General features: G+C 43.6%; 13 protein-coding genes across 27 annotated transcripts; 9 read left to right on the top strand and 4 right to left on the bottom strand.

Annotated features, from left to right (window-relative positions):
* The first annotated feature begins 8,979 nt into the window (after positions 1-8,979).
* Positions 8,980-26,811, top strand: SNW1 (SNW domain containing 1). Of its 2 annotated transcripts, XM_066188584.1 has the most exons (14): positions 8,980-9,062; positions 10,063-10,216; positions 12,618-12,779; positions 18,417-18,512; positions 18,603-18,709; positions 19,531-19,635; positions 19,729-19,798; positions 20,579-20,644; positions 21,913-22,029; positions 22,377-22,518; positions 24,219-24,315; positions 25,126-25,243; positions 26,265-26,428; positions 26,505-26,811. In XM_066188584.1, the coding sequence occupies exons 1-14, from the start codon at positions 9,049-9,051 to the stop codon at positions 26,707-26,709; spliced, it is 1,617 nt and encodes a 538-aa protein (XP_066044681.1). In that variant the 5' UTR covers positions 8,980-9,048; the 3' UTR covers positions 26,710-26,811. The 2 variants fall into 2 exon arrangements, with proteins under 2 accessions (XP_066044681.1, XP_066044680.1); XM_066188583.1 differs by having other exon boundaries at positions 18,417-18,709.
* Positions 26,812-27,204: 393 nt separating this feature from the next.
* On the bottom strand, positions 27,205-31,216 carry SLIRP (SRA stem-loop interacting RNA binding protein). Its single transcript, XM_066188586.1, has 4 exons — positions 31,110-31,216; positions 30,891-30,949; positions 29,121-29,228; positions 27,205-27,329 (listed from the first exon to the last, which is right to left on the bottom strand). Exons 1-4 carry the CDS (start codon positions 31,201-31,203, stop codon positions 27,270-27,272), a joined length of 321 nt encoding a protein of 106 aa, XP_066044683.1. The 5' UTR covers positions 31,204-31,216; the 3' UTR covers positions 27,205-27,269.
* A 52-nt stretch (positions 31,217-31,268) lies between these two features.
* On the top strand, positions 31,269-47,524 carry ALKBH1 (alkB homolog 1, histone H2A dioxygenase). Its single transcript, XM_066188585.1, has 6 exons — positions 31,269-31,394; positions 34,155-34,263; positions 38,613-38,775; positions 42,236-42,326; positions 43,423-43,616; positions 44,139-47,524. The coding sequence occupies exons 1-6, from the start codon at positions 31,269-31,271 to the stop codon at positions 44,557-44,559; spliced, it is 1,104 nt and encodes a 367-aa protein (XP_066044682.1). The 3' UTR covers positions 44,560-47,524.
* A 15,864-nt stretch (positions 47,525-63,388) lies between these two features.
* SPTLC2 (serine palmitoyltransferase long chain base subunit 2) lies at positions 63,389-140,486 on the top strand. 2 transcript variants are annotated; one of them, XM_066188581.1, is made up of 12 exons: positions 63,389-63,522; positions 74,079-74,273; positions 81,484-81,638; positions 82,669-82,817; positions 83,146-83,270; positions 87,816-87,909; positions 90,538-90,643; positions 91,470-91,689; positions 92,627-92,753; positions 127,002-127,137; positions 129,110-129,239; positions 134,311-140,486. In XM_066188581.1, the coding sequence occupies exons 1-12, from the start codon at positions 63,427-63,429 to the stop codon at positions 134,428-134,430; spliced, it is 1,653 nt and encodes a 550-aa protein (XP_066044678.1). In that variant the 5' UTR covers positions 63,389-63,426; the 3' UTR covers positions 134,431-140,486. The 2 variants fall into 2 exon arrangements, with proteins under 2 accessions (XP_066044678.1, XP_066044679.1); XM_066188582.1 differs by lacking the exon at positions 63,389-63,522 and adding an exon at positions 63,582-63,733.
* A 2,173-nt stretch (positions 140,487-142,659) lies between these two features.
* On the top strand, positions 142,660-160,362 carry ISM2 (isthmin 2). Its single transcript, XM_066186907.1, has 6 exons — positions 142,660-142,800; positions 156,711-156,971; positions 157,480-157,852; positions 158,656-158,796; positions 159,306-159,383; positions 159,844-160,362. The coding sequence occupies exons 1-6, from the start codon at positions 142,660-142,662 to the stop codon at positions 160,359-160,361; spliced, it is 1,512 nt and encodes a 503-aa protein (XP_066043004.1). The 3' UTR covers position 160,362.
* Positions 160,363-167,615: 7,253 nt separating this feature from the next.
* On the bottom strand, positions 167,616-173,901 carry AHSA1 (activator of HSP90 ATPase activity 1). Its single transcript, XM_066188576.1, has 9 exons — positions 173,683-173,901; positions 173,141-173,331; positions 172,889-172,971; positions 172,104-172,221; positions 170,385-170,473; positions 169,913-170,047; positions 169,038-169,139; positions 168,443-168,494; positions 167,616-168,024 (listed from the first exon to the last, which is right to left on the bottom strand). The coding sequence occupies exons 1-9, from the start codon at positions 173,760-173,762 to the stop codon at positions 167,852-167,854; spliced, it is 1,023 nt and encodes a 340-aa protein (XP_066044673.1). The 5' UTR covers positions 173,763-173,901; the 3' UTR covers positions 167,616-167,851.
* A 112-nt stretch (positions 173,902-174,013) lies between these two features.
* VIPAS39 (VPS33B interacting protein, apical-basolateral polarity regulator, spe-39 homolog) lies at positions 174,014-189,390 on the top strand. Of its 3 annotated transcripts, none has more exons than XM_066188574.1 (20): positions 174,014-174,089; positions 174,385-174,477; positions 174,933-175,032; positions 176,302-176,445; positions 177,432-177,470; positions 177,832-177,896; positions 179,921-179,977; positions 180,880-180,972; positions 181,637-181,670; positions 182,114-182,216; positions 182,305-182,332; positions 182,493-182,566; positions 183,117-183,192; positions 183,483-183,617; positions 184,109-184,150; positions 184,547-184,636; positions 185,021-185,107; positions 187,707-187,796; positions 188,107-188,211; positions 188,480-189,390. In XM_066188574.1, exons 2-20 carry the CDS (start codon positions 174,385-174,387, stop codon positions 188,498-188,500), a joined length of 1,476 nt encoding a protein of 491 aa, XP_066044671.1. In that variant the 5' UTR covers positions 174,014-174,089; the 3' UTR covers positions 188,501-189,390. The 3 variants fall into 3 exon arrangements, with proteins under 3 accessions (XP_066044671.1, XP_066044670.1, XP_066044672.1); XM_066188573.1 differs by lacking the exon at positions 174,014-174,089 and adding an exon at positions 174,213-174,274; XM_066188575.1 differs by lacking the exons at positions 174,014-174,089; positions 174,385-174,477; positions 174,933-175,032 and having other exon boundaries at positions 176,357-176,445; positions 177,383-177,470.
* A 4,393-nt stretch (positions 189,391-193,783) lies between these two features.
* On the bottom strand, positions 193,784-197,319 carry SAMD15 (sterile alpha motif domain containing 15). Of its 2 annotated transcripts, none has more exons than XM_066188579.1 (3): positions 197,161-197,319; positions 196,693-196,791; positions 193,784-194,343 (listed from the first exon to the last, which is right to left on the bottom strand). In XM_066188579.1, the coding sequence occupies exons 1-3, from the start codon at positions 197,170-197,172 to the stop codon at positions 194,071-194,073; spliced, it is 384 nt and encodes a 127-aa protein (XP_066044676.1). In that variant the 5' UTR covers positions 197,173-197,319; the 3' UTR covers positions 193,784-194,070. The 2 variants fall into 2 exon arrangements, 1 of the variants encoding a protein (XP_066044676.1); XR_010721924.1 differs by lacking the exon at positions 193,784-194,343 and adding an exon at positions 195,805-196,070.
* Positions 197,320-197,399: 80 nt separating this feature from the next.
* Positions 197,400-209,078, top strand: TMED8 (transmembrane p24 trafficking protein family member 8). Of its 2 annotated transcripts, XM_066188578.1 has the most exons (7): positions 197,400-197,524; positions 198,562-198,640; positions 201,229-201,358; positions 202,263-202,401; positions 202,668-202,780; positions 202,916-202,967; positions 204,146-209,078. In XM_066188578.1, the coding sequence occupies exons 1-7, from the start codon at positions 197,452-197,454 to the stop codon at positions 204,361-204,363; spliced, it is 804 nt and encodes a 267-aa protein (XP_066044675.1). In that variant the 5' UTR covers positions 197,400-197,451; the 3' UTR covers positions 204,364-209,078. The 2 variants fall into 2 exon arrangements, with proteins under 2 accessions (XP_066044675.1, XP_066044674.1); XM_066188577.1 differs by having other exon boundaries at positions 202,668-202,967.
* A 2,492-nt stretch (positions 209,079-211,570) lies between these two features.
* On the top strand, positions 211,571-219,435 carry LOC136291895 (uncharacterized). The gene is made up of 13 exons (XM_066186987.1): positions 211,571-211,683; positions 211,997-212,173; positions 212,443-212,548; positions 213,051-213,173; positions 213,683-213,920; positions 214,911-214,934; positions 215,727-215,849; positions 216,376-216,563; positions 217,285-217,484; positions 217,780-217,871; positions 218,191-218,245; positions 218,919-219,016; positions 219,138-219,435. Exons 1-13 carry the CDS (start codon positions 211,571-211,573, stop codon positions 219,350-219,352), a joined length of 1,752 nt encoding a protein of 583 aa, XP_066043084.1. The 3' UTR covers positions 219,353-219,435.
* Positions 219,436-220,276: 841 nt separating this feature from the next.
* Positions 220,277-229,476, bottom strand: GSTZ1 (glutathione S-transferase zeta 1). 7 transcript variants are annotated; one of them, XM_066188568.1, is made up of 11 exons: positions 229,367-229,453; positions 228,273-228,392; positions 226,911-227,013; positions 226,316-226,367; positions 225,668-225,735; positions 224,763-224,843; positions 224,173-224,298; positions 223,571-223,646; positions 222,709-222,761; positions 221,393-221,442; positions 220,277-220,652 (listed from the first exon to the last, which is right to left on the bottom strand). In XM_066188568.1, the coding sequence occupies exons 3-11, from the start codon at positions 226,923-226,925 to the stop codon at positions 220,526-220,528; spliced, it is 648 nt and encodes a 215-aa protein (XP_066044665.1). In that variant the 5' UTR covers positions 226,926-227,013; positions 228,273-228,392; positions 229,367-229,453; the 3' UTR covers positions 220,277-220,525. The 7 variants fall into 7 exon arrangements, with proteins under 7 accessions (XP_066044665.1, XP_066044668.1, XP_066044667.1 ...); XM_066188571.1 differs by lacking the exon at positions 226,911-227,013 and having other exon boundaries at positions 224,763-224,857; positions 229,367-229,444; XM_066188570.1 differs by lacking the exon at positions 226,911-227,013 and having other exon boundaries at positions 229,367-229,441.
* Positions 229,477-229,490: 14 nt separating this feature from the next.
* Positions 229,491-257,896, top strand: POMT2 (protein O-mannosyltransferase 2). 3 transcript variants are annotated; one of them, XM_066188562.1, is made up of 21 exons: positions 229,491-229,690; positions 230,291-230,375; positions 231,156-231,260; positions 232,837-232,945; positions 233,864-233,972; positions 235,364-235,523; positions 238,111-238,217; positions 239,136-239,218; positions 240,276-240,385; positions 242,407-242,473; positions 243,283-243,355; positions 244,846-244,924; positions 245,684-245,835; positions 247,523-247,614; positions 248,694-248,770; positions 249,918-249,989; positions 250,203-250,262; positions 250,444-250,549; positions 251,528-251,668; positions 252,313-252,427; positions 252,954-257,896. In XM_066188562.1, the coding sequence occupies exons 1-21, from the start codon at positions 229,491-229,493 to the stop codon at positions 253,057-253,059; spliced, it is 2,208 nt and encodes a 735-aa protein (XP_066044659.1). In that variant the 3' UTR covers positions 253,060-257,896. The 3 variants fall into 3 exon arrangements, with proteins under 3 accessions (XP_066044659.1, XP_066044660.1, XP_066044661.1); XM_066188563.1 differs by having other exon boundaries at positions 229,500-229,690; positions 243,286-243,355; XM_066188564.1 differs by lacking the exons at positions 229,491-229,690; positions 230,291-230,375 and adding an exon at positions 230,477-230,565.
* Positions 257,897-265,183: 7,287 nt separating this feature from the next.
* Positions 265,184-271,606, top strand: NGB (neuroglobin). The gene is made up of 4 exons (XM_066186906.1): positions 265,184-265,293; positions 266,643-266,754; positions 268,143-268,262; positions 269,416-271,606. Exons 1-4 carry the CDS (start codon positions 265,187-265,189, stop codon positions 269,560-269,562), a joined length of 486 nt encoding a protein of 161 aa, XP_066043003.1. The 5' UTR covers positions 265,184-265,186; the 3' UTR covers positions 269,563-271,606.
* Positions 271,607-273,128: the final 1,522 nt, after the last annotated feature.

Here is a 273,128-nt window from a genome sequence, read left to right as displayed (position 1 = left end):
TCCAAGACAGGCCTGCTGCTGGCCAAGGCCGAGCCTGTCAGTGACAGTGGTAGCACCTGTCTGATTGCATAGTTAAGAAGAGAAAAAAAAAATTATTGTGCAGAAGTAATTGCAGTCAGAGAAGAAAATAATGGAAATATGTGAAGGAAACAGCTCTTGCAGACACCAAGGTCCAAGGAGAAGGAGAGGCAGGAGGTGGCTATTTTCAGATCACACAATATCCTAAGGCACCCAGAAAGAACATCAAGTCCAACTCTTCAGTGAATGGCCCACACTGGGATCAATGCCACAACCTCGGTGTTATTAGCACATTCTCTAACTAGTTGAGCTAATCTTAGGGTCATAATACTCCAGGTGCCAGAGCTGAGATTCTCCTGGAGCCTGTGATGAAGACCATGATGAGGCAGCTGTGCCTCTGCAGCCCATGGAGGGCCATGGTGTATCAGATGTCCACCTGCAGCCTGTGGATGCCCAAAGGAGGCTGTGACCCTGTGACCCCCTAGAGCTGTACCTGGCAGGACCTCTGGACCTATGAAAAGAGGAGCCCACACTGGAGCAGATTTGCTGGCAGGACTTGTGACCCTGTGGAGGGGCCATGCTGGAGAAGTTCACAAGGAACTGGAAGTCATGGGAAGGACTCATATTGAAGAAGTTTTTGGAGAAATCTCCAGGGGAGGGACCCCACAACAGAGCAGGGGAAGAGTGTGAGGAGTTCTATCCCTGTGACAGAAGGAGCAGCAACATACAATTCATGTGTTTTGAACTGACTACAACCCCCATTCCCTGTCACTCCGCTCTTCTAGTGGAGAGGAAATAGAGAAAACTGGGAGTGAAGTTGAGCCCAGGAAGAAGGGAGAGTTGAGGAAGGTGTTTCTTAAAATTTGAGGTTATTTCTCACTACCCTACTCAGTCTGATTGGTAATAAATTAAAAATAAATTAATTTCATTTTCCCCCAGTCCTCATGTTTTGCCCTGACAGTAGTTAGTGACTGATCTCTCCCTGTCTTTATCTCAGCCCATGAAGCTTTTGTTATTGTTTCTCCCTCTCCAGCTGAGGAGGGGTGTGACAGAGCACATTGGTTGGCAAGTGCTATCCAGATAAGAGTCAAGCTGCCACAGCACCCCTTTTGTTTCCGTCCAGCTTCACTTCATTTTTGTTTTCCTCACTCGTATTCTGCGGCAGACCTTAATGTCAATGCCTGCACAGTGAGGGCTTCCTGCTAAATATTATCTCTAAGAAACAAAGCAGCTACAAATTATGAAGGGCAGAGATAAGGGTGATTACCCTGCTGGCACACTGAGGATACAGGGTCCACATGGCCAGTTGCTGTATCAGTCATATGATGGCTAAACTGGCTGCAAGCCCGTAAGTTTCTTTCCCTTCTAGGACAGATGGGAGCTTTTGAACTGATGGGGGGCAGTGAAGCATCACAGCTTAGTCTTGGACCATTACAAATTATGTAGGAAAGACTGTTGGAAGGAAGCTTCACGGTTTGGAGGGAAAAGAGGAAGAAAATAAAAAGTCAGGGAGATGTGCACTTGCTGTACTGCTGAGGAAATGAGAGAAATAAATACAGATTGAACGTGAAGTAACAACTCTGAACCATGTAATTTTAAAAATACAGGGAAAAGGTCTACTGTTCTTGTGTCTACTAAGATATATGTAAGTTTTGCGATAGATTTTTTTGTTTGTAAATTCACAACCTCCATGGCTCAGGCATAATAGTGGTGTGTCCATTTAAAGTTACTGTGCTATTGCATATAAAAATCAAAAACAGCGACTCTAACCTCAGCACAACCACTGATTCCTGACCACAGCCCACTGCTTCTACCCGGGATGCTTAAAAGACTGCTGCCCGGGCTATCAATCCCTGCTTTAAATGCTAGATCCCACATGCTGGCAATGCTCCCAGCACAGGGAGCAGGTCAGCATCTGATTTTTGCTGGCCTCTCCCGGAAAAGCTATGGGAGGTTTCTTCAGAAATATTTTGTTCCTTGCAGCTTTCTGTTAAACAGGCTGACACTGGGTCTGCTGCAGAGAGGGGAACAAAAAAGAGGCTTTTGTAGCATAACAATGCCGTGTGCTGATGTGCAGTGGGCAATTATGTAACCAACGCTAAATCTTTCTATAATTAGAACAAGCACCTAGTTAGAGTGATCAGAGCTCTTTTGTGTGCGCCTGCATGGGGCTATGCAAGAAAAACCCTGGCTTGAAAGAAAGATGCTGGCTTGATTTCCCTTCCCTTTTCAACTGGTGAATAAATTAAATCTCAGATTACCCCAAATTGCTGTGAAAGACAAACTGTGAAAAGCGTTTCCTTTTCATTTCTGTTGAAGACATTTGCATCCCAGGTGTGAATCTCATGAAATGCAGATGCAAACCCAAAGACTCAGCCTCTCCGTCCCAAGCACCCGAGCAGCAAGGGCAGCCAGACTGCCTGAAGAGAGGACAGAAGGTCAGTATCGGCCCTCCCTATTGAGAATCGATGTCTTTTTTAGATTCACTTTGATGAAGAACATGGCAAGATATCCGCAAAGGCTCACTTATATCAGATATTCCTCATGTATGGAGAGGAGGCATGGGAAAAGAGAATAAAACAGACCCAGAAAGCAGTTGATCCTATGATTTTGTGGACCCAGATATCATTTTAGAGGAGATGTGGAAAGGCATGGTGAGAAATTGCTACCAAAAGACCTTGACCATTGACTTTTCTGATCTCTGTCCTGTGAATGGTCAGCAACACAAATATTGAGGCAGATCTATCTTCTGCAGCTATAAACAAGTTCAACTCTAAAAATCACTGTAGCAATGCCAATTTGTACAAGTTAAAGATATGGCTAGTGGGATCTCTACTGCTAGAGATCCGTACTTCTCAAATGTTTTCTGGTTCTTTTCTGATTTGGTCAGGTCACCAGATGAAATATTACAAATATCTCTATATAACAGTTGACAGGTGTGCAAAGCAACACGGAAGAAATACAGCAACTTCCTACCTGGAGGTAATTCCAGAAGATAACATATTCACACAGGTCTTCTGATAGGTCAAACTCACTCCATTCTTGGTCCAACTTAAATGGATATTGTCAGGTTTGCCTTTATATCAGCAATAGAAAATTCAGCGCTGACTCTGGAAGCCATAAAATTTTAAAATAGCATCTTCTTACCAATCATACTGTACAGAGCCAATATTTGGATAAAACATCTCTCGACAAAAACATGCCCATTGCCCAAGGTCATTCAGTCCCTGGGACTCTGTAGTCACCGAAGTCTGAATGTGACAATAGAAGGTGATGTGTTCCTTGGAGAGGAGGGCTTTACATGAGCTGCAAAATCCCCTTCTACCAGTATTTTGTTCCTTCAAGGCCTTTGCTCAACCTTCTTGTGTGATATCAGTTTAGACAATTGCATGCCACCTCCATACCTTTCTCTCATAATTTCTGTTGGCAAAAAAATTCCCCTTACTTAATTTGTTAAAGCTGTTGGTGCCTAAAGGGCACTCCACTTCTTGCAGGTTGTTGGAAAGTGTCAATGGGCCAACATGTCCTGTATGAAATTATGACCTGGAAGTGGAATGCTTCCAAGACCTTTGCAAAACACCCCCAGAGTCTTGTGTTTATTACTTAAGTACATGAGAACATTTTTGCCTGAGGAAGTTAACTATTCTGCAATATGCAACAAAAAACAGAAATTAAACCAGCCTTCATTTCAGTCATTCCAGAGAACACAGGCATAGCTCGAATAAATTATTTTTTTTTTTTAACAAAAACACTAATAAACCTTGTGGTCTTTTCCCCCCATCTGTAATTATTCCGAGTGCTGCCTGTAACACCTAAGGGAATGTGAAGTACAGGAGCTGCTGATGTGGTTGAATCTTTCCATCTAGTTAAATCTCTTCTCTTTCACTGTTTAGCATCTTACCTGTCCATAATTTATCCCTTGAGTTAAGAAGGGTCGTTTATTTTGATAATTTTTATCCTACCGTGCGCTGTAACTGGTAGGCATACAGATATCTGATATTAACAATAGCTTATTCCATTATTTTGTATCATCATCTTCATTTGTTACAAGATATTTCATGAACCATTTAATCCTGGGTTTGCAAATGTGAAAAGTGTTAAAGTAGATTAAAAAGGTGCAGAGGATTTAACAGCCTAAATCTACCCCCAAAGACTCCTCAGAATGCATCAGAAATACGTTCTTAGAACCAGCTGTGATATTCTCGTCAAAGTAAAAATGCCCCTGCTCCCAGCTATGCCAAGACGTCCACAGAGCCTGAACTCCTTACTCACCATACTGAGGATCATTTTGGCACAACCATTTTGTGAATAGAGATGCATATGGAAAGCCGATGTCATTATCGTCCAGAAAGATATTGTAAAAAAAAATCCTGATAAAAACAGAAAGGAATTAATCCTTTTTGCCTTAGAAAGATTTATATTTGGGGAAAATACATTTCAGAATCTCAGAACCATTCCTTGCCTAATGTTTCTTTCGAGAGAAGCACAGAATAAACTAGGTTGGAAGGGACACACAAGGATCATTGAGTCAAACTTTTGTCCCTGTGTCTTGGTTTGAAAGACAGGTATCTGCTAAGGAGGGGCAGGGCCTCTCTTCGAATTATTATAATTTAGAAAACTAAAGGGGCTTTCAGGCAGAGGTATGGAGATAGGAATAACAGTTCTCTACTAGTATGTATAACAAAGGCAAATAAAAAAGCAACTATAGCATTAATAATAACATAACCAGGAACCTTGAGGGACTGTTTCACAAAGCCCGGGGCAGTCCAATCTCTTGGGACTCAGAGCAACCAAGCTGGAACGGTGGAAAATCCCGGGCTGGTGGATGATCAGAAGCTCCTAGGTGGTAGCTGGAACTGCAGGGATGTCCCGGCAGGGCAGCAGGTGCAGGGCCACAGAGTATCAAAAAGCCTCAAGGCAGTGCCGAAGAAACGGCGGTGGCGGGACAGGGCCAGCCCAGCAGGGTGTGGGGAGGCGAGCTCAGCGTTCCGAGGCCCACGAGCAGATGGTGGTGGATTTTCTCAACACTGGACCCGGCTGGGACAGCGAACTCCTCCCGCAGCAAGCAGCAGCCTGCCCGTGTCCTCTCCGATGCCATGCCAAGAGCAAGAGAGTGATGCTGCCCCCAGCCCTGTCCTTGTCTCTCCCTCCCAGCTTTTGGCCACCTCTTTGTTTTGGTCAAGCACCCTTAAGCACCCAGTACTTAAGTCTCCTAGCAACTTATGGGGAAAAATTCTTTAGAGTAAAAAAGGAACAGACCTAACCCCCAACACCCTGCACAGGACACCCCAAGAATCACACCATGTGCCTGAGAGCATTGTCCTGATGCTTCTTGAACTGTCTGGTTTGATGCTGTGACCACTTCCTGGGGAGCCTCTTCCAGTGCCCAACCACCCTCTGGGTGGAGAACCTTTTTCTAATATCGAACGTAAACCTCTGCTCTCCCAACTTCAGGCCATTCCCTCCGGTTCTGTCACTGGTCACCAGAGAGAAGAGTTCGGTGCCTGCCCCTCGGCTTCACGTCTAAAGGAAGTTGTGACTGCAGTGACGTCTCCCCTCAGTCTTCTCTTCTCCAGGTTGAACAGAGCAAGGAACCTCAGTCGCTCCTCAGAAGGCTTCCCCTCAAAGTCCTTCACCATCTTCTTAGCTCTCTTTTGGACATTCTTTAATAGTTTAATGTCCTTCTTACATTGTGGTGCCCAAAACCGCACACAGCACTCGAGGTGAGGCCACACCAATGGAGAGTAGAGCAGAGTACAGCTCTGCCTTTTGAACCATTACCAGGTCTGGTTCAGAAAACGTCCAGACCTAGGAGATACAAGAAGATACACAGAGATCATCAATTCAGAAGGGAATTTTAACTTTTCTGGTTCCTCTATGACTGTGGGACATTAAGTTTCATCTAACTGTTCCTGTATGGGCCCTGGTTGCTCAGGTTTGCCCAAAGCAGATCTGGTAATAATGAAACTGTCTCTTCTCAGAAGATTTTAGCTTTGATTAGAACATAATAAGGGATAGAAAAGTGAGCACCTTCCAGAGTTTTTCAAAGGTTAATCACTCTCATTGATAAATATTTCAACCTAATTTCTCATTTGAATTTCCCTAATTTCCACTTCCAGTCACTGGTTATTGTTTTGCCTTCCTCTATGAGATTAAGGAGTGGTTTAATATCTTGCATTTCTGATTTTTACAGGCACATATACAAGATGTTCAAATCTCCTCTCAATTATTTGTAATGAACAAAATATACTAAATGTTTTTATTTTAAATGATCAGCCAATTTCATAAAATAAAAGAATTTATTAACATTAATAATAAAAAACCCAAATAAATCCACAAGCAAAATACAGTTCCGATCCCGGGAATCGGCGCTGGGTGAACCACAGATGCGGCACCTATGGCAGTGAATCCCCCCTGATTCACAATTTCGGTCTGTGCAGGGTCTACTTTTATACAGTTTTTCTGGTTTACACAATTGATTACTTCATCTGTCTTTGTTCCTCTGGTTCTTGATGCATATTCATTTGGTTCCTTTTGTGGTCGCTGGTCTGGTGAATAGTTTTTTTTTTCCGGGGAGGAATAGGCTTTTGTCTGGACTTAAGGGAATCTAGTATTCAGATGTACATCCTTGACAAGGTGGATGAGATTGATGTCAGGTGTTGATCACCGGGTCAAAGATCGCTGATGGCGATGCTTAGCCCCATCTCCCATGGGTGCCTCCCTCCTTTCTTTCGAGAGTGGGCGATTCCCGGATTCCAGGCAAAGGCAGTCCTTCCAGGAATGAAACATTCCTTAAACTTAAAAATATGGTTTTATACAGCATATGATGATAAACACGAATTAATTTCAGGATATTTATCACAGTTTTCATTTGCTCACTCAGGTAATTTTTCCTTGTAATGTAATTGTCAAAAGACAGATAAATGGAGTTAACCTCATTCTGATCTGGCAATTGTAACATTTACCTCTTAAACTTAATCACAAAACAAATTTACTTATCGTATTTCCCCTACACTTCCAATTAACGATAGCCTTGTAATACCTTTGTAGTCTTTTAACCCTCTTGTACCTTCCAGGATTGTTTTAGAAACTTGAAGACCAGGACAAGAGTCCCTCTAGAGTTCACTGTATCCCCACTTCCACATCCATGACCTGCATGAGACTCTTTGTTACTTCATAGCACAAGAAATTTGTTCTAAGCTGCTTGTCCCTCACAACCCTGATGGGTCCCTTAAAGAGTTACCGGTTCCTAGCATAGCCTGTACTTAACCCCACATTTCTTACTTACAGATATATAAGCTTGCACAATGTGATGTTGAAACACAGCTCATTTAAATGGATTCTACTTATCAAATCATCTACCTCACACTGTATGACTTTCCTCCCAATATCCCTGAACAATTTGCCACTCATTTTGAACCTTGTGCATTGATCCACTGCTGATGATTCCTTTGTGTTTTGAAATGCCAGCCACTTCCCGACCCCAGTGGCACACCTCTTCGAGTGTTGCAGTGTTAATTCTTTAATCAACACATTATCAGAAGCAGAAGATAGAAGCAATGGTGTGGTGGTGCATTCTCCCCATAGAGCATTAAATAATACTCCAGAGCCAAGGAAGAACGAGGAATGTCAAAGTAGGAGGGATAAAACATAGGTTTTTTTCACTGAGACTAGAGTAACAGCTGGGCATAGAAGCATTGGCAACTTGTAAGAGGGAAGGAAGGCTCCTGAATCAGGTGGCAATATTGTCAGATATGACAACAGCAGTACTGTTACTAAATGAGTGACAGAAATGGGTAGAAGAGATGACAGATGAGTTTTGCCTAGGAAAATTATTGATAAATGGTGTGTGACAAAGTCTTGTATCTTTAGCTTTGTCTGAAGTGCTCGTAAGACACCAGCTATCTCAGAAGGAAGGGGAAGTATCTGTCATTCATAGAGGTGGTGACAGAGCTGCTGTCACTACAATGTTTAGCCAAAAGCTGTTTCCCACTGGAGATGATGAGTTTGATCATAGAGAGACTACACAGGATTGTTCTTACCTTCCTCCAAATCTCCCCTGTCCTAGAAGTTCAAGCAGCTTAATTTAGCCTGCAGGAGCAGTTCACCCTTCAGACTGGGAGATGATAAGGCAGACAAAATGACTAGAAGGACTGCGAGACAGTTACTCTGCTGTATTGTATTTCTGCCTCTTATGGTATGATTTTTTTAAAATCTCTGATAGACCATGTTTGTTTCTTTAGTCATTCTACCCTTTTCTTCCCTGTCCAGCTTCTGTTTCTCTTCTAGATGAACTGAGCCTGGCTCAGGGGGACTCTTCTGCCTTTGCTTCACTAGATGCAATGTAGTAATATCAACTACTGATTAATAACTGTCTTCGTTTTTATATGGTGCTATATATTGCCACTTTAACTCAATTATTGTCTTTCCTATGTAAAGCTCCAACTAGTTCCCATGTATTAGAACTCCCTGAGAAGTATTTTTCCATATTCCAAATTTTAATAATACTCTAAAGAGTGCGTCTCTTGATTTGATTTAAAGAACTCCTATGTAACATATGCATGCACATTTAACATAGCACAATTCCTTTTTAAAGCAGAAGTTTTTCTATTTTAAATCAGTATTTTTATGCCACTTTAAGTCTCTCTTCTTCCCTTCACTTCCTTGTCCCAGTTCGACGATTTCTAAGCAGCAGGTATCAGAACAAATTTTATTCCAATCCATTTGCTGCATATTTTCTGCTTTTTACTTGGACATTTTCAGCTGGATGAACTGTGAAGTTACTGAGCTTGTCGGAGACTGTGACAATAGCGCAGGGGAGCGGAATTGGACGGCGGAAGAAATAAGCGGGGATTCTGTAAAACTACACCTCCCAGAATGCCTTGCAGCCTATCCGCATGCGCCGCCGCGAGTGACGTTACGGGGACTACTACTCCCATGCCACACTGCGGGTATAGCGCATGTGCATGTGTCGCCAACTTCTCCATCCTGGGCGGCCCGACTGCGGAGCGGACGGCGTACGCGGGCAAGATGGCGCTCACCAGGTGGGTCGGGGGGCCCAGCCGGGCCGTGAGGGCGCTGCGGACCCCCCCGGTTGGCCCGGGGATTCCCCGCCGCGCTGCGGGGGTTCGCCGACGGGAGCGGCCGCCTTTAGGGAGCGCGTTGAGGGGCCGCGGCCGCTCCTGGGCACTGGCCCGCCGGTCGGGCCGCGGCCGCAGGGGGTGCGGCGAGGGCCGGTCGGGCCTGGGGGAGCGGCTGTTTGTGCCCTAGTCAGGGCTCTGCTTCTCTCGCGTGTTCACTGTGGGTGGAAGGAGCTCCTCCGCCTCCGTTGGGTCTGTGGGGTTTTGTCGAGGTTTCTTCACCGTCAGAGAGGGCGAGCGGTCTTTGTTTACGAGTTGTAATGTCTGTCCCAGGGCATGGAACTGCAGTTCGCGTGGCTGTTCCGGGGTCCCGAGTTTTTCTGGTTACTCTCTTAGTAAATGCACAAAAGGGCTTTGTAGACAAGAAGAGCTGAAAAGGGGGAAATGAAGAAATTTGGGTTCGACTTGCCCTTGGCAGGGAGATGTCAGGCTTTGAGAGGGGAGGTTGTTGTCAGATCTGTCTGTGGATGTTTGCCTTGAGAGAAAGGAAGAGCCAGTCATTGGGATTAGAGATATAGGAACATAGTATTTCTTACTCATTCGTAGTAGTGTAAAGAATACCAGCGATATGTGACATTCCTGTTGGAAAATGGGCATTGTCACTCTTCTGTTCAAACACCATGTGAATGTGGGTGAATTTGGCAGTAATTTTTTTAGGAGTTCTCCAGAATGCTGAGAAAGCACACATTACCTTTGCCGCTCTAATCTCAGAAGTTACTGAATCTCAGAAGTTGCTCTCACACTTATAAGTGCAATGCTCAAGTTTCATAATTTTTTTCTTAGTAGAGAAAGTATTAACGTAGAAAGAAGTTGACTCGAGCATAATTGAGTATCTGTGAGTGAAGTTACCAGAATTAACTTTTTTTATGTCATTCTCTTTTGTTTGTTGTCCGTGGATGTCCAGCTTTTTGCCAGCTCCAACCCAGCTGTCCCAGGATCAGCTAGAACTAGAAGAAAGAGCAAGAGCTCAGAGATCCAGGCAGACTGCTCTGGTCTCCTCACGAAGGGAACCACCTCCTTATGGTTACCGGAAAGGATGGATACCACGGGCACTAGAGGTAAATATTTAAATTGATGCAGTAGTAGTGTGTCTGCTAAAGGGGGAAAAAGATTTCTGAAGTAGAAAAAAATTCTGAGCACCTTGAATGTAGCTGAGAATTGTGCAGAGCCTTACAATGTGCATCGTCCAAACCACTTGATATATTCTTGTGTTGGGAGAGGTTCTAATCCACCAGATTTCTTAAAAAACATTTGATGGTAAATGGGATGGTCTGTGTCTACTTCTCTTCAGAGATTGTTGTGTTTTAATGTGGAAAAATGTCTGTGGTCCTTGGGATTTACAACCTGTGAACACAAGATTGTCCTGAGAAAGACATCCATATTGTTCCTCTGTAAGTGTTAAATACACATTCTGGATTATAGCTGAAATAAGTGAACATGTGTGGATCAGAGAAAAGAACATTCATGTGTTCTGTTCAAAAATGTAGTTGCTATTGGGGGACAAAATTATTTCAGTTGGAAGGAGAACTTAAAAATTAGTCAAGTATTTGTTGTTTAAGTATGTTGCTGGCTAAAGGGTTTTGGACAATGTTGTGTGTCATTAATTGTAATCCTTGACATTTTAATGTAATCTGAACTGGAACTGCTAAAGGTAGAAACAAAATACAGATGTGTAGCTCTGATAACAAAACTGTTTTAGTAGTCTCACTATGAACTTACCGTCTCTTCCTGTGAGGAAAAACCTTGCAGTTTGAGGTGATTCCTGACAGCTTCTGAGACCTGTTCTGATGAGTCAGAAGCCAGTTATCTTGGGACCAAGCATGCTGTTGAAGTTTTATTACAGCACTTCATGCATGATCCTACGTTATTTCCAAATACAGTGATTTCATCAGCTTCTTACAGCATTGCCCTCATTTATGTTTGAGTGCCATTTTTGTAAATCCAGCACTCTTCTGTAGTGATCCATGTGCTTCAAATAGTAGTTCCAGTAGTTCACTGAAAGAAAACATTCTTGTGTGGGTTCAGCATTAAGTCATATGCTGCATATGTATGATGTCAGAAATTATGCTTTTATTATACCCAGTGTAGGTTTCCCTTCTTACACTGTTGAGTACTAAAGTTAGTATTTTAGTGCTTATTCTTTCTTAATGTTAATAAAGAATTTTTTTAAGAAGCCAGGTGCTGAAGGTTTGCGAAGAGTTTCCAGCACCACTTGACCACAAATTAATGCACATCCCAGAAAGCCTGTTAAGGGCTCCTTTCTGCTTCATAAAAAAGTGCAAATTACAGTAAATGCTTTTAAAGCATAACCTTTTTCCAGTGACCCTGGACTGCCATTGCTGGAAAATGCAAAACCTGTTCTTTATACCTAAAGAGATACAAAAAAAAAAAAAAAAGACTGAATTTGGTTCTGGCTAATACTTTAACTACTGATTGTTGAATGTGGGGCATCCAGTGGAAAACTTCAGATAATGGAAACTGTGTTTCAAGGAGCATTTGCAGATGGCATCAGCAGGCTGTCCGTGTTTGGAAGTGTTCTGTTTGGTCATTTCCATTCTCAGTCCACTCCTTCCCGTGGTGGTAACTACATGGTCACATGGTGAGCGTGGAGGGAGATTGATCTGCTTAAGACACCCATTCTTGTTTTTTGATCTCTTTTTGTTACCAGACTCCACATAAACCATCCCATTGCAACAAAGAAAGGGCAAGATGCTCATGCTGCTTTAAGCAAATGCTTCCTCCAAAGTGTTGCACTTGAAACTGTAGCCTGAAGTTGTTTTATGAATGGTACTGCTGCATCCTCTATGGTACTGAGCGAGGATGATCTGCTTTAAGAAGTCTTTTGGTTATCTGCTTATTAAATGCTTTTATACCAACCTGTTGTAGGGGAGAGGAGTAAACTGGAAATATTGGGCTTTGGGTGCTGGCCCAAATTTCAGTGTACTTGCCCATCAAAGTAAGGAAATGTTTGACACATGTAGCATTGTAAAGCTATGCGCTACAGGCTTTGAAAAGAATGGAATGCTTTTTTATCTTATTCACTTCATTATGGTGTGAAAAGCAACAAATAACCAGTAGAAGTCTTCATAAAAATGCTGCTCCTGTGATTTTAGTACCCACCGTTGCTTTATTTCAGAAGGTTAATTTTTAAAGTTCTAACTAATAACTCGCGTGATAATTAAATACTTAATTTTGTATTGTCTGTAGCATAGTATTGTCTACACATTCAAATCAGTAATATCTGTTCCTACTTTGTGCCAGGAATAATTACTGCAAGATGTCTTTCCATTTCAGTGTCTTTTAAGAATTGTAAGTTCTCTCATTAATTGATCACTTACCAGTGAAATAATAAAGTTACTGAAGCATTTTTGCCAAGTTCATTTTTGTTAAAATCAATCTGCTCTTCCAGCTTGCATTTTTTTTGTCTTCTGGACATTCACTACTTTTTCTTTTCTATAGGATTTTGGAGATGGGGGTGCTTTCCCAGAAATTCATGTGGCCCAATATCCGTTGGATATGGGCCGAAAGAAGAAAATGTCCAATGCTTTGGCTGTTCAGGTGGATGCAGAAGGAAAAATAAAATACGACGCAATTGCTCGACAAGGACAGTCAAAGGACAAGGTAATATTTCTTCCAGTGTATCAGGTGGCATGTATACTTGGGAAAGTTGTATGTTCACATTGCATATACTTGAACTCATTGGTCTGGCATTAGCCACAGATTGTGTCCTCTCTTCTTGTTTAAGAACTAAAATAATGTCAGATATTGTGATCTTCTCTGTAATATAATTAAAAGATAACGCAAAAATGGTGAAAATCTCTATACAGAACTTACCTGACGGCTTAGCAGTTCTGTTTTTCCAATGAAGGCAAGAAACTGAAAACAGTTTTGCAGCCTCATTTCAGTGTGTAGAGGGAGGGGGCAAAAAACTGGACAGAAAACACAGGTCAGCCTTCAGAATACTGCACCTTGTGTCTTACTGATCCAGTATTTGACACTTCTGGTTGTTTTCAGTGGTTTTGGGTGCTCTGTTTTTGCTGCTGTTGTTTAATTGCAGCAGAAAGTATTACCAGCAGTTATATTACAAAAGTTTTGTGCTGAGTTCAAGAGATAGCAAGATTCTCATGGAGTTTTTTAAGGGGGACATCAACTTCCTATATCCAGTACCCTTTCTGAAACCAAGAGATGACACTTGAGGTCCTAACTAGTTTTGAGGAGATCAGGTACTTGGGTCTCTTAAATCTACTTTAAGGAGTATTTACACCTGCCATTTCAAGTGTAAGCAAGTGGGCTGCATGGACTTTAATTCTCTTAAGCGTGTGTAGGGGGCTGGAAAACTGCTGAGGCCTGACGAAGTGGATGACCAGCCGCTTCTTCCAGCAAGCATCTTCTGTAGAGAATAGGATAATGCAAAGAAAGTAAACAGAACATTAACTGCAAAGAGTGTTTTACCTAATAGATATGGATAGTTGTTGTCAAAATAATTTAACTTCTTGGACTTTAAATTAGGGTGCGTTGAAAAGCTTATGGGTATGTAATGTGCCCCATGTCTTGCTACATTTGAGGAAGGGAGGAACCCAAAATATAAACTCTCCCTCTCAAACAAAAAAATAGAACCGGCATTCTAAGAATATTAGGGAAAATACTTTTAACAGATGAATTTATTGTTTTAAACAAATTCTACAGCCAGTAGGATTCTATATTTAATTAATACTCTGAGTGTCAAAGCATCGCATCTTGCATATCCTCATCCTATGCCTCGTGTTACTGCAGTACTTTTGAAAAAGATGAATGCAGACTGGACTGCATGCTGTCATGCGGAAGAAAGTAGTTAGACTAAGCAATGAAAAAACAGCAGTGGCAATATTTTTATTGAGGGGACTTTATTTGGAGTTCCATCAGGCTTTGTCTAATGACTGGAATTGTTTTTCAGATGAAGGTGTTAAAATACTAATTCTATTTGAAGAATTTTTTTACTCAATATTTGGTACTTTATGCTAAATAGAAATTTTTCTTTGTTGAAAGCATACAAAGTAATTTCAAGCAGATAATTAGACAAGAAGTAATCATACCAATTTTCGGGAAACTGCAGGCCAAATAATAAGAAAAAAATTATTAGTAGTTAAACGCTCATTTTTACAACTTGTCAAATACATCTTTACTTATTTGTAGGATTATCTTTAATTTGTATGTAATAGAACTGTTAAGATTGGAATCTTAGGATGTTTGAAAAATGGCTAGATATGATTGTAGGCTTGAGGCAAAAGTTACCGTAATCCTTTGCTGGGTCTTACTTGGTTTAGAGTTAGGAAAATACTTCTTAACAGGTAGAGTTAAATTTAAGCTGTTAAATTTAAGCTGTTTGTCATACTTGATTCATGAGGATCTGTACTTTCATGAACTTTCCACATGGCATCTACATTGAAGGCAGTAATATTCTCTTTCTCATACACCAAGAGATGTGGGGCTTTTCCAAAACCAGGCTCTGTAGAACTGCAGAGTTAGGGTTCCCTAACCCTGAGCTCAGCCTTCTGTGTCAGGTTGATCTTGATTGCATCCAGCGGGATGTAAATGCTGAAAGTAAAGATTAGGTATTGTGATTCAAAGGGGAGTGAAACTGATGGAAAATTCGATCAGAGATTCATAGAATGGTTTGGGTTGGGACACCCTCTGCCAGACCAGGTTGGTCAAAGCCTCATTCATTCTGGCCTTGAACACTTCCAGGGATGGGCTGTCCACAGCTGCTCTGGGCAGCCTGTTCCTGTGCTTCACCACCCTCACAGTAAAGAATTTCTTCCTAATCCTGGTCTAAGCCTACCTTCCTTCAGCTTAAAGCCCTTCCCCCTTGTCCTGTCACTACATGGCCTTGTAAGAAGTGCTCCTCCAGCTTGTAGATTCCTTTAGAAAGGCTGCTGTAAGGTCTCTCTGGAGCCTTCTCCAGGCTGAACATCACCAACACTCTCAGCCTGTCTTCATAGAAGAGGTGCTACAACCCTGCTGTCAATTTAGTGGCCTCCTCTGGACTCATTCAAACAGGTCAATGTTGTCTTTGTGTTTGAGGCCTCAGAGCTGGATGCAGCACACCAGCTTGGGTCTCACCAGAGCAAAAGTAGAGGGGCAGAATGATCTCCCTCAATCTGCTGGCCACACTGTATTTGATGTAGCTCAGGATAAAATTGACTTTCTGTGCTGCAACAGGTATTCAAAACAATTTCACTGGAAACAGCAGAACCACTATTGCTTGATTTAGTTTGCTTTCTAGGAGGATGTATTGGCAGAGATGTCATAGGGAGCAGTTCTTCAGTGATCTGTGTTGAGTTGAATAATGTGGAATATTTTCTCTTAAGAGCTTCTGATAGTACAGTGTCAGTAGGATTAGACAGAGTAAGTTTCATTTTTCAGAGAGCTGCAGCCTTAATTCAATATTTCTTCAATCTTAATACTTAGAGCTAAAAGAAACAGATACTTAGCAGCCTGCCAGAAATGAGATGGAATTAATAAACCTATTCTAGGAGCTACTTGTTTGGTCTGAGTTAGGAAGCAAATTTTGCTTTTGCTACAGCTTATTGATATTTTAAAGTTGAATTTAGTGTTCTGCATTTTTGTACAGGCAGCAGTTCCATCACCCAGCTCCTATCTCTAGATGACTTGTCAGCAGTTTCTACCATTGCAGTGGTTCATCTCCCTTGCATTTGTTCCCTTACATATTTTTAAAAAAATGTTGCTTCAGAGAATTTTCATTGAAAAATACTGACATAGATGTGATAGTGTGACAAGCCTCCTGTTTCGGTTTGGCAGAAAGTCTGCTAGACATGAAATGCTGGATAACATTGACAGGCCTGGATGCATGACCTTCTGGATCTGTGAATGGAGTTCCGTCTGGTTGTCGAGATGAAGGATTTCTAGCTTAGCTGTGTGGTTAGTTCTTGTGCTGCTGTAAATTCTTTCAGTACTTTCCCTACTTATATTACTAAAAGCCAGGCTAAAATAATGCATCAATAGTGATATATTTTGGTGAGACTTAGGCTGTCCCCTTATTAGGAAAATAAGAACATGTAATTGCATCTTGTGTTTCTATAAAGAGAGAAGAAAGAGTGAAATGAAGGAATGGAATTGTTAAGTCCCTTCCTGTTTTCCAGCAAGAATTACTTTATATCCTGGTGCTCGATTTCTTCTTCATGGCCCAAGGCTGTGACTTAGTTGTTAAAGGAGAAAAAACCATCACGAGGCTTATTTACCAGCTTTTTTCCCCAAGATTGTCAATTCAATCAAAACATTTACAAGAGAGCAGTTCCATTGTTGAAGGAAGTCCTGTCACAGCTACGGAAAAGGTCAAGAGAACATGAATATAACTCAAATAATCCGAAGTGTTAGTTGCAATTTATTTGCCTTTGTGGCAGAGCTTGGTTTTAGAGTTTGTTACCAGTTTTTTATCTGGTGTGTGTACCAGGCTTACAACCATGTAATCTAAATGATTTCTAAAATGTTATGTTTCATATGGAGAAACCATTCTTTGACAAGGAAGGAATTCATGCTGCATTGCTTGATAGTAAATTCTTGATTTGCATATAGGATTGATGAGCACTGTACAGGGCTGGTTGTGATGTATAGAACAAAATATGTCAAGGTTTTCTGTCTAGCAAATTAAGAAATTTCTATCAAGAGACTTGCATCTATCAAGTGCCTTGTGAGACTCAGAATGTGATTGATGTCTAAATCCTGCCATGTGGTACAGCATCTTAGCCAGTTAGGTAATATTATTCTCTTTCTGATTGCAGTGGCATGTAGATTTCTAATTGCTGCCTGTTAAGGCTGCCCCAGCCAGGAAATCACATAACTGTAGCAGAACTTGAGGTTTTTCTTTCTGCCTAGAAGGAGATTCTGCTTTTCAGTAGCAATCAGAATGAAATACCTAAAGCACAGGCTGATGCTTCCTTTTTAATTTTGTAGATTGAAAAATGGTAGTGGATGGGCACAGTACGATATCAAACAATCTCAGTCTCTTCTTTATCTTACATGAATGAAATGTCTCAACATTACTCGTAAAACAAGATGTCTAGAAAAACAACAAAAAGAAATGTAAATTCTTTATCTGCCTCTTTGTATCACTTCAGAAAAATGATTGCAATTAAAACAAGTGTATAAAGTTCTTGATGGCAATAGAAATATTTGTATTTTCAGGATAGTTTAATCTATATTATATATTTCTTCTATAATAAAGCATGTTGTCATTTGTGTGCAATACTTTGGAGTTTAAATAGTTCACATGGATCATTTGTACCTCAGTGTAAAGTAGTTTTTAGATCGCTCTTGGACCACCACAAGGAGTATCTTCTTTTATTTTCTGGGGGTTTTTTTTGTCTTTTGGGATGCTCTAAAGCTCTTTCAACATACTTTGTTCTTCATACTCTTCAGCAAGACACTTGGACTTATGAGTTAAGTACCTTAGAGGAACACTTCTCTTCAGATGTCCTTCATTCAGCATCTGAGTGAAGGCTGAGAAGCAGAAAATGGCTCTTGTGTGGTTAATTAATGCTGAGGCTACAGGTTAATTTTGTAGTTGGACATGTACTGTACAATGAACTTGAAATAATTGTTCTTGACTTAAAATCCTTTGAAGTAAAACTTCCTATTTTGTTGAATACATGTGAAGTATTAATGTAATACAATACATTTTTCCCTGAAGCCACTTAATAGTGTTCTTTCCCTGTATTTAAAATTGGAACTTAAAGCTGCCAGCAGCTAGCTGCATGTTGTGTGAAAACTCAAGTACCTATATAAAGGAAAGTGTCAGACCAGATTTCTCAAGTATTTATTTTTTCATGAAAACAGTAAACATAATTAAATGAAAAAAATCCAGATGCAGGAAAATACATGTATCAAATTCTTGAGTAATCCTTGAAATACAAGCAAAAATGTATGGGGTTTTATCAGTTTGGGGTCCCTAAAAAAAGAAAATACTAGGAATGGGAAGCAGAAAACTGCTGTCTAATGCCAGTTCTGAGAGCAACTTACACAATTATATTTAATCAGATTGCTTTGTTTCTTCGATTACTCCATCTGTAAAATGGGGTCTGGACTAAATGTGTAACCAGGGCTTCTATGAGAGTAATTGAACTGCATGTAATTGTAATACATTTATAGTTGTATATTAATTTTAATTAGTACTCAAAGTATAGTCTAAGCCTGAAACGTTTCCTTTGATGTATGTATGTTTATTCCTGTTCACCAGCACTACTAAAATCTAATGTCTTCCAGGTTATTTACAGCAAGTACACAGATCTCGTGCCAAAAGAGGTCATGAATGTGGATGATCCTGAGCTACAAAGACCAGATGAGGAAGCAATTAGAGAGGTATTGTATGCACTGCTGTGCCTAGTTAGCAGTGGTATGCTTTATGTCTTGCAATGGGATGAGATGTACACTGTGGTATTTTTTCTTCAGATAACAGAGAAGACAAGAGCAGCCTTGGAAAAATCAGTCTCCCAAAAAGTTGCAGCAGCCATGCCAGTTCGAGCTGCCGACAAACTAGCTCCTGCACAGTACATTCGGTATGTAGTGCTGGTATTTATGTAAGATGTCGTGATATACAAAGTAGATTCAAATCGGCATACCTGTTGAATTTCTGAGAGCAGAAATTCCTCTTGAATTCTATTCTTCTGTAAGGGATATGAAACTGGCTTCTGTATTTTGAATTAACCCACTAATGATCACCTATATTGAAGTGTGTAGAAATATGTCTTTAACATTTCGTGAGTTACAGCACTTTGGAGGGGTTATTGTTTTAGCAACAAAACACCGATTTGCCAGGGATCACCATTAATGATGCTGCCCTGGAAGTGAAGTATTTACTGCAAGTTTCAAGCCACAACAAGACAAGTAACAAAGTTCTTCCTTCACAGAAAATGAGCAGTTGGAAACAATTGGAATTATGAGGAGGCTACTACTTATTTATGATAATTTTCTGTTTCAAACTCATAAAATTTCATAGCAGGGTTACACTTGGCTTGAGGTTAATTCTGAAAAAAGCATGTGAAGAGGTTCTTAATGAACAGTAAGAAGACAGCAGCCCTTCATAAACATAGGTAGGGAGTAGTGTGACAACCTGTGTGTACTGTACTCGTTTTTCTTCTATTTCAAAATCTAGGTTGAAATAGGAGAATATAGTCCTGAAGAGAAATTACATTCTCTCTGGTGTAACTGAGTCTGCACTCATCTGTGCAGTTACCTGCTTCTGACATTCATAGTGGAATAGTCTTAAACTGTTCTGCATAAAATGAAACCACAGCTAGAGCAGTGAACTGAGTGAAAATGGAGGTGGGAAGGGAATTTCTAGCTGTGTGCAGAGAACTGAGCACTCTGTTTTATTCAGGTACACACCATCGCAGCAAGGAGTTGCATTCAACTCTGGAGCAAAACAGAGAGTTATTAGAATGGTGGAAATGCAGAAGGACCCTATGGAGCCTCCAAGATTCAAGTAAGTATTCACAGCTTGTTCATGGCAAATAGAAGATTCTGAAGTGTATTTCTGTGCAACATGCTGATTGTAATTGTTTTCTTAATTGCTCAGAATTAACAAGAAGATTCCACGAGGACCACCATCTCCTCCAGCACCTGTAATGCACTCTCCAAGTAGAAAGGTATGAAATGCCGTAATGTTCTCAGTTTTGAATGCTTAGGTGGGCCCAGATATTCTTCTTTGATCTAGTTCATTTCTATGTACCTTCTCCTTACTGATCGTTTGATGTGATGTTAAGTGATAAACTGGGTGCCCAGTGCAATCTTTTGGTTTGCTTTTTTTCTTTGTTTTTCATTGGGGCAGTTCTGAAAGTACCTGTCTTTTTATTTATCTTGTCAAAGGTTGAGTAGATGTGTCATACATTTTATGCAGGGCTGCATTGCTGAATTTGTTCATGGCATGAATGAGTTGACCAAGGCTTTTAGCAACTGTTAACAGTGCTTTTAGCATTGTTAAGCTAATCCTTAATAACACTAACTTGTGTCATTAAGGGTTAGCTCCTTCTGAGAGATGAGTGTAGTGGTGTTTGGTACAACTTGAATAGCTGCTAAATGTGCAGATGGTAACAAGCTGGCTGTGAGTAAGGCCTGTGTGATGAAAGCTTAAGAGGATGCTGAAGAGCCATCGGGACTTTATTCAGTATTGGCAAAGATACAGTGCAAAAATAAATCCCATGGCAGAGGGTTTGGAACCAGCTGATAGCTCTAAGGTCCCTTCCAGTCAAACCATTCCTTGATTCTGTAATCTTACTGCTTGCTAAGAGGAGTTGGGATTTTGTTCTGGAGTCCTGAACTTTCTACTCTAACTTACTTCAATAGTTTCATAGCTGCTTTTGAGAAAGAAAACAGTATTTCCTTTTACTGTAAATCTGAAGATGACTTTGCTTCTTCTCTTAAATCAGATGACTGTGAAAGAGCAGCAAGAGTGGAAAATTCCTCCATGCATTTCAAACTGGAAAAATGCAAAGGTAATTAAGTTGTCGTCAATTTATTTTTCTAATGTTGCACTCTGATGGGAAACTTCCGTGAATGATTTAAGCTTGAATTATACTGATTTTAAACATACAGAGTTAGGTAAACTGGCTGCTTCCAGCATAGAGAACACATGATGATACAGTTCATTTTTCTTCAGTTTGGCAAATAAGGGTTGTCCAATTGAGAGTATAGAACTGAGGGTGAATATGTTACTTCATGGCAGAGATTATAAATTTGGAGAGGAAAAATTTATATTAGTTAAAATCCCCATAATAGTGCAGTCCAAAGTCCAAATCTCTCAAGGTTGCAAAGTAAAGCCATGTAAACTGAAAAAGAGCAGAGTATCAGAGACCCAAGCATGTTTCTTTTTAATATTGCAGTTCATATTTCTGGAAAGTTTTCCTTGTTGCATTCTTTCATTAATTAATTTTTATCACTGATCAGCTAGCTATTTTTGTTCCTTGTTTGAGTAGGTATGTCCTGTCCCTTTGATTTTTATCAGTCATTTAGTTTATGCACCTAGAGGGGGGAGAATTTTTTTGCTGCAGTAACTGGTCTAATCATTCTGAAACGTACTAAACTGTTGTCCTGAGACAGCCTCTTCAAATGGAGGAAGGAAAAGCTGCATGTTTGGATGTTACTTTTTTTCCCTACCCCAACACAGCTGTTTAACTGGGACTGACGCTAATTAGGAGATCAAATTTTAGGTTACAGATGCTAAAACCAAAGCAAAAATTTTGTAAAGCTCACAAAAAAAAATCTTAAAATATGATCTATAAATAATTTTTGAGTTTCGGCTTTGGAAAACAAATTTGGCATTTAGTATGTCTTACTTTTGCTGGCTGCCTTGTCCCTTACTTTCTCGTTTTGAATCAGCTAATCTCTTAACAAGTATGGATACAGTTTAGGTAAAAGAATTATTAAGCAAAAAATGGTAAAACAGCTTAGAGACTTGAGAAGCAATTATCTGTACTTCTTAACACAAAGCAAAAAGTGGACCTTATCACTTGGAAACTGTCCTTTGTCCTAAGATGAACCTTGAAGGGAAGCTGTGATTGGGATTTGGTGGGAGGGTGGAATTGGAGTGAAGCTTTGTATTACCTGGCAAGAATTTGAAGTACATATGAAAAGGAGATCCATTGAGGCATAATGGTGGGCTGTGAGTTTTCTGTGTGTTTTTGTTTTCTTACCCAACAAATATAATAATGCCTGTTATTACAAGTACTGTTTGTGATTAACTGCCCCTCTCTTTCTACTGTAGGGTTACACCATTCCATTAGATAAACGTCTGGCTGCAGATGGCAGAGGATTGCAGACTGTTCATATTAATGAAAACTTTGCCAAACTTGCTGAGGCGCTCTATATTGCTGACAGAAAGGTCAGGTAGTTCTTTAAACTGTTCTGTTGCATATAGTTTCACCATCTTTGTATGTTAATTTCCTTCAGAAAATCAGCTGTGAATAGGCTATAGCTTTTTGATTTGTCCTGCTTCTTTGCTAACATTAGGCCTTATCCACACTATCTCTGAATCATGGGCTCAGTGGGGGTTAAGTTTTTGGAAGTCATGGGTCTTGTGTCTCAGCTCTAACTGCTGTGGTTGATAGGCTTTGAGCTTCCTAATTTTGGCTTGATTTCTGTCCTGTTTACTGTCTACCTCCATGAAAGATCTGCTTGTATCCCAGGTGCTACACTTTCTCTATTTTTAACCATATCTTACTTGTGCAGGCTCGTGAGGCAGTAGAGATGCGTGCCCAGGTGGAGAGGAAGATGGCTCAGAAAGAAAAGGAGAAACATGAAGAAAAGCTCAGAGAAATGGCTCAGAAAGCCAGGGAGAGAAGAGCAGGGATCAAAACCCATGTTGAAAAAGGTACATTTCTTTGTTATTAAGATGCAATGGCTTTTTTTAACACTATGAAGTGTGGGTTTGGAGCAATAATCTGAGAATTTAAAATATCTAAATACTAGGTGAAATTTGTAAGTATAACATCAGTTCGTGTCTTTATTGGTTAATTCACTAGCTGGTTTGATGGGATGCAGGTTTGAACCTCACATCAGTATGTTGGTATACAGGTTTAGGACACTGAGAATTTTGGAATTAATAAGGCATCAGTGCAAGTGATGGCTTTCATGGACAGTTCCAAATAAACTTTTTTAAGCTTATGGCAGATGAAGGGCAGCTTTGTCTAGAAGAACTAAACCATCTTTAAGTTTTCAAAGGTGGTAAATGGAGTATTCTGGCTCTTGCACTGTTGTAACTGATCTTGCAGAGCTGCAATTTTGTTGGCCAGTAGGCCTTTAAAAACCCTGCTACCAACCTAACTATATTGTCTCCATTGTGATAAGTCTTATGTTCTGATTGAAATTACACTTCAAAAATCAAGATTATGAACTTAGAAAGCAGTTAAGATCTCTCCAGAAGCTGGAGGGATATGGTCATATAATGCCAAATCCTGCAGCTGGGATGTACTAACCTCTTACCAACAGGCTGCGGGCTGGCCAGCTGGAGAGCCACTCTGTTGGAAAGGACCCAGGAGTTGTAGTGGACAATATGCTGAATATAAGCCAGCAGCGTGCTCTGGCAACAGTAATGCTAAGGGCATGCAAAGCTGCCTCTGCAGGAATGTAACCAGTAAGTCAAAGAAAGTAATAATTTCCTTGTATTGGTGCCCTGTTAGACTGCATCTAAAATACTTTGTGCAGTTATGGGCCTCCAGGTACAAGAAAGACACTGATAAATGGGAGTCAGTTCAGTGGAAGGCCATCAGGATGGTCATGGGGCTCAAGTAACTGCCTGTTCAGGAGGTGCTGAGAGAATGAGGCTTGTTCTGCTAGGAGATGATGTGCCATTGGGGCCAGATAATGGGAAGGTTACCCACCAGGTCATCCCACAATGATCCCTAAATGATTATCAGAGCTCTTCACCAAGTTGCATAGTGGAAGAATGAGACAGTGATCAAGAGTTGAAGCAGGAGGTTTCAACTGTGTGTCAGGAGAAAAAATTTCACCATGAGGACAAACAGCAGTGGAACAGGTTGCCTAGGAAATCTGTCAGTCTCTGTCCTTGCAGGTTTTCCTCACCTGAGCGGGGAAAAGCCCTGACCAAGTGGTTTGAATTCAGCATTGATAGCAGGAGGTTGTGAATTAGACTCCCTTCCAACCTGAGTAGTTTCTTCATCACTGATACTGCATCACAGAATGTTCTTCAAAACACTTAAATCTCTGCATGTTTCAATGGTATTTTTATGCTTAGAATTATGACATAATGATCTGTAAATGTTTTAGGATATTAATCCCTAGACAATTATTCTAAGCTCTTGAAAGTTGGAAGAACACAGCTGTTAGGTTATGTCTGCTTTGACTTACCAAGGACAGTCACTTGCTTGGTGCATAAGAAAGCTGTGGTGTTCATGTGTTCAGTTTATTTAAAGTGTAACATTTTAAATAGTGCTAAGGGTCACTACTCTTCCGTAAAAGAGTACTGAATTGAATTACTGTGCCAATGTCTGTGGCATAATTAATTCAAACCTCAAATATTTGTCTATAATGAGCAATCTTGTACTTGTTCAGAGGATGGAGAAGCTAGAGAAAGAGATGAAATCAGACATGACCGGCGCAAAGAGAGACAGCATGACAGAAATCTTTCCCGAGCAGCCCCTGATAAAAGGTGAGTCACAAAAAAAGCTGGTCTATTCCTGTACTGGCACTGCCATCCCCACTAGGCAACCTATTACTCGGCTTTGCTTTTCTCCATGTAAGTGCCTGAATTGTGTCTTGTGGAGACAGTCATTGGTAAGAAGCCCTGTTTGTTCACTGTATGAAAAGGTGTTAAAATACTGGAGTACTCTCTTCAAAACGTAGAATTTTCCATGTGAATGGGAGAGAGGGGTGTGCTGTGTTGGTTTTGGGTGGGTTTTTCTTCAGCAGGACTTCAGTATGTTCAGGTTTAATTAACATGTTGACAGCAGAGATTGAAACCTGAATCTTCTAATTTTGGTGAGACCAGAGTTACCAATAGTGGCTATGTTTCTTGAAGCTATTCATTTTAAGTAAGCTTAGATTTATGAAGGTATGCTGAAGTCTCTTATTAGCTGAAGCCACTGAGATTTCTGAGTGCCAATGGTTTCTGGATGCTTAAAGTCTCTAATATGTTGAAATTGGATTGCTTGGCCTTTCCAGAATCTAACTGCACTGAGTCTTGCAAAAAATAAATATGATATTTTAAACCGAGTCAGCTTGATGTGAATTGCAGATAGTGGAAAGCAAATTTAAATGTCATGTCCAGCTGTACATAACTTTTCCAAATGCTTCCTTTGCCAGGAGACAAATTTTAAATGGTATCTAATGAGGAAGAACAGCAGTCAAAATCTGGCTCCTGAAGCAAATAGTTAGCAAGAAATACAGGATTGGGTTGCAATTGAGCATGTCAACAAGTATAGTTTACTGACCTCATAAAACTTTCAAATTTTTAATTCAGGTCAAAGCTGCAAAGAAATGAGAACAGAGACATCAGTGAAGTTATTGCCCTGGGGGTACCCAACCCCAGGCCATCCAATGAAATCCAATATGACCAGAGGCTCTTCAACCAGAGCAAGGTAAAATACCTTTTCACAGCTGTGTAGCTTTCTATGAGAGCATGCTCATCCTTCCTTTGTGGGTACAGCTAGAATACTAAAGGGAGCCTGTTCTCGTGGTTGGTGTGGATACATTCAGAAAAAAATTCTTTACATAAGTGATTAGCAAACTATTGATTTCCTTTATCCAGAGCCTATTTAAAAAAACAAAAAACAAAAAAACAACCACCTGAATATTCTAAGTGTATAGCTGGATTAAAGGGGTTTTGTTGTTTTTTTTCTCACTTGGGTGTGGGGAGAAAAGCTATTTTGCCTTCAAGCTGCAGTGACCTCATTTTCTTCTCTCGTACACATGTACTGACTGAATAGGAAATCTGCTTTCAAAGCGAAGTAAATACTTTCTATTCCCAATACTGCTTGTGTTAATATTTCTGAAGATATAAACAGTTAACAGCAACATTTATTTTCCCTGAATTTTATACTATTCAGAGATGACAAAATAGATTGGGCTTCAGCAAATCCCTCAATAGACCTGCAGTTTGTCAATCACTCTTTTTCATGTCTCCAGTGAAAGACTTGCAGGCAAGAAGGGAAAGCTGATGAACCAAAAATGAACAGACACTTCTACTTTCAGAGTTTATATAAGCCTGTGTGTGATTTGGATCAGTCAGCTTAAATGATGTTTTCCAGAAATTCTGAATAATACACATTTCTATATGGTTGTACTTAGCTATTACAGGCAGCTGTACTTGCAGGGCAGACTGAAATGACACATTATTCTGAAACATGGATGGCCCATAATCCTTCCTGCTGCTCTCTGGAAGAGCAGGACTGAAGCTTGTAATGTCACATTCTCTGGACTTAATCCCAGACCCAAGCCCACTCATGTCCTCATTAAGTGCTTGGAGTCACTTGAAATCAATTGTAAATCATACTGTATCATCTTTGTGTAACTGTGTAACATCATCAGTGTATTTTGTCATTAAAATAAGTTAGGTGACATTTTGTCAATTAACTTGTGCTATTCGGCTGTTCTTCACAGGGTATGGACAGTGGCTTTGCTGGAGGAGAGGATGAAATTTATAATGTTTATGACCAGCCTTGGAGAAGTGGCAAGGATATGGCCCAAAACATCTACAGGCCAAGTAAAAATGTGGATAAGGACATGTATGGTGATGATCTAGAGGCTCGAATAAAGACCAACAGGTAAGGAAATAAATTTAAGAAATATTCTTAATTAGAACTGTGAAAACAGTCAACTGATAATCATCTTCTCCTGCAGGTTTGTTCCTGACAAAGAGTTTTCTAACTCGGATCGTAACACCAGAGGCAGGGGCAGAGATGGACCAGTTCAGTTTGAGGAGGATCCATTTGGTTTGGACAAGTTTCTGGAAGAAGCCAAGCAACACGGTGGTTCCAAACGGCCATCGGACAGCAGCCGCCCTAAGGAACACGAGCATGAGAGCAAAAAGAGGAGGAAGGACTGAATGCCTCTGCTCCTCGAGAGGTAGGGAAATGGACTGCAAGCCTGGACTTCATGCACAAGGATTTTTCATACTGGGTGTACAGGATGACATTGTAACACAGTAGTTCACAACTCTGGCCGAGTGGATTATACACACACACACACTGATTCTTCTACATAGGACAGCTACCCGAGGAGAGAGAAGACATGGACACCACTTTGAAACATTTCATAAGGGAATTAATTATTCTTTAGCAAGTTCTCTCACTTTCCTGATTCCCCATTGCCCAGCATCTCAGGGTAAGAATGTATCCCCCTTCCTACAGCTTTATGTTTTGTAGGTAGCTAAAACTTTGACTTGATCTGTTAAAGGCTTTCCTGCTGTATATAATGATCATCTTATGCTGTAACAGATGCTGGGGTGTTAATGATTCTGTGTTTTAGTGTGGCTATTACAGTTCATTTGAACAAGGGAGGGGAAACAGCTGGATTCTGTTGTAAAACAAGTACTCACTCATAGTTTCTCAGTAATCTTTATTTTAGTTTCTTTACACTTAGTGAAATAAAGCCTCCTTCCACCACTCACTGACGTGGATTCTTTCTTTGACTGCGTCTTTTACGGCTCTGCTGTTGGAGAGCAAGCTGAAAACAATGGAAATTACTGAAATTAGCTAAGCAAGAGGGTTTGTTATTTTTCATTTCTGATCACCCAGAACATTGATATGGAAAGCTGAAATGTTTATAACCAATTCAGTTTCATAAGCCCCAAGCCAGGGCTTTCCTGACAGGAAAGTTGAATATATATGCACAGCAATTGCCAGTTGTACCAGCAAAATGCATCTTAAAAGCTTCTGCTTTCAACTGGAATTAATAAAATGCCTAGAAAAAAGTGGGAAAACTGATCACGAATTTTAGAGAAGCCTGCATTTTTTAAGAAATGAAAATAACTACTGCTTGCCTTCTGCTTTTTATTTCTTTATAAAGAAGGCTCTTAGCTTGCACCTCTTGTGAGAGTATGGTCTTTGAAGCCTAGGCAGTTAAGTGCATGTGGCTATCCTTACAGCGTCAAGAATAAAAAGCAGCAAACATTTCCAGGAAATTGACACTAAATACTATGCTATTTCTAGTAACTAATTTGATAATTGCATACAGATAACATCCTAGTTCAGCACAATTTATGAAGGACCAGCCTACTGCCAATCTAATCCCAGTTTAACGAGTCATTTCTGCTCCCATTTTGGTACCACAGTTGGAACTTGGTTCTTCTTGGGAATAGGTACTGAAGTAACCAAAACTAACAGTGACTTGTGCAGTAATATGAACGATGGCAAGTGAAATACGTTACCACACTCAAAATACTGCATCACTGAAGTCTCTCATCAATTCCTTTTACTATCTCCTAGCATTTGAAGTCTCAAAATAAGAAACTAGTTGACAAAAGGATATTAAAAATTCTTATTAATTAATCAAAAGCTTGAACTAACTGACTGATACACCAGCCTGCCTGTTGTTCATGACTTCACTCTGTGCTATGCTGTCTAAGTAGTTTTATCAGCTGAAGCACATGGAAGTCTGTAAGAAAATCCCCTATTTAGGGAACAGACCAGATGCAAGTTTTGAATTATTTTGACATGAGAGCTGTTAATAAATCAATAGCTTTGGGCAGCCATTGACTCACTGTTCTTTATTCCTTCTCTGTCACCACCATTGCACCCTAAATATTGGGAAAGCAGTGAGACGGCTTTGCTCTATTTCTGTGCTGGAGTGGAGCTGGAGGATACAGTCTGGCTCTAGCTGACCCATCAAGGACAGACACTTTTGTATGTGTACGAGACCATTACGCTGTCTCCATATTGTACACTAATGCACTGAGATTGCCAAAGTCTTGTATTTTTTCCTTTACTAACATAAAATTAAAAATGGAGATAACAAGACCCTACACTGAAGCAAATTCATAGTTGCCTTGAACACATGAAAGCAAGCAGCTGATTTCTCTTGTATGAAATCACAGCTGAAGAAAAATAAATTTCACTGAAGTTGGAAGCTTCACATCACTTTCTTTATCATGTTCTGCCTGTCACTCAAAACCCAGATCAGATGTTGGAACCCACCTGCAGAAACCTGCGTTGCAAACTCACTGCATAGCAAATCCCAAACAGTTTTACTGCATTCACATTACTTGGGCATAGCACAAGTTTTTGGTCTCTTGAGTGTGATCTCTGGTATCTCTTATGATCTTGACCCCTAACAACTCAAGTTGAGAGGAGTGAATAACCAGAAGTGGTAATGATTTAGAACACATCAAATTGAGTGACAAAATCCTTAACCACTCTTCGAAAGAATATGGTAATATTTTCATGTTACTATGTCCAGTTGAAGGCAGAATTGGAGTCAGCTCGTCCCACTACTTCATCAAAGGAATTAGCACTTTACCTTGGAACCTTCAAGAATGTGAGAGTCCTTCTGTAACACATTCTGAACTTCTTCTGGAGTTGAGAATTTAATCCAGCAATAACGTCTGTGAAAGCCTGTATCTCTGTCCTAGATACCAGTTAAAAAAACAAAATGCAATTACTACAGGAAATAATTACATAGGCTGTTAAAAACGTTCTACTGATTTTGAATTTAAGGATTCAGAAATTACCAGAGGAACTGGCACACTTGCTGTTTCAGGAACCTTTTTCACCCTAAGACATTTGCTGTCAGTGACAGCATGGGGGATCTAGATCTAGCAAGGCTGTTCTACATCCCTTTCAATTTGAATCTAGCAATAGTAACAAACAAAATCTTAAGATACAGTTAAAGCCTGGAATAGGACAGTAGTTTCAAACTGCAGTACTTATCTACTAATAAGCCAGTACTAACAGAACTGACATTTAAATGGCCACAGTACTTGAAAAACATTCAGGAAGATAACACAGCTTCTTAAGACACTACACAACCACAAGGCAATTCAGAATGAAAAGCACTAACTGTACTGAAAAGAAAAAAGTTATGTTTAGAAATAATTTGCCAGTCAGAAAAGACAGGTGTCAATAAACAGGTGATAATGAGGAAAACCCAGGTGTATCCAAGTGCCTTCTACCCCACTCTGATCCCACTCAAAGCCCACAACAGCTCAGCCACTCTCATCATCAGGCATAACTGGCAACACTTCCAAACCACCTACAAGGTACTGCCTGGTTTTAGTACCACAGTGGTGTCTAAATTAGGCTGTCCTACACTGATAGTTTTTGTACTTCTGGGTTTTAAGCATTAATGAAACTCTTCAAGTAATCACTGAATCTAAACGTACACACATGCATCACTTGAATTGGTGATGGAGACGGGTTTGTGGTAAGCTACCAGACACTTTGCAACAAAACAGTGCAGTGTGACCTGGGCTTGAGGAAAAAAATTGACATTGACAGGCAGGCACCTAAGTTGAAAGAGTTCAAAACAACCAGCCTATTTCAAACTTTATCCATTTCCAAACTAATCCTCAACAGAGAGTAAACCCATCAGATTACTAACTGAAGTTCACTACACACTGAGCTTGATTTAACAGGATTACTTCACGTGGAGAAACACAAGCAGACAGAACCTTTATACTTTCAACAATGGCCTGCAATTTACCTGCAAAGGAACATTTTTTTGACTGTTCATCTCTAGAAAAGTGCACTAGATACTATGATCCTCGACCTATACACTCAGAAGATAAACAGCCTAAATGACAGAGGTACTGGCAGCACCCTGCAGAGGTTTTGGGTTTTGTGTTAGCCCTGCAGTCTGGATGGGGTCTGAATCCACATCAGGAAAAGACGGTAGGTTCATACCCACACCTTCAGTTTTTGGCCAGTCAGACCAAGCACACAACAACTTTATTCTCTGTCAGAAGAATGGTAACACGATGACAGAGAAGCTCAAAGCACTTTTAGATTAATTATTCAGAAATTGCAACATCAACAGGATGTGAAGGATGTACGTTGTAAAACTCTTAGAAAGCCAATGGAAACCACTACGCTTCAATAAGGCCGAGCTCTCGCAGACAAGCAGCGGCGCTCCTGGAAGGAGCTAAGGGTAGAGAGCACTGAAAACCTCTCTAGAGTTCAAGACGAGGCGTCCAGACCGCAGCTCCGAGGAAGCTGCTTCGGGGCAAGGCCTCAGCCGCAGGAGCGGCCGAGAAGACACGAACTGCGGCCCGGAGGACGCGCGGGTACTCACGAAGGGCAGCTGGCACCTCTGCACCGACCCGAACTGGGAGAAGTATTCCTTCAGCTCCTCTGTGGGAAAAGGCACTTGGTTACCCAGGCCCGGCGCCTCGGCGCAGCCGCGCCGCCCTGACCCGACCCCCGCCCGGCCTGTGCCGGCACACGCGGCGGGGCCGCCCAACCCCGCCAGCGCCAGCAGCGGTGAGGGATGGGAGCCGGGGCGCAGACTCACTGCTCGACACCGTCCAGGGAATCTCAGCCACGAAGATGTCGAAGAGCCGCCGGGAGCGGCGCCCGGCCTCCCGCACCGCACTGGCCGCCGCCATGTCGGGACTCGGTGAGAGGGAGGAGCGGAGAGCGGGAGGGGCGGCCCCGCCCCGGCCGGCCCGAAATGGCGGCGGGGGCCTTGACCCGTGAGGGTGGGGAGGATGCCTTCCGCCGGCTCTTTCGCTTCTATCGACAGCGCGACGCGTCCGACCTGCGGGGCGTGGTGGACTTCTCCGCGCCGGGGGGCCAGGTAATGCTGGGGTGCGTCTGCCCGTGCCCCGCGGCGAGCGGCTCGGAGCGCGTCCCGCCCTCTGCGCGGTGCCTCAGCGCGGGGCTCTGGCGATGTCGCTACAGCCCGTGCTCTCCACCTGCTGTTTCCTTTCGTGCCCGACGCCGAATCCCGACTGCCGCCCCGTTTCTGGCTAGAGGACGCTGCACTCGAGCGCTGAGCCTCTTAGGGGTCCCTGTGGTGGTTTAAAAGTGAGGGCGTGACCCGAGGAGAGGGGCTGCTGGGAGGGGCCGGGGCCCGAGGCCGGGCTCGCAGGAGCAGTCCCGCATCCCCTGAGCAGTGGGGCTGCCCCGGGGCACGGGGTGCCTAGACACAGATTTACTACTTCTGCTTATATTTGTTTTCATAATGTTTAACTAGCTCCCTACACTGCAATAGGGGATCTTCAAAGCCTTTAATAGAACCACGTGATATTTAAGCAGCGGAATGTATGGACATACAACCCCAAGTTTCACTCTCGGAACTGACACTGTTTCCTGGGCCTGCTGGCCCTTGTCATAGCCCTGAAATACCTGGGTGAGCTGAAATCAGCTTCCCTTTGCTGTGCTGCCTCCCCCCAGCAAAGTTTCTTCTCCTTTCTCTCTCATGTATAATAAATGCTTGGCTTAGTCAGCAGGACCACTCATCAGCACAGCTGAAAGTGGTAGCCATCATAGTAGTTTACCGTGTCTTCAGTGATGAAGATCAGTGTCGTGATCATCTTCATCTTCAGTGATCCTTAAAACTTGTCTTCTGTTTTGTCACCTCACAAAAGGATGACATGTATCTGCTAAAGTGTTAAACAGGGATTTTCTACTTGTGAGCTAATGTCAAAAAAAGGAGTTAGGAATATAATTAAAATGCAACTTTGCCGAAGTTTTCATAGTTTCAATGCTTAGTTGATTTTTTTTTTTTTTGGTGTCCTATTAAGCAATTTATTTTTCTATCTTTTCGGACTATAATTTTGTTGTTGCTAATGGAACACAAAACCTGACTCATATGAAATTGTTACAGGCATTAGAATTAATCAAGGAAGTTGTTAACATTTCAGCCTTTCTTGAGCTTGCAGGAATCCTGTATTTGGTAAAGGATTACAGCATTATGGCTCTTCTGGGAAATTCAGAGTATTTGGAAACATCACAAGGATCTGTCTTCTCTCAATATGGTTCTTTTTGTGTCTGTTACCTTCTAAGAACAGGTGACAGCTTACTAGTGAAAACATCTTTTATTCCTCTTTCCCCCAGGGTAAAACATCTGGCTTTTCTCTTTAAGAGCTACAGGCCAGGCAGATTGGCCCAGATAATATTGCTTCTTTTTTTCTCAGGAAACTGCTTCAAGCATTTGAGCTCTTCAGTGAAGTGTGACATACCCCATCTGCCCTGTTACCAGGCTTATTTAACTGATTCAGCACATGTAATTCTTCAGCACAGAAACAACTTCTGTTCTCCAGAAGCCCAGGCAATAGCTGGTGTGGAAGCACTTTGAGCAGGCAGTGAGGTGGCAGAGTTTTGGTCACAGGATGAGCTTTCCAGGGGACACTCTGAGGACAGGACTGTAAAGTAAACTCAAGGCTGGCACTCACCAAGCTGCTTTTGACAAAGAGCTGAAAAATGGGTAAAACTGACTATATTGCCAGAAGGTGCTGTCCAGCAGTAGTTCAGAATTTCTTAGAAATTCTATGTATGTAATGTAGTCCTGTTGCTCAGAAAATGTTAACCAGAGCTGTCAGCTTCAAAGAGACTGATTGGCTCATGCACCACTACAGAGGCTGTGTGCAAAGGCCTTAATTTGATATACGTTTTAAGTTGTCATAGACAAAGTCTTGCAGTTTTATTCCTACTGCAGTTTTATTCTTGCCTGCAGTTTTATTCTTGCCTGTTTATTCCTGCTGTGCCTGACTATCTCTTTTCTTATGTGAGCCTGTACTTTGCTGCTGCTGCGTGGAGAGCTGGACTGGGGAGCTAGGCCAGATCAAAACCAACCTGCCTCTACCTTGCCCTCCTGAAGACCGTTCCCTGTCCTTAGGGAAGAAGGGAGTGGGAACACAGTAGAATGAGTTTGGTGGGGATTTTTTCAGCAAATATTAGCTTAAATACAGGTGTTATTGCAACTTAAGAGAATATGTCAAGTAAATACATCTTGCCAAGCCTTGGGCTGTTGATCCTGCTCTTGGGCACAGAATTGGTAGGGTGGCATTCAGAATTGACAGAGTTTCTTAGTCCTTCGTGTCTAACAACTTTGGCTACTTTGTTGCTGCACTGCTGATCCTTCTGTAAATTAGAGATGAGAATTGTCATTTACCCTATAGGATCATGAGTGACTTGTATTTGGAATGTTCTTGGAAAGTTTAACGTGTTATGAGTATATTACTCTGTAATGGAAGTTGATAATGACCAGAATGTTTTTATAGTGATGCGGCTGTACCGTGGAGGCTGTGGAAATGGACAAATTATGATGAATTTTTTCTCATTGGCATATATTGTTTGGGGTTTTTTTATGAGTGGGGGACATCTCGTCCCTAGGTAAAACCTGTAAGTACCTTTTGATTCCTATGTTGAATGTGTACTGGCTCTGTTCTCCCTGTCCTGGTCACAGCTATTTGAACAGTAGTTCTGTGGTACATTTGGCATTTCCACGAGAGTTACCTTCAAGCGTGGTAGCACTCTTCGTTTTAGATGCCATTTTTGGATGAGTTTTGTGTATCTCACTCTTTTTAAAACCAGATCTGTTTTCTTTTGCCAGGTGTTCAAATCACAGCTCAGTATTTCTTCAGTCAGTGATCAAGATGCCTACAGAGCAGGATTACAGCCAGTCAGCCAGTGGAAAGCCTATGGCCTCAGTGGCTATCCAGGTAGGTATCTTTGAATTCAAGAAAAATTAAACACAACCTTGTTGCTTGGAATTCATGAAGTTTCAATATTATCTTTCTTGTCCTGCCTGAAAAAGTTATTTTGGTTTGCTTAAGTGTAATTTAATGTTGTCATAAGTGCAGGAGGACGAACAAATCAGCTAAAGGGTGGGATACAGCAATCTTTATGAAGGTTAAAAGAGCCAGTTGTTTCACAGTGAGATCAACCAGACCATAGCTCATGAGAATGCATTCCTGTTGCCTTTGGCAGAGACTTCATTTCTGTAGAATCTGTTTTTCCTCAGTATGTATCATGCACATTGGGTACATGGCTGAAATACAGTAGTTTCACAGTTGAAGTGTGGCATCTACTTGTCAGTGTAGGACACAGAGTACATACAGTAAGTGAATGAGAACCTTTTGGCCTATTCAATATGCAGAGTAATTTCATTAGGCAGGTTATTTCAGAAATGGAAACATGGTTTACGTTTGCAGTTTACCTAGTATAGTCACATTGGCTTGGAGGGCACCTCCAGTGGTCTAGGCCAACACCCTGATTAAAGCAGGATGAAGTTGCAGGTTAGATCAGGATGCTGAGAGCTTTGTATGGGTAAATTCTGGAAATCTCCAAGGATAGGGATTACACACCTTCTCTGGACACCTGTACCAATGTTTGGCCATGTTTTTTTCCTAAACCTTGTATCTAATAAAAATTTTTCTTGCTTTTATTTGCGACTGTTGTCTCTCATAATCTTGCTGTGCACATCTGAGAAGAATCTGGCTCCCCTCCTCTCTCATGCCTGTAGGTGGTGCTCACCAGGATGTGTCACTGGCCCTCGCTGCTGCTCACAGTTTGTCTTCAAGGCAGCCTGGCCTTGGTGCGGAGCTGCGCTTGACACTTGGGCCATACTGTTGCATGGGGTTATTTTGCTCCAGATGCAGAATTACCACTGTTGGACTTCTGAGATTCTCTTTAGCCTATTCTTCATTTGTCAAAGTCCTTTTCAGGGGCAGCAGTAGCCGCCAGCATATTCACTGCTGCCCCAGTTTAGTGTAATCTGTAAGTGAAATGAGGATGAACATCCCATCATCCATGTCGTTGATGTAGATGTAGTTATCAATATTTGCCCAGGATCAAAGAATGCACTCGTAACAGCTGCTGGTTAGACTTTGAGTCATCAAATCATGATTCTTTAAGCCGGGTGACCCAGCCACCTTTTGCTTACCCTTCCAATTTGCCAAAAAAATTTATGGCTCCCAGTTTGGCTCCAATGGTGCTGTGGAAGACCAAGTGGAAAACTTTTCTTAAGCCAAGATAAACATCATCCTGTTTTCCCCTTGTCTGGATGTCTCACTGTAGCAGGCAGCAAGGCTGGTTAGACAAAATTTGCCTTCCATGCTGTCTGTTCCCAACCACCATGTGTCTGGAAGTGGCTGTCATGAAAATTTGCTTCATAATTTTATCAGGGGTTTTGGTAAGGCTAGTGAGTTTATAGTTCCCCAGATCCTCCTTATTTCAGGATTTTTAGTTTGATTAATTATGTTTTTTCTCATGTTTCTTTTGGTTCATTGGGACCTCAGTCAGTTTCTGAGGCTGAGTTTTGGTCGCTTTGAAGCCAGCCTAGTGTTTCTGAAACTGAGGCAGCCATACTACCCATCTGGAATGTTTAATACACAGGGAATTGAATAACTTCAGGAGAAAAGCTTCTGCCTCTTCTTGCCTCTAAAAATGTTTTGTTCCACTTACCTGTCATATTATAGCTGCCCTTGCTTGGTCTGCATGTCATTTACTGTCTGTCTAAACATCTTTCCTAGTAACTGCATGGGGGGGGGTGGGGAATCACAGGTGTTCCACTTGAATGCATTTCTCTTCTGCTTTGGCAAAGGAAACCTTTCACTAAAATGAAATGCAAATACATTGACAAATTGTCTGTCCTGTTTAGAATCAAGTCATGTATGGACTTGAAGAGAATAATAATTTATCATTTTTTCAACTACCTCTGTCTGGACATCCTGAAACAGTAGGAGATGTGTAACCAACTGACCCAATAGCCTTCTAAGTGAAGTAAAAATTTCTTTAGTTTTTCTTTGAGCAAATGGAAAGGAAGTAATTTGGTTTTGTCCCCACAGTAAGCAGCAAAATAGAAGACTAAGGAGTCTGGGTGAATTTCTGTTGTGGTCTGAGTTCTCTGAGAAGCATGTGATGCTGTCTTTGTGTCTTTCTAATTGACACTTTTTTTTTAATGAGAGATTTTTCTTGTATGTATCTGCATGTCTTATCCTTCCTTTGACTGAGGTTGGAGACCCCTTTCGTTAGGTGCACATTATTTGTAGTACATAGCAATATAGTGCTACAGTAAGAGATTTGCATCTGCTTCCTCAGGGCAGTTTCCTTTAGTATACAGATTCATAAAGAATAATTCTTACCCCTCACGTCTTTCAAGGCCATGAGGTTCAATTATGTTGTCTTCAAAGTTTGTCTGTGTTCTTCAGTCAGTTCAGAAAGATTGCTACAGAACTATAGTTCTTATTTTTTACTCTTCTCCCTCCTATGTGTGCAAGTCACTGATTTCTAACACTATTAGTCTTTGTTCTATGTTTGCATAGGATTTTATAGTAAAACTCTGCAACTGTTAGAAATTCAGTTTCTGCCTTTCTTGACACAATAAGCATAGCAGTAACCCACTTTTTAGTTGTTACTGCTTTTGTAAATCTAGACCAATCTAGTTCCTTAAGAGAAACCTAGGTCAAGGTTTGGAGAGACATGAGCATGTTCTAAGTTTGTGATATAAAAGCCATAAAATCTGGATTCTTGTTCTTGTCTCTGCTTGTAACTAACTCTCCAGGCTTCAATGCCTTCATTTATACCTCGGGATAATACCTAGATAATAAAGTGTAATTTCGTGAATGTAGTAAAGTGCTTCAAGAATTCCACATCAAAAGCTGTAGACAGGAAGGGCAGTATTATTATTCTGTTCTATGCAGATGCCAACAGAAAGTAAATGTAATGGGTCTGGCAAAGAAACTTCTTGTAGCCAAACCTATCAGAAGGTTGCCATAGTCTGAAAGTGCAGGGAACAGAGTGAAGACCAAATGTTATTAACACACTGAAGGCTTTTTTTCTAACCAGTTACTTTAATCTTGAGTCTGTGAGGTAGCTGGCAGGTACCTCTTTTTGTGTTTTTATTACCACTTTCATAAGGCCACAAGGCAAGTTTGTATCCTACTGAGACTCCTAGCTTTGCTGCTTCTTTTTTCATCTATTTTTGTCTCTGTTAACTTGATATGATTGAGAAGTTCAAGAAGACACAGTAGGCCAAAACCTTAAAACCTCTGTTTCCTTTGTTCCTCTTACACCCTTATCTCTTTTTACATGCGGATTTTGTGTTGGTTACTGAATTGACAGTCTTTGAAAGAGTGCCTTGATTCTCAGAGTACGTACAGTACAGATTAATAGCATCTCTCATATGGACTGCTGCTTCAACTCTGCCTGAGATGCCTGGCTGAATGAATGTGCAGAACAGCTGCATGTTTATTTTGTTTTGTTAATTACCAATGCCTGCAAAGTATTCGCAGTCAACAACAAGCGATTTGGGATATCATTTGACTTTCATGCCCCTTTCTGAGTGCTACCATATCAAAAGGCAAATATGGATACAACCAGACTTGCCTGGAGGACACTTTATATTACTAGACACTTGCTCAGCCCAGGGACTTCTTTTTGAGGTAGCAATAGGAAGACAGTATAAGTTCAGAAACAGGGATAAAGTTAGTTTGAAGCACAGAAAAACTAGGCCAGAATTACTTTAACTTTACTGGGCTTAAGAGAAAAGTCATGCTGAATAATTTAAAAAATAAAATGTACTCCAAAGCAATTGGATTTCCATGTTCTTACTCCTTTATCTCCTGTAATCAGTATGCCTTATATAGATATGTCCTTTATTGTAATTTTTGTTTGGACCAGTATTGGCTGCCCTCTCTGCCTTCAACCTTGTGCCACCATTTGTTTCTTCTGAAAAAAAAAAAAAACAAACACTAAGTTTTAACTTAACTATAGTAGATTTCATCAGCTTATATGCACAGTCAACGGTTGTATATCTATGGGTTCATTACCTCTGACTCCTATCCTTTGCTTTAGATTCAGGAAAAAAAAACAACAACAACAAAAAAAAAAACCAAAAAAAAAACCAAAAAAACCCAAAACAAAACAAAACAAACAAAAAAAACAAACAAAAAAACAAACAAACAAAAACAAACAAAAACAAACAAAAAAAAAAAAAAAAAAAAAAAAAAAACCAGGGAAAAGCCTAATCCTACTTTGTCTCTATCCTCTCCTTTTCCTTTATGGTCAGGGTTTATTTTCATACCAAACCCTTTCCTCCCGGGCTGCCAGCGTCACTGGGTGAAGCAGTGTCTCAAGCTATACCCTGAGAAACCCAATGTCTGCAACCTGGACCTGCACATGGCTCCTGAGAAGACCACTGACCTGTGGGGACAGAGCAAGGAGCAGCTGAGGTAAGTGCACTGTCACCTTTCGTGGTCAAAACTAATGGAGCCAGATCTCACCTTTGAGAAGGTCTAAGAAAATTGAGCAGGGAAGGGAAGCTGAAGAATGTGTACGTGCTGGCAGAATACAGATGGTGTCAGACATGCCAAGTCACAGATAGATAGTTCATGGCTTCATGTGCATCCTTTTTAATGCTCTGCTTTCATTTTCAGTGGGATTTTCTAGTAGCATATTGTTCTAAAGCCGTAGGTGAAATGTTAAATAGTGACCCTGGCTGATGTGGTGCTTGGAGCTTGCTCAGCTCAGCTATGAGTGGAACCGTAAAGTCCCTCTAGGCCTCAGTTTTCCTGAAGCAAAATGGATCCTTTCCCAAATTCCCCAGTAATGGTAGCGCTTCTTTCCAGTCAGCTCATATACCCAGTACACTGTAACTGAAATGCTGTTAGCTGTACTTTCTTGAACTTCTCAAATCTACCAGTTTCTGTGTTCTTATTTTGTAAAGTATTTCTTTTGGTTGGGTTTTGTTTGTGGTTCTTCTTAATTCAGCATGACACTGAATTAAATGTATTAAATGTACCATGTTAATGGCAATCCTGTTTCATCTGAAAGATTCTTCCAGGTTCAGAATTCTATGGCTGATGTAGAGGCCTTTCCTCTACCTGATTGGGAATTTCATGGAGAATTTGTCCACATTTTGAAGTCAAGTAGAAATCTTAAAAAGAGGAAAATTCTTCTAAACCTTGAACTTTAATAAAGGCACCTGTAAAATACATATAAGACTGAGTGTTTACAGTCCATAATCTTTTAGCTATTAGGATATTTATCGTTACCTTACTGATTTCACTGCTCATTTTTCATAATGACTGTTTTGTGTGATGGTGCAACCATAGTTCCCTACAACCTTCCACCTCAGTCTCTTAGTGAGGTTGACATGCTGAGATTTTTCTTCAAAAAGACTCTTGACATCTACAAAATATAGAATGGCAAAAGCAAGATTGGGACTTCTACCTGTTTGCACCTAGGAGAGAAGTTATACTCTCATTTTTGTCTTCTAGGCTCAGTCAGAATTAGTTACAGAAATGTAGACACCATTTTTGTGTTCCATCAAGAGTGAAAAATTGTTCTGTGAAAGGATTGTGCATTGTGCCCAATGGCTGAAAAAAAAAAAGTGGAGTACTGCTCCAGTTTGACAGGCCTGTCTCAGCAGGACCTCCTGCGTGCAGAGAATGGTCAGAACAGAGGTTAATTTGCAGCTGAATCCCGTTTGGTTGAAAACTGTTTGGAAGAGTGATGGCTAGCAGCAACCTTGGCAGTTCTATGAAGTACTTACTTGGGTCTTCAAATACTGCTGTATTTGTGCTTACACCTGGGAGTAGCAGATGAAACTAGCCAGTCTCTCCAGTATCTGGAGTGAGTCTTTCAGGGAGGTGAGAAACAGTGCGTAACTAAAATGAGGTCTACTTCCGAGATGGGTCACAACGTTATTGCTGTTTAAAGCCATCAGGATAATGCATGCATGTGCTTGACTCCTGGCTGATCTGCTCTTTTCAGGATGCAGGAGTCACAAGGTAGGGTGAATCTAAACAGTTCCTAGACATATATGCTATGCTTTCCTCACAAAGTGTAGCCTTTTCTCTGGGGCTGGGGACAGTTAAAAGCATAAAAGGGAATAGAGCATTCCCACAAGGGAGGTATAGATATACAGATATATAGAAATGTCCATCCTTGTGTATAAGGAAAAGGCTGGAGGGGTTTTATAGATGCAGTCATTACCAGCAAATAAAAGGGATCTTCAGACCAAAGCTCCCATGCTGTTCAGTCTTTTTCTAACATAGTTATACCAAACCTTTTCTGTGCTTTCTTGTGGGACCTCATTGTTTCCAGATACACAACACTCACTCATACTTTTCCCTTCTTAGCAATTACATATGAAATCAAATACCAAGTTCGGGGAATAAGAACTTCCCACACTCATTTGGGTTCTTGCTCTTGTCTAGCACTGTAGCAAAAGAAGGGCACTTTCAAAAGGTGCATGCTAAAATTGTTTAATTATGAACATTGTTTGTCAGTTGAAAGATGTACAAGAACAAACTGTGGGCTCTCCCTTTTCTAAATGCTGTGTTACCAGCTTGTGGGCTACACAAATTGTTCCAAGCAGCATGTATTTGACAGTTATTGTGTTGGTGTTTATGGTAATTGCAGTTGCTGTTACCCTATGACAGATGGAAATTGGAAAGACTATTTTCAGTAATCAGTGAGGTAAGAAAAATTACTTAAGGGATAGAAACTGGCCTTTTATTCCTGTTCCTGGTTTATCTTAGGAGCTATCAGTATGGCATAGTTGAAGGGCAGGAACAAGCTGTGTGTCCAGGTAGAAATGCACATTAAATGCAGATGTTTGGGTAAGACTTGACCATGGCAGCACAAATATCAATCTTTTTTTGTGAAAGAGAGCATGTCATGCTGAACTAATGAGACTATAAATGAGAGCCAGCTGTCTGACACTACTGTTTATTTTCTGAGTATATTTCCCTTTTCTGTCTTTTTTTTACCATAGCACATGACTTGGCTTGAGTAAAGTATGCTGAAATTGTTGGAATGAGTAGACTAGAAGATAGATGTGTATCTTCCTTTTTGTATTTGTCATTAACATATTTCTATCTGATTTAGTTACTTATATGCTGTAACTTTTCAAGGGCTTTTCCATAGTCTGTACTTGAAGCCTCTTCTTGCTTTCATCACCTTCAAGTAAGAATGGTAAATTGGTGTGTGGCTTCAGACCACTCAGTCCCTTTACTTCATGGTTGTACATGAGAAGAACAGTTCTTTGTCCTGCATGGCAGTCTGGATAAGGGGACACCTGCAGTCTAGATTTCTTGATGTGTGGTCATAGCTAGACAAGTCTTGCTTTTTACTCTGAGTCAGTCTGTCCTAAGGACATTTTATCAAAGCACCAAGTAGTAGAACTAGCCATCCTTTGAAATATTAGGCAGCATGCTATGCTTCACTGTCAGGCAACTAATTTTCCTTTCTTGTAATTTTCCATTAAGTGCCTAGAATATTTTTCCCTTGCATTTGCAGCTTTCAGATCTTCAGATTCTGGTCTTTCACTTTCAGGTGCTCAAATAGGACATGTTTAGTTCTGATTTCTTAATCTGCACTGCTCATTGTGTTTCCATCTGATAATCTCTTAGGTACCATGTTGAAAATATAAGCTTTCAAACTGGCAAAAGTTGGCAGTAGGCCTCATGGCTTGCACACATTCCAGGAACTAAATTTTCAAGGTCTTTGGAGGAAGAAAGTATTGGCACTGAAAATAAAAGTTTAGCATTGATCAGTTTTAATAGCATTGACTGGTTTTAATAGGCTGTGAAATGGATGGGTGAATCTCATTACTGTATGCTGCACTACCAGAAGACCCCTCAGAAATTAACACATATGCTATTTCTTTATATTTTGTCTTTGTAGAAGGAAAGGTTCCAGTAAAGGGGAGCCCAGAAGCCTATTGGAGAAGCTGCGCTGGGTGACCCTTGGTTACCATTATAACTGGGATACTAAGGTACTGAGATTAAATTCTTCTCCATTTTTCTTAGCCATGAGCACTCAGAATGGCGGACAGAGAGGGACATCATTAAATAAAATGTTTATGATCCTACAAGACAGTTTTGAGGAAAGGCACTAACAAACTGTGCTTTTAAGAACATTCTGATTTGTATTGGTTTGCTGTGAAGGATTTAACAGCAGAAGTTCATTGCTGCATTCTTTCCTTTGAAAGTTAATGTGATAAGCATTCACTTAGCTCTAAACCTGCGACTGTTTCAGGGTAAGTGGCATTTTTACCTACCAAAAGGGAAGATTACAAAAGCATTGCTAACTACTTAAGCTGAGTGTGACTTCTGGGAAACTGCTCTTCTTTGGTGGGGTGAGCAGGAGCAAGAAGAGACTGCTGCTCATGTGATTTTGAACTTAAATTAGTCTGGACCACTATAGTGCATTCTTACCAACTAACAGCTGTTTTGAGGATCCTGATCAAAATAAACTTTTTTTTTTTTCCTGAGACTGAGATAGATGGAGGCTGATAAACACTGGCAGAGTGAATATGCATCTTACCTGTATTTTGCAGATAACCAAATCTGCTTTGCAGCCTTTTATTCACCGGATCAACCTGTTATTGGATGGCCTTAATAAAAGTTTGGTTTTTATTTTCCAGTAACCTCAGAATGACTTATGGGAGAAAGAAAAAGTAGGTTTGCAATTGATCCCTGCTTGTTATTGATGGAAGGAATAAAGATGCTTGTTTTGGAGTTTGTTGATGTGCTATGGAACTGTCTTTTCATTGGCAGCTTCAGGTTGTGACTGAGAAGATCCTCAGAATGTTGGTACTAATCTTACTGATTTCAAGTTAAGCATCTAGATATAATGATGAACTTCACAAATAATTGAATCTCTGGCAGTCTCAGCCTAGGCCACAAATTTAATGATAGGAGGTAAATTTGCTGTGGTTCTGCCTGTGTTGTAGTCATTTTCTTGGTAAAGGTGATGTCCTTCTCCATGGCTATCAGCCAGGCTTTTGAGTTCAGTGTATTTGTTGCTCTGATGTGTTGGGTGTAGCTTTTTTTTTTTTTTTTTCTTCCCCCCCACTCTCCTCCTTCCAGAAGTACTCAGCAAATCACCACACTCCTTTCCCCTCAGACCTTGCATTCCTATCAGAGCAAGTGGCTGCAGCCTGTGGGTTTCGGGGTTTCCAAGCCCAAGCAGGAATCCTGAACTACTATCATTTTGACTCTTCACTGGGAATTCATGTGGATGAGTCTGAACTAGACCATTCTCGCCCCCTGTTATCATTCAGGTAAGTCAAGGAGAGCACACTTGAGTGTTATGGAAAGATAAGTGGCTTTTTTCTAGGGTTGCATATGATTGTAGGAAGGCACTATGATGTAGTTTACTAATTGGGTATATAATCTTCACTCTCAGAAGATTCGAATAGCAAAAGGCTGTAGGTCAGGGACATAGATTTTTCTTTAAGGACTGCTTGAATACCACGGATGTAGTGCCTGGAGTGAAGAGTTCTTTTGCAAAGGGCACTGTTCTGTTCTAAAGCAGCAGAATGTCAGTTGGGTACTAAAGAAGTATCTCAGCAGAGCTTCAAACCTGACAGGGCAATTGCTCTGACTGTCTCTATCTTGAACCAGACCTCTTAGTCTGTTTGCCATGTTCCCACCTAAAAGCTGTTCTTAGGAGTGCCTCTGATTTTTGTGATTGCTTGGGGTGTTTTTTATAAAGGAATGTAACTACTGATATTTTCCTACTGTACAGAAAATTATTCTCTACCTGAATTTGTTTTCTCTCTCCATCCTTATACCTTCTCTAGTTTTGGGCAATCCTCAATATTTTTGCTTGGGGGCCTGAAGCGGGAGGAGGCCCCAACAGCGATGTTCATGCACAGCGGAGATATCATGGTGATGTCGGGCTTTAGCCGCCTGCTGTACCACGCTGTCCCGCGGGTCCTCCCCAACCCTGAGGGGACAGCTCTGCCCTCGTGCCTCGACCAGCCTCTTTCTTCAGACCTTCCTGTTGGCTCAGTCATTGAGCACAGCTCTGAGGAGGATTGGCAGGTGTGTGCCAAGTACTTGCAGTCCTCCCGCATCAACATGACTATTCGACAGGTGTTGGCTGAGGGCCAGAAATTTCCAGAGGAATCTGGGACAAATGGAAAGGGCCAAGCACCCTCTGAAGACAGTTATCATGAGAACAGCAAAGCCAAAAGACATAAACCGAACACAGTCAGCTGAGACCAGGAGATAATACTGACATGGACCAGACAGGCAATCTTGATATGGAATTAGGAACTGGTGTAATACTGGAAGTTACTTGTCTGTATTGCTGTTAATAAACTTGTGCAGAATAAATCTAGTCCTTCTTGCTGTAATAAATAGGTGGGAGGAGAAAAAGAATTTAAAAGGAAAAGAAGGGTAAGTTCAGGACTGGAACTCAGGAGATTAACTCTACTGGCATTTTTTTGCAAATGTTTACTGTACTGTTTTCTTTAAAATACCTGTATGTCACAGAATTTTAAGCTTGGTTAAGCTTAAGTGGTTTAAGCTTTTGGTGAAGCTTGGTTTAAGCTTTAGGAGTGATGCTTATGAAGTATTTTGAAATCATTGGGCAGAGAGTGTTAGCAAAAGATACATAATTGCTATGCGATAGAGAATCCGGTTGGGCTTGTGAAGCTCAGCTGAGGCGAAGTAACAAGTATGAATGAGAACAGGCTGCTATGGGTGTAAGACCTACCTGCAACATTTTCAAGATAATTACTTCTACAGCAAAAATGGGTTCAGTGGTCAGAAACTGGCGGCTCCCTCATGCACCCTGCTGTAAGCTTGCTGTAGTCCTGTGCTCTCCTTTTGCCTGCTTGCATCCCCTCAGCTGCAGCAGAATCTGCTTTTATGAATGGTACTGAACATCTTGTCTCAGATTTTAGAGAGAAACAGTTGGGAGCAGTATCTACTTAGAATATCTGGTAGCTCCCAACTGGATCTTCTCCCAGCAGTAAGTATGTGACTGAGCCAAACATCGCCATTCTTTCAAAACTGTCCTCTCCTAAGTGCCTGTGTGTTATGGTTCTCCAGTCCCAAGGTACCGTCTGTAAGGAACAGGATGACTTGCAAATAAAAGCAATGAAGCTGTAAATTAAGTATCTAAAAAATTAATCAGTGACTATCTTTGTCACCCAAAGATAAATGAATTGAAACAAAGAAAAGCACTAGCTTTTGTGCTAGTTTTTTAAAGATTCAGACCTTCCTATCTACTTTTTAATGCAATTTTAATTGTTGGAGTGGAATGCGCTATCCCTGGGGTATTTTGTTGCACTTTCCCAATGAATAAACTTACTTGGTTTTTAAATTGAAGATCTCTATCAGTTTTGGGCTGGCTATTTTCTTCCTTTCTTTTTCTTCCTGTCAGTTGTTTCAGTGTATTGTTAATGCTGCTGTCTCTCTTGAGCAGTTCCCTCCAGGCTTCTTTTGGATCTACTGCCTCTGCAATCTGCCAGCTCCTGTGGAGGAGCCCTGCATATGTCTGCAGGGCTGCTTTGCTTTTAGGCAGTTTCAGAGGGGTGTTGCCTACAGTATCCAAGTCCAATTTCATGCATATGTGGCAGCTTTTCCTCATGGGTAAAGTGTCTGGTCTGCTTATTTCATGGAGATGCATGTGTGTTTGCATGCAATTAATTCCTTATACGATAGTGGAAAGAGTTCCAGTAACTTAAGGTCTATGATAATTAGATATGAGTTTTAATATCTTATTCTATACTAGATGTGTGTCCTTTCTGTAGCCTGGGCCTGATGTATTTACAGCTGAACCCTAGGAGAGTGAATGTGTTATGCAGAGAGGTTACAATGTAGCTGTAGGACTCAAAAGACTCCAAATATTTCAGAAGGCAAAAAGTATAGAAAAAGAAGGCTCTATTGTTTAAATTCTTACTACCTTTTTTAAGGTGTTCCAATACAGACTTAACATGATTGATGAATAGGAATGACACCTCTCTAATGCCATTGGTTAAACTAGAGAAACAGAAAACACCAGCTGGACAAAGATTGTTTTGAGAAAGAATAACTGTTTACCAAGATTGTTTTGAGAAAAAGCTTTCTTGAGAAACTTTTCCTCGGGAAAATGTTAGCTGCTGCTATGCAGGCTAAATCTCTCAGTCCCACAGTTACAACATGACTAGAAAGAAAAGTTGACTGAATCAAGCTCAGAAAGAAACAAAGCTCCCTTAGTGGCACCTGAAGATGGAGGAGGATGGAGAGGAATATGTTTTCCTAACTGAGAAGGCAGACTCTGAAGAGGGAAGCAAAGATTGTCCAACTCACTCATCTCTGATGATGAGACAAGACAGAGTCATGGAACTAGAAGGGGGTGAACATGAGCTGGTTTCTTCATGTCACAGGCTGAATTGTAAGTCCATGGTTTTCATGTCTTTTGTTCCCTATAAGTATAAATATATGACAAGCAATCATTTATTCCAGGATTCAGTTGTTCCTGTGATTCAAAGACAAGAAACCATATTGTTTACCCTCTGCAGTTAAAAAATCTAATAAATGCTGCAAACTACTGATAGCAGTTGGTCGTGAGAAGTATCCAGTCCATTGAAGCCGTATGTTTAGATGTGACTGAGTTGAGAATTTGCTGCATTACTTGCAGTCAAGCTTTTTACATAATGCCATTGTAACAAGACAGCCTTGATCTAATTCCGTACCAGACACCAAGAAAAGTCCATGACCCAGAAATGGACATATGGGAAATGACCCAGAAAAACAAAGCATCTGTGTACCAAGAGAAGCAACAATAAGAAGAGAATTTCATGAACTGCCAGCCTGGCAAGATCATTGGTCCTGTGACCAGGGCAGAGTGGAGTACAAGTGCGCAAAGTAGTGACCACAGGACTTCTGCAGGCTCTGCAAACTGTGCTTCCAGAATATAATTTCAAAGAGGCAGTAAATCCTGAGAAGAAGGCAGGGAAAAGGGCTGCATACACTCAGGAAACATTGACCTACTCCACACAGCTTTCAGAGTCTGACATTTGCACCGCATTTGTTTGGGTTTGTGATGACATAAAAGGATTTTTTCATAGCACTGATCAAATTTTTGTTTCTCTGGGTACCACAAATAATTCCTTGTGTTCATATAGGTGCCTGCTGAGATAATCTCAGTAGTTTGTAATTCCTCTGAGGGAAAGGAGGGAAAGAAGAGGACATCTGGACCAATTCTGTAATAAAATTTATGTAATGAGTTGATTACAGGAAGATTAGCATGTGTTTCTTTCAAAGCCACCTGGAACTGAAGCACATTGTTTACCACATGTGCGCTGTTCATTATGTGATCTATAGGTAAAGCTAGGTGTCCAACAATTACTACTTTTTTAAAATCCAGAGTAAAGGGAAAATAAATCTCCAGTTAAATGAGAAAGTGCAGTGGGATGAATACTGGAAGCAGAAGAGTGCTAGCTAGTGCCCGGGACAGATTTACTGCATGGCCTCTCCATGCTGCCAGGCAGTAACTTATGGGGCAAGTAGTCCCTAAAGCTGTGCCTGCTGCTGAAATGATTCTGATCCTAGGTATTTTTCATTTCTTTAAGAGCGTATTGACATTTTTTGCCTCATTGTTTCACAGCAGATGTTTCTACAGATTGTAGTAAGGTGCACCTAAGTTCCTCCATTTTCCTATGTGCTCTGCAGTGCTAGTAGGTAGAGAGAAGCAAGTGGCTGGGGAAGGAAGCTGGGTAGGGACTGCTGAGACAGCAGCAACATCACACTGCCATGGCTGGGGTGAAGCTGACCAGTATCTTACGTAGTGCAGACAGCAGCTCAGATCTGTCTTGTTCTATTCATGTAAGTTATTCTCTGCATCACACCTGAAACAGGATAGATTTAACACAGAAAAGAGCCTTGTCAGTGATAAGATTGTCTTCTACTTAATTAGGATGCAAAATTAATTGAGCAATAATTCAGTGTGCTCCAAGCATACTTTAGTTCTGATGAAATCGTAGAACTTGCCTGAGTCTGAACACATTACCTCAAAAAGTTAACAGAAGTACATGGCCTGCAGAAGTTAATGATCCAGAAAAATACGTTGATAGAGGCCTCAAAAGACCCATATATGAAAGGCTTTTTTTGTTGTTGTTGTTAATCTTTATGCGAGAAGAGACTTAGAGAAAACCAGTGACAATCATCCACAGTCTGCTGATGCCTCCATAAATCGTAACAACAAAAGCTGGTTGAAAACAGTCTGTAGCACAGTGCTATAGATACGGTACAAGGAGGCACAAGATGTGTCTGACACAAGTTTAGCACAGTGCAAAATAAGTTTCATTATTTTTGCTCACCAAATAATAATCACAAATACCTTAATAAAACCATTGCTCCACACAAGGAGTTGAACAATGACTTAGAATGTGTTCATATGTCCTCTGGTAAAGGTGAGGTGAGATAAAAGTTGCCACCGGTAGGTGACAGCTTCGCTCATAGAAGTTGTTTTCTTACATCCTCATCTGGACAGAAGGATTACAGAAATGGTGGTTGAAGGGACCTCTGGAGGTGTCTGGTCCAATCTCCCACTAGGAATTAGTGCTTTTGTCTACATGAGACTTAGAAACCTTCCATGATGGAGACTACCATTTCTTTCAGTAACTTGTGCCCAGTGCTATCATACTCACCTTATGAAGAAATTTCACTTGTCTGGGTTTCCCAGGGTACAACCTCTGTCCATTCTCTCTGCCTTTCTCTTACCATCTATTACTACCAGGGGTTTGCTTCCACTCTCTTTGTAACTCTCCTACAAATAATTGAAGTCTACAGTTAGACCATCTCCCCTTAGTCTATTCTGAGCCACATGGAAGGACCCCAGGAACCACATTTCCCCATAGATAATTTGCCCTGGACCCCCACCTTTCTTCACTTTAGCCCAGTTCAGAACCTTGCCCAATTTCAGGGGCCGCACCGCACTCTCTGCTAGGGCTGGTTTCTGTTACAATCAGGAAGCCAACAGCAAATTGACTTCTGAATCCTAGCTCCTAAACCTGCTAGGTGCACTAGATCCACTTTTTTACAGTGTTTCCTAAATTAAATAATTTTTTCTCCCATCTACATCATAACGAAATAGAAGTAGTAGTTTTGTGAGGTGCAGAATGTATGAGCCATGGTCCCCTATGAATTTCTATTCCTGAAAAATTGAGTTCTCACTGAAGCTTTTCCTCCAGATGAGTAATTACATGTAATTTTTTCATATATGATGTCTCCAGAGTTTAATACATGCACAGTGCACCATTTTCCTGAACCAGGATATTTATAGGGTCCCTCTTCTCTAACTGACTACCTACTACCTGCAGGAACTTAATTTGCTGTGAAATTTATCCAATCTAATTAAAATAGACCAACAGATTTCAATGTTACTGCTCAGGAATGTGAGGACCCACAAAGTTTAACACATGCACAACCCATAAGAACATATGCTTTCTCCCTTTAGGAAACCAGTCTCAAAAGGATATTTTCATGCTCTTAATACAAGCCAATCTGGACTTCTGTAGCAGGTCCTGCCCTGAAGGATTCTGCTCTTGACATCCCAGAGAGGAGAGAAGCAATCTGGAATATCAGAGCAATTTTAGTCCAGCAGGCACAATCCCCATCTGGTTCCTGCAATTATATCAGCCCCCCTTAGAAGAAGCTGACTATGCACAGAGACTGAACTTAATCAGATAAATGCTTATCTCTCCAAGGTGGTAAATAAGTCTCTGGAGTACAGCAGGGAGTTGGATCTGATTTTTATTCAAAGCTAGGGCTTGTATTCAGATAGGCATCATGGAAAGTACGACTTCCACTGGATCAGGGGTGAAGGAGACAGAGGATAAAGTCTGGAAAAGCCAATAGTAGCATTCCCTCTTTTCAGAATAGAGGTGTTTATTCCTCTGGATGAGGAAGTGAAAGCTTTAACCTTGTGGAGACACATCCTGTCTTGTTTTTTTCCCAGACTGGTAGAGATTATTCTCTCTGACCTTTTCCTGTGGGGCTGTTGAATATCCTCTTCCACAAAATCCCCATGTGTAGTGGACTCTCCCCTGAGCTTCTCTGTGTAGCCTGACCCTTTTTTTTCCATGTAATCATACATCTCAGCACTGGGGTTGTGCCCTCCACCATCACTCAATGCTTATTTCCTGAATTCAAGCGCTCAGTGCTGCTGCCTCATGAAACAGTTTTCTAATCTGTTTCATGATCTCAAAGCTTTTCCTAAGCATAGGTCAGGACCATTAGCCCCTGGAAGTTCAGAAGTTTATTACAAAATGTGGGGAAACTGAAATAGAGGTAATGTGAGGTAGCATTACCACTGCTTATGGGTAGAAGTGTTGCTTAGGGACATGGTTTAGTGGTGACTTGGCTATCCACTACAGCCAAGGTTTAGATTTAAGTTATAGTTTTATGTTTGGACTTGATCATCTTAGAGGTATTTTCCAACCTAAATGGTTTTATGAATCTATGAGGCACAGTGAAAAACTCTCCAAATATTCTTGTTGAACTATGTATAGAGAATTAAAAGTGATTCAGTCTAGAAGACATACAGTCTCTTTCTCCTCTGATGTTGAGAAGTCAGTATTTTATATTAACTTTTATCTTCCTTGTAGGTGAATTTAAAATACTCATTCTGTATTTACTGAGGAAGGCCAGAAGAATCAATAAAGGCCTTGGCTTTCTAGAGGTGATCATCTCACCAATCATTCCTCCTCTGTTCTTTGCTAAAGGCTTAGATAAGGAGGTTTTGTTTTTGTTTTCTTTCTCCTTAGTGGATAGGTGTCTTAATTAGGGTGGGGGAAAAATGACTGCAATTTTCCTGTGGCAAATTAAAACCAAAATGAGGTAGCAAAGAGCAGGATCTGGAGGGGAGGGGGGCAATCAGAGACAGCTATTGATTTCGAAATGATGGAGTAGCCAAAAGAGAGCACGAAGCCTGGAAAGGAGACTCATCTTTCAAAGCACTGTTCTTGCTGAAAGCAATCAGTCCAGGCAGAGATGTTGGTTGATGCTAAAGCTTTGGAGTTAGCTTTGTTTCCAGACAGAATTTAAATTTTGGAAAGACTCACTGGTTCATGATGGGATAGATTCTTAGATAGATTTTGAGATTATGAGAACTAGGAGTCATGGAATGGAGCTGAAAAAAAGGAAACATGAGTGGAAGATCAAGATATTTTTAGCAGCAATGGTAACAAAAAAAGCTTGAAAATAGTTTTTTCCAAAGACAAAGTGTCACTGCTCACCATGGCCTGGGCATGCAGAGAAATGGAAAAAAAACCATACTCTGAATATGAGACAAGCACCAAAATCTAACACACCCTCACTACCAGGTGCTGAGTAGCATGTCCCATCTTTTCTAGAACAGAGTGAACTGATTTGGCATCATCTTATCTGGTCCCAGTGGCTGAGACGAAGCTTAGGTACAGCTTTCTGCCACTCCAGTCAGCACATTTTCATTTTCACTGGCTTTTTCCCCCTTGGATTTTCAGACAACATTCCTCTAAGATTAGAGTCAGATGTTAGCCTGACCCTTTGTCAAATATAACCAGCACCTGGAAAGGCTGTCAGAGAACTGCGCCCATCTTGTGATGACTGGTTTGAGTTTGTCAGCTTGTTCTCATTGCTATGATGAAACCTGACTTGGGAGAATTGCTGATTGTCAGGAATCTATGACGGATCAGTAAGATTTTAGCCACACTACTGCAAATAATCTGCAGCCATTTTAAACCCTGCTGAATGCTGCACACAAATAAGCCTCTTTTCAGTCCACATAGCTGAAAACACACCTCAGGCCCTTTTAAAGCAAGGCTTTTGTTCCACCTTGTAGGAGAACCATCTGCTATTCTTCACAATGATATTGCTTTATCAAATCCTCATCACAAGTCTGGTGAAAAATTGGCATCCCTTTCGCTTTTGGCATAGCCTGTACCTTAGCATATCTTCTAGGAGGATCTGCTCCATGATCTTCCCAGGCATAAAGGTGAGGCTCACCAGTTCTCTAGTCTTCAGACCTGACCTGTCAAATATGAGTGTAGGGATATGATTGCCTCCAAGCCCTTCCTGGCCCAACACTGTAATTATACTCCAAGAGAGATCTGAGTTTGGCATGCTGTTTTGATGGTTCAGCAGTTACCTGAGCTGAGGGTGGAACAAGTCTGCAGACAGGTCCTGGCTTGCCTAGGAGTCTTAAGCACCAAAGCAAGTCTTGCATAGTCTTATTACTACCACTGTCAAATTCACTAGCACTTCTTCCCTTCTCCTAGACCAAAATGATAAGGAAGAAATTAAAGGAAAGAAGGATGCCAGGTGAGCAAGCATAAAGAAGCGAAGACATGATATGCTCTTTCTGTCCCTGTGGCCTACTCAACCCTGCCAGCAGCTGCAAGCATCACTGCACACCATTCTGTAACAGCAGAGCAGCTCAGTGCTGAAGGCTGCAATCTTTGGCTCCACAGATGTTTAATACTTCCTTTCCCTGAATTTCACATTAGGAATGCTTTTTTTCACATGGCATGAAACCTACTGAGAAACCGTGGGTCCCATCTGGAGAGTGACTGTGGAAATACTTTCCATTAATATTATTTTCTGCAGCAGAAAAGTGTAAGAGAAAGAAACATTAGTCACATACACGCTTAATTGAGATCTAATAGCCAAGGTCAGTGCTCAGCCCAGAATAGATTGCAGAAGCCTCCTGTGATATATTTTTGTGGTGAGAGGTTCATAGCACACAGACTGATCTATTATTGGGTTTCACTATGAAAAATTTAGCTATCTCCTGGAATATGCTCAAATCTATTTTGCATCATTTCCTTGCTTTTTCATTTAAAAATATCTTTCCAATGAGACCTCATGACCATGCAAATTAGCAAGTCTGTGCTGTGCAGAAAGATCGCTGAACATCCACTGAAGTGCAGTTATTTGTTCTTTTGCCAGCCCTCTGCAAGATGACAATACCTGTTTGTCAGTGTCTGGAATGCTTTTCTGTGATTTAAACAAAAACCCTTACAGGGAAAAGATGAGTACTCAAGGGAGGATGCTGCAGTGGGCACATCAGTGAGGAGAAGCTCTGGACCTTTGCCTTGAGCTGTGTTCTGCATGTCTGCAAAATACCAGTGCAGCAGAAATGGCATGGTGACCTACTTGCTGGCTTACAGCACCTCCCTGGTTTCCTGTGGTACTTCAGCCTACAGGACCAGTGTGACCATCTACTTGGTTTCTTCTTTCCAGCTTTTTCACATGGGTCTGTGCAGGATGCATCAATGTTGCTCCTCAAACCAAGCATCTCCAAACATTTTTAGTCCACAGAGCCTTTCCTCCTTCAAATTTTCCTCACAGACAATAAAATAACCATCTCCCCAAACCTCTGAAAACACAAGAGAAATGATTTCTAATAACCTCACAGGCCACTTAGAACTAGAGAAATGATGAAAGAAATAAGGCTTCTGAAGCTGAAAGGAGTATGGTCTCTGAAGATGAGATATAGAAGTCTTTGAGGAACACACCTTAGCACCTGTGGTACCTGAAAGGTGCAGCTGTACTGTCTTTTCCTGGAAAACAGCATAGGACATGATTTGATCCAAATAAGTAAGAAGAGAGAACATGTTCCATGTGGGCACTAAAAGCAAGTGTGAATACACTAGGTGCAAAAAGGCTTTATGTTCTGGTGCACATTTTTCTTTTATCTGTCTTTGGAATCTTGCAGTACCTATTACTGGTGAGCTCCAAGCTCCTGGTGGCATCAGCATTGGAGTTGTTCACTGTGATGCTCCCTGGAGTACCTCTTGCAGCACGGGTGCGATGTCCTCCAACACAGCTCTCTGCACACATGGGGTTTGTGCCTAAGGGCTGGCAGCTGGCTCAGACCTCGCTGCTCCTGAGGACACTAAGTGGGCACACAGTGCAGGAACCAGAACACTGTGCATGTCAGAGTAATGCGAACCACAGCCCTTTTTCCTATGCACTGCAGTAGTGACCAGTGTAGGAGGTACCCAGACAGTGGTCCCTTCTACTGAAAGATGGAGTGTGCAGAAACCACTCTACATCCTGGTGTTTACCATTCTCCCAGTCTGGAGATGGGGCAGCATGGTCCTCACCCTTTCTGAAAAGAGGGAGAGAGAGTTTGGGGGTTTTAAAGCAATGCACAAATATTGCCTGGAAGCCTGGCATCTGTCAGGGAGAGGAGTGCAGTCGCCATGGTAATTCTTCACCTCCTTTAACTGCCAAGTGACCTCGTGTGGTTATTTGTAGCCATTCCCAGCATAGCAATCCCCTGCCTGCAGCCCACAGCTTCACAACACATCCCCTGCTGGGCAACACCGCTGCCCGTAGATAATCACAACGTGAATGTGCTGAGCAATTCACACTCCTTCAGCTTTCTCCCTCTCATACCACCTGAGCCTCTAGATAACCATCCAGTCCCTGCTCCAACAACTATAGGTCCCTCTACTGCACAGGCATAAGATGGTCTGGGAGCACAAGATCAGCACACACTCAGCCAGGCACCAAAAGATGCACCCACCCTGTCTCCCCCAGCCTTGCCACCACACAGCTCTTGTACAGTTAAATCTTAGATGCATTTTGTTTTCATGCTGTGGCATGAGCAAGGAATAAATTCAGCTCTGTCCCATTCATTTTCCTCTGAAAAAAAAGCCCCAGAGAAGCAGATTTATGAGGAGAAGCCTGAGCCTGAATGCCTCACTGCAGATCCAACTTATCAGAAGCTGGTGATCCTATCATTTGGTGCTCCTTACTGGACCCTGCTGCTCACACTTCTTGGCAAGTAACTACAGGAAATCAATCCTAGTACTATTTCTCAAAGCATCCTGTAGGTCTTTGCAGGACCTCCAGGAGGCAAGCAGAAACTCAGCCATACATACGACAGCTCCAGCTAACAGGGTCCGTGGGAATCAGCAGGCTTGGTGAAGCCTCAAGTTCCCATATTACATGGTGTAAGCGTCCTTTTCTATTTTGTGCAGTGGTGAGTTTTAGCAAGCATGTAGCAAAGGCATGCAGTCAGGGATGGCTGTGACTGAGGGTAAGTCGCCTGAGTCTGACAGGGCTGCTGACAACCAAGACCCACTTGTTACTCCTACACAGCTTGTGTGCTCCATTCATGTGGCCTACAAAATGCTATTAGAAGTGCTTCAGCCAAAACGCCTCCCTTAGAGAGCTAGCAGGGTTGGTTGCCTGCTCATATCCTTTTGGACCTTTATTCCTCTTTGTAAATCTTTCAAGCTTGCTGATTTCAGTCTCTTTCTCCCCTACTCTTCCTAAAAGCACCTCAGTGTCACGATCCTCGAGCCTGAATGCCCCGAGTGTGATCCAGCTAACACAACCAGACATCTGTATATGTGTAAGGAGAAAACTGAAATGAGATTTCCCACCTGACTGCCCATCATCTCTGGACAAGACATCTCCAGTTCTCTCAGGCCTTCTCAGGGCGGCACATCTTATCCTGCCTTATCTCCAGGAAGTGACAATTCACTTTCCCACTTTCCCACCCCTGCTCCCCTCTCACCCCATCCCCATCATCACTACCTGTACACTTGGCTGAGGCTGAGCTCACGTGCCTGTGCCTCCGAAGGCACTGGCCCTGTTTTCAGCCGTGCAGAGGAGGTGGGACCCAAGCAGATCCATGGTGCTTGCAGAGCCCACAGCCAACACAGAGAAAGCACCAGAGAAAGCACCTAATGCCTGGGCACACACTTCCCTCTTATGGCCATGCCCGATACAGCAACCACGCAGGCCTGCAGCATCTTCACTGGAGATGTGATTTTTTCCATGAATATTTATGAATTTCCTATGAATTTATACCTATGAAACATTTTCCATACTTTCCTCTTACACTTGCTGGACACAGACACATCTCTCCTGTAGTCGAGGCTCAAGCAGAGAGTGAGCTTAGCAGCCCTGTCTGTCTGCTGCTGAGCAACACGCACTGTGAGCAGTGTGAGTCGGAATGATATGAGTGCTCAGTCCTGCTTGCAGCATCACTCTCTCTCTCTTATGGAAGGCCAAGTATCAATCCCTGGTCTTGGGGTAGATTTCCCCTCTTGGTAGTGCACAGCCTCTAACATTTTTCATGTCCTCAGGTTAAATATGGCTTTTACTACCTTTGACTTTGAAGGGAAAGTTTTAAACTACCTAGTTATGGATAGTTAAGGACCGTTATATTCCTCCCTTGCCCCATTTCACTGTATGGCAAAGTCTCTCTCTCTCTCCTATCTATAATAATATGCTTGCCAAAAGGAGAGACAGCAGCCTTCTGTTTTTCTGTATTGACCTTTTTCTCTGAACGGAACTTAAGGTGCTTTCTGTGCTCCCATCACCCCTAATACCAGATTTTGTAATTCAAAAGCAGTTTGCTGCACAGATGGGGTAGTTTCCCCTTATATCCCCTTATGTCTCCTGAGGCCACCTTCCTCCAGCTACCATGTCAGTTCAGTTCACAAGCCTGAAGAAAATTTTCCATGGGATAATTTTCTGTTGGATGAGGGTTCTGACTCTCTCTGCAAGTAGAAAGTTGAGCACTAAAAAAAAAAAAAAAAAAAAAAAAAAAAAAAAAAAAAAAAAGCTCCTTTAGCCATGTCTTCTGCCAACTTGTTCATCTTCCTTCACCCATTTTTCTCTCATTTTTTTTTTCTAAAGAGAGGTAGGAAAATAACAACCTGCAAAACTGTGCTTGGTACTGGAAAGATGGCAAATTGCTCCTTCCTTCCTACCAAAGTTTGCTCTCAGGTACTAGAGCACTGTCCTCACTGTCTCTCTTCTCCACAGTATGCTGTCTTCTCATATGCCACCTTTGTGATAGCATCAGTACAGGATGAAACGAAACCATCAACAAAGACATTTTCAAGGCAACACCACTTCTAGTTCTGTTTTTCTCTCAGGAAAAGGTGAATAAGGAAGAACCTGTCCAGTCTCCTGCAGTACTAACAGCACTGTCAGAAGGAGCAGCAGCAGGTATGTTGCCCTTGAGGTCAGCTATAGCAGCTTGATCATGCTCTGCTGGGCTCTGGGCCCTTTACCAGAGTTTTTCAGAGCACTCCACAGTCACTGATAAAGTGAGACCACATCTGCTCTGAAGTTGTTTGCCAGGGTTCTGATGGAAAGAGGGTAACTTCCATAGTCCCAATAGGTAGGTGCAGATCCTCAAAAGTATTTAAGCACCTAGAAAGTATCTAGAAATTAAAATACTATGGGACTTGAGGTCCTAATGAGGATGTAGTTATATTGGTATTCAGTGTTTTTGCTGTTACAGCTGATGGTGCTCGGTAAAGTTCTGCTCAAAAAAGAGCCTCATTCTGCTGACATAAGCTGCCTGCACACAAGGAGGGCTTCACTGCTGCAACTCTGCTGCCACAGCGATATCACACGTATTTACATGTAAATTAGAGCTTTGTTTATACCGCACAGATGCAGCCTTTCACTTCATCCTGGATGGGGAGGCAGAGCGGGAGGGGAGTGTAATGGTCTCACTACTCTCATCTCATGGACTAAGAAAGCAAGGCACAAACAAAATGAATTCACTAGTTCAGTATCACCCAACATGGGTGTCAAAAAAGGCAGAGATCCTGATCATAGTTTACAACCATGGGACTGTTTTACTGTAGGGAGGGGGAGACCAGTGAGTCATCACTTAGCTCATAGGAGCCTCATCCTTATGTGAGGTCAAATTCCTGATGTGTTTGAGTTTGAGATGGAGGAATTAGGAATGAATGCACCAGGGAGCCCTGAACACTGGGCATGGAGGCCTGTTTAGATGTACTGTCAGAAACTGAGATGAAGACCTAAAGTTTCTAGTAAGCTGCTCCTACACTCACCAACCTGAGTGACAACAGGCATGAGTGACAAAGAATGTCCATGGAGGATGGACATGAAAGCTGAAGCAGCATAGGTGATTAACTATACACCATAGGAACCAAACATGAGACAGAAGCTACAGAGATTACTTTGCTTCCAACTGTAAATACACACTGACTGCACCTCCATTCTGCCAGTACTCCTGTATCTTGACATCAGACCCTGTGAGGCCATATTTCTATTTACAAAAGGCAACAAAAGCCGAGAATGATGAAATAACTGATCACATTTCAACCATTCATTGCCAAACGTGCCTCTGCATTCCCAAACACTGCTGTATAAATTATGTATCTGACATGGATACAAGGTAAATTGCTTGGGAGGACCAAAGTAATAATTTTTTTCTGGCAAGGTTAACTTGTATCAGCTTCTTTCTGTGGCATGTACAAGGTTCCTGGAGCTACAGCCTTTGTTGGCCCAACAGCACCAGTAAGCAACCTAAAAAGACACAAACCCACACAGTTCTGGGGTGATGGCATAAACAAAGATCCAAAATTCAGGCTCCAGAAAAAGCAGGTGGTGTCATGAGTTAGTGTCATGTGAAAAGGGGGGATTTCCTCAACCCTTAGTGTGGGGAGATTTACTTGACTCTTAGTGATTGATTTGTCTGTCAACACCCCAGGGAAGCCAATATCCTTGTGCCTGACCAGTCTATCAGAGTCCTGTTATGGGCACCCTTCACTGAGCAGTCTTGCTGGATCATAGGGTGGTTCCACTGACTTAGTCATGGACACATACCAACCACAGCATAAGGGAGACCCCCTCAGTGGGTCTTCCTCTTTATTTGAGTACATTACCCACTGCTGGTGACTTCCAGTGCCCATGAAGGACTCACACAGTTTATGGAATAACACTTTATTAATATAAAACTGTGACAGGCTAAGGTTTGATGAGTGCTGGTAATAGTATATGACTGCAAAAACGTATTCAAAGCAATGCAAAGACAAGCCCTAATCCCCAATAAAATATTCAGCATGCATAGAGTTTGAGTCTTACCCAATAGGGTTCTCCTGAGGGGAGAAAAGTAAGTTTCCAAGGCTGTTTGTTGAAAAGCAGGAGCTGATTAGACAGCATGAGTTCCTAAGAGCAGACGATGTTTCTGATAAGCTCAAGAGGAGCTGAGCCCAGGTGCTGTTCATTATGGCTGAGGTCTGACAAGCATTTCTTATATTGCAGTGTATCCAGAGGTGGGGAGGAAGGGGGCATGCACCATTACACCTATTTTCAGACCATGCCAAAGAGCTGTTTTTCTCTAGGCTTTAGTCAGGGCTGCCTACCAAGATTGTCCCACCTTTGTTTGGGGCCTCCTATGCTTTATCTGCTTTTACTTATGTTCCCTGTCCCCAAGACTTCAGTACAAAACAGTACTTAGAAGGTCATACCTGTTCCCATCCCGCCCTCCTCAGTTCAAGTCTCTGGATATTTGGCACTCCTTTGGGCAGTGACTTGTGCAGTGTTTTGGAATGGAGATGGCTGTTTGTCACAAATAACAACCCAAACGTATCTTTTATTTGAAAGCTTGATAGCAAAACAACTGGAATTGCAACCAGGATAGAAAATTAGTATGGCTAGAGCCAACTCTCTTGTGACCCTACAAAGTGCAGTCCTAAGTGAGACCCTTTGAGCTCTCCAGGATGGCAGTGGGCTGTGACCAGAAAGCTCCCTCTGAGTGGGATGTCTCTCAGAGCTCATAAACTTTCAAGTCTACCCAATTGCTCCTTCTGGAACTTGTCCTTCTGCCATCTCCAAAGTTCACAACTCACCTCTCTGATCATGCCCAGTGTTCAGGGCTACCTTGTGCATTCATTCCTAACGCCTTAAACTCAAACACAAACACACCAGGAATCTGACCTCACATAACAATGAGGATCCTATGAGCCAAGTGATGACTCACTTGTCTTCCCCTCTCTACAGCAAAAAACAGTCCCATGGTTGTAAACTATAATGAGGATCTCTGCCTGTTTTGACACCCATATTAAGTGATATTGATATTGTTCTGTTGGCAAAGTAAGGCAGTTTGCTCTGCCAGTTCACTGGAATAGTATCCTTGAGACTTAAAATGTAATTTAAAACTGGAATTTGCTCTTCAGATTTTGTTTAGCTTCTCTATTTTGCAACTGCCTAGTCCAGAGGCACAAGCTGCAGCCACCTGTGTACACAGGTGTCTTGTGCAGTGCAGAGAGCTGTATCAGAATTGCCTGCAGGTGTGATTCCAGAAGCTCTATGGGATGTGTTCAATGCTGCCTGTGGCAGTAGCTGTGCCCTGGGATGGCATCCCCATGCAGTGACTTGTCTCCATGGTTATCCTGGACTCTTCTGTCACTGCAGCCCCAGTGTGAGCCTGGCCTTCTGTGTCCCCTGCACTGTGCTGGAAGGGACCAAATGCCCCTAAAACACCAGGCTACACTGGCCCCATGCACAGGGCAGGGTGAGGTCCCTCTGTGCGGGGGAGCACTGCAGCTGCTGTGTGGGACCGTACAGTCCTGCATGAGCTATTCAGTAGGCCCCTTAATGTTATTTAGATTTCCTAAACCAAAACTGAAACCATCACCCTCTAAGAGTTCATGTTAGTTGGGTTCAAGGACAGCTGAAATGACCAGTCTGTAGCTACCTACACGCGAAAAGGGTTTGTGCTTTCATAGATAACACAGCAGTGAGATCCTGTGCCTGGCAGGTGAAGGAGCTTATCCTCTCTAGAAGTAAGGCATTAGCAGGTGAAACTCCTCCCCATGCAGGTGGGCAGGCAGGGAGTGGAGGGTGCTGCCCTACACATGCCTTGTAAGTGTAGACTGATGATCCATCTGCACCCCACAGCAAAAGCTAGTCAGTATAATTCAATCTGTTCTGTTCAAAGGGAGAGGAGGCTGGAGGAAAATGCTTACAGCCAACTAAGGCAACAGGAGAAAAAAATACTTCAGAAAGTTTACAGTATGTGGTCCCCTTATACACTTCTCTTTCTTGCTCTTTTTTTTTCCATTATATTTATTAGTTTCCTCATAGATTACTTCAACTCTGCAAAAGCCCTCCCCTGCTCATCCAGAAATAAGTGACCAGTGCCTCTTTCCCAGCAGTGCTCCTCACTGTACCTACACTGAAGCCAGTCCACTTGCACAAGCACTCAAGTGCTAAGCAGGGGTGTTTGGTACTTAGATCCCAAGATCCTTTCTAGTAACACCAGTCTCCCTCATGGTCCTAACCTGCAAGACACCAGATGGGACATGGCCCAGCCCATCTTTGCTGGTGACTCTCTCACTGCATCTCAAAACCGGGTGAAGAAAGCTTACTGCTGAGGCAAGTGCATACCTGCTTCTGTGGCAGTCCAGATACGGGAATGGCCACAGACAGCAAGAAAAGGAACAAGGTCAAACACCCAGCCTGCACTTGTTATCACAGAGGCTGTGTTTGTACCCCTCATTAGAAAAAGCCCTCTTGTCCAAAGGGGACATGGAGACATGAAGCAGACTGGACACGCGCTGCTGCCTACAAATAGGCTGAAACAAGGCTGTGAAGCATTCCTGTCTTCCTGAGGGAAGAAAAATGACTGTCTTTCACAGAAGCTAATTCACTCGTAAGGTACTGCATGTTCAAACCAAATTTGCAATAAGATCCATGACAAGGGCTCCAAGATGTGACTACAATACATAAAAATAACTATCAATAGCAGCAAATCAGAGAGAAAAGGATGAGACCATTCTCTCAAATTCATATGCCTGAATCTAATAACTCTTCATTTTGCTTTTTTTCCCTGTTGCTAAGTGCAAAGAAAAACCACAGCCCTTCCCTCTAAATTACACTGGAGAAATCAAAGGTCACACTCTTTCATCTTTTCAGTGTATGATTAAACATGTCAGGGTATTTCCCTTCTGCCAGTTAACACTCCTGCAGCTTGGAAACCGCTCCCTACTCCATCACCAGGATGCATACAGGTGTTTAAAAGGGCACAAATACACACACACTGTGGTTTCCTTCTGGCCTTATCCACGTGATGCTTGGTCACTCAAACTGTACTGAGGCTGGTAACACCCACCCCTGAACTAAATACAGCATTTAGTTCACCTGCTCTTTGAACGAAGTACACCTTTCCAAGCCCTGGGAGAAAACACGTTTGTACATAAACCTATTATGGTGTTAAACAGAACTGTGGGCAGAGAGAACAGCCGGGCAGCTCCAGCTGTCGGGGGCGATACAGCTCAGGAGGGCGGCCGGGCTCACGCCGGTCTCCAACCCAAATGTAAATCCTACTGGAATTAAGCTCTGCCCGAGGCTGGTCTGCAGGATTCCCCGCAAGGGCCTTCGACGTCCTGGGGGACTCCAGACAAGACACATCTCTTCCGAGCTGCTGGCAAGGGTATTACGGTAACTCCATCTGATCTCCTAAACACTTTCCGGAGCTCTCACCTACGGCTCTCCGTCGGCTCCGACGGATGACTTCATTAGGACACAGCGCAAGGCGTCCTGGGACAGCCCTCCATGTCTCGGAGGAACCGCTTCATTCATCAGCTCCCCCAACACGAAACAGCGAGGGGCTGCCCGCTGCCTTACCCCAGCCCGGCCCTCTCCCCGCTCCAGCCACCAGCGTGCCCGAGCCAGCAGGGCTGCCGGTGCCGCGGCGGGGATGGTGACGGCGGCAGCACCAACCCGCGCCCCGCTGGGCCCGTCCCCACCGCGAGCGGGAACCTGCTCACAGGCGCTCCGGTCCCTCCCGGAGCGGCACGGGAAGGGCGGGGCAGCTCCCGCAGCCCTGTCCCCGTCGCCGCCCAAGCAGCCCCGCTACCACCAGCGCCATGTGCCCCCGCTCCCCTTCCCTGCCCACGCCCGCCTATAGGCTGTGGCCTCAGCCCCGCCTCCCTCCGCCATTGGACGGGCGCTGCATCTCACTCGCGCCCCTCCCTCGACCTCGCACTGTGATTGGCTAGCTATTCCTCTCCCCTTCGTCCCCCGTCCCATCTCTGCTAAGTGATTGGTCAATGCTCACCCCTGGCTCCGCCTCCCCGGGGGCGTTCCGCTTTGCGATTGGGCGAGCCCCTCCCTTCCCCTTGCTCCCCTCCCACCCGGGCGCCGCGCGGGCTCTCACTGGGCCCCGGCCGCCCGCCTCGCACGCGCGCCGGCGCGTCCAGGCGGGGCCCGTCCCCCCGCGTGACGCCCGCGCCGGCGATTGGGGGAGCGCGGGTCGCGCTTCCGGTGCGGCGCGGCCCGGCCGGGCGGGGGCGGCGGAGCGGGCGCGGCGGGGCCGGCGCGATGGAGCGGCCCGAGCGGCCCCGCGCCAACGGCTGCGGCGGCGGCGCCCACGGCGCGCTCCGCAACGGCTTCGTGCGCGGCCCGGCCGGCACCCAGGTGTGCGCGGGGGAGGGGGGGGCGCCGGGGCGGGCGGGGGGCGCGGCGGCGGGGCCCCGGAAGGCACCGCGGTGTGGCTGTGAGGGATGTCGGCAGAACCCGGGTGGTTTGCATCCTCAGCCCTCGCCTGGGGAGGGAGGGCAGCGCCGGGGGGTGCTCACTCAGCGCACTGGTGGCGGCGTGGGTAATGACTGTCCCTCGAGTCACGGCTGTAAGTTTGCTGCAAGGCTTTTACTGGCTTTTACATGGCACAGTAGGTCTGTGGGACAGGAGAAAAGGTTTTAGCGGTTCTTCACCGCTGTCTCGTTGTTACAGGTGCGACGCCGGGGCTGTGGGTACGAGTAGCCTTGAGCAGGGACTTCCCTCTAGAGCAGAGTTGGAGGTTGATGCAGCACTTCCCATCTGGCTGTATTAACACCCTGTGATACGAGTGTGTAGCTGTGCTTGCAGACTTCGGTTGTTTCTTTGCAAAACACTCCAGTTTTGTGTTATAGTGACAACTTAAAAGTTGCCGTGAAGTCAACCTCAGCAGAAGAAGGCATTAGGTTGTGTTTCCTTGAACACCTCAGGCTGCTTGAGAAAAGCCTTTCTCTGTCATTGTCTCTCCTGCTGCTTCTGTTTTTCAGTCCTCTGCTGTCCCTTCTGGTTTTTTCAGTGTAGGCTTGTGCACTCACTGTGAACTGGATTGAGAACTGATGCTGGGTAAAATAAAACTTTTTTTCCCCTGAGTTTCCCTTTTTTTTCCCTCTTTAACTGGGGATACTTACTGTATTTCTTTGACTGGATGGATGCTCATAGCCTTGCCCTGGCCCTTGGGAAATATAGCACAATACTGGAAGTGAGCAAATGGAGAGAGATACAGTACCTTCATTTGGCAACAGTGTCAGCTTGTCCTGGTTCGGGGAGCCATGGCTTTGGCAGTCTGGCCTTTCAAACACCTAGCAGGTTCATGGTTCACTGGAGAGGTGGTCATGAGAAATCTTACCAAAAAAACAATGTGTAGCGGTGCTGTCAGAGGATATAAGAAGAGTGTAGGGAAGTTTGATAGCTTTCTGGCAGCTGCTTGCTGGTCAAACAGAGATTTATAATTTGGAGTGTTACATTCTTTTCTCCGTATTTTATGTGGGCTAACTTTTTGCTAACTTTCAGAGTGAGGGTCTGAATGTTAGAATTGGACTGTAAGAAGCAGCTGTTTAGGGAAACTAATTAAGTTCAGCTTTCTCAGCATCACTGGTGGTAAGCTGTCAAAAGATGTGTTTGCTGATATATCACAGATTTGACTACTTGATTGATCTTTTGCCTTTTTCAGTTTTGGTTTTTTTTGGCCTTTCTGCAGAAGAAGGGAAACATGTGCATGCTCACTTTGTGTTGAATATATTTGTCTGTGTATGTATATACTATGTACATACCACATACAGCACTTGAGAATCTGCAACTGTAAGCAAGCACCAAAAAATTGGCAGCTTACACAAAAGAATGCGATTGTTACTTAGCAAGAAAGAACCAAACAGAAAAGTAAGGATGAGTAAAAGAACTTTTTCAAGAAAGACTTTCATGGGGTTTGTGTGAGCAATGAGAGGCAAAATGAGATCTAGCTAAAATGATGGGAAGAGGAGGGGCAAGGAAAACCGTCAGTTTAAAGAAATGTTGCAGTTATTGACAATTTATCTGGAAAACCATGGAGTTTCTGAGGGGAGAGCTTAGAGACCGGGTAGTGCATTACTGTGCTCTCCAGTAGGGCTTGATAGTGCAGGAAAGCTCTACTTTTAACTATGTGAAAAAAAAAAAAATCCTCCTGTTCTGTCTAGGATGATTCTGTTCAGGCTATCTTTTGGGGTTTTTTCATTCTTAATTTGTTTATTTATGTTGTTTTGGGGTTTTTTATCCTGAAAAGAAAAAGAAAAATCTGAAATTCAAATGTTTCCTTATGATTCTCCCTCCACTAAGGGTGGTATTTGTCATAGAGTGTGTTCTTTATTGTCACTCGAACATGAACAGAAGAGGGTGAAATTGTTCACTTAATTTTCAAAGAGGTTGTATTTGTCTCCTTCTGAACTACTAAACCTCTTTGGTAAGAGGAGAGGGAAACTTGCTGCCTGCTAAAACTGTGCAGTAACAGACTTTGGCTACCTTGGAGATTAATGAAATATCATCAGTGACTAGGAAAGTGACCCATTTGAAGTCAGGGTTCCATCACAGTATAAACGTTCTGCTGGAACACTAAGATAAATAACAGCTCTTGGCTTTCCTGAGATGTGTTCAAATTACTTGGCTCCTGCTTGAAGTTAATCTGTTTAGAGATTGTTGCATTGGCTGAATTTCAATCTCATTATGAACACCTTAATTTAAAGAGGTTGAAGAACCGTGTAGAAATTAAAAATTGTGGAATGATGGAGAAAAATGACTTTTTTTGGTCTCTGTACAGTTAAGGGAGTTCATGGTTAGAAAGAACAGTAGTTTATGGATGGACTTAAAATTGATTTAGAACTCTGGTGTAGTACTTCACTATGTAAGATAAAAGCCTGACATCTCAAAGGGTATTGTCATGATGTGAGGAATTGAACATAGATAGGAGAAAGAGAGCAAATCTTAATAAAAGAGATGTGAAGTTACCTCTTCAGGTTGTGCATGATTCTGCTTTTTATGCCCTTCTGCTCTTTTGGGGAGAGTGTTGAGTTCAATATAAAAATGGTGTGTAGGAGCTATCGAGACGTGTGGGAATAATAAGTGGGGGGAAATTGCTTTTTTCTGCAATGCAATTTTAAACTGGAATGTATTTCTCTATTGGAATGTTTTGCAAATGACTAACTGTTTTCCAGTGCTGCATCTGAAAAGATTTTTCCTGCTTAGAATAGGGAGATTGGATATCTTTATCTTTAATGGGAGAAGATGCCCTTATTTTCCAAGATAATTTATTTGAATCCACCTATTTTCGTGAACAAATTCTTAGTAATGTGATTTTTTTTTTTAGTCCTTAATTGAGCTTCTCACATTAGAATGTTTCTGTTGTGCTTCTAGAAGTTAAAGAAGTGTTCTCAACCTAAAAAAATAAAATTGGAATATAGGTTTTAGATATCAAGTTCCTAATTTCTGTTGTGTGCAGTATCTCCAAGTCAGTTAGATAGGAGCTGGAATCATATAAATAAATTCTAATTTCTCTGATGTTTCTAGAAGATTTTCAAATGCTCTCCTATAGCAACTTCCAGATAACATACATGCCTTTGTAAACAAGGTTTTGTACTGCTTCCTCAGGAAGACAAGGAGTAGTTTGGTTGAGGAAAGTGGGAGAACTGTGGGATTTGCATTCCTTTAAGAGTGTCACAAGTCCTGAATTCTAACAGCTATTAAAATGGCCAGCATAGGTATTCCTTTCCTGGAAGCTTTGGTGTGGACATACAGGGAACAGTTTGTGTAGTCTTGTGATTTGTGCTTGCTTTTCTTAAATAGAACAAACTGCTTATAGGTTCTTCTGGTGGGATGCTTTGGGATGCTGGGGAACAGTGGCTTCATCCTGATTTTTAAGATGTTTTTGCTGGAAGTCAGGTTAGTGTAGTTTCTTTCGGAGAGCATGCTTAAGATGACTGCAGCAGATACTGCCAAGTTCTTGCTACAAGTCATTAGCAGTGATATGAATCTTGTTTCAGATGAAAATTAGGATAAGATAAATGTATTAAATAACTATCCTATCCACTGGTGTAAAAAGGAATTGGAGTACAGAATTGTGAGGTTTTTTCACATCAGTGTGCAAATTTAAAATTCAAGTATTTCTGACAGAAAAATGGTCCTGAGAATCTAAATCTCATTAACTTCTTCATGAAGAAGTGATTGTTCCCCCTTACTCAGCATTTGGGAGACTGCATCTTGCAAATGGTGTCCAGTTTTGAGCTTCCCAGAAAGATGCTGACATAACCATGTCAGTCTGTGAACCCAGTGGAGGGTCCCCAAGAAATGAAGAGGCTGCAAGAGCTGTGTTTGCTCAACCTTAGGAAGAGAGAAGGTTTAACTAGCTCACTGGAGGACATAGAGAAAATAGGGCAGACTGTGAGAAGCAGTGTGATTTAGAGGAATGGGAAATTTTGGTTGCATGTAAGGAAAATAATTTTTCCCGCAAGAGTGGTAAAATATTGGAAGAAGTTGCCCAAAGAGTTGTGGAATTTCCATCCATGGAGGAAATCAAGAAGTTCAAGACTGTTGGATGTGGCCCTTGGCAACCAGCTGTAATTGGCCCTGCTTTGAGTTGGGGCTTGGACCTGATGGACACTGGCAGTCCCTTCCAACCTTGGTTATTCCATGGTTATGGAGATGAACTCAGGGACTGCAGCAGAGTTCGTCCTGGTTTAGACACTAGCATTTAATCCCTGAACCCCTGTAAAAATGTGCACCTTAGGGCTCATAGCAGGTAGTCTGAGGAAAGAAATGACTACTTTCTGACTCTTGCTTGCTGTTATGATTGACTGTATTTATTGTGTCAGTAATGTAAAACTGAAATGAGAAGAAAGGTGTCTGATCTAAGAAAGACTGTAGCCTTGTTCAGATATTTTAATTGACAAAACTCTTTTATTTTTGAAAAAGTGTACCTGTGCACAACAGTCTTTTTCTACTACCAAATTCAATTATAAAAGACTGTAAGCCTTTGTGGAAGGAATAACTACTCAACATTTTCCCTGGCTAAATGAATATTTGAGGCCATCATATTAAATTAGTAGGTGTAGCGCCAGTGCTGTACTTGTTGAGAATTTGTGTATCTGTGCTGGTATAAAAACAAACGCCCATGGTAGCTGCTGCTATGATGGGCTTCTCTTAGATTTGAAAATGTACTACTGAAAAATTAGTTTGGGTGAAGCGTTAAAATCTATTGGCTATATTTGGGCTGCCAATTCATATTTTACTGGTGATAAGCCTTATATACTCTAAGAAATTATTATAAATGTATACAAGTTAATTCTTTTTTTTTACTGTAGCTACTTGAGTGATACGTTGTATTTTTCTGTCTTAATTTACAACAAAAACAATGTTTTTTCTAAATTTCACCTTTTTAATTTGTTTGTGGGACAAAAGCTTTATCTGAGTTATCTATTGACTTCAAATTCTCTGGTGGAACGTAAAACATTGACCCATCTTTAGTGAGGTTTCCAGTTTTTTGTTTTGCCATCATTAGGAAATGAGTCCTAGAAAAAGAAGTGTTTTTAATTCAAAAGTATAGTTTAGAAGCATGCTTATAGTTGAGAAAGCAGGGCTTGGAAAGTTTAGAAGTAATGGGGTTTAATGTCTATAAAAATGAGAGCAGATTCTAAAATATGTCAGGAAATGCTTTCAGGGGTGTCTGAGAGCTTGGAGATTGACATGTTAGGGAAGCACTGCAGACCTGTTATGTCTTTGGAAATCTTTATTGTAAATCATATTTTGTATTTTGTATGCCTGAAATCCACTGAATGTAATAGATAAAGTTCCATGTAAGGTTTAAGCTAATTTAAGGTAAAGTGTCGGAAAAATAGTATATTCTCAGTAGAATTCAAATTGTTACCTATATGTCACAAGGAAAAAACCCAAGTTTAATTGCATCCTTTACTTGCCAATGAGGGGCAGGGGGGAACCCAAACCAAAACAACATTTAAACATTATGAAGATTTATGTTTTTGTAGATGTGGTAAGTGCCTCTTAAACAAGGACTGTCAAATTTGTTGTGAGTAACTAGTTGCAAATAAAAATATTTGAGAATACTTGTCAAGAAGAACAAATCTTTAATTAGGAATATACTCTTAAAGTCTGTTTCATAAAACAAGTTTATCTCCTATGGGTTGTTTTTTTTTAAAGCTTAAAATATGATTCAAACCGGTTAATTCTAATTTTTTTAGTAAGTACTTGGTCTTTTTACCCATGCAACAGTCTGAGATTTGAAGTGTAAGCAAAGCACTGCAAGGAAAAGGGCTAGAGGTGACAGTAAAATTACCACAGAATACCTAACAGTTTAGAGCAGCTGCCTTCATGGAATTCTCACTGCTGTGGTTTTCTGTAGTGCTGATTTCCTCAATCTTTTGTAATAAATGTGTCCACTTTTGCATACAGAGGCACACTCATGGATGCAGTGTTTCACACTGTGTTTCTAAAAATAGAAACTGCAAACCTGTTAGTTAAATTTCTGCAGCATGTGTGGTATGTGGCAATGAGAAGCTACTAAATTTTAATAAGAATTTAACAAGTTGTGTTCCAGCATAAATAATCTTTTTAATGTGTTTACGTTAAGTCTGCCAGGTTCATCTGAATTTTTTCTTCCTGTCAGCATGAAATGAAACAACCTCTTTAATACAGACTGCTGGACCTTTCCCAGGGTAGCAGCAATAAGCAGTTAGTGTGTACTGCTCTTGTACTGTGTGCAGCATGTATTGCGCTTGTAGCTTTTTATCTCCCTAAAGTACATGCCTGCCATGCAAGGTGTGTACCCAGAGTCTTGTGGTAAATCCTGTGTCTTGTCTACAGTAGCATCTGCAGATATTCCCGTGTTTGCACATGGCTTTTGTCTGCTCACTCACAAAGAATATAGAGAGCATCCAAAGGAGGGCTACAGAGATGTTGTAAGGACTAGAAGGAAAGCTTTATGAAGAGTCATTGAGGTCACTTGGTCTGTTCAGCCTGGAGGAGACAGAGGGCACACCTCATTGCAGTTACAACATCCTCACAAGGAGACGAGGAGGGGCAGGCACTGATCTCTTCAATCTGGTGACCAGTGACAGTGCCCAAGGGAAGGACATGAAGCTGTTCTGGGGCAGGTTTAGGCTGGATATTAGGAAAAGGTTCTTCACCTAGTGGGTGGTCAGGCAGCAGAACAGTGTCCCAGGGGAGTGGTCACAGCCCCAAGCCTGACAGAGTTCAGGAACCTCTTGGACAACTCCCTCAAAGAGATGGTGTGACTCTTGGGTTTGTGCTGTGCAGGGCCAGGAGTTGTACTCAATGGTCCTTGTGGGTCCAACTCAGTCCGTTCTGTGATTATCATCAGACTCTCATGTGTTTTGCTTAGACCTGTGGAGTCCTGTCTAGCAGTAGCTGTGCTGCTGCTCAGTAACTGCTACAATACTATTTCATGTGATTTGTTTCCCCAGGAGTTTGGCCCAACACAGGCATTACCAGTGGCTGGTTCTTTACTGCCTTCTGTAACCAGCTGACTTGTGCTTTCTGTTTCTCCTGCAGCTGAGTTCCTTAATGTGATGGTGCTCTTCTGCATACATGTACTCTGTACAGTACAGGAAAGAGAGATGCAGGTGACCATACGCCTACTTTTTTTCAACCATGTGTTTAAGTGAACTCTGACTTTTCTTTGTACTTGAATATGCTGTATATTGTACTTCAAAGGTCATGGCTCACTTTATGATCATAAGGCTTGTTGCAATCATAAAAGTCTTAATCTTCCAAGCCCTTTTTCTCCTCTCAATAAAAGGAAATTAGGCACTGAACGGTAGCCACCTTCTTTCTTGCTTTCTGGAATTAAAATTGGTGTTCTTTACAGCAGCTTTGGAGCTTGCAGCATATAAACCTTGATTTGGAGGCTAATGTGTGGATTTATAAGGCATTCTTAGAACGACAAATAGGCTTATATTTAATGTGGCTACAAATGGCTCTTCTATAGTCAGATTCTAGAGGTTTTTTATGGTCATATGCTTCATGAAGAGTTTGTGGAATTGCGTTCAGTCTTTTCATTAATTTTTTGATTCAGCTAGGATAACACAAGCTTCTCAGCTGATGTGGTAGCTGACATGCAAATTTAAGGATGTATTATCACAGTGGTGGAAGAGCACTGAGAGGTGAAATTGACTAGAATATGGATTGAATCACTATAGGTATTCCTAAAACAGCTTTTCTTAGTGAAATATTGGCATTGACCATATTGAATAGCTTTTTTAGTTTTAGCATTTGTTACAAGCACAGGCATCTCCAAAGACCTGAAAAAAATTGGTATGTTTTTATTCTGATTTTGTTTGCTTATAGATTTGGGTCTCTCAGTTGTTTTTCTTTAAGTAACTACTTTTTGGAGTTGGGTAACCTCAGATCCATTATCTTAGGATGTAACCTTTAACCTCTTCCGGATGAACTTCCAGTTACCTGGGAAAGACATTAGAAACTTTGTTGTGTTCTCTAGTTATTCAATAGTAGGTAATTTGCGAAGTAGTCACTAGCAGTTTTCTGCCTGCTTATCCACAAATCAGCTGCTGGTAGGCAGGCACAGATGGCAGGTATGTAGTGTGCCTGCTCCTGAACAGCTGCTAGTCACAGCCTGATCTGACAATGTGAGGACACAAACTTCAACTTGTAATTCCCCAAGCTGTGAAAACTGAGGTGGTTGGCACTTCGGTGCATGATTATTCTTGTATCTGGATGCAACAAAATCCTATAGTTTTGTGTACAGGAGCCATAGTGATGCAGTTAAGCAATCCTGAGAGTAATAGAGAAGAGGTGGCTTTCACGGCTTTTCCTTTGCACTGTTGGCTCTCTGATTCTGCAGTTGTCATGGTGCTGCTGCTCCTCCTCTCTCTCTCCAAATGCTGCTGCCTCTTGTTTGCTGAGCTTTATCAAATGACTTTGTGGAGCAGTGCTCTAAAGATTATTACGATCTAATGAATAACATTCTGCAAAAGATTATATTTTCAACATGGATCAGTTCAGTGTTGAAGGGATGCTATGCCAATAATCAGATTTAGTTGCTTTAGTTGTGCAAGCTGGAGGCTGGTGCAGATGGCTCAAAGTGGGAGTGAGTGGGGCAGGGGCAGTTTCTTCAGCTGGCATAGTTAATGAGGAGGGCAGTATATGAACCTTTGGCCTGCATTAAAGCCTTGAATTGCCAGCACCTGAGCTGCAGTGAGGTAAGCAAGTGTTCCTATGCTTGTTTCAAAGCCATGGCCATCCCTGTATGCAGTATGTTTTCAAAATAGTACTTCAGTATTAAACCTGGCCTCAAAGCACTGCAAGTTAGCTACTTGCATCTCGCTTTAAGTGCTGCTGCTGAAAGAGCTGTCTATGCTATTTTGTTTCCATACTTACACCTAAAGTCCCCACAACTATGGTGACCAAATCAAGGATTTGCTTTGCTTAAAACTGTCAGCAGAAGGGAAGAGGTAGAAATCATTATCAGGGGGAAGTTGCAGTTGTGGTTTGTACTCAGTGACTGCATAGCTATAGCATAAATGTATCCCTAAGAACAGATCCTTGCTTCTGTAAATTTGCTTTCATGATTAATGACAGACTTGAAATACAGACTTGCTCCAGAGATGAGCAGGTATCACTTTCCAAATAATGCGGTGTCTGGTGATGCCAGCAAGTATATGTGCCTTATTGATTCATCAACTGTTGCAGAGGTTAGAATGATTCTACCTTACTTTCCCATATGATAATATGAGTTATATAGGTGAATAACTGGTTTTATTCTGTCTGCTGCCCACACCCCTCAGGAATTATTTGCCATTTTCTTTTTTTGATGAACTTAGGTTCAGTGTGTTGAGGTTTCTTTGATTAGTACATTTTAAGGATTACATTTCTTATTTATATATATATCTAATGCTACACAAAGGAGATTTATGTCTTGTAGAGTGTTCTTTCATATGTAGCTATTCTGTTATTGTGCAGCCATTCTATAACTTAGCCATGCAGATAGCAATTTGCATCTAATGGCTAGATTTCTATGTTTTTTGTTCATTGACTTACAAGATCTGATCTTTAACTTAACAATTTGAAAAAGTATTATTAAAACCATGATCTTTTCCCCCAGTGTTAGTATTGGTTGAGCACTTGCCTTGTAGCTGTGAAGTTTTTCTGTAATAGTTGGAAATATTGCATATTCCAGAATTGTACTTGAGAAAGACCTGCTATATGCACTAGGTAGCTAGTAAATCTCTTACCTTCAGATGACCTGTAAGTAGCAAGATGGCTTTTAGCATGGATTTTATGCAGAAAGCCATGCATTGTTCTGTATGCTGACATATATGCCGTGTTGAGACTCTGTATACAATGACTTTTTTGTCTGTGGTTCATGTCCGCCTCATGGATGACTACATTGTTTATGTCAGCATCTTTAGACTAAGAACTACAGAGACACGTGGATTATAATTGTTTTATTACACTAATATAGGCTTCCAAGTCTGAGGATATGTTGTTTAGATCAATAAGATTATTACTTTCTATTTTGTTTTTCTCTGTAGTAATCCTGGGATACATCACTGTTCTGTTATTTGTGCCTCTTGGTGAAGGCACTTTTAATATTTTGGTTTGCCTGGATGTAAGCAATGCTCTGTATGTAGTTTTGCAAACTAAATAGTTTTAATGAGATGTTAGATTAAACTGCCTTAGATTGGTAACTGTGACTTGGGTTATATCAGCAACTTGGTAGCTTCATATATGGAGGCTGGCAGTATTTATCAGTAATGGCTGAACTTAGCTGGAAGCAGTTTTTGCTGAGTGGTGGGAGATGCAGAGACCATAACTGACCACAGGGCTGGGAGCTACTCTGAAATATCTGTCTTTCTTTTCTTCAACTAATACCTCAACTACCTCTCTTTAAATTTTTACTATAGATTAATCATATTGTGCACAATGGAGGATTATACAAAAGGCCTTTCAATGAAGCTTTTGAAGAAACACCAATGCTTGTTGCTGTGCTGACCTATGTAGGCTATGGTGTTCTCACTCTCTTTGGATATCTGCGAGATTTCATGCGGCAGTGGAAGATTGAGAAGTGTCAAAATGCAACAGAAAGAGAAGAACAGAAGGTAACCACTGGGAAATAATGTTCAGTGGGAAATTATGTGGTTGAGGCTTGACTGTTTCTCTTGGGAGAAGTGGTGTTCAAAGTTTTCTGCTGTTTTCCTTATCTTCTGGATGCTCCAAATACTGTGCAAGTACTCCTGTGTCATTAAAAAAATAATGTTTCAAGTTATTTTTCCTCAGAGTAGTTTCCTCATCTGTCTCAGTGGAAAGCTGCATCAACGGTTGTAGCAACGTATTGAAAGATCCCCCAGCTGCAGAAATAAGAGTTTGAGGAGGAGAGACTGCATGTTCCAGCATCAGGACCTAAAGAAAGGCTCTGGTTTTAGTTTGACACCAGTGGGAGGCTGATGTTGATCTGGTGGCTGAGTTTTGATTTGGAAATATTATTAATTCTCTTTATCTGAAGCAGTTGCAAAGAGAAGTTTGTGGGTCAGATCCAGAGTACAAGCTATATAACTTCAAATTCTTTGGGAGTCCAGAACACTAGCAGGTTAGCTGGTGAGTAATGTGAGATACTGACTCATGGCTCACTGATAGTGATTAGAAACAATTAATTCATGTTAAGACCTATTCACAAAAGCTTCTGTTACTGGGTGAAATGTCTTGCCTGCTTCAGCAGTTAGCCTGGAAAGGATAATTCTGATTTTCAATACCTGTAAATTATTTTTAGAGGTCTTTATTCCCCACAGGATTAATTGTTTGTGGGAAGCTACTGTTGAAACATGAAGTTCACAAGCTATCTTCTTGCTAACTCTTAATGTGAGCCCTCTTAGAAGAGTGTGACTACCAGTGAGCTCTTTCCAAAGGTCTTACTCTTGCTAATTTGGGTTCTGTTTTCCTCGACTGCTTTGGAGAGTTGTGTGTGGCTTATAAAATGTTAAGGGAGTTCCTTTTCCAGCTGCTGGCCTCTTGTTCTCTGTGCAGCTACACAAGCAGTTGGCTAGCAGAAAATGAGGGGGCAGAAAAGACATCTCAGTAAGGCAAACAAATAATGAAGGGTGGCAGGGAGGAACTAAAAAAGGGAAGGCTCCTTTGGAGCCTTTTTTTGGAGACAGCACTGGAGTAAAGTGCATGTATTTTTACACTAGAGTAACTAAGGATCAGTGCCTAAAATTACCTCACAGTAGCTTCTTTCTGAACATTATGAGGTATAATTAAGCAGATTCATAGTAGGGCACTAAATTCCAAAACAGAAGCATTCTTACAGGAGTTTAATGAGTAAAAGACATTTCGTATTGGCTAAAAGTACAGGAGTTTAAATTTACACTATTGTCAAAACTAACTTCTGGAATATGAAAGTAAAAATCTTGGATCCCTTTTAACAGTTAAGATATTTGATTGAAGAATGCCAGTTAAATCTCAACTTGGAACTTGTTGTGTTCATTGTCTTGTGAGCTACTTTGGTTTATGATGCTTGAGAACATGGCACCCTTATATTTTTCTGTGTATAAAGCAGAAGTTGGTACAGCAGGAAACAGTCAAAATGGTTGCAGAAAACTACCAAGACATTCGAATAAAAGTTTAAATATTGGTGTGTATTCACGGTGTTGAGGATTATAAGGGAGTAACTGAAGTGTTGGTGCAGTTACTCTGTACTGTAATTGTTGCATTTCTGTTGCACTGTTGTTGTGAAAAGTTTGTCCTGTTATCAGTGTGTAAGAATTGCCTGCAGCAGCCCTTTTCTGTGGGAGCAGTCATGGCTCTTACATGAGTTCAGTAACACATTATTGATATTAGGCTCTCAGGAAAGATTACCACAGAGAACCTTGAAGCACAGAGGTTGTTAGGAACAGATTATCCTAGTCCTAAAAGAAATGTACCCTTGAATTTTTTTATAAATTAACTCAGCATTTCATCTTGCCCTGAAAGACATTTGCTTAACAAGTATGCCTTCTGGAAAGCTGAATTGAAACTCTCAGTTTCTGTGTTGGTTATAGCTTCCATGAAGAGATGCACGCATTCTGGTTTCGTTTTGTACATAGGGTGTCTGGGGATAGAGCTAATAAGGAGTGCCAGTGAATATTGCATAAGAACGAAAAATAGGAAATCCTGTTTAAAGAAGTTTTGGTGGTGGAAAAATCTCAGCCGAGTGTAGTTCCCCAAATCATGTCTCTAGCACTTAGATTGTAATAGCTGCTTCTGATATCAGACAAGTAGAAAAGTGATCATGTGAGGTCTGGAACATACAGTACTTATCTTCACCCTTTGCTGCTTTAATCTTTGTTTGCTTGCAAATGAGTTGATGTGAGAGCATGTTGCAGCATGTCTAGTGTGGGAGCCAGGGGTTATTTTGGTGCAGGAGATGGAAGGTGTGTGCACGATTACTTGTTTTGAAATGATTTTCTTCAGTATTGGAGTCTCTGCTGGATGACAGCCCAGTCACCTTTTGGTAAGGAAATGCAGTTACTAGTGTCCAGAAAAGGCTCAAAACTCACCTTTTTGTTATTATTGATACATTCAAATCGGAGAACCCCTGTGATTACACTGGGGGTTCTGTGATCTGGCAGATCTGTGGAAATCTTTCCACTGTGTGGAAAGTAACATTTTTAATATTGAAATTCTGAAGAGACAACTAGGTTATTATGATTTTCTTGCCTATCAAGCAAAAGGATTAGCCTTACTTATTTGAAATAGTTCATAATTGCATGGGTGAAAAATTGCAAAATCACGTAGTGTGAGGAAGTATTTTGTAAAGGGCTGAATGAAGCAGTTCCGAAAATCACAGAATTGAAGTATGTGGATCTTCTGTTGTGTGTTTCTGAAGGTGATTACATTTAAAAGCATAACATAAACTTAGGTCCATAATAGTATCAAAAACAAACATAAGGAAAACACTCAGTTTTTCTTTGTTATGGAGGGCAGTTTATTTCAGTACAGCAAGTCCTTCCTTAAATTGTCACTTAATAGTATAATCTTCTGCATCATAACTAGAAAACTGCAAGTGATCAAACGAATTTAAAGAGCAGAGCAGGATTTTGAACAGGTTTGAATTACAAACCTGTCTCTGATGGCAGGTAAATTCCTTGGAATTTATTAGAGCCATGAATGATTCCAGGAAAACCTCACTGTTGAAACACAAAAGGGTGAAGAGGGACAGACTTTTGCTACTGATTTCCAGGAAACAGCTTCATGGGTTTTGGCTTTGTTTAAAATATATCCAGCTGAGCTTTTCCTGGAAACCAGTGTTGTGTAGCACATCCTCTCTGAAGCATTACTGGTCTGTTTTAGGCATGGGTAAATGGCAAGATTAACAATTCTCTATTACCATGGAATAAATTTATGCATATCGAATTTAATGTGCTGTCTGATCATAAAATATAGTTAAATCTGCAAAATGCTTCCAGGATTTTACAGGCAGGATGAAAATCGCTTTTACCTTTCCTCCAGTCTGATTTGCCTGTTGATTACCTTATATGTTTTGTGTTTGGGAGTGACTGTAAACAGGGCTGGTAAGTGTCTAGTATACTGCTTCATGCTTTGTAGCTTGCCCAGTTAGAATGTGTTTCTAGCATCTGGGGTTTTCACACACATGTTCACAGGAGTCCAGCTGTAGGAATATTTCAGGGGCAGTAAACTGGAGTCGTTTGTTCGATGTTGTCTTAGCATCTGTGTAGCTCATCGGAGGCCTCCTGATGATACAAAGGCTACCCACAGTTATTGCTCCACTCTTCTTGACTCACATAACAGTGAGATGAAACTAGTCTTTCTGCTTCCTTTTAGAAGCCTGAAATTTGTTGCAATTGTCTGCTTGATGTCTGTTCAGAGTCAGTTATGTGTTACCAGAGAGCACATTATGTGAATTGCAGATAAGCCCTGCTGGTGCTCATGGCACCATTTGTTAGCTTAGGTGCAATGCTGTGAAAACTTGGCTCTAAAAGTAGCATAATCACTGTGTTTGCATGTGCCCTGAGCTAAAGGCTGCAAAGCTCTCATTATGACCTTCACTTGTTGCGATATTAATTTAGAGTGTGATGAAATAATGGATTCCCAAATGACCTATGCTAGGGTGTTGCACCCCAAGGGAGAATTTTATTCTTCCCTTCATTGGGTGTGCTTTTCAGGCTTCTGGGAGGCCACTAATACTTTGGTTTCTTCATCAGGCATCCCCTCATAAATAGGGGATACGTTCTAGGCTGAAATTGACAGGAATAGAACTTCATAGGATTTTTTAGCTCTATAAATGAAAGAACTTACTGCTTTTGCTCCCTCTTTTGGGTCCAGTGTTGCAGTTGTTTGACTCTGTTTACTCAGAAGATTGCTCAAAGAAGCAACCCCTAGAATATTTTTCCTCTGGATGAAACTGTTTCATCTCAGACTGATATTCTTAGGGACCCTTACAGCTAGGAAGAGTGTTGGATCTGAAATAAAATGAGAACTTGATAGGAAAATAACAAGATCTGAAGGCCGTTTAAAGGTGATAGTGGTTGCTTCCAGCTCTATGATGCTGTTGCAGCAGAGCACTGTGGCTCCATGTGTCAAAAATTTAAAATAATGGAATATGCTAAGTTGGAAGGCACCCACAAGGACACTGAAGTCCAGCTTTTGGGCCTGCACAAGACATCCCAGAAAGCCACACCATGTGCCTGAGAGGGTTTCCAAACTTCCTGATCTCTGTCAGGCTTGGTGCTGTGACCACTTCCCCTTGGGAGCCTCTTCCAGTGCCCTCTGGGTGAACACCCACTGGGTGAAAAGTAGAAGACGGAAAACACTAAATTAGGGTGAGGAATTCAAGTAGTCTTGTTGTTGTACTATCTACTCTTCATCTGTAATCTCCACACTGTAGAAGGATGGAAGAGGTAAACAAACAAACAAGCTAGCAGACAGAGAATCTGTTCCTATATGCCAGCTCCAGAAGAGGGCTCTGAAACTCCAAAAGTCAGTATCAGTTTATAAAGGCACAATATCCTTACCCTTTGGTTTTTTATGTTCTCAGATGCATAGGTCATGAGAACCCCTCAGTGAGGTTGGGATCACTGAGGAAATAGTTCATTTTTTCATTATGCCAAAATTACACTTTCTGCTTGTCCTATTCCAAGGGATTTTCTCATGAGCCGTATTGGAGGATGGTTTGTTGGAGGGAGCAGTACATGTATAGACAACAAAGGAGTTGACAGTGTGCTGATAGCTACACTTAAAGCCCTTTACTATAATCCTACGACTAGATACCCCCAAAAACTAAAGCTGGTGTCCTATATTAAACCTTAATTTGCTTACCCATAATTTATTCCTTGAATTCTTGTTGACTTTTAAAACTTTTTTTTTTTTTTTTAAATCACAATCCAATAGGTTTAGAGAACTTCTCTACTTCACAGTAACTTTAAACTTAGTTCTAATGCTGGCTTTTAAGATCATGCTTGTGCTACACATACTGGTGGTGCTAACCTGTTGTGGATGATTGTCCTTATCTCACCAGTTGAGCTTGTTACTGTTCTGGCTTTGTCAGCTTGGGTTTCAAAAGAAAACTCATTTGATGAGTAATCTGAAGGGGCATTGGCCTGGATCAACCCAGGCATACCTGCTTGAGTTGGTATAATGACTCATTTCCAGCCTCCCCCTCCTAGCCAAGAACCTTGGCTAAAATATCAGTTGTTTCTCAGTTCACATAGTTGGTGTGCTTGGATAACTATTGCAAAGCTGAAGTCTTGTGTGTAGATGGTTAAGAGGAGTTGAAAATACTGGGAAACATCTCAATAGATTACAATTAGATTTAACAAGTTTCTGAAGTATTGATCTTCTAATGTGCCAGGGTTTCTTTTTGATCTCAGTTCCCCCATCCCTCTACAAGTAACAAAGCAGAGGGTTTGAAACAATTGTAGATAATTATTTTGATTTTGTGTCATGAACTGGGACGGGAACATGGAAGAAATAATTGCCCTTCTGTGCATCTTAGGACTTAGAAATTTTATTCCTACTGTCTGTCTTTGAGAAAGGACATGCTTGTGATTCTCTGAAAGAGTGATCGCTAGCTAAATTTGGGTTGTTTTTCCATAGCTGAGATGATGGAAATTCATATCTTTGTGCCTTTTTGGCAGAGGCAAGTCAGAAGTGGGTTTAGATGAAACTGTATCTGCTTAGGAGTTGGCACTTTTGGACTTGGTCTTCTCTGTGCAGCTGCTGGTAGGAGGACGCAAAGGTGAGGACCTAAATGTACCTTTATGCCAAACTGCCAGGACTAAGCTGTTAAATCATTAAAATAGGGAGGTAATGAAAAAAGTATTCCTCCTGCAGGCAAATATTGCAAGTAAGAGCTTGTAAGTGCCTGTTTTGTGTTTTTTATTAAAAATTTGCCATAAATGCTCTCAGTTTTGCTTCAGTGGTACAAGTGTCTGACACTATAGTACTTGGTGAGATACTCCGCCTTTCTCATACTGTCACCAAAAATAAAATTCCTGTCATAATGTTTGCGTTTTTCTTGTGAAAAACAGGAAGAAATGCTCTGCTGGCTCTTACTTTTGTAATAAGTTCTACTTTTTTCCTTCTGTAGATGATAAAAAAGGTCCTTTACTTTTTGTTTCCCAACAGAAGCAAATGAATTATGCAGTCTTATCTCTACTAAATGTTGAACTTTCTTTAATTAAATAGTAAAAAGGAAATCTTGTGACTTTGGAGCAAGAAAAAAATGTTCTTGAGTGCTCAGATGTCCTTGCTGCCACAGTTAGTTTGACATTCTTGTGTTATCCATTCAAGACAGTCACGTACTTTTCCTGGAAAACATTGGAAGGGAAGCTAAAATTCGGGAAAGACTCATTCATAAAAATCATGTGGGAGTTCAGTCTTGATAAGCTGTGCAGAAGAGACATGCCATAATGTAGCTTATTAGGTTCTATTGAAAACAAAAAATTGTGGAAGGTTCTTATGGTAATGTGTAAAATAATCCTAGTGGTGCTATATTAAATGCACTCCTTGTGCACAGAAAAAAATATGGTAGAGCGCCTTAGTTTTCAAAGTCTTTGTGTATTCAGTACAGCAATGCATACTGTTTGGTGCCAAAAAGCCATTGCATGTTCCCTTGCTCTGCTTAACGCCAAGACTGACTATACCTCTCCTGCAAAGGTCATATGCCTGTGATTTAATAAAGGGGGTGGTTTTATGTTTGTGTTTTCTTGAGTTTTTTCATTACAGCAGAATGGCAGAAAAGAATTATTCCTCTTACTCTTATTTTGCTATCATAAATATTTTCCTTTTACTTTGAGTGCTTTTGATATGTTTCAGGACTTTGTCCCATTGTACCAGGACTTTGAAAATTTCTACAACAGAAACCTCTACATGCGCATTCGGGACAGCTGGAACCGTCCGATCTGTAGCGTGCCAGGGGCCAAGGTGGACATGATGGAGAGAGTTTCCCATGACTATAACTGGACATTCACGTGAGTCAAAATGCTTGCAAGACCTGTCTTGAAGTATAGGGTCTTTAAGAGCAAGTTACAGGCTGTGAGGTTAAAAGAGCAGTGAGTTATGAGCTTTATTATGAAAGTTTGAGCTTTCTAGCAGCTTGAATCCATGAATTTTGCTCTTTTGAAATGCATTTAGCCACCAAGGTGATGATTTGTATATAATCTTTTGACTACTTTACAGTATTAACATTTCCTGGACATACACTTGTAATAAAATTAATGCCTTTGTGCATGATGACAAGAACCTGGGGTGGATACTTTGGATTGCTCTGCTGGTTGTGACTTTATGTTGATTTAGAGGAAGTTCTGCCACTTGAAGTAAATGCTACTGCCTGAACTGAATTTAACATGATTGTTTTGAGTTATAACTGAAGTAGTCTGTAGAAACAAAAAGAAATACAATAAAGGATTTTTACAAATTGGAAATGACGTATCACAGGTTTGATGTGAAGAGGTTTGCAGCACAGTACTTGGTAAAACTAGTTATGTCTCTTCTTGGCTTTCAAGGGCAAAAGAATTAAAATTTATTTTTTTCTGCTAAACTTCTTCCTTGTTCTCCTTGTCACGTATTGTTATTACAGAAGTGCCAGATGTGTTTCCTTTCTGTGGTTAGAGGATATCCCGCTTGAGGGGCTGCCAAGTTAATTGATTGAGAGATGTTATTTTGTAATTGAAAGAAAAGTTGTATGTTTCTGAGATGGAGGGAGAAATATGTCAGAGCAGCAGATGGTTTGAGAAGCCTCAAGCAATTTTATGTGTGATAGCAAATTCACCTGTAAGTGTAAACTGTTCTGGGAATTAATTTGAGATTGTAAGAGAGGGAGAGAATCTTTATTTCATTACTCCCTCTCATCATCAAACTGCAACCATCAGTGAAAAAGAAATGATTCTATTGAGTTTTAACATTTCATTATATAGTCTAGGAAAGTGAGATAATAATCTTCTGGTGTAGATAATTTTTAAAATTTTGGGTCTCCTAACTTGTGCTGTTTTTAAAACACAGATACACAGGGAGAGTGATAAAAGACATCATAAATATGGGTTCCTACAACTACCTTGGGTTTGCACAGAAGACTGGGGCTTGCCAAGAAGCAGCTGCTAAAGTTCTGTCCCAGTATGGAGCTGGAGTGTGTAGCACTAGGCAGGAGATGGGTAAGTTGGAGGATGATAGTATGTTCCCTGAATGTGTATTTCAAAGTCTGTATCTGATTCCTGGTCTTTGAAACATTAATTGTTTCAGCATTGAACTTTAGTCTAACTGATAAAGCAGCTTTTACTTCAGTGAAGACAAATTGACTTCCTGGATTTAGTTTACATTGCGCAGCATTTGTCTTACTTATGTTTTCATGTATGGGGTTTTTTCAGTGCTCCCTTTTGGGCCTTTAAATAAAGCACAGCTTGGTTGGTGGGAATTCTCCTTGTAGAATTTAGCAATAGTGAAAGCTTCTTGCTCTGATTTTCCCATTTGTTTTATGTGCAGGAAACTTGGACAAGCATGAGGAGCTGGAAAAGCTAGTTGCCAGGTTCCTAGGTGTGGAATCTGCAATGGCATATGGAATGGGATTTGCAACCAACTCTATGAACATTCCTGCTTTAGTTGGCAAGGTATGGCTTAAGTCATGGACAAAAGCTCACCTAACAAAGATTCTAGTGGTTGATTTTTCTAAAGCTACTTACTTGCTTTTGTTTTTCCTCAGTGGCAGCCCCTGCAGATATTCTCTATGGAAACTGTAGGTCACAGTATGCATCTCTAACCATTGCAAAAACCTCTTTGGGAAACAGCATCTATGGGACAAGTAGCAGCCCAGAACTTTTTCTCTGGGAGAAAGCCTAGCATGTTAAGGCTTACTTCCTCAGGCTATTCCTTGGTGTGTGAAATAGTGGCTGTTTAACAGACTGATTGGCTGAACGTGTTTTGGTGCTTTTGAGACCCTAAGAACCGACTGTGTCAGCTACACAGATAAGCTGAATTGCATGTTGGTACACAGAAAAAGTATTATCCTTGAGTGACAGCTCAAAAATCCTTCCTTTGAAGAAGAAGAATGATATTTGAGGGAAATAAGGTGAACTGTTATGACTCATGATATTTACTGTGTGCCCCATAAAACAGTAGACAATTAGTCTGAGTGTCCAGTATCTCCAACTATGCTATTTTAGTTATTGGAAAATGAAATAAAAGTGAAATTTTTCTTTGCCTCTTCTGATGCAAAATGCATGTTCTCTTATCTCCTCCATAGAGTAAAATACTGCAAGTACTGCATCAGGTTTTTTTTTTTTTTGAAAATGATTCACTATCACCCTAATACTGCTAGTCTATTGGAATTCTTTGTCCTTGTGTAGTGAATTATTTTTTCTTTTATTTAATTATTTTTTTTCCCTTCCTGAGATTACTTCATAAATCTTCCACTTGCAGTATCTACAGATCACAAATTTGCTGCCTTGTTCTTCCTGGCAACTTTTCTTCCTGGTAATTCTCCTTCGGATTAGCTGCAGTGTCTTCCTGCATGCTTTTTTTTTTTTTTTTTAATTTTTTGTAAGAAGTAGTGCTGTCTACATAATGTGTCTTTTCTTTTGGTCTGTTAAGTTTTAAATATCAAATGCTTTGCATAATAAAAAAAACCAATTTTTGAGTCTGATGCTAGAGAGAAATTCAGTGCTTCAAATCTAGTCTTTCTGGAGTCAAATACTTCTGCAGTGCTACGAACCTGAGCAACGTATGTTACTTCTGACGTATCTTTTACCTGCATTTTTTGGCTCTTTGTCTTTCCACATCTTTCCAGCTTTATGTTCAACAGAAAAATGATTCATGATTTCTCTGAGACCTTTCAGATTCAGTACACACTATCAAATATATTTAAGTAGATTGCTGGTTGTTGTCACTACGAATTACTCATTTCTGCAAACTTACTCAATCTTTTTTTCTATGTGGAGCCCACTGTGTATCTTCAGTACCTCATGAGAATACTCTTGAGACAGCTTACTCAGACCCTGAGTTTTCACCTTTGAACTTCAACAGGTTTTACAACCACTGAGAGAATCTGAACAGTAAATTTCAAGGTGTATAACATGCCTGTTTTTATGCAGCTCACTTTACTAAGCCAACTCTTGTCATAAATGGGTACAGCAGTCTGTACTGGGTTAGTCATGAGGATACTTGGTTTCTTGTACACTTGAAATAAAGTCGTAAGAAGCTTTTGCCTCATAACAATACAAGTGCTCTCATACTCAGGTGAATACTCCAAACAAAAATTGCACTCTAGTGAAGAAAAGAGTTCTTGTCAAATAAACCATTTTGCAGTTCAGAATGTTCACTAAATGTTGGGGGTTTTTTGCTGCCTGAAGTTGCTTCTCACTGCACATTTGATTTCTTCTTTGTCTGCAAATAAAGACACATAAATCCTGAATTTTGGCACCACCCAGTACACAATTAATTGTGTGTGCGCAACCTGTTTGGCAGTGCTTTGACAGTCCTCAGTAAAGCTCAGAGATTCTCATGCTTGATTAAACGCTTGGACTTTTTTTTTAATGACTGTTTGTGTCTTTTTGCATGTCCTACTTATGTTTTCAGCTGCAAAGCTGCTTGGAATACAAGATACCTTCGAAGTTAATGGTATCTGGGCTCCTGTATTACTACTTAATTAGCTGAAACCAAGCTACGGAATATAATTGCTCACATATACTGGATCACCTGTTCTTTTTCTGCTCTGTGGAATCCTGAAGCACTTTATGTTCCTACTGAATTCTCTTTTAATAGCAACGTATACAGTCTGACTCTCCTAGATCCATCTCTGTGCAATAATTTGGTCAGGGTTAGTCATCAAAAGGAATTCAAAAGCTTCATCATTATTTAGTTGATCTTTATTCACTATGCCTTGTTAACAGCAGCCTCTACTAAGCCAATGCTGAAAATAGGCATAGTTGGTGTAGACTGAAAGTTGTGTTCAGCATTGTTAAAGCATCACTAAAAGCAGGTCTTTCTGCACCTGGCGATTTTCAGCAGTTGAGACCTTCTGTTCACAGTAAATTGTCGCTGCCAAGTATGCTGATTTTAGACCACAGATAATGTGAAATTTGAGGGTTACTTAGTCAGAAGTTGTTAGATCATTTGAGGCTAAGCTAGGCTCTCAAATTTGCCCGGTTTGGATTAAGTATCATAAATGTAGTTAGTATAACTAGGTAATGACACCATTCTGTACTGCCTCTAGCACAGAGCTTTTTGTATAGTTCTGGATTGAGAGAAACTAGACAATTGAGTTAGAACACTGCTTGAAGGAAATTTTTTTAGTTGTAAGAAAGCAAATTAATTTCCATATATAGATGAGTAGTAAAATTAAGTGCTCAGGACCGAATTACACAATCCATGTATGTAGTGTTCTGTAATGAAATGTGGCATTCTCTCCCATTGGCCTTGCAGGATGTGGTGGTAAGCCTGATCTTCACTGACGAATCTTTCTAGGGCCCAAGTCGTGTTATCTCCAGTTATCGTTAGCCTTGTCCTGGATGCTTTCTCAAATGTAAATTTGCTGATAAATGCAACTGAAGTCTTATCATTGTAGTAGCATCACCTAGTTTTACATATAATCGTCAATGATTGTATGTAGTCACTGGCTGTACTGTGCCAGTGGCTTATGTGATCCGTTGCCCTCTCTCTGGTGGCAGACAGTACTGGACTAGTTACTACTTCTTCAGTTTCAAATCAACTTGTTTCTAATTGAATTTCCTGATAGCAGAGGGTGAAAAGAGATTGCTGCTGCTCATCAATTTCTTAAGTCTACTTTCTCCACCAAAAGCTCATCCTTTTTTTTATGGAAAAGCTTCTTCTAGGCACGTAATCTCTCTTTTTTTTTTTTTTTTAAATCTATCACTTTTCCTGCTTTCTACCATTTACGTACTGGATTATTATATTCACATTTTTTGATACAGTAGTGTTTAACAGCAAAGCCCTCTGACATATACATGCTCTCTCTGGTATAGTAGTTCCAAAGAGCAAACACTACTTGGAAATTTCCATACTTCATTTGCCAAAGTCTATGAAGCATGTAATGTGAATGTTTGTAGCAGCAGTATGAACACTGCTGCATTTGCTGCAGTTTCTGGGGAAAACCAGTCTCAAGCTTTCTCAGAATGTAGAATGTTTCTAGGTGCATCATAGTTCTAGTACTGCGTTTCTGGTTCTGGAGAAAGTACTCCTGTTGTCTGTGACACTCCTTGTATATCTATAGGCAATGTTTTTCACAGTCCTTTCTAGGAATTCCCATTGCAGAGAAGAAATCCTCTTGATTGTTCCCTCCATCAGTTGATATTAGAAAAGCATGGAATGGGCATGTTTCAGTGTTAGATCATCCGCATCTCCTTTTTAGATTTTTAACTGAGCAAAGACACTTCTAAAGTTGCAGTACATTTGCATAGTAATTGGAGTGGGCCAAGGTTATTTAGAAATATTGTTGCTCCCTTATATATTAATCCCCCAATATACATGCATTCCTGTAGTCCACAGTGATAATGCTCTGACTGAATGTTCAGCATATCAGTTATTGACCTGTAAACATCACTGCTCTCAAAACATACATATCCTGTTTTAATGTTTATCCAAGGATTTATCTTCTGGGGTTTTTTGAAAAAGCAGATTAATTCAGTATCATGTTTAATGTCTTCAGAGAAGTTCTCCATTTCACCATGCAATTGTTTTCCACTTTCTGTCTCTTGTATATTAGCTCCATCTAGACGTGTTTAGTCAGTGATTGCCTCCTAGTGAAAGTAATAGTGCAACTTTGATAAGGCCTTTAACCTCGGTCTTTGGTGTCCTGTCTCTTAGTAGCACTGTCGACTTGTTGAGTGAACTGTGGCAAGCTGCTCTGCTCCCTGTTTTACCTGACTGCATGGTAGGATGAGTACTCATCAACAGCATTCAGGCAGATTCAGCTGCAGGACTTACAGGAATGGTTCTTTCAGTTAAGAGCAATTGTGTATTTTTGTTTGTTGTGCTAAGGCTGCAAACTGGATCTTAGCAAGTCTTGCCTGGACTAGCTGCATTTATGTTAGAATTTTTTTATTAAATGATCTTGAAGCACTTCAGAGCTGAGGAGTGTTACATGCTTGGCTGCGAAACATAACCTTTTCATTGTCTTCCCCTTTCCCCTTCTAATTCAGGGCTGTCTGATTCTGAGTGATGAACTGAATCATGCATCACTAGTGCTTGGAGCAAGACTGTCAGGAGCAACTATTCGAATCTTTAAGCACAACAGTAAGTATCTGGACTCTGCCTTTCTGCAGATGCTATAGATCAGATACAATATTTTCTGTCTTCTAATAGCTGGAAATCCAATTTCATGCAAGGAAATCAATTACTAGTTACGTAAAAGGTCAGAAGACTGCTGCTACTGAAAGTTGAATCATCCTGAATCAGATTTTTTTGATATGTTCAGTCCCAACTAATAACACTTATCCTGAAGCTGTTCTGGTCTACATCTTCTGCATATGGAGAAGAACATGGCAAGTCTAGGGGCACTGGTGTTTTAACATGGTTTCTTGTTCTGCCATGCTTGGGTAGTTCAGCATGGTTAGACTATTCTAACACTGTGTCACATAATAATGCAATCTTATAGTGGTCTAGGTTAAAATTTGAGGGACAAGAAAGTTTAATTTTAGAGCTAAATGCGTACGTGCTCTTACAGTAACAAAAGCTTTTGACTGCAGATGTCCTAGCTAAACTAGACAGTCATGAGTTGGCACAATGTAGTACTAAAAGAATTTTTGGGACATGAAGCATAGATTAAGTTCAATGAATTACTTGCTTTAAGTATTTAAGTATTTGTTTCCAAAATACACAGATTTTGAAATTTCCTAGTTTCATCTTCCTCCAGTGGAGGTATTTATAGTAACTTTCAGGCTAAAACTACCTAGGATTTCCTTCTCTTATCCTTGATGAAAGAGGCATGTGGTTGTTCTTGATTAGTAAGAACAACCTACATTCTTCAGGTACTCCTAATACTCTTCATAGTGTCAGTCTCTGAGATCATGATGACTCTTGCTCTCTTTGAAGAGTGTGGTGGTAACAGCAAAACTTGGGTGACTGCAATTGTCTTTCTTTCTTTCTTTCTTTGTCCTACTTGATAGTGTGGATTCTCTCTGCTGTGCTTACTGTTTCTTTTATGTTTGCTCTTTCTTGTTTTCTGTCATTTGAATAATTTGTTTTACGAAAAAGTAGAGCTTATTGTAACATTCATTTTTTCTTTTTAATTCTTCATAAATTTTGGTTGCTGGGCAGGATCACAAAAGCTTTGCATTCAGCTTCTGCATTTGTATGGACATACTTCTGAACGTTGCATCCAGTTGCAGAATTTTGAAACAACATTGGTGACAAACATAGTTCTGGCTATGGGGAGGAGGACTTAGAAACTTCTGTGATGAAAAATAGATGATTTGTGGGAATGGGCTACAAACTAGTCCTGGTGAAATCGGGGGATATTCTAGAAACATTCTAGATGGTGGGTTTCTGTGGAAGAGAATATAATGGCAGATTAGAATCAAGGCAAAATGCATACAATGGTCTTGGCCTGTCAAGATGATATTCAGTTCATATTTCTGTATGTGTTCTCAGTCCTACTCTTGTTATACTCTATGCTGCCTTTTTAATGCCATTTTCTTGAGATGCTTATGGCTTCATTCATATTCAGTTGGAAGGGGGAAATGACAAATTCCCCTGAAATTCCTTATTCAGTGATTTTTTTTTCTGCCTTATTCTGTAGTTTGTCCTTTTTATTAAGCTCAGACTCATCTTCCCCTCCTTCCTGAAAGATCAGAGTAGAAGTTTATTTTCCATTGTTCTCCCTAACTGCACTAAACTTGTCTTTCCTTCATGGAGACACCTGTTGGAGACACTGTTGATTTCTTCATCGTTAACCTTCTGAATGTTAGCTGTCTTTTAACAATCCATTAACTAACCTAATTTGCTGTTTAGTTTTTAGTCTAGATCTAGTTCACAAACTCCTCTTACTGCTACAACTGCCCTAGTCTACCAATTCTCTTTCCATGATTAATTTGTGCTCTTTTTCATGCCCTAGAGTTTGTATCTGTCTCTTGCTCAGCACTTGGCTTTTATGCTTTGATTAATCCCATCTTCACTCCTTTCCTCGGAGGTTTTTTCAGGACTGATTCCACATGTATGTATTTGTTCACTTTCATTAGGTCTCTTAGGATCACATCAAATGTTTGTAACCAAAGCTTGTAAGGTTTCAGAATATGTTTGTATTACAGTTTCATCCGTCTAGTTGCTAATATGCTGAACATTGTCCTCTTTCCTACACTGGTGCTTCTCTTTTTTTCCCTTTTCTCCTTTGGTTTAGAGGCTTCTAAACCACTTTCCCACTTCCAATATCTTTAATTTTAAACAAAGAAATAAAAAAGTACACTTGCCCTGCTTCTTTTCCTGCACTTTGGTCTATCTTCTACTTATCTTTAATTGATTATCCTTGAACTTGTGTTCTAGCTCTATTCTGTTGTTCTATTCTGAATTATTTCTGTTCACAAAGACATTTTTACTACCTAAATTGCCTTCTCTTTTCATCAGAATGAGATACCTTCCTTTTTTTATTCCCCCCCCTCCCACTTTCTTTGTTTGTGCGTAGTGCTCTAACTTGTTCTTTTAGTTTAGAATGACGAAATTCTTCCTTGGAGTTAATACAGTCATCTATTCCCTTCAATCTCATCCATGGGCCTATAGGTAGATGAAGCCTGTGCTTATTGACTTGTATATGGTCTGTACTCCATGCTGGAGCAGTTTGTGCCTTTCTGGAGTATTGCTGTCTTTAGTCATGTCAAAGTTCAAGCTAGTAGCTGTTTTGGTACCATTTAACAGTAATTTCTGGTGCAGATATGCAAAGCCTGGAGAAGCTGCTCAAAGATGCTATTGTGCATGGGCAACCTCGTACACGGAGGCCCTGGAAAAAAATTCTTATCTTGGTGGAAGGAATATACAGGTACAAACTATTCTTTATATTCCTAAGACCCTCCACATAAGATCTAAATGCTTAGTATTTGGGTTTCTTTGCCAAATCAAACTATGAATATTGTCACTTCATAGTTATTTCATTAGTCTCATCTGTGGATTGATTACACTGTATATGTCTCACGTCCTGGGCTTTCTGTTGCTAGAACTGTAGCTGCACCTGGTGGTATCACAATGCTTCCCACATCCTGATTAGATAGTAGAAACTAATCAAAAGTGATTATTTATATCAGAGCTGAGGTCTTAAGTTGCTTGTCCATTCCATTCTTTCTGTGCTCACTAGATTATGCTAGTTGGAATGGAATTGCACAAATTTGATGTTTTTGCTAAGAGTGAGTAGGAGCAATAGGCATAACTGTGTTAGGTATTTAAATCCTAATGACTTTCAGTGCAAACTGTGGTGTTTTGGAGTGTTACTAATGAAAGCCTAGTCAGTTTTTAGAAACATCAGGTAAGTAGATATCAAATCCGAATACTGACATTAGGGTGGAAGTAAAACTGAGATAATTTTATAAATTAATTATCACTGAACACATTTCTGTGCCCTAACTTTCTGTTACTGCTGTTGTTTAGTCTGTGTGTCAGCATCCCAGAGATGCTGAACAGGTAGAAAGCAGAGATCTGGGCCCCAGGTGCAAGGAGGAGAGGTGCATCTCTGAAGACTGTGATGGGTCTACCAAATTTTGACTGTTTGTAATTACTGAAAGAGTGAAGAAATGAAAACTTAGTGACTTTAGGCTCTATAAGGTGGTCCCAACTATTAAATCAACTTATACTGAATTTCTGTTTCTCAACAGCATGGAGGGATCCATAGTCCGTTTGCCTGAAGTGATTGCCCTTAAGAAGAAGTACAAATCCTATCTGTACCTTGATGAAGCTCATAGTATAGGTGCCCTGGGTCCTGGTGGCCGGGGTGTAGTGGAATATTTTGGACTCAATCCTGAAGATGTGGATGTTATGATGGGAACATTCACCAAAAGCTTTGGAGCTGCAGGAGGATACATTGGGGGCAAGAAGGTAAAAAGCTGGGAATCTCATGGCTGGTAGTGAAGTCCATTTCAGGCAGGTGGTGGAATTCTTCATTAAACATTTCAAATTTAATCTATTCCTCAAATACCCTGATGTCCATTTGTTTCATAATTTTACATGCTGTCTAATACTGTGAAAGCCAGCAGTGCAGAAGAGTCTTATCTAGTAAAATACCTCATATCATGTAGTTCGCACATGGTCAGTGGTGATCTGAGTTTGCAGAATGTACAGTAGTGATGTAATATCTTTCTAGGAAGGGCTAGGAGCCGGGAAGCAGGGATTTCTTGATGTTACTTTTAATGAGACTTGAAGGAAAAATGCCAAAAGCTTAAGTTTTTCAGCCTGTTTGGAGGAAAAATCCTCTTAGGTTAGTCTGGTAGAATTGATTTCCCATGGGTGCAAACAGTTTGCTTTCTGAAAAGATACTTTTTCCCTTTTTCTTTTTTGTCTGGTTGATGTTTTGGGTTTTGTTTGTTTTGGCATTTTGTTTGTTTGAGGTTTTGGGGTGTTTTTTTGGCTACTGTCTCTTTCTATTGGAAAGTACAGCTAGAAAGTGTTTCATTTTCTTTATATTCATGCTGTTCTAATAAACATTTGTGAAACTCACCCTAGGCACAGATCAAGTAATGCAAACATAATGCAAACCCTTGTTGCAATCCACTGCTGATGGTGTTAGCTAAACACGTCTGCCATAGACATTTGTCTCTGATCAACACAAGTTCTTGCCCTGTGACATTATTATGAGTTGTAATGTCCCTGCTGTTTCTTGTACTGTAAAATTAATCCTTGAGATACTTGTTCTCTTACAGGGCATTCTGAGAGAGGTTTTTTTGTGGTGCCCTGTTTTATTGTGATTAAAGATATGACAGAAACATTTTTCTGAGTGCTGGGAAGTCTATGTCTGATGCCTCTTGTATTTTGCTAGGAACTGATCAATTACCTCAGGACATACTCTCACAGTGCTGCATATGCAACATCAATGTCACCTCCTGTTGTGGAGCAAATCATCACCTCTGTGAAGTGCATTATGGGTGAAGATGGTACAACTATTGGTGAGTCTTTCTAGCCTTAAGCATGTAGAAGGGGGAAGCCAAAAAGAGCCTCCATCACTTTGAAAGATAACGCATTCAGTGGATGCTTTCATAATTATCTATTAGTAATTCTACAGTTGGAATTTCTGGGTCAATAAATCAGTTTACAATTCTGCTTGGCAGATCAGCCTAATAACAGCATAAAGAGTTTTCAGCTAGAGGTAAGTCATCTTAGTCTTGCCTAAGGCACACTACTTTCTTGTACTGATTTTTGTTCTCTGTCAAGCTATTCTAGTTACCTTCTTTTTCTTTCCATTGTCTGTCCTTTGTTATTTGCCCCACTTTAAACATTGCTTTCAGAGTATTTTGCTGTTGTATGTTTTTCAGTTGTGTTCTGGTTTATTGCGGGGACAGTGCTTTCAATTTTCAGCTCTAGTATAATTTGATATTTGCATCTCAGTTAAAATAAATGTGGAAATGTTTCTGAAATCCCTTTTTACTTGGAGAGCTGGAGGCATTTTTCAAAATCAGTGAACTTAATTGACTAGGAGAAGAAATTCAGCTTATTTGTCTTTATTGTCTTAGTTTTCCTGTTTCATTATAGAAGTAAAAAAGGGGAAATTTGTACTACTCCCTGGGCATTCTAAGTCATAAAAACAGATTCTTGTGTCTTATTTGTCTGTGGGTAGCAGCTTCTTCCTTCAATTGCAGCATGAAGTTCTTTAAGCTGCCTTGAAACTGAAATGGTACAGTTTGCATGTAGGTTACTTTTCTCTTTTCACAGGTAATTAAAAAGTTGTGACCAGCTCACAGAGAATGCCAATGTAGTTTGTTGAGGAGCTCTTGGTGGCATTTAGTTTGGAGGCTCTTAGAATTCTAACTGCAGTGTATATTGAATTCTTGGAGCTTGAGGCAACTGGCCACGAGGTGGTGGTGGTGTATGCTGAAGAAATGAATTGGCTTTTGAACATGTATCATCTGACCAACCAGCCTGTTGGATAACTTAGAGTAGAAAAGCTCGCTGGATAAATGACTTGAGAATTTTTCTGTTATAACAGTTTTCATTTGGTTTGCTTATGTTATCTGAGAACAGAGTTAAGTGCCAGCAGTTGGTGGTGGTGGTTGCTCAGTAGAGACATCATCAGTGAGGCAAGTACAGCTGGGCAGCAGCCTGTGTCTATGCTGGCTTTGAGTGCTTCTGAGTGGTGCTTGTGAAAGACCTGGACCAAGAGCCAGGAGTTGACTTCCTGCTCTCGAGTACAGGTATTGAGCAAACTTCACACTACACAAAAAAGTTGTCTTGCTGTAGTCTTAAAAGTAATTGTTTGAAGTTTTTATAGCTGATGATTTGCCAACAATCTGTGGTCTGCTTAGGCATTGCTTGTTTTGGGTTTCTTCCAGTATCTGTTTTGCTTAATGAAGCGGGAGGCAAGGAATGTGTAACTGATTTCTGTTTGCAGTATTTAAACTCAGGCATTTTTGTCGCTTTCTGAGGGTACAGTGTGGTATTTGTTCAAGCCAGGAGAATGGAATTAACTTCCATGCTGTTCTGCCATTATGCCAGCAAGATCCATCTGAGCTGAAAGGCAAACCAGATCAGGAATCAATATGGCAAGAAAGTAAACTCAAAAGATTGGTTTTGTTCTCATGTTGCTTAAAATGCACGTTGATCTACATCCTGCTAATTTGGTGCAAAGAAGTACCAGAATTCCTAGGCATTCTAACGAGAAAATGAGTTGTTTTGGTGTTTGATAGGTGTCTCGTTTCCAAGAAGTCTCTGTATGTCCGCTTTCTGTGTAAGCTTTAGCACTTTTCATAAGTGATGGATATGACAGCTGGATAGCCAGAACCCTGTCAAATCTCAAAGGATTTCTCAGCTACAGGTCTCGTGAAACCGTTACCAGCTTTTTAAGCATGTAAGTCAACTTTGAGTTAAGATAAACACATCATAGGATGATTTCTGCATGAAAGTGCTTTTCTGTTTATTTTCTGCAGAGTGCTGTTTTTAAAATTGTCTTAAGGCTTTAGAGATAATATTACTTCGTAGACATTTTCTGTGGACAAAGTTGGCAAAAGTTCAATTGGGTGAACTAAGCAGCTGATTAGCATGACAAAATTTTTTCATTGTTTAAAGGTTTTGGCTGAAATGCTTCTGTTTGAATTCTGTGGAATTACAAGTGGGGCTCTGGAGGACCACTGCCTGCAGTTGGTTTGACTGTGAATAAATAAGGAGTACATGGTTGCTGGTAATAGTTGTTAACTGTGAAAGACAAGTGGAGAAATAGTGTTAAACTGGGTCACTGGTAAGCACCTCTGAATTGACTGTGTACTACAAAAATTTCATTGCTTTTAAGTTAGTCAAGCTGAATGAATGGGTAAAGGAAACTGAGATAGGGCAGTGGTTCTACAGCAGCACAGGAGTTGGAGCTGGAATCAGAACAGTAGATGGCTTGCTCCCAACCTCATGTTTTGGACCGCAGCTAAATCTTTTAATGGCTTCAAGAATGCTTTCTTGAAAAGAGCCTTTGCGGCTTCTGTCTGCCTCCTTCTGTTTACCACATGCTATTTGTAAAACTTGCTGTCCTCCATGGCATCAAATTTTCGTGGAAATTGTCATGTCAGATTCAGATAGTCTGTAGTTGAGGAATAAGTAATAGCAACCAAGTAGTTTTTGAAGATGAAAGGGTTTTTGTATATCATTTTGCGAGAATATGTTATTTGTCTAGGTTATTTCTAAATCTAAAGAAGCATCTGAAGACTCTGAACTTACATTATACGGTGTTGTAATTACTAAAACTTTACATAACTAAAAAAAATGAATGTCTCCTTTCAGATGTTTCTTGCAAGTTGCCAGTGACTAAATAGGATATTGGTAGGAGACAGCACAGACAAAATACAGATGCTATGAAAAGCTTCTCTACAGAGAATGTAAGACGTACTTATGTGCAAATGTGCTGCCTTAGTTGTTACAGTAGTTTTCTTGTGTCTTGATTGCTGTTCAGTTAATCTGTTAATTCTTTGTAAGGTATATGCATGTAAGAGTTCGATCACCCTGACAACAGTTACAGCAGTGTAATTATGTACGAATATATGGGCCATTCCTTCATCCAGACTGCAAAAACTATGCCAACAGCTAAAGCAATGGCAGAGCCACCTTATGGGTTCTTGGTAGTGGAGCTTCCAGTACTGCAGCTCCTCTACATTATCAGATCAATACTCTGTCCTGTTTTACTTTGCATTACTTGTCTTGTACAGTAATTGGCTAGAAAACCATCATGAGGTCTTAAACAAAACGTATTTGATTTGTGATCCCTTTGAGAATTTCTTCAAAGGAACAGTCATCCTCTAGAGTGTTGAACATGTTGAGCATATAGACTCTCGTCAGAGAACTCAGGTGACAATGTTCGTGAATATCTTGTATATCATCACATTTAACTTTAATATATAGTAGGGCAAGGTAAGCAGGAGGGATGGAGTAGTCTTCTTTCTTCAAAAACAAACTTTTGGAACTGTTTTCCAGTTCAAAGTCTCTGTGGATGAAAACTTTAATGAGAAGGTGTTGCCGATGCTTGTCAGCAGTTTGGTGAATGTTGCTCTTGCTCTGTTCAGTGGCAAAATGAATGAATGTCAGATAGTTTTGTAGATAAAGGAGCTTATAAAACAATGATAATAAAAAGACACAATAAGCAGACTTTTCAGGGTCATAGTATACATACACAAAGATGACAAATTGATTCTTGGAATGGAGTTTTGGAAAGCTGTAGTATAGAGCTGCTTGATTCTTGCTGTTACTTAAATTGACTGTAGGGAAAATGAGACAGCTTGGTTCTTGTCATGGTAAATGAGACATTGTTGTGATTTATGATGTTAAGTACTTGACCTGTCTTGGTGAATTTTTCAGCATCAATGATTTGGTTTGAGTTGAAAGCTGGATTTTTTTGTTGCTACAGTCTCACTAGGACTGGGAATCCAGCTGTCTCCTTTCTGTTATTTACATAAGAGCCAGTGATGCATCCTGTGGAACTGAAGTTCTGTTAGCATTGTAGCTGTTCAGGACCCAGCCTGTTTGTTGCCCTGATAACATTTGGGGGCAAGTGGAAGAAAATCTTAAGTAGCCTGAGTGAGATGCAGGCAAATCAAAAGATGCAAAGTGAAACCAGTCTATGGACTGGTTAACCACCTTCAGAGGTGAAACTTAGTTTGCTCTCCTATGTATTGAAAGCTGAAGGTGAGCCTTAAATCCAGGTATGTTTTAAGTTTAAGCTAAAGCTGGCAGTACTGATGGCTTGTAAAAGAGGTGAACTATTTCTTTCCACAGACCTTAACTCAGCAATAGTAATTATACCTCTTGACATTTGTAACAAGTTTGACTGACTTCCATGTGAGTTTTTGGAGGCAAGTATCCCACAGCTAATCACAGTGCCATACATAGCATGGATAGAATAAGTGGTGGATAGACCTTTCTGTCCCAAGGTGGCTCTTAAATGTTGACTGAGTGTTGTCTTGAGTACTGTATAGAAATGAAGGATTATTATCTGTCATAGCTCAGTGGAGGTAGCAGCTGCATTGGCCATCCCAGCTGCTAAACTATTGGAAACAAGTAACTGCTCTTTGAAGGCTGGTCGGTCAGTTAGCAGCTAAGAGTCAGATTGGTATTTGTTTTAGCACCTCAGTTGTGAAGAGGCAGTAATTGATTCCATCTCATCAGTGAAAACATTAAAAAAAAATTTTAAAATTTCTACTCTTGCCATTGCTACGTGCAACAATATTGAGTGAGTTAAATCAGTGAAGGCAGTTAAACCAATTATAACCAGAAGTAATACGAATGTACAGCTGTCTTGGCAGAGAATTGAGCATAACTGAGCTGTTCAGAATTCAGCACCATTGTTATACCCTTAATATGCCCAGGGAGAAGCATGCTGGGGAAAAAACCCAAACACCAAACCAAGCTTAGATGGTTTGCTTAAACTCTGGAGGAGAAAAGACTGCAATTAGTATTTTCACTTCCATGTGGTTAATCAGGCCCTCAAGTGAAGATAGGACCTCAGCAGTTCAATCATCTGCCTAATAAGTAGGTTTCTTGAAGCTGGACATTACCTTTTCTTTCCAGAGACAAACCAGAATTATATGCAAGTACAAACATAAGCAGTAATGAAGAAATAGCCCATGTTTCAGCGCCTGGAATTGAATTTGAAGTAGCTTATGGTATATTTATAAATGAAGTCTGTACTTTGTCATTCATTGCCAGCAGTCAATCCACAAATGGAAGCAGTGACTGCTGTTGTACTCCAGTGGGGAAATACTCCTTCTGCAGGCTGAGACTGAAAACATTCAATTATCATTAAAATCGGTTCATTTGAATTTCCTCCAATAATGTACTTGTTAATGAGGTGTTAAATTATCACCTTGGGAACCTGGGGACCAGTCAAAACTAATTTGAGCAAAGTGAATTTTTTTTTTTTGTTGCTGCCCTTGAGAATCTCAAGCTGAGCTGGGAAACTGTTGGAAAAACAAATACTCTGGGGGTCATAAAGAGAGTTTCCTGCTTCTCTCCAGGGGTCTAACAGTTTTAAACATCATTCTCTGTATTTGTACTTCCAGCTGAGGATCTTTTAAATCCAGCTTGTTGCTGCACCCCTACCTCCCTCCCACAGAGCATGGCAAGCTTCCAGAAAAACTGCTTTAACCTGGGCTGGGCAGGAGAAATCTTTCAGCCTTTGATGCGTTGAAGAGTGTTTGCAGACATTAGCAGAGTTGTACCCTTTGTGTTGCACATTGAAATGTGAGAATTCTTCAGTACCTCTTCTTCTGAGCTTTATTCAACATTGAAGTGTTTGTATAGAGCTTATAAACCTTTATAAGTATACACCTGCTTTGTCCTCTTAACTTTCTGGTTCTTGCTATTTCTTTTAAGGTAGGAGCTGTCTTCCTATGTCTTCATAGACTGAACACTGATCTGTCATAGCAGAAATACAACTAGAAATGTTGCTTTGAAGTAATTTCTCTTCATTTCTTGTACTACATTTGATTTAAAATGTGTGTCTCACTTTTTACCCTCAATAGCATATGAGATGCCAGGTTTCTACAGAAAGCTGGTGTGCTGCTCATACCGGAAAAGGAGAAAATACTGGTAGCAAGTTATTAGTATATATAGTATATATTTTAGCAACAGTGCAACTGAAATGCTTCTAAAACAGCAACATTAAGGTAAAGCATTTCAACAGGAATAGTCAAACATGAGGTGATAGTGCACTTCTTTCTCTGGGTTAGTGTGAAATAGAGTTCATGCTATCACCTGATGTGGTACATAATTTACTAGAGCAGAGTTTTTAGAAAATACCTGAATGACCCACAATAGCACTACTCCCTATCATCACTCCTGGCAACTGCACCAATTTTCTATATAGAAAAAATAATACTAGTACTGCAATAGTGTCTGCAGGATAGAGACTTCTGTGAAAACTATGTAGTATAATTGTTTCCATCTTCTTTGGAAACAGGCAATAGTCAGTAATGAAGCCCTTTCTGTGGGCTGTGTTAGGCTATGTGGGACTTGCGGGCCAGCTGAGCTACTGTCCATGCCTACTTTAGTGGGTTCTCATGGAAAATATGTTTGGCACAAGGTCAACTCATGCCATTTCACATCAATGCAGTTGACCTATCACAAAATTCCCAAACACAGACAATCTTGACAATCTACAATGTGTTCTTTTGCTCCTGCTAGAGTGCAGATGTTTGCTAATGTTTCAGAATTAATAAACTTTCTTAGATAATACAGATTTGATCTTTAAAGGAAGAAGCTATCTGAAAAACCTGCATGCCAATTAATGTGTTTTAAGAGCATATGGGCAGAGGAGAGATTTGAGATTACTTTTAATAAGATTGACCCGATTCTCAGTTTTGGTATTGGGGTTTAGTTCAAGACAAATTGACCTGTCAAGGACAGGATAAACCAACCTACAGGGGCTTCTTGCTGCCACAAATAAGCTTCTGTTAATGCCCAGGTTATTGCCTAATTGTTGCATAGTGGAAAAGTTGTGGTTACAATACTGCCTGCATGGGGGAAAATGTGTTACAGAGTATGCGTGCTTCTCAAGTTCATGTTGGCTAGAAGCTCCTAAGATTTCTTAACTGTTTGTCCATGGACACTGAGATTGCAAAAAAAAGAAGAAGAAAAGACGCCAGTAAAATACTTCTGAAGCTTTTTTAAGATTTTCAAGCATGCCTTCCAGCTGGTCAGCTTAATACTGTATCATATAAATGTGTTGGCAAACTCAGGCTCTAAATGGGCAGTGGAGAACTCATTTGTCCTGGAACTAGCATCTCTAGAACTAAGTACTCTGTGCAAACAGATGTGTCACTCTTACAGAATAACTATACCAGGAGCTGGAAGCAAAATGTTCAGTACCCCCAATCTGAAATAGCTTGTGTTTTCTATGATTCTTGCTGTATTCTTGACAAGTATCCTTTTGTTCAGGGCATGGCAGCATAGAGGCAATTGTGAGTTTTAAATGCACAGCTTTGATCTTTCCAGGATCCTTGGAAAACAGAGCTGTTCAGGAAAAACAAGTCTGTAAATGTCAAAGGAGAGACAAGGTCCCCAGGGTTTGGGCCTTTTCAGGCACAAAGCCTGCTCTTCCACCTGACTGCAGTTCCAGGTGGCAGGATACCAGAAGCTTCTTGCCAGATACAACTTACTGACATGGGAAAGCTCAACACCCTTGCTGTTGAAATTATTACAGAGTTTTAGGGTAAATCTGAGAGCACACTGTAGATGGGCAAGTATGGCTACTACAACAGATATTAAGGCAGATGTGGGCAACTCTGACTTGGTGGAAAATTTGCAAGCTGTAGTTTTTATCGTAAGCTGAACTTGGCTAGAAGCATCTTTGATGTCAAAGGAGAAACTTGAAACGTTGTAAAGGACCTCTTATTGAATGGATCAAAGTCTTCACAGGAAGATGTATGAAAATGTATTCTGTGAAAGATTCAGGTGCAGCCTTCTCAGTGACTTCATACAAGAACTTCCTATTGAAGAAAAAAACCCAAATAAACCAAACCAACTTGTTCAGAGTGAAAGTTCTTAATTTCAGGACAAATTTGTAAAGAGCACACAGGCACTTGCAGCATCCTGTCTGTCCGTTGTGGCTTGTGTTAGGTGAAATCTGTAGCAATGTTGTATTGGGTGGTATATCAAAGTCCCGTTGAGGGACAGAAAAAACTTTGTAACGTAATGTGCTCCATTCCATAAGGTCCCATTTAGTACCACTCATGAAAAGTAGGTATTGAGGACTATTCTGTTCACTCTCTTTAGCCCCTAAAGGATTCTTCTACAAAGAGACACAATAGAAGGTAGTCTGTCTGCCAGGCTGCTTTTATGGATTTTCAGACTAACACAGAGATAAATATTACTCATAGTACCTTACAGTGTCCATTACTGGTCAAAGCATACCTCTGTGTAGGATCTCATTATTATCTCAAGCTCATGGAGCCTGTTTCATGGCACTCTTGGCATCATTTCTTTATAGAGCTGGCTTCTGTTCAGTTTGGCCAGAAGATGGTACTTCAGTGTTTATGGCTGCGACCTCCCAAAGGAGTTTGCCAAAGAGTACAGTAGTCAAACCCATCCCATCCCTCAGGTGGTACCCCCTCAGGGATACCTCACTATCCAGGTAAGAGAATGGATGCCCTAGCTCTGTTTGTTCCTTTCTAGATGAAGCTGATTATTTCTAACCAAAGCTGGCTATTTCTAACCAAAGGTGGACGCTTTATACCTGGCTGGTGTCTTTTCCAGTGAATGACAAGCCTTGCTGTGCTAGAACTTGAGCATCAGTCCAGCTACTTTATCAGCAATGCTGTTAAAAGCTTTTAAGGTGTTGACATGAAGTTTGACCAGTCACCTGACTATTGCTGAATACTGTTTCTTGCACTTAAAGCATTCCTATCTGATTTTGAATTTAAGAGCAGCACTTCAGTATGTGGCTAATGCAGCTGCAGGGGATGTGGGAGAAGACTGTTGCGAGTCATCTGCAGTTAATTTGTACTGTTTCTTAGTCTACCTTACTGCCTGTGATTTATGTGACATACAAATCCCTCTATTTGGCTGAACTGGCTTTGAGTTTTAGAAGAATAGATTAAGACCTATAGATGTTGTAAAACCTTGTGCTTTTATATTTGTTTGATGTAAAATTCAAAAAACAATGCAGGGGGGAAAAAAATCTAGCTTTTATGACCCACTAGCAAAGGTTCCATAGGGAAGCTAGTGAATTAACAGTCAGAAGAGCTACTGAATTACTCCTCTAAAGCTGAGTACTTGGCTATCTTGTCAAGTCTATGGATTCTATTTATGAACTCTTAAAGATGTCCCAAATGGCAGGATAAATATACTGACAAGCTAAATGTTAGTACTGTTAATAAATAATAATTTTTCTATAAGACTGCAGACTTTACTTCACTACATTTCCCTGAAGACTATTCTTGTATTTGAGAATTTTAGGGGAAAATTGTTTTGCTTTTTTTTCTGAATGCAACAGAACTAATTCTTCTTTTCCAAGTTTGGTTTTGGGAGGTGTTTCCTGTTAATACAGGTCATTCAGTGGCATTGGGTATGGTTGTCGAGCTCTTCATCTTTTCTAACCCAGTAGCTTTGGCTATAACCTGTGTTTTATGCGGTCATTTTTATAGGATTTTAACAGTTTCATTTTTATAGTACTTCATACTTGTGCCTTCTTTCTTCATTATATTTTGAGAGAAGTGAGAACACTTTGGGGTAGAAGAAGGCTACATGACCACTTCAGGTTTTTTTAGTTTGTTTTGTTGAGGTTTTTTTTTGGTTGGTGTCTTCTTTTTGTGGGTTTTGTTTGGGGGCGGTTGTTTTGGTTTTTTGGGGTGGTTTTTTTGGTTTTTTTGGGGGGGGGGGTTTGTTTGTTTGGTTTTTTTGGTTTTTGTTTGGTTTTTTGGGGGGTGTTTGTTGTTTTGGTTTGAGTTTGGGTTTTTTTGTGGATTTTGGTTTTTTTTTTGATTGGGTTTTGGGATGTGTTTTCTGTTTTGGTGTGGGTTTTTTTTGGTTGGTTGGGGTTTTTTTGGTTTTTGGGTTTTTTTCTTTGGTGGGATTTTTTCCGTTAGAAAGAAGGCATTAGTAGCCTGTAGCCTGTTGATTCTGGATATGGCGCCCTAATGTCCTGGTTGAGTCCATTCATTTTGGTACTTTATTAACTTAGAAATTTTAGTACCAAGGGAAACCTTTGGAAAGTGTCATGTAGATAAAAAAAAAATCCACTACAAGTGTTTGTCTTGTCTAGGGATTAGTTCTTTTGACAATTCATCATGAAATGAAGGGTTTGCATAACAGTGTCTTGATGGAAGCTCTGTAGATACCCTGGTAAACAAGGGAAATTACACTGTGTTCTGGGAAGTAGATGTGTAGGATCTGGGGGTTTTGACAGTTCTGTTGTAATGGCATTTATTGGAATGGTGGGAGACACTGCTGCTGCTCAGGCGTGGTCTTGGATCCATGTGGTGGTCTCCATAAAATACTTTAAGTTTTGGGTTTGATGTATTCAGTGGGATTGAAGGCTCATATGAGGGACTTTGGGAATATTTTTCCTAACGCAGTGTATAAATTATAAATGTTCAATGACTTCCCTTTAGATTTGAGGGTAGTCTAACATGTGGCCACAAGGGCTATATATTCTATACACATTTGTTTTTCTATAGTAGTAATTATTGTGGAGTGTTTCAAGTGCCTTTCTTTTAAAGTGTTGTCTGTACAGATCACACCTATTAAAGTTAAGCATTGTGCTTTTTCTTGGAAAAGCCAGTGTGCACAGCAGCTTTTTTTGTGTTCTGGGAAAAGAAATACATTTTCTGCACTGTTTCCTGTGGTCTGTGCGTGTAGAGACCAGCTATGCCATATAACATAGGGTGAACTCCAGCCTAACAGCAGCAGAATGGCAGAACTTGTGCTAATAATATATGAGTATAATAGATGCTTTTTGTTACTTGTTTTTGTCTGTTTTAATGTGGATAGATTCAGAAGAAATTTTATGCTGCCACTGTAAATGAACTTTGGAGGTAGAAGGAGTACTTCCAATACTGGTATTTTTCTTTTCCTCTGGAAATAGCACTTAGAGTGCTGTCCTTTTTGTTCTCCTCATGCTTGACCTAAAGCTGATTTCACGTTTTATACTGATTGTGTCTTTCTGCTTTTGACTGTAGCTCTCTTAAAATGTGGAAGGGGACTGCTTTGCTGTTCTTATCGCAATTATTAAGCTGGAAGTGATAATCTGTCTGGTTCTGTAAGGTTTTTTATATCTGTGCGATATTTTACAATTAATGAACACAGTAATATTAGCTGAAACTAGGTGACTGCTACATTATATGTAACACTTCGGCTTGAAACAAGAGGTCTTCATCACATGTTTTTGTATATATGTTTAATAGTCATTCAAATCCATCTTCTCTTGTACTACGTAGGAAAAGGTTTCTTTACCCCTTTGTGTTGCTCTTTAAAATCCCAAGGAACAGTTAGCTTTGATACTGACTTCCATTGTAAAAAAACAGCCTGCACAAAGCAGATGGAAAATATAGTTCACGCTCTTTGTTGCTGTGTTGTAAAGCTACCGAACTGTCTCCATGGAAGTAGATTATAAACATCCTTAATATAATATGCTTTGTCAAAGCTTGCACATTCCTTAGCTTCTAAAGAAATGTGGTGTTTGTATGTGTTCCTGATGTTTTTGCTCTCTGTGGCTTCAATCTGCCATAAAGGCCTGCCAACCTATTTGTACTTTACAAAGGTTTGAGTCTTTTTTTTCTTGTCTCTTCTTCACTGATGCTTTTTCTTGAGATTTTTAAGGGCAAAGATGTGCTTTTTAAATTTTGGTGCCCATGGTATCATAATAAAAAGAAAACAGAAGGTTTTAAATGCTTGTTTTTTTCAACAATTCAATTAACTTGGCCAGGTAAGTTTCATTGAAACGATATAATTTTTCATGGTTCTGACTTAATAGTGAAGGTGCCATAACTGGTTCAAAAGAAGCCTGATGAGTGCACATTTCTTTTCTTTCTTCTCAGCAAGACACAAGAATAGCTGTCAAACAGGATATGTATGCCTGTCTTTTTAATGACTATGAATGCTATTATGATGACTGCGTTTGTGATAATACAAAATTTGTATGAGCTAATGTGTAAGTAGTGTTGATGCATTCCCACAAATCCTCCCCGTGATTAATATGTAGAGTTAGATAATACATTTACCCAGGCAACACAAACCTAATTTCTTTGTTCTGGAGGGGTAGCTCTAATCACATTCGTTAAAATTACCTGTTGATCTGAACCAGTGCTTTACAAGTTCAGTGACCGTAAATCATAATTGTTAGGATGCAGGGAATTTTAGTCATGTGACAGTGCAACCAGATACAGTGAGCAAGGTATAAACAAACAGGAACAGCTATTGTGAATGCAGTATATGCATGGATTTTCTCCATTAGGAAGAAGGCCTTAGTAGCTTGTAGCCTGTTGATTCTGGTTATGGCGCCCTAATAACCTGGTTGAGACCATGGATTTTGGTACTTTATTAACTTGGAAATTTTGGTACCAAGGGAAACCTTTGGAAATTGTTATATAGATTGAAAAAAATCCACTACGAGTGTTTGTCTTGTCTAGTTACTGCAGAAATTGCTTTCAGAATTGCCTGTGGGGGTCGGGGGGGAGAATTCTTGCAGGCAATACTGCTATTCTTCAGCAGATCCTTCAGCTAGTGTCAGAGTGAGGTTGGCTGGTAATGTGCTTTTGTTCTCATTTTCTATCACAGTAGATTTTCTTTGTCTGTATGGCTAATGTATTTAGCTGTGATAACTCTAGAGAGAACTTAAACTGCTTTCAGTAGAAATTCAGCCTCTAGAAAAGTTTTCTGTGAAAAAAAATACGGTGGTAGATGTGGAGTTGGAGTTAGGGAACCCTTCTGGGTCTCATGAGCCTAGTCTCTCACTGCAACAGGGCTTGAAACATATCAGAGGAGATGAGTGCAATGTGACCCTGAAATGTAACTGTTGTTGCTGTGCAATTCTTTACATATGAAATAATTTTGTGTTCGGCCAGTCATATTAATTTTTAGATACACAGGCACATGCTATTGCCTTCTTGTTGTTGTTTTTTTTTAAAATGCTAACATGAGGTTAATGGATAATTTAATCAACTTAGTCAATCAGGAATTATCTTGAATTCTCCTTGAAGTGAACAGGGCTTGTGTGTTTCTGACAGCCTTCTGACAGGAGGCAGTATTTTGATTTGGTTTTGTTTGTTGTTGTTGCCTTGGACAAGATCCATTCTTCATCAAAGACGTCAAATCCGACTTCTGTCTAGGTGAATTTCCTATGAAGCATTACACGAAACACGAAAGGAGAGCATGGGATCTTTTGTTCTGTCTTGTGTGAACTTTAAAGTAGAGACAGTTGCTATTTCTGCAATGCCTGGTATACCATTGAGTTAGTACTGGGGGAAAAAAATTAAGAGCATATTACCAGATTAATGTGATTCTAGTAGTCATTAAGGAATCCAGTGGTACCAGCAACCAGCAGTCTTTTTAGACTTTCCTATGTGTTAAAAAAAGCAGGTTTCTGTAATTCAAAGTGCATTGTGACTGAAGAGAAGTGGCAAGAGATGGTATTATGACTTCCCATCTCTTGAAACTGAGTTATTGCAATTAATTTCAAGTTGGCATTATGTTTGAGGACATGGATAACTCCAGTAGATAATTTATACTATGCGGATCTACTATTTTATAATTTTTGTATCTTTAAAATCAAGGGACTGCTGAAGCTAAACAATGAGAGCAATTCTGTTTTACTTTGCATGCTGTCTTGCATAATATAAAAGCCTGCATAAATGTAAATCGGAACTGTGGTTGTATTTGGGGCCTCTTTGTGGAGGGGATTGGATTTTTGTGGTTTGTTTGTTTTGTTTTTCCCTGATGCTAACTTCTTAGTAATTCAGACCTAAAGAAAAGAAATCAATGCTCGCTGCCTGGCAGTTTGTGCATGTTAGGCTTAAATAAAACACTTATATACAAAGTCAGTTTCACGGCAGTCTTTGAACAATCTCTATAACCACAAGTTTTCCGGCAGCCCAGGTGTTTTCAGATTCTGAGAGAACCACTAGTCCAGCAGAGCTTTTGGAGAGGCAGGCCTAGGGGGATGTATGTCCTGCTGAATAGTCCTTCCCTCTTCTTTAGGTTATATTTGTGCAGACTTCAAGGACTGCTTGAGGTCAGCAGATCATTTCCTCTGATTATCACACAGGGACTCTGAGACGGTAATGACTCTGTATCCCTATTGTGTGTCATTTTCTGTTCTATTCTGAGAGAAGGAGCAGTTTTTAAAATCAGGGTGAAAAGCACTGCAGCTCAAGTGTTAAACCTTGTGAAGGTTGCAGCTACAAGCTCAGTGGTTCTTCAGATCTTTCTTAAAGGTTGACAAATGTAAACACGTGCATTATGTTGAATTACAGCCAGATTAGGCTGTTGCTATCCCTTTTGCTGTGAATTCCTGAGGGCTGGATGTACCTTATAGAACAAATAAATTGTCTGATGAAAAAGCTCTAGGTTCAGAGAGCTGATCTCTTCAGCAACCTGAATGTGTGGGAGGAGGTACTGTTATGGCCAAGGCATCAACTGATGAACCTCACATAACAGCACAAAACTTCAACACGCTGCAATGACAAATATGTACCATGTCACAAATGCCAGACTTGCATTTGTGGAAGGAATTATTCTGGTGTTAAGACAGCTGAAATGTTTCCATATTAAATTACAAATAATCCTGTCTTTTGGAGTACCAAAGAGTAGCGTGTGTTGCGGAGCAATGTTTTAAACAGGGAGATTTGAAAGTTTGTCCATTGAAATAGTTGGTGTAATCTATTGGCTGGTTTTTATCAGAATGCTGAAAATACCTGGTATTTTAAAAAATGCTAGTCAGTATGCAAGCCATGATATTGCATACCAGTGGAGCCTCTAAAAATCTGTATTCCCCAGAACTGTACTGAGATTCACTTCATTACAGCTCACACAGAATTCAGCAAAATTGATCATTGGTGCCTTGTGCTTTTTGTTAGTTGTGGGCTTTTCTGGCGGGGTGTAACCCTGTTTCATTTAATTATATCTCAGTGCAGATACCAGTTCATCAGTTCATTCTGTGTGTCAAGAGGGACTAAGGTGTTTCGGTTAATAAAATAAGTTAATTCAGTTCCTGGCTCTAGAAAATTCAGATTAATTAGGAAACCTAAACTGCAAACTAGAAGGAAGAGTCATAATAAACCTACATGGAAACTGTTCAGACATGTGTGTCCTTAGAGTTGTATTACATGATTTAATATGGTGTTAATTAGAAGGTGATACCACTTCTTCAGTCACTTACTGGAGCAGGAGATTGATCAAAAGGAAGATTCTGAACATGCTGCAGTCTGGTTCTGCCTTGGTGTAAGTGCTGACATAATTAGCAGCTGATCATCTGTGCTGTTGGTGTAGCCTATGCTCTTTGGGTTTATTTTTCCAAGTACTGTGCATCAGTTGATATTGGTGGTTCTGAATGTATTTTCTTCGTGTAAACATGAATGCCTTCTGTTGCCTTTAGCTTGTTTGGGGATTGACTGGTTTCTGTTTGCTCTACTTTTTCATTAACATTGCCTTAGTAGTAGTGGCAGCATCAATGCTTTCTAGCTGTCAGGGAATCTCAAAAAAGTTGATTTTGTAGTATACTCTCTGTAATATGGCAGAATTGGAGATAACAGTATTGTACAAAACAAGAACATAAAAATGTTTTGTTATCAAGGTGAGACTAGTTGTCATGCGTTGGAAAACAAACAAAAGCCTCTGACTTGGAAGGGGCATTGAGCTTTTTCTTGTGTGCATCTTTGCACACTGAGTGTCAGTTGCTGCACACCTGTGTCTGGGCTTTGGAAGAACCTGCAAAATCTCCTCTAAGGCTACTGCATAGGTGCAAGAAATGCTTAAAATCTGAGAACAGTTTTAACTGTTAGTAAAACAGATCTGTATCTCTGTGTCTGTGTAAGTTTATCAGTTGCTGCCTCCATTGTGTTATGTCCCCACTGCATGTGCTTATTAAGAGTGAATAACAAAGAGATTTTCCAGTGATACTTTAAGTTCTGGTGGAACTGAACCCTGGTGTCCTAAGGTAAGAGCCCCTATAGCTCATTCAGACAGAGAAGACAACTTCCTCTTTCTCTGTGAAGCTTTTTGTTAATGCACCCAACTGTGCTTCTTGGGAGAACCAAAGGATCATGCTTTATCTGCTACCCTTTTTAAATGAGTTATGGTCTTCTGGATGGCAAGTCATCAGCTACTTACTGCGGCTTCTGGAGGTGATGAGCAGAGATTTGTCAGCTGAGATTTTTGCAAAGTCTTAAATGCTGTTCAGTTGTTGTGGTGGTTTGGTTTTTTTTGTTTCCTATCATGTTTTGCCTCAATTTATTTTTCTTCTAAGGCTGTAAATTAGATGTAAAATGTAATATGAACTATAATAGCATCCTTTAGGCAACTGTTACATGAAGAGAAGAATATACTGATTTGATCTTAGCTAGAGAGAGGGTCAATCAAAAGTAAACTGAGCTAAGACATCTTTTAATACATTTGTTACCACTGTGGAACTGAAACTGCAGGAATATTTCTGTTCTGTTCTGTTAGATGTAATTCCTGGAAATGGTCACACTTGGGCTTTCAGCTCATGTTTAATTTCCCAAGCTAGACAGTTATTCTACTTTTTTGAAGTGAACAAAATGTTCTGGTGTTAGAAAAAAAGATGTGTTTCTTAACCACTTCATTAAATATGTACTGTTGAAAGAAGGACAAGTTGAAAGTCAGTTTTTGGCGTGGAAGTAGGCTCAGAAAATGCTTTGAGTGTTCAAATAATTACTGCTTTTTATTTGGCAGGGTTTGAAACTCAAGGGGAAATTTAGTATGGAGAGAAATTCATCCAGTTTCTTGCATTGCTCGAAGTGAAGGTACCATTTGGTTGTATTGTAACTTGTTTAATTATCCTGCAAGGTCCAGTCCTCTGAATTACTCCAGTATGATTGCCATGTGTTTCCAGATGTCAGAGGAGTGTCAACTTAATAGTGTTTTGGTGTGTGAGACACAGCTTTCTGTTTTTTAGCATTGCTTGCTAATTAATTTTAATTTTGTGTGCTTTACAACCTTTCCTCCCAGAATAAATGTCACTACTCCAACTTTTGAGATGCAAAAATGTAAAGCAGAAGAGGTGCATAGCAGAGCAATGGAGCAATGGAATATCTTCCATAGTTTACCTAAAAGGCCTAAGAAAGAGGTGGCATTTTAGTGCAGTACAGCTACTTTTGCTGTAAAATTTGTGATGAAAAGTGTCTATGCAAAAAGCTTTTAAAGAAGATTCAAAATGTCTTTGCTGTTTGGGTTTTTTTTAATTGTGTGTCATCAATGTCTTCTGAGACACTTGCGTATGTTTTTAACAAATGGTCCCCTTCACTTCTGTGAGTCTAATGAATCCTGGAGCTGCACAGTGGGAGTCTTGACAGACTGGAAGTTGCATTAAACAGCTTTGGGTTTTTATTGAAAACATTGTCCTTGGTTCAAAGGAAAGGTAATTATTCTGCCCTGGAATGATAGTGGCCCCTCCTTTTTTGACAGCGCACCATCTGGTTGTGATAAATTACATGGCCCTGGCAAAGCTGCAGCTTTTTGGTAGCAATGGGTGACGTAAAAGCTTTATGTCCAGATGGTAGAAAATAAGAAATAAAAATTGTTTATAGAAATGACACGCTTCCCTGTGTTTGGTATCGTGGTTTAACCCCCAATGAGTCACTAACTTTTGGGGTTTCTTAAATATCTTTTAGATGTATTTCTAAAGGAATATTTCAGAAAGGAAGGTGGTATATAGGATTTTTTAGGAACTAATTCTTGCTGCAAGGTAAATTCCACTAATCTCTTGAGGGAGAGTTTGAAAAAATGATGATGGAAATCTTGAGTATTTCAGGTGTGATTGGCACCATTTATTTTACTTTACCACCCAAAGACAGTTAGTGTAGTTCTCACCTAGGAGTAAGAACAGTACAGATTATTAAAGGGTTTTTCTCAAGAACTGGTTGTACTTAAACTTGTTTGTTGCTGTAGCTTCAGGGAGGTTCTTTTTCTGAAAGCTTGCCAAGTAGTCAGTTTACATGTATAAGTAAAAGTTCAGAGTGCTGTTAGGTAGTTTGCTAGCAAATTTGTTCTCCTGGCAGCTACTTCTTTCTCTTGCTGTCCTTGCCAAAGTATTATTTCTTCTTCTAACCAGTTTAATTTTATGATACCATTTAATGATACAATACATTCAGATTTAGTTCTTGTACCCTGACAAAAATTAATAATCTGAGCCAATGGTGATTATTAAAGAGAAATGTCTGCAGGGATCTTGGTGGGTAGAGGCAGTTTTGGTTCTCATATTGTCTGAATTAGAACTGTAATACAGGTTTCAATGTTTGCGAGTAAAACGTATTGCATGTGACTTCCTGTAGTGTCTGATTTGTTGAGACTGTTGGCTGGTACCTACTTCCAGACTTTATTTCAGAATGCAATTTTAGATTCTCTTGCCACACATTACTGTGTAGGGTTTAGAAATTTCTTCCATTTGTTGTTTTTATTTGTTTTAAAAACATAATCACAGCACACTATGATGAAGCTTATTCTTGGCAAGTTCTTCTGGTATCTTTTGTGAGGCTAGTTGCTGCAGAGCAAAGTGTCATCAACTAACTCTGCAAAGCATTTCAGTCGTTTTTTATTTGGACTGAGGTAACAGTAATACCACTCATTACTAGTTCTTGCTTTCCTACTACTGCTGTTTTTGGAGTTGGATTCTTGCAGTTACATTTGCACAATGTGGCATGAATAACGTTTATCTTAGATTTAGATGTAAAGAGGAAACACTTTGAACCTGGCATTGCTATGCTTGTTATTTCTGTGGCTAGGCAGTTTGGACATGGATGTGGGGATTGGCCATAGGTTAAAATAACTCTGAAGCCAGGTTGAGTTGTTACTAAAATTCAGTCAAAAATTCTATGTATAATGAGCAAAGTGCCCTGACAAGTTTGACTCACTGTTTGGCTGCCAGGGTACATAAGAAGTGGATGTGTATTATTCTGGGGTTTGGCAGCTTAGACCTTCACCTTTGTGGGCAAAATGCCTCAGCAGCTTCAAGCTATTTAGGCTAATGCCTCATGTCTACTATTCACAGTTTGTGTATGAGCAAAAGTTACAAAGTGCTCATTATTATTAGTCTCTCAAACCCACAGACTTGAAATTTTATCCTCTGTTGTGGAAGACAGTTTAAAGTACAAGGTAGAACTAAGTGTTTATAATTGTGTGTATTAATTAATGTGTGTAATGTTTTCTCCACCTAGTAAATTGTAAATCTTGATAATTTTAGGATTTACCAAAGATGGCAAGGGTTTCTGAAAACTCAAACTGTGAGGGTTCTCAAGCATTGGAGCACATTGCTCATGGAGGTTGTAGAGTCTCCATCTGTGAAGACAGTCAAAACCCCAAATAGACACAATTCTGGGCAACTACTCTAGGTGATCATGCTTGAGCAGGCAGGTTGGACTGACTGATTTCAAGACATCTATTCCAACCTAAAGAATTCGTGAAACATGGAAGTGATACCTTCCATGTCAGTAATAGCTCTTTTAACCACTTGGGACATTTTATATTTTTACACAGAGAATAATTAATCTGCAGAGCTTCTTTTGTATTCCTTTTTCGGTGCCATAGGAAAGGTGCAGAGCAGATGTTTCCAGAGTCATTGTCTGTTCAAGATGCATCCTACAGTGAACTCATTGTATTGACTCTTGTAATGATACCAGTTCCTGATGCATCATAGGTGATTTATGTTTGTTTATGGCCAATTCCAACCTATGGTCAGAGAAGCTGACTTGTCCTCTGATGGGATTCCTTCTGATGGTCTTTGACAAGCCAATACAAGGTGTCAGTTACCCCATCCTACTAGACCTGGCCAGGTGAGGATAATTCTAGCATCTCATTTCTTGGATGGACCCTATATATATATTACATACTCTCAGATCTGGTTGAGCAGAATCACATCAGGAGATCATCAAAGCATTTGGAACCTCTGGAGTTGAATGATGCCCATATGTAGAACACGGTCACACATAGAGGATGTGCTAATTGGTAAGCAGGCAAGACCCAAGGGGACATTCTCATGCCAAGTAGGCTGTTTTGTGCCATGTACAAGCTGTTATGTGTCCCTTGCTCAGCAGTTCTGGAGTAGCTGTTGATTACTCTCTTTCAAATTTACCTATTGTTTCGGTAGGTTTCTTGCATCTGCCTTGGCCACTTAGGTCTTTGAGAAGCCGTTTTCTCCATTCAGTCACCCCGTAGTTCTGAAGTACCAAAGCAGTCCAATAAAGGTGTTTCCTTCAATTAAAAAAAAAAACTTCTCTAAGGCAAATTCCAATTTTCATTCCTCCTATGCTTACACACCTCATAAGGGTCGCAGTCAGTTTCTCCTCCCTTCTCTGAAGATTACTATTTTGGTGATCTTGCTGCGAAGGAATGACAGCTTTTAGGGGTTTTTTAGGTTTTCCTCCTAATGATTGACTTTCATCCAAATCTTGAATTTTTGATTTATTTAAGCTTTGTAATTCAGGACTGAAATTTCCAATAATAGAGAGCAATCAAGTCTTGTTAAAGGCTTCAGTTTATCAGTGACTGCAGTCACTCCATGAGCTATTAGGATTGGTTACAGAAGTCTTCTCTAGTGGGCGCATGCTCTGCTAAAGTATTCTCACATAGCCCAAAATAACTTAAAAATGTCTTTCAGACACCTGCAGGTCCATCAATCTTACATTTCAATTGTGGCTTCATCAGAATCACTGCCACTGGTACAGTATATGATAGTGATGCTACATTTGATAAAGTAGCCCTCTATTCATATATTGGGCCCGTTGTTGACTAATTCTAATGATAGGGACTGATTGGAGTCTTCTATCCTGATTTTTAGGTTTACCTTTTTTAACACTTGACTTTCCTCTGAGTCCTTAGTAGGTTATTGAATTCTGTAGTTAAGAGACTGTAAAGGACACATATAAGGCTGAACATTAGCCTTGTCTCAATCACATGGGGGAAGATGCAGGTTGCCATACAATTGGGCCAACTACAAAGGCAGAAAGTATAGAAGTTGATTACTAATGATGTATGTGCACCCAGAAGATTAAACCTACATCCATACAAGATAATTAAAGAATTGGGTTATCAGGAAGTAAATTTCCTTCCACTTTAATGAGTATGGATTAATAATTTCTAAATTTCACCTATTAACATTTACAATGGAACTTGCTCATTTTTTGTATTCACAGCTACTACTAAATGTTTGGTGTATGCTTGTTTTAAGAGCCAAAGTTGGCCAGATTTGGGGCAGGATGAGCTGTTAACCCATCTTTTTTTTTCTGTCGGATCAGTAGGATTCTACTGGTTTAATCTCTTTCTCTTTAAAACTTGAATTTTCAGAATCTTATAAAAAGTATTTTTGCTATAGAAAAGCTGACTCCTGTAGTTGGATAAACACTGGCTCATTTTAAATCAATTGGTTTTAATACTGCCTTTACTAGCTCCTTAAAGTTTATTCATGCTGGTCTCCTTAGCACACGTATCTTATTTCAAAGTCTTTCTGCTCACTTGATGAAGCCTGCTGTTTGAGGCAAAAGATGACTAATCAAATAATTATAATGCTGTCATGGCTGTGCACAGAGGAGCAGCCGTTTTAGCTGATTTTATTACAGTGTCATTTTGTAACATCTTTGTGTCCCCATACTACAGAAACCCTTTGATATGAGCTAAGAGTGTTGTGCTCACTGCTGTACACATATTGTTACTGCTCTAGAGAAGTTTAAATTATACAGAGAGTAGGGCAGTATGGAGAAATCAGGCTTGCAGATACTGTTTTATTGGCTACAGCAAGGTTGGACTATGCTACTACTGTGATATTTGAAGTAGATACGCAGCCAGATCCTTCAAGCTCTTTCATGGTCACCAACACAGATATTCTATTAATAGAGTAATTAATTGTGAAAAGTGCTATTTTGAACAATTAGTAGGGATCCTCTGGCAAGGTGCCTCTATTGTGGTCTTTCTGTAGTTAAAAGGAGCTTATGTGAAAGATAGGGACAAACATTTTGGTAGGACCTGTTGCAATAGGACAAGAGGCGTGCTATTTCTTTTAAACTAAAAGAAGGTAAATTCAGACTAGATATAAGGAGGAATATTTTTTGCAAGGCTGGTAGAACACAGGCTGAGGCTCCTCAGAGAAATCGTGGATGCCCAATCCCTGGAATCATTCCAGGCCAGGCTGGATGGGGCTCTGAGCAACCTGGTCTAATGTTAGGTGTTCCTGCTTATGGCAGCAGTGTTAGAACTAGATGATTTTTAAGGTCTCTTCTAACCCAAATCGATCTGTGATTCTAACAGATTGCATCTTTCCAGTCACATCAAGCAACATGATCTCTTCATGGTGACAGCTACATCTTTTTATGATGAAGTTCATGGGGAGAGCAGACTGCCTTGGAGTTCTCTAAATGCAGCTGGTAGTTGCAAACAAAATCAGAAAGTACAAATATAAAAATCCTCCTCTGGGCTCTAGAATATGCCAAAGGCTTCAATCTCACCAATGTATATAAACTTAGTGAAAACACAGTACATGCACCCAGCTGTTTTTTGGCATGCCTTTAGACTCCAGTGGAACTATTTAGTTTGATAGCAAATGCAAAGATGGATACTTAATATTAGCATAAATTTTGTTTGTCTGAGACATTTTAATGCCAAGAATATCAGCCATAATTTTTCTTTTCTCCTTTTTCCGTTTCTGATTCTCTTTGGCTTTACCATTGCCAGCATTTAAAATTAGATTTAGCTCTTTTCCTCTGTCCTTTAAAGCACTGAGCATTTTTACCATCACCTCTATAGTGGCCCCATACTGAGTACCCACATAATCCAGGCAAATCCCCTGCACACAGTGCTGTTAAAAGCCACAGTTATGGGGTTAACTCAGAATGGTCACGAGCCAAGCCCTTCACTCCTTCTCCTAAAATAAATTCGTTGCTTGTGCTGCTGCCATATGGCCAATGAACATGAGCTCGCAGCCGTCTTTTGATTTCGTCGTCCACGCTTTCAAGTGCGCTCATTCCTAAACTGGTCTTCTCCCCCCATGTTATTTGTAGTTTCTGTCCTGAGTAGTGAACTCAGGAAGCATGCAAGTATGTCAGAAGAATAAATAACTGTACTCAGCTGTCCCCTTAGCGACTCCTGGGTGAATTAAGCGCGGCCTTCCCGCACTAGAGTGCAGCCCTTCTGTGGGGGGCACAGGCTGTGAGCAGGAACTGCGGCTGGGGACTCCTGGGGTGCAGCGCCGGCCTCTAGTGGACAGTGCCCGGTCAAAGACTCTTCCCATTCCCAAATTTGCTTTAAACCTGGATTCCCCATCAGCCCTGAGAAAAAAACCCAGTGAGTTGATTCTGTCTTCAGATTGGTTTGCTGAATACTAGTTTGAGCTATTAAACAGCAATGTAATAGCACTGAATTAAGGAATTATTCTAATTACTTTCTTTAGGTTTCTTACTGTGCTCAGAGGTTCTCTTGGCATTTGCTGATGTGAGCTGGTTCTTTCTAATGTAAAACTGAGGGAATACAGTATTCTGGCCTATACATTTTAATGTATCTCTGTGCAATCTCAGTTACATTGTATAATTCTATATAATACTCTTCTGAAGATCTATAATGAAAATTTGCAGACAGCATATGAAGGGGAGGATGTAAAATTCTTACTGCAAATATTGGCGGTGATGCAGTGTTCACATAAGCGGACTTGGAGAAAGCAGACCGAAACATGTCGAGTCACCTTGTAGCTGGAACTTAAACAATGAGATAGGAAAAGTATTCTGAAAGATAAGAAATCTGTAGGAAATGTATAATAAAATTTAATTTATTATCTTTTATAGAGTAATCTCTCAGAAGAAATCAGCAACACGTTGCTTTATACCTCCATCTTGTTTATGAGCTGTTGTAAATCACTGTTTTTAGGCTGACAGAGTAAGCTGCTGTAGGAGGTCAGCTCTCCCTTACTGTGTAGGTGAGTGATGCCTTTGGGTGGGTTGTGCAGGGTAGTCACTCTTGATCCCTCTTTCTGCCTTGGGGTGTGAGTTTGTGTCATGAGTCTGCTTTCTGATAGATGATGTTACAAGCGTCTTAAAATCAGCTCAAAATCACCACATGCTTGGCCCTTAAACATCCGTTACAGCATTTTTAACAACACTGTACTCTCCCTTTCTCTTAGTGCAACTTTTCCTTAAAAGGTAAAAGTTTTGGCATTTAGTCACTGTTGAAGTGGAATTTTGGTTAGTGTTCTGTTTTGTTTTAAAATATCACTCCTCTTTCTCTGGTTTTAAGTTACTCACTGTAGCCCCTAATAGGTACTACTTTGTTTCCAGTCTGACCTTTGCTTCCATTTAGATATTCATAAGTTGTGCTTGTCCTTTCTGGTAGCTGGCAAATCCAAAAATATTTTGCTATTTTTTTTCATCATGCAAATATTATTAGAAGTCGTGCTTGACTTGTGCTTTTCAGAAGAAGCCTTCAAGAGGAGAGTTTTCTATATCTTCTATGAAAAACACATTCATGGAAGTAAAAGGGTAGTAGTGCTTTTATGTCTTCTCAAAAAAAAAAATGCATTGACTGTTGTGTTGGTTTTTTTTAATTTTGAGGTATTTACAAGTATAATGTCCAGAAAACAACTTTGACTTATTATGTTAACATTGCAAAAGATCTTCATGAGCCCTTGGGAGGCAACTTAGCTTCTGAAAGCTTAGTGGAGAATCTGTTAAATCAGCAGAAGAATATTGAATTCCTGGTTGAGATTTGAAAAATGCTTGTTTCCAAAACAGAATATGCTGAATTATGTCTTTCACTGAAACAGCCAACCAAAAGATGGAAATGTAGGAATAATAAACAGAGTGAAAGAATAAGCCTTTGCAAAAACAAGGAGGTTTTAATGTGGAAAAATTTACAAGCTTGATTGTATAATAGCATCACTCTGACTGGAAGAAACAAACTTTTAGAGGATGATATATGTAACCAAGTTTTTCTTCCAGTTTACTTTGATTTAAGCACTTCCCAGTGTCGGAAAATGCAGGCTTTTTGAAGTAGAAATTTTATCTTTTTTTTGTTTTGTTTGGCCCATTGATAGCAAGGTATATGGAGAAAAAGCACTATCCATGTTAATGACAGAGTGCTTTATCGTCTCTGTCATTGATGCTGGTGCTCTCAAAAAGCTACCACAGAGTACTACAGCTATTGCCTCTGTCATTGATGCTGGTGCTCTCAAAAAGCTACCACAGAGTACTACAGCCTGGTCTATATCCATATCCTTGCTGTGTAGGTTGTATGTAGCCATCATCTGTTTGGGGAAACAGGACACAATGGCATCGCATTGTTCTCTGTGCCACTGAAGTGGATTATGATTTCCTTCTCTTAGTTTTGTTTGTTTTCTTTGATAGAGGGCTTTTAATTGTATCCATGTCAGCTGAAAATTGTGGTAAGCTTATGTGGTCCAGGATTTCTGTAAAATTGGGTTATAGGTTGTCATGTAGGTTGGGAGCAATGGTGGATGCTACAGAACCTACCCTTTCCACAAGCTCTTTTTATTCCAAACAACTATCAGTCAACGTTAATGCTTAAGGTATAAAATGCCTTTCAGCATTATTTCCTGAAAAAGTAGGTTGAGGTCTGCTGCTTTGGTCTCCTTTCACACCATATTCATGCTGCTTTCCATCAGGGCTGACTTGCTGGGAAGCAGCACTGTGGAGAACAACGAGGGCATGCTGGTGGACAACAATTTGTTGTCCGTGAGCCAGCAGTGTACCTTTCCTTGCAGCCAAGGAGGCCAGCCATGTCCTGGGGTGCTTTAGGAAGAGCACTGCCAGCAGGTCAAAGGAGGTGATCCTGCCTCTCTACTCACCCCTCATGAGGCCACAGCTGGAGTGCTTTTCCCAGTTCCACCTGAATATGAGGAAGAAATTCTTTATTTTTCAGGATGCAGATGACTGAGCACTGTAACAGATTGCCCAGAGAGGTTGTGAAGTCTCCCTCGCTGGAGATACTACAGAAATGTCTGGATACAATCCTATGCAAAGTGCTCTAGGCTGACTCTGCTTGAGCAGGGAGGTTTCATGAAACAACCCACCTTGGTCCCTTCCTTACCCATTCTGTGTATACATGCACTCAGAGCTGTCATAATCCCCATAAGCATTTAGTTGGCCAAATGCTTTATTTTAGTTAGCTTGATTTTTATTGATCTTACTTATTTTTAGTTCTAAGAAAGACCGAAACTTGTTTAGTTCTGGAAAAGCATTTATCCAAAGAAGGGATCAGTTTTATTATATTCCATGGATTGTGGCTGTCAGGAGAAGAGAAGACAAGAAATCTGCCCAGGTAAGCAATCCTGTAAAATTCATAGCCCTCCTAGCAAAGTGTATCTGCAGAGGTCATGCTAATATCAGTAATGTTGTGGTATTTGGCAGGGTAAACTCTCTGCCAGATAAATCCCTTCCTTGACTTAAATTAGCTTCACTAAGATGAATGATTCTGCCACAAATTAAGGATGGCACATCTATCAGTAGTTAATATGTTTCTTGCCTCCAACACCTGGCAAGAATTCGGAAGATGGGACCAGCTTGAAAAACTGTGGGAAGTGAATTACAACAGAGACTGAAAACAACTTTTCCACAAAGAATTAATAGAATATTTTCATCTTAAAGGTGCCTTATGGATCTGATATTAGCTTGATATAATCATCTTACAGTGATTTAAAACATGTTTAATATGCACCCGACAATCTTGTTAACAAAACCTATTTCTTGTTAGACACATTCTGAGTCTTACCAGAGGCTGTGTGCTACTGTCAGACTACATGTTCACAAGTTCTTACAGAATTCTTATGAATCTCTGCTAATAAATGTTTTAATTTCCTTGATCACATAATGAAAACTGAACCTGAAGGTGTTTGTGTTACAGTATGAGCTGTTATTGAGGGACTGAGTAATTGGGCCAGTAAATATGTATCACAAGTGGAATGATTCTACACGTACTGAATTCCAATCTATTTGTGTCAAGAGGGTTTTTTATTTTTTTTTTATTCTACATTTTTTATTTCATCATTAAAAACAAGTATGTTAGTTTTCAATCAATATGTAAGGCAAAGGCATGAAATTGCTTCGTTTAGCCTCTCTTTTTATGTTGACAAAGTAAATAAGTTAAATTAAGGCTGCAGTAATAAAAGTCTTAATATTAGTGTTGAGCATCTACAAGATTGGTTAATGAAAGAATATAGATTAACTTCATCATATGTGAACTGGTATTTGTTGACCAACAAAAACTTGTGCATACGACTTACAGTTTCACTAATTAGGAGTCATTTTTCAAGATGTGTCTTACTATTTTGCCTTGAAGTCTTTGCAAGAACTAATTAAAAACGTAAAGCTTCCTTTATATTGCAGTAAGTATCTTTGTTTTAGATCCAGGAGGCAGTGATCCCTAGTGTGACAAGCAGATAAAATCCTGCCTGTGTGTGGTTTTGCTTATCTGAAGTTGGTTTGCCCCTCTGAGTTGAGTGTCAGAGGGTAGTCTGTCTGTGCATAATGCAACATGCTTTTTATTTCTCAAGAAGCCGTGCTGATGAAGTGTTGCGCTGTTTAGAACAGATTTGTGATTGCTCGCCAATTACTGCATAGAGATCAAGGCGGGGGGAGGGAAGCAAGTACATCCTGTTTGAACTGAATTTTCTTTTGTGTCCAATACCATCTATGATAGCTTATTTATCAGCCTTAATAGATGACAGAAATGTTATAAATACTAGATTTTTGTGAGAGTAACTTCCACAAATTCTTGGGATTCTTTGTAGAGATGATGTTTTTTTTAACATAGAGCTGCAAAGTTACACTGACATCAGCTCTAAGAATTGTGTTATTTTTTTTTTCCCCCAAAGGCTAAGTTCATCCTGGCCTTGCAAAAATTTTTAATTGCTGAGCAATTGTTGTTTATTTATTAAACTGACTTTTGCAAATCTGTCGTGTATGAGAACCCATAAATATCTGAACTGTTAGTTTAAGCATTAGCTTTTATGAGAGAGTGAGGTTAAATATGGGTGACTTTCTCTGTTGATGTGTGTTGTTGGTAAACCCATTGCAAAAGGTGGAATGTGCAGCTCCCTTTTTATCCTGCTGATAATTATAGTCAATATCAACTCAATTTCTAGTTCAAGAAGAAATGTGCTTAAATATCTCTTATATAATAACAGAATCACACACTGGGGAAGGTTGGAAGGGTCCACAGTGGGTCGTTTGGTCTAACCATCCTGCTCAAGCAGGGTTATCCTAGAACACTTTGCACAGGATTGTATCCAGACATTTCTTTAATATCTGGGCCCCTCAGTTTAGGAAGGACGTTGAGATGCTCAGATGCATTCAGAGGAGAGCACCAAGGCGGGGAGCACCAAGGTGAAGGGTCTGGAACATAAGCCCTGTGAAGAGTGGCTGAGGAAGCTGGGGTTGTTTAGCCTGGAAAAAAGGAGGCTCAGGGGAGATCTTATCACTCTCTTCAATTACCTGAAAGGTGGATGTAGTCAGGTGCAGGTCGGTCTCTTCTCCCAGGCAACCAGGGAGGACACAGTTTTAAGCTGCGCCAAGGGGAAGTTTGGGTTAGATGTCAGAAAAAAATTCTTCACTGGAAGAGTGATTGGGCACTGGAATCGTCTGCCCAGGGAGGTGGTGGAGTCACCATCCCTGAGTGTTTTAAAAATGGCTGGACATGGCACTCAGTGCCATGGTTTAGTTGATCGGGAGGTGTTAGGTTAGGTCATAGGTTGGACTTAATCTCAAAGGTCTTTTCCAACCTAGTTAATTCTGTGATTCTGTGATATCCAGTGAGGGAGACTCCACAACCTCTCTGGGCAGTCTGTTACAGTGCTCAGTCATCTGCATCCAGACAAATAAAGAATTTCTTCCTCATATTCAGGTGGAATTTCCTGTGCATCAGTTTCTGCCAATTTCCCCTTTCCGTGTTTCTTGGCACCACCAAGAAAAACCTGGATCCTTCCTCTTGGCACCCTCCCTTCAGATACTTGTGTACATTGACAAGGTCCCCTCTCAGTTATCTCTTCTCAGGGCTGAACAGGCCCAGTTCCTTCAGCCTTTCCTTGTGAGAGAGATGCTCCAGTCCCTTAATCATCTTTGTTGCCCTCCACTGGACTTGTTCCAGGAGCTCCAAGTCTCTCTTGGACTGAGGAGCCCAGAACTGGACAAAGCACTCCAGCTGTGGCCTCACGAGGGGTGAGTAGAGGGGCAGGATCACCTCCTTTGACCTGCTGGCAGTGCTCTTCCTAATGCACCCCAGGACACATCTGGCCTCCTTGGCTGCAAGGAAGAGCACACTGCTGGCTCACGGACAACAAATTGTTGTCCACCAGCATGCCCTCGTTGTTCTCCACAGTGCTGCTTCCCAGCAAGTTGGCCCCCAGCCTGTACCGATGCATGGGATTATCCTTCCTCAGATGCAGGACCCTGCATTTGCCTTCATTGAATTTCAGATTGTTCTTCTCTGTCCGTCTCTCCAAACTGTTGAGGTCTTTCGGAAGGACTCCACAGCCTTCTGTGGTACTGGCCACTCCTCCCAGCTTCATGTCATCAGCGAACTTGCTGAGCATGTATCTATCTCTTCCATCCAAGTCATTGATGAATGAGTTAAACAATACTGTGCCCAGTGCTGGACCTTCGGGGACACACCTGTGCCACTTAATTCAACCCTCTGGGATCTGCCGTTTAGCCACTTCTCAATCCACCTCACTCAATGGATGAGTCTACTCATCCATTCCATTCTTCCTGAATTTCCCTGTGAGGATATTGTGAGACATAGTGTCAAGACTTGCTGAAGTCTAGGTACACAATATACATTCTCTCCCCTCATCCATCCAGGTAGTTGATTCATCATAGAGGTCAATCAGGTTCATCAAACATAATTTATCTTTAGTGAATCCATGCTGAATACTCCTGATCACCTTCTTGTTATCCATGTGGATAGAGATGGTCTCCAGAATGAGGTGCTTCCTCACCTTTCCTTGGGGTGAGGTGAGGCTGACTGGCTGGTAGTCTCCTTCTTGCCTTTTTGAAGACTGGGGGAACATTTGCTTTCTTCTAGTCCTCAGGCACCTCTCCTGATCACCAGGATCTTTCAAAGATGATCATGAGCTGCCTTGCTGTGGTGTCCACCAGGTCTCTCTGCAGTTGAGTAAAGCAGACACCTTCACAAGTGATGAAGTATTTTTCACGGAATCACTGTGTATCCTGAGTTGGAAGGGACCCACAAGGATCGTGAAGTCCAACTCTGACATGACTGGCCCATACAGGTATTGGACCCACAACCATGGCACAATTGGCACCATGCTCTAATCATGTGAGCTAATCTCAGGGTCACTGTTTTATCCTGTGGGAACCTGTTCTGGCAAAGACACTAATTTACTTCCAGTGGTTTCAAGGAGTATGCATCTCATGTGCTTTCAGATTCATAATGGAGTACTTTCTCTAGGGTGCTGGAATATTTTTTTTCAGGTACATATTAGCTGCATTTTTTAACGAATATTGCTTATGTTGTGTATTTGTGATAGGGGAGTGTTTCTCTCCTTTAGATGGCGTGTAACCTTTGCTTCTGATACAATGGCAGCGTGTTCTTTAGGATATATATGTGTTCTTCAGACTAAATGATGCCCAGGCTCCTACAAACAAGGAAGTGTTTTATGAAATTGTAAGAGCAGTCTCGATATGACTGCAGTTAACTTGCAAAAGGGTATAGAAGTACAGGAAAAGTTATTAGTTATCCTCTAATTTCAGTGTTGCTCAGTCAGTAGCTAGTTTAAGCCATTAACAGGACCCATGAGGAGCTTGAGATGAGTTGATCTGATAAACAGTTCTAGTTTTTTTAACCTTCTGAAGAATTCAGTTCCAGTAATCATCCCTTTCTTCCCCTTTTCCTTCCTTTGCTGAAGGTCATCACATTCCAGTTTCCTAGATGAAAGGATGTTACCAGAATCATTGCACAACTTCTATGCAAGAACAACCGGCAGGGTACTGTCTGATCTGGCCTTTTTTGCATGGTCTTAAAAATGCAGCTGCATACTGCCAAAAAAGCCCGTTGCTGGAAAATTTAGGCAGTCCTGACAATTTTTCTAGGCCTACAGTTGAGCAGTTGTGGACAAAGCTCCAACCCTCAGGAGATGCTTGGGTGGGAGGGAATTTAGAGGTCCTGTTTGAGTGCTCAAGCACTGTTTGAGTTGTGAGTGGGACTAGCGATGATACCTACTCACTGCTGTTTCCAGCACTGCTTAGTTTGTGGCCCCAGAAAACATGGTGGAACTGTGCTAGCAGTTAACAGCCTGCTACACCAGTGTGTACCAATGGGGCTGAACCAGCAAATGCAAGTAAAGCCGAACACTGGATATATGCTTGTTGCATAATATTGCAAACCCTATTCAACTAGCATGTGGAATCACTCTTCCAAGTGTAGGATTTTATAGTGGAATAGGAGACTAAACGTGTTGAAGTACAGAGAAGAGTTCTTGCACAGAATGCAGGGAGAAAGGCAAGCAGAAGACAAGGAACCTGTGCTCAATTTTTGTTTGATTCCTGGTGCATTGTTTCACCACAACTACTGTTCTCTTCAGATGGTAGTGACGTGATGGGTAGTGAGCCATTGAGTAGAGATGCCACTGAATATGTTTTCAAGTTCTTGGTAATATTATTGTAGCCACAAGTTTCTAAAGAAGTAATAATTTCATTAAATTACTTGATGGCTCTAGAATGAAGTAAAAGCTGATAGACTTTTGAGACCCACAAACCTGAAGAAGGCAACATCTTCCAAATCTGTCAGTTGCTTTTAATGAGTGATTACATCTCTGTAGAGAACTGAAAGACTCGTTCTTGAGACTTGTTTACATTGCAAAGCATTCTTCAATCTATAAGGACGAATCTAGAATCATTACCTGTTTTTATTGGTAGGAGTTTGGGGAAAACTGAAGTGATTGCTAACTACAAATTAAGATTGCTCTTTAATCTTTAGTCTGGAAGGCTCCCAACAACATGGAAAAGGGCGTGAATGTATAGAGAGGGAAAACCATAAAGGTGGTGAAATTCCTTCTCCTTCAACAATGTAAACTCCATGCTTTATGGGAACATAGAGAAGATGTATGGATGACAAAGGCTGCTTTCCTTGTCCTGAGAGAGGGGCTGATCACAGCAGCTGTGTGTGTAACCTTACTACTCCATACTGGTGAAATCTGATTTGTATTTTGATGCAATTGTATATCACTGACCTGACATATCAGAAATTGGTGCATTTCTCTGTAGGAGATGTGCAGATGCAGCTTTGTCAGAAGATACCAAAATAGCTTTTTTCCTGCATGTAGTTTGCTGTGAACACTTGTTTATTCATTGATTGCCTTAGTATTAGAAATGCCTGTAGTGGCTTTTGGCTCACTATTTTTAGTATCTTGCAGTAAACCTGGTTCTTTTAATTTTATTGAGTTTATTTCTTCTTTTCAACTTCATTTTGCAGTCTGGGTTATTTAAAATAAATAATTGGTCTGAAAACATACGAGAAAACTGGTTCTGCAGCAGAGGATCTGATCTGATGTGAATAAATTAAAAATTTAGTTTCATTAAGTTCAAGAAGCCTTTGTGTTTTACTGAAATCTTACTGCTTTTTAGGGAAGAAAAATTAAGCTTCTAGGGAAATTCTGGGGGCGAAAAGATTAAGAAATAATGTTAATGGAGAAGAAGAGATGTCTTAAGTGGCATTCAGTGCTATTAAAAATACCAGCTTCTACCCACTAATGATAAGTCAAGTTTTGCAAACTTAACAGGTTTCACCTTTTTTTCTTATGCTATGCCTTTGATGGGATTTTGCTTTTGTTTGTCTGGTTGTGGGTGGAATGTCTGATACTCTTGGCAACAAATACTATATAGGTTCTTAAAATTACATTTGTTCTGGCCCGGAGCAGAGTTGTGTGGGTGTTGGATGTTTTTTTGAGACCTGGCTTTCCTGTTAGTTAATCACCTTATGTTATCTACAACTTTAAAGGAAGACAATTAGTGTCTAGCAGCCGCCTTCACTGTGTGGCTTAGATCTGCATGCTGTACATTTAATGGTTCCGTTTATGAATCACCCGCCTGGGCAAGGCAGTGTTTGGGTAATCAGTTATCCAGAAATATACTTTGTGGACCAGAGACAAGTAAGTTAAGTGTTACTTATTGTAGTCTCATCAATGGCGTAGTGCTTAATCTCTTAAGTACATTAGAGTATTAGTTGATCAGAAATTTATTATGATCTGCTTAAGTGAGATGATGTGAACCTTTTTCTTGGCGATACAGGAACGTAGTACACTAGAAGTTAATTAACTGTTAAATAGGTTGTTCTATACATATATCTGAACATCTGAAATACTTAAATTGTACTTGGTGTCTAATGTCCTGTGTACTAATTTTGACAAATATCAAAGAATCCCTGCGGAAATGGCTGAATACATGTTAAATTGGCTGCTGTCACTTAAGTGAAGTGAGCTGGATTATCAGAAGTAATCGGTTTAATTTAAATCCAGCTCATTTTAACTGAAAAAGGTTAGGGAGCAGCCATGTGATAGTCCAGCAAAGAAATCTGAAGAGGAAAGTAGTAATTTACAATAATGCAGGCAAGCAAGATAAAACATGGTAAACAACACAAGCTGATTCAATAGGTTTTCCATTAATTATTCGAAGTGTAAGCAAACTCTTCTTCGAGATGCAGTTACTAGTGAATTCTGGGAAAACTTTGAATCTCGTTTAAAAGCAGGTAACTGCTGCTTTTTTTTTGCCAGGTACCTCCTGATTGAAAGAAAACCTGATACAGAAAAACTAGACAGTGCTTGGACTTGATAGTTGCGCCTGTACTGGTCCATTCAGAATTGTCAGAAAATGCATGATTTGTCTTGGTTACATGAAGGAGAAGAAACTGCAAATCCCAATTTGCATTTATTGTTAACACTTCTATAAGCACAAGCAGGACATTAATGTCTTGTGCTTTAGTTTGAGGTCTTGTATTGCAGTTATAGATGTGACTTAAGACAATTGAGTTCAGTCTCACTTTCAATTCTTTTCTAGGGAGAGCACGTGTGCAGCAGCTAGCAGAGAACACGAGATATTTCAGGAGACGACTAAAAGAGATGGGCTTTATCATCTATGGAAATGAAGATTCCCCTGTTGTGCCTCTGATGCTGTATATGCCAGCAAAAATTGGGTACGTTTGACAGCATAACTTCTTACCCACCTTCTTTAAAGCTACGTTGGTGTAAGAATATTAAGAGTTTTCTAAATATAAGAAAAGATTAATTTGATTTTTGCTTTTATAATCATTACTGAGTCTTATAAAATATGGAAACTTCTATAAGTGATCTTGAGAAAGTCGAGGCTTGTAGCTTGGGGCATCAAGGAAGCATTTCCGGGGAGCAATTTTGCCCCTATGTGTCATGTTTTCAAGGTTGGGTTGTGTGTTTCCATCATATTTATATGTAAAGTGTATGAATGTCCCAAAGAGGAACTGAAATTTAATGGAAATTAACATTGAAAGTCACTTGAGGAAGTCTTTCAACTAGCTCCCGGATCAGAAAGAGCCAACATTTTCATTGATACACTTTGAAAATTAGAAAAGGAAAAGCAGTGAGGCAAGACATGATGTATTTAATGAATCCCAAGTTTTTAAGAGGTCTAGATATAATCACTCAAGTATTGGTATTGTAAATATTAAAACAACTGTAGCACATAGGTTTACAAATGCTTGCTAATTTGTGGGGTGGTGTGTCGATAATTAAGGCTAAAATTTTGCAAAGATGATAAATAAAGTATATATTGAAAAAATTTTCAACATAAACAAAAACGTGATTTCAAGGACAGCTTGGCTTTGATCACTCCTTTTCAGGGTCTGTATAATGCAGTGCTCAATCAACACTTTCAAATTTGGAAAACATAGTTTCATTTTGAGCTGTACTGAACATCTCTAGTGCTTGACTAGCTCAGGCTTCAGTCCTCAGGCTCCACCCTTTTCACTGCAACAGAGTTTTAAAAGGCCTGTTACCTTTATGGGTGCTTCAGACTAGGTGTCCAGCACACAGAGGCAACTGTTTCCACTGCCTGGCTTCTCTACCGGTCAATACAATCTTTTCCTTGGAAGTAGTTCATAGAAATATTTATTAGCTGAGCAGTTGGTCGAGTACCTTAAATTGAGCAAGAACAGAGAGCTCTGATGAGAGTTGGCCGTGATGATGTGAATTTGGTTTACTTGATCCTTTCTTTGTCCCTTGTAGCCTGTTTTTAAAATAGTTGGAGAGTACTAAATGGATACAATACGAAGTGTATCAGCATGCGCCTGTTTGTAAGTAAAATAGCTGTGGCAGAAAATTTGAAGACCTAGTAAAAATATGTTATTTTTATATGTCCTTATAAACCTCTTAAGTTCATTGCTATTTCTCACAAGAAGATCAGTTCAAAAAGTTCAAAATCATTTCCTATGGCCTGTAGAAACACCCCCAACTGCACTGTCATTACAGATCTGATTGAGATCTTTGTGCTTCTCATTGTATGTCACAGCCACTACTTTCTTTAATCTCCTTAAGAATTTGTTTTGTTGAAAATAGTGTGTGACAGTTGTATGATATTTTTGCACCTTTCTTAAAAATGTTAGGTATCATTAAATGATCCCAATTTACTGTGGTAATTCAGTGGTTCCTATGATACTTATAAATTATGTATATGATGTACATTCTGTGATGCAATAATGTACTTCAATCAAATTCAAATCAAAACAAAACATCTTGAAATTGCAGAAACATCCAGTTTGGGTCATTGCAGTATGAGGAGTTCCTTGTATAGTCAAACTACTGAGCCAAAATCACTCTTTCCTATTGGAAAGACTTCCAAGCTTAGGTTACAAATCCATTTAGAAACAGCCTGCTAAAAGACCAGTCTGCTACATATAATCTTTCATCTTTGTTAGGACTTAATACACTGAAACCTTTTGAGAAGGACCACCTTGGGATTGAATTTAAAAAAGGCTTTTGTTAGCAGGCATTTCTGCCTCTAAAAAAAACCACTGGAAGCTCCAAACTGTGGTCTGACAGCCTTGCCACAACAAAGGCCTGTATGGGTTACCATACTGAGTCCTTCATGCTCCTGCTTTGCCACTGATAATTGTGAGATCTTGTTCTCTCTGGCAGTGCGTTTGGGCGTGAGATGTTGAAGCGGAACATCGGTGTTGTGGTTGTGGGCTTCCCTGCCACCCCCATCATCGAGTCCAGAGCCAGATTCTGTTTGTCTGCAGCTCATACCAAAGAGATGCTTGATACAGTAAGTCTCTCATCTTGTCTTCCTTCTGCTCATGCCTGCTAATAAACAGATACAACAACGGTCTGGGTTTTGTACACTGGTTCAGCGTTTGGTACACCACGTAGTTGAACCTGATATTCAAAGCCTGTTGCAATAGAGATGGCAATGACTCCATCTCTTTCCTTGCTTCAACAGTGTGGAATGGCTGCTTAGAGTAAGTCTCAGGACTTTCCTGGTCCTGTTTTTAAAGGAGACAGTCTCATTCCTGTGAGACAATGCTTTTTACCCTCATTAAAGGCTATACCTTGCATTGAACTGGTTAGAAGGAAACATTTTGCATCTTCTAACCTTAGATGCTAATGGTAAGAAAAAAAATAAAAAGGCCTGAGAACCTCCAAAACATTTATATTCCTCTCAAAAGGAAGTGCATGATTATTAGTGAGATTTTTTTTCCCCAGAGATTACTATTCCTGTTCTTGTTTAAAGCTTCAGAGCACTGTATCTTAAATGAACCTGTTCTAGTGAGTCTGTACCACATGCAATGCTTTACTTACTCTTATCAGCGCTTGCAGAGGGAATGGAGGTCCCCTCGAAAGAGGCCAGCATCACAGTTAGGAGATACTGCCTTCAGTAAGGATGGTGGTTACTCTCCAGCAGAGTCAAAAGAGGATTATATGAATAAGCCTCACTATTCTTATGTACGTCTATTTAAGAATATTCTTAAATCTTCTTAGTATGTCTTGGTGTGGTAGCTACATTCGATTTTGAGTCTTCTGAATAATCTTTTTTGATGGACTTGTGTACATGGGCTGTTTTAGGTGCTGCCAAAGTTCTGCATTGCACTTTTTTCCCCACTTTGAGGGTCTGTGATTCAGAATATAAACTAGGTTGAGTCATGAATTTGGACTTCGTGAGAGTAGACTCTGTCCTATTCAGAGACCTACCTGAAAGAATCCCGTAGGATACAGTCTCAAAGAGCAGAGGTGTCCAGGACAGCTAATTGATTTTTCTTCCTCACTCCTTCCCTGAAGAATGATCTATCTTGACTCAAAGGAGAGTGAATGTGGTGGGGGGCCTGCATGGATGAACAAACCAACAGAAATATGTCATGAAAATGTATAAGAGGTGCAAGCATGGAGAGGTGACCAAGGAAGAATAGAGACACAGTCCTGAGCATGCAGGGATGGGGTCAGGAAAACCAAAGCCCAAATGGAACTCAGTCTGTCAAGGGACATCAAATGCAGCAAGCGGAGCTTTTATGGGGCATTAGTAGCAAAAGAAAGAATAGAGAAAATGTGGAGGACTGCTGCTGAATGGCACGGGGAATCAGGTGAGAATTATGTGCAAGAGGCAAGGGTACTCAATGCCTTTGTTGTCTCATTGTCTCAGTCTGCTGGTGAGACTTAGGAATCCTGAGACCGTGAGATTAGTGGAAAAGTATGGAGCAGCAAAGACTTCCCTTTGGTGTGAAGAAGGCTCCATTAAGGGAACATTTAAACAAAATCAACATGCACAAGTCCATGGGACCTGATGAGCTGCATCCACAAGCGTTGAGGGAGTGGGCAGTCACTTCGAGGCCACTCTTGATTATCATCTTTGGAGGAAGAATTTGTGGTGGTTGGTGGAGGCTCCTGAGGACCGGAAGACAGCAAATGTCACCTTCTTGAAGAAGGGCAAAAAAGTGTGAGGAGCTGCAGGTTGAAAAGTCCTGCCTTTATCTTGAGAAGATTGTGGAGGAAAAAAAATCTTTAAACTATTTTCAAACATTTTGTGGACAAGGTGGTTGGGAGTAGTCACAGTTAGGAAGGGGAAATCATGCCCAATGTCCAAATATGATCAGTAACACTTCAGTATGTGAATAGCAAATAGGCTATCTAACAGATATTTACTAATGTCTTGTGAAAAAAATAGACTCAACCTTTTCACACTTGACTGCTTACATAAAAATCAACAGCTTAAAATTACACACTTTTAAAATGTAGTTTCTGTTAAAAAAATAAGTAAGGCAGTGCATGGTGTGAGCAGTGTCGTAATGTATGTGTAGTGTCATTGTGTAGTATCAAGCTGCTGTGTATCTGCAGTGCTGTACTTGCTGCTCCTGACTTGTTTCCACCTTGTGAGAGATTCCATAACATAACACTCCAACAACAGACTGCTTAAGGAATTCCTTCCCAGCTACTTGTCCTGCTACTCTTCCCTTAATTATCTCAATTTAGTTTTCTGTTCCAAATAAAAGTTTTGAACTAGTATGTTCAGAGAAGACCATCTCCTTTTCTTCTTTTCCCCCTGTATAAAATAAATAGTATCAGACTTGGCCCAGAGCATGTTAAGAGCCCTGAGTTCATTGACACAAATGAGGGAGCTGTAACTTCTGAACAGGTGGGCATGGAGTGGGGATGAATGGATAAGAGATGGGAGGAAGGAAAATAAAGAAAACTGAAGTCTCTGAAATCATATTGCTGCAAATTGAGCTGAAATTGAAACTGTACAAACTTGATGTGCAGGCACTACCTGAGCAATCGTGCAATTTTATATTGGTTCGGTTCTTGGTCTTCTCTTTCAGTGACTAGCTAGGGCCTTTGCCATAATGAGCTGCTTTTGTAGGGTCTGTATAAGTACTACATTTGCTCTCTTCCAAAGTCTAGCTGTAACTTTTATTATTCTGCTTTAAAAAGCTCTTTTCCTGTCAATTCTTCCCGCATTTTCCAAAAAAGGTTTCAAATTTTGTGCATTTAACATAAAACTCATTGCTAGAGTACCTCTGTAAGTGTTAAATGTACTAAGTTGAGGAAATGCATGTTCAATATATTAGAGCTTGTCTGCTAAGAAAATTAATCCAGAGCAAAATGAGGTGTGAATTTTGAAGTGAATGAAGAAATCCTGATTTCGCTCAGTATGTGGAGGCTTTTTTTCCAAGTTAGCATAACCCCCTTTATGGTTCAAAATAGCTGCATGCTCAGAACCCAGAACATTGGCAAGAGGAGTTAATAAGGAACAAGTCGTTGTGTCAGTGACTTTGCTGTGTTTTCTTGTGATACAGTGAAAAGGGTTCGATTTCAGGCAGCTAATCATTAAGGCAGACCTCAGGTCTAATCCCTCTGCTAACTATGGCAACAATATCCAGGAGGAGGAAGAACTAAAGTGAATGGACTTGGGGAGAACTGGCAGACAGCTTCTTCACTTCACTGACAGAGAGGACAACTTGTTGTCCCATCTGTGTATTCATGGATACTAACTAGGGCTCTTGTGGTATTTTTTTAAACAAAACTTATCTAGGTTTGAAGCATAGGGAAGAGAAGCTTGTCTTGCAAATAGTGATATTTGTAATGCTTCCTCGTTCTTATTAAATACACCCATATGATGAGGAACAGTTCTTAGTTAAAATTTTAACTGTTTTATGTAAATAAAACTTCCTTGCCTAAAAATATTTGGCTTAGGATCAGAGTGAAGTTCCTCATAACCTGCATCGCTGTGGGCTGTGCTTTCTTTTCAGTGATGAAAAATATGTTACACTCTCCTAAAGTCAGAGTACACCAATGCCATTTCCTTTGTAGTCTTTGCTGGTCACATGGCCCTTTTTGTTTTAAATTAATAAAATCCTAAATCTGCATTCAAGAATAACAGTTAACATACTCCTTCAACAGAAATTCAGCTTTAAATTGCTTCCATATGGGATCTTTACTTAAGGCTCTGGCAGACTGTGCCCATACTTTTGTTTTGTTTTGTTTTTACCGAGGTCCAACTCCTGGGTTTGTCGTTCCCCTAGATCTTGGAGTGCAGAGGGTTTTGCTGCCAGATATAACAAGCATGAAGGGCCATTGTTTAAAGAAACAAAAACTTGAACTATCCATCTAGGAAGAAAAAACATGTAGAGCTATTAACCCCCATCTGCCAACTGTCCTCAAGAGACAAGCATTTGACCCAGATTGGAGCATTAGTGTTGAATTAGTGACATTCTGAAGCAATGCTGAATGTACCTATCTCCATAAATTTACAGTTCAAGGCAGTGAAGAATGCCAACCTTTGAATTCAAAAAATCACATTGGATTTGGTCTTCTGAATTAATTTTTGTCACTTGCCTATGTAAAATAACTAGCATCATGTGCTGTCACAGATTTGTCTGCAGCAACTGATTTATTTTGTACTTTGCTCTAGGTGTGTTCTGTAGGGAAATGAAGTTTAGGATTTGGCTTTTAACAGACCCTATTGTGTGTGGACCAGTGTCTTATCAGAGATTGCAACATAATGGAAGTATGATTAGCTGAGCTGGGACTTCCCTCATTTCTTACGCAAGCAGATGTTTGGTCTCTGGTAAACTTCATAATATTGGAGTTCAGGTCAAAATGGTGAAAGGCTGTGCTAATTCAGTAGCAGTGTTCTGGGTCATCAGTTGCTTGAGTGTGGCCTTTGTGGCAATCTCAGTGGGATTTGCTTTCCAAGGAGAAAATGCTTGGGGTCCTATGCAGAATAACTTTTTATTTTTCTTTCCTTGGATTGTCTGGCAAAAATCTCCTGTGCCATGTTGTTTATGACACATAACTTTCATCTCTAGTTGTGTATGGACAATGCAAATTAACCAAATGTAGATATAACAAATGCATCTATAGAACTTTGTTAGCTCACTATTGTAGTTTGTCTTTGCTGTTTTGCAATTTAAAAAATACAGTAGATCAGGTTTGCTAACCCAGGTTGTTTTCAAACTGCATGATATGTAAGGAGGAGTCAAACCTCAAACAAACTGTACATTTTTTTTCTATTTCAGCTTCATTACCTCCGGGAAGGGAGGAACGTTATTCTGTTTTTCTATCGATGAATAGTCATGGGGTTTGCTAGATATTATGATCCTGTTCTGGAACAGTCAGGTGGATGCATAGGCACTCTCAGTTAAGTGACCAGGGCTGTTTATGTGGTCTCAAAATTTCTGAACACTAAAACAAAAAAAATCCTATGCACTTCTGAAGGTATCGGCTTCTAGCACAGTAAAATCTCAAGTAAAATGGCTGTCAGAGTAGTCTGCAAGCATGCATAAAGGAAGATGTGCAGATAACTTTCATCTGTCTCCTCTGCTGATCTACTGTGGTCTCTTTGTCAGGCTTTAAAAGAAATCAATGAAGTTGGGGACCTTTTGCAACTGAAATATTCCCGTCGCCGTTTGGTACCTCTCTTGGACCGGCCGTTTGACGAGACAACATATGAAGAGACAGAAGACTGAACTCCCTCCATGTGCCTCAGTGGGAGGGACACACCCCAAGGGACACTCCGTGGCACACAGGCCACAGCATCTGTGAACAACACACTTATGACTGCTTAGTGTAAGAGACATTTCCTCACAATACTGAAGTGGCCACATCAGCTCTAAATGGCATTTTGTAAATAGGGAGAGGAGAAAAAAATTATTTGATTCCTATGTCTTCAGGGTCTGGCCCTAGAGGTGCTTGGCTTTATTTTTTTTTTTTCTTGTTGCTTTTTTTTTAATTTATTTGTCTCAATGAGTTCACAGCAACCCAAGCTGGCTGTGGTTGATTAGTTCAGACTTTGTATGCACCATTAGCCTCCCAGATGCTGGCTGAGATGTTTGAGAGCATGTGTGACGCTGGCATGGCAGCATTTTCAGCGTCACTGCTAGGTGTCTGATCTTCCCAATAAGGAATGAGCTGACCTGTCTGTTTCTGGAGACTTCTAGAGAAACTGTTGATTGCTAACTTTGACATATGTAACAAGATGGATAATCAACCAAAGTTGCTTTTTTCATTTGCAGTTACTTATGTTTAAAACTTGAATTTAGCCTTTTTAAAATAAATGTGTTATTGACATGTCACTGACAGAACTATTGTTCCCAAACATTTAGTTTTGTAAGCCACAGGCAGAAGGGCTTCTGGAACTGTAACCTCTTTTCCTTCCCAGTATGGATGCCAGATTGTCTCCTGGTTTTGACACTAACTGTCCCTTTGATAGAGGGTAAGTGATGGAGAAGGGTTTGTTTTGTATTTAATACTTCTGTTTAAAAAAAAGAAAAAAAAATGGGTTGTGTGTGTGTTGCTTTCTCATCTTCAGGTTAGTTTCTCTTGCTTTAGAATTATCATAAAGTCACGAACAAGTCACTAAGTCCTAGAAGAGTGCTCTTGGGTTTAAACAAACTAGAGCAAGTCTCGTGCTTAGTCTTAAGATTAAGCCCGCTCAATAAGCAGGCCTATACAGGGGATGACTATTAGGAGAACCATCTATTTCATGTAGATCTGTGAAAGACTGCTGCCCTTTGCTGTGGTAACTCACTGTTGTTTGTCATCTGTGAGGTGTTCTTCACTGGCCTTGTTACACATATGGACAGCTTGAATCTTATAGGCATGTTACATTTTGGCTGGCCAGCAAAGTCCCCGTTGGCAGCTGCATGTCTGTAGGCCTTCCCTGAAGAAAGAGAATGTCCTCACAATTGCATTTAGTTTGATATCTTTATTCTTTCGTACTTCTGTTACTGATCAACACTGCTCAAGTGAGTGTTTGCTGAGCCAGTTGCTGTTTGGAGTGTTTTATTTGCAAGTTTCATACTGTCCCTCTGTTTCAAATAGATGCCTTTGCTCTAACGCACCTTAGAACTGGTCTACTGCTTAGTCTTTACATCTTGAATTCTTTTAGTGAACAGAATGGATCAACGAAAAGGTACCAAAAATTTTAAATATGAGTTAATTGCCATATAGTCCATTTCTGTATTTTGTTTTATATTTAGACATATACAATTTCTGCGAAGATAGTAAAATGTTAATGTTGTGTCAATTGGGTTGGGCCAGCTCTTCAGTTTGAGTTATCAAGATACTTTTTGCAGGTTACTGAGGTTTTAGAAACAGACTCATCATCATAATACTAAAGCAGAGAGCAACTCAAAGCTCTTTGTGTGGTGCTGAAAAAGTAAATTCATTCTTTTAAAGTTCTTTAATGTTCACTCTGCAACTAACAGGGAGGGAATGTTTTGGCCACTAGAACCAAGCAGTTCTGCAAATACATGTGGTGAGTTAAAGCAGAATTGGTTTCTATTTTGTAGACTATCTAACTTCATATATTTATAGATCTTGTTACATTTTAATGTAATGGAACTTCAAAACACTGGTTCATTTTTTTACCATTGAATTTCAGAAATTTAATTATATGAAAAGAACTGGAATTGACTGTTTGAAAATAGATCCAGATAATTATTTCTGTCTTTGTCCGTTAATGTTGGTTGGCTCTTCTTCTGGAGCTGAGTGAGTGCAGAGCCTGAAAAGTCTCTATGTGCAGCTTGGATAGCTATGAAATAGTCTCACATATTCAGCCAGAGTGAATAAATGGCAGTTAGCTGAGCTTACTTTCTCGCCCATGTACTGCCAGAACTAGCTCGAACATTCCAGCAGATTACCTGCTTTCTGACTTCAAGAAGCTTTATCTCAAAGAATTCTTGAGGTTTTGGGGTTTTTTTCCCTCTGGATTATACTAGGGAACAAGAGGAGGTTAGTACAGGAAGCCCTGACTTCAGCCCTGATCCTATTAACTTGATCATGAAATAGTTTAAGAGCAGAAAAAATGGACCAATTTAAAGGCTTGGATCAGTAGGTAACTGTTTTTAAGCATTTACAAATGTACAGTGTGTTTGTCTGCTGTGTAGTTGAGTCAGTTTGGAAACTGTTTATGTATTCAGTTTGAAATGGGTTATCATAGATTCTACAAGTGTTGAATCTTAACCTTGTCTCTGGGAATCGGTTTTAGAGCAGCTTGTCTTTGGAAGGGAGAAAAGCATCTGGAAATATCTTCAGAATATGGATAAATCCTGTGTAGTACTTCTGAAATGGTCAGTGTTTAAAAATTACTAGTGTCCATTTGGTTTCTAGTTGCACTTGTTGAGGAGATTGTGTTCAAGCTTCTGCCTTTGAGTATCTTTCTGCTGTGTCACACTGTCTGCATATAACTTTGAATTTTGGATTGCAAAGACACTTCAGAAATAATTCTGGCAGTGAGCATTTGCAGACTGCTTGGTTACATTTCAGCCTTGCCATATCCTTTTTGGGAAGCAAATCTTCCCACTTCTCTCTGAGGCTTTTTGTTCAAGAGAACCTGTTTTGCCAGAGTCTGGTAAAAACAATGAAACCTGTTGAAACTGCTTCTGAAAATGTAAGAGTTACAAGTCCAAGATTTCATGCTTTTAATTCAGTAATTCACTGAGCTTGAAAGCCAAGAAAACCTTTTTGCATTTACTAAAAGAACTCCAATAAGGGTTAGTGCTAGGCAAACCTACAGCATGTGTGCTGTCACAGTATGTGTAGGATGGATTGCTGCTTTGATACTTATGTACTGACCAGAAATCTGTCTCCTTTTTCTCCTGGCAGTAGAAATGAATGAAAAAACCAATCTTGAGAGATCACAAAGGAAGAAAAGCTGCTTAAGAAATAAAACTTCAGTCTCTGCCAACTTTTCAGAGACATTCTAATTGAAAGTGACTCCTGGTATTTCTTAAGAGATGCAAAACTCTTAAGAAGAAAATGAAGGCTGCTTTTGAACAAAGGATTTTACCCAGTACTGTATATTGGCTAAACTTACTCATAAATATACAATAGTTACCTTCCCAGTACCTCTCTGAAGAACCAAGCAAGTTTTTGCCTCTGTTAAGCAGAGTAAAGAGTTTAGAACCATTACTGTTTTTAAGGCTAATGGCTATATTCTTTCACTCATTAGAAAATCGAGAAGCTCCTATTACCGAGCATCAGCAAAGAGTGAGAGGTCTGCTTCTTGTTAGAAACTGGCCTTCCCAAGTAGATCTTTGTCTTAAGGAACCTGATTCATAGTTTTCCTTTAGTTCTTTGGCAGAGAAGAAACCAGTTTTTTTGTGTCAGAGTATTCAGGGCCTTCATTTGTTTTTTACATGACATAAACTTTTGTATAGTATGTATATGGTATATTTAACTCTTTAGTTGCTATATCTTTTCCCTTCTAAGTAGCATCCTTAATGAATAGTTCTGGTTCTTGAGTTACAGGTGTAGTATGCTTCTGCTTTAGGCAAAGGCTCAGGCGTTGACCAAACATCCGAAGGAATTGCATTAGCCATCCTCCTCTTGCTGTTACCTCTTAAGAGTGCAGGTGTGGTACTCACTATCAGAACTGCACCTTCACAAAGAACAGGCAAGGGAAGTGTGCCCATAAAGTCAGCAATTCTGTGCTGTGTGGATGAAAGACTGATACAGCAGGGATGGAGAAAAGGGGTAGTCAATCATGGCTTGTTTTCAGCTGTACAGGTATCTTTCGTGTGTACTTGTACAAGTATCCCTAAATCAGGAATGCAGCTTTCAGTGCCTGAATGGACACTCCTCTGAAACTTTTCCACACCAAGTAAATACTTCTTTTCCTTCTGAGCAAATTTGATTTCTTTATCTCTGAAAAGCATTTGGTTTACAGTTGTTTGCTCATTCAGAAGCCATGTTATCCATTCAGCGAGATCATAGGAGAGGTTGGAGGAAAGCAGGAGCATGACTTCATTTCATCTAAGGGAACACCTTGCAGTACTGGATCTGAAGCACTATGCATGAGCCCCCTTGCTGCATCACAGAGAAGGAAACTTGTGGAGATGTATCCCAATATACAATGCTCAGTCAGAATGTATACAGTTTATACATATTATTTTTACAGTTTATATTCAGCCTATGAAAGTGTCAAGCATGCTGGGATCTGTGTGGATGGCACCTTCTGCATGGAGATTTGAGGCACCTGCAGTCTGTTCTGTTTTAGCACTAGTGAAGTGCTGAGCTGTTCAGGAATGCTTGGTATGACCCCTCAGCAGGTGCATTGTTGTCTTTGGTGCTGGACCTGACACCCAAGTGGCATTGGACCACTATTTGGGAAAAGCACGAGTCATTTGACCTGCATGACCTAAGCATGGTTTTTGAAGGAAAAAAAAGAATCTCCAATGCCATTCTGATGGCTTTGTACTCCTGTAAACATTCCCAGCCTTGCAGTTGTTCACCTGTTCAAGGATTCAGACATAATACTGGAGCACGAACATAAAGTGTTTGTGTGAAATACTGTGCTTTACCTTTCACTAAAAAGAGAAGCATTTGCTGCAGGCATTGGAGCTGTTGTGCTTATATCCCCAAAAGGGGCTGGGTGAAGCAGATGATGACTGTGGTGTGTGTTGAAGGCCTTAAACTGTGATTCTTGGTATGAAGAATTAAAATTAAGACTGACCTTGAAGAATGCAGTGGATTTTAACCCACAGAAGAATACTAGGTGCTCTTAATTAAGCAGTATGTGCTGCTGTTTTCTTGGGAGGGATAGGTTCAAAACTCAATTTGTGTGACCCTGGCTAGCAGCTGTTTAAGGAGATGTCTGTACATGGGAACCAAAAGTAGTGCAGTTCTCTGCATCAATGTTCCTGTGTGGCTTACATTGTTCCTGTGTAGCTCCATTGGTAACTTGTTCCTGGGCTGCTGAAAATGGGAGATTTATTGAGACTGTCAGGGACTTGGGAACCAGTGGCAGCTAGCAAATTCATTTCCTACACAATAGGTGAACAGGCCTCACAGGAATATGCCAAGGTTCCAAAAATACCCATGGTGAGGTGAAAGACACACCAAACCATCTGACTTTTGTAAACTTTTTTTTTTTTTTTTTTTTTTTTTTTTTGCCAACGCTCATCCTATTCAGACAGTATTTCTGCTACCCCCTAATGGTATATTAAGCTTAATGCATCTCTAGCCTCCCCATATTAATTTCAGACCCATTTGAGAACTGAGGAATGCTGGAGCCTGAGGCTTTAGGCTAACAGCCCCAAAGCCAATGGTGGCCCACATTTCCATGAGCCCTGGGCAGAATTACCAAGTCACAGCACTTCATCTTAAATTGCACTGTATTCTTATGCCTCTGTGTTGCTATAATGTACATATATATTGGATTTTTTTGTAGATAAGACGTTTTAGATAAAATTTTTAAATGGGCTCCCCCCCCAAAATATTTTATGCCAGATGTCTAATTTTTTTTACACTTGTGATTAACATGAATATGGATACTCTGTGGGCAGGAAAAAGATAAATGGATGGTACATTGGCTTTAAAAAGGTAACAATGCATGTTTAAAAAAAAAAACTGGAGAAAAAATGCTTGGGAAAAAAATCATTCAAATATATTCTATGTTCTGCATAATAAAGACTTTTAAAAAACCACTATATCATGATTTTGGCACTCTTTTCCTTAATGAGGCTTTCCCTATTAAGGAGGCTGAACCCTCTTCCTCTTCCTTCCCAGTCCCTCTCCCACCCACCCCCAAAATAAAAACCTAAAAAAAATTCTACACGAGTTTCATACTAGAATGACTGGGTAAAAACCATAGCCTGTTTGAGAGCTCCGACAGATCATTGTTCCCCTCTAGCCTTGTACTCCAGAGGCAGGGAAGCTTGCATGTGAGATGGGTGCTTAGCTGTTTCCTGGCAGTCTCTGGTCCATCGTACAGCAACAGCTTTGATGAGCAGTCTGGAAAAGCCGCTTCTGTTGCGGAGAGACGTCTGCAGTCAGTCGTAGCTGCTCTGTTCCTGATGTGCAGCACTCCCACGATGAGAGCCCGCTCCAGCTTGCTGCTGGCCCCAAAAAGCTGTTGTGCTTGAAAGCCAGGCTGCTACCCTTGGGTGCTGTTAGAGTGTCAAGACTGCTCAGCTGCCGTGCTGCTAATGAGATGTTTGAAAGGACTTCTTGATCCATCTCGCATGGGATTCTTTACCTCACATCTGTCTTGCAGTTTGTGTCTTGTTTTAAACATTTCCTTCCATTTATCTCAGCTCTCAGTCTGCATAAACCAGATGTCGGTATTTGAAAAGGAGGTGTGGGTCCTGATTTCAGCTGTGGGTACACAAATGGGCCCAGGTGTTTTGCAGCTTTGTGCTAAGGCTGTAGAAATGTTGGGTTTTTCCTTCTAGGTCTCCCTTTCTGGGACCGTGCCAACACTGGCACTTCTCAGTGGGCTGCAAAACCTCTTCTCAGTGTCCTTCCCTAATAATTTTTTCCTTAGTCCTTTCCCTAATTTCCTTCATTGGCTCATGAATGCCTGTGGAAATCCTGGAAAAGATGCTCTCTACACCCCAAGTAAACAGCAACTCCCGTGTTTCCAACAGGCTTTGAGGGCTGGATAAGATGCTGCCGGCGCAGAAGAGAGCAGATCATGGAATAGACTTTTTTTGAGCGGTAGAAACTTTCTCCCGCAATTCGGCAACAGCCAGGGCTTTCAGCGGGGAGCACAGAGCCCCGTTCTCTGCCTGTCGCGGGCCGGCCCCGGGCGGGGGGTCCCGTCCCCCCCTCCCGCAGAGCGGCCCCTGCCCTGGCGCTCGGAGAAAGGAGAAAAGGGGCGGCTTTTGCGAGCTTATTTCCCCGGGGGCGCGGCGGGAGGCTCTGAGCCCCCTGCCCGGCCGCGTCCCCGCTCCCGCCCCTCCGTTGCGGGCGCCTCCATCCTCCCCGCCTCGTGCGGCCGGGCCGGAGCCGCCGGGGCCCTCGGCCGCCCCGCCCCGCCGGGAGGGCGCTGCGGCGGCGGGGCTGCCCCGGCGGGAAGCGCCCCGTGCCGCGGGGCTTGTGCGGGGCCGGCGCCGCCGAGGCGCGGAACAAAGAGCCCCGGGCCGGACCGACCCCGCCGCAGAGGCAGCGCCCCGCGGGCACCGCCGGGTAGAGGGGGCGGCGGCCGCCCCGGCCATGCAGCTCCCGGGAGGGGAGGAGCGGAGCGGGCGGTGGCGCCCCGGAGGGGGCAGCGCCCGGAGGGAGAGGGGGGAGGTCTGGCAGTGCCGGCAGCCTCCGAGCGGGGCAGGGGCGCGGCGGGGCCGTGCCCGGGGCCGGCAGCCGCGGCGGTCGCCCGGGAGGAGCTGGAGCGCTCTTCATGCGAGCAGGAGCTTCTCCCCGCCGAGCGGCCTCCCGTCCGCCCTCCGGTGCCCGGCGTTGCCTGCAGAGCCGCGGCAGCACCGGGGAGTGACTCGGCGAGGGGAGGAAAAGAGGAGGAAAAGAAATCGGATTGCCGAAAGGATTAGGAAGTGGGGTGGGGAGCCGAAGTTCTCTCCCTCCCCCCCCCCCCTCCCCGCACACATTTGTGAAGCTTTTCAGAGTTACCCTTCAGCACCAATACCGGCAGGCGACCCCGGGGGAGCCGCGACAGCGGAAGGTGCTCGGCAAACTGCAAGAGCGATCAGAGGGAGCGGAGTGGCCCGGGCCGGCAGACCCTACCCCGGCCCCTGCCCGCGCCCGCGGGGCACCGCACTTCCCGGCCCCGGTGATATATATATATCTATATATATTCATATATAGATATATATATATAGTTGTTTGGTATTTTGTTTTGGGGGTTTTTTTTAAACATTTTTACTGCTCCTCTCGGAGGACAGGATTTGGAGCATTAAAGGCGGGCGTGCTGCCAGACCGCCTGCCCTGGACGTGCGAGGTGGGGAGAGAGGAAGGGAGAGATGCCTCTGATTAGAGGGAAAGTCGTGCTCATCCTCGGATTCGTCTTTCTGACAACTTTCCTGACTGCGGTGAGAGGGCTACCCGTGAGGGGGAAACAGCGCAGCAATACCCCGAAGGAGAGGAGCTCCAAGCTGGCGGAGGTAGGGCGATCTTTGAGGAAATACGGAAAGCCGGGAGGGTGCTAGGGCGAGCTCTTCCTCAGCCACTAGTGCCCGGGAAAGCTGAGGGTGGCAGCCGGCCACCTGGGCGGTCGCTGGGACTCCCTAGGAGCTAGTTGTGCATCTCGGACGGGAGCAGCATCCAACACGTGTCCCGCGGCCCGGCCGCCCAGAGCTGCGGGGATAGAAGCAGCAGCGGAGCGAAGCAGCATCCCCCCCCCCCCTTATCGACCGCTTCCTCACTCGCTGAGGGGCAGAGCCCTTTCCTGGCCCGCGGGATTCTCGGGAAGCCTCAGGTCTTCGCACTGCACAGAGGCTGAAGGAAAGGGGATGCTTTAGGCTTTCCGAGTTCGGGGCCGAACCAATGCTGTGACACAGTGCCCAGGAATATCCCTTAACTCCAGCGGCCAACATCCCAGGTGGCAGAGAGGGGTCCGGCTGCAGTCAAATTAGCAGTTGGTGCCCTGCCAGGAAAGCCAGATCTCCTCTACCAGAAACCTAAGACACGATAGATTTCAGCCACCATCTCTCCTCCCCTCCCCGCCGAAACGCCCCTGGGGCAGGTTCCGGAGCAGCCATGCTCTCTTCTCATCCCGGCCGTGTCCCGCGGGGCAGGCGGCTTTGGGCGCCCCTCGGCCGGGAGGAAGGCATGTCCCGGGCCTGCGCCTCTCGCTCCTCTGAGCGCCGGATCCTGGCCCGCGCTGGCTGTCGAGCGCGGATTGTGGAAGGGGAAACTTCAGCAGGCAGTGAGGGACTGGTCAGACTGGGAACCAACTGGTGGGACCTGATGGGGATGACAGGAATGGAATGGGGAAGAAACTACCGGGAGAGCGGGTAGTAAGGAAGACTATTGGATGGTTAAAACAAGCTGTTTTCCATCTTGAAATTGTTCTCTGGAGGAAAAGTCATTCAGGCAGCAGGGCTGTGTTTAAAAAGTGCTCTTTCAAATAATGCTGCTGCTAAAAGTAGGTGAAAGGCATGATTAAGATAAGTGATGATAGGAGGTGTTTAAGCAGGACAGGGTAAGAGCAGCTCAGTCCTCGCTGGCGATACGCAGCAGATTTGATCTCCAGTGCCTGTCAGACTGGGAGAGGAGGACTTTGGTCCCATCACTGCCAAGTGATGGGAGTATCCCGTATTGTAAGTTAATGCCAAAACAGGGTCTGATCTGTGGGGGAGTCATGCTGACAGCTCCAATCAGATGCACTAAACTCCATTCCAGCATGGACACAACTGTGAGGAGGGAATCTGCCACATGGAATGCTTGGCCAAGGGGCAAGAGAAGGCACAGGCTGCATCCAGCCAAGTACCACTAGCCAAGCCTGGTGATAGTTTTGGGTGAAGTGTGGACTGAGCAGATGCAAAGTGAATTGCTGGAGATGGTGTGCTGTAGTACTGGTAATACCATATTGGTGTTGTACTTTGCTAGTGAAACTTCAAACATAGTCGTAGATGCTGGTTGAATTGTCAGACAAATGTCAGGCAGAGTGACCTCAGGCTCCAGCTGCAGAAGGAGTAGGGATTTACACTTGAAATCCAAGAAGGTATTGCAGCCCTGTGGCAGGGACCAAGGATAGGGACAAGCTGTCTGTTAGGAAGTTGTGCATGCCCTCACCACGGGAGCCTGCAGAGCAGTCTCAGGCTCCTTTTTATCTGACATCTAAAATCCATGGGAGAGCATGCGAGCTGCTGTCAGTCGCGGTGTGTGAATGGCTGTGAATGGGGAGCGTTGTGCGGCCAGCCAAAGATCACACACGGCACTTACACAGCGCGGCCTCTGTCCCCGGGACCTTTGCTTCTTGCAGAAATACAAACATGCAAGGAGGGTATAGGCAAAGGTCTGAGGGTGGAGGTTAGAAGCAAGGAGGAAGTTGGAAAATGGATTCCTCTGGCAGTCTGTTGGTGCACCCTGCATCCTTCAGAGTACGGGGGCACAGGGAGGAAGCAGTAGGTATTGGTATGTGTCTCCTAGCTGCGTTTTGGGATGAAATCCTCTGTTTCTGGTGCACGTAGGGGCCAATTTAGAGCAGTCATGCCCAGCTGTTTGAACTAAAGCAGAGAGCACAAGCGCAGCAGCATGGTGGTTAAAAAAAATCCAGAGTGATTTTGGGTCATACACACAGATGGTTCCTGTTGCAGCACTGATACGTCCTGTCTCTGTGGCAGCAGGGCAGCCACAGCTGGAGTATTGGTTACACTATGGGTAATGCCCTACAGATGTGGGTAGAATGAAGGGGGCTGTGAGGAGAAAAATAGAGATGACAGAGCAGAGCAGATAGACAATCAAAACCATTAAACAGTTACGTAACTTGGACTTATTTTAATAACTTTGTTTAAAGAAAACATTTTTCCTTGGTTTAGAATTGAATGGATTTTTTTGTAATCTGTGCTGAGCCTTACAGTTACACTTCTATACTAAAATAGTTTAGGAAAATAAATTAAGTTTTTTTCAGTAAATTTTTGAGATAGAAAGTCTTATTATTGTAGGAAGGATGGAGAGAACACATGCTTTATTTTTGGCTGTTAGCCTTATTGGTGTGTCTAAAGTCCTGCACCTCAGTCAGGATCCAGTATTTCCAGCCATAACTAAAGGAGCAAGAACATGCATTTACATTATCTCAGCAATGGCACTGGTCAGCAAAGCTTTGCCTGAATTATACTGTGCTCTGCATAAACAACAGACGTAGTGAGAATATTTTGCTTTTTCTTCAGTCTATTTGACTAGAAGTTTAAAAGGCAGGATGAAAAAGTTGAAAGGCAGTTTTCTTTGCAAACTGTGACTTGAGTCTAACAAGAGATGATACCTGCTAATTTTGAGGTTTGTTGGTGATGTTTGGGAAGGCAGGTGTGTTCAGAAACAGCAGACGGGTGTACAGCAGGGGTTTAAGAAGCACTTTTGCAGGTTGGATGCATCATACTTTGATGTGAGCAGAAATGTGGCAGGATGGAGCACTGACCAGTAAGTGTCTCTTCAGATTTGGGTAACACCATTTGGAAAAGCTTGTGTCCCTTGCAGAGACAAGGTACAGCTCACCACATCACTTAATGGTTTGTTTATTTATTTATGATGTCAAGAGGTATAAATGAAAAATATGTTTTGATAAACTCATTGGATTTCAAAATATTGGCTCTGAACATTGTTAATAGATATTTGGATTCTTTCCAGCTGATACCAATCAGTTAAGGTGCTGTTCTGGTAAACAGAAAACAGCCACAGTACTAACATGCTACAAATGTAAACGTTAGGAGTGATTGAATCTGTGTGAACTGACACAAGAGTTTCAATAGTTGTGCATAGGAATAACCGTACTGGCGGGAATAGTCAGGGGAGTGTTGGAGCATCCCGGCGCTGACAGGGTGAGGCAGAGCAAGCCACAGCAGTATTTTATGGAGGGTCCGGGCCACCCAGTCCAGCTCTGGTGGGCTTGGCGGGTGTTCCTTTGCAGGAAGGAACCATTCTTGAGAGAGGAGCCCCAGAGCAACGTCAGCAAACTCACCCAAGCACCCAGGGTGTTACTGCAGGGCTGGGACTGGGGGCAGATCCAGGCTGGAACTTGCTGTTGGATTTCCCCTGGTCTGAGGCTGTGAGCAAAGCAAATCTGGCATCTGCGATAAGAGAAAATGGAAGGCAACAAAAGAAATATCAAGCATAGCATAGAGGGTGAGTTGGCAGCAAATCAGTGGGTTTGTGCAGCACCTGATATGACTGGCTCCTGGCCCCTGAGAAATAAGGAAACAAGTAACAACACTACACATTATTTACTGGTTAAACCAGCCAGTGAGAAAAGCAATGGGAAACTGCTTGAAGTACTGAAGGTCTACACCTGATTAAAAACCATTTAAGAATTAAATGTATAGCAGTGATGTGATGCCTGGCCGGAGATACCAGTAGACCGGGAGTGAAGGAGCTCCAAGGTGACATGGTGTGACTGTATTGGATTTAAAAAGTGTTAAAGGGAAAGAACTATCAGCTGGACTTGAGTAGAGTTCGTCAGGAGGCTGTAAGTCGGGGTAGCCATATAGTTTGGGACCTTAATGTAGCCTAGACACATCGGTTTGGGGAGACCACGGGGGTGATGGGCTGCACAGGCACAGAGGTCAGCGGGAGCCTGCCCTATGCCTCCCCCACAACCCCCCACAACTCCCTTGCTCCATCTTTACTCCTCTAGGGCTCTGGCTAAGAAGAACGTCTCAGTTTCCCCTTCGCCGTCTCGCCCTGCTGTGGATCTTGTGTCACCCATGCCTGCCCTGCGGGGAGCACCTTGCCGGGCTGCCGCCTCCTCGGGAGAGCCCAGCTGCGGTACGAGCGGGCGGCTGGGTCGGTGCTGGCTGCCTGCACAGCCAGATCCCCGCCGCCACTGCGGGCTGTGTCAGTAGCAGAGTCATTTTGCCTGAGGATGTGCTTTTTACCTTTTCATTTCTTCAGCAATTAAGCGTTCTTGTCCCTGGCTTTGTCCTTGGCGGAGGTCGGATTTGTGGGTACAAAACGTTCACTGAAGCATCCTTCCGCTCTGAAAGGGGCTCTTTGTGTGCAGGGAGGTACTTCGCCCTTTGTAGCAAATTCCCTTTTGAGAAGTGCCAAATTATCTTAGTCAACACAGTTGAAAACCCTCCCACCCTGGGGCTGAGACAGCAGCAGAAACAAAGGAGAGCCGGGTGTAGGGAAGCTGCCCAACAAGGGGGCTTCTTCCATTTTCACTGCACAAATAGGTCTGCTGCGTTCCCATTGTTACAATCAAAGGGGTTCCTGTAAAAGGCACATGTAAGGGGAAGAGATTAGGCATAAATCGCCCCACAGGGTACTGCCCTGGACTCTCTCTGGGTTCCCAAAATTGTCCAACTCGTGCAGACCCTTTCCTCAAAGACAGTCAAGCTGGGGGGACTCATCCTGCCTCCAGCCATGGTCCTTCCCAGTCGGGTGATAGAGGGAGGGTGTTGGAGAGAAATTCCTGCTTTCCTCTTGTCAGTGTCTTAGGGGTAGGGAGTGCAAACTGGTCCACAGTAGCAGGAAGTGCTCTTCCTCTCAGAATAATCCTCAAAACAAGAAGCCTGATACTTCCCTTAGGGAAGCCTGAGGACAATCTGAGCTGCAGACAGGCAGCAAGGTGTACCTGTGCTGTCCAGCTCCTTCAAAGTAAATCTTTTTAGCCAGAGGCTCAGGTTTTGCATAATATACTGGAGCAAGGAAGAGATTGCAGCGTATTTCAGTGTTAAATCAGATTTGTTTCAGACAGAAGCTTGCAAAAGTGCAGTGTAAGGACTATTTTTGTTTGTTTTGGTAAAATGTTTTTGCAAGGAACCTTTACTGGGCAGCCTGATGCTTTTATGTGGTCAGCTGTAAAAGTCAGCCTGCATGGTGTTGTTTCCAAGCAATTCAGTTTCTCCATGTTCCTTCTGTGTAGGGACTCTGGGGACTTATCTGAGAAGCTGTTTGAGATATACTTTCATCTCAGTACTTAAGAGATGAAGACACCAAAAATATGGTGCCTCTGAGTCCTAGGTGGCCCTGGCATGAAGGGCACCAATGCCTCTTGAGGTTCAGGTTGGTTTAGTCTCCAGGGCAAGGATACAACTTCAAAGAGAACAAAATGCAGTAAATTGTTGCCTTCTGCTGTCCCCTGGCACCACAAGACAGGCACAGGGTAGAGACCTGGCTGCAGATAGCCAGGAAACATCCATGCATGCAAGGAAGAGGTGGTGAGGTGTGGATTTATCTTGGATTAGGAACCGTGGTTGGCCTGGTCTCTCAGGCTGTTCTATCACTCAGGACTTGGGCTGCAAGGCAGGTGCGGGAACATGTCCCAAACCAAGAGAGCCACTACCACACAAGGTTCAGTAGGAGGCTGGCACATGGCATGGGTACAGTGCCCTTCAGGTGAGCCGCCTTCCATCTCAGCCTTGGCAGCCCTAGCCTAGGGTGAGCAAGGCAGCCCTGGCTCTTTCCCAGCAGCTGAGCCCCCAGGTACCTGCTGGCTGAGGAGACAGTGTTTGCTGGATGGCCTGGAGGTGCCTCATGTGCAAAATCGACACCTCTTTGCCTCCCTGGGATGTCTTCTCTTCCTTAACACTTTGGCACTCCCTCCTGCTGTCCTCCCTGCCCTCCCCTCCACCTGCAGCCATTCCCACAGCAGCCAAAATCACAGGGAATTCTAGCTGCACTGTGCCGTACCATGAGCACCTCCATAGAGACAAGGTGTTGTACAGATGTCCTCATGTATGCAGTTCCCAACACCTTCTCCTCTGGAGACAGTGTGGTTTTGTTACATGCTAAGGCTGCTGGCTCCTTAAAATCAAAGCTGGCTGGGGGCGGGAGTCGAGCTTGACCCCAGGCTGGGGAGCTGCAGCCAAGCACCGGGGGCAGGGGCTGCTGGCTCAGAGTCATCCCAGCTTTGCCCCTTCAGGAGGATGAGATGCAGCATCCCTTCCTGAATCTTCCTGCGCAGGGCATGGAGATACTCCAATTCTGACTCAGGTGCCCATTTTGTCTGTTGTTGAAGGGATCCCTGATGGATTTGAATTTGTTTTGTTGGCTGCATTCCTTGTTCCACTGCTTGCATGGAGGGGCAGTCTGTGCACCCTTCGTGGGACAAGGGGAGCAGGTGTCCCCTGCACTCCGTCCTGCCTGTGATTCTCTCCCCCACCTCTTCTTGCCGGCAGGGGGAGGCTGGTGTTGATCTGGTCCTGTCAGTTTCTACACCTGCTTTGTGGTATTTGAGGTTTACTTCCTTTTGCAGTTTTGCCAGGGCTATGGCAGGCAAGGAAGCAGCAGCTGGAGCAGTGGGAGAGTTACAGTGTGCAGACTAGCAAATGCAGATCATTAGCTGGAACAAGTTAATGGTTACTGAAGCACATGGGGTTTAGAGCTGGAACAAGTTAGCAGCGACTCCCTCTGATGCATTGGGAGCTCATGTGTATTACTGCTCAACTATGTTAACAGAAACCATGTGCCCTAGCAGGGGCGTTTGCCAGAGAGCACCAGAGGATGTGGGTGTGTGCCTGTTCATCTCTCTGGCGGACCTCTCCATGCAGTCTTTGTGGGGGCCTTGCTCCCATACCCATGACTTAGCAGAAGTCTCAGGGTCTTCAAGTAACGGGTGCCTTGCCACCAGCTTGTGTCCTTGCAGCAGGCACCACCCATCAAGAATTGGCCCTTGGGGTCTGTGCACTTGGGCAGAGTCCCTGGTGCAAGGACAGCCCCATCTGCTGTGCTGGGACGAATCAGTGGTGCCAAGGATGTGCTCCAGCTTCTCCACTACAAGGCTTGTGTGGTTCATCTATGTAGAAAGCAGACCAGTTTCCCCTTCGGGGCAGGTGGAGAAGAAGAAACTGAGCTGTGGTGAACCATCTCGAGAGTCTTCTCCAAGCATGATGTGGGAGACCTGCATGTATGCCTGGCCTTGCCGCAGGCTGCCTGAGGAGCATGCCATTTTCTTTGTCTGCAAAATGGGAATTTTGCAGACAAAGAAATTTTTCTCAGTGTTAAAGAGGGAGAAGATGTTCATGGTAGAGAAACATCTGCCAGTGGAACAACCATGATCTGCATGAGAAGGGCAACAACTTGGCATGGTGAGGTGAAAGGCCATGCAGCTGCTGCTTTTCCTCCTTGTGTCACAAGTGATCAGGGGAGTGAGGATGCCATGGGCAATTTACTCATGAGCACACACGCAGGAAAGTGATTGTGGTGCGAGGAGCTGGGCTGTGCCAGTGGGATGCACGGTGAGGAGCATTCTCTGTAGCCTGGACATCCTCCTCATTTTTGGTCTTACACAAAGTCAGCTATGCTGTGTCCTTGCTCATCATGGTCCTGCTGCTTCTCTGTGCTGTGGTGCCTTCTCCTCCAGGGCTGAATCTGCCTCAGGGGCAACTGAGTCACCGACCTTGGAAAGAGTTTTGAGATTACAGTTGTTGCAACTGTGAGACATGAAAATAAATGTGAAACATGAGGAAGCCTTTGATGCTGCCTCCTGCAGCTCCCTACCCAAGAGAGTTGAAATGAAGCTAGTTAGAAAAGAAAGTGATACCATATGATCTAAAGTATTTTGATAACTGCAGGAAAATTATAATTATGAGGACATAATAATTATCTGCACAGCCCACTGTTTGCTGCTGGCCCCTGCTGGTCTGTCAGAAACAGGATCTGCCCATGTAAGCATGATAACCAAGTGCCTGGTCTGTTCCATGAGCACTTGCAGAACTCTCCTAAAACCTAAAGGGAGTCTTTATTAAAAGAAAAGAACAAACCAACAAAAGCAAACAAACAAACCAATAACTCCCCCCCCAACACCCATGTAAGTTGATCCTGAGGTGGACCGGGTAGTACAGCATTTGGGAAGTCTCAGTTCTGCTTTTCACCTATGCCACCGCCCCTTTGCAGGCAGGAGTGTAACCCAGGGCACAAGAAGAGGGAGGCGTCTGGAGGTGTTGACTTCTTTAAATTACCTCTGGCAGATCTTCCAGAGCTCACATGTTAAAATCCTGAGTGATAGCTCCTGCTAAGCCACCTGCCTGCAAATCTAAATGTGTTGGATCTGATGTCTGAGATTGTGGCTCAGAAGGTCTTACAGACAGTAACAGGAACTGAATGGCATGTTTGCCTTCCCTGTTATCTCCTAGGTACCCAGCCAGCTCTTGACACCTCTAGGAGACCCTGTGCTCTGTCATGGCTCTGGGAAATCCCTTAAGTGGGTGATGAGCTGATGGGTGGCAGAGGTCACTTGCCTAATGTGCGTCCCATGGATTTTCCGTGTGGCTGAAAGACTGCCAGTAGACAGGTTATGTGCTGGTGGCTGGGTTATGATCCAGAAGGATCAAACTACAGGCCTCAGGAGGCTGCAGTGGTTTCAGCTGGCTGGAAAAAAGCCCTTTTTTTGAGCAGTGCTGGATAGAGGAGAAAGCATTTACTCTGGGAGGGAGGCATCACGGCACACAGCATTTGTTCCTGGTGGTTACCCTGCTATTCACCCTTACTTTATTTTAAAGAGACAACAGTGTTACCTGTTATCACTAGAAAAACCTCCCTTTCTCCCCATCCCACCAGCAAAAATTGTCATGAGCCTTTCTGCAAACTGCAGCCCTAGAGCTAACCCCAGACATGCTGGGCTTCCTTCTAATGCATCCAACCAGCCTCCTCTACTTCCATAGCTTTTTAGTATGGCTTTATATTAAATCCTACTTTGGAGTTGTTCCTGCCCAGTTTCAATCCAAAGATTATTTTTTTTTAATACTTTCTCCAGATCCTTGCATAAATCATTTGCGTAAATACAAAAAGAAAAGTTTTATGGTTTTAAAAAAAAATTGTACTTGACTAATTCATAAGTGGGCAAGTTTGCAACAGACAAATTTTAAAATAATGTTGGAGAGAGCTTGGGGGAAAGAAAAGGAAGGTCTATTCAGGAAAAGATCAATAGTTCTTCTGGTGGTTTCTTGTTTCAATACAGCATGGTAAAACTGTTCAAAGGAAACCTAACACAAGCAGTAATGATTAAGCAACAAAAGCCCCCATTCCTTATAATTATAGCTCAGTGTGATACCAGCCTTTAGTAAATACGTCATTTTCTTCACTGCAGTGTTAACAAGCCCAAAGCACAGCCTGAATGTTGCCTCTGATCTGCCTGCCGTGTGCACAGGTTTCTTTGGTTCGAGTTGAATGAGTTTATGTGCTCGATAATTGGCTTGGGATAGGTGTGGGTAGAAGCTGCATCCTCTGAGTTTGTCCTGTGCTGGTGACTTGCTTGCCCCACTGGCTGCTGATGCACAAGCTCTAGCAGTGCTTCACTGCCAGGGGAGTTCTCCCAGATGTACTTGGATTGGTTTAACCCCATGATGAGGGGTAGCTCTGCTCAGCAGTGTGTGTAGTTACAAAGGGCACTGCTGTTCGGTGCTCTGGCAACTTCCAACACCAACAGAGGTGCTGAGGAACTTGCTGGAGGGACAAGTACCTGTGGTTGTGTAAGTGGCAGTGGGGTGGTGTCCCTCGTTGCCAAAGTGCAGTACAGCACAAGAACTAGTCTGATGATGTTTTCAGGTTTTGAGCTTCTGTAGGATCTGAAATGTCATGTCTCTAATGGTAAGAGCTGCAGCACATGAACATTGGTCATTTGCTTCCTTAACCCAGATTTAGTTCAAAGCCTTACAAACATTTCTAGCAAAATCACAAATTTCTAGAGCAGAAGAAATTACTAGAGCCTTGAATGTCATCCCAAGTGCAGTTGCAGTATTCATGTGTTGAGCCCAGTGATGCGGGTTTTGACAGTCTCCACAAGAGAAATTGTCACTTTTCTTGTTAATTGTTCCTGTGGTTAATTACCTATGGCATTAAAAGCACAATTCTTATTTCTCAGTTAAATTTGTTTGGCTTTGACTTGGGCACATTGCTTCCTATCATGTGTTTCTGTTCTGGATTATAGAGTCTCTGGTGCCTGATGGATTACTGCCTTAAAGAACTGGAAAACTGAGTCACTGCTTTCCTTTTTCAGCAAGACAAACAAATTTAATTGTACAAGTCTTTCACTGGAAAAGTCTTTCCATCCCTTGAAATGTTTTTGTGGCTGCTCTCTTCATCATCTCCAGATATTTGAGCAATTCTAATAGAGGTGTATGGACTAGAAATGGAAAAATGTCAGCCTTTAATCTCTAGAGCAATGGTGTGTGGCTTTTTCCCACACCTTTTCCACATACCTTGTTGCCCGTGTTATGTACAAAGTGGGCATGACACTGGGGTGAATTTCTAATGAGTTACTTCCTCTTCCAAGCATCTCTTCCAAGCTTGTGCCTCAAGGTGTTTCAGTGATCAGTCCTACATGTGGGACAGCCTGGACTATGTGGGAAGGGCTCCTGGGCTGGTAGGTAGGCAGGTGTGATCCTGCTTGTAGCCTTCAGTTAAAACATGATCTTCACAAATGGAAAGTCCATGTTGTTTCCGGAGTGCTGCCCCAGAGTTTCTCTCAGGTTCCTACCCTGGGAATCCTAATTCCCAGACAGGTAGGATATGCCAAGTGTAAACACAAGCAGCTGTAGCAATTCCTTGTTCAGCTTTTTCCTTTGCTTGGCGCTGGCTGGTCACAGGAGAAGGCTGGATCTCATCTGCAAGCCATTGATGGCTTCCCAGCACCGCACTCTGCTTCCATGGTGGTGGAAGGAGAAGGGAGCTGCTGCTGATCAGCTGTCCAGTGGTTTGCAGACTTTTTCTTGTGCTCTATAGAGAGCAGGGGAATAGAGTGTTCCCTCTGGACAAGCAAAGTCTTCTCTTCCCTTAGCCCACTGCAGTGGCCTAGCTCCAGGCTTGATGGCTTTATCCAGCTGCTCCTTGGACAGTGCAGAGGAGATGGTGGGTGTCACGCAGCAGGGGTGCAAACCTCAAGGGCAGCTGCTTTTGTGGCTGTCAGGGGACCCTTGATGACTTGGAGAAGACACATCTGATGCCATGGACCCTCTGACCTGGAGGGAGCACTGGGCCTTCTAAGAGCTTGTTCAATCCATGGATTGATTGCCTGGGGCAGGGCACTGAGCCTTACATCTGATGCAGGGACAGATTTTAACCCTGCAAAGCTTCAGAGCAAGACAGATGGCAACAGGAGGGAAGAGTTGGGTGGTACATTGTAGTGACCATTGCTGAAGGGCTCCTGGCCATCCGGGGTAGCCACCCTTGTGCTTATGCCTCCAGAGTATCTGGGAGCTGAGGGAGTTCTGTTTGCCCTGCAACACTCTTGCAGCCAGTCCCCCTGGAGCAGTTTTATATTTTCCCTGTGGGAACAGTACTCTGAATTTCTTGAGCTTGTTTGGGCGTAAAATCTGAATTAGGCACTGAGTGTAAATTTGGAGACTTTGAGTCTGTTCCTGGCTTGCTTGCTCTGGTGTCCTTGGGTGAGCTCAGATCTTGTTGCTAGAGGAGACCTCACTTTCCATGTGTATTAAATTTGGGTTGTGTGTGAAATGAGCTTACCCGGCCCAAAAAGCTCTTGGCAAATTAGGCAGGAACGCCAGCCTTGTAGGACTGTTGTCAGTCTCCTGTGCAGGGCTTTTGTCGGGCATGTGCAGCTGGCAGCAAACCCAACATCAGCAAGCAGTGTTATGCAGGCAGCACTGGGACATAGCCAGGTTTGCCTGCTCAGCCCAACATGCAGTTTTTGCTCCACCTGGGCTCCTTGCTCCTTGTCAAGGACTCCTGGGACATGACAGGAGACCTAGCAAGGGGCTAAGGCACTGGGAAATAGGCTGAGACAGAGCCAGGCATCATTCCCATGCATTCTTCTCAAAACCATTGTGGTTTGCATGGGGACAGAGGTAGCTGGGAGGAGAAGGTGTATGCAGGGAGTCTTTCTGCTCAGGTTTGCTACCAGCAGTGCCACAGGAGTCCTCCAGGCCAGGGAGAGGGGTAGGGCCCAAATGCTCTCTCTGGAGAGCCCAGGTTCTGTCCTCTCTGCAGCCCTCTCCTCCGGGCCCATCTGGTGAAGTCTGTCACCGGCCCTTCCCTGCGATCAGCCTGCTCTGGGCAGCAGCCAAGGGACCAGCAGCGTCCCTGCTGCTCTTTTCCCTCCCCCTGGGATGGAAGGATCGTGGGCTTTGATGTACAGGGACAGGGCTGGGGACGGGCTGTGTGCGCTCATGAGAGTCTGGCTAGGCTCCAGCTGCCTTTGAAGTGCTCCAGTGATCAGGATGAAAGGGAGGGGAGTCCTTCCCCAAACCATCTGGCTCTAATTGCAGGTAGAAATGCCTCTCTGCGTCCCCCCCGCCCGGCGCCGTGGGGAGGGGGCACTCCATGCTCTTCGTTAATCCCACGGCTCTCGACTGGGCTGACGCGAAGGGTGAGAGCTTGGGAACAAAAGGGGGTTTCAGCTGGGCAGCCAGAAATAGGCAGACACTGGCGGAGATGCTGGGAGTTCGGGCACCTCTGCTCTCAGCCTGGAGCTGCGGGGCCCTGCAGACCTTCCCAAGGACGCCCGTGCCTCCGGGGGGGCTTTGCCAGTTGTTCCCATCTCGGGTTTCTTGGGCACACTGGAGCCTGCTGGCCCCTGGAGTCACGCTCTTTCGTGCCAGTGCGCACCGAGGGCGGGACGAGGAACGTGGGAACTCGGTGCAAGCGCAGCATTTGCTGGCCACCTCCCTGGCCCCCCGATGGCTGGTGCTGCCCCTCAGGCAAGGCTCCCTGTCTGCTACCGCTGCTCCTCCTGGGACTGGAGGGCTAGCCATGTGGCCCTGGGAGGGGCAGCAGCACTTAGAGCCATTGGCAGCACTCACAAGTGAGTTTTGTTGACTTGTTTGGCTGGGCATCTTCCCTTTCCCAAAGAGCTAAAGGTAGCTGGGTTATAAATGCCAGCAGTTTCATTCTGTCTTTGCGGTAGCCTTTGGGCACCATCAGAAGTTTCAATTAAACCTGTGTTGCTTGAAGTTGTCTGCCCTAATACCAGTACTACAGAACAATTTATTTGGGTGAGGTTTTCCTCTTTGTCATAAAGCCTTGGTTGTAAAATTTTCATATAAATATATAAAATGATTAAACATGACCTGTGGTAACTCTGTGACCAGAAGCAACCCTTGCTGTCAACCCATTCCAGGGACTGAGAAATAGCTAAAAAAGAGAGAGTGAGATGTGGAAAGCCAGGTGAGATGGGCAATGGGACAGCAGAGGGGTGCAGAGGTGATGGTCATGGGGTTGGGAAGTACCAGTCTGAATAGACCTGTAGGTTCAAGTGCAGCAGCACTGGCACAGCACAGGGCACTTGGTATTAACTTGATTGATTAACATGTTAATTGCTATCCTCATGCTGCAATAAGGTGGGATGGAGGAACTGTTTGGGGCAGGAGACCAGACCCATCTTTGTTGGGTAGTGGTTTGCTCCCTGCCCTGCACCGCCACCCTCAAGAGATGTTCTCTCTGACTCTCCCCTCTCCAGGTCTCAGCGTCATCCAGCCCCCGTTCAGCAGGGGACGAGGAGCTGCCGCCCTCGGGCAAGGCGCGGGGGCTGAGGCGCGGGGGGCAGGCCAGCCCGCGGCGCCACAGGCGCAGAGGGTTGGCTCAGCAGGCTGCCAGGAGCCCAGCGCTGCCCCAGCCCAGTGCTGCTGGACAGGAGGAGAGCCTGCCCTTCATGCTGGACCTGCAGAACTTGCCAGGGCTGGCCAATGTGGACCTGAGTGCCCAGAACCCCAACATCCAGGTGGGGAGTGGGTTTGGGAAGGCTGCAGGGGGATGAGGGTGAGCCCCATGGTGAAAGTGGTGCTCTCCAGCTTCATTTGGTTCCTTAAGAGAAAAGATCTCATGAGCAGGGTCTGTGTGTCTGCTGTCATCTGTTTTCTTGGTGACTACCAGCTGCAGATAGCTGGCATAGAGAAGATCCTCAACTGAGGAATTTGCTCACAGCCTTTCTCCTGCCCCCCCCCAGCCCCTCTTCACAGAGCAGGAGTAAAAAAACCCTCCTAACGTGGGTGATTTTTCAATTTCTAAGGGTGGAGTTGGCCCCTGTGGGTGACCACCAGCCACCCTGTGCTTCCCACTCCATCCCTGCTCAGTCCCTCTGGATGAGGAGAGACCATTTGCACTCTTCATAGAGTCCTGCAGTCCTGAGTGTCTCTGGCCTCTTGGGCTGGGAACCAGTGCATGGTCTGGTAAGGTCCGTCCAAGGGCTGTGCCCCAGCTCACTGCCTTGCCTCATATCTGCCCACCAGGTGACCATTGAAGTGGTGGATGATCCTCAGGCTGAGATGGAGATGGACTTGTTGAAGGAGACAAGCAATGACTGGTCTCTGACATCCTCTGAGTGGTTGTCTCACAAGGACCTTTTCTGGCCCCTCTTCTGGGAATACACTGACCCTGCTGAGGGGGAGGAGGAGGAAGATGAAGAGGAGGAGGAAGAGGAGGAAGAGGATGACAACCTGGATGTAGGGGACAGGGAGGAAAAAGAAGAGGATGATGATGAAGAGGAAGATTACACAACAGAGTATGAGGAGGAGGAGTCCATGCTTAGTGGAGTAGGCGGTAACTGGGACCAGCGATGGCCCGGGCAGAAGAACTGGATCTTTAAGGAAAAATATAATTATGGTGAGTTCTCTTGGCACCTGCAGCTGCCCTGCAGACCAGCAATGCCCTCCCCTCTCCTGCCTGGCCTGCAGCCCTGCACCGGGAATCACAGCACACTGGTGCTCAGCTCCTGCTTACAAAATAAGCAAGCATGCCAAGGAGCAAGACCAGCACACTCAGCTGGGGCTGCCAGCAGTCAGACATGCCAATGTCCTGGTGGGAATTGTCCTTGCATGTAATCACACTGGAGCATGGGCTCTAGCAAAGGCATGCTCAGATGAGACATACAATGTAAATGTTTAATGACAAGTGCTGCTGCCATTAACTCAGATCCTGTAGTGGCGTCAGTGCCGGAAGCCTTTTCCACAGACCTGGGTGCTCCCCCCAAAAGAGGAGGTGCAGAGAGCTAGACGGCAGATTCTAGTGGGCAGATGGACCAGGGCACCACAGCAGCTCCCTCCTGCAGCTTCCTGGCCATGGCCCCAAAACCAGCCAACCTTTGCTAATACTTGATGTTCAGCTTCATGGTCAGTGTGCGTCATGGTCCTGCGGGGGTGGGCAGAGGTACCTGTTCGTGTTGGTATGACTGGGGGTAAAGCTGTGAGAATCAGAGCCGTTGCTCAGGGCTGCTTCTGTGGGGCTGGCAGTGAGGATGGGGTTGGCCCTTGGCATTGCGTGGCTGGGCACCTCCGTGCCCCAGGCAGCACTGTCGTTGTTCAGGGATGGAGACAGAGCTGAGGGAGGTCCCAGGTGGCTGTTGTCTCCCCTCCTGCTAAAGCTTTGCTGAGGTCCATCACTCTCTGCCTCTTCCCTGCCGTGCACAGACTATGAAGATGAGGAGGAGTGGAGCCCATGGTCCCCTTGCAGCATCACCTGTGGCAGTGGCAACCAGAAGAGGACCCGGTCCTGTGGCTATGCCTGCACAGCGACAGAGTCGAGGACCTGCGATCTGACACACTGCCCTGGTGAGCCCCTGGCCATATCAGTCCTTGGGCACTGTCTGACTTGGATGTGGGCTTGTCCCCCACTGCTGCAGGCTGGGCATTGCTCGTGCTTCAAGAATTAGTTATGTTTAATGTGATCAGGGCTAATGACCGTGGGGCTTTGTTTCCACAAAGAAGCTATGATTTGGCTTCATGACTCCCCAGGCAGCTGTGTGGGGCCCAGGGGTGGTAGAACTGGCATCAAGTGTGGTCTGTGACTTCTTGCACCTCTCTCACATTGGGAGCTTGAAATCCTCACCTGAGGCATATTGAGATCCAGCTCTATCCACTGGGATTTACATACCTAACAGCCTCTGTTGGGCCGGTCTTGCTGCCGGCCCTTCCTTCCAAACACAGGCCCATGTTACCAAAGAAGTGGCAGGAGAGGGGCTGGGGGATGGATGGTGTCTGGTGCACATACAGAGGGAAAAATCCACAGTTCCTCCTGATCTTCAACTGGGCTCTTTGTTTTGTTTTTTTTCTGTCTCAAGGAGCAGAAGGAGAAATGGTCTTCCCCACAGAGGAGACGCCTTTCAAAAATGACAACACCACAGAGCTGTTCAACTCAGGTCAGCCTCTGCCTCTCTTTGCACTGGGGGCTTCAGTGACAGACCTTGGGAGGGTCATAGCTGGCTGGTGGGGAGGGCTCAGCGAAGGGGTCCTGTGTCTGGTGTCCAGACCTAAGTCACCTAAACCATTGCCATGTACAGGCTTCAGTGGTCATGCTGGGAAACCCTGTTACTCCCACAGCCCTGGTACAACACAGTCCTGCTTTAGGGTTCATTGGCTGAGGCCAGCCTGCCACGTGCGCTCTCCTGTGAGGGAACGTTCCCAGCTTTTGCCCCAGTACGAAACCCCTTCCCTCTGTCACTGCCTTGGGGGTGGAGCCTGGCTCCAGCTCATCCCAAGAGCCTGGTTGCTCCTGCCTGGTGGTTGCAGGCTCAACTGGTGGTGTTGGCATGGCTTTAGGCAAACGGCAGCTGAGTGCAGAGTGTGCATGCCCTCACCCTTTTGGTGCTGTCTCCCCAGAAGTGGACAGCTGTGAGAAGTGGCTGAACTGCAAGAGTGACTTCCTCACCAAGTACCTGAGCAAGGTGCTGACGGACCTGCCCAGCTGCCCCTGCTCCTACCCACTGGAGGCCGTCTACAGTGCCGTCAACCTGCGTGATGAGCAGCAGGGCAAGAGCTTCCGATGGCGGGATGCCAGCGGCCCCAAGGAGCGCCTGGACATCTACAAGCCCACGGCACGCTTCTGCCTGCGCTCCATGCTCTCCCTTGACAGCACCACCCTGGCTGCCCAGCACTGCTGCTATGATGAGCACACCCGCCTCATCACCCGCGGCAAGGGGGCAGGTGTCCCCAACCTCATCAGCACCGAATTCTCTCCAGAGCTGCACTACAAGGTGGACATGCTGCCCTGGATCCTGTGCAAGGGTGACTGGAGCCGGTATCACGCCGTCCGGCCCCCCAACAATGGGCATCGGTGTGCTGACAACCCCACAGAGGAGGAGTACCTGTCCCAGCTGCAGGAGGCCAAGGAGTACTAGCCACAGCCACTCTCAAAAGGTGCCACGACCACCACTGGCTTGCACCCCTGCGCAGCCTGGCCAGCCCTGACCCTGCTCATGGGCTCCTCAGTGGTGCCAGGCAAAACGGGGAGGATGTGCCGTCTGTCTCGTCCCCCCAGAGGGATGTCTCAGCCCCACTCCTATTTCTGAGGGTGCTGGAGGTTATTGTGGTGCAGTCCCTGCCATGCCACCCATGGCAGTCCTGCAGTTCAGGGCTCTTGGCCTGGCATGTGGAGAGCAGCAGGGGCTGGGAGGTGTAAAGGGAAAAAGGGGCTGCTCTTGTCTGCTTTTATTCTCTGTGACCTTTCAACACAGCCTGAAAGCCGAGCACAGGGTGAAGTGGGCTCATCTCCTGCTGGCTTCACACCACATCAGAGGAGCTGCTGCAGGCATGGCTGCCTGCTCTTGTCTGTACACCTGCCCAGGCACACACTGGTTTATGTCTGAAACTGGGGGTAGGTCTTCCTAGACAGTGCAGGGCTGTTCCAGCCACACATACAGAGCAGGGCCTCCCCCATCCTTGTGCATGCATGGTTGGGGAGGAGCAGGGAAGGACTTATCAGGGTCTGTAGGTCTGGGGGAGGGGGCTGTGGGGCAGGAGGAGACTGGCTGCCTGGACTTCCTTGGCAAGGTTGCCTAGTCACCAGAGTTTTGGCTGCCAAAGCTACACATAGGTGGACCTCAGAGGAGGTCAGCATGGGGACACACCACTCATGCGTTTCAGCTCCTTTGCCTTGGTGCTTGGGAAAACAGGATGGTACCATCTGTGTAGTCACAGCACTAGCCCTCTGCCAGACCGTGGCCCGTTGGCAGTCTCCAGAGGATCTCAGGAGCATCTGTGACACAGCCCAGAAGAAAGTCCTGTGTTTCCCACTCACAGCCCTGCCAGGGGCAGGAGGCACCTTGACCACTGCTCATGCCATTGCTGGTGAGGAGCAAAAAGCACTCAGCCAAGCTAGGCCCTGCTCCATGCTGAGTCTGCCCATGTCCCCAGCTGCTCCATTCTGTGTCTGCCCAGGTCCCCACCTGGAGGCAACCCAGACAAACTGAGCCACAGACCCTTCAGGCTCACTTCCAGGCCAGGCTCACAAGTGTGGCTCCAGAGGAGGAAGACACACACATGCTAATGATCTCAATACCTGGTGTCCACAGATCAGGGATCATGATGCTCTCTGTTGGCACTTTGACCTTGCCTGGGCTTTATTCAGCTTTTCATAGGTCCATGGCAGTGTCTCCCAGCATAATTTTGAAGCTTTTCTGCAGAGAAACTAGGCTGAGCACCTTTGTCCCTGGACTTTCAGTTGCTGAACTGGCAGAAAAATTATAGCTTTTATTTAACAAATTTTATGCATCAGGGGAAATAAAAGTCAAGCACACATAAAGAAAAATGGAGTCATTTCTACACTAGAAGTTTCACACAAGGCTGCTAGCTACTCCGTGTACTTCTACAGGGCACTGTAGAACCAAAAAACTGGTTGCAGAGGTCCTTGGTTGACCATCAGTCTTTCTGGGGATGTCTTTGTATCTGTTGAATGTATGATGATCCATTTGCCTTGGTTACTGATAGAATATTGCATCCTTGGTCATTCATACCTATGACTGAAGCTATGAAGTCTGGTAAAACAAAAGTATTAATGAAATTAGAACTGAATTATTCTCACTCAACTGTTATTACATCCTCGTATCCCTAGACTCTGGATATGGGTTCTATCAAAATACAGGTAGACATCATCCATTTCCCAACAGACATGCAGTCTGAGACGACCAGTGTTCTGTAAACAGTGAGGAAGAAGAGAGCTAAACAAGCATGGATGGAGACCTAGACCTTGGAACATTTTCATGATCACTACACATTCTCTAGCCCAGATGGTCATTCACTCGCTAGTTTCTGGCAAAGAGGTAGGTCATATAGAGGTCGTCAAGAGGGGGTGACAGTGATCTGGTGGCTTGGTTCTGGGAGCCAGGGAGCCTCAGCAAGAAACATGGAAGCAAACAAATCGAGCATCTGAAGTCATGGAAGGATGAGCTTGGTAACTGCAGTCATTCAGCAGAGTGTATTTCCTCTCCCATATCATATGCTATCATTGACATCATCAAACTCTCAGTGGAGTTTTTTTACCATCAGTGGAGACTTCTTTAAAGCAACCTCCTGTTGAATGTGCCTAGTGTTCAGTATTGGACCCACGCATGGAAGCAGGACTTCTACAAACAGTCTTTCTTGAGGAAGACTTGCAAAAGCTCAGGAAGTTTGTTTGTTAGACTGGCTGCTCTCTAAGGAAGTGCTCTTACTGTAGGAGTGTTACCCATGATTTTTACCCTCCTCTTCTTTACGCTGGCTGTACCAACCAGTCTAACCCCAGAAAAAACCTTGTAATTTCTGTAATAACTGGAGTTCCTAGCCAAGGGCAAGTAAAAAAAATTCTTGCATTGATACTCTCCCATTCCCTGATGCCCCCCCCAAAATCTAGTTGAGAGCCAAGTAGCTGTTCTGCCTTGCTTCCTCTGGGGTTTGAACAATACAGGCACAAACTGGAGCATGAGAAACAAGCGCCGTTGTTCCTCATACAAGCACCTTACACACCGTGAGGCTTTGCAGAACACCGTGAGAAAAGTAGACATTAGGCAAGTGTTTATATCCCATCAAAGATTCTGTCCAGCCCACTGCTATTTAAGTGATGAATTTCTAAGCTTTCACTCCTTAAGTTTACTGGGTTTATATATATATATAATATATATATAAAATGTCTTTTATTTCCTCAAAATTTCACAGAGAAGAGTTCATTAATTTGATGCTGCAATAAAGCACTTTATAAATGTATATGTCATGCTGATGTCATTCAGTTGTGCCTGAAGCATGTGTTGCTATTTATTTTGGTTGAGAGGGATGATACTATGTTTAACAATGTATGTCTTGGGTTCCCAGCCTGAGTTGGGGCCCTGATGGCTTTTCTTCCTTCCCTTAACATCAGCATTTGAAGCTGTCTGGCGGCAAAAGTCACAGGTAAGAAAGGCTATCTGGAGCCCATAGGATATGTGAAGTTCTGCTTACAGGGAAGGAGGCCTCCTACAAAAAGGCCCTCAGGGTCAGGTGCTGAGAAGCAAATGCATTGCCTGTGCCCCAGACCAGACCTTGGGTTTGATTCCATGGTCAGCCTGGCCAGAGCTGGGTACTGGCTGATGGTCCAGCACACCACTTTAAGCAGGAGTATTTGGCATGGAAGCAGGAGGGGAAAAATCCCAGCAGCACCCCAGCTGAAAAACTGGTTTGGCAAACCAACTCCAGAGCCAACAGCTAATTATAGCAGGGAAATTTGCAAAGCTTTCCAGGGATCACAACTTTTTGTTGCTGTTAATTTAGTGCGTAAATCATAAACACTTCCAAGCTCTTGCTGTTTCCAGCTGGTTCCCCTCCTTCTCTCTTGCTCCTTCTGCTTTGTGCTGGCTGCTTATCTGTCAAAGGCATGGTACTCTGCTTCACAGCTGCCTGCACCATTGCTGGCCAATGAGGGGCAGGTGGCTCCTCTCAGTGAAGGATGCTAGGGGCTCCTTACTGGCCTTCTGCAACATCAAAAATATTGTTGCATGGAGCCCAAGTGAGGGGGAGCAGGCTGAGCTCCACTCTGCTCAGAGAAAATCACTTTCCCTGGAAGGGGACTCAGCAGTTACTGCTATGGATATAACATGCCTAATGTGCTTTTATCCTCTGCAACAAGGTCCTTGCTGTATTGGTTGATGAACCCTGCTGTGCAACTCCTGGGATATAGAAATCCCACAGCCAGAGGATGGAAGCAGGAGGAATTCCTGCCCTAATTCTGTAGGTGCTGAAGACCTGGAGATGTCACCTGAAATCATAGGGTGAGTCTGTGGTAGTCTTAAGCTGCACTTTTGCCTGCTGCTTTGAACACAAAACTTCTTGACCAGTTGCTGTTGAGTTGTCTGAGTCTGCCAGCCTGGACTGGAACTGAGCTGGACCAGTCCCCTGGCATGCAGCATGCAGTGGTGTTTGCACACAGAAGGGGCTGTGCCCAGATTTTGCTGGGGCACAGGTGGGGTAAGTAAAGCCCATCACTCAGGGATGAACATGGGATTTTGTAGGAACATGTTTACAGCAACAGAGATCCCGTTACCTGTCTGATGTTTTTCGGGACTCCAGCTCCAAGAATCTGCTTCTTAGAAAGCACACAAAAAACCCAGCTGGGCCCAGAGGGATCTCTCTCCTCTGGAAGGAGAAAACAGAATGATAATGCCAAGAGAGTTTAGGTGAAGCCTGTGCAGCAGGCCGGAACTGCAATGCCTGGTATTTACCTAGGAAAGAGGAAGGTGTGGTTGTGGTCTGTGGACCCTGAGTTAAAACTGTAGTTCTAGAGAAGAAACAAACCTTTCAGACACCCCTGTTCTGGCTGTGAAGGGACACACCCCACTGTGTGGCCGCATTAGTCTTCTGTGCTGGTGGCACACCTCTGGAACAGAAGATTAGAAAGAAACCAAACCCCAACACACTGCACCTTTTCAGCTGTAGTCCTGCTGACCTCACTTTTCCACTTGTTCAAGATCATTTTTGATCCAAACTTGTCATTTACAGCAGGAGTGGTAATGTAATTTTCTTTTTCTTTTTCTTTTTCTTTTTTTCTTTTTCTTTTTCTTTTTCTTTTTCTTTTTTTTTAGCTTTATTAGGCCTTTCCTTATTTGCTAATAAAACTATTATCTAGAGCATTGCCTATAGTCTTAAAAAAGTTCAAAGACCACTTTCGGTTTATTGTTTGATGGCTGCTCCTTACTTATCTCCACGTGCCTCATAACGGCATAGTCAGTGAGGATTGACCCCTAACTTTCATCACTGTGAAAATTAACTTCTGTTTTCTGGTTTTTTAACCTTTGTTTTCTTTAATTTACAAGACTTTCCTTCCTATCCTATGTCAGATTCTTAGAGATTCTTTGGGCAGGAGTATACTGAACCTTGCTTTTCTCCCCAGTCTTACACATCCCTCCCTTCCCCAAATAGCTGAAGGACTACTAAACTGTGACTGTCTCCTGACACTTCCAAATAAAGCAGAGGTCTGGGGTTTCTCATTAGCATCGTGTAGCTGCCCTGGAGGTCAGCTGTTGCTGAAGGAGTGTGTGTCTGCGGGCAGTAGGCAGATGTAGTGCAGCGACCTTCTCTAGCACGACTTAAGGCTCAGATCTCCTTCACCAAGTAAACATCTGAAGTGGTGTAAGGCCGTAATTACCACTGCTGTGCCTCGTTAGAGCTGGCACAACCTGGCATGCTCTGCCTCAGTGCACAGCCTGGCCTTTTAGCACAAGCTTTCCTTCACTGCTGGGTTAGTCCAAGAGACTCACGTGTGAACGGCAGCCAAGGCATGGCTACATTACACAGCCTATTCTGCTGTGGGGATGGTGACTTCCAGCCTGCGGGGCAGGGAGCCAGCTGGGGAAGCACCAGCATAACTCAGGGTAGTCAGTTTTGCTGGAAGAGCCCTCAAATGGCCTCCAAGCAAAGCTCTGAGTCCATGAGCCCCATGCATGTGGGTTGCTGGCTGAGGCCGAAGCGTGCCCTATTAGAGTAGCAGCAGGATGCCTGAAGTAAACCCTGCTTGTGATGAAAGGAAGGCAATTAAAATTCCACTTCAGTTGCCTTCCTGTCCCGCTTCCTAACCTTCCAGCAGCAGGTGATTAGCAGGGCCTGCCTTCTGCTGCCCTGGCCCAGCTGTGCCAGCAGAGCTTGCAGCAGGCGAGTGCTGCTACTGCAGCAGAGCTGCCAAAGCACAGCAAAGACATTGCAACTCAGCTGACAGGTTTGTCTCAAGTTGACTTAGGACAACCTATTTTTTTTCAGGTTTAAATAATTTTGCTCTCCTTTTACCAAATTTTTGGCTGTGAACTCGCTAGCCCTGCTGTTTAAGGTTTCCCATGTTTCTGCCTAGGATTTCCCAAACAGGCTGTGCAGTGAGGTCAGTGTGGCTCCATTCTGTTACCCACCCCCCCGCAGCCTACTGGGTGCATACAGTAGTTCATCTGTGCACAAAAATCCCAGCAAAATACCTGCATCCATTTTCCCAGCCAGACAGTGCTTTAGGGAAGACAACCCTGCATGGCACAGGGAAGCTCTACCATTACCTCCAGGTGCCTCTTAGTACAACTTTTGCTCTCACAGATCAGCCCAGGGATGAGTACACACTACGAATTTCGTTCCATGCTGCATTCTTGATGTCTGTCTGTACACACTTTATCATGATTTTTTCATACTTCAGCACTTTGGAGTAGTGAGAACAGGCAGAATGCTCTTCATAGTTTAAAAGGAGACTCCAACAACTACATTCAGGGTTTTTTTTAAACAGGCACTGAAGTTTTTTTCCTGTCTCCTCTATTGAAAGCACAGTTACCACATATGATTCATACTTTAAAAAATGGAAAAAAAAGCCCCAAGAAAAATCCCAAACCTAGTAAATTTCACCCAGTAACATTACTCTGTTCTAGCTTACTAGAGGAGCTCTGCAGGAAACGGGAGAAAAAGTATACAAGAGAAGCTCATGCCTCAAAAAGAAAACCAAGCACTTCTTGTCACCCTTGGGGTTAAGCAGGTTGACACTTCTGATCACTGAAATTTTCACCCCTCCTATAAACAACTTCATTGCTTTTGAAGACAGCTCTAGGAGCTAATGTATTAGCAGGTGAGAACAAGCGGGTTTTTTTCTTCCTCACCAGTTAAAGCAATAGCTGAAGTAGATGAGCAAAAAGTACTGCACTCTGTGGACTCTAAATGGAGGTGGGATTTATTTCTGAAAAAAAAGTTTGCTTTGGCCTGAAGCTCTCGGTGGTGGCTGGCCCTGGGCTCCACAGCCTTCTAGAACCATTCTGTAGGTGGGAGTTTCCCTAGCACTGGTTTGCATGACTGTCATTCTTGTAGAGCAGACTAGTGGAAGTGTAAGAAACGACCGTGTTGAGGGCGATTTGCAAAGGAGAGGAACAGCTTGAACAGGATCACAGATCCCTTCAAAAATGGGAAAAGTTTGAAACATTTACTAGCGGCAGATCAAAAGCAGAGGGAAAATGAGCAGCTGCTCAGACTAAAAACTGCATCAAGCTCATGCTCTGTACTCCCCCAGAAGTGAGGAGTAAATCACATTGGCATCAGCAATCCTCATTGATCAGTGTTTTTCCAGACAGAACCCTCCCTCATCCCATCGCCCAACCCTTTGAACTTAAGCCAATTTGAGGACGCAAATTCCAAAGTGTTTTTTTAAGTTAGGTTTATTTAGCAATAGAAGTATGTACATGTAAGAGAATCCCCTGCAGCACAAGACATGCACAAAGCAGTGAGGGACTGAAAGTGGTGCTGCTCCATGGCCTTCCTCATCACCTGTCATCCCACTTTACTCGGCGGCAGGGCCAAGATTAGAAAGGAACAGGCGAGAAATTTATCAGTCCATGTGGCAGAGTCTTCAGGCAGAGCCTCCCAGCAACTGGTATTAAAACAAGCGGGCACCATAGCCAAATGTCTGTTTAATGCCCTCGAAGTAGTAACGCTGCCAGCCTTGCTTTGTTCTTTCCTCCTCACTGGCAGGAATGCCTTTGCCTTCCAAGCACACCTCTGTCTCGCCACCTTTGTCATTGAAGTTCAAGGTAATGGTTGCAAAGTGCCCTAGAGGAACCAAAGCAAATCTGTCAGCAGTGTGTAGTACAGCACATACAGCCCCCAGAGGCTGCTCTGCCCCTCCTTTCAGAGACCACCACTTAAAAGACTCTTCGAGGTCCTTCCCAGAGGGTCTACTTATGGCAGCTGTAGGCCTTCCCTAGAAACACAGCTCGGAGAGGGCTCCCTCTTCCTGCGGATTGAAGCAGTTGCAGCTACAGCTGCACAAGCAGCTACTTCATCCTTCCCAGCTGGTCACTGCTCTACAGAGAGGCTGAAGATGCAGACCCGATAATGTGGGATAGGAAGCTGGGATAACACTGAAGCAGCTCCCATCGTGTGCTCCCCGACCATGAGCCACAATAAAGTGTGGCAAACAGGGTTGGCATCCTTCAAAGACAAGCAAGTCCATTTCTGGACTACTTACCAGCTGGCCAAGATTTGAATCTCCATTTCATAACAAGTTGCTTCTCAGGAACCTTGGAAAGGGAGACAAAAGACTGAGTAATAATTTTTTGTAAATCCCGCAGTCTAACAGGAAACATTCAGAATTGTGTTGACATTAATGAAGCCTTAGAGATCCCTTGGGAAACACACACATAGAGGGAAAGAGATTTTAAGTGTCCTTTTCTTTTCAATCCCCTTCTAGAAAGATATGCAATAGTACAGCCCCAAACACTGAGACAGAGTCCCTGTCCAGAAGACTTTAGTGACAATTGAGCCAAAGAGAAAAAGGGTAAGTTACTATCTTTAACACTCCTCCAACCCCTGGTAAGTAAAATCACACAAAGACAGGGGAGATCTGTGACTGGAAGCCACATTTTCTCCCCAGACTGAGGTGCCATGCATTAATCCATACTACTAGGAATGCTTCAACAGCCACAGAAATTATAGATAACTATTGGGCACCAGGTAGAACCCCACAGTTAGCTAACAGAAGCACTGTAACAGAACCAATAAAATTACAGCCTGATAACAGTGCTTCCTCTGAGCAAGACACACCTGAAGTAGTTAGTACTTACTAGGTCAACAAACTCTCCTGTGACACTGCCATCCAGCAACTGAAACTTGCCTCCTTTATCGGCCTCCAAGGTGGCTTGTGCATGGGTGAAAGCTTGGACCATCTGAAAAGAATTTAGGAGTAGACCTGCATTACATGACATTATCTTCCTGCAAATTTTTTGCCCAATGCCTCCCACCCAGCTACAAAAGTTCTGTAAGAGGAGGTAAGTCCAATAGTGTAAGAGCTTCAGCAAAAGACAAAACCCCTGCCCTGGCCAGAAAAGCAAGTTTTTAGTCACTACAGCAACATTTCACCTGCCCAAGGAAAAGAACCTTCAGCTCTCTAGTGCTATGCAGTGTTCTGAGTCACACAGTGATTTATTTTGTTGATTTCTTATTGAAACCTAGTTCTAAGAAAATATATTCTTCGCTTTTTCATTTTTCTTATCAAAATAGGAAGAACAAAAGACTAAGACCACGTTTAAATAATGATACAATGCTGCTCTCTCATCCTAAACTACACAATAGTGTGCAGGAAAGTGGAAGCTATTCCCAAAGCATGCTTTTGACACCACCAAACCTGAAAAGGAAAAAGCAAAAACCAAACAGGAGGACACAACTGTAAATACTAAGTGATCTGGCCACATGCAGTAAGGGATACACCTACACACAGGTGCTGACAGCTGTCTGGAACTTGCTTCTGGTTGGCATTAATCCCCTCGTGTCAGCTGTGTGAAAAGATGCACGCACAAGCTTTCAGCAGCTACTCTGCAGAACAGCTTTCTTATTCCATTCTCATGGACTGTGAGCGTCCTACAGAACTTCTCAAAAAACTTCTTCTTAGGAAGAGCCTCCTATACGCAAAGAACAGCTCTCAGAACAAGCCAGGCATTACCTCCTGAGTAATGAATACCCGATAGAGCTCGTCAGGAGATGTTAAGAAGGTGTCCTTCAAACTGATCTTACAGGTAGGGATCTTGACTCCTATGGATTTGGACTGTGATGTGGCAGTACTGCTCTTGGCAGCCATCTAACAAAACAAGGAAAACAAACACATACACTCTTTTTTTCACCAAAAAAACCCCCAAACTAAAAATCAACAAATGGTTCACATATCCAAGGGGAAAAACAAAGGCCCTTGGTAAAGATGCAATTAGATACAACCATACTTTAATGTAAAGAAGATTTATCACTTGCTTGGAAGAAACATCATGTGCAGCCAAAGGAAACTCATGCCTATTCCACATATTTCCAATTCCTGAATGTATACATCCTATACACAACATAGGCTGCTCCTGTAAGTCCCAGAATCTAATACAGTGTACCTTTCTTCACTGATCCCAAAGCATGATTTCAGTTTTGTTTACCTTGCGGTCTTCTGCTTTAGGAGCCACCTGAGGTGCTGTTTCCATATGTTCACCATTCATTGTGGGCAAAATCATGCCCTGGGTGAATTCTGGAAAGACAGGAATGTGCCCATGAAACCAATAAAAGATCAAGTAAACCTCCTGACTGTACTTTGAAATACACAATCAAAAAGGGTTTCCTGGTTTCCCCCTTGCTCTTGCTAGCATCCATGACTTGAAACAGGTTTTAGAAAACTTCTTTTCACAAGCAATTAACTCTTTCCCTCACTCTTCTCCAGCAAAGGCCCTGCCAGAACCTGCCTACACTAACAATTAGGAACTTACCTCCTCTTTGCAGCCTAGACATAGCATCTTCCACACGCTGCTCTCACATTAATGCCGGTTAGCCTTCAGCTTAGGTAGCTTTTTTCCCCTCTCTCGTTCTCTAATATAAATTGTAATCACACCTCAAAAACGTTTGCCTTGCTGGCCTAGACACACCAAACCAAGCTTTTTCATTTCTTTTCACACTGGCTCTTCCTTTCCTCTATCACTGCAGTAAACAATAATAACTCCTAACTCCCTTGGATGTATCTTTATGGACACCAGACACCGGGACTACACGTGGAAAGCCAGGCAAGTCTGGCCAGCACCCTGTCCAGCAGCACCAACACTTCTGGAACTCCATCAGAACCTTCAGCCTCGTTCAGAATTACATTTGCCTTTTCTCCAGCTCAGTCACTTCTGCTTCTACCAATTATACAACATTTTCCTCCTTTTTCTTCCTCTTCATCTGTTCAGAGTAGCAAAATTACATTAGAAAGCAGTATTTTATCATATGTGCATAAACCTGTATCCTGTAATACTTGGTTCCCACTTTTTCTCATTTACTGCAGCCCAAAAGATCATACAGTTTTTTGTGATTAGCATTCTGATCTTTCATGGGTGACTGCATTTCCCAGCCTGACTACTATAGTGCCTGAAAAAAACCCAAGAGTACAGAAATTTGATCCTAGAAAAACAGCAATCAGCGGTGGTTTGTACCCAGCATATCTAGAACATGTACTGTAATATAGGTAAATGGATATAGAAAGCAACTGTAGCATTCCCAGCCTGTATTTGAAAGGAAAGCCAAACTAAACCAAAGCACATTGATTTAATTCCAACTCCTGGACTCAGATTTAACTTAAAAAAAAATGACCCAGATGCTGAGACAGCTCATTAAAAGACACCAACAAAACCTGCAAAGCAATTTCCAGACATCAGTTATCCTAAAATCCAAGTAACACCAGATGTCTTTACCAGTGTGGCAAGAGGGGAAAAAAACCCAAAATAACAAAACAAAAAAACCCCAAACCACAAACTTGGAGAAGATATCACCTTCCAAGGGAGTATGCAGACTGAAGGCCAGATTGTGCCACAGGCACTGAACATGTCACTGGAGTAACCAACACATTTTACTGGCTTGCATTTTACTTCTATCTTCAGGATATGAAGGGCATTCTCAGTTTTAAAACATAAATTCAAAAATACTGTTTATTACTGTGCTATCACCACAACAAATCTTTCTGGGCTGTGCTATACTGTCTAAAGCCAGAAATGCTTCTTCCCAAAGTTACTGTAATTGCTCTGACACCGTTCTGTTGAGACGGAGTGAGCAACTCCTCTCTTTACCCCCATTCCTCCTTTACAATTAGCCCATATGGATTCCCATAACAGTTCTCCCTCTCAGTTACAGACCCGTTTTGAGAGTGCTGATGTAAGTTTTCATTGCATCTCTAATTTTCTTTGCACCCTCTTGCTTCATCAGAGTCTTCAAGTTAGTGTCAGGCTCATCTTTAGCAAGGCTGACAAGGATCTAAACAACAAAGATAAGCATTGATTAACAAGGACAAATGTGCACCGTTCTTTTATTACTCAATTCAACATAACAGACTTTGGCTAAACTTTAATAAACAGCCCTGCAGTTTTATTCATCTTTCATCTCCCTCAGCCTACAGTACTGTACATGTGTGCCTAAATACCTTCTAGTGTCACAGAGCCCTTTGCACCTACAAGACAGAAATTAATTTGATAACTATACAACATGATGGGGGAGTGACTTTCTATCAGGGAGTGTAGTGACAGAATAAAAGATAATGGTTTTAAGTTGAAAGATAGTAGATTCAGATTAAAAATTAGAAATAAATTCTTTAATTCCTTGCTCTAAGGGTGGTGAGGCACTAGAACAAGTTGGCCAGAGAAATCTGTGGATGCTTCATCCCTGGACGTGCTCAGGGCCAGGCTGGATGGAGCTCTGAGTAACCTGGTCTAGTGACAGATGTCCCTGCTCATGGCTGAGAGGTTGGTAATAGTTGGCATTTAAAGATCTCCTCCAACCCAAACCATTCTTTGATTCTATTAACACAAGCAGTCTCTAGCAGTAAAAAATTCTACACAAATGTTCTAAGAAAGATAACAGGAAAGGAAATATTAATGCTGTGACTATTTCTGTTAGAATACTCCATACATCCAGCTGTACTTACCTCAACTTCATCGATGTCATTTTCATCTGAGAGATTAGGAATCTCCACATAACCTTTGTACTTCACTCCTGTCTTTGAGGTGCCTGCAATTATATTGTTCAGATCATCCTTTCTTACTCTGGTTGTTGTCAAAGCAAACTTGCATCAAAATACACTTCCCTTTATTGTTATTTCCCTTACAAGATAAGTATCACTGCCCTTGATATTACACATCAATCTGACCTTGAAACAAGAGGGGTGCACATCACTCACCAGTCCACGACAGCTTGATAGCCCACTCATAGAAGAAGATAAGTTTCCCTTTGCGGTTGTTAATGGAGGCCTCTCCATCCAGTTTGCTCACTTCTGTCACCTCACACGCCCCTTCCTCACCCTCCACCCTGACAGGCAGGAGGAGAGCTTTCAGCCGCTCCGTGGACCAGTTGGAAGCATCCCTCTCCGTCCTGCAGAAAAACCGAGGGGAGTGAGAATCTGGGACAGGCCACGCTGACCGTGCACAGTGGGACTATCCAGCGTTCCCCGATCTTGTCTCCCTGCCCCGCTCCAACACAAACACACAGAGATGTCTTCCCCAGGCCACCTCCGCGCATTCCCCCGGCACACCTCGGCTCGGGCATCCCTTACACACGCACGGAGCCGGAGGCCGCCCCGGAGGATCAGCCCAGGCACCCGGGCCTCAGCACCAGCCCGCGAGGAGGGGACGGGAGGCGGCCCCGCTGCCCGTGACTCCGGCCGGGCAGCCCCCTCCGCCCCGGGGCCTCCCGGGCGGCTCTGGCAGCAGCCGCCCCGCTCACCAGTGCCAGTTGTTGACGTTGGTGGCGTCCGCCCGCTGCTCCACGATCCAGCGCGGGTCTCCCTCCCCCCACTTGGCCATCGGGACCGGGATCGCCGCCTCCGCTCCGAGCGCCCGTGGAAGCTGCTAGAACCGCCGCGCCGCCTCCCGCCTTCCGCCCGCCGCGGGCCCTTCCGGCACGCCCCCGCGGCGCGACCCCGGCTTATTGGTTCCGCCCGGCTAATCGGTTCCGCCGCGCCGCAGGCAGCTGGAGCTGCCGCTGCCGGCGCTCCCGTCCCGTCCCGTCCCGTCCCGTCCCCACCAGCCCACAGCTTCTGGAGTCAGTCCACAGTTCCCGGAGCCCCGATCCCGGCTGCCGGCCCAGACACCGCACTGGCGCAGTCGCCCGCTGGGATTGGTAGTCTGAAGGTTAGTCAATGCGGCCCGCGGGGCACGCCGGGACTCGTAGTGCGTGAGCGAGGAGCGGCTGCGCTGCGCCCAGCGGGAGAACCACGTTACCCGGCGTGCCCCGCGCGCGGCTGCCCCGCCCCGCCCTGCCCTGCCCGGCCCGGCCGTGAGGACGCCGGTGCTGCTGGCGCGGGAGGGGTGGCGAGGTGAGAGAGGGGCCGGGGGCGGTGGAGTCGCGACCAGGACCAGGGGCGGTGATACCGCCGAGGCAGCCGCTCCCTCCCTCTGCTGAGGCAGCTGCGCGGTGCCGTTGCAGATGAGTAGGGTGCGGGCGGACGAGGAGGAGTACTGGCACAGCTCCAAGTTCCGGGCCTTCACCTTTGACGATGAGGATGACGAGCTCTCGCAGGTAGGGAGGGTCCGACCCCGGAACTGCTGGTAAGACACCCTCGCCGGGTGGGCCCCGTTGCCGTCCCAGCGCAGGCCACGACTCTGCACATCGCGGAGAGCTGATGTTCTGTAGGTGCGTTGTCACCGCTTGCCCACTGCGGGGGGTACCAAGGGCTCCCGTCTCTCCCTCCACAGTAGCCAATCCGAAATCTTACTAGGACGTGGTTCCTCGTCCCCGCACCAAACTGCATCTCCCGCTGGTTGAGCTGTTAGTGTCAGTGTAGGTGTCCTTGGGGTTCCCAGTGGTGAGGAAGGGCTGCTATGCTGCACAGCTACAGGACTAAAACATCATCCCAAGAAGAAGCAGTAGAAGCTGAAGAAGCTGTATTCAAAGTTCTTTGGGAGATGTTTGATGGTAATAGGAAACGAAGTGCATTTTGCCATTCTGATTAAAGGTCGCTCTCTTGTGTGTAGCTAAAGGAATCCAAACGGACAGTGAACAGCCTTCGGGATATTGTCGATGACGATGATGACGACCTCGAGAGGGTCAGCTGGAGTGGAGAACCTGTGGGAAGTAAGTGCAGTAGTACTGCAAATTATTCTTGAGACAGAGGCAGTTTAAAATTGCTGCTTAAGTCAGGAGTATTATTTGCTATCTAATCCTGCCTATCTAATCTGATTCTAGTCTCCCAGGTCACATTGTGAGCTACTTGATTTACCTGGGCAGATCCACTGAAAAGAGGGTGAGCAGAAGCCCAGATTGTGTAAAGAAGGGGAGTGCGGACAAGTGGAGGGAATTCACTGTGTTTTTTTCTAATGTGTAGCCAGGATCAGAGCAGGTATTTTGGAGATTATGGATTGATACTCATCATGCTCAGGTGGCCTGTGAGATTCTAGGCGATTAGTTCCTTCACACCACTGCCTGAAATGGCACTATTTGAAGTTTCTGTGTTTTGACCCCACAGCACTTTGAGCAGATAATCAATGTGTGTTTAGAGAATGACTCTTATGCTTGGAATTTGAAAGGGAATTGTAAACGTTAAGCAGATGTATTTCTAGTGATGATGGGAGCAAGCTCCTGGCCCACATATAATGCCCTGTGTGCTGTGCTTTTGAGTTCATGACCCACAGAATTAGTGACACTTGCTAGCCAGTGTCAAACCATGAAAATTTACATATGGCTTACCCAAAGAATCTTCAAAGACTGATCTTCTTGTCCTTTGCTGTAGCTCCTCCCTCTGCTTTCTTTTCCCACCCAGGGTCTCTCTACCTATTGTGGTTTTTTGTCTGTTATCCTGATCTTAAAATACGTGTGTTGTGTATCTGTGTGAAAACAAGGGGAAATTGTATTGAACAGGCAGGAGGAAGACACATGCATTGTTGCCAGCAGCACGTGCACACTGGGAGCTGTTTTGTCTGTGAGGGAGGGAATACTGTCTTTGTCTTTGGTGTTCAGGAAAGTATGCTCTTAGGCTTCTGCAATTTGAGGTAGGCCAGTCTTGCTTTGTTCTTTCAGAGCAAAGACCATGCTTTTCCCAGTGCAATAATATGTTAATTTTGGGGTGTCTATGTATTCCTTTTACACAAGCCCTAGCCAGCTGTACAACGTGGCTGAAGCCAGCCATTTCTGGAAGGCAACGTGCCTCTGCTTAACAAGCAGCATTACAGGAGACTGGGATTCTGCATGGAGAGATGCACTGCATCTGCTTGGTGCAGAGGGCCAGACTTATCAATATATGCTAGTGCAGAACTGACCAGCACACACCTGGTAATGTTTCTGCCATGCCAGAAGATCATTCTTTACAGGCTCTTTCTTGGTTAAAAATGGTCTGTCTGCACGCAGGTATCTCCTGGTCAATCAAAGAGACAGCCTCTGGCAGCACTAGCTCCCTGGATGGCCGAGATTCCAGCCTACAGAAGGGCTCTTCCTCCTATGCTGCTCTTCCCAAACAAGGGTCTTCCTACTCCTTAAGCAGCCTGTTCAAAGGTGAGGTTCATTATATACCATATTGACAAATGTGTTTTCCCTTAAGACTGTTAAGGGGCAATTTGTTATCTTGTGTAAATGGTTTTATCTGAAGTGAGTTGTGAGACAGGGGAGCTCCAATCTCTCCTCAGGGTGGAAGTGTATTGCTCATTGGTCAGAAATTGAAGACTGTCTTGTGCAGTAGATGACATGCTTTTGTGGAGTGGGAAGGGGCTTTGGAGATTACCTTTTTGGAGGTTCCAAGGAGCAGCAAGGTAGAGCACAGCACTGTGTGACAACCCATTTGGTTGTTGGAAAAGAGCAGGCTGCAAAGGGACTGGCTTGACCCATGTAGGCCTCATTTGATTTTCAGTTCTGTAGAGCGCACAGATTGATTATCCTTTATTTGGAGCTCAGCTGGCTGCTGTTGGTGTTGGTTCAGCAAGCACATAGCAGCAGTGGCAGCGTAGCTGGTTATGGGGCAGCTGTGCAGCAGGCCATGGGCAAACATACACAGCTTGCGAGAGTTCAGCTCTGTTCTCTCACAGCAAGACAACAAAACTGCTTTTACTTTGTCTCTCTTTCTCTGGGGTGGTTTTTTACTCTCAACTTTGACAATAAAGTGATGAAGAAAGGCATACAAATTGCAGCCCTGGTGGATGGAGCCGTACATATTGCCATGGCCTGTGTTGCAGTGCTACGTGCTTGAGCCTCTGCTCTGCAGGTAGATGAGTGAATTCAGGCTCTAACCTCTCCTGGCCTCAGCACCAAGAGAGCAGATAGGGATGGAGTGTGATATGGTTTGCAATGCCACAGGCAACTTCAACGCCTTAGAATGTCAGCAGGTGAGCCCCAGCTGTGCTGGTGTGGTGTGAATCACTGTACAGGGTGGCTAGTTCTACAGGGGCATAGCTGCAGTGAAATGGCCTTACAGTCTTGGCTTATGTTCCCTGTGCAGGAGATGTTGCTGGTGAAGGGACAGTGTCTCATCAGTGTTTTTATTTCAGGACGAAACAAACTCCCAAGTTTCCAGTCCCTTTCAGATGGTAAGTTCTGGGTCCTGCCTCATTCTGGGAGGGGTGCAGATTTACATGAAACAAAGCATTTCCAAAAAAAGGGAAGTGACATCTGCCAAGTGTCATGGTGCAAAAAGGGAAACAGAATCATGTGCTGTCTAAAAGTTCAGTTATGGATGGTTCTTTCCTCAAAGAAATTAAAGAATCAGCATGATGATTTGGTGTAATTACTTATGTACAACTGACATCTGTTTGTTTTAGAGTAATGCTGTGTTGCCCTTTGGTGCTTAAGTGTGGATGTGCTGCCACAAAAACCAAGAAAGGGATGGGTTTAGAAGTGGATGTGAGTCAGGACTTTTACGTGCTGCTCACCTGTGCCTTTCCCTCTCAGCCCTCACTGACACGGGAGTTAAAAGCTACGCCCCAGAGCTGCGCAGACCGAGAGCCGAGTACAAGGTGAGCAGCCTGTGCTTGGTGTACGCCGAGATTAGCGAACCTCCTACTCTACTGCTTTCGTGGGAAGTGGTTAGTTGCTGTTTCAGACAGAAGAGGGCAATGCAGGGAATAAGACAAGGAGCTGCAAAATGCAGCGTTGCAGTAATTTAAGCCTTCTGTGCCTTTGTTCAGAGGTATAGAGCTTTGCTGGGGGTCTTGCTTTTGGTTACTCCTTTTAATGAGTAGCCCAGCAGTCTTTGTAAACAGGATTTCAAAATAGTGCTTTGTCTGTAAGCTGCTTTCATGCTGGGTCAGATAAACTGGCATCACATGTGCGTTTTATATTTTTTTTAATATGAAAGTTTTGAAAATTCCTGTTCATGAATCACTGGGACAATGCAGAGAGAGTTGTGCAGAGGTAGTGTTCCAATTGGTAGGAATGTTTGTCTACCAGATAAGCAGTGATAGGTGTTGGAGAATCTAGGGGATTTTGGGACTGGGTGGATTCCTCTTATTAGGTGTGAGATTGTGGTCCCATGTCCCTAGGTCCAGGCAGTAGCTGGTCTGGGCCCATATTCCCTACAGACATGCACAATACTAACACAGCTGCCTGCGTGGATTAACACAGAAGCCAAGGCCTTATGAACAGACACATACAGAAAACACTCAAGCCTGATCCTGAGTTTTCTTTCTGTCTGACCAGTTCCACTAGTGGAACATACACTCTATGGGTCCCTCCAGTAGCTGGTCTTAGACATATGATTTGTTTTGTAGCTGAATCCCAGACCTGAGTCTCCTCCACTAGCTGGCACTTGCATCCTTGAGCTGCTAGGGTTCATGGTCCACTTGTCCTTGGCCATCTGATCCTCCCCAGGTTGGTGTATTTTGTCAGTTAGCCATTAATGACATAACCTAACAGACAGCACTTCCTCAAAGCACAGCAGGAGAAACAAGAGTGCCCTGTTGTGTTCTGTTCTGGGCCTGCAGAAGCAGTGAAACAGGAAGGAGAAGGATTATACAGCCTCTTAAATGCAGACAGGGGTGGTGTAAGTGGGGTGGAACAAAGAAGGGAAAGTTAGTGGCCGCATTTGATTAGTGTGCTGACAGTTACTGGCTGAGAAGCTGCCTCTGGCCAGAGGTGCTGGAGGGAACCCTGGCACTCAGGATATTTGGCACTCAGCCGTACATCGCTTTGAGAGTCTCATGTGCCGAGGTCCCCTGGCAGGGCTGGGTCAGACCTTTCATTCATAGATTTGGGCTTTCAGTAAATCTTCAGTGGATTTAAAATTCAGTGTTCTCAGAGCTGCTTCTTGTTGCTCCCTTTCTCTGGGCCTTTTGAGGCAGAAAGCTGAATTGCAACCGCTGGCTGGAGTGCCTCACAGAGACCTAGATGACTTTATCGTGTCTGAGTTAGGAGTGGCTCAGGCCACTGTCACCTTTTATCCAGTGCTTCAGATCACACTGTCTGTCTGCTGCAGGGGGAAGATTCTGGTTGTTGCAGCAGTGGTAGCATACTACCTTTAGATGGTCCAGGCTTCAGTGCCCTTGTCACGTTGTCCTTGTGTTGTGCAACTCCCCAGGTGCTTGCCTAAGGCTGTTGTCCCTGTGCTCTCCACAATGCTGTGGAAGGCTCACCAGCAGAAGTGTGTCTGAATTGTAACAAGAAACTGACTCCTTGCCCTTCAGTTTTGGGTTAGACTGTTTTGCACGTGTTTTGTTTGTCCTGAAAGCAATAGGGTTTGCAAGGAGAACAATCTGATGCAATGCACTTCTTATAAAGGATATGATGACAGACTTTACCGAGGCAGTAGGAAGGCTGTGTTAAGATATGAGCCTTTGGCTTCCCTCCGCACCAGCATATGCAGAGTCTGAGGGCTCAGCATTTGCATCTGAAAAATGTACATACACATCCTACCAACACCTTCCCTGGAGCAGCTGAATGATAAGTGTGAGTAGCTACATGTGGGTTGTCACTGATGCAGCAGAAGTGGAAAGCAGCTTGGAGACTGCTGAAATGATCTGAGGCTTTATTTTTCTTGTGACAGGATTACAGCAGTGACTGGAGCCCCAAAGATACAGTCAGGCGAATGCAGAGGGGCAAGGTAAGGACTTTGCACTCCCACCTGCCTGTAAGAGATGGAGGGTGTGTGGTCCCAAAATGCTTTACACTGTCCTGTGCTCCTGGCTGTTCTGGGAACAGGGAGGGGATCTGTGTTGCTTTCAGCACCTAGCAGGGATGGTGGTCTGCCTGTCTGTTACTTTGCCAGGTGGCAGTGCTGGGATCACACTAGCTCAGGAGCAGCAGGAGAACTTCAGGGTTTTGTTGCTTTGTTTACTTGAGTTGTCCCCTCAGCAAGGCTCTGACAGTAGGTATCTGTACTGCTGTGTCCCTTTCTACCCTTTCTGCTCCCTGGGGCTGGGTTTATTTTAAAAATCTGAGAGGGTGGGACTTTATCTCCATTTTCAGTTGGTGGCAAATTGAGGGAGGAAGACAGAAATGGTTTCACTGGAGCTGTAATCTTGGTCTCAGCTGCCTCAGTGTGCAGTGAACACACAGGGAGATCGTGGTTTCACTCTGCATGTGTCTCCTCAAAGGCTGAGGTGAACTAAAGGCTGACAGAGACCACAGATGTGAGTAAGAAGGGAGAAAGAGTTATGACTCTACTTTTCTGGTCTCCTTTGTGGAAAGAGGCCTGGAGAGTTCCCTCCTCTTGTCAGGGCTAGTTGTTTATGATATACAGGAAAGTTTTGTCTTGTTACAAGGTTGTTTGTGCTAAATGTATGTTGTCTACTGTCCTAGACTGGGCAGTAATGAGGGTTGACTGCAACCCCTATGGACAGATTTCCAGGGATTATGTGGCACGTGGTTTCAGCTGAATGAGAATTTCTCCACTTGTTGGGAGGGTGGTATTCGTGTTGCTGAAGGGCTTATGGGAGAGGAATAAATAAAGCTTAAGGACTGTCTCATGTCCCCTATGCCTACTTCTTCCTGTTCTATCTCTAGGTCTGCTCTCTAGAGAGATTTCGCTCCCTGCAGGACAAGCTGGTGCTCTTGGATGAAGCTGTGGCAGGGCATGATGGGAATGTCATTACAGCTGTGAGTCCTGCTGGGGCCATACAGGGCTGGGACTTCTGAGTGGCCCCACAGAGAGTGCTTGTGAGAAGGCAGTCGGCTGGCCACCCAGTCTTGCAAGAGTGGGGGGTGTTCTTTACTTCAAACCGAACAGTTACTGGAAAGTGTCAAAGCTTAAGACTGGGAAATTCTGTATTCCTGCTGTCTTTCCTGACACACTGCAGAATTGATGTTAATTACAAGGAATCTGATCCATCAGCCTTAACAGATTTTTGCAACTACTTCTGGAAGGTCAAGGTTTAATCTGCTCATTGCAGCACAGAGTAACTGGGACTTGGCATTTGGGATCTGGGGCCTCACCAGTTTTTCTGGCTTTTGAAGTATCAGACAGGAAATGGGATTGTGTCAGAGCTTCCTTCATCCAGGTCTTTTAATTCCTTGGATTTTGCATGGAAAGGTTTTGCTTTGTAAATTCTGGTCTCACTCATCTAAACTCCAGAGTAGGAGCTTAGGCAAGAATCTTGGCAGCTGTGGCCCAGGCTCACTGCTTATCCTGGATGTTGTGGGTACCAGAATTAAGTTCAGTGCTGTAAGAGCTGTGTTTTCAGAGGTTCTTTGCAAAAGCTTCTCTAGGCCTTGACCAGTGTGCTGTTTGTTTGTCTTAATTCTGAGCTGTCTGTGCTTACAGGTCCTGATATTCCTGAAACGGACGCTAAGGAGAGGTGAGTGTGACTGAGGATTTCTGTAGTGGGTTTCAGTGAAAGACAGAGGGGATAATCCTTTCACTGGGTGCAAGTTTCAAAGAGAGCATCTGGGGTATTGCTTTTTTACTAAGCATGAAGTATTTTTATAGCAAGTGTAGTGTGGGAGGCGGGGGGAATGGTGATGCCTACAAAGGCGCCAGAGAGGAGCTTTAAGCACTGGTAGGTGGTGGTGATGGGATGAATGAAAATCAATCTGTAGAGATAGCACACGCCTGTGAATTCAGCTGTCAGCCCAGTGATTGGGCTCTTCTATGCTCCAGCTTCCAAGACTATGATTTGAGATGGGATAAGGTTGTTGAATTCTGCCAGTGACTTTCAACTCCATGCACTGTGCTAAGTCCCCTCTGCTTGGCAGTACTATCTTACTTAACCCACTTGTACATAAACTCTCTCCCCTGCAGAGATCTTGTTTCGGGAGCTGGAGGTGCGGCAGGTGGCCTTGTGCCATCTGATCCACTTCCTCAGAGAGATGGGTGAACAGAAATTCCTTCTGGATCTGCTCAGGTGAGGCTGTTGATCCATGTTGTGGCAGGGCTGAGCACACTGCTAGGAACCTGCCTCCAAGTTAATGCTTGCTAATTCCCTTTTGCAGGTTCTTAGACAGGACTGAGGAAGTTGCTGTGAGTATTCCCAGGAGCATAAGTTCCCTTACTGCAGGGGGAGGCTGGCTGCAGTGTGTGTGGGAATCAGGCAAAAGCTTTTCATCCCCAATTCACCCTCTGGAATACTGTATCTCCCAAATCTGTGAGAACAGACTGCTTCTTTCCCCTCTCCCTCCAGCTGTCTCAATACCGGGAACATTTGAACATCCAGGATGTAGAAAAAAGGAGGGAATTTCTGAAAGGTTGTATTGGGTAAGAAAAATATGCAAAAGCAGGGGAGGGATGTGGATTCTTCACAGAAGGTGGCAGGGAAGAAAATTAGACCTCTGTGCCGGTACCATGGCTTATGTGGTTTGCTAGCTGATGTGGGTTTTCTCTTAGTGGGGAGTGGGAGTAGAGATGTGGATATAGTGTAGACCAGAGAGGAATCATTGGCACTAGTCCAGCAGCTTTTGCTGCTTATTCAGGAGGAAAAATGCTTCAAGAGACTTTCTGATCATTGACCCTTCAGATTGTAATAGGTGAAAGTGTGGGTGTCTGAGGACTTGAGGAAGTTGGTAGCATCCACTTTAGGTTGTTCTGTGAGAGGTGCCACGTGTTTCTTTCTCTGGAGCTTATCTAGGAGAGAGCCAGTTGGAGAGGGCAGTGGGTCAGGAACTTGAGTACCCCCTAGCCATTCAAGCTGGGAAGAATGGGAGCTTGTTTGGTAGGAAAAAAAAATTCTTCCAAGTGTATTTAGGAGTAAACTAAGGATTCTCTACATAAGAGCTGGTCACAGTGTCTTTCCTTCTTGTCTGGCCAGGCTGCCATTTTCAGCTGAGGATACATCTCACATCCAAGACCATTATACCCTGTTGGAGCGACAGATCATCATTGAGGTATGACATCTCTGCTGGTCAGGAGATGGCTGGGACTACCTGTGAGATCTCTTGCTGTCCCTGACTGACACCACTTTGGATCTAACCAGCCTGCCCTGGCCGGTGTAGTTGTAATTGTTATTCAGGCTGCTGTGCCAGGCACATGTGAATTACCAGATCTGAGACTTGGTAGCATCTTGGGGCTATGCTTGCACATTGCTGTCACAACACTCTCTCTAGGTCTCCATCCCACAGCTAAAGAGGCAGTTGTCCTGGCTCATGTTCACCCTGTATGTCTTCTGATTCCACAGGCTAATGATCGGCACTTGGAGATGGCTGGGCAGTCAGAGCTCTTTCGGAAATATCCTCGCAAGGCTTCAATTCTCAACATGCCACTAGTGACCACTCTCTTCTATTCCTGTTTCTACCACTACACAGAGGCTGAGGTGAGGAGGATGTAGCAGAAGATAAAGTTGCATCTCATCCTTGTAGCCCTCAAGACGTGGGGTGGTCAAGCTGTGGCATGTTAGGGAGAGAAAGGGAAAGAGAGGTCATATTTCATCTCTCAGAGAGACTTTGTCCCCTGGCACCAGTTTGGAACTTTATGCTCCAAGACATTTAACTTGGCACAGTTTGTCAGGGAGTTTCCTCCTAGAAACCATTGTAAATCCTGTGAGGCTGAGGTACTGGTACTGGTCTTGGAAATGCTGGAGGTGCAGCAGTTGAGGACGTAGGGAAACCAGACCAGAAGGCTAATGGGGTGGGATAGTTGCTCTCTTCTGCTAGATGCTTCCTCCTGTGACACTGACACAAGCAAAAAGCAGTAAAATCTTGAGAAGATTGACTCTGTGCAAGGCAGATGCTGTATTAAGAGGTGTCTGAACCCCTGCTGTGGCCTGCCCTTCTGAGTTTGCACTGACTTGTCTGTTTTCTCTAGGGAATGTTCAGCAGCCCCACCAACCTGAAGAAAACATTTAAGGTGCGTGAGTCTCCCCTGTTGTGGCAGCACTAGCTGAAAACATGTGCGGACAAACTGTATGTAATGAAGGGGCTCAGTAGGAGGACTTTGAGGGGCTCAGCACTAAGCTAGGGAGGGGGCCATGGCATCCTTTTGGAGCAGGGCCCTTCTGGAGTCTCAGAAAGGCAAGTGGGAGCCATGTGGAGCCTTTCAATGGATGTACCCTGTCTGCAGCAGCACTTGGAAATCCCCGCTTCCTACTCTCTGCAGTGCCATGTGGCATCAGGCAGCATCTTGCCTCTTTGCCTGGGTGTTGGTGTGGGTCCTTACAGGGCTGGGGCAGATGCCATTCATGTCCAGCCCACACAGGCCTTCTGAGTTGTGCTGCTGTTCTGAGTGCAGCTTTCTGCCTTGCAGATTCCTGATAAGCAGTATGTGCTGACTGCCCTGGCTGCCCGTGCCAAGCTGCGGGCCTGGGGTGATGTGGATGCCCTCCTTACCACCAAGGTGAGCTGCAGAAAGCCTTGCTGGGGACACAGTCCCAAGTACTGGTGTCTGCTACTGATAGCTGGCTTATTCTGGAGTTACTGGACGGACTGGTTTTATTCAGGGCCCAGCACCTCTGCTGCAAGGTGTTGCAATACTTCCCTCCTCTCCCTGCCCAAGACCTCTGCTGGGCCTGGCTTGGCTGCAGCAATAAGGTCAGAGACGGGGGCTGCCCCTGAGCTCTGTTTCCAAAGGGATTGCAGCTAGCCTGTGCCCAAGGGCTCTGCCATGGGGTGCATGTGGTGGCTGTGGAGTACGTTGCTGGCGCTGGGAGAAAAAAACAAATTTTCTTGTGGCTGGAGGGATTGTCCTTTTGGGTTAACCATGGTTTGGTTCTCATTTCAGAACTGGCTGGGTTACACCAAGAAGAAGGCACCTATTGGCTTCCACAGGGTGGTGGAGATTTTGCAGAGGAACAATGCTCCTGTGCAGGTGAGCCAGGAACCCCTACTTGTGTCCTGCTCTTTGTTGGGATTTGGTGTATGAATGACTCCTCAGGTGAGCTGCTTCCTAGCTGGAAGTGGGAGAAGCTTGCTGATCTTCTGGCTCTGCCAGGTGGGTGCAGCACTCAGCTGAGTGACCCATGCATCAACAGAAGGTGTGGGTGGCGTTGAGGGCTGGGTCCTAGCTGTGACTGCAAGAGGGACAGCTGGCCAAAGTTGAAACTCTCTTCCCATGTGCATTGCCACCTTTCTTTGCTACATTAAATTTTCTCTTTCTTAATCTGGCTGGCAATGGTTAACCTGATCTGTAGGAGTGAGGTAGGCTAAGACTCCATTGATAGAAGGAAAAGTGTCAGCAAAACCTCAACTCTTTATGTGAGAAGAACATACTTCAGGCTTGTCAGAGAGTTGGTAAGGTCTCCTGGGAAAATGTTTTTGCAGGCAGTGGGGTCCATCAGTCATTTTTTAAACATGACCTTCTAAGGGTACAAGAGCAAGCAGTTCCCAGATGTTGGAAGTCAGGCAGGCAAGGCAGAAGGCCAGCTTGTCTGAACAGGAATCGTCTCTTGGAAATAAGGCAGAAAAGGAAGGTGTAGGAGCAAGGTCAAACAACACAAGAGGAATACAGAGATGCTGCTTGCACTATAGGGAGAAAATTTTGTGCAGCCGAAGCTCTACTGAAATTGAAGCTGCCAGAACTGTGGGGAACAATAAAGAGAGTTTTTACAAATATTTTAATGGCAATAGGCAGTGTAGAAATAACACTGGCCCATTACAGGATGAGGATGGTCACCTCACAAACAGATGATGGATCAAGTGGGTCTCAGTGCCCTGACTGCGAAATGACTGAGAAATTTATCAATGACTGCAAAAATCATCAACTCCCAGTTGACCCTGAATCTATGCAGGATCTGCTGCTTCAGTTGGAAGTCTATGGGGCATGATGGGATTCATCAAAGAATCCTCAGAGCCGTCTGATGTCATCACAAAACCTCTTAATGATTTTTTGAGCGGTCTTGAGAGTCTGGAGAGATCCCAGATGACTGGAGGCTGGTTAAAGTCCCGGTTTTCAAGAAGGCAAGGAGGACCTTGGAGACTGTAGGCCTGCTAGTCTCATTTCAGTGCATGGTAAAGTTATGGAGAAGATTATTCTGGGAGGTGTTGAAAAACCTGGAGCACAGCACAGTCTGGTCACAGCCAGCATGTCTTCATGAGAGGGAAGTTCTTCTTGTCAAATCTGATTTCTTTTTATGACAAGGTAACCCACTTGGTTGATCAAGAAAAGCCACTCCACATAATGTTTTTGGATTTCAGTAAAGCTTTGGATGTCTCTTGGAGTATCCTTGTGGACAAAGTGTCCAGCACACGGCAGGATAAACAAATGATGAGATGGGTGACCATCTGGTTCATGGGTTGGGCATAAAGGATTACAATGAATAGGGTGATATCTGACTGGTCACTAGTGGGGTTTCACAGGGCTGCATCCATGGCCCTGTGCTCTTCAGCATCTTCATAAATGAACTTGGATGCATGACTGGGGGAGATACTAAGCAAGTTCATATATGATACAAAACTGGGAGGAGCTGCTGACTCCCTAGAAGGCAAGGAGGCTCTGCAGAGAGACCTCAGCATATTAGAGGGCTGGGCAGTCACCAAAATTAAAGGGAATTCAGCAAGGAAAAGTGACAGATTCTGCATCTGGGATGGGGCAACCCAGGATGTACAGACAGATTGGGGAATGAGGGGCTGAAGAGCAGCACCAGGGATCCTGGTCACTGGCAAGTTGAACATGAGCCAGCAGTGCCCTGGCAGCCAGGAGGGCCAACCCTGTCCTGGGGTGCATCAGGCACAGCATCAGCAGCTGGGCAAAGGAGGGGACTGTCCTGCTCTGCACCTGAGGCAGCCTCGAGCCTCAGTCTCGAGTCCTGTGTGCATTTTTCGGCACCACAATTTAAGAAGGTTATAAAGCTATTAGAGAGTGTTTAAAGGAGGACCATGAAGATGGTGAAGGGCCTTGAGAGGAGGCTGTATGAGGAGCAGCTGCGGCTATTTGGTCTGTTCAGCATGGCAAAGAAGAGCCTGAGGGGAAACCTCATTGCAGTCTACAACTTCTTTGTAAGGGGAAGAGCAGGGGTGACCAGTGACAGGACCCAAGGGAGTGGCCTGAAATTGTGTCAGGAAAGGTTTAGGTTGGGTATGGGAAAGAGGTTCTTCACCCAGAGGGTGATTTAGCACTGGAAAAGGCTCCCCAGGGAAGTGGTCACAGCATGAAGCTTGATAGAATTCAGTAAATATTTGGACAATGCTTTCAGGCACATGTTCTGACCCTTGGGGATGGTGCTGTGCTGGGACAGGAGTTGGACTCTATGATCCTTGTGGGTCCCTTTTAACTTTGCTTATTCTGTGATTCTGAGCTTTGTAAGCAAAGCCTCTGGGATCCTGGACAGTCTTGTTCAGGTCACTTGTTCCCTAAGGAAGGGGCCAAGTCTGTGTGACCAGCAACCTTGAATGATTTTGGGAGTGGGGTGAAGGAATGAGGCAGGACATACTTGTGGAAGGGAGCTGAGACATTCTTTTGTCTCTCACAGGTGCTGCAGGAATATGTGCGCCTGGTGGAAGATGTGGATACCCGGCTGAACCTTGCTACTAAATACAAGTGCCATGATGTTGTCATAGAGGTAGATTGCTGCTGTGTGAAGAGATGTGACACAGATTTGCCTTTTCTCTGTAGCTTTTCTGTTCTCTGCCATGTGCCACTTCTGTCATGTGCCTGGTGGGGTTTGTTTATCCCTGTGGCCTGGGAAAAATGATAAAGTTCCCAGTAGAAGTCCATGAGCCAGGAGAGTGGCTCCTAGAATTTGTGCTGTGAAATTGTTCTGTGTTGGGAACTGGATGGGGAATTGTAGAATTGCCCTGCCCATCTGCAGGACACCATCTAACCATGGAAGTGTCCCTTTCAGCTGGGTTCTGGTTTTGCTCTTTATCTAGACCTACCGGGATCTAAAGGATCGTATCCAGCTGGCAGCATATAAAGACAAGGTGGAGCGGGGCTCTGCAGAAGAAGAGAAGATACACAGCATTCTCAGCAACATGGTAAGAAATGCTTACTCTTTCTTCCAGACACTCTCATCAGAAACAGATATAGATTAGGTGTAGGGGCATGGCTGTCCTACATACTTTCTGTCCTTACTGGGAAGCTAATCTTTTGTTTGGGGTTGCATTCAGGGTAGGAATGAATGGTTATACTGATAGAAATGGCACGCTCTGGCCATAGCTGTCCTTGTCAGGGATTGGGAGTCACTAGGGCCCCTAGGGCTCTGTGTTCAGCATTGCTGTTAGTCATGTCTTGTTCTCTCTTTAGCAAATCCGGTGGAAGAACTGAACACCTGTGAAACAGCCTGTTTGGCCGTCACCTTGTCACTGAAAGAGGGAACTGCAAAACCCAGTCCAGTGCCAACAGAGCAGCTCTGTTACTACTCATTGCATGATCAACGTTCGTCAGAGTCAGTGGGTACCCATGGCTTGGTGGGACCATGGCGTTCAGGCTGGTTGAAGACAGCTACTAAAATGTAGCTGGCAAAACCATGGTACTGATCCATCAGGGTTGATTCTTTTTGGAATCTGATTGTCTTTGATGTGGCTGTAAGCCAGGCATCACTTGTGTGTATGAAGGGAAGTTGCAGGGCACAGCAAGATGAATGTTTGCTCTGGGTGGTGCCTGGGCTTTTTCTTGCAAGAGGAACGTGTCACTCACACTTGGGAGTCTCTCCACCAGACAGTGCTGACCAGCTGACCAGTCCCTGTAACACTCAAGCTGGCTTGGGCATCACTAATCATGGCTGTGGCTGGAGTAAAACCTACCTGGATGGACCATGTTCTTCTCCCTGTGTGAAAGTGCTGGGGGAAAGGACCAGTTGCACTTGTTTGTTTGTTTGTTTGTTCTGGCTCACCCTAGGAAAAGAGATGTGTGAACTTCTGCAGAGAGCCAGGACAGCAATCTCTGCCAGTATCCTTCTGCTAGCGCTCCACAGCATGGGGAAGATCCATTTATCACGGAAATACCTAGTGTGGAGGTGGTCAGAGTCCTGATGGGTTGGATGGAGACCTTTCTCACTTAACAAACCTGCTGGCCCCAGCAGCTCTTTTCTCAGAAAGTGTTATACCAGGAAGGATTGAAATACACTTTCTCAGAAACACAACTCCTCAGGCCAGCTGCTGGCTTCATCCTTTCAGACCTCACTTCAATTCTGTAAATAAAGCTGTCTCTTTCTCCTTGGGCTGTTTCTTTTCTTCCCCCACTAAGCACGTTGTCACTCTTGTGTGTTAATCCTGAGCACTTTATCACCTCCCATAAAATGAGGTGCAGGATGTTTTTTAATGTTCTGAAAGCACAGTGCATGTTACCATGGAGTGACATTGCTTGCAGTAGTACCTTATTTCACACCTTTAGTGCCATCAGCACAGATTAATTATTTTAGAGAGTTTGTAGGAGAGTTTGCTGCCACAGGGGGTCACACAAACATGAGAGTAGATTTGGATTCCAGCCTCCCTGCTGCACTGTGAACTCTTTTCTTTTTTCTTTTTTTTTTTTTTTTTTTCTGATGGCGTTTGGTTTTTTTCTTATGGAATCATTTGGGTTGGAAGGGACCTCTTGATCATCTAGTCCACTTCTGCTTTTGCAGGATCATCTGGATCAGGCAGACAGGGACTGTGGCTATGTGGGTTTTCAGTATCACCTCAGCTGGAGATGACTCGGCTTCCCTAGGAAACCTAGTCTGAATTTGGCAACACTCACAGTAAAAGGTGGGTTTGTGTCTTCAGATGGACCAGTACATTGCAGTTTGTGCCCAGTGCCCCTTGTCATCACTGGGCACCACTGAAGAGAGTCTGGGTCCTTCTTTGCTCCCTCTCATCACATACTTGGACAAATGGACAAGATTGCCCTTGAACTAGGACCATTTTAGGTGAGGGATGCTAAAATTAATAGTAACATGTCTAATACAGCTTATAATTTTTATGTAGCTCATACTAATTGAGTAAATAAGTTGTTCGTAGGCTGCACATAAAGTCATATAACCCCATAAACTCTTAGATAAGACAAATGGGGAGAATGGTCCTCCAGGGAGATGTTTGGAATAAAATCTTCTTTCTAATCATCTCAGGGAAGAGACAAAACAGAGATTATTAAATAGCTTTTTATAGATCTTGAAAACTAGCCAGATCCCAAGGCTCAGCTGTTTCAGCTGAAGACTTTAACTCAGCCTGCAAGGACTGGGCCAGGCAGCTGAGCTCTTTGCGTTTATCCCTTTGTGTCACTCCACTGCTACCCTTTGCTATGTAAGAAGAGTGATGGGCAGCCACCAAAGTCCCTCTGCCACTTTGGGCAGGCAGACAGTGCTACCAGTCTGGTAGCAGTGGTTTGTGTTGCACCTGCATGTGGCAGAGCACAGGTAATTGTGTTCCAGTGCCTAGAGGTGTTGGTCAGCTCTGCTATCTCTCTGGGCTTTTTGAGTCCCTTTCTCCTTGCTTAGGGCAGTAGCCCTGCAGAAGCACATCTTTACATGCTTTTATAACAATGCTTAGCTGGTGGCCTCCTCTGCTGCCTCCTGTCACACATACTGTCCATCTGCTGTCATTTGTCCTGTCACTGTGTACAGCCTTGACACCTCCATCCCTCCTCTCAAAATGGACCATGTCATTTCAGAATCTGGAGCTGTCACCAAACTCTGGAAGAAATGAAACTCTCTGACTATCTTTGAGGTGTCTGTGAGTTGCATTACTTTATTCTGGCCAGGACATGCAGTGAAAATCATTCCAACTGCACATGTCCTGTACAAGGCTTCACATATTTAAGCATTTATCAAAAACAATTTTTGAGCGAACAAGCTTTATCTCATGGGTGTCCCTGTGTCAATTCTTTTTTTTTAATGCTGGCAGACTCAACACAGAACTCATTCTTCTTAACACACACACACAAAATATTCTTATACTGCACTGAACTCATACAACTGCCTTAGAGTTAAAGGAACTCAAAAGCATCTGAGCAAACTCCATCATAAAAGCTACTAACTTACGTGTGGCCTAAAAAATCTTCACAGTGCACCTTGCACCGTACAGTTTCACTACAGAATTTACTGCAGGATTCACTGCAGGACTCAAATCTGAGTTTTACCACTGAATGGGACTCAACCCCGTTGTTTCTACAAAAAGGGACCCAAAATATCAGAACAACCACCCTGTAATTAGTGCATTGCTGAGTGTGCTTGAAGTACCCAGAGCGCTCACAGTGCCATTATGGCCAAATGGTTACATGACTTTATATGCAGCCTGTCAAGGGCTTCTGTTTACTCAGTTAGTATGAGCTACATAAAATGCAAGCTCTATTGGACTTGTTACTACTAATTTTAGCATCCCTCACCTAAAATGGTCCCAGATCAGAGGTGTTGAACCAAACAGTTCTGGTTGTCAGTGTGATTCCTCACAGCACTGTGAGATAAGAATATCTCTTCACATCTGTGTGCACATTGGTAATTGATATTTGATTTTGTTCATCCTGCAAGGAAAATAAAATTCCATGAATAGTGGTCATTTTTTATGCAGGCTTGAACAGCATCATGTGGCAGAACCTGCCTCACCACAAGGCATTGAAACTAAGTAATGACCTCAGCTTTCCTGAATGTGGCCTCATCTGTGCAGAGAAAAAACCTTCCTGCCCAGTTTTGTGTGCAAGAGATTTTCAGCAAAGATTTTACCTCTTCGATTTCTCAAGAGGAGAAAGTAGACAGTAGAATGCTGAGGTACTGCTTGTCTCTGCTTTGCAGCTTGCCTCATCTCACATAAAACATGGGCTGCCTTGTTAGGTTGGAAGGTACTGAACTCTGTGTTGTCCTTAGCACCACATCTCTGCCCCAGGAACTGCCTTAGATGATGTATTAGCAACAGAAGACATGGACTGAGTTTTGTCCCTAGATCCTACTTATCAGAGTTGTCTGAAGCCACTGATCAAGACTAGGGAATTGGATTTTAAAAAAAAAAAAGTTCCTATGGGAATATCTAGAGGACAGTTCTTGGGGGTAATGATCTTACGACAGTTCATAAACTGGACTATTGAGGATGTTAAGTCAGGGGAATGCTGCTTGAGGGAAAGAATTCCTGCTTTTGCAGGGCTATTCTAGAGCCACTAGTCTCAGTTTTACTTCACTTGACAGTGATGCCTGGAACATTTTATATTCAAGTCTCTGAGTCTGATGGTTTCTCAAAGGCCCAAGAAAGAGTCTTGTAGTCAGACACTGAAGAAAACCACTATTTGTTACATTATTAGCAAGCTGCTTTGGACTGTTGTTGCCAGTAAATGTTTCCACTTGTTTTCCCTACCCAGAACCTTCCCCTGGTTTGACCTGACAGCTGTGCCACTGAGGAAGTCTCTCTTTAGCCAGCTGCTAGAAAAGAGAGAGCTTGTCTGGTGCCATCTGATGCCTGGTGCTCTACTGTACCAGGCACCCTCTAGAGACTGTCCTACAAAGCAATGTGGGCTGGTCAGGACCAATACATCTCTCACTTCAGCTGTAGTGGAGCCTAGCATGACACTGGATGACAAATCTCCATTCTTCACAGCTGCTTCCAACAGTTTCTCAGAAATTCCAGAGGAAAATGCTGAGTATGATTCTAAATCTTCATAAACCATAATTAAACCCATGAGGAATGCTTTGCTGAGATCTCACCCCAGCTCCTTCATGGGACCAAGCAGTGCAAGAACCAGCACTGTTAACTCTCAGACTCTTTAAACTATTTCACCCAATAACCCTATGCACACATTTTCTTCTATGAGTTTCTCTCTATACTGCTCAGCAAACTTGCTTATCCCTGAGCTGTTCAATTTTTTTTTGTCTGAATTTGCTTATTACTTGGTCTTCTTGGCATATGAACTCCTTCAGTTTCACTGTGTTTCTATTGCAGCTTCAATACAAAACTGAATTACAAAACCCAATTACAGTTATTTTGTAGTGGCTACAGCTTTGGTGTAACAAACTAAACAGGATCAGGCCCAGGCTTTTTTTGTTGCATTTTTTTATTCGCCATAGGGGATCCTGGGAAAGCCACTGAAGCTTGACAACATACTACTGATTTAGTCAGGAGCATTCCTTAAGACAGGCTTTCATCAGCACTTCTACTTCCTTGCTGGTCATAATGCATCCCACCCTCATCACCACAGACTATATTATATGTCCTTCAAGGAAAAAGGAGGTAACTGGCTACTCTGTCCAAATCCACCCAGGGCAAAGCAATTTTTATTCCCTAAATTCTCAAGTTCAATGTTCTTTTGTACTTCTGCCACCATCTACCATGTGTTTCAGTACTGTTTACCATGATAAAACACTGCCTGCCTGGTTTTGCCTCACAGGAAATCATTTCTGTGGTGAGGCCAAGAATTAGTTATGCATGTTGCACCTAGACCCCTTGCTTAATTATGATTGCTGACAGCAGCTGCCACCACACCGGTACACCAGTTATTGCATATGCCATTTATCTTCCATCTCAGTTTCAGAGCAAACCCAGTCTGCAGACACTAAAGCCTGTGAGAAATCTATTCACTTGGGCATCTGGGAAGTTCTTATCAATCACTTGTGCCTAAAATATGTCTATGATTGTTTTTTGATCTTTTTTAACCAATTGTGAAGCAGAAGTGAAAGACAGACAATTGGTACAATCTGATCTACAACCTCCACTTTAATTAGTTCCTGTAAGCAAATGAAGTATTGCAGAAAAGAGACAACATGTGAATGGATTTGGTGTAATAAAATATCTAAGAGTTGTAGTGGCAGTGCAGTGCACAATTTTTTGTAATTGTGAAAAGGTGGAGCTTTACCTCCTTGAACAATCTGCAAGGTAATAAGGGTGCAGTCTGCTGTGGCTGCTGGGCTTCTTACAAAGGCAAAAGTGCAGCATGAGTCTCTAATTCTGCCTCTGCAGATGCTCTGCCTGTGATGCAGGGAGACCATCCACTCCCGCCATGGTCTGGGATCCTTGCAAAGAAGGAACTGTAGTACAGGGCTCCAGTCCTGCTTCTTGGATAAACTGTGAGAAAGTGAGGGCATCTGCTTTCTCTCCTGTTGGTGCCTTTCTCTCTAGGAAGAGACCAATATTGTCTCTGTATGGGAGGGCAATGGATCTGCTGAAGAGAGGCTCCTCAATCCCCAGCAACTCTCGCACCTGTCGTGAAATTTCCTGAAATACAAGACGGAACACCAGAAATTCTCATTTCTCCAACCAAGACAATAGGACGACAGCTAAAACCATCCATTCCATGTCAGAGCAGCAGGAAAAAGAAGTAATATTCTGAATTTTGGTACAGTTTCATGCTTGAAGTTGCAACACAAGGGGGATCTGAATCCATAAGCCCCATGTGACGCTGTAAAAGCAGTGCATATCACTTTCTCTCCGGATTTGCTATCAGGGATGGCATCACATCTGATCTCTTAGTGGCATATAGCTCTGCCTTTATCCTTGCACTTCAAGGACAAACAAGTAATGAGTGAATGAACTGCAGTCTCTTCTGCTTAATGCAAAATCATTGCTGTTTGTTAAATTATAATGTGAATGACAGTCTACACAAAGGTGTAAAAAATAATTAGCAAAAAGTCCTATTGTTCATTTAGAAAATGATGAGTGTATGGTTGTCTGAGCCAGCTGGACCTGGAACTGTGAGTGAGCAGAGCCTTACCATTGTTTTTGAAGCCACTTCTGAGAATTTAACTATCTAATATGACTGAAGCTTCAAAATACAATTTGCAAGGTTTTACTGATCTTTCACAGTATTTGCTCAAAACCTTCCCCCAACTTTAGCTTGACTCTGAAAAGTAGTATCCTACTTTTTGTGATAACAAAAGAACACCAGACTTGTATCTTTAGTGGTTTTGATATGTAAAATTCCAGTACAGTGGGATTAAAACCAGCAGTAACGTCACTTGTCCATGCTGCATAGCTTCCACATAATTAGCTGTGTAATTTTCCACCAAACTGCCATTTCCCCTAAACTGCAAACAGTTTCTGTCTCGCTGAGCTGATGCTATCACTCTTATTTCTATAGTAACTTTATCAATTTTGACTGCCCACAGCCTTTCGTTTATATTTCTTGTTGGGAAATTGCGGCTTTAACTTTTCACCTGCTCTAGCAGACACTTCCTGAAAGGCCCAAAGGGCCACATCCTGCAGAGCTCTGCATACTTCGATTCTGTCAGAATACACTTCTTTAAAACACAAATAACTGGCAGGATAGGGCATGACCTTTGAGAACATCTAGGTTCCACTGAAGCCTGTGAGATGTTCCCAATTTACTTGCAAGCTTTGGAAAACATTACTGAGACAGTGTCACTTCCAAGCTTGCAGCAGTGTCCTGGCTGTCTATCGCTCATCTAGAGGAATTTCAGTTCCTACAAGAGGAAGAATGGGTTACAGTTGATATGTCTAACCATGTCTAGTATTACTCAGCAGTGGAACTAACACCATACATAATCCCTATATCCCAATATGAGGGTGAGGCTTACAAAGCCTACAAAATTCTTCCCCTTTTGGAAAACACAAATGCCTATAGTCTCTATCTGCTTGTAGCAGAAACATTCGTGAAGGTTTGCTGCCTGAAAAACTGTGTTAAATTGATGCCTTCCTCTCAAAACAACAGGCAAAGTCATGGCACTAGTTAATGGTTTTGGTGGCATATTTAGTTTCAAACAAACAGTTAAGATTGCACAACACAACCAGACAGAACTGTGGTCAAATTGCATTTTGGTACTGTAGAATAAAATAAAGTGTTAATACTCTAGTCACTGGAGCATAAAGCTTCTTCTTTCTTCTTGGTTTGAACTTCTGCCTGTGTCTTCTGATGAAAGCAATTTCAAATTTTGATGCAAAACAGATGATTTGGCTCTGTAAATGCAGTCCCTCTGTGGTTTCCACTAGGGGAGCAAAAGAAGGTAATGAAATTTAAGTCAACTTGTTGATTTCCTCAACTTTTAGGAAGCTAAAAGTTATAGCCTTGAAATTCTGTCTTAACTATCAGTGTTTGTTAAAGAAAATACGTAGGTTTGAAAGCATGTTCATAAAATGAGGAAGAGACAGAGCTCCTGTTTGTGTCCAGCAAAGCGTAAAAAGAAGGAAGTAAAAACGAGTGGTCCTTTTACTGCTTGAGATAACTGGCTCAATTGCTGCAGGTCAAATCTAACTACATTTTCATGAGTTATACAAATCAGTTAGTGGAAAATTATTTAAAAGAAATTCTGAGGGTGCATGCATCTTGCTAAGCAATTTTATGGGGCCAAAGGGCAACATCCACTTAAAGAAAGGCTAAGCACTTATGGTGCCCCAGAGAAGAAGCCCTCGATCTGCAACCAGCTAAAGACCTGAATAGACCTATCCTCTAAAACTGTGACTGTTTGTAAAAATTGGTTGTCCAGTTTCAGGCCCACTCTTTGAATCAGCGCTCTGACCGGGCAGACAGGCCCCAGCGCAGCCCGCCTGCCGGCAGGCAGGGTCAGCGCGGGGCGCCGAGGGAGCACCGGGGGCCGCAGCCGGGCGCACCTGCATGTGGCCGAAGTCCGTGACGCCCATGGCGGGCAGGTTGGAGCAGTTCGCGTGGATGAGGCGGCGGCCGCTGATGCCGTTGGCCCTGAAGCATTCCTGGGCAGGGAAGCGGAGGGAAAGGCGGATCGCCCTCTGCCGCTACCTCCCCCCTGCCTCTCACACAGGCACACGCTCACGCACACACTGAGTTCAGGGCCACCGGCCCAGGCGGCGCCGAGGGCGGAGGTTTCCCGCCCGGACCGGCAGCCCCGCACCTCGTACTGCGGGAAGCCGAGCTGCGCCACCCACTCAGCCACTTCCTCGGCGCTCCAGGTCAGGAAGGCGCAGTCGGACCGCGGTCCCCCCGCGCCCTCGGACTCAGGCTGCGGCCCTTCAGCCACCCCAGGCTCCGCGGGACCCGAGCGCGGCCCCATCGGCTCCATCCCCAGGCCACCACGGCAACGCGTCTTTCCGGGACCCCGTCACCTTGGCAACCATCACTTCCTGGCGGTGCGCCCCCTTCTCCCTTCCGCCACTCCCTCCCTGCTGTCAGCCTGCAACGCCACCCGCGCCCCTCGGCTCTGCAGAACTAAATGTTGATTGGCTGCGTTGTCGAGGGGGGAGACTGAGGGATGAGCACCGGGGCGCCACCATCTCCCGGCGCGGCCCGGCTCACACGCAGTCGCTCGGGTGTTTCCGTTCCCCCCACTCGGGTGTTTCCGGCCGCCCCGCTCCGGCCACGCTCGGGTGTTTCCGGCCGCCCGCCGAGCCGTGCCCATGTCGGACGCGCTCTCCGCCGGCCCCCGCTCCGAGTCCCCGGGCGGCGACACCGCGCCCCGGGGCCCCGCAGGTACGGGCAGGGCAGGGCAGGGGACAGCCCAGCGGCGCGTGTTTAGCGCTGGCCTTACGGGGAGATTTTCCTTTACGTGGTGTGTTCGCTCGTTTCTGGCGGAGAAGCCGTGTTTGCGGGTGGCAGCTCCCTGCGGTGGCAGTGCGGTGCCCGCTGCGGACAGCAGCGCCCCGGGCGCCGCCCGCGGTGCCGGCTGTGCCGGGGCTGAGCGGGGACGGGCGGGCTGTGGTCTCTGCCGACTCACCTGCTCACCTGCCGCTCGGGCGCCTGGAACTGCAGCAAGAGTTCTTCCCGATGCAGTGGGAAGAGCGAGGATTGATGGAGACTTGCGCTGTCCCCGGTGAGAGGCCCCGTCTAGCCGGGAGCTGGACTGTGCCGTGGGCTGCGTACCCCAGGGCTGGAGCTGTCTCTTTCCCGCCCTGACTCTTGGGAATGGCCAGTGGCTTCGAGGAGCATCAGCAACCTGCAAAAGCCGGAACTTGTCCGTGCCCTGTTCACTGCCCTAACGCCATCGGAGAGCAGGGCTGTGAAGCGCGTACCGCAGTCGTATGGGGACAGACCTTTCCCTGAGTTCAGGAGACTCGGGGGAGACCAGGAGCCATCTTTATAGACGGTGCTTTTAGCACTGACCTAGGAATTTCCATCTCGCCAGTATCCTTTGTGAACTGCTGCATGATTGCTTTTTCCAGGGCTTTGTCAGCTCAGCTTTACATGATGAAATTTGGCCTCGCTCTGTCCTTCTAAAGCTAGGATTAGTAGTTCCTGAATGAACCCTGCTTCTGAGAACTGCTTTACACCAAAACCATGTGTAGGTTTTTGTTCTCCCTTTCCTAGGGTTGAGGCCATTAAAAAAATCTTTGTTCCACAAGGTTCTAGATACAGCTCATAACACGAAAACTGGTTGGCACAGGTCTTTGTTCCACAGCTGTGTGACCTCGTCAGTGTTTGAGTGCTGGCTGCAGTTTTTTTTCCTGTCAGTGTATTATAAACACCAACCTTTATTTCACCTTCTTTTCCTGTATTCTGTTTGTTGTCAGAAAATGAAGACTCAGCCCAAAAGACAGAGCCTACAGATCAGCTAGTTGATTCTTTGGAGTCCAATACTTCGCAGAGCGGGTAGGAAAACCTTTTCGTGTGTTGTGGCCCACATGCATGACGGTCTGTTTTCACTCCTGTGACCTCTTCCATATGGTAGTTTGTTCTGTGCAGGTAAAAAGACGGGACTGGAGACTGAATGGTCTGCTTTGGCACAGTATATACTGGAATCAGGATGGGACGGCCTGTTCTTACAGGCTTTAAGGTTGTTTTAAAGCTTGAGAAATGTAGTTCATGGCTCAGCTATTCAAATCACAGTCATTCAGCTTGAAAGGAACACTGTAGGGTTTTATAAACCCATTATAAGACCTAGTACATTTTCCGGGGAAGTTTTCTATATCCTGTCTGAAGGATACTTTAATAATTGAGCATGCCTACTGTCTGTAAATCTGCTGGAAGCTGTACAAGAAAATACCTTTTACAATTTTCTTGGCAGTGTTTTGGCTTTTTTCTTCATTGTTTGTTTTTTCTTATCTCTCCATTAATGCTGCTGATCAACCCTGTTATCAGATGTTTGGCTTGTTGGTACCGGCTGGGCATGCGGTGCCCATGGCCAAGTAATTTCATTGGTTACAAGCACTAATACCGTGCAGTGCAGTTTCATTTGCCACTGTACATTTGTTGCACAGGATACAATTTCAGAAATGTGTGCATTAATTACAGTAGGCGAACCACAGCTTCATTAAAAAAATGCAAAAATCCAGGACAAAAAAAACCGCACATCAAACGACCCTTCTTACCAAAACAACAGTTTGATCCCATCTTGGTTTGATGCTGCTGACATCTCTATCAGACTTCCTGACTATAAATGAGCTCTTCCATCTTTTTATTATCTCCTTTAATTTTCTGTAAAGAGATTAATACAGACTGTAAGCAAAAGAGCCAAAGTAGATGATGGATACTTGTGGACATAATTGAATTTAGATCTTCTTTGAAAGGGATGGAGATGGTCCAAAAGATTTGTGTGAGGAGGAATCAGCTGAACTCTGTCTTTGTAAGTCTGCTTGTAAAGCTTGTGTAGCTCTTCCCTATCTTTCAGTGAGCCTCTTGAGTATCAGTGGTATCTAGAGGAAAAATTTCCCAACCTGTAAGCTTCGGTGTTCATGGAGAACTTTTTGAGCAGATGTGTGCACCTATGGTAGCAAATGACCAAATAGCCCATCTCGGTGTGTTCATGCAACTGCTAAACTGAAATGCAAATAGGCTGGAAAACGATCGCATAGAAGTCCAAGAATTCTTCCTTTAAAGAAATTGTTCCCACCAAGTGTCCCTTCTTATCTTGTCTATCTGCTGCCATTTTGTGAACCTGCTATTCATCTTGTTTGTGTTGTTCTTACAAACCTTCTGGTCTATAGTGCCAGTTCTAGAAAAAGAAATCACGCTGTTGAGAGAATGTAAGTAAAAAATGGCTTTGTTTCTGGTTAAATTCTGTAGTGCCATAGGAGTAACAACTTGAAGACAAAAGCCACATTTACCCTGTTCAAGCCTTCTCTGTGGATGCAGAATGTGTTTTAATTGAGCTGTGTGTATTTCATTTTATTTTTAATTATTCCAAACTATACTCAAGGTCTGCTTCCTTGCTAATGGGAATATTTCTCATTTCTGAAAGGCAACATTTGAAGAAATGCATTTTTTCCCTTAATGTGTTCTCATGTCTCTCATGAGAATTCTCATGCTTTAGAGCAAGGCAGTTGACATTGGTTTTATAGTGCTGTGAGAAGGTTTTGATTTTCAGAAGTGATTTTCTGTTCTTATTTAATACTAGGTTGCTTCTCATAGACGTTTCACATACGTAATGAGAGCATTAGAGAGGACACTCTTCTGGCATCTGAGTTAATTTGGGATTATAAGTCTAGCTGCAGAAAACATGCAGCATTTTTTTCCAGCATAATTTAGAAGAAAACCCTCAACAGAGAATAAATGCCAGAGACATTTTCTTTCTTGCCCATTCTTTTCCTGCTGTGTACCATTCCTATTATTTTAGCATGTCCGTTTTCTTTTGTTAGAGTGCAGTACTTGGACCTCTTTGCTAAGTTACTGTGCTGTCCATTGTATGTCTTACTGCTTGCTTATCTGTGGAGTGTATTTGAATATGGCAGAGACACACTTGGGTGCTCCCTGTATCTGTTGGGATTGCTAGTGGAAAAGGCATAATGGGCTACTTAAATAGATAGCATTCTCAGATGGCTGTCAAAATTGTTCTGAATTCTTTCACTGATCCAGTTGACCTCTGAGGGAGTATGCAGATGCCATGCAGTAGCTGGCATAAAGTAAGTTGTCCTTTCTTGGGCAGAAAAGTTGCTACTGCTGTCTGTCCTTAGTATAGTGTTGGTGAGCCAGCATGCTGTGGGGTGAGTGCAGTGAATTTCTGCTATCTAAAGGATGGTAAATATGGAGTATCCCACTGAAGTTGCTCCCCCTGGCTCACGTGGAAGGTAATCATGCAGAGATGGCAGGGAGGGGCAGGGGCTCTTTGTCCAGTTGGCAGGTCCTGACCACAGAATCTTGTTCCTTCAGTTCATCTGAATTTGAGTTCCAGAGCAGTGCTTCCTCTGCTGGCTGTGCCCTGGCTGCAAGCGCTGAGTTGTACTGCTCTCTTCCTCCAAAAGGTCACAGGCTGGGGCGCACCTGAGCGCAGGCACAAGAGACCATTCGAAGAAAGAAATTGGTGCTCTGGGGGACCAGAAAGTGGCTGAACTAGAAGAGAAGCTGCCTGACCAAATCCAATCTCTCAAAAAGGTAAATGGATGTTTCTTATGTCTGAGAACAAAGACAGAAGTGCAGCAACAGTTCTCCCACCCTACTACTGTGCTTGCTGCTATGGGACTGAGGCTCTAAGGGTTGTGTTAAGATAAAAGTAGAATTAATATAGATTCAGTTACATTTTTTCCTATATATTTGGGGGAGATAAATGATATCAGTCTTATTTGCAAAATCCCTCCTGTGTCTTCAGCTAGTCCTTGCTTCCTTGCTCACTGAGGCTTCAAGGTAATTCTCACCTTCTGATCTTATCTGGTGCTTCTGGAAATTCCATTCTTGCAGATTTACGGAAGAGGGAACTGAAAGTCCCTTGTTTCTTCTTGTGAGCAGCCAATTTGCCTTACAGATAGAGTCAGGAAAACCTGTGCAAGTGACACCAAGGTCAGGACCTGTGAGTTTGCATACTTGAGAAGAGAGGTCCTAGTGAACCAGATGGACTTCCAACTAGGATACAGCAATGATTGATTGTGGCTGTAGTCTAGATGCACACAGAGCTGAAGTGCTCTCCCTAGAGAAATTGTGTGTTGGGAATTCTTTCCAAGAATAGTCAGCTAAATCCATAAGGCTGTTGCTTTGTTGAGGAGTGACAATTAACTCTGATGCCAGTGCAAAAATGTGCCTGCCTAGGACTCCCAGGGAGGCCAAGGCGTGTGAAATTTGTGACACTAATGCAGCATTTGACTTCAAAGTTCATGATGTTGGTGTCGTAGGGGAAACAATGCTGAGAAGTGTCTCAGAGCTAGCCTACACTATTAGAAGCTTCTGCAGGTCTGACTTGATTTCATAAAGATGCCTGAGTTACTAATGAGTTGTTTCAAAACTAGGCAGAGACTTTTTAACCAGGATGGTCTTTGTGACAATGTTTCTTATGTGCTTGGTGCAGGAAGCTGTTCGATTAACCAACTACCATATACCTCAGGGAGTAGGGGATATAGTCATGATTCAGTCAGATCACACTGGTGCTGTGGATATCCTTTCAGCTGAGCTGGAGACTGCAGACCTCCTTGGGGAGCAGAGAAAAGGTGAGTCCTGAAGGCAGAACTCTTGTTTGGGTAATTTTTTACATGCCTGCCCTGGCTAGAGGAGCAGAGACTGTCCTGGAGATACTTTTAATTCCTGATGGAAATTTGGGCTCCTAGCTAGTGAGTGGAAAAACTTCACATCTGGGGCTTTTGGGAGCAGGCCCCAAAATGCAGGCCCCTTACCAGAAATAGCTTCACTGTTTTCAGGTAACAGTTTCTCAGTAGTGAAAAGTCATGTAAGCCTGTGAACTTTTCCCTTGTCTCAGCTCAGCCTCCCCCTCTGGCTGCACCCACCATGTGGACCACTGAGAAGATGAAGGAATTCAAAGCCAAAATGGGAAAGGAGAGGAATGGCCGGATGGTGGTGAAGCGAGGCGAGGTAGTGACAGTCCGTGTGCCCACCCATCCTGATGGGAAATGCATTTGCTGGGAGTTTGCTACGGATGACTACGACATTGGGTTTGGAGTCTACTTTGACTGGACCACAGTTACCAGCACTGCCATTACTGTTCAGGTCAGTGAATCCAGTGATGAGGAGGATGAAGAGGAGGACGAGGAAATTGAAGGTTAGTGCAGATCTTATAAAGGTTAATTTGTGTTGCTTGTTGCTGTGCTGCTGAGAGTATCTGTCAGATGTATAATTTCCGTCTACTTTGTTTAGTCAGCCTATTTTCTATCTCTGCAGCCTTTTGGGTTGCTGTTTAGAGTGATAAGAAAGCATTTGGCCCTTCCTGCTTCAGCATATGTCAATGGCTGTCCTCTCCATGAGCATTCTTAAAATTGAACACATGGAAAAATAAGATCAGAATTCACTCAGTCAACTTCTAGCTGATGAAAGCTTTAAAGTCTGAAATTTTAACCTGACTGTTTTGGTTAGACTCTCAGACTGAGAAATTTCTGGTGGTGAATGGAGGCAAGAAGGTTTTGTTTTGGGGTGTTGGTTTTTTGGGGTTTTTGTTTGGGGGTTTTTTGGTGATTTATTTTTTTTTTGGTTGGTTGGTTTTGTGGGGGGAGTTGGTTTTTTGGGTTTTTTTGGGGGGGGGGGTTGGTTTTGTTTTTTGGGGTTGTTTTTTGTTTTTTTTTTTAGGGGGGGAGAGGGGTTTGCCTGGTTTGGGTTTTTTTTTTTCTTGTTTTCTTTTTTTCCCCAGTACATCAGTAGCTCCTTCTGACTATATGTGAAATGTTTAGTACCTGTGTCACTGTACTTGGGAAACACACAGTAATCTTGCCTGTTCTGTGGCTTCAGTGTATGTGTGCCCAGTGTAGCTGGGAGGTTTGTGTCTGAATTTTGCAGCCCCTGTAAACAGGGGAAGGTTCTTTTATGAGGAATCCTCTTGGAGAAGTGAATTGAGGATATAGACACTATGAGGTAACAGCTAAGAGCTTTCCTGCCTCTTTTTTGTTTCAAGTCTATATCACAGGACTGCTGTTGTATGTATAAAAGCACTGAGGTGTGTAAAAGGTAAGCTAAAGAAAGAGAGGAGACTGGGCTGGTGGGCTAGTAAATACTGTCCCATCAGTATTCCCAAGAGAACTGGGTCTTGGTATGTCCTTTGTTATGATAAGGAAGACCGGACTTTGTGGGAAGTATTTGCAGAAAGGTCGGAGGAGATGCTCTGGGTAATGCTGTCACAGTTAGCCTTCGATACAGCTGCATGTCTGTGTTGCATTCTGGTCCTGTTGGTCTTTTTCTGGATTATGTAGTGGTTCCTGCCTACTTACTTGTCTCCTTTCTGCCACTCAGGACTGTCCCCTGTAGGTGACGTGGAGCGGGGTTCCAAAAGCTACCTGCGGAACCGCTATGGAGAGATCATGCCTGTGTACCGCAGGAACAGCCATCGGGAGGTGCAGGCAGGCAGCCACGAGTATCCGGGCGAGGGCATCTACCTGCTGAAATTCGATAACTCATACTCTCTGCTCCGCAATAAGACTCTGTTCTTTCACGTCTACTACACTAGCTGAAGAAGAGGGAAGGGGCAAGGATGGCAGGCAGGTGATGGTGAGTGTAGCAGGCTGCCACCCAGCCCTGGTACTGCCTGACAGGCACTGCTGTGTGACGGAACCACGGCGCAATTCTGCCAGCTCTTCTTCGGACATGAACTGGTTTCTCCCCACACCCTTCTTCCCCACTGTCCCAGGGGAGAAAGGTAGTTGTGACTGCCTGGTTGCTCCCAGGCAGCTGCTCTTTCTCTAAAACTTCAGGAGGTCTGCTCCATGCAGCCATTGGGCTGGGCCTTCACACCACAGCTGGCAATTGCCCAGAAGCCACGTTCAGGTTGTTGTGATTCTGATCTGTCGTGCTGGTACAAAATGAAGTGAAAATAATCTGTTACTATTTTGTGAATAACTTTTCCAACTCTCCTGCTGCATCTGCATCACTAGAGGGCAGCTGTTAGCTTCAGTGAGCCAGAAGCACAGCTGGCCTGTCACTTAGCCAGGGTAACCCCATCACCTACCATCGCTACAGTCAGTGCAGTCAGTGCTTCCTTCAAACATGAGTGGGTGGGAGTGCAGCTGGCCAGCAGCAACCCATGCTGCAGTGGCTTGGCAGTGCTACAACAGGTGAGCCCCAAATAGCAGCCACAGCTCATGTTTGAACAGGGGGTGGGAGCAGGGTGCACACCTCATAGTCCATAGGAAGCCTTCTACAGATTAAGAATTGGATCTTATATCTGTTGATTGTAGGCATATGTAGATGATTAAAACCTCCCTGATTACCAGAAGTTTTTTTCTGTAATCCAGATGTGAAGCAGAAGACATTACTTATTGCCATGCTGAATGAACACAAAATGGTTGGAATACAATCAATAAATATACAGGAAATATTTCTTAGCAGCAGGATGTTGGTTCACTGGTATTGCGACCATATGTAGCAAGGAAAAGGCTCCCAGAGAAATGCAGTTTGTCAGTTGCTATTGCTGCTGCAAAGGAACTGTTAGGAAGTTCCTTGGTGTGTTTTGGTGACTAGTGATGGTATTAATTACCACCTTCTGCTTAAATAGTGGCTGAGTTGAAACAGGAGAAGTTATTCCATCAGAGATGAATTTTAAAACGTGTTTATTTCTAACTGTTGTTTATTTTAATATTTTAACTTGAAATTGTCCTCTTTTCTAAGAATACTGCTGTATTTACATTTTGATACCTCTTTGCAGAGACACAAAATGACTTTCCATGGTGATTCTAGAAAAGTTCTGAGTTTTATTTTTAAATCATCCAGGTAAAGCACCTCTACTTGGTCCATTCTTTCTATTGAGAGGAAATGATGGACAGAATTATTTGGGGTAGTTAAAGCCAAAGATTTTGCTCTCATAGGAGGGCTGCATATTTCCTATTAAGGGTATATTGTAATGCTGTACAATTTGCTCTATATTCAAGCTTAATTTTAACTGTCTCTGCTCACTGATTCACTGCTCCAGAGCACTTAGTAGGTCAAAATGATAAGAGAGGGAGCAGTCAGTCTACAGCAGAGCAGTTCAAGCTGGGAGCAGGAGGAGTGGAAATTGGAAGAGCACCACTTGGAGCACAGTGGCTTTCTGGGGGAGCGGGCAAGGAGCAGAGTTGTTGCTGCTTTGGGCCCTGAGATGGGGAGAAAACAGCTACCTTCCTCAAAAGAGAGTGTGTTCTCCATGGTGGGGGGAACTGCAAAGCTTTCTTATTCAAGGTCAAGCACAAGGAGAACAGTAGGGTTTGGTATCTGTCAGAGCAAGATGCTCTTTCAGTTAGCAGCTTGGAGAGGGCTATTCCTTCCTTTAACCTCTCATGAATGAAATGAAGAACCATCTACAGCACTTGAATCAGGCCTTTCTACAGCACTTGAGTCAGGCCTGAGCAATTTAGGTAAGGTGTTTGGTGGTTTTGGGTTTTTTTTTCATCCTTTGTCTATCAAGTTCCAAGATATTGCTGATGGAGTGGCACACTTCACTTCTAACAGAGAAGCAGTAGTATGTTTGCTGATATAAAACATCCTGCCAGCTGGCTTAGGCAGTTATGGAAACTGTTCTTATTTAAATAGAGATCTTTGGAATTAGACAGTGGGTCAAGATAGAAAAATAAAGTTTAAATGCAGTTGCACTTCAGAAAGGGAAATTAATCCTCAGGAAAGGAAAATTTCTTCTTCGTTTCTGTGGAAGGAAGATTTCAAATGGGTTTTTAATATATGTTTCCTTTCCCTCTAAATATTCTCTAGAAATTCAGAAAGCTAAATCAAGGAAGAAACTTCTTTTGCATTTTGGGTTTGCTTTTGTGAAAATTGTTTTCTATTTTGTTTTAAATACAATTTAGATCTAAATAAAATTTACATGTTCAGTCAGACATATATCTTGTAGCAAAGGACTTGTATAAAATTACTTTGTATAAGTGTTTAATTTTAATAATGGTACTAATCTGTTTGACATTTTTTTATGTCAGAGAAGGTCACAAACTCTCCATTGTTTTCTCTTTTTTGAAAAAGAATGTGTAATGTAGCAGCAGGAGTTCAAAATATATGTGTTTTGTTGAGAACAGAGAGTTAAAATTGCTTAAATCAAGGACCACTACTGGTACTGCTTACATTTACTCAGACTCTTTGGAGGTCTGTAATACATGTTCTCAGGAAAGGTTACTGGTGTCAGACAGAAGCTTGTAGCAACTTAATGCTCGGGACCCATTTAATATGCACAAACAGGTCAAATGAAAATGTGTTAAGAGGAAGAGCTTAGTTACCTGACTTCAGGTGCTAAGAAAGTGGAGTTACTATGCACTGAGTCTGGAAGGCACCCACATGCCTTTCTTTGGGGCTCTACCCTGTCAGCTTGTATCCTTGTACCTGTGTGTGCATGTGACCTCCCTCTATGGCCTGCAGTGGGTCAGTCATTGTAGTGCTGGACCTGGTGGGGTGAATTTGAGGTAAACCTTATTACAGGTCTAGCTGCTGAAAGATTTTGTTGTTCTTGTGGGGAATTAGGGTAGAGAATGAATCCCTAAATGAGTTCACTTTCATCCCCACTACTTACACTCTTCCTTCTTGTCTCACTACCCCTATTAAAGCCACTCTACAGAGGATTTATCACAAGGTGCCTTAGGAACAAAGAGCATGTCTGAAATAAGAACCATAGGTGTCATTAATACAAGAGATTTCTTCCTATTTCTCTGCCCATTTGGGTAGGGGGTTGTACTTGCTAAGGTCAGGCAGGGAGGGCCCCTCTAGGCTGTTCCTGGAGATCTAATCTGTTCATAGACTGCCTTGTTGCTGTAAAATGAGTACAGTGGTGTTTGAATTTCCTGGTGCCATACATTCTTTGCCTTCATATGCTGCTGTCAGATGTCTCGGAACACCAGAGGACTACTCCTTTTGATATGCTGACACTAAACCCAAGGACCAGAGGAACACTAGATAGACATAGAAGAGTGTTTCTTATGGCCATTCATCATTTTCTCTAAAAAGAGTGCTGAAATCCAGAGTTGTGAGTGGTGTGTGCTAATGCATAGTGAGTGTGGATGAGAGACCAAAGCAACAAAGTGGTGGGTTGGTTTTTTTTGTTTTTTTTTAAATTATTATTTGTACAAGCATAAAAGAAAATACTATTTCTCCTTTTTTCATATCTGGGAAAATATTGGATGTGACAATGTCATGTAGATGAATGAGAACTTCACAACAGACAGAATGAAAGACTGTGAACTGCTTGTCTCAAATGCATTGCTAATTAGATTGTGAAAGAAAACAGGAGTTTAGGAGTCAAAGTGCTAAGGCATTTATCTAAAGAAGTTAATTTGCAGTAAATACCAATGAAATAAAGTTTTAGAAGGTACATAGAACAGCAGAGTTCCAACCTATATTGCAAGGAGGAGAGTTTTCTGGGGGGATATTCCACATTTGTCTGGAGAGGGTTTCTGGCTACTTATTCTGAAACTCTGGTGCTGTTGCAGCTGAAGGTGCATCAGGCCGGGTGGATGGTGGATCTGAGTCCCCTTATCTTTTCTAGGTTCCATTCTGGATTTTACATGTTGCTTTCTCAGAATCATCATACGTTAAATGTAGCCTTTATTGGGAAGGGAGAGAGGAAGAATTTTCTGATGCTTCAGTGAGGGTTATCTGTTTTAAACCCATCTGGACTGGTGAATAAAGTCCCTTGGACAAGAAGCAGGATGCCAGCCACAAAATTCAGAGCTAAGGAGACCTTGCTAAGTAGTGACCTTGACATTTAGGAGCCCTGTTTGGAAATGATAAATAGCTGGAGATGGCCTCCCTGCAACCTCCAAGATGCCCTAGGGACAGCTCTCAGAGAGAAGCAGGCTGCTTTCCACTCACAGCTCCAAGCTATTAGCACAGGCTTTCAGTGGGGAGCATCTTGTAACTGGTCATACCTTTTTCAGACCTATGTTCTTGTGAACTGTGATCGTTGTTTGTCAGTCCTTTTCTATGTGATGTAGATACTTTTGATGTCCTGTGATTTCAAAATTGAGTTCTCAGCACCAGCTGTTTGCTTTTCATTTGCTCACCAAGAGGTGAGTTTTAAATAGAGAAGAGGATATTTTAACAAAATGTGGCACTGGACTCTTTCTGAAGGGCACATATGAAGGCTATATTTATAGTGTGCTTGCATTCCTTCTACAATTGGTTTGTATTGTTTATATTTGATGTGTTGTGGTTGATTTGTAATAATATATTGGAACTTTCTCTCTTTAAATAAACTTTTCACTATGCAACCAAGAACTCTGTCTTCTGTTTAAGGCAAATGAGTATCTTGATATGAAAAATTCAACTACAGACTTCCCAACAAAATAAGAATGCAGTTAGTTTTAGGAGTAAAGAGGAGGCAAATACGCAAAATCTACTTTGCAGATTCTGATGCAAATGGATAGAAAAATGCCTTGTTAGCTCGTGATGATCGTTCCAGCCAGGAAATATTTTGTCTGTTAAAATGACTTGCTGGAATATTTTTCTTAAGATTGTACTGAATGCTTGAGGAATCGGAGAGGAACAAGCAAGTAGCCAAGCTCATATAATGGACGTAAGTCGAGTTTGAATACTTTAACCTCCAGTTCTTCAAACTGGTACTTGAGACTGGTACGGTCACTTCCATTTGCACAGATCCCCTAGCTCCTTTGTTATTTCAGCATTCAGTCTGGAGGATTTAAACACATCTCTTCAGTTATCAGATACTCATTAAATTGTCTGAAGAAAAGTGTTTCACCCTTCACAGCTCCTCACAGCTGCTTTGCCCATCAGCTTTATCATACTACAAAGGCTCTATTTAAATGTCCTGAAAGAAGCACTTGCTGGTCAAAATGAGAAATGATGCCTGTAGCAGGAGTCATCTTTTCTCACCTATCTCATTTGAGGTTTAGTAGGACAAGTGCTGCAGAGGTTCAATTCTCTGTTCTAGTCTGATGTTCCCTTGAAGCACTTTCACAAACTAATTGATGGGCAGGAGCAGTCATAAACTAAGCTGCTCCAAACAATAGAAGATTCTGCGAAGTTAAAGATGTTTCATTGCATTTTAAGACCACCAAAGAGAAACACTGCTACAGCTGCTTTATTATGAGGCACCCATGATAGATCCTTGTGCTTGGCTCAGGCATATGGCCAAGAGGAAAACTAAGGAAAATAGTGGGGATGCAGGGAAGTGATGCAAATTTCACATTAGTTCTTCCCATCCACCCCCACTCTGCCACTCCCTGCTTCTGTAAATTTTATGGATGGGCAGCAGAAACACTCTGATCATGAGGTACTCTGTGAAGGCCTTGCAGCAGGCTTTGTAGCCTCTGCCAGGGAAGTGGCTCTTCACCTGACTTCTTTCAGGTGAATAGGGAGAATATTGTACTTTGGCTGCTGAAGTCCTGTTGCTGCTTGTAGTAGTGTTTGATTATCAACAGCAGTTTTAAGCTTAGCAGAGCTACTCATTGTTATACAGGTGGAATCAGTTACCCAGTGGAGCCCTCTGTACTAACACATACACACATGTCATTACTGTTTAAGCAGTATCTGCCACCATCCTACCTTCAATATGAGCCCTGACTGCAGAGTAAGAGAAGCAAGATTCACGCCTGCTTTTTCATGAAGGCTGATCAAGAAATGTGTACAGATCCCATCACTTAGGAATCGCCAAACAAATTATCTCTCTCTGGAAAGGGTCACGTGGCTTGGACTCTAGAAATAGTGAATGTCTGAAGCACAAGTGTTTTGAGGAGTGGCTGAGGGAGCAGGGGTTGTTTAGGCTGGAGAAAAGGAGGCTCAGGGGAGACCTTATCACTCTCTACAGCTACCTGAAAGGAGGTGGTAGCCAGGTGGGAATTAGCCTCTTCTCCCAGGCAGCCAGTGACAGGACAAGAGGACATATGTGGGCCTGATATTTCTGGGTCTGAGAGATTTTAGCCTGCTAGCAGCTGCTAACTTTTTCCCAAGGAAAAATTTCTCAAGGAAGTTTCTTCTCAAAACAATTTTGGCAAACAACTATCCTTTCTCAAAGCAATCTTTCTCCAGATGGTGTTTTGCTGCTTCTCTAGTTTAACCCATGGGATTAGAGAGGTGTCGTTCCTATTCACCAATCATGTTAAATCCGTATCAGAACACCTTATAAAAGGTAGTAAGATTTATACAATAAAAGCCTTTTTTCTACGCTCTTTGCCTCCTGAAATATTTGGAGTCTTTCATCTTTCTTTCGTGTCCTACAGTGACAGACGTAGTCTCAAGCTGTGCCAGGGCAAGTTTAGGTTGGACATTAGAAGGGATTTCTTCGCAGAAGGGGTGATTATACACTGGAATGGACAGCACGGGGAGGCGGTGGAGTCACCATCGCTGGACGCGTTTAAGGAAAGATCGGATGTGTAGTGCCCATCTCTAGTTGACATGGAGTTCGGTCATTGGCTGTTCTCGATGACCTCAGAGGTCTTTTCTAACCTAATGAATTCTGTGATTCTATAGAGGCTACTTTGGTACGAAGGCAGGGCTGATCCCAGCTTCGGAAGGCCTGAGCAGCCGGCCCTACTCCCCCGATCCCCTCCCGGCTTGGCGGGGCTGCCGCCAGCGCGCCGCTAACGGGGATGGCCGCGCCGCGGGCGCTCCCAGCACGGGCAGGGCGGGCCCCGCCGGGCCCTCCGCAGCTGTGGGGCCGGGGGATGCCGGGGCCGCCCCAGCTGCGCCGCGGTGCTTTAATGTCGGCCCCGGCGGCCCCCGGCCCCGCTAACCGCCATGCTCCGCGCCCGCCGCCGGGACCGGCCGGGGCCCGCGGGCAGCGCCCGGCAGGGCGGCCTCGCCTTCTACGTGCTGTGGGCTCTGCGGGAGCCGCCGCGGCGCCTCGGCAGGTGCGGCCCGGCCGGTCCCTGTCAGGGTTGGGCTCCACCGCGGGCCGGGGCACCTGCACGCCGTGCCTTGGCCCTCTCTGGAAATGCCGCTGCCAGCGTGGCTGCGCTGCTCCATCCAGCCCCTGGCGGCTCTCCCTTCCCACCCGTTGTTTCCTTCCCTGCATCCTTGCATGGTTCCATCTTTAAACGACACAAGCCCTCTCTTTTCAACCTTCCCTGGCATAAATGTGTTTTCAGGCGTTTTCTTGTATTTTTCTACCTTTTATTTTACTCCTCGATTACAGTCTCTCGTTTTTCTTCCCTCCCCTTGCAGCCACTCCAGCCAGATGGGTTTCCAGGCTTGGCTGCCCCTGCCGTTGCCAAAGCAGCTGGTGGTGTTCGGGCTGGGAGACTGGAGCTGTTACTCTCCGGACACGAGCATCGCAGTGGATGTGCTGGTGTCCCCAGGCGTTGCGCCACAGCGGGTCGGCACGCTGGAGCCCACCCGCAGGTTACAGCAGGAGCTGCTCCGGTGTCAGGAGGGGCATCCTGGAAAAGCTTTCTGTTCTCTGGTGCTGCCTGATTCTGCTGCTGTTATCCAAAAGCTTCTCAGGCCTGCTGGTCCCCCACCATGTTGTTTCTATCTAGGGATGATTCCTTTTGGCTGCTTTCAGGGTTGGAACTCTTTTGGCTTTGAGCTGTTATCATCTAGTATGGGAGCGGGAATTTTGTCCTGGTCAGTGTCACTTGTGAGCTGAAAAGCCATGGTCCTTTGTGCAGGTCTCTGGTGTGGGAAGATGCCTGGAGAACAGATATTTTCATGGCCTCGTTGAAAGAGATGGACAAAGGCAACCCTGTGAGGCTTGTCCTGACTGTCAATGGAAAGGTAAAAAGAATTGACACTCTCCTCTCTTCCTGCCCAGGGATTCAAATGTTGTCACTTCTGAGCCCCAGAACCTCCTCTCCCTCCTTGCCCGTTCCTTCTCTGCTACTCCAAGGTAGAGCTGACAAACATGGATCTATTAATGTACATCTGTGCTGAGCCTGAAACCTCTTGTGATGCTCTAGGCCTATCCTCTGAACACAGTTTTGCCAGAACACCTTGTATGTCGCAGGAGACGAGCAGCAGACAGCTGTTCCTTTCCAGTTTTGCTCTCTCCTGAGTCTTTGGCACTTACATAATTGTTTTACCTTGAGCTGAAGCCAATGGATTTATTATCTTGCAGTGCCTGGTTTCCTTCTTCTTGTTTTGTTGCTGTGAGAGATAAAAGGCAGGTTATACCATTGCAGGGAAGCTGTCCCTTGCAAGACATGTTTTTGCTCATCCTTTGTGTGGATGGAGGCCAGCACACTTACAGCCTTTTATTCTGTTGCTGTTTCTGCTGCAGCTGTTCCGAGGTGTCTCCAGCAGTACACCTGCCCATTCCTTCCTTGTACCAGAGACCACCCAGTCACCAGTGCTCCCAGCAGATGATATACCCCGTGGCCAGAACCTGGAGGATCCTACTGGGGTATTTTGGAGTCACCTTCTTGTTATTTCACCTTTTTATTAGTATCTTCTCCCTCACCAGTAGCCATTCAGTTGATGTCTAGCTGAAACATTTGCTGCCATTTTTTCAGTGGAGATATGGGTAGGCAAGTTCTGGACCCAAAGTTTCTCTTGTACTGAGGAAAGATATGTTCTCCATTGAAATGCCTTTTTAAAGGTTGAATGTAGTAGTCTTTAGTGGGATGATCAGCCTGCCCGTTCATTCCTAGAACAGACAGCCTTTTTGCCCTTCCATGTTCTAGCTGTGCCCAGCAGCCAGCAGTCTGAAAGCCAACTACAGCACACAGCAGCAGATAGCTGCATTGCTCAGCATCTGTTTGGCAGTTGATACTGATGGCATGTTGGCCCTTAAAACTCAGTGGGAAGATGAGCCTAAAAACAGTTACCAGATCTCTGGCCCATTAAGATAAAATTCACAGTAGTCTCAGGTATCTTTCTTCACGGCTGATTTGGCTGGGACTCATGTCACAGGTTAAGAGTCAGAGCTCAGAGGTGACTGCCAGAGCATCCAGGCCTGTGAAGAAGGACATCCAGCCACCGCTGAGGACCCTGGTGGTACCCTGTGCCCTGAAGTCACCAGCTGGAAAGGTGGAATCCGGTGAGGCCTGGAGGAAGAGTCCTGACCAAGGACCACCAAGAGTTCACTCCAAAAAGCCTAGAAAAGTTTTATTTGAACCCACGGCATCTGAGAGAGATCTAGATGAAGAAGGTAACTCTGGTAGCTTCCAACTTTATTTTACAAGTCTTGTCTGAATGATCTGTCAATGCTGCTGGGCTGCACCTTCTCAGTCCATTTCTCTATGTACCTCTGAGGCATTATGGGCTTGTATGTTTGGCTTTGAAATACTGAGAATGCGCTTTATTCCTGGATCAGCTGCTTGGTGAGTTTTTGCCTGCTGGGAGAAAGCCAGAAATAGAACATGGGATATTCTTAGTGCCACCACTTTTTACTGTGACATAATGCCTATCTTTTCATACAAGTAAAAGTGTTTTACAAATTAAGGCAAATACTGTTAACCCTGTTTTACAAAAAAAGTAAATTGAGGCACAAGAAAGTTACCTACTGTGACGTCCTGTAAGCTCTGCATTAGTTTGTACCCCTACTAATAGCATACCACTTGGTCCATAGAAGACATTGGTTATTATCATGGTATAGAAAATATGAAAAGGCATATATATATGTAATTAGCATAATTGTACTGACTTTTGAGTAGTAAGTGACTGCTAAGGGATTTGGAAACAAAACCTTAGGCTTCTGGAGTGGGAATTCCAAGTCAGTTCCAGAGCATGACCAAGTTTATGTGTAAAGGTTTGGCAATAAATTAGTGGTCCCCATAAGAAATTATTTACTGGGACTTGGCTTGCTTGTCATAAAGGCAAATATGGCTCCATCATAAAGTTTTTTTCTGCTGCAGGCAGTGTGAGGAGGGAAACAAGCTTCCATCAGAAGGGTAAAATGCAATGGTGACAGCATTTGGCAGTCAGAGGAAGCGTGCCCTGATCTTACCTATCTTCTGCATTTCTTTGGATGAGACAGTTCATGATTCTTGGTCTTACATCTTGTTTGTTGCAGTGAGGTAGCTTTGTGCTGGAGGTTGGAGGAAGGAAGGTCAAAGGGCTCTTACACAGTGGAGCTGAGCACTTTCCATAGTATGTCTGCTGGCTGCTTTATGGGGCCATCTCTGTGTTCCCTTTGCAGATCTGGCGGTGAAGGAGCTGCAAGGTGAGGATTTGGTTCCTAGACCCTGGTTTGTCTTTTCAGTCACTCAGTGATGATATTCCTTCCCCTCAACATCAGAAGCCTCTCATGCTTCACCCTGTATTTCTCCAGTGATCAAGAATAACAAGTAGGTTGTGTGTATATACTGTTCCTCTTCATGCAATTGCCATCAGTGCTTCCAGGACTGTCAGGCTCTCAAATATGTTTCTTTAGCCCCTCTGAATCTCAGGCACACCTCTGGGTACACAGCTCTTTGAGGAAAAAAGGTAAGATATGAAATAGACTTTGATTAAAAAGTATTTTTTAGCTTGCTCAGCCAACTGCAGGGGCCTGGGAGGGGAAGGGAGGAGAAACAAGGCAGTACAAGGAATACCTCTGAAAGCAGCTCCAGGCTTCTGACTGTTCTATCCGAGGCACTGACAAGCTGTCCCTGGGTAGTCCTCCCTCACAAGAAGTAGTGCAGGGTGGGTAGCACAACTCTGGGTATCACTTCTGGAGATGGGGTAGTAAATGGGGGACATCCAAGCCTGTCTGAAGTGGCAGCCTGAATGCATCCTACATCCAGCTACTCCTTGCTCCTGAGGTCTCTCTAAATACAGCAGTTATTCCCCCAAGCCAACTGAAAATATTGCTCAGGGAGGTATGTCCTTTTCCCCTGCAGAGGGAAGGAACCAGGGGTCCTTGCCTTACCATTTCCCCCCTCTGAGCATTCAGGTGGCTTGTTCTCCCCAGCATGGAAGGGAGCTGAGGGTGTCTTGTCTGACTGCTCACAGGCCTGTGCTCTTCCCTCCTCAGGCAGTCCCAGCCCTCGGTGGTGCCATGCCATGTGCCTCAGTGACCTGGGGACAGCTGTTCTCGTTGGTGGAGAAGGTGTCAATCAACAGTCCTGCCGGGATGCTCTCTGGAAGCTGGAAATTGGTGGGGGGGACTTTAGGGTTGTCAAAATCAATGGGGACAGTGGGACTTGAGGACAGCTCATGCAGATGAAGGGGGATATTTGCCCATCTGTGCATATGGAGGGGACAGCAAAAGCATTGCATCTGGCATGTCATCAGGCTGAGCTGACAGCATAGAGTGCCTTATGAGGCTCTGGGATTGTACCTGAGAGCCCTCCAGGAGCTAAGGTACAAGTTCTGGAAAGAGTGGAATTTTAAGGTGTAAAAGCAACAGTGCAATTTGCAGTCTGTGTGTGGTGACTGGTGGGGAAGTGTGAGACACAATTCCAGTGCCTTGTGTCTTTCTGCATCTCACTGGTCTTCTCTTTCACCTTGCAATTCGGCATCATTCCTTACAGAAACAATTCTGTATGAGTTCCCTCTAGCCCTGAATCAAAGGAGAAGGGAGCAAGGTTTTGAGTAAAGATTTTATGGCATATTCTTTAAATCTAGTGAAATCAAGAGCCTTTTTGAACTCCCACACCATGTGTCTGCTGTTGCTCCCACAGACAGTGATTTATGGCTTCCAGTGGATTTGCAGCTACAAAATGCCATGCCATCGTGCCTGCATGGTCACACGGCCACCTATGACCCTGACACCAAGCGTATCTACATCTTTGGGGGCATAAGGGAGGACAAAGACTACAGCAGCATCTACATTCTGGACACAGTCACCTGGAAATGGCTCCTTGTGGCTGTGAGTACTGCATCTCTTCCAAGACAAAAGTGCAGGAGGGGTGGCAGGTTCTGCCTAAATGTGGCAGTCCGTGTGCTCTTGTCCTTAGTCCAGTAGTCTTGGTTCACTCTTGCTGCAGGTTGTCCGGGATGCATAGTTGGGTTTGACAGGTATTAGGAGGCTATGTTGAAAAGCCACATGCTGAATGGAAACCAGGAGCTGTGCTTACAAGGAATGAAGCCATGTGAAAAAATGGTTGCTGCAGAGGGCTGTGCCTGACCAAGCTCAAGGGTGGGAAGCAGCAGAGGGAAATGGCCTCTCATTTTATATGGTGCCATTGAGAGCAGCACGAGATGCTTAGATGAAGAGCCAGTCTTCTCAAATCAGGAACTGCCCTGAGCACAACAGAATTCTGAGCCCTTGTCAGCATGGGACTATCTGTCTCTTTCCTGGTAAAGCACAAAATGGCTTTTAGAGGGTAAGCTTGGATGAGATCTTTCTGTTCTGTGACAACTTCCAAGGAAGGTGTGGGAGGCTGAGTTCCTTTTCTTATCAGAGCATTCTGTTGGTGTAGAGCATGCAAAGGATGTACTGTCTGCCTGTGCAGCAAGATCTGGCTGGGGAGCCAATAAAGTGAAAATGGAGACTTGTCAAACTCACTGCATGATGTGGGCCCCTTTCCTATGGGTCATGCAGCAAATAATGCACTTCTTGTAACAAATATATATTGAACTTTTTCTAGGCTAAAGGGAGGATACCAGTGCTCACCTACCACAGTGCAACTATCTACCACAAGGAGCTCTTTGTTTTTGGAGGAACTTTGCCCAGAAAGGCATCACTGGCAGTTGCACCCTGCAGCAATATGCTCTATGTCTTCAATCCAGAGCATGAAATTTGGTATCAGCCCATCTCAGAAGGAGCAAAGCCTCTGCCTAGGCTTGGGTGAGAATGCTCTAGTTCCAGCTATCCAAAATAGTGCAGGAAACCTCTGCTTACCTTCCCTCCCACACCGGTGTGATTTCCTAAATATTAGGTGATTGTTCTCCAGCATGTACTCCTTAAGATAGGGCTGTGTTTAGAGCAATGGGATTCTCAGTACCTTCTGTTGTGAATCCTGATGGGATTCTGTCCCAGGTGTAGACTGAAGTTATGGCAGCCCAGTAGAAGAGGCCAAGGCTAAAATGGAAGTTTTGTATTCACTGAAGATGTTTTATTCATTTGCTTGCTCTCTGCCCAGGCATTCAGCTACTCTGTTGAAAAACAAGCTGCTGATTTTTGGGGGTCGGAGGACTTCTCTCTACCTCAGTGACATGCACATTCTGGATCTGGGTAAGAAAGTCTGTGCCATCTGGCTGCCTTGGGAAGGTCGGTTCCAAGACAGGGACTTGGGAGTGAGTTGTGCTCAATGGGAAAATAGCAATAACATTATAAAAACTCCTGACTAGGCAATGGAGATGAAAAACTATGGGTTAAAAAACCACCCTTTCTGAAGCAATAAGGGAGTGGATGAAGAAAAAACAAGGGCTTTTTTGGAAGAAGCTGAGTAATAAAGGCGGCAGGTTGTTGTTGTGGCAGAGTATCTAAGTTTTTGTCTAGTTCCGGGGTTGAGGTTTTTGGACATTTCACCTGCCTTTTTTCTGTCTATCAGGTTTCATGGAGTACACACCAGTCCCCCTCCTGGCAGGACAGCCTTCTGCACGTTGGTAAGGTTCTATTGCAGACCCAGGAGCTATTATCATCTGTCATTTCTCTTTGAAGCCAGGTTTAAACAGTGCTTGTGATCAGACCCAGCTGCATATCTCTGTCCCACTAGTCAAATGGAGTGGATCTTCTCTCTGCTGTGGGGCCAGGAATTCCTGTGCTGTCCTTGTTGGTGCCTGTATGGTATGGGGGGATATTCCTTAGTCTTCCTGGAAATCTGTCTTTCAGGGTAAGTTTTCTGTCCTGTGTCAGTAAACTGTATGGCCTGCTGTTTGGTCTTCACAGTGCCTGGAGAGGTACTGTGCCACACAGAGGAAGAAACTCCTGTACCAGGACTATGCTGTTACTAAAAGGACAGAATTGCTCACTAGAACAATGACCTAAATCAATGCAGAGTCCAGCTGGCCTGCTATCTCACCCCACAGAGCAAAGCAGAGGAGTTTTGATAGTTCCTTCTGAGATAATGAGTTGCTCTTCAGGCCTGATTGTGGCCTGCCCTGCAGAGGCAAACATCTCCTTTAGGGTTATTCTGCAAGTCAGGGCAGAGAGATGCAGAAGTAAACCTTTTTCCTGCAGCTTAAGCCCCCAACCTCCTGATCAAGTCTGCCCATCGCTGACTGAGGCCATCCCAGCAGGTTTTGTTGTAGTCACCTTTTGGCTTTGCTTTGATCACAGTTTTCATGCAGCTCTGGCTGTGTCGGACCAGAAGGTTCTGATCAGTGGAGGCTGCAATGCCAGAGGAGCCTTGCATGATGCCTTTGTCTTTCACCTAGGTGAGCGACACTCCAGCCCTGCTTTAATAGCTGAAGGTGACTCTGAACACCTAGTCTAGTCCATTTGTCTCATCCCTTGCACTAAGAATGGGCTTGTATTGATATCCCTTTTCCACTTCAGATACTCTTTCTTGGAGCACGGTGATCCACCATGACCTCTGCTCTGTTCCCCGAGCTGGCCATACATTGCTTGACCTGACTCCTGCTCACTTGATGGATATGGACAAGGAGAACAAAGAGGAGCAGAACCTGCACACAGTGTTGGTCTTTGGGGGCTCCAACTGTGCTGGGACCTTTTATAACAGCACAGTCAAGATCCAGCTGGACCTAAGATAATGCACGATTCTCAGAATGAGCCTGAACAGTAAAGCACTTCAGCCTGAATACAGATATGGATGGCAATAAATGAGTCCAAGCAACATGGCAGTCCAGGTATCTGAATGCAGGTGATTGCCACCTTGGTACAAGAGATTGTGCATTTGTAGTCTGAAGGCCATGGGTATCGTTTTTCTAGGGCACCTGATACACAGTATCTGGGCTCAGGTGCCAAAACAGTCAGTGGGATCTGAGCTGAGTCTGCACAAGAACAGACATAAGGTTACAGGTTCCTTTTTTTGCCCTACAGGTTTTAGCTGGAATTCCCAGGGTGGTTTCAGCTTTGAAGGTGACTTAGGTGTTTGGTTTCATTTGGGATGAGTGGAATGGTATTTATTGCTGCTATTTGGAAAGTCCTCACAGTAAAAGTACAGGCGTGATTCTCATTTGGAGGCAATCTGGGGTAGGATTCCCTTGGGCAACAATCTGCAGCTGAAGGCTAGGGAAACACCTAGAACAGTATCTGAGGATGGGAAAAAGAAGAGAACATAATTTTCAGCGTAGGGGAGAGAGCTGGTTGTGCCTTGCTGTCTATGGCACAATCACCTAGCTTTGCTCTAGGCAGACCTTTTATAAATTCTGTGCAACTGCTCGTTATTGCAAGGGGTGACAGAGTTGCTGACTTGGCTCTTTCAAGACCCCAACATGGGTTAAACTATCTTCCATCAGAGACTAGATCTTATTGTTTATATCCATGGACTGATGACTGTGCTGTAGCTCTGAGGCAGCTCCAAGGATAAACACACTGTACACTGATTTCCTGATGCTCTTTCTGCAGATGGTAGAAAGAAGTAGCCCCCGTGGGGAATACAGAATTGGCTCAATGACTCACAGTTGTTTGTGACCGCATTCCCCAACCCAAAGCCATACAGAGGGAACTTCTGATCATTATGGATACTTCTGCTTTAATCTGCTTCATGGGGATACACTGCATAGAAAAAATTAATAGCTGCAGGTGTTCCAGCACACGCATAGTAAATCATCCACACTATTACCAGATCCTCTGTCCTATCCCCCCAGGTGAAAGGGAAACAGTAGTACTAGGGACTCCTACTGGCACTGAAGTCCTACTCATACTGTAGGTGTTGTCTTCTTTATCACACCAGCTTTCTAGATTTAATGAGTAGAAAGGCTTCAAGCTCTCAGCTCTGCAGGGGTATCTGGCTGCCGGGATGGGTGGCTTATTTTGAAGGCCTCTAACTCCAAGAGAGCTTTATTTATTCTCGTTATTGTGGGATATGGTCTTATGTCCACTTTGAATCTGTAAAAGGAAAAGAATGAGTGAAGTATTATGAATTGGAGAGCCAGTGCAGGAGTGAGCAGAAGTGCAGAGCAGTGTGACAGGACTGCCTAGTATGGGAGAATCTCACAGGCATTTACACTAACAGAAAAGGTTCATCCTTGTAGGTTTAAAAACAAATGCTTGACAGCCTGGAGAGGTTGTTAAGTCTCCTTCTCTAGAGATACTCAAAACTCAGCTGGATGCAATCCTGTGCCACTTCCTCTACCAGGGAAATTGGACTGGATGACCTCCAGAATTTCCTTCCAACCCCAGTGATTCTGTAATTGTGTGATCTTCACCAGATTTTTATTTAATGTGCAGCACAAGGTAAGAAGACACTGCTTTTCCTGGGAATCATGCAGCCACTACTCGTATGGGTTTAAGGCTTTAAACAAAGAAAGTCTGATTAATCTTTTCCTCCTGTGTGCAGTGTAAAAATAGAGCAAACAGGGACCAGGATCATGGAGTGTGGGCAACCTCAGCTTTTCTAAGGTCACAGATCAGGTTTCCCCAGGCCTCTAAGAGGATACCACAACTCCTGACTTCCAAACGACACAGTATTTATGAAATAGGAAAATTTGTGAAGAGAAAAAACGTAAGTGGATAGGGCAGGCAGGAGGGATACTTTCTAACAGGCACAAGGAACAGCAGAAGGTAAGCTCTGATAGCCCAGCATAAATAGGTGTGTTGAAGAGTATCTCAAGCTTAGCCTTAATTACCTTTCAGCATTGGCAACTTGAGGCACTAAACACAGATCAGCCATGGAAACCTGCAAATATAGCAGAGGAAAGGGGTTAGAGTAACTCAGAGCCTGTCCCCTCACACTTCCAGTGGTGGCAGGCTTTGAGACCAGTACAGAAATTATTTTATCAGCCAGTACAGAGGAGTTGTCATGATGATCTATTTCTTTACTTCAGCATTAATAATACAGTAGCAATACAAGAAAAATAACTTCATGGCAGTCACTAGTAGAAACCATCAGCTTTTAGGGAGCTTTATATTTACCAGCTGATCATTGTGACCTCAAGGACACTGTGCTTCTATGGCAACTGCCTCTGAGCAAACAGGTTTGCTGGCAAGCTGCAGAGGGAGGTGATGAAGGGAGAGGGGTGTTTGCATGGCTGGAAAAAGTTAAGTAAATTTTCCTTGTTTGCACTGCGAGACTATCAAGCAGGTCCTGCCAATGTCAAGACTTGGTATGTGATAGGGCCTCTGTCCACAGGCCCAGAGACTTGCAATCTGAATGGAAGACTCAAGGACAGTGCTGCTGGCGGCCTGTCTACACAGACAGAGGCAGCTGGCACCATCCTGCTCCCCAGGTCACAAAGCCCTGGGTGCCTCTCAGAGCACACGTTATTCTCCAACATTAGATCTTGTAAGTAGCCTTTGCCTACCAAGGGCTCCATAAGACTGCTAATAGACAACCCTCTGCATCCCAGGATAATGCAGGAGCTTTCCTTCTTTCCTATAAAAGCCTTAGAAAAATCTTTTGTCTGGCAGCAGAACTAATACATGGAAAAGGCCCTGAGCTGCCTCTAGTTTGGTAAGGGTCAGAACAGCCTTTATGTGAGCTCTGTGAAATCTGTCCATATTAAAACTGGATGACCAGAGCAGAAAAATACAAGGTGGTTAAAGGTTTCATAGAACAGCGCTAAGAACTGAACCCATGTTTCTTGAGCCAAGCTTTGCCCTTCTGACAGGACATGCTGAAGTCCATATCCCATAAAGATGAAATGATGTATCATCTTTTTCCACATCCTCTAGTAGCAGCCAGATCCTAGATACAGCTGCAGAATCTGGCCAACAGCAAGTTAGAGGCAGGGACAAATAAATATCTCTGTAACTCTCTGCCAGTCAGTAATGGCCCAAGTAGGATCCGTGCAGCTGTTTTTTGTTATGAAGACACTGCATGTAATTCTAGGCACTGGATGGGGCTGTGCTCTTGTTTCCTCAACTAATTTTCTTTCCTATTTTAGGAGAAGATACGGGGATTTTCAGTTCTGCAATAGCACACAGGGCTCTCTCAGATACTTACTTCATCCCCCACACAGTAGCGTCCAGCAGTGTGCTGCAGAATCTGCTCCAGTGCTGTCAAGAGAGATGGTACACTGGAATGAGGCATTGGAAAGTCAATTGACAGGGACACCAAACACTTTCTAGACTGGGAATTACGTACAAGGGCATCTTAACCCCAAGCAGAATATGAAAAAGGAGCATTTTGAGACAGAAACTAAAAGGAACAAAAATCTTGCTATAGTTATGGGAGTCTTTAGGGTCCTTCAGCTTTTTTGGGCCCGGGGTGATTTCAGCTGCTTCAGACAATGCATTTGAAATACTACAAGGATAATGTAGAAATACTTGACTGGGGAGGGGAAAAATGCAAAGGTTCAGTCAGTTGGTGTCTGTCAGAAGTGAAGATGGGCCTGTCACTGCAGCATATGGGGGAAAGGATTTTGAAGGAACCAAAAGCACTTTATTTCTCTTAAAGAGGCAAAGAAATCCTCTGCTACTTGCTACACTATGTGGGAGTTTGCCATTAGATGTCTGTTTACAAAAGCATATCTATATATCTCTATCTGTATACGTATGTAGAACCTTAGAAGTGCTTGTGCTTCAGAATGAATAAACTGCTGCAGTGTGCAGGATGGCACCAGGCTTCCCCTCTTCCGTGTGCACCAGTGGAAGTGTTCTGTGCACATCTTTCCTCTGAGATCCTGGGGAGCTACCAGTCCTGGACAAGAAACTGTGGAAGAGCACTGTCTCTGCCAGCAAGTAGGACCCCAGAACACCAGCCTAGGAATATCTGTGGTTCTACTTGAAAAGGCAAGTAGAATGCCAGCAGTGCAGCATTTTGTAAGGTCAGCCAAAATACTGATCATTTTGGATGTGGGATGTACCTTGAAAGCCCGATGCGATACAGTTCTGAGCCCATTCCATTTTTTTCTCCCCCATATGCTTCAGGATACTCAGGTTCTGTGAAGGCAAAGCAATCTCTAGGTTAGATGACTACTGCTGGCAGGATCTTACCCACTGTGTCATCCAGTGGAGGAGACGGGAGATGAGGAGTTGCCAAGGCTGAACCCCTGGCCTGAGTTCAGTTGGTTGGGTCAGTCCTGACCTCACCTGCACCAAATCACACACCCTGCGGCATCTTTCTCTTGGCACTACCCTTCTGTAACAGTTGCCAGGGTATCCCTTTGCTTCTTCCCTTTGGGCTGCTCAATTCTCTTCTTCCTAATGTGTCCTAGACTCAGCAGTAAAACCATATGGATTCAGCTTTTTCTGGAAAGAACCCTGGGATGCTATAGGATTTTCTGTGTTGAAAATATCGTATCGTTGCCATTGGCAGATCAGGCAGAGGTTAAGCCGATTTTATCTACTAGCACACCAATATGAAGTTCTGCCACCCAGTTGGCTGGCAACAATTTAAGGAGACAGAATTTCAGAGAGAGAAATCCTTTCTGATTTTCTCATTTGCATGGATGTGACAAGGCAGTACCTGGAGTGGTTGAATGCCAGAGGCAATGTGATCAGCGATCATTCTGACTTGGGCTCTCTTCTTTGGATCTTGGGGCAGGAGCCTGGGGTTAGGACGTGTCTCTTCTAGGTAATTAATTATAGCTAGCTGTAATGAACAAAGAGATAATGGGAGGTTATTGGAGCGCCAAGGAAAACTTCACATCCTGGACACCTGGGAAAGGGGAGCTGATCCAAGAGAGCATAACAGTTTTTGAAGGCAGTTTGTTACCAACCCAAGGAACAGAATAACCCCTCTGACATCTGCCTGTGATCTTCTTGTCATTTGGTCCAGCTGTAATTTCAGGCAAACCATGAAACAGCCATTGAAGTCAGACTACAAACTGCTTAGTGAAGGGTGGAGTTATGAACCAAAGCAGATTTGAACTCAAATCCTTGAGTAGTTTCCCATCAGGGACTATGCTATTTCTGTTTCCAAGTGAGATCATAAATGCCATTGCTTTTCCAGTGTATAGATGAGAGCTCTGGGGAAAAAGAGGGGACAAAGCCATCCCGTCCAGACTGGGCAGCAGGCTGGGTGAAAGGTTAACAGGGATGTGGCTGATAACTCACCGACTGAGAAAGGGTGATGCCATCAATTTGCAAGGCTGGGACTTGCTGCATTGGATTCAGTGCCTTGAATTCAGCAGAAAACTGTGGAAACAAACCTGTGATTACAGCAGTAAGAAATTTTTCTTCCTCGTTTTCTTCTCCCAGAACCCAGTTACCAAATTTTTTTCCTACCTCTTTTTTTCTCTCTACCTTAATACTAGTATTTGCAGTAAATTATGCTGTACTATTAGCCTACAGCAAGCTCTCACTGGGGCTCATGGATCACTGCATCCAGGGCCAGACTGCTTTATCTCCTGGTAAGGCACCACTGCAATACCCAGAATGGGTGGTACTGCATCAGTGCCACATTTCTGTCCCAGTTGTCCAACTCTGCCTTAGCCCATGCCAGCCCATTGAGCCAGTGGTACAAGGTGCACAACTCCCTCCTATGGACTCCCAAGTAAGGTCTCAGTGAAGATCTCTTCTGGCAACCCATCTCTTCCTTTTGCAGGCCCTTTGCAGCCCCCTGCCATATCATTTAGCATCTTTTGGACACCCCCTATCCCCACCTCCATGCATTTTCTGGTGCTAATTGAATGAAGTTGAGTCTGTTTAAAGTGCAGGGCAGCTCCTCTGAAGTCTGTGCTCCTGATGTATTTCAGTTGTATGATGGTAAACAAAAGATCTTCAGCCTTATGGATTCAGTCACAAATGTCTGAGAGAGGAAAAAGCCTCTATTCTCCTGCAGTCATATTCTCCTCCTGTCTCACGCCAGGGAATACTGGCTGAAAGCAACTGTTAGTTACAGAGAAGTGGTGAGGAATTCAGTAACTTTGCCTGTGAACTTTCTAGTGCTAATCCCAAGTCTCCTAATGGATCCCCAAGTTCAGTACCCCTGGAGAGAGCAATGGTATTTTTATCCTTACCTGCTGTCCTCCATCCTTAATGAGGTTCACTGGGACCAGGTCATAGGAAATTCCTTTCAGAGCCAGTGCTAGGGAGAGCAGAGTGTACAGCTTCAGACAGCTACACTGGGACCAGTTTCATTGGTAATGGGCTCAGGGAAATGTTAGCATCTACCTTTGAAAAAAGACCCTATCCCTCAAGGAGGGTGGCCTGAGTCCACTGAGAAGACAGTGCTTTGGCAAGTGAATGACCAAAGTACTAAAGATCAGTCGTGGCAAACCACTGCATTTTTTCAAAATAAGCCTTGCAACTCTTTGCAGCACAGCCCTTCCTGATTTGGCTTATAGAGAGCAGGGGACCATGTGCTCACCTGTAAAACCTTTCTGTCTCAGTACAAGTAGGGACCATTCCCAGCCCTGCTTAGCTCTCAAGACCTGGGCAGGCCAGAATCTGAGGCAGTATCATGAAGCCCTCTTATCTGTTCCCCTCTATTCCACCTGCTCCCAATAAGCTGCAGTCTTCCCCTCCCTCCCCACGGGGAGATGCCTCTTTGTTCCAGGCTCACGTTTATTGACTTTTCTGTTAATAAGTGATTGATTAATTGAGTTAGTGAAGGGGAGGATACTGCAATATGAGACACAAAAAGAGAGATGAACTCTAAATCTTACCGATTCGCACTCTCCAAGAACAGGAACTTCGGAAATAGCTGTAAAGTATCGGCTGAGAAGAGAAAGAGAAAAGGGTTATGTGCTGGGAGCACCAGAGTATTGTATGTAAGGAGAAGAACGCATGAGCAGAAGGCATTTCACAAACTCTGAGACGGGAGAGCAATGTTTGGAGGAGAGAGGGCTTCTTTCTGAAAGTAACTGAAAGTTACTTCTGGAAGTTTCTGATTTTGGCATACAGATAACATCACTGTCTCTCATAATAGCAGTTACACCTGATGTTTCCAGCAATGCACAATGACCTTGAAATTATCCCCTATAAATCTTCCCTCTTTGTCCCTATCCAATATTGCTAACTTCTATCCCATCTTAGATTTCTGAAACAATTTCTGTACTGATTGTGCCAAGTACCTGCACCGAGTATTTGCATGGCACGAAATAGGTTTTCTAGTCATGCAGGGAAAAGCTAGATCTCTTTCCAAACAAGAAGAGCTTCTGCTGTTTGAGATGAAAGCCAGAAGACAGACAATTCATCTCTACCTGAGCTATAATGCTAAGGCAGCCTTCCCAGATGCTTCCACCCTGTCCAAACTCTCACCTTTTCAGATGCCATGGTAAGCGTGTGTAGTCGTCTCCACGAAATAAAAATAACCTCTGTGTTTTCCCTTTTAACTCAACTGGAATGGGGGAAGGCTTCTTTCCTAAAACCAATGAGGAAAGGACTGTGCTCCCCAGTCTGTGCCCAGAACACACAAACCAGCCAATCAGATTCAATCCTGAGGCACTGCAGTCACCCTCTCCCCGCCCTGATATCAAAACCATTAACCACGTTTAAGCTTGGAAGCACATTTGGGAACCATCCTTATTTCTGTAGCTTTTCACCCAGAAACAAGTAAGATAGCTAGAGAGCCTCCCAAGCTGTCACCAGTTGCCAATGCAGAAATTTAACCCTGAAGAACAAAAAAAAAAGAAAACCAAAACTGCTTGCAGAATTTCTGTTTCACTAGGGAATGACTGGTAGCTCTGGGAATGGGCTGCCTTTGCAGGGAGATTTCTTAGTGTGCTCCTATAGCCCCCCTCCCACCACTACTGGCCAGCACAGGGGATTTTCTACATTGCAGATATGGGAGAAGCTGCTACTCTGCTCTCAGACCAAAACAAAAGATTGCTTTTTTTTGTGTCACAGTCTTTTCTTTCCACACAAGAAATTGGTACCCATGTGCGTCTCTAAATAAACTTGTAACCACGTCCCCTTTATTACACAGATCCCATGGAATGCCATGGATCTCCCTGTGTCTCTATCCTTCTAAATTGCATAAAAAGTATTCCAGAGACTGGCAGTAAGACTAAAGAAAGCAAAGATATGCTCAATTATAGTCTGTCAACAGAAAACCAGAGACACTGGTGATCTCTGTCCTCCAGTCCTCTTTGTAAACTTCATGCTTCTCTTATAGTTTAGATTGGCTCAAGTAACTTCAAATGAGGTATCTTTCACTAAATTACTCAGATTGATAAGTGAGGAGGAAAGTGATGGTGGTACTGGTAACACTTTAGTGGACAAAGCATTTACTGATTTTCTTAAATTCTCTTCTCATTCAGGGCATTAGAAATATCAGCTATGTTTTTTTTTAAATGTCTAGCCTGCTGAGTTTCAGGGAAAGAAACAGAAACTATGGCTTCAAAAGAGAAACATAGAGCATTCATGAGATACTAATTTTACCTGCTTTTCCTGAGGACCTTGCTAATGATTTTTTTAGCTCAGAAAGTCATGTCCTTTACCACATCTGTTTTGGACTCTGGCCTCTCAGCCAGCAGAGACATTTCTCCTCATGCTCTCTGCAGTTCTTTTTTGGTTTTACAGCCTATGCTACAATTTGGAATAAACTGTGCTAAGCTAATTGCCTTGCTCTATAATTTAAAGACCCTGGGGGATTTCACCAAAAAGAACATGGAAACCAACCCATTGTTCAGCTGGAAACTATCTCCAGAGGCTGGGAAATGGAGAGATGTCTTGAGTTCATGCTGTTCTGCTCCTAGCAGCAGGGCAGATCACAGGCAAAAATAATCACCTAAGTAAAGACTAGAGACAGCAGAAATGTTTTGTCCTCAGTGGACAGATCCCAGAGTGACACTGTGTCTTCCTCAGAGGAAATGCTGACCATGTTCCAGTAAAGTCTCAGGAAAGAATCTCTTGCATTTACAACCCTGTGGGATAAAATCCCCAAAACCTGCAGTTTAGACTAGTTGGAGCTGGGATGATAGGAGGAGGACAGGATTTTCTTGAAGTCTACTGAGAGTACTGGTAGTTTGGTTCTGTTTTCTTTTCTGGCAATCATTGAGGAAAGTTTGGGCTTAAATACCAGTCCAGAGTAAAAATCTGGGAAATGCATGTCCCTGTTGTGAAAGACAGAAGAAACGCCTCAAACCTTGTGTGTTGACCTCTTAGGTTTCCTCTCTTCTTCAGTATGGTCTACTCTGGACAACACCTCTTTCCAGGTGACACAGGGCATGCACGTGGGAAGGCTTAATCTCTCACCTTTCCTGACACCCGTCAAGCCCAGCAGCCTGCACACATACACTGCTCCTTGGGGACCGGCGTAGGGGACACCACGGTGCCTGAAAGGCACTGCTTGTACTCTGCTAGGTTCAAATGTAAAGCAGAAAGATTTGCTCTTAACTTCTCAGTATCTCTTCAGCAGGACTCGGTGGGAACAGTACACCCGAATAAAATATGGTAAGCAAGCACCACTGCTAAAAGCATTAGCACACGAAGGCATTTTACTTAGCGTGGGGTTAAATTCCTTGCTTTCCACTGCGACAGAGACACGGGTGCAGGCGAGGGGCGCGATTCTCCCGGGAACGGCCATGCCGGCCTTGCCAGGCCGCCGGGCACCAGAAGGCACAGCCGGCGACAACGCCGAACCGAGCCAGGCCCGCGCAGGCCGAAGGCGGAGAGCCGCCGCCCCGAGCCCCGCTCCCTCCGGCTCTGGCGCCGCCGTCGCCCCTCGCTCCCCTCCCGCCCCGCGGGGAGTGCGCGGAGGCAGCGCCGCGTACCTTGGCGGCGGCAGCGCTCATTGCCGTCCCGGCCTCCGCTCAGGGCTCTGCGGCTGCCGGGCACCGCAAGGCGGGACTGCATTCCCCGGCGTGCCCCGCGCCGCGCCCGCACTCCGCGCCCAGGATGCGCCGCGCCCGGCGCGGTGCAGCGCGCGGCGGATGCCCGCGGATGCCGCCGCGCCAGCGGGAGCCCCGCCGGGGGCCGGGGGGGCCGCCGCCTCCCGCCGCCCCGCCCGCCGCCGCCCGCCCGGCCGCGCTGGCCCTCGTCACCCTCCTCAGCTTCGCCTCGCGCTTCCACCGCCTGCGGGAGCCGCCGCACGTATGGTACGGGCCGGGCGGGGCGTGCGCCCCTCCGGCCGGGCGCTGCCCGGGGAACGGGTGGGTGCGTGTCCGCCTCCTCCCGGCCACAGCGGCCGGGACCGCGCCCTGGCTCCCGGCCCGCGCCCCCGCCCCGGCCCGCCCCGGCCTTGCCCGGCGTGCGAGGGATCCCTGTTTATCCCAGGCAGGTGGAGGGACGGGACATGGCAGTGAGGGCCGCGAGGAAGTGCTGCGCTCTCCGGCCAGCCCGGCGTGGCCCCTGCGCCCTCCCCGCTGCTCTCGGGACGTGCTGCAGGGGGGCACCGGGTCCTCGGGACCTCTGTGCAGCAGGCCGACTTTTTAACCTCGCTAAGGTCGATTTGGAATCAAAAGGGCAAACCAGAGGTTTTGGAGTGATAATATATATTAAAAAAAGACCTTTCCTACAGTGCTCTTCATGATTTCCCACCGAGTATAACGCATTGTCTCGGAATATATGGCAGTAGCCCTCTATACTATAAAAAGCATAAGTAAAAAGATCTTCCTGGATTGTTTTTTTTCTTCGCTCTTGAGCGTTGTAGTAGATTGGTTATTGTGGTTTGTGTTTTGTTGGTGTGTTTTTTCCAGTTGGGATGAAACTCATTTTGGGAAGATGGGAAGTTACTACATTAATCGGACCTTCTTCTTTGACGTCCATCCCCCTTTGGGGAAGGTAAACTGCTTTTCTGTTACATGTTTCAGAAGCCACAGGAGGGCCAATAAAAGTCTGCCTCTGCCTTCTGGCTAAAGGATGTGGTAAACAACGAAGTCCTTCCTAACTGTTGTTGACTTCATAGTAATTTGCATTCTGTGTCCAGAGCCTCAACTTGCATCTTTATGTCTCCACAAAAAATGCTTCAAATGTAAGAAAACCAAACAGTATTGCATGCTGGGTTTTTGAAAGGTTTGACATGGAAAAAATCAATGTGACACTTGGAGGGTGTAGGTAATAGAAGCCTACACTTAAAGGAAGGAAACAGTTCCTGATAACTTGTGAGCAAATGAGATGCTTGCCACACATGTCCCTGAGAACACTGATTTCCTGTTCTGTAAATGAACTTGTTTTAGCAAGTGTGTAGTGTGGATGAAGGTCCATCCTCCTGCCTCATAAAGGTTATCTTCCTTTCAGGCTGAATCTCCTGAAACTAAAGGGATAGGGAGCTATGGGGGGGACTCTACAGAATTCTCTCTGCACAATTCCATACCTAATATTTTTCTTGAGCTTACTGTCATCCTAATAATCTGTTGCAAAAATAATTCTGATTTTGCTTTTAGACAAAAGACAGTATGTATGCGTATGATTTCTGTAAATAAACTCTTCTTGGGATGATGTATCTGAATTATTTGTCCTCTGATCAGTGTGGCATCTGAAAAAATCTTACCTGCTACTAGCTTGGATACTTTTTCCTCCAGTGTGATTTTCCTGACCAATTTTTTCACCTTTCCTCTTCAGATGCTGATTGGACTTGCTGGCTACCTTAGTGGATATGATGGTACATTTCCTTTCCAGAAGCCAGGAGATCGATATGAGCAGCACAACTATGTAGGGATGAGAGGGGTAAGGCTCTGCAGGCTAGTGTCAAGCTTGCTAGCTTTCCTGGGCCTTTCAATACAGTGTTACATCTTAAGAACAGCTCTGCTTGGTCAGGTCAGAGGTCTGTTCAGCCTTGCACCTTGTCTTTAAGCTCCTTCAAAAAGTGTTAGTGGTTCTATTGTGAATGCATCTTAATATGTGTCTGTGAGAGGCCAGGTAAGAGATTAAGGTGAAAATTGAGGCCAGCTCTTCCTGCTAATTAGTGAGACTACACTGCTGCGTGGGGTAGATATCTTGCCTGTTCTGCAAAGCAAACATTGCTGAGTTTGAGCTTCTCTCACTCCGTTGTGCCTGGCTAATCTGCTGGGTAGCCAAGGATATCAAAAAGCCAGGATCATGCGCTGTCGCCTGCAGTTTGCCACCACCAGTGACACTGAGCTGAGTATGCTGCTGAAGCCTGGGCCAGCAGGGCAGGATTAAGAGTTGTATTCAATCTGAAACCCTGGCTGTACTGCTATTTAGGAAGACCAAGAGCCGTATAACTGACAGATATAACTGGCAGATAAATCAAAAGGAGAAACAATGGCCAGTTGCTACTACCTAGAAAGAAAACTGAAAACTGAGAAGGCATGTTTTCTTAGTTTAGTTTCCAGAAGTTCATGGTTTTAGATTTGCCTGAGCCGAAGGTGGGAGAGGAGCTAGAAACAGATGTTGGAGATAATAAACTTTCCTGTGGTCTTGCTTTCTTTCGTTTTAATTTCTCCTCTTTCTCCTCCAACTATCCTTGGTCTCATTTGTGTAAGAGAGGGGAATCTGGTATGCTGAAGATATAAGGTGCAGGTGTATCTTGTTCTTCGCTTTCATAATCTAGTATCATGTTAAAAAAGGGCTGAGTGTAGTGGATGTGTAGTGCACCTACCTGACACATCCTTCTATGAGTATCTGGTGTAGTCTTGAAAGAGTGTGACTGGCTGTTGTTACTGACGCCTCTGCAAAACAGAATAAGCCTCTGTCCTCTGAGCACTGTCTTTATTCAGTTGGCTTTTGTCCAATGTTCTTTGTGACTCAGTTCAGCTGCTGCAACACCTCCTGTTGTTGGAGGTATGGGAGAGGAGAGGAGAGGAGAGGAGAGGAGAGGAGAGGAGAGGAGAGGAGAGGAGAGGAGAGGAGAGGAGAGGAGAGGAGAGGAGAGGAGAGGAGAGGAGAGGAGAGGAGAGGAGAGGGGAGAGGGGAGAGGGGAGAGGGGAGAGGGGAGAGGGGGGAGAGGAGAGGAGAGGAGAGGAGAGGAGAGGAGAGGAGAGGAGAGGAGAGGAGAGGAGAGGAGAGGAGAGGAGAGGAGAGGAGAGGAGAGGAGAGGAGAGGAGAGGAGAGGAGAGGAGAGGAGAGGAGAGGAGAGGAGAGGAGAGGAGAGGAGAGGAGAGGAGAGGAGAGGAGAGAGGAGAGGAGAGGGGAGGGGAGGGGAGGGGAGGGGAGAGGGGAGGGGAGGGGAGGGGAGAGGAGAGGAGAGGAGGGGAGAGGAGAGGAGAGGAGAGGAGAGGAGTTGCGAGCTCTTGTCTCTCGTGGGTGGGGTTATAATTTCTCCCATGATCTTTTCCTGCAGTTTTGTGCATTTCTTGGCTCCTGCCTGGTTCCCTTTGCCTACCTCACAGTGTTGGAACTGTCAAAGTCACTGCCTGCAGCCTTACTCACGGCTTTCATCCTTATTTTTGGTAGGTGTTCCTGCAACAGCAAAATTGAGTATCTTAACTGTTCAGGTAGTTTAATTTCTGGATTACCATGTGTTACCTAACCAGGGGATATTTGGGTTAATGAGAGACTTTCTCAAAAGCAAAATAATTCCACTTTATATATATATATATATGTGTGTGTGTGTGTGTGTTTATATGTATGAGGCTTTTTAATTGGTGGTCTCCTTAAGAACTTTACAGTCTTGTTTAGTTCATAGGTACTTCTGTTATTTACATAACCACAGGATTGGATTAGATTGCACCTTAGTTTTAAACTTTTTTAAAAGGTGGATGGACAGGAATGATTTTACCCACTAGTGAAATATTGATGTTTCCCATATGGATTATAGAGATGTTTAACAGCCCCTGCATTACTTTAGAAGAGATCAATAAGAAATTAATAAAGTTCCTTGTTGAATTGAGCCAAGTGGAGAAATTGACCCTGCAAATGGAGTTACCAAAATAGGGGTTTTCTGAGGACACACAGGTATTGAGAAATGGAGACTTAAAATGTCAAAGCCATATTAATTTTTTATAGGTACCATCTGAAAGGTGACTTCTCCTCTGGCATCCTTTGGCACCATGGTGGTGCCTTAGGTAGATCATTACTGGCTGTAATCCTCTCTATCTGAATATGTTACCAGCACTTTCCAAATGGTGTTTCACAGATACTGCTGTACTGCCTTTTGTTTTTGTATTTATTTTTAGTTTTGTTTTGTTGTTGGCTTTTTTTTTTCCTTTGCTATCCAGGTAGAAGATGAAATGCTGTGATCTCCTTCTGTTTCTAAGATTTCGTGCCTTATTCTTTTCTTTACTACACTGAGGAAACTGAATTCCCACAATCTTAGATTCACTTTAGAACTACAAGTCTCTCTGACATTGCTGTGTGTCTCTTTGCAGATACAGGCTGTATTACGTTGTCCCAATATATTCTGCTGGATCCCATTCTAATGTTCTTTCTCATGGGAGCTGTTCTGAGTATGGTGAAATGTAACAGCTGTGCAGACAGGTAAGATAAGGATGATAATTTTGTTAAACTGTGGGTATTTAACTTTCACACAGTTAAAGTAATGCCTGCCATTGGTGGTGTGTGAATGGCTGAAATGAGATTATTTCAGGAAATTTGAAGGTGAAAATTACTGTTGGTAGCAGAGAGAAATTTTTACTATGAGGGGTTGTGTATTTAGGGGGAAAGTATTGTGACTGGAGTACACCAACTTACCTATAACTGTAAGCATCTGTAAAAATCCTGCTATCTGAGGTAAAAAGTGTAATTTGTTTGGTTTAGAGGAATGGCTACAAAAACTTCGACGGATATAGTCAGGATGATTCTGAATAAAGTAGTCACGTTGCTAAGGATATTTGCTATAGACCTCTCCAGAGAGGGTGGTGGTTTGTAGGTATTGGGGTATGTCAGAAGGCTTCTTTGTGGCTGAACTGCACAGAGTAGTTTCCTTGAAATGCATCCCGTATTCAGAAACATAAAAAGTCATAATTCGGTGTTATATATGAGCAGCTTTTATTTCATGAAACATTCAAGAACTGATCGTTTCAATCTTAGTGTGTCTACAGTTCGTCTGGCTGAAATGCAGCCTGCAGCATCATGTACAGCTATCCAAGGCCATCCTTATCTAAAGACATTCCCCAGGGAATGCAAGCACTAAATTACAGGGCAGTGCTTGATCAGCTCTGTGTGCCTTGACGTGAATTTATTTTTCATATCTTAGAACTAATCCTGTTGTCACAGTAGTTGATATTCTGCAGCTCTAGCTATCGTGTTGCTTAGCAGGTCACAGGGATTTTGTCTAGTTGAAATAAAAGTGTCAAGACGTTAGGAATCAGAAGGAAAAGGGTTTTAAATTCTGCTGTCATTTTTTTATCATCTCTCTTCTATGGTTCAGTTTTCTGTCAGTTTATAATTTGTTTGCTTTTTGCTGCAGCTTTTGTTTGTATTTTGGATAGCTGTTTTCCGCTAAGGCTTTCTTGCTTTAGTAAGGGTGGCTGCTCTTTGCCTCCTGTTCTTCTCCATGTCCCTAAATTTCTGAGAGAAGTAAGTTTTCACTTTATGGAGAAAAATTCTTGTTTCTGTTCTCTGAACTTCCATGTAGTCAGACTTTCTTCACACTAGTATTTTAGCTTATACCTGATGTCTGCGTTTCTATCCTTGAATGGGAGATCTAGCATTGCCCCTGGCTACAGCCACAAGCCTGTATCTGAAACCAGTATCCTTGCGTGATTCTAAACTAAATGATAAACTTGGTTTTCCACTTCTAATGGGTTCCTGAGAAGATGAACTGTAATTTTGTGGGGTAACTGATTTGTTATTTATTTTTGTGATCGCAGACTGCCCGTTCATGTAGCCATCGTTTTATTTACTGACTCGCTCTACTGGTTCTGCAGGCCATTTTCTGCCTCCTGGTGGTTCTGGCTGAGTCTGACTGGTGTGAGCCTTGCTGGAGCAATGGGGGTAAAATTTGTTGGACTTTTTGTAGTCCTCTTAGTTGGCCTGAACACAATCTATGACCTATGGGACTTGCTGGGGAACCTCAGCCTGTCACTGGTGAGTTTCAAAGGCTTTTCTTTACTTTAAGGGATTCTTTGTTTTGTTTGCTTTGTAATTGTCCTAGTCTTTGACAACCCTGCAAGTACCCAAACAGAGATACTCTGTCTGCAGCAAAGAGGAGCATCTGATGTGGGTGATGAAAAATGGAGATTAAGGTTATAATGAAAAGTTATTGTCAGACTTCTGAAAAAACCAAAACCACTTTATTAGCAGGATGTAATAGTATACAAGCACAGCAGAAAGATTATTACTTTTTCCTGAGAGAAACTGTTACTTACCATTCCAGTTTGCTAAATTTTCAGTCTAAACTAAAAATGCCCGTTGGGAATGGCTTTACAGTGGCCCAAAGCAAGATGTTGTCCGACACTGTTACCTGACCTTCCAAGGAGCATGTGCTACCTGGCAGACAGGCATGTCTTGCAGTACTTAGTTTGTATAATCAACGTGAGCTCAGGCTTTGCTTTGTGAGAGTAAGGGGGCAGAGGCTGCATAGCAGGAGCAACACGAGTCAGAAATGCTCTGCAACCTGCAGTATCCCTAGCCAGTCTAGAGGATGAAGGCAGCTATAGCTTGCTTGATTTCACACACATTTAGTTCTTCTAAGCCCTAAAAAATTTGCTAGTGGGTTTGAGTGTCTTGGTGTAATATATTGAATTTTATGTTTGTGAAGCTTGAAATCTGCTATTTGGGAAACGCCTTGATGTACCATTTGCTTTCTTGCAACCAGCAGGAAGACAAATTCTTCAGTCATATCATTTAAAAGGTGTTCAGTTCTCCTCTTTTCTCAGCCTCTTTTGAAGCTTGAAAATTTTATTTCTTTCTCTTACTGTTTTTGTCTTGTTTGTGTTATAAACAGTGGGGGCATGGGGGGACTTTATCTATTCATCCTGTGTGATTTGTTTTCTTTGATTAATGTGAGTCAATATGGGCTGCAAAGATTCAATGTTCCAAGTCCAGAGAAACACTTCTTGAGCAAAGTCAGTTAATTGCATTTGAAATGGAACAAATCCATCATGTCTAAGCTTTCTGCCAGCAGACAGCTGCACAGTGATTTCATTTGTGCTGCTGACAGCAAAGGCAGCAAACCCCTGAATGTTAGAATATGTAAAGAAATTTACTCCAGAAGGTAGATGCTTTCTGAATAGCTATTTGGCAACCCTGGTGCTTGAGGAGAGGGGGGAAAAAAAAGGTGAGGATTAATCTCCTGAAAGCCTGAATAACTTACCTCTGCATTTGTTAGGAAGCTACTCATGATTATTTACATGCAATTTTTTGGGGACTTACTTGATTTCTAGAATTCTCAGATTGCTGGTCCATTGTTCTGGTTTGCTCACTTCTGTCTTTCACATGCACTTTCTCTTTTTTTGACTTTGCATTGTAGTCTTTAGTTAAAGAAAACCATTTCATGAAAATTGAAACATATTGAGGCCTTTTTAAGTAGGGAACTGGAGGTTAGTTCGTGTGCCTCTCCACTGCCTGTTCATGTGCCTCTCCACTGCCTATATTTAGTTATGTACCATCAATCAGCATTTTTCTAAGTGTCCAGTGGTTGTTAAATGTTCTGCTGAAGTACTTGAACTGAAACGCTCTTTCCTTTGTTGACTTCAGTGAGTTTTGCAATGTGTTCAGTTTTTTCCATTCCTTCTGAATTAATTGGTTCGGGTACTAAGGGATGGAGAATGATTATCTTAATGATTATATGATAGGCATCATGTTAAAAAATACGGAGAATAGCAAGTGTATCTGCTTTCATCCACTTTGAAGTTAGTGTGGGCATTTAGCAAACAGTTTTTGCTATTTAATTTTTTCTCCTCCACGGCTATTTATTATCCACCCTCTATTTTACATTATTTACTCTATTACCAGCAGTGTCAGTAGGATGTGAAAATGTAATAGCTTCTTTGGCATCTGTTTGCAAAACACGCTTTCAATTGGTTGAAATAAAATATTTTGCTTTCATTTTGGGACATCTCTAGAACAAGTTTTGCTGCTGACTTTGCTGTAACTTTTGGCTGAGCAGCACTAGAAATTGCAATGTGAGAGCATCCTTGCTAAGCAAGGTGATTTCTGTAAGTGAAGCATATCTAGAGCCCCAAGATGTCCCAGTTACATTCATATTTGCATAGACCTATTGAGGGAGCAAATTTTCATTTTCCCTCTTGCTTAGCTTTGGTAATGACTATTTTGGAACCCATCACTTTGCTGGGATTTTGGGTCAAGATGTGTACCACCGATAAACAAGTTAAGGTCCTTGCTCTCAAAGTATTGTCAGTGGGGGCTGCCCAACCTTCTTTGCCAAAGTTAGGGATGCTCAGTGTTTGGAGCCCTATACTCTCCTATTGCCTGTTTTTGTCTTTTTTCCCATGACCCTAAAATTTTGAGGTACCACAGCTCCAGCTTTTGGCGATACAACACAAGGTCTGCCTCAGCTTTTACCTCTCTCTGGGCCTTTCTGAGGTAATTCTTCAGCCTGGTGAGCTTTCTTGCACAGCAAGCTCCAGCTATAGGACTGCTGCTCAGAGTCTTGTGAAATAAGGAGTGAAGTTGTTCCTGCACTGTTTGATCCAGATTGTGTTTGTTACAGGTCATGTTTGGGAAGCATTTACTGGCTCGTGTACTCTGCCTCATCGTGCTCCCACTTGCCCTCTACATGGCTATGTTTGCTGTTCATTTTGCAGTGTTAAATAGAAGGTATTTCACAATGTTTTCTCCAGAATAATTACTTTTCTTTGCTTTGAATTAAAGGCTATTAGTTATATAGTACTCCACTTTCAGTGTCAGAAGCACACCCACAAGCTGTGTCTTTGTTTAATTCCCTTTCCCAAATCTCTGGCCAAGCTGGCAGTGAAATTGAATTTGAGCTTGAGACTTTCTGAAATGCCAAGCAAGTAGTCTAACCAAACTTCCTGTCTCGTTTTTTTCCTCTTCTCTTTCTGGGACCTGAAAATGTCTCAACTCCATCCTTTGTCTTTTTGTAATAAAAAAAAAAAGTCATTGCATTCCTGAAAAATGGCTGTGATTAAGAGTCTGAGTGTGCCTGAAAGGAGGGCTCTTTCCTGAATACTTGCAACCACAGGATGCTTTTTACAAGGAAAGAGCTAGTAAAATGGCCAAGTAATGATTTCCATATGCAATATTAAAAAATGAGGTGAATAAGCATTTCACTGTAGAAAAAGAATAGAAAAATAAATCTGTTATTTTTCAGTTGAAGTCGACTGGTCTTACCACTAACCTCTTAGCAAAAGTAAGACTACAGGAGCCACAGAGAAAGCCTTTGTTATATGTGTCCTGACAGAGGGCCAGTTTATTTGTTGTAAGAACACCTCCAAAGACGGTTCTGATGCTTTATGCAGTGCCAGCATGTACATTTTTGTGACCTCCAGCCCTTGCAGCTCTGGATAATTTCCTGGAAGACTGTCTCTATCTGCTGTGATTCACAACATTATGCCTTTTAAGGCAACTGCACCCACTCTTCTTTTTCAGATACCCAGTCTGGTTTTATAATTTTTCTTCTGTAGAAACAGAAGAAAATGTTGGTAATGCACAAGGGAGGTTTGTGTGCTGTTTAGTGAGACTTCAAATTGTCATATTCTTTGCTCTGTTTTGTAGTGGTCCTGGGGATGGCTTCTTCAGTTCAGCATTTCAATCCCAGCTGATTGGGAACAATCTTCATAATGTCTCTGTTCCAGAGCGTGAGTGTCCAAATGAGCAAAGCACTGTGAATGTTGTCAGTGTACATGAGAACTTAAACAAAAAAGTGTCCCCATGACTTAGTGCAGGGCAGTGTGAATTATGCCTTCCATGGTCAAGGCCAGATCCATGCTCTTCCTCTGTGCAGTTTTGTGTATTGACAGAAAAAAAAAAGGCTGAAAATACCACCATGTTCAGTGCATGGTCACTAGCTGTTTTATCATATTCCATCTAGAGGGAAAGATGCCATTTTGAGGGGTTTGATTTGTGTGCATGCATCTTGTTATTCTTTGGTTCTGTATTGCTCGAGACAACAAAAAGGTGTTTTTCCTGTTCACCTTAGATTTGTAGGTATTCAGATGTGGGATTTGTATCCAAAATATGTGTAAATGGAAGCTATCAACTTTTCTGACACAGTGTGCCACTGGTCCAGCTGTGTTGTATTCAGAATGCATCTGAATTTAGTAAAAAGAAGGCTCTGTGGTTGTTCCCTAATCTTCAGGTTGGCTAGGGGCTACTGAGCCTTTAAAATGCTTTAGCTTTCTGGTCATTTCAGCTTTTTTCTGGCTGTTCCCTGCTCCAGAGCTGTCACTGGGGGAACATCAGGTCTGTTCTCCAAGGCTGAGTTCTCTTGTTTGCATTGAGGGGCTAGGAGGGAAGATGTCTTAAGCCAGTGTATCAGCTCTACTGTCCAATAGCTGAGCTTGCTCCCTTCCCTCTTGTATTGCTGTAGGGGTCAGCAGTGTTTTAATTTGGCTGTATACTCTTAGGGAAAGCTATCTCAAAACTCTCATGAAATTACAAACAAAGGAATGCCTTATCACTGTCTGTTTATGTAAAAACTTAATGGGAGAGTTTTAAGTGTTTTCACCAAATGTTATGTAACAGTTTCACTGATCCCTGTTAGGGATGGGAGATAAGCTTGTAATGAGCCCAGTGGAGTAATGTGTCAAACTTCCATCAAAACAATGGAGAATGCATGCCTAATGAGCTCTGTAGACTAGCTGGGGGAGATGCAGGAGAGCTGCCTTATGTCATTTTTCTTCCTTTCTCATGCAGATTTGGCATATGGGTCTGTGGTCACAATGAAGAACCTTCGGATGGCAGGGGGATACCTTCACTCCCACTGGCACCTCTATCCGGAGGGCACTGGGGCTCGCCAGCAGCAGGTTGGTGTGCTGTGGTAGTGTTGCCTGTGACTACAACCACTGACTAACTCTCTTTGCATTTAGCATTAGGGGCCAAACTGGTAGGAGCTACGTGTTTACTCAGCATCTGTTACTCTCTCAGTGCCATGGCTGTGCACTTGGCTTGAGACTGACTAAAAAGGAGGCTTGAAGAGAGCCCACCACACTGCACCAGAGTGGTGACTTACAGTAACAAGGCTTTGCAAGACCACTGCCCGTAAATGGAGTCCAAGAGGACTTCAGAATAGTCTTCCATAATGAAAGTTACCTCAAGGAAGGCTGTAAAACCTTGTTTAAAGCAAGTACATTATCTTACAGCTCATCTGGCTGTATATTAAAAGCAAGGGAATAGAAGTGCTGTATATTATTTTTACTCCAGCCACTGGCCTCTCTGACCTTACATGAATCCCTCTCCTTTTTGCCTTGCTTCTTTTATCTGTCACCAAAGAATTTGTAATGCTTTGCTCATTAAATTAGATACTGTACATTTATAAGCTAATGGAGCCATATGGAAACCATCTGAACTAAGGGCTTCTCATTAAATGATTAAGCAATAAGTGAAAATAGAAATCAGAAATCATGTAACTATCTCTAATTAAGAAGTACAAACATTAAGTGGATTTCTTATTTTTGTCCATCATCATCAAGCTTCACGAATCTTTGCTGCTTCTGCACTTCTACCAAGATGTATTCTGCAGTTTGATTATTGGTGTCTAAAAATTGCTCTGAGATCCTTGAAAGAAAGTTGCCAGAGAAACACAAGTGTTTGGTTTTTAACTCCCTGCTGTCTCTGTGGCTCAGAGGAAGTTTTCAGAAGTGAAAACTTTGTCTCAGTCTTTTTTTCCTGCTGCTTGTCACAATCAGAATTTCTAATACTCTAGCATGACACTATTGTTTATTACAGTATATGGAGATGTCATGCTAAACTGCCTCAAGCATAGGCAAAACTGGAGTGCAGATCATATTTTTTGACACTAAAAGCATGGAAAGGCAATTTGGAGAGGACACTAATGGGAGTTCCTTATGGAAAGTGGGAAAGGGTGGAGACTTCCCCGCTGTGCTCCCTGCCCTGGTGGTAGGACAGCAGTAGGGTTCTAGGGTAGTTTCAGGGCTCTGGAGAGGGGAAGGAAATTTAGAACTTGGAGGAGATTTAGAAAGGTAAAAGTGATCTCTCTTATTCCACTTCCCCCTCCTCTCCTGATGGCTTGACGTCAAGGTATGAGGTTCTACCTCCAGCTCTCCCTTTTTCCCCGTTGTCAGACACTCCTTGTTCTCTCACCCATCCACTGGGCCATCTGCTCCCACATAAGAGAGAGGCACAGGTGGGGCACTGGGCAAAGGTCCCACAGAGCAGGGCTTGCTGCTCTGTAAGAGGAGGATGGGTGAAGGGAGTACAGTTCCATGTGCTCTGGGGAGGAGCAGCCTGGAATAAGGTGGTCTTTGGGTCCATGGTAGCAGTAGGTGCATTTACTCTCTGTGAGGCTGAGCAGGCCGGCTGTGGGTTAGCTTGTAGCATGTGTGGCTGTAATGGGTGATCCCTGAATCCTTACTTTGCCTGGATCTTTTGGCAGATATTATGCTTGTCACAGTCAGCCTGTTGTCATAAATCTCTACTGTCTGTAAAGCCAGTGCTGCTTCTGTCTCCTGGTTCGGATAGTGGTCAGTGATTATTCAAGAGTTCTGGTTTGGATATCCTGTTGTTGTAGAAGGAGCCTCTGAAACAGGGTGGGAGGAGGTCAGACTGTGTTTGGAGGCTGTTGGTGCATGTGAACTGCCATGAAGTGTGGTGTTTCTGAGTATGGGCTATACACTGGCTAAGAGGTGTCATCTGGGTTAAGGAGTGGCCCATAACTGGTTTCCTAGGGGGCACTGTTGTAAAGAGAATCCCAGGATTTCTGTGTGGTTGGTGCATTCATTTGGGGTTTTGATTTGCTGGTGAATGTGTGACTGCTTATCAACAGCCTTTCTCTTGTTAGACAAAATAATTAATCCTGTCATTTCAGGTTACTGCCTACTTACATAAAGATTTGAATAACCTGTGGATCATAAAGAAACATGATTCAGATACAGGTAACAAATACCAGTATAGTGCCTTTTATAACAGCTGCTTCTGTTTTTCACATAAATATTCTGAGTTCTTTCTAGGGCAGAGTATCCTTCATGGATATGAGGGGGAGAGGAGGAAGAAGAAGGGGAAGCTGTCTCCATCTTGATTTACACTGTGTTTGTCTACTGTGTTTTTGGTTCTTCTTCAGACTGTACAGCTGAAGTAAATAAGCTTTTCTTAACTGAAGGTTGCATTGACAATTTTTCAGCTGTGTCGGGCTGCAAATAACAGCAGAGAGGAAATTCGTCTGAACTGAGTTAATATTTTTGCAATCTGTTATTGTGGCCAAGAATCTTGGGAAAGCTGGGTCCTATTACAGTCTGGTGCATTGTGTTTGACAGATTTTTGTGGATGATTGCTTGGGAGATGATAAGAGTACTGAATGCAATGATCTATGCTTTGTGCAGAAAGCTGTTGGTTTAGATTATGTGGTGTATGTGGCTGAGGCATGCTTGGTCTGGCAGTTTCCCTTTTTTTTCACCTGCAGCATGTGTTTATAAAAATTAACAAGAATTGTGTAAACAGCAAAAAATGTAAATAACGTAGATATATAAGAAAAACTATAATCAGTGTTGCAAGAGTAATTTATAGTTCACATTCTTTGGAGTAGCACTCAGGGTTAGAGTCTAGAACAATGTTTTACACCGGGCTTAGAGTCAGCACAACTTTGTTTGCTTTATTATCTGCTTGAGGCAGGAGCATCAGCAAGAAACTTTCTAACACCCAGGTAAGTTTGTCAGTGCATCGATATGATTACATCATCTTCCTTCAGCAGATCTGTCTGACCCCTCAAGCCCTGTGGAGTTTGTGAAGCATGGAGATATTATTCGTCTGGAACATAAAGAGTAAGGGATGATTTCTGGGATTCAAAGAGATTGTGTGATTGAATGGAATTGGTGGAAAACTTGTCCTGCTGGATACTGTGCTTAGACCAGCATAAGCAGGCTGTGTGACAGAGGTATCTGTATATCTGAATTTCCAGTGTGAGGTTTGTAGAGTTTTTCTTCTATGGTTTATGTTTCGAAAAGTCTCCATTAAGTGAGAAACTTTTAAGAGAGCACAACTCTACTACCTACCTAAGCAGCAGGGAGATTTGTTCGTTTGTGTGAGGTGCAATAATCAGGGTAATTGTTCCAGAGAAGCAATTTCAAAACCCTCATTCTGTTGCCTGTCTCCATGCTGAATTTTCTAGACAAATAGAATACAGGGATTTTTTGTCAGTGTACTGCAAGTATCCTGTTCCTATGTTCGTAGGCAGTATCCACCCGCTGAAGTTCTCAACAGCACTGAGATCATATCAGTTAAACACTTTGAATGAAAATGGAAGCTGATCCCTTCCCATTCTGCAGGGAATACCTAAGAGGAAGCAGGGGAGCTGTAGTGACTTGATATTTAGTCTTTGTCTAGTCTAATGTCACTGTGCCAAAATGTTCTGTGCTTTCACAGCTCTTATTTCTTAACACAACCTCTAACCTCAGGAGCCAGAAAATCATGTTGTATTGTATTCAGTATGGCCTATGCACAAATCATTGCTTAGGTTTCCGAAATGATTATAAGACTTATTTTTTTAAATTTTGAATTTGGGAGTTTACTATCAAATATATGGTAACGAGGATGATAAAATCTTGATTAGGTAAAATGGGTTAAGTCCTGTTGAAGTCTCTGGCTTGGGAGTGAATTGGCAGTGCTGGGGCAGAATCCGGCCTGTGGCACATCCCTCATGACAGCAGTGTCCGTGGTGATGAGGCCGGGCGGCGGCAGCTCACTGAGCGCTGTCCCAGGGCCCTTGGCAAGGACTGACGGGCTATGGCCACGTTTCTCTGGTTGCCTTAGCTGGCAGACCCTGCCAGGGTGGGAGGCTCTTTGTCTGCACTGTGCTGGTGCTAAATGGTGGCCACTGATTTCTCCCCAAATGGTACAATCTTTCCCCGAAAAAGCAAAACCGATACGCAGAAAAGGTCAGGATCTTGCTTTTCTTCTTACAAGACAGGTCTCTTTGTCACATTTTACTGTTAATTAAAAAAAGAAAAAACCAAACAGAACAAACCAAAACAAATCTCATTTTCTTTTAGAGGTGGTGGATTGTAGTTTGAGGGTTGGATTTATTCATGCTGTTATCCTTTTCTGTCACTGCCCAGTGTGGCATAAGCTCAGAGTCACATGCTGGGAAGTGACAGTTTCACTCCATGTCCCCCATTCCGTTAAGGCTGCATCCTGCTGTGCCCTCAGCTGGAATTCAATGGTTAGAGTACTGGCAGATCTCTGAATGGCTCAAACCAATGTTTTTATCACAAATTGACAAGGTTCAAAGGTTTGACTTCTAATTTCATTTCAGAACTTCTAGAAATCTGCACAGTCACCAGCATGAGGCTCCCCTGACAAGGAAACATTTTCAGGTCACTGGCTATGGAATAGTAAGTGAAGGCAAGATAAAACAAAAGCTTCTTCTTTTGGGAAGAGTTCATATCATGCCAAGGGAATTTATGGTTGCTTTTTTCAGTTTGTTAGCCAGGATGATGGATGGACATCTGCCATCTTCAAGGAAAATGCTGATGTAGTATGAAATGCCTTATCTCATATTTAAGGTGTATTTAATGTGAACACAGATAAAAAAAAAAATTAAACTTTTACTGTCAGTCTAGCTTTGGCAGCATTCAACTCCAGAAATGACAAACCGAGCAACCTTGAAGTTGCTCTGACAAGTCTATTTTATGTATTTGGCCTTGTCACATAGACAATTGTTTTTTTGACAGAATGATGACAGAATTTTGAATCACAAAGATGAAACATGCTTTGAGGGCTAAAATTCTAAATGCAAAGATCTGTCGCCTAAACCCCTTTTGCAAAGCAGCCAAGTTGCCACTGTTTATGCTCTAACTCTGAGCTACAGTCAAGAACGAATTGAAAGCAAACAAAGTTAAGGTTGGCAAGATTGAGATATTTTTGCAAGTGGTTACTTATGTCTAGAATGATGTCTTCCTGATGGGGAATTTCTTCTGTGAAGTGTGAGTGAGGCTGGTCTGGGCTAGTTTTTTTCGCTTTGCACTCAGTGGAGTTTCATAATTTCCTATTTGCAGTCCTTCAGTTCTATGTGTCTTCTAGTTTGGGCATTCTTTAGTTTCTTTTTTCTGTTTTTGTAAATTTTTTTTTCTAATGGTATGTTTGCATGATAGAATGGAACGGGAGACTCCAATGACTTCTGGCGGATTGAAGTGGTAGGCAGAAAGAGTGGGAAGCTCATCAAAGTCCTGCGGAGTCATGTCCGGCTAACCCACGTGGCCACAGGGTGTATATTGGGATCTTCTGGAAAGACTCTGCCAAAATGGTAAATCGTTTGTAATCCCCATCCACCCCTGCAGGACCTTGAGCTGACATGTTCCTTTACTCAATGGTACTTTTAGACTAAGCAGTAACTACATTTCTTCCATTTCTTTAAAAGAATAAAAATGTAACTAGCAGGTACTAAAAATATGACCAGAGGGGGAGATGTGGGTTAGGATTACGCAGTCTGTTACAGTGAAGGTACACGGCTCTGAAAAATAATATCCCTTACTACAAGATCCAAGAGTGGCATGGACATAGATCTTGTCATCTGGTAAGGCCAGGAGGGGATGACAGATGTCTTATTTAACATGTTATTTATCCTTGGGGTTTGTAAAAATCACTAGAAACTGGGGCAGTTCATGCTGTTCTGTACCACAATCTTCAAAACTGCTTTCTGTTTGTATTAATTTACCTTGTGATTAGAAGACCTTTGCCATTTTTGCATGCAGTATCTGAAGTGAGGCAGTGGTTACAAGCTGCTGTTAGCAGGGGTTGGGATTTTCTATGTCCTTGAATTATACATCTTCATCATTCAAATGAGGTGTATGCAGAGGCATCCAGGCTGATGCCAAGCAAGCTGCCCTGTCTGTAAAGCTGCGCCATGTGGGATGCTGACATGGGTCCTGGCTATGGGATCCTGTGAGGAGAGGCTGGCATGGAGAGGCTGTGCACTCATGTTGCTGCTGTTTCGAGAGCTGCCTCCCTTTCTGCTGCTCTAGGTTTCCCTTCACTGTGTTGCGGTAAAACCAGATTCTAAGGAATCCTGTGGATGCTGAATTATTGAGCAGGCAGGTACCTCTGACAGCTGCCTGGCCAGGAGTGCAAATGCCACTTGGACGTCACCTTAAAACTGGGCTCATGGCTACATAATGTGTTCTGTTAAAAAAAAAAAGCCAATCTCCATCAAGAGCATTCAAAAAACGTGAACTGGGGGGTCTTTTCCCCATTAACAATTTAGTGTGTGAATGGAAGTTATTGCCACAAAATATTGATGATAGAAACAGCTGAGGGAAAAAAATACATTTTAACTGCAAATAAGGATGGTTTGAGTAGATCACATTTTTTTGTTTTTTATTTAATGGGTAGTAATCACTGTCCTTCAGAGAATTTAATGGTCATTATTTAATGGATTACTTAATTAGTGAAATTCGCTAAGTGGTGATTGATAAAAAATACCCTATTAATGTCATATTACTGCCAGATTTGATGCACTTTCTCCCAAAATATTTGATGTGACCTGCTAGACATAGGGTGACAGACTAAAGAACAGTTAGATATTAGTATTCTCTAAGGTAATTGTTTTGTTTCTGAATACAGTTCTTGTAGATATGGATGGACTTAAATTGATGATGGTGATTTTCTTTGGAGGGACTATAAGGGTTGAATTGGAAGTAGTTTCTAGTTAGTAAGGTGCATACTTTTAAAAAATCCCACATAGCCACCTAGTGCTTTATAGGTGAGAAAGTGAGAAATGTGGTGTGGTTCACATTTCTCAATGTGAACCATAGAATTGATGTCAGCTGCCTTGCAGATCTGTTTTGGTTTCTACATGGTTCTTATAGGAGGTAAGAATGAAACTGCTGAAGCATTACGAAGAAGTATAAAGCTAAATGGGGAAAAACTAAACACAAAGTGGAAATATTGGGTGTTCCTGTGGGGTGGTGGTGAACTGTTCTGCTGATCCTCAGGGGCTGGGAACAAGTAGAAGTCACCTGCACACCATACCTGAAGGAGACACCAAATTCCCTCTGGAACTTTGAAGATCATATTAACCCTAAATGTAAGTAATTGATTTCCTTTTCATTTGGGAGTGCATCTTGGCATGCTGTTAGAGGGAGGGATGAGCTGTCAGCAGTAACTGGCATTCCGCATTTGAAATGTATGTATTCTTTCCCAGCTTAAGTGCACACTTGCTAAACTTGAGTATATGCAGGGATTCAGAGCCCTTTTCTATTTCACTGTTTGTACTAGAAGCTGGTGATAATGCTTGAAGTGTAGTGGAAGTATAAAGACTTTTTAGACGATTTTGAGATTTTAATGTGTTACAGAAGCATGAAACACTCCAGTACAGGCTGTTATTTCCAACGTTGTTTAATTGAGAATTGTCATTGATATGAGTATGTCGTATCTATTTCAATGCTTTTTAAAAAAAGCTTGGATCCAGTATATTCTGGTGTATTTTTTTCCTTCTCCTGCTGGGGGTGTGCAAAATTATGACTTCGAAGTACCATCAAGAAATAAATACTGTGTGATAGAGGTCTAAGTTTGCCAGTAATGACAGGTGGACCTTGCAGCCTCATCCAGGAGTTACCTATGTTTCACAGGCTCACCTGGCCCAGGTTGTTTAACACAATTTTTATCCCATGAATTTCGGGTGACTGGGCTGAGTTCTGAGTTATCAAAACACTTACTGTTCTTCCTCCTGTGAGAGCAACTGTATACAAACCAAAAGAGAGGAATCTTGGGCTGTTGACTTGGTAGAATTTTCTCATGTGTGGTAATGCATTTTGCATTCCCATACTTATGTCTCATTTACAGATAAACAGCAACCTATGGAGAGTATTTCTCTAATTTCAGCCAGAAATACAAATTATTTATTTCATGGACTTTTATATATTTCTATTGCTCCTGGAAAGAAAGGAGGAAATTTAGAAGTACAACAGTTGTAAAGTTCACTGGGGGATACTTCTGACTGGAAGCTACTGTGTTTAGAGTATGAATGAATCGCATAGAGAATTAAAAAGAGGTTCTGGAAGCAGATTTGTTGTAGGAGGAGAGAGTTTAGTTTATTATGAAAAAGGCAAATAAAAGTAAACCATACAAACATCCAATCTGTTTTTCTCTCTTTTTTTTTTGAAGTGCCCAATATCAGCCTGGATGTTTTGAAGCCTTCTTTTGCAGAAATTCTGCTAGAATCCCACATGGTTATGATCCGGGTAGGATGTCATTGATTCCAGATTATCATTTTCTTCCTCCTCTCTCTTGCATTCAAAAAGAAATAGCACTTTCTGAGAGATCTAGGTGATGGCTGCAAGCTAGGGCAGAATTTGCATGCCCAAGCAACCTACTTGAATTTATACTTAGAAAAAAGGATGGTCTTGGAGCTAAATCTTCCAAGTCCAAGTTTGAAAGCCTTGGGCTTAATGCCTGGCTCTGCTGTTGGTGTGATCTAGCTACAGCCTAGTTATGTAATGTTTTCCCTACCTTCCTGTAAAGCTAGAGAGGAAAATTAGTATTTGTGAGGCAGGAGGATATTACTGTGGTCAAAATCAGGATAATCAGCTAAACAGACACTTAAAAAACCAGTAAACATTTGGATTGAAAATAGAATCCAAAAACTTCTGGTTTTTTTCACGTTCATCAGGGAGCTGCGATTTCTGGTTTCCCTTTTATCTCTGAATATATATATATTAAAAAGAGCTGATTTAATATTTGCAAGGTGGACTGCTCTTGCAGTCTTTTCCTATGATTGTTCTTTGTACTCTTGGCCACAGTCCTTCTGCTTCCAGCTCCTCAATCCTTCTTCTGAAGAATGAGAAGTTAATATTTTGAGAAAGGAGTCTAGGGTTTTCTTTGCTACATTTGTGAAGCTCTTCTCAGATTTTAAAGAGGAAAAAGTAGTCAAGCACATTATTGTTAGTACTTGTAAAGTGTTTTTGTAAAGCGTTTCCATGGCAATTACTGATAATGCTGTCTCAGGTAAGGAAGCACCTGCATGAGTTTCCATGGAAATAATCTTTGAGGCTTTTTTTTTGTAGTGAAGGGAAACCTGTCACAGCAGTCTCTTAATGAAAAAGGTCTTGCTTATGCAACATGTATCCTCAGTGACAAAAGAGCTGAAGAAGAGAAATGAGAGAATACTGCCTCTTTTTCTACCCAAAAACTATTTTCACTTGCACAGTAGTATCAAAACATTCATAGTCCTAATTGTGACCATTGTGGAGGATGATGTGTTTATGTAGGTCAAAAAAGAACTTTCACTCAGGAAGGGTATTGATGTATGTTTGTGTACACAGACATTTCTGGGCAGACATTGCAGCATGACTGCTTGTTCATTTGAATTTTATGTTGATTTATCTGTAGGGAAACAGCGGCCTCAAACCAAAGGACAATGAAGTTACATCCAAACCTTGGCACTGGCCCATCAACTACCAGGTATACTGATCAATCCATATTCCTTTCTATTTTCAAGTGCTTTTGCAGTGCCTTTGAAGCACACTACCTTGTAATTGCACTGAAGATGCTGTCAGCTTTCTTTTGTAGCACCTGAGATGCATGGATGGGAATTTGTCTCATTTTAGACACTGTGCAAAATACAAACTGGAGTGATGAATGTCCATTTTTCTCCCTTCTGATCTCTTTCCTCAGGGACTGCGTTTTTCTGGTGTCAATGAGACAGATTATCGGGTTTATTTGCTTGGAAACCCGGTAAGTTGGAGTGAGAGGTTCCAACCCAAATTTGCCTTCAGCAAATTTTAGCTTAGTTTTGCTTCTGCCAGTTCTTTTCCTTCTCCTTTTGGACTGTGTCTCTTATTGGACTCTTAATGTTTGCATGTCACATGCACACGTCCAGCATAAGGTCCCAAATCTTTCTTTTTCTTTTGTGTAGGTGATTTGGTGGCTAAACCTGGTTACTATTGGGTTATATCTTCTGACAACAGTTTGCACTGCAGTGGCACTGAAGAGAGGTGTCCAGTTGACTTCTGAACTCAAAGGTGAGGTCAGTCTTCCTTTTCACAAATGCCTTTTGCTGGAGCCTTAAAAGTGTATGGATGGCAGGACTTCATATGTCGGGTGGGAAACCATTGAGCTTGGATTATCAAGCAGCGTCCCCAGGGAAAAGAGTGAGAACCTCATAGCTGTAGTTTAATAGTGAACACCACAGATCTTCTAGAAAAATAATGCACAGCTGCCTATGTTGGCTGCAAGGGATACAGACCAATTAATTAATGCCCTGCTGTCAAGCTCTGCATGTGCTCTGTACTCAGTAGTTTGCACAGTGTTTTAAGACAAGAAATGTTTTCTGATATTTATGCAAAGCAAATGACAAATGCAAGAGATAAAATGGTCCTTTATTATGTCCATTGCCAAGGTTTTGGAGCTTTTCACAAGCCCTAATTAGTCATCCCTTTCAGCATTCTTGTTTACATCAATGGTTGCTTCATTTTGTAGATCTCCTTATGGGAAGTCAGTTCTAAAATGTGATGGGAAACTACTCAATTATACAATAAGTTATTGGCTAAGCCATATACAGACACCACAGCTCTTAGTCTCCTCCCCAGGCTCTGAAAGCTAGGCACCACTTCTTTCCAGGAAGGGCTGACAAAGTGATCCTCTGGATGGCTCTCATTGCAGAGACAATGGAAATCATCAGATACCTGAATCACCTGATTAGTCTGATGCACATCCAGAGAAACTGCACATTTGGTCTTAACAAAGAGCATGGTCAACCTCCTGCCATGCTTTGAGACTTAGGTCATTGTATATGTTTTCTGATAGCTGTTCTCCTGAAGAGTGCTTGTATGTTTATAAAGAATGCAGCTAGGATATTGCAGAGGCTTGAAGCAATTTCAGACCAATACATGACTTCCTGCAAAGATTATTCCTGTTGAGTTTACTTAGTGTGTTAAGGCTTGCAAATAGCAACTGTAGCTGAGCTTTTCTCTGCTGAAGTCTGTTTATTTGTGTTCCAGAACTGTCCAGAGTTGTGCTACATGCTGGAGGGCAGATCACACTGGGCTGGCTCCTTCATTACCTCCCTTTTTTTATGATGGGACGAGTTCTCTACTTCCACCACTACTTTCCTGCCATGCTTTTTTCCAGCATGTTGACAGGTAAATACTAGAGTCTTGGAGAAAACAAGGTAGGGAAAAAGGTGATATTCTGTTAAATTGAATGTTTTTCAGCCTAAAAAGTTTAATGTTCTTATAGGCTTTGTTTGCTTGTGCAAAGTGCTTGAAAGCATTGACTTACTCAAAATGTTTTTCACAAAGCAGCTTGCAGGGCCAATTTTTTGTTAGTCTATTTGGTTTTGGTTTTTTGGTGGTGGTTGATTGGCTGGTTGGTTGGATTTTTTATTATCACCCTGAAGAGGCAGTCATGTAGTGCTTAGGGCATTTAAATTTAGAGCTGTTTCACTGTTCTTATATATTCTTGTATATAAGTTACTTCCCTTTTGGTTTACTGCCAACACTTTTCTGTCATGTCTGTTTATAATTTGGCCTTGGTGGTTTTTCCTGTGATTTTATACCAACTTCATTAGCATCTGGGACCCAGATCTCTTTTGCATTTATTCAAATGGAAAGGTAGGACAAAAAGAACCTTTGCTGATACAAAACAATCTCAATGGTTCTGAAGGTTACCAAGGTAAATGAATTTTAAAATTGACATGCCCTTTTGGTGTTAACAGAGTTTCATCAGCCTAGTCTGTGAACATAGCAGCTCTGTTCTTCTGACTTCTACCTCTTCCTTCTCCTAGGAATCACCTGGGATGCACTACTGAAGTTCTGCGCTGGATTCTTGTCACCCAGCACTACAGCTAGAAAGGTATATGGAGGTGGATTCCTGGCACTGATTCTGCTCATCCTGTACAGGTGAGTGCTAAAAGCTGAACTTTTAATGAATGGAATGTGATCTCAATAGAAACTTTTCTGCCTGTTAATTATCCTTAGCCTTTGTCCCTTTTCTCTCCTCTGCTGAATTTGTCAGACATTCTCAAGCCCAATCCTAAACCTTCAAATTTGATTAGATTCAGCATCTGTGTCCCAGTAATGCATTATAGAACATCTTTCCATTGCAGGGAATGTTTCTTTAGTTGCAGCACACAGTGTGAACAGTCTGTTCTCTTCCAAACCTACTGTTCAGTGTTTTGTGGTTCTAATCCCAATGACGGTGACATATTCCTCAAATACAGGCAAATTTTTCATTATTGTAGGTTTTATCAGATTCTAAGAGAAAATACCATGTGTGATTAAACTGTGTGCTATGCATATATTAGCAGAGATTAGAAGGTTCCCAGTAGAGCTTAGAGCAGCCCCAAGACAAAGGTCCCCTAGGCTGCAAACTTCTTGAGACAGCAAACTGTTCTGTGTTTAATGGGCATTTGCTTTCTTTCCACAGCTTCTACCTCTTCCATCCTCTGTCCTATGGGATGATAGGGCCCATGGCCTCCAACCCAAGCAGCCCCATGGCTGGGCTCCGCTGGATGGACTCCTGGGAATTCTAGAGCAAAGGAAGCCTGGGAACAGCAGGTCAGGAATATGAGATCTGCTGCATGTCAGGCTGATTCTGGTGCTTTGAAGATGGGACTATAAAACACCCTCTCTGGAGAACTCTGGGTATAGTAACCCTGTTGCTTTGTCATTTGTTTGCACTGCCTGCATTGGAAGATGCAGAGGATGAGAAGGTCCCCTTAAATTAAAAGATTCATGTCCTGAATCCTTAGGTTGTATTAATGTACAACTGGCTGCCTGAATGTCAGTTCCTTGAAGCAGTATATGTCAGTCAAACAGCAGTGGCATTCCAGCAGACCAGTACAAGTTGGAGGCTGTCTGTGGTTGCATGTACACTCTGTGCATGTGTATGTCTTCCTTCTTGTAATCTAAGCACCACTACATTTTGAAGCACTATGGACTTCTATCATGATTAGCAACCTTTCTTATGGTGAGGTTTTTGAAAGATTACTCTAAGTGTCTGGGGACTTTCATTCTACTTACCTTGGCTATCTGAAGGGTTTTTTGTTCTGACCCTGGATTTTTAAAATTTGACTGAAAGGGTGTGTTTGAAATCCTCTGAGCCATTGTGCCTTGCCTGTCTCCCAGGCCCCTGCAGAGACAGAAATTGTTTATTCCTATATACTGCCTTGCTTTCTGGTCACTTTTAATCATTTATACAACTCAATCTAGCAGGCCTATTTTCAGGGCCAGACTGTTCCAGCTCAGCTCTTTGTAGCTTCTTTCAGTTCTGTCTGAAGGTGCCAAGGAAATTACAGTAGAAATGGCAGGTGATTTATTTTCAGTCCCAGTATGCTGTGGAGACCAGCATGGGGATGTGCTAGAGACTATAATGATAGCTTGGAAATCTTACAGACAGCTGTCATTCAGCTCTTGTTCCCAGCTATTTCAGTGCCAGTGCCAGTGCTTTTAGGGGAAGGCTTCATCTCAGTGCATGTGGCATCTGCAAAACTGGCTGCTGGTGCCAAAGTATCTGCTCAGTGTTCCCATATTGAACAAGTTCCTTCTCTAGACTGCTGAACATCAAATTACAAGGAAATGTGAGGCCAGGCAAAAATTCTTTATGAAATGTCAAGAGCCATTGTATGTTGAATCTACCCCTTCCAAGAAAGTGGAGTTTAGTTTATCAGGTGCTTTCATCTTGTGTTAGGTCTTTTTTTGTCTGTTTCTTTTATTCCATTTCCTACTCTTCATCCAGTGTTGATTTCTTGTCACAGTTCAAGTTGCTACGTGGTAGCATCCAACGTGAATGACACTTAGATCACAGCTGTGTTCCTGTCTCAAGAAGTAATATTTTAAAAGCTCTTTTGTGTATGTTTCAATGAACTCATGCCTTTCATTTCAGAGTTCTTGCCTTGCTTCACGGCCTTGCATCAAATTTACAGGTAGAGGGAGAGTAGCTGGTGGGTGTGTCTGCCTTTAAACATGGACTGTGCATTTATTTCTCTTAACAAATCTTGGATTCCAATACGTTTCCTACCACACAGAAGGGCTGCATTAGCATGGTTGTTCTGTGGGGGGGACTAGACTCCAGTCAGACTTGCTTTGGTTCCTTTTTAGTAGAGATCCATAACATTGTTCAATAAGGCAGCTGCTTGCTTTGTAAGGCTCTGGCTTGTTATGTCACATCTCTCCAGAAACTGACTACTATAGATACTAGCTCAGATGGGATGGAGCTGTGCTTTTGATTCTAAAGGTTTTGAGTTGATCACCTGCTGCTTATACATGGTGGGAAGTCATTGCAATAATTAGCTGCTGGGTTTGATATTCTTTTCCATTTGTTATTGAAGGGAGTGCTCCTACCTGCATGAGCCAGGGGTTCACATAGGTGATAAATAGGCAAGAAGGATGGGGCTGAAGGCTGCAAACTTCTTCAGAACCTGCCAGATCTGACAGCAGCAGCAAATTGTTAACTCTTGGCAATGTGAAGGCAGACAGTGCAGTGCTCCCTTCTCTAACAATGTGATCCAGCATCTTCTGCTCTTGGTGAGATTGACTTAATACATTGCTATCCTCAGTATGAGCTTTCCCTAAGGTAGTCCTATTGTCATGGGGAGGATTTGGCAGAAGAGCTGGCAAAAGCAATGATTTAAAGTGCAGTTTTTTCCAGTGCATACAATTATACACTTCCCCTTAGCATTAACAACAAAGAAATGTAAGAAACGTGTGAGTGTTTGGAGTTAATGTTTCTAACACCCTTTATTCATCATATTAAACCTTGGGAATGCAAAAATTGAGTCAGTAACCTTGGTTTCTTCAGTTATTAAGAAGGGGTCAGTTTTGTAGGAGTTGCCTGAGGAAGATGAACTAGACTGTTCTTTGGCTAGGATCCCTCCATCCTTTGTTACTAATAGTCTTTTGAATGTGGATTGGCAGCTGAGTGCTGAAGGTAGCGAATGTAATGCTCCCATCCCACCTTCCTATACACAAGTGCAGCTTCTGTTTCAACACACACAAAAGGTTTATTTTTCTTAGGACTGTCACTTCAGAAATTCTCCTGAGAGCATTTGATTGACATTGAGACTATTTTTTAGGTCTTGTGTGCTGGTAAGGGGGTGGAGGCATACGGTGAAAAAAGAATCTCGCTATTCCACAAGAGGGAGCAACTTCCAGCAGAATTTTTATTTTTGATCTGGAGTTGAAAGGATTGAAAGGTCTACATTGAAGACTAGAGGGCAGACATTTCCTCTGCACTCTCTGGACTCCAAGGGTTGGGTTTTCAAATAAGTGTACATTGATGTAGCTCTCTTTTCTTTTAGGAGAAAAATCCTGAAAAATTACTCCAGTTAGAATTCGACCTTCAGTATTTGTGTCTTAAAACAAAGCCTGTCAGGCCATTGCTGAAACAAAATGGTAACTCATATTTTGTGAGGTCAATAAAATACAATAATTTGGATTCACTTCCTGACTCTGTCTTGAAATACCTGAGTGGTACAGACATGAGGCAATGGGTGCAAGGCAGTCTTTGCTTTTGGGATGGAATTTGGGCTGCTTTGGTTCAGTTTTTCTAGTTGTGCTTGTGGAATGAGTTCAGGTTCTTTTTGAGAACTGCTCATTAGTTGTCTTCTCCAGTCATGTGGAAAATAGCTAACGGTGCTTTCTGAGGCCAGAAGGTGCTGTTCTCTGAGCAGCTGCTCTCTTTGAACCTTGCTTGACAGGGCTCCTTTTATCACTGACAAAGTATTTCATCAAACTCTATCCACGGATTCAAATCACAAAAAGCTGCAGGCTGCCACGTTCCCTGACTCAAATTCTTTTTTGTGTGTAAACTCTATTTTCAGCTCTTCAGTCTCTGAAGGATAGAGGGCCTTTAGGCTCATCTAGCTTTATCCTAGGCAATCCATCCATCTTAAAAGGTTTCTGCTAACAGGCGCTTCAGGACATCGATACGCACACATCTATTCCAGGAGCAGGGACTGGCCTATTTCCAGGAACTGGACCACTCATGCTATGAGACACAGATGTGACTGTGAAGAGGATTTGAATGGAGATTTCTGTGCCACGGTTGCCCTTGGTCCAGGTGGAGGACTTTGTATCATCATTGTTTGTCACCATTGTTTGCAGCCCTGGGAACTACCACCACTCTTCAGTCTGTACAGGGTTTTATTTTTGCATCTTGGTTGGGAAGGCCGATCGATGGAGGGCATTGACAGAATATACTTTTTTATATATTCCTCCTTCCTTCTGGTTCTTGAAGAATGCCCAAAGTACAGGACATGTCTTTGCTTCCCCTAATTTTTGGGCTATGCATCCATTTCATACAGGTCCCTGAAGAAGGGATAAGATAGGACATCTTGTAGTAGCCTGAGTGAATGAATTCCTGTCACATGGTCTGAGAGCAAAACCAGAACCTTGTTACGGAAAGGTAAACGTGTTACTTGATAGTTCCCTCCTGTCCCTCCTGAATTCTTCAGAGTATTGTTTTTAAGGGACTTGAGAGCAAACCAATGGTTAATGTGGAAACACAAGGCATTCACCTGAAATTCTCCAGTACCATGCTTAGCAGCTTCCTTTCCATGCTGTGACTGAATAACCCTCTGGACTGGTACTCTGCACAAGCACTGTCCCCTCCTCTCAGGATCCTGCTGGCTATGTGAAAACCTCCTTAGCAGTGCCCTGTGTCTCTGCCAGCTGGGGAATGTAGGTAAGATTTTTTTTTTCTCCCCCCTTTACAGCAAGTGACCCCATGGCCCCACACATGGGCAAATGTGTCATGAAAGCAAAAATGTGCGGACTGTTAGAACAACATAAGGCTCTTCCCTGCTGGGAAAGGAAGGCTGTGGATAAGAACACCACCTCGGTAGCATACTTTCTTTGGGGCGGGGCTGTTGGCTGCAAGCAGTCAGGACTGAAAATTCTCTGTCTTCTTTAAAGTACTAAGACCTTGGTTGTGTGGTTGCGAGTTGCTTCACTTTGTAAACGTTTTTATGCTCTTTACTTGAATGTCAAGGGCTACGGTTATCACAAATAATATAGGTGATCACATGTTAGCATAGATACCACTCCTGCTGAATTTGTAATTGATTCTCAAACTTTGCCAAGTGAGCTTACTGTGTTTTACAAGAGACACAGTTTAGAGCCATCCTTGGAGCAACAGTGAGTGAGAGGGGCTCTTTGGTAATTCTCAACCTTTTTTACTAATGCCAGGGGGTGTGTGCGTGCATCTGTCTGTGAACTGAATTCTTTTAACTACGGTGCAATAACTGTACCATATGGTGTGCATAGGAGAATGTTCCCTTCAGCTACAAATGTGTTTTGTACAGGTGATAATGGAAAACAAGGTAGAATTTGGAATTTAATTTTGTAATAAATATCACTTCTTTGAAGCAATCTCTTTGCGTCTAGCTTTTTGGGGTGGGTTTTTCTCCCCTTTCGTTTGTTCCTCACATACATGCTTGAAGTAACAGCATGAACTTTAAATGGACCCATTGGAGAATTTAATCTAGGATAGTGATGATGTACATCAGCTTTCAGCACGTAAGTATTGCTGGACTGCAATTCTAGGAGATTATATTTTACTGCAGTCCAAGCAATGTATTGGTAAGCACAACAGGAAGTGAAACTGGTACATTTGGACAAGAATAAAGTTCTATCTGTCGGAGCAGGTTTATTTCTCCCAATTAAAGATGTGGTAAATTGTCAATATGTATAATATGTCAGGTTTAATGTGTATTTTCATCAAGGTTCTGATAGGTTACCTATGAACACTTAATTTGACAGGTCAAGCACTTTATTCAGAAACCCAGCGTTTTTCTGTAAGTCATGTTCACTCTGTAGTGGCCATTACACCACACTGGTGCACAGTTTTGTACGAATGAAGCCCTAACTGTGAACTAAATGTGAGCATCTGTAATAAAACTGGAACACTGAAAATCAGAATCTGGCTTTATATGAGGCTATAGTGAGGGTCTGAGTTCAGTTTAGAAAGGGCTTGCTTGGGGTGGAACTAGATGGGAAAAAGCAACATAAAGCCACCATACCTGGGACTACACATTGATGCCCTGATGAGTGCTGGAGGAGAGCCAACCAATCTGTTTGGACATGTTCCATGGGCTGCTGAAGTACAGCCAGGACAGCTAGGAACTGGACTGTGGCCTGTACAGGGTGATACAATAGGCTATTAAATGGTTACTGAAAAGCCTATTGACTTCTTGTATTGCTTCACACAGTACAAGTTGGTCTTTGGATATTGTCTGATCAGGGCTATTGTTCTGGAAGGCAGGACTGCTGATACAGAAGCTGTGCTAGAATGTAGGGAGATGACAAAAAAAAAGGAAGTGTTTTTCATAAAATGCTGATAATATCTGAAGTAAAACTTCTTACTGCCCTCTAAAGGAAGAATGGCTTCTTTCTGCAGGTAAGTGATCTCACGTGGGTGAATTGTGGTGACTGATTCCAATTTGCACTTGATTTGAACCTGTCAGATTTGTAGCCTTCTAGATTCCACCCATCACCTCGTTATCTGTTCCTCAACAAGAATGAGGCTTTTTTCAACCTGGTGTTTTAATACAGATTTTGTGCTCTGTCTTCAAGATGCTTCTTAATATTCTATTTTCTAACCAAACAGAAACTTCAATGCAAGTTGCTTCCTTTGGCCCTCAATCTCCCATGACCTCCTTTTAATTTTCTTTGGTTTTACCCATAAGGTTTCCCAATCTGTACCATGTCTTCCAACATCAGTCTCCCGAGGTCCATAGGCTGAAATCATACGGATTTCATCTTCACTACACCTACCACTGCTGCCTGGTTTACGTCCAAGGATTGTGGTTGTACACTTTGCAGTTGTTTTCTAATACACCCCCACTAACCGTAACTCTGGCCCATGTAATGCATGCTCTGGAAATAGAAAGTTTGTGCTTTATAAAATGGGTGTAAGTCTGACAAGCATTATAATTGTTGTAAATTGCTTTCCATTTTTATCCTTCTTGCAGTCATTGTTTTATCTCTGTATTGCCTGTCATCTTGTCATGCAGATGACAAAAGGTAGTCTTAAGGCTTCATTCACCTCACTTAGTTTTTTCACCATGTATTTTAGGATGAGGTGGTTCTGAAGTGCTTGGGTTTCTCCATTGATCAGAATGAGAGTTTAGATTATGTGTCCTTATGAAAGCATCTGTGTTGGCTCAGCTGAGTCACACCCTGGCAGTGTGCTGGTGCCTTGCAGTGCTTTAGGGACAATAACTGTTTGGTTACAAGGTGGAGAATGAAAGCAGCTGAGAAGTGGGAAGAATCAGTTAAAATGAGAATGTGAACGTGCATTAAGATGGTACATTCTTGATGTACATCAGAAACTGTGTGGCCAAGGCAATGATTGTCCCCTTCTCTGCACTCACACCTCAAATCCTGTGTTCATTTTTAGGATCTCTCACTTCAAGAAAGATGTTGAGGTATTGGGGCATGTCCAGAGAAGGGTAACAGAGCTGGTAAAGGATCTGGAGCACAACTGATGAGAAGCAGCTGATGGAGCTGGGGATGTTTAGCTTGGAGAATAAGCAGCTCAGGGGGGACCTTATCTCTCTCTACAGCTACCTGAAAGGAGGCTGTATAGCAAAGTGGGGGTCAGTCTCTTCTCCCAAGTAACAAATGACAGGATGAGAAGAAATGGTCTCAAGTTGTACCAGGCAGGTTTAGATTGAATATGAGGAAAAATTTCTTCATTCAGAGGTGGGCCAGGTGTTGGAACAGCCTGCCCAGGGAAGTGGTGGAATTACCTTAAAGTGTATGAAAAACATAGATGTGACACCTGGGGACATGGTTTAGTGGTGAACCCAGCAGTGCAGTTCGCAGGTGAAAAATTCCTCACTGAATAGGAGAATTATTCTTGACATATCCCCAAAGCTGTAATAGCTTAGGTGAGGAGAAGAAGGTCTCAAGCCAGAAGTGTCCCACACATAGAAGGAACAATACATGGCATTTGCTTTGAGACCCGATGGCTGAATGCAAAGCTGAAATGTGGGAATGCTGGCACAGCCCTGATGTGAAGGAATGGGTGCAGTAAAATACAAAATCTTTGTTTTAATAGATCATATAAAAAATGCTCTTCCTGGAGACAACCGCTCTAGGTCAAACGTTTATAAGGGGTAGCCTAATCAATTGTATCAATTTAAATTGCAAGGAGGGAGAGAACAAAGAGAGGTGAGATCAGAGAGAAGACAATCAATGACCACTTGAGAGACCAGCAGTGCTTCTGAAACAAGAAGTCCTGGGGGGAAACTACAGAGGAGACTCCACAGTGAATAAAGAATTCTTTTACAAGCTATTTGCCATGATATTTCAGCAGCTGAGGGATAAGCCAGTCCAGAAGCATAAGGACAATTGGAGGAAGATCCAAGACCATGTGCATCATCCCTAGGTAGGACAGAAGCCAGGTAACTGTGCTAACACAAGTTTCCAGGCATATTAGCTAGAGCACCATGTGGAGCTAATGAGGCTGGAGAGCTTTTTGCTTGCATCCCACCAGCTTGGGGTGCACACACCTCCATAGCTGTGTCTTATGACCAAATTCAGCTTGTGTGTCAAGACTGACATGGTCTTGAACTCTTCGAACTCACTTTGGTAGAGTGACTTACAAAAGGCAGAGGTTGCTTCTTGGAAGATCAGCCTGCTGGTGTTGGGTTATCATTGTGCTAGGGAGCCCAAGGTGAATAACATCTGGGGTGAGGTCTGAGCAACCCAAGTGCCACACCTGGTCCAACAGCTTGGTGTGATCCCCTTTGACTTCTCACCACTTCAAGTCTCATCATCCTAGGACTGTTTTCACCTGCCTGTACAAATATTCCCTAGCTGGCCACGGGATATTCAAGATAAACCTGGGGATGTCTAGCAAATTGAATTCAAAAGAAGTTTCCATTTTATTCTACTGTTGAATCCTCCCTCTGCCTATCCCTCTTCCCTTAGCCCAGATCCCCACCAGTGAGGGTGGCAGTGAAGCCCTGCTCTCTCCACAGCCGTGGTGACAGCAAGCAAGCTCTGCAGCTCATCTTAATCATTTTATGGACAAGATTAGTACCTTCTGCATCACTTTTGATTCTTGTTATGCAATCGTCTTTCATGACTTGCTTTGCTACTGAGCTGTGTCGTACCATGGTCTGAGGGGGTAGCTTGAGAAGAAATTTGGGAATGTTGCATGATTTCTGCACCCACCTGAGGATGGGATGGGAGGGGATGGGAGTCTGGGGGAAAAAAGAACCTGTCATAATCTGTGGTTTTGAGACTGGGGACAAGGGGAAACAATGGGGATTAGCCAAACCCAGGAGTCTGGATCCTAAGTGAGCAGGGAGCCTGAGGCAGATAGAACAGAGTGTCTTTATTCATGAAGATTCACAGATGTAGAATTGGAAATGAGCAGGAGTTCAAAGGGAGATATGGGTTTGTTAGTGCAGCAGCTGGGATGGAAAGTGACAGTGCCACAGCAGCATGGGCAAAGCAGTCATCCCTGGGCCAGGCAGATAGGGCCCCCCTGGGCAGGGAGGGTTGTTCTCCAGGTGCTGTGAACCCTGAGTGCTGGGCTGGGGACTGGCATTTGTGAGCTTACTCCTAGTTCTGTCACACTCTTTTGTGAGGTTGGGAAACTTTCTTTCCGTGTGGGTGAACTGATGCACTGAACAAGTAAAGCCAACATTTGGCAAGGGAAGTTAAGAGTGTTGGTAGTGTAACTTGAAGTGGATGTAGATTACAATAATGAAGCCCACTGCAAACTAAAAACATTATAAACATTCTCCCAAAGCACAAAAGAGCATTATCATCTTCTTTGCATGTCTGTGAATTTCTCCAAAAACCTCCCTCCCCTTTCTTCAAGTTGTCTACAGATGATTTTGGAGCAGTCTGTGCTGCTGACGTTGTTCTTCTCTCATGAGGGCTCCAGGGACGGTCTTGCAGAAATCCAAGAGCAGCTCAGAAAACAGCTGAACTGCCAGGTTAGGTACATGGAGCCAAGGGAGCTGGGAGCCATCACAGGAAAACTCTCAAGACTGTGGAAACATTTGCAGTGCTCAACCTCTTGCTGAGATTCTCATACTTGAAGGCTCACAAAACATTTGGAACAAGAAGAGAGGTTTTCTCGTTTGCTTCCTTGTACTTTAAATCCTCTCTGGACTCGACTTGTGCTCACAGCACCTCAGTGCTGTGACAGCAGGAGGAGCTCTGACAGCCACGTAACTGCAAGGGAGAAGCTACTTTGCACACAGGCAAGAGCACAGTCTCTCCAAAGCCCCTTTTAAATAATTTGACTGGTGGTTTCAACATTTCTTATCCCTGAGCTCTCCCTGTCTCCCATCTCAAGTCCCTCCTTACAGCTCCTTCTTCCTTTGCTTGAAGACCTGTGCTGTCATAGGGGGAAAATGCTGGGTTTATTAAGAGAGTGGAGATGTTTCAGGGCCAGAAAGCAGGCCCTTATATCTGGTTTGCTCTGACATTTGTGCCTTGTCTGTGAGCATTCAGCTGCCACCTGCAGCACAGAGGGAAGGTACAGGGGGAACATTTTGGACAAGAGCTACCATTTTCTTTTGCCATCACAGCTTCACTGCTATTGTCTGAGACACCCCTTCTATCAGGAACAATGGCTGAACCTGTGCTTTGTTGTTGCCCTGGGATAGGGTAGCTGATATGGTGCCCTATGTGGATGGGAGGAAAGGTGTCCCACATCCCAACAAATCTTCAGGAACTGATTACTCTTAACTACAACTTGCTTTTCTGCAGTTTCTCTTCCTTACCATCAGCCAGCTCTGAATGTATTCAAAATGTTGTTAGGCAAATAATCAGCCTTGGTTGCTGCTCTGACTGCACATATGTGATTCACCTCTGCTCCTCAGTATCCTATGGCCTCGGATGACTCTCCATGCTCCTTTCCAGTACCCTGGCAGCCCACCACTGCCTTTGTGTTCTACCCTTTTTTGTTAGCAGGGCCAGGCTGAACTGTCCAGCCAGGCTCTGGTGAAGCTCCACATCTGCACGGTTGTGATAACTGGCTGAAATGTCAGAGTACCTTGCACAGGTGACAAAGGATGACACTTCATGCTCATTGCTGGTTCACTTGATCAGCTGCAAGAGAGCTAAAGGTTAATGTTTGCGTTGGCACTGCCAGGCTGGTTTTCTCCAGCCTGCTCAGATTAACCCTTTATTTCCTGCTGCTGTCCCAGCTGCCCTTTCAGGCTCCTTGCTGCTTCAGCAGTTATCATGGCAGAGACTTATTATCAGCCCATGTGAAAGTGTCCTTTGAAACACAGTTAAGATGCTGTTTTATCTGACTCCTTAGTCCCATCTGACAGTCCGATTTTTTTTTTTTTTTTTGAGTTTGTTGGACTCTTCCTTCAAGTGCTCAACTTTAGGACAGGGTTCTTCAGCTTCCTTTAACGCATGTGGAGCTTTTCCCATGCAGCATCTTGTCTGGCCTGGGCTGAGAACGTGAGGTCTCAAAATCCTGAGAAAACAGGTAATTTTTTCTGGCACTTGCAGAGCCATCCTGGGCGGCTTCCTGCTGTCACTGCAGTCAGTGTTGTCACTACAGCTCTGTAGGAGAAAGGCCCCTGGGAGACAAGCTGGGGCTGAGAACATAACTGAGCCTTTGAACCTGTCTCCTCCCAGGGAATGTTTTCAATTCTCTCACAAGAAGAGCCTCCTTGCTGCCTACACTGAGTCAATGTGCCCTGGGATGGGTTGGAGTCTTCTGTCTTTTCTCCTGTTTACCAGAAATAAGTCTGATGTACAGAAGCAGGACGTGTAATAAGATCAACACAATTGTTATTTTGGTGCAGACTGTGATGGTTTCAGTATTAGTTGCACTTTCATATCTGTTGTCCTTCTGCAAACCTTAACTTTCCTGACTTCCCTTATGTTGCTTGAGACCTCATTTGCCTTTTCTTGCTTTGTTTCCTCTGTGCTGCATAAAACCTGGGGCCAAATTAAGCAGCAAAGAGAATCTGTGCATCCTGAACACATTTGACAAAGATGTCATGTCTTCTCATCTGTTATTAACAACTTTGCCTGCTTCAGCTGGCAAAATGAGCCATAAATTAGACACGTACCTTGCAGTGTCTAGACTTCATCTGCCTGTGGAGATAGCAGGTGCCTGCGTGGCATCCAGAGTCTCAGTGGAAGTGGCCAAGAGCAAGAGGATGCTGCGGAGCATCGCTGAGGCCCTCCCAAGCAACGTTACACTCAGAGGGAGCTGTGCTAATGGTGAGCGAAGGTGGCCAGGTCCCGGTGGCGCGGCTCTGCCCTGCTGTAAAATCAGGACGACGGGAAATGTCAACCGTGAACCAGCTGAACTTTCTGTTCTGCCCCGCGGGCCCGGGATAGGGAAGTTTGGGCATTTCGAATTTCTTTTTTCTTCCTTCCATCCCTCCATCCCTCCTTCCTTCTCCCGAGTGGGAAATACTCGGTGAGACCTTCCTTCCCCGGCCGGGGCAGCGGCGGGCGCAGCGGGGCCCGGCGGTGGCGGCGGGCGGAGCGCGGGTGCGGCCGTGGCCGCGGGGGCGGACCCCGGGGGGCGCGGGGGCAGCGCCGGCGCTCCCCCGGCGGAGCGAGGGGCGGGCGGCCGCAGCTCGCCGGCCCCTCCGCCCGCGGAGCCGCGGTGCCAGCGCCTCGCCTCGGGCGGCGAGGGGCACGGCCCCCGCCCCCGCCATGGAGAGCGGGATGCCGCTGTCGGGCGGGCAGCGAGCGCTGATCCGGGAGAGCTGGCAGCGGGTGAGCGGCAGCCCCGTGCAGCACGGCCTCGTCCTCTTCACCAGGTGAGCGGCGCGATGCGGCCACCGACACCCCGGTGCCGGCCGCCTGCCCGCCCCACCGACCCGTGAGGGAGGGATGGACGGGCTCCGCTCCTTGGAGACAAACGCTTCCCTGTGCTTGGCGATGGCTCCTGGCCGGCTCCCCTCCCCTGGCCTCTCTCCCCTCCCGTGGCTGGCGGTCCGCAGGCAGCTGAAGCCACTCCGCCGAAGCCGAGCCGCAGGTGCCGTGGGGCAGCGGCGTGGGGCAGGGCTGGGCTCCGCTCCGCGCTGCTGCCCGGCCTTTCCCGTGCTTCGCCAGTGAGAACTTTGCCACGCGGAGACGGAGAGTGAGAGAGAAGCGGCGGGCGGGCTTTGTGCCTTTCTGCCCGCTCATCCCCTGCCCTGTTACCGCGACTTCTGCTCTTCGAAGGGCTGTGCGTCCGCTTGGCTCCGAGGAGCGTGTGGAAGGGGCCACCCGATCATTCCCTGATCAGGGAAGTGCTGTGCAGCCCCAGGCGTAGACCTGGCCGCCGGGGAGGGATTCAGTCGCCGGGCAGAGGAAATGGTGTGCCGGGTGGAATGGCTGATACCCAGCTTCTTGCCTCGCCTCAACAGATTAATCCATCAATTATATGAAGAGAAAAAAAGGAAAAATCAATGAAAAGTCGTTTAAAAAGGACATCTGGAGAGTTGATAAGCAGCTTCCGCAGCGAGAGGGATCCAAATCTCCCAGAGCAGGACTAAAGCAGTGACAACAGTGTGGGGGAGAGGGGTGCAGTAGTTGGATGTGTGGAAGGAGGAGAAGAGAGACTGGCTTGCTTGAATTACCGGTGGCCTATCTACCTGGGTGGCTGCTGACATGCACTGGCAAGGGAAGATGGGGCAAGGAGCAGGGAGAGAGGAAGTGGGAGCTGGTGATGGTGTCGGGGAGTGGGGCATCAGCTGAGTTTGTACATGCCCCCCTTGGTCCAGAGGGCTGCTGGAGCTTGGAGGCCTTCCCTGATTTGGGAGCTTTTGGGTTCAAGGGGATCAAAAAGTGGGAATGGGAATAGTTGAGACAGCAGCCAAGATGTGGACAAGGGCCAGGCTGGGAGGAATTCCAAAGGGTTGGGACTAGTTCTCAGGTGCCATAAATATGTATCAGAGAGCTGGGGTTATGGGCTAGAGAAACAGAAAGTGTTTTGTCTATAGGTAATCTGGATTGCCCCAAATGAAAACTTTTCAGAACTTTTGGATCTTTTACAGATGGGGAGGGATCAGTAGGTGGGAAGGAAGGCAGAAGTGAGCTGTGGGTGTGCTGCTGATGGGATGAGTGGGACTTTAAATAAAGCTGAGGAAGTGAGAAGATGCAGTGTTCTTTCTTGCTGTTGCAGGCTGTTTGACTTGGATCCTGACCTGCTGCCCCTTTTCCAGTACAACTGCAAGCAGTTTACCAGCCCTCAGGAGTGCCTCTCTGCCCCTGAGTTCCTGGATCACATCAGGAAGGTGAGAGAAGGGCTGTGGCATGGCTGGAGCACAGTCTGCATGGAGGAAGAAACTCTTACACAATGATTTGGGACTGTGGTGTGTCTGACCAGGGAACACATGAGAAGTCTCCTCCTGAGATGATAACTGCAGGGGGTTACTCATGCTAGCAGAAGGCCAGGACAAAGTGTCCTACAATAGTGGGGAGGAGATGAGAAGACAGGTTATGATGGCTAAGAGGTACCATGTTGATTTCCATGCCCTCATCTGAGAGTGGATTGCTTCCTGTGAAAGCTGAAAGAATCCTTCTCCTACTGTGGAGGTGCTTCAGGGAGCTCACCTGTGTCCTGATGAGGACTGAAGCTCTCTGCTTGGCCACACACTGACCAGGAGGTGGCACAGAGCTGGGCAGTGGGCCAGGCTACCCTGGCCCCACTGCTGTGGAGAGGTTGTTGGTGCAGCTGCAGAGCCAGAAGGCCCACAGCACCTCTCAGGGAGCCTCTGAGGGAGTGCTGCAGTACACATTCCCCTCTCCCCCAAACAGAGAAAGGAGCAGCTGAGGAGAGGCTCATGCATGCACAGTACACCTGGTACAGCAGAGACGCTTTGCTGAACCCTGAAGAGAAGCCACACTGGGACAAAGCACAGCCTTGGCTTGCAGATGCCTTCATTAACTGCCTGGCTCCATCTTTAAACCACTTTGGTGCTTTGCTTGCCTGTCTTTATTCCTTGTTAAGAGGCTGTTTCAGGACTGAGCTCCTCTGATAGCTGCAAGCTTTTTGTTATTTTCCAGCCTCTCTTTATTGGCAAAATTAACATTATTGCTTTGAGTTCTTTGCTCTTGTTGGAGATAAATTGCCTTTTGAAATTACAGGGTACAATTCTATCACCTCTTGGCTTTGCCAGCTAACCATGCCCTGGCTTTAATCTCTTCTTCTAATTTGTTGTGTCTGTTCCCTTCATCCTTCATTAAATCTTTTCTGTCCTGTTTCCATTTGACTCTTAATGCTCCTGAGAGACTATGGTATATGTTTTACCAGACCAGGTCAAGAGTTCCTGTGCAGTTGTCCTGGGGTCCTAGGAGTTGTAATTAATGCATCACCATTAGGCCTTAACCTGCAACTGCTCTGCTGTGGGTCTGTTTATCCTCTCTGGGACAGCATTGTCAGCAGTGCTGCTTGCTGTGCAGCTCTGGTAGTGTCCCATGGAAGGATGTGGTGTGTGCTGCTGCCAGCCTCACTGATGTGACGCATGGATCACACTAGAGCAAAGGAAAGCTCAGAGGACATCTGGGCTGGGAAGCAATCAGGCTGACAGGGGTGAAGTAGAGGGTCAGCCATTTTGTTTCCTCTGGGAGGGAAGCTGAACCTTTCTGTTAATGCCACTCTGCCTTTCTGCTCCTGCACTAGGTGATGCTGGTGATTGATGCTGCTGTGAGCCACCTGGAGAACTTGTCCTGTCTGGAAGAATATCTCTGCAACCTTGGCAAGAAGCACCAGGCAGTTGGTGTGAAGGTTGAGTCTTTCTCGGTGAGTTGTTCTCTCTTGTCTCTCTGTGGCTGTGTTTGTTCACCCCTGCCTGCAACCCACCAGCTGTCCCCATCCTTCCTTTGGGTTCAGCTGTCTGGAGAGAAAGCTGATGGCTCAGGGCAGCCTGTCCAAGGTGCTGATACCAATATGGTGACACTGCCCCCCAGTGAGGGAAACCTTTGAGCTCCTCTTGTTTTCTGCCCTTGCCCAGTCAGCCCAGGCAGAAAGGACAGATGGGAGCAAAGCATTTCCACTGTTTGAAGAGAACTGTGGTTTAGGACACTGAAGTCTCTCCTGTGCCTCAGGGCTGCAGGCTCAGCCTTTGCCCTGGATCCTTTGCATCTAATGCTCTGGGCAAACCTCACCACAGCTGGAAAAGGGAGCACCCACCTCTTTGTGTCTGCACTGGGATGGAGTTGTGACACCTCAGCCCCTGCTTCCTCCATGCGAGTAACATCCAAGCATCCTCAATATTAAACCCTTGATTACTCCTCTCTTGCTATCAAGCATGGACAGAAATGCAGTGGGGAAGAGTGGGTTGAAGAAAAGCTTTCTAACCCACACATGGCTGATTCCTGCTATTGCTAGCTTTTGTTCTCTTCAGAGGGAGCAGGTTCCCTTTTGTTTGGGGCAGTGATCCCCACCAGCTCTGCACTCAGTGTGGGGGTGCTCCTGCATGTGGCTGCTCGCAGCTCTGTAAGGAGCAGTGCCCTGTGGAGAAGCCTGAGAGGCACTGAGACATGCCCTAAACATGCAGCATGGGGTCTGATCCACTCTCCTGACATTAGGGCATTGCTCAGCTCTGCTGCTCCACTGCTATGCCAAGGGATAGGGCCAGCTACCTGCACCTGGGAGCCACAGAAACTGGATGTGTACCTCTCCCCTGGTGTTACATGTGCAGTGTCAGTCCTTGCTCCCTGACTTCCACTCTGCACTTGTGCATGGTGAGGGCCAACATAGGGCAGGGGAAGAGGATGACATGGGCTGCTTCTGGGCCCCTCCGATGAACCAGGGCCTGGAGGGGCCTGGTACTGTTGGTGGAAGAGGAGCAGGTGCCCTGCAATTGGAGAAGTCAAAAAAGGTGGTGAAGTGAGCAAGAGACTACATGTCATCCTCTGGTGCTGAGCTTGACACCTCCTTGTTTGGTTTGCAGACTGTCGGCGAGTCCTTGCTGTACATGCTGGAGAAATGCCTTGGTGCTGCCTTCAGCCCAGAGGTGCAGGAAGCTTGGAGCAAACTGTACAGTGCTGTGGTGAAAGCCATGAAACGTGGCTGGGAGACTCTCCCAGAAGGGGACTAGATCCTGCCAGCCATCCCTATCCCTGACCATGCAGCGGTCCTGAGCATGGGGAGTCTCATGCCACACTCGCTGCCTCTCCCCACCTCTGTCTCTGTGTGCACCAGCCCATGGCTGCCTCTGGCACTCACCACGTGCTGTGGGGCTCTCATGTGGTTCCACCCCGCTTCAACACGAGCGTGTCTCTGCCTTTGCGAAGGACTGGCAGGGCATGTCCCTGCAGTGAAGCCTGGCAGTGCCACAGCACAGGTATGCCACCCTGCCCCAAGTTCCTTCAGGAACACCAACACCCATCTACCTACTCTGGGTTTTAGCTTGCTCATCTTCCCTCCTCTTGCTACCCACCCTAGGTAGGTGACAGCAGGCATAGGCCTCCTGGGCTTATTTGCCCGAAATCCTATTTTCTGTGCTTTACCTGCCAGGTCTGACCACTGCTCAGTCCTCTTGTACTGCTGTACCTGGTTCAGCTGTGGCAGTGACAGATTTGGCTCCATCCAGGTCAAAAGGCAGCAAGAGAGCAAGGATGGTCACACCACGTGACTGTCCTTAAACCTTACAGAGAGTTTTCCCCCTCTCCCTTCATTAATATATCATTACCAGATGGTTAATCCTGGTGCTTTCGTCTGCTTTGCCTCTGACCTGGATGGGATCCCTGGCTTTTCCCTGTGTCAGGTTGGCCACAACCCAGTGGGTTTCCTAGGGATGCTTCAGGCAGTGGTGTCACATTAATCCCAAGGTGAGACTACTTTTGGCAAGGTTGGGTTGCCAGCTGAAAGGCTTTGTGTTGATTTGGTCAGCTGATTTAACCTTAGAGCCGTTTGCAATGCAGCAGCAGCAGGAACAGCAGCAGTAGCAATGTCTGTTTACTGCTTTGTATTAAGGAAAATAAAGTAAATCCAAGGAAAAGATGTCTTAAAATAAAAATGAAGGTTGCAATTGTGTCATAGCAACAGCTTCCAGAAATTGTGGCTCTTGGCCAGAGGAAGCATAGCTGGAATCTTTCTGCTGATGCTGTCAGAATCTGGAGCGCTTCCCAGCTGCTCACAGTGCCCATCTGCAGAGTTCCTCACCCTCACAGAAGTGAGGAGATAGCATCTGCTAGAAGTCCCAGAAGAATGCTGAGAGGCAGCACCTGAGGGCTCTGTGAAGGGGCTGAACTTGAGCACTTTGAGGAAGTCTTTATGGAGAAGTCACTGTGGAACAAGGAGAACCATGATTCTAGCCACCACTAGCCCCAGAGCACGGACATGGAGAAATTATTCAGTTAGAGGCAGCACCCTTTTTTTTGGCCTCTTCTTCAGGACAGCAGAAGCCTAGTGTTGAGGTCTGAGATGGTCCTGTCCTGAGGACACATTCCTCCTTTTCTCAGATGTCCTCCACTCTGGGGCAGGAGAAGGCTGCCTGCTCAACGTAACCGAGGACTCCTAGGCCGGTGCCATGGAGGGGATGATGAGGTGCCCTGTGAGATGGGTCTCTAGTGCCCTGCCACCAGGCAAGCAAAAAGCCTTCCAGCTGTGTTTGGGAGGCAAGCTAATAGGTCTTTGTGAAACAGGCAGTGAACATCCCCAGCTTCCTTGTCCTCCCCATGGTACCATGTTCCACCTCTGCAGCCCTGCAGTGTGGAGGTGGCCCTGCATCCTGGTCCACAGCTCCCTCCATCAGCTGGGTCAGGTGAAGTCCTCCCCATTCTTGCACCCAGCAGTGAGGGATGGAGGAGCTGGGGCTGGGGTGAGACACTAGCTTTGATGGCACGGTATGGGGCAGGAGGGTTTGGGAATGGGGATGTCCTCTTTGCAGCCCTGTTATGGGGCATCTGCCTTCAGCATCATGGGAGTGGGACACCTTCTGGCTCCACGTGACAAGTGGGCAGCTGTGTGATGAGTGGGGTGTGGGTGTTACTGCCCAAACCATCCCTGATCCCTCTAGCTTTCCCAGCTCCTTGACTTCTGCTCTTCTGTGCCACGTTTTGTGTAACTCCCAAGAGAACTGAACTAGTCTGTGTGCCTCTTATGCCCAGCTGTACTGTTTATTAAAAAACAACAGTGAGTCTTAGCCATTTTTGATTCCTTGTGTTTATTTTAATATAAAAGGCCCAGGCAGACCAAAAAAAAAGTATGACGGAGAGGGGTTTACTGGTTTCTTCTTGATTCTAGCTTTGGAGATATTGGTCACTGGGAGCACTTGTGAATGCAGCTTGACTGACGTGAGAAGGCATCCACTAGCAAATGTGTGTTGGGTGCTTTTGTGCCTGGTAATTGAATGGGTGAGCAGTGGAGGGGCTAACAGAGATACCCTGCTACTGATTGCTCAGACCCTTCAAGTATAATAATCTCTAATGGAATCAGAATTTTAAGCAATCAGCTTAAAAATCCCTATTCTGTTTTTCAGCTGCTGTTTTTGGTTTTTGACCTAGCATTGGCTCACCTATTGCTGGTGACCTGCTGCTGGTCACCCACTGGTGGTCATCTGCAGCAGCAGAGCATGGCCTCATAACGAAGTCCTGTCTGGCTCCGTGGAGCATCATTCACCCTGCTAGCTGGACTGTCGAGTCATTCCAGCAGCCCTGCCCAGGGAGCAGCTGGTGAGGATGGAGGAGGTTCTGTCTTCTAGCATTTTCTGGCTTTGATATGATGGGTTTCCAGCCCTGTGAGAGTTGAGCACTTGATGCTGAAGAATGGTGCCTAGAGTGGGGAAGCCAGCTCAGGGTCTGTAATAGCATCTCCCAAAGGCTGGAAATCCCAGCCCTGGCACAGGAGAGAAGGGGAAACATCCTGGGAGAGCCATTCTGCTCATTTAGGATGGACTTGTTCCACAAGGCAATGTGTGAAGCACAGCCACAAGGCTGTGAAGCAGCAGAGATCTGAATGCAAAGAAATACCCCCTTTGGGTCATTGATGAAATAAGTTTTCCAGCTCTTCCTGGCCTCAGGACTGGTGGTGGGAGCCCAAACCAGGCGCTGCAGGGAAGGGCCAGCATGGCAGCCTCCAGAAGCACTCCCGTCTTTGACTGCCTGTGCCAGCAGGGAGGTTTGCCACGGCCCCCCCGGACTGCCCCTTTGCTGTGGCTGCTGCCCAGTGGGGATGCCCCTGTCACTGTCTGCCACTAGCTGGCACAGTGGAAGACTCCATGCGATTGCTGGGCCCTGGCTGTGAGGGATTCTGAGTGTGCAGGTTGCAGTCAGGAGCGGGTTCCTGAGCGGGTTTCAAGGCAGAGGTGCAGTGTGATGAGGCTGATACCCCTGCACCAGGCTGTGACGAGCTTCCTGGTGTGATGGCCGGGAAAGCTGCGACCGGTGGCAATTCCAGCCCTTGGCTCACAGCCAGGGCTCCTGCCCAGCTCCCCGGCACAGCAATGCCCTATGTTAACTCTGTTTGCCGCTCATTACAAACCACGGGGGGCCTCTGTGGGGGCATGCGATGGGTTTTTAGTTTTCCAGTTTTTCACCCAAAGGGAAGCCTTCCCCACGCCTTCTACCCTGCACCCTGAACCAGAGGCTCACCCCGTGGAAGCTGTGGAGGAACCAGCAGGAGGAACCTCCTGCTGAAACCAGAGGCAAATCATTCAAGCAG

Source organism: Chamaea fasciata, unplaced genomic scaffold, assembly GCF_029207755.1.
Source record: "Chamaea fasciata isolate MVZ Bird 193981 ecotype frontalis unplaced genomic scaffold, bChaFas1.0.hap1 SCAF_7, whole genome shotgun sequence".
Classification (NCBI taxonomy): domain Eukaryota; kingdom Metazoa; phylum Chordata; class Aves; order Passeriformes; family Sylviidae; genus Chamaea; species Chamaea fasciata.
This window is presented reverse-complemented; position numbering and strand designations above follow the sequence as displayed.

Coding starts and splice junctions, on each gene's coding strand:
- LOC136291895 (XM_066186987.1), top strand. CDS start 211,571: ATGCTCCGCGCCCGCCGCCGGGACCGGCCGGGGCCCGCGGGCAGCGCC. Junction 212,549..213,050: donor TCCTGACTGTCAATGGAAAG/GTAAAAAGAATT, acceptor TTTCTGCTGCAG/CTGTTCCGAGGTGTCTCCAG. Junction 214,935..215,726: donor GGCGGTGAAGGAGCTGCAAG/GTGAGGATTTGG, acceptor TTCCCTCCTCAG/GCAGTCCCAGCCCTCGGTGG.
- SPTLC2 (XM_066188581.1), top strand. CDS start 63,427: ATGGAGCGGCCCGAGCGGCCCCGCGCCAACGGCTGCGGCGGCGGCGCC. Junction 74,274..81,483: donor CAGAAAGAGAAGAACAGAAG/GTAACCACTGGG, acceptor GATATGTTTCAG/GACTTTGTCCCATTGTACCA. Junction 87,910..90,537: donor TCGAATCTTTAAGCACAACA/GTAAGTATCTGG, acceptor TTTCTGGTGCAG/ATATGCAAAGCCTGGAGAAG.
- POMT2 (XM_066188562.1), top strand. CDS start 229,491: ATGCGCCGCGCCCGGCGCGGTGCAGCGCGCGGCGGATGCCCGCGGATG. Junction 232,946..233,863: donor GGCTTTCATCCTTATTTTTG/GTAGGTGTTCCT, acceptor GTCTCTTTGCAG/ATACAGGCTGTATTACGTTG. Junction 238,218..239,135: donor TTTGCAGTGTTAAATAGAAG/GTATTTCACAAT, acceptor TCTGTTTTGTAG/TGGTCCTGGGGATGGCTTCT.
- SAMD15 (XM_066188579.1), bottom strand. Junction 194,344..196,692: donor CGGACTTCGGCCACATGCAG/GTGCGCCCGGCT, acceptor CTTGTATTTCAG/GAAATTTCACGACAGGTGCG.
- TMED8 (XM_066188577.1), top strand. CDS start 197,452: ATGTCGGACGCGCTCTCCGCCGGCCCCCGCTCCGAGTCCCCGGGCGGC. Junction 197,525..198,561: donor CGCGCCCCGGGGCCCCGCAG/GTACGGGCAGGG, acceptor GTTTGTTGTCAG/AAAATGAAGACTCAGCCCAA. Junction 198,641..201,228: donor TCCAATACTTCGCAGAGCGG/GTAGGAAAACCT, acceptor TTCCTCCAAAAG/GTCACAGGCTGGGGCGCACC.
- VIPAS39 (XM_066188574.1), top strand. CDS start 174,385: ATGAGTAGGGTGCGGGCGGACGAGGAGGAGTACTGGCACAGCTCCAAG. Junction 180,973..181,636: donor ATGGGAATGTCATTACAGCT/GTGAGTCCTGCT, acceptor CTGTGCTTACAG/GTCCTGATATTCCTGAAACG. Junction 184,637..185,020: donor ATGCCCTCCTTACCACCAAG/GTGAGCTGCAGA, acceptor TTCTCATTTCAG/AACTGGCTGGGTTACACCAA.
- SNW1 (XM_066188583.1), top strand. Junction 22,030..22,376: donor TCTATATTGCTGACAGAAAG/GTCAGGTAGTTC, acceptor TTACTTGTGCAG/GCTCGTGAGGCAGTAGAGAT. Junction 26,429..26,504: donor GCTCGAATAAAGACCAACAG/GTAAGGAAATAA, acceptor CTTCTCCTGCAG/GTTTGTTCCTGACAAAGAGT.
- GSTZ1 (XM_066188565.1), bottom strand. CDS start 228,822: ATGCCCTGTGTCACCTGGAAAGAGGTGTTGTCCAGAGTAGACCATACT. Junction 225,736..226,315: donor TTCTTGGAGAGTGCGAATCG/GTAAGATTTAGA, acceptor TGCTCTCCCTAG/CACTGGCTCTGAAAGGAATT. Junction 224,299..224,762: donor GCATCACCCTTTCTCAGTCG/GTGAGTTATCAG, acceptor TGTTCATTACAG/CTAGCTATAATTAATTACCT.
- SLIRP (XM_066188586.1), bottom strand. CDS start 31,203: ATGGCGGCGGCCAGTGCGGTGCGGGAGGCCGGGCGCCGCTCCCGGCGG. Junction 30,950..31,109: donor TCCCTGGACGGTGTCGAGCA/GTGAGTCTGCGC, acceptor CTTTTCCCACAG/AGGAGCTGAAGGAATACTTC. Junction 29,229..30,890: donor AGAGGTGCCAGCTGCCCTTC/GTGAGTACCCGC, acceptor ACTGGTATCTAG/GACAGAGATACAGGCTTTCA.
- ISM2 (XM_066186907.1), top strand. CDS start 142,660: ATGCCTCTGATTAGAGGGAAAGTCGTGCTCATCCTCGGATTCGTCTTT. Junction 142,801..156,710: donor GGAGCTCCAAGCTGGCGGAG/GTAGGGCGATCT, acceptor TCCCCTCTCCAG/GTCTCAGCGTCATCCAGCCC. Junction 159,384..159,843: donor CACAGAGCTGTTCAACTCAG/GTCAGCCTCTGC, acceptor CTGTCTCCCCAG/AAGTGGACAGCTGTGAGAAG.
- ALKBH1 (XM_066188585.1), top strand. CDS start 31,269: ATGGCGGCGGGGGCCTTGACCCGTGAGGGTGGGGAGGATGCCTTCCGC. Junction 42,327..43,422: donor ATTATAACTGGGATACTAAG/GTACTGAGATTA, acceptor TCCTCCTTCCAG/AAGTACTCAGCAAATCACCA. Junction 43,617..44,138: donor CGCCCCCTGTTATCATTCAG/GTAAGTCAAGGA, acceptor TACCTTCTCTAG/TTTTGGGCAATCCTCAATAT.
- NGB (XM_066186906.1), top strand. CDS start 265,187: ATGGAGAGCGGGATGCCGCTGTCGGGCGGGCAGCGAGCGCTGATCCGG. Junction 265,294..266,642: donor GGCCTCGTCCTCTTCACCAG/GTGAGCGGCGCG, acceptor TTGCTGTTGCAG/GCTGTTTGACTTGGATCCTG. Junction 268,263..269,415: donor TGAAGGTTGAGTCTTTCTCG/GTGAGTTGTTCT, acceptor TTTGGTTTGCAG/ACTGTCGGCGAGTCCTTGCT.
- AHSA1 (XM_066188576.1), bottom strand. CDS start 173,762: ATGGCCAAGTGGGGGGAGGGAGACCCGCGCTGGATCGTGGAGCAGCGG. Junction 172,972..173,140: donor TATCAAGCTGTCGTGGACTG/GTGAGTGATGTG, acceptor ATATAATTGCAG/GCACCTCAAAGACAGGAGTG. Junction 168,495..169,037: donor CAGGAGAGTTTGTTGACCTA/GTAAGTACTAAC, acceptor TCCCTTTCCAAG/GTTCCTGAGAAGCAACTTGT.